Source organism: Scatophagus argus, chromosome 21, assembly GCF_020382885.2.
Source record: "Scatophagus argus isolate fScaArg1 chromosome 21, fScaArg1.pri, whole genome shotgun sequence".
Lineage (NCBI taxonomy): Eukaryota > Metazoa > Chordata > Actinopteri > Scatophagidae > Scatophagus > Scatophagus argus.
The window spans coordinates 14,998,550-15,266,487 of NC_058513.1; the positions used below are offsets into that span (position 1 = coordinate 14,998,550).

At 42.5% G+C, this 267,938-nt stretch overlaps 24 protein-coding genes and 2 non-coding genes across 54 annotated transcripts; 12 read left to right on the forward strand and 14 right to left on the reverse strand.

Annotated features, from left to right (window-relative positions):
* Positions 1-1,101: 1,101 nt before the first annotated feature.
* Positions 1,102-15,649, reverse strand: trim8b (tripartite motif containing 8b). Of its 2 annotated transcripts, none has more exons than XM_046376589.1 (6): positions 15,455-15,649; positions 8,616-9,301; positions 4,031-4,126; positions 3,628-3,893; positions 3,395-3,510; positions 1,102-3,289 (listed from the first exon to the last, which is right to left on the reverse strand). In XM_046376589.1, the coding sequence occupies exons 2-6, from the start codon at positions 9,219-9,221 to the stop codon at positions 2,577-2,579; spliced, it is 1,797 nt and encodes a 598-aa protein (XP_046232545.1). In that variant the 5' UTR covers positions 9,222-9,301; positions 15,455-15,649; the 3' UTR covers positions 1,102-2,576. The 2 variants fall into 2 exon arrangements, with proteins under 2 accessions (XP_046232545.1, XP_046232543.1); XM_046376587.1 differs by lacking the exon at positions 15,455-15,649 and adding an exon at positions 10,790-11,248.
* Positions 13,912-14,026, reverse strand: LOC124053305. The gene has a single exon (XR_006842134.1). It is a non-coding gene; the product is annotated as a U5 spliceosomal RNA (small nuclear RNA).
* On the reverse strand, positions 14,718-14,833 carry LOC124053297. Its single transcript, XR_006842127.1, has one exon. It is a non-coding gene; the product is annotated as a U5 spliceosomal RNA (small nuclear RNA).
* A 125-nt stretch (positions 15,650-15,774) lies between the features above and the next one.
* Positions 15,775-24,740, reverse strand: LOC124052394 (alpha-N-acetylgalactosaminide alpha-2,6-sialyltransferase 1-like). Of its 2 annotated transcripts, XM_046376590.1 has the most exons (12): positions 24,713-24,740; positions 24,475-24,583; positions 23,636-23,693; positions 21,140-22,022; positions 20,611-20,923; positions 20,072-20,234; positions 19,343-19,505; positions 18,273-18,411; positions 17,832-17,935; positions 17,104-17,187; positions 16,698-16,797; positions 15,775-16,426 (listed from the first exon to the last, which is right to left on the reverse strand). In XM_046376590.1, exons 4-12 carry the CDS (start codon positions 21,238-21,240, stop codon positions 16,229-16,231), a joined length of 1,365 nt encoding a protein of 454 aa, XP_046232546.1. In that variant the 5' UTR covers positions 21,241-22,022; positions 23,636-23,693; positions 24,475-24,583; positions 24,713-24,740; the 3' UTR covers positions 15,775-16,228. The 2 variants fall into 2 exon arrangements, with proteins under 2 accessions (XP_046232546.1, XP_046232547.1); XM_046376591.1 differs by lacking the exon at positions 20,611-20,923.
* On the reverse strand, positions 21,908-26,630 carry LOC124053118 (matrix-remodeling-associated protein 7-like). Its single transcript, XM_046378082.1, has 6 exons — positions 26,531-26,630; positions 26,199-26,326; positions 24,855-24,926; positions 24,713-24,746; positions 24,475-24,583; positions 21,908-22,022 (listed from the first exon to the last, which is right to left on the reverse strand). The coding sequence occupies exons 1-6, from the start codon at positions 26,628-26,630 to the stop codon at positions 21,908-21,910; spliced, it is 558 nt and encodes a 185-aa protein (XP_046234038.1).
* Positions 26,631-27,314: 684 nt separating this feature from the next.
* On the reverse strand, positions 27,315-30,754 carry srsf2a (serine and arginine rich splicing factor 2a). Of its 7 annotated transcripts, none has more exons than XR_006842003.1 (5): positions 30,214-30,754; positions 29,404-29,782; positions 28,763-28,981; positions 28,333-28,425; positions 27,315-27,791 (listed from the first exon to the last, which is right to left on the reverse strand). XR_006842003.1 is itself a non-coding variant. In XM_046376710.1 (3 exons), exons 1-2 carry the CDS (start codon positions 30,567-30,569, stop codon positions 29,428-29,430), a joined length of 711 nt encoding a protein of 236 aa, XP_046232666.1. In that variant the 5' UTR covers positions 30,570-30,754; the 3' UTR covers positions 27,315-28,981; positions 29,404-29,427. The 7 variants fall into 7 exon arrangements, 1 of the variants encoding a protein (XP_046232666.1); XR_006842002.1 differs by having other exon boundaries at positions 28,674-28,981; XR_006841999.1 differs by lacking the exon at positions 28,763-28,981.
* A 305-nt stretch (positions 30,755-31,059) lies between these two features.
* Positions 31,060-52,350, forward strand: rnf157 (ring finger protein 157). Of its 5 annotated transcripts, XM_046376707.1 has the most exons (20): positions 31,060-31,859; positions 34,906-35,024; positions 37,219-37,307; positions 37,854-38,003; positions 38,460-38,577; positions 38,688-38,754; positions 38,853-38,896; positions 39,488-39,535; positions 39,695-39,766; positions 39,894-40,053; positions 40,649-40,761; positions 40,860-41,092; positions 41,687-41,789; positions 41,961-42,069; positions 43,865-44,079; positions 44,179-44,241; positions 44,346-44,394; positions 47,796-47,906; positions 48,970-49,004; positions 50,298-50,422. In XM_046376707.1, the coding sequence occupies exons 1-19, from the start codon at positions 31,772-31,774 to the stop codon at positions 49,002-49,004; spliced, it is 1,986 nt and encodes a 661-aa protein (XP_046232663.1). In that variant the 5' UTR covers positions 31,060-31,771; the 3' UTR covers positions 50,298-50,422. The 5 variants fall into 5 exon arrangements, with proteins under 5 accessions (XP_046232663.1, XP_046232660.1, XP_046232661.1 ...); XM_046376704.1 differs by lacking the exon at positions 48,970-49,004 and having other exon boundaries at positions 50,298-52,350; XM_046376705.1 differs by lacking the exon at positions 48,970-49,004 and having other exon boundaries at positions 43,964-44,079; positions 50,298-52,350.
* Positions 52,351-54,035: 1,685 nt separating this feature from the next.
* Positions 54,036-59,584, forward strand: LOC124053119 (5-hydroxytryptamine receptor 3A-like). The gene is made up of 10 exons (XM_046378083.1): positions 54,036-54,075; positions 55,016-55,176; positions 55,279-55,323; positions 55,480-55,589; positions 56,729-56,898; positions 56,984-57,144; positions 57,641-57,851; positions 57,956-58,111; positions 58,349-58,434; positions 59,121-59,584. The coding sequence occupies exons 1-10, from the start codon at positions 54,036-54,038 to the stop codon at positions 59,337-59,339; spliced, it is 1,359 nt and encodes a 452-aa protein (XP_046234039.1). The 3' UTR covers positions 59,340-59,584.
* Positions 59,585-61,842: 2,258 nt separating this feature from the next.
* Positions 61,843-69,006, forward strand: LOC124053286 (5-hydroxytryptamine receptor 3A-like). The gene is made up of 10 exons (XM_046378354.1): positions 61,843-61,956; positions 62,695-62,855; positions 63,344-63,388; positions 63,535-63,644; positions 64,224-64,393; positions 64,591-64,748; positions 66,607-66,817; positions 66,924-67,097; positions 67,563-67,648; positions 67,734-69,006. The coding sequence occupies exons 1-10, from the start codon at positions 61,914-61,916 to the stop codon at positions 67,962-67,964; spliced, it is 1,389 nt and encodes a 462-aa protein (XP_046234310.1). The 5' UTR covers positions 61,843-61,913; the 3' UTR covers positions 67,965-69,006.
* A 3,850-nt stretch (positions 69,007-72,856) lies between these two features.
* On the forward strand, positions 72,857-79,362 carry LOC124053247 (5-hydroxytryptamine receptor 3A-like). Its single transcript, XM_046378291.1, has 10 exons — positions 72,857-72,979; positions 74,418-74,575; positions 74,811-74,855; positions 74,982-75,091; positions 75,516-75,685; positions 75,851-76,002; positions 76,573-76,783; positions 77,391-77,552; positions 78,146-78,201; positions 78,640-79,362. Exons 1-10 carry the CDS (start codon positions 72,940-72,942, stop codon positions 78,862-78,864), a joined length of 1,329 nt encoding a protein of 442 aa, XP_046234247.1. The 5' UTR covers positions 72,857-72,939; the 3' UTR covers positions 78,865-79,362.
* A 1,066-nt stretch (positions 79,363-80,428) lies between these two features.
* On the forward strand, positions 80,429-85,674 carry LOC124053288 (5-hydroxytryptamine receptor 3A-like). Its single transcript, XM_046378357.1, has 10 exons — positions 80,429-80,790; positions 81,528-81,682; positions 81,775-81,819; positions 81,914-82,023; positions 82,320-82,489; positions 82,651-82,811; positions 83,364-83,574; positions 83,664-83,819; positions 84,017-84,102; positions 84,657-85,674. The coding sequence occupies exons 1-10, from the start codon at positions 80,748-80,750 to the stop codon at positions 84,894-84,896; spliced, it is 1,377 nt and encodes a 458-aa protein (XP_046234313.1). The 5' UTR covers positions 80,429-80,747; the 3' UTR covers positions 84,897-85,674.
* Positions 85,675-87,712: 2,038 nt separating this feature from the next.
* LOC124052700 (5-hydroxytryptamine receptor 3A-like) lies at positions 87,713-91,165 on the forward strand. The gene is made up of 7 exons (XM_046377256.1): positions 87,713-87,912; positions 88,279-88,448; positions 88,607-88,767; positions 89,535-89,745; positions 89,835-89,990; positions 90,188-90,273; positions 90,667-91,165. The coding sequence occupies exons 1-7, from the start codon at positions 87,803-87,805 to the stop codon at positions 90,901-90,903; spliced, it is 1,131 nt and encodes a 376-aa protein (XP_046233212.1). The 5' UTR covers positions 87,713-87,802; the 3' UTR covers positions 90,904-91,165.
* A 1,673-nt stretch (positions 91,166-92,838) lies between these two features.
* Positions 92,839-96,671, forward strand: lrrc59 (leucine rich repeat containing 59). 2 transcript variants are annotated; one of them, XM_046377135.1, is made up of 8 exons: positions 92,839-93,025; positions 93,178-93,287; positions 93,489-93,548; positions 93,858-94,016; positions 94,174-94,278; positions 94,376-94,448; positions 94,540-94,731; positions 94,939-96,671. In XM_046377135.1, the coding sequence occupies exons 2-8, from the start codon at positions 93,186-93,188 to the stop codon at positions 95,220-95,222; spliced, it is 975 nt and encodes a 324-aa protein (XP_046233091.1). In that variant the 5' UTR covers positions 92,839-93,025; positions 93,178-93,185; the 3' UTR covers positions 95,223-96,671. The 2 variants fall into 2 exon arrangements, with proteins under 2 accessions (XP_046233091.1, XP_046233092.1); XM_046377136.1 differs by having other exon boundaries at positions 94,942-96,671.
* Positions 96,672-96,816: 145 nt separating this feature from the next.
* nat9 (N-acetyltransferase 9 (GCN5-related, putative)) lies at positions 96,817-100,947 on the reverse strand. 4 transcript variants are annotated; one of them, XR_006842030.1, is made up of 7 exons: positions 100,704-100,928; positions 99,749-99,858; positions 99,431-99,571; positions 99,210-99,269; positions 98,748-98,842; positions 98,466-98,662; positions 96,817-97,279 (listed from the first exon to the last, which is right to left on the reverse strand). XR_006842030.1 is itself a non-coding variant. In XM_046377139.1 (7 exons), the coding sequence occupies exons 3-7, from the start codon at positions 99,843-99,845 to the stop codon at positions 98,516-98,518; spliced, it is 540 nt and encodes a 179-aa protein (XP_046233095.1). In that variant the 5' UTR covers positions 99,846-99,858; positions 100,704-100,774; positions 100,882-100,947; the 3' UTR covers positions 96,817-98,515. The 4 variants fall into 4 exon arrangements, 3 of the variants coding, with proteins under 3 accessions (XP_046233095.1, XP_046233093.1, XP_046233094.1); XM_046377139.1 differs by having other exon boundaries at positions 96,817-98,662; positions 100,704-100,774; positions 100,882-100,947; XM_046377137.1 differs by having other exon boundaries at positions 96,817-98,662.
* Positions 100,948-101,003: 56 nt separating this feature from the next.
* On the reverse strand, positions 101,004-103,809 carry syt15 (synaptotagmin XV). The gene is made up of 7 exons (XM_046377140.1): positions 103,670-103,809; positions 103,408-103,556; positions 102,994-103,318; positions 102,288-102,501; positions 102,106-102,214; positions 101,849-102,031; positions 101,004-101,593 (listed from the first exon to the last, which is right to left on the reverse strand). Exons 1-7 carry the CDS (start codon positions 103,792-103,794, stop codon positions 101,454-101,456), a joined length of 1,245 nt encoding a protein of 414 aa, XP_046233096.1. The 5' UTR covers positions 103,795-103,809; the 3' UTR covers positions 101,004-101,453.
* A 1,572-nt stretch (positions 103,810-105,381) lies between these two features.
* On the forward strand, positions 105,382-109,023 carry LOC124052734 (mucin-12). Its single transcript, XM_046377321.1, has 2 exons — positions 105,382-105,510; positions 106,542-109,023. Exon 2 carries the CDS (start codon positions 106,557-106,559, stop codon positions 108,597-108,599), a length of 2,043 nt encoding a protein of 680 aa, XP_046233277.1. The 5' UTR covers positions 105,382-105,510; positions 106,542-106,556; the 3' UTR covers positions 108,600-109,023.
* Positions 109,024-112,021: 2,998 nt separating this feature from the next.
* On the forward strand, positions 112,022-113,788 carry zgc:112285 (uncharacterized protein LOC561476 homolog). The gene is made up of 6 exons (XM_046377929.1): positions 112,022-112,157; positions 112,305-112,414; positions 112,621-112,715; positions 112,822-113,102; positions 113,290-113,453; positions 113,554-113,788. The coding sequence occupies exons 1-6, from the start codon at positions 112,022-112,024 to the stop codon at positions 113,731-113,733; spliced, it is 966 nt and encodes a 321-aa protein (XP_046233885.1). The 3' UTR covers positions 113,734-113,788.
* Positions 113,789-114,057: 269 nt separating this feature from the next.
* Positions 114,058-116,771, reverse strand: timm23a (translocase of inner mitochondrial membrane 23 homolog a (yeast)). Its single transcript, XM_046377928.1, has 7 exons — positions 116,341-116,771; positions 116,079-116,137; positions 115,897-115,990; positions 115,686-115,770; positions 115,517-115,575; positions 115,233-115,343; positions 114,058-114,932 (listed from the first exon to the last, which is right to left on the reverse strand). The coding sequence occupies exons 1-7, from the start codon at positions 116,444-116,446 to the stop codon at positions 114,811-114,813; spliced, it is 636 nt and encodes a 211-aa protein (XP_046233884.1). The 5' UTR covers positions 116,447-116,771; the 3' UTR covers positions 114,058-114,810.
* Positions 116,772-120,235: 3,464 nt separating this feature from the next.
* Positions 120,236-134,894, reverse strand: qki2 (QKI, KH domain containing, RNA binding 2). 6 transcript variants are annotated; one of them, XM_046377077.1, is made up of 9 exons: positions 134,247-134,894; positions 131,784-131,932; positions 130,438-130,554; positions 127,092-127,235; positions 125,763-125,850; positions 125,247-125,531; positions 124,460-124,483; positions 123,731-123,805; positions 120,236-121,748 (listed from the first exon to the last, which is right to left on the reverse strand). In XM_046377077.1, the coding sequence occupies exons 1-9, from the start codon at positions 134,386-134,388 to the stop codon at positions 121,726-121,728; spliced, it is 1,047 nt and encodes a 348-aa protein (XP_046233033.1). In that variant the 5' UTR covers positions 134,389-134,894; the 3' UTR covers positions 120,236-121,725. The 6 variants fall into 6 exon arrangements, with proteins under 6 accessions (XP_046233033.1, XP_046233032.1, XP_046233036.1 ...); XM_046377076.1 differs by having other exon boundaries at positions 123,731-123,808; XM_046377080.1 differs by lacking the exon at positions 124,460-124,483 and having other exon boundaries at positions 134,247-134,893.
* Positions 134,895-140,805: 5,911 nt separating this feature from the next.
* prph2a (peripherin 2a (retinal degeneration, slow)) lies at positions 140,806-146,250 on the reverse strand. The gene is made up of 3 exons (XM_046378345.1): positions 144,975-146,250; positions 143,369-143,615; positions 140,806-141,173 (listed from the first exon to the last, which is right to left on the reverse strand). The coding sequence occupies exons 1-3, from the start codon at positions 145,553-145,555 to the stop codon at positions 140,967-140,969; spliced, it is 1,035 nt and encodes a 344-aa protein (XP_046234301.1). The 5' UTR covers positions 145,556-146,250; the 3' UTR covers positions 140,806-140,966.
* A 1,003-nt stretch (positions 146,251-147,253) lies between these two features.
* tbcc (tubulin folding cofactor C) lies at positions 147,254-149,172 on the reverse strand. The gene has a single exon (XM_046377979.1). It carries the CDS (start codon positions 149,067-149,069, stop codon positions 148,032-148,034), a length of 1,038 nt encoding a protein of 345 aa, XP_046233935.1. The 5' UTR covers positions 149,070-149,172; the 3' UTR covers positions 147,254-148,031.
* Positions 149,173-150,204: 1,032 nt separating this feature from the next.
* bicral (BICRA like chromatin remodeling complex associated protein) lies at positions 150,205-159,651 on the forward strand. Of its 5 annotated transcripts, XM_046377983.1 has the most exons (14): positions 150,448-151,977; positions 152,239-152,329; positions 152,680-152,733; positions 152,952-152,997; positions 153,343-153,391; positions 153,516-153,581; positions 153,888-155,162; positions 155,264-155,321; positions 155,412-155,443; positions 155,572-155,621; positions 155,824-155,969; positions 156,082-156,176; positions 156,275-156,377; positions 156,478-159,651. In XM_046377983.1, the coding sequence occupies exons 4-14, from the start codon at positions 152,957-152,959 to the stop codon at positions 156,963-156,965; spliced, it is 2,403 nt and encodes an 800-aa protein (XP_046233939.1). In that variant the 5' UTR covers positions 150,448-151,977; positions 152,239-152,329; positions 152,680-152,733; positions 152,952-152,956; the 3' UTR covers positions 156,966-159,651. The 5 variants fall into 5 exon arrangements, with proteins under 5 accessions (XP_046233936.1, XP_046233939.1, XP_046233938.1 ...); XM_046377980.1 differs by lacking the exons at positions 150,448-151,977; positions 152,239-152,329 and adding an exon at positions 150,205-150,441; XM_046377982.1 differs by having other exon boundaries at positions 150,448-152,329.
* si:dkey-21c1.4 (polycystic kidney disease protein 1-like 3) lies at positions 159,496-164,350 on the reverse strand. Of its 4 annotated transcripts, none has more exons than XM_046377990.1 (6): positions 163,642-163,910; positions 161,551-163,008; positions 161,265-161,375; positions 160,998-161,114; positions 160,839-160,904; positions 159,496-160,091 (listed from the first exon to the last, which is right to left on the reverse strand). In XM_046377990.1, exons 1-5 carry the CDS (start codon positions 163,649-163,651, stop codon positions 160,876-160,878), a joined length of 1,725 nt encoding a protein of 574 aa, XP_046233946.1. In that variant the 5' UTR covers positions 163,652-163,910; the 3' UTR covers positions 159,496-160,091; positions 160,839-160,875. The 4 variants fall into 4 exon arrangements, with proteins under 4 accessions (XP_046233946.1, XP_046233945.1, XP_046233942.1 ...); XM_046377989.1 differs by having other exon boundaries at positions 159,496-160,738; XM_046377986.1 differs by lacking the exon at positions 159,496-160,091 and adding an exon at positions 164,009-164,350 and having other exon boundaries at positions 160,787-160,904; positions 163,642-163,714.
* A 255-nt stretch (positions 164,351-164,605) lies between these two features.
* Positions 164,606-173,315, reverse strand: LOC124053050 (guanine nucleotide-binding protein subunit alpha-13-like). The gene is made up of 5 exons (XM_046377991.1): positions 172,892-173,315; positions 171,977-172,203; positions 168,816-168,866; positions 167,627-167,827; positions 164,606-167,124 (listed from the first exon to the last, which is right to left on the reverse strand). Exons 1-5 carry the CDS (start codon positions 173,172-173,174, stop codon positions 166,753-166,755), a joined length of 1,134 nt encoding a protein of 377 aa, XP_046233947.1. The 5' UTR covers positions 173,175-173,315; the 3' UTR covers positions 164,606-166,752.
* A 308-nt stretch (positions 173,316-173,623) lies between these two features.
* rgs9b (regulator of G protein signaling 9b) lies at positions 173,624-187,927 on the forward strand. Its single transcript, XM_046377985.1, has 19 exons — positions 173,624-174,311; positions 175,957-176,053; positions 176,910-176,960; positions 177,197-177,303; positions 178,281-178,332; positions 178,414-178,472; positions 178,552-178,628; positions 178,713-178,794; positions 179,874-179,936; positions 180,637-180,666; positions 180,825-180,886; positions 181,601-181,714; positions 181,843-181,958; positions 182,146-182,233; positions 182,656-182,794; positions 182,889-182,971; positions 183,275-183,392; positions 185,025-185,428; positions 186,072-187,927. The coding sequence occupies exons 1-19, from the start codon at positions 174,243-174,245 to the stop codon at positions 186,232-186,234; spliced, it is 1,974 nt and encodes a 657-aa protein (XP_046233941.1). The 5' UTR covers positions 173,624-174,242; the 3' UTR covers positions 186,235-187,927.
* Positions 187,928-199,664: 11,737 nt separating this feature from the next.
* On the forward strand, positions 199,665-241,557 carry LOC124052955 (glutamate receptor ionotropic, NMDA 2C-like). Its single transcript, XM_046377786.1, has 16 exons — positions 199,665-201,029; positions 208,139-208,511; positions 209,443-209,541; positions 217,496-217,561; positions 218,396-218,584; positions 219,012-219,352; positions 219,823-219,937; positions 223,240-223,451; positions 227,425-227,593; positions 228,973-229,126; positions 229,576-229,701; positions 230,614-230,843; positions 234,194-234,354; positions 235,623-235,810; positions 237,171-237,403; positions 238,659-241,557. Exons 2-16 carry the CDS (start codon positions 208,155-208,157, stop codon positions 240,216-240,218), a joined length of 4,200 nt encoding a protein of 1,399 aa, XP_046233742.1. The 5' UTR covers positions 199,665-201,029; positions 208,139-208,154; the 3' UTR covers positions 240,219-241,557.
* The last annotated feature ends 26,381 nt before the right edge of the window (positions 241,558-267,938 follow it).

The following is a 267,938-nucleotide window of genomic DNA, read 5'->3' on the forward strand; positions in this document are numbered from 1 at the left end:
TGGACACAGAGATGTTTAAAGTTTAGTTTGAACGGGTTTTTCCTTTGGTTAGCATATCTTTTGAGATAAAGCAATACACTGTTGCACGGACTGTCAAACAGAAAACGCAGCCAGGAAGATTATTCGCATGTTTTAAGAAGGAACAGCAGAGATTGTGCAAAGTCAGAGTAACAAGTGGGAGGATGTGTTTTCTTTAAGTCATATGAAGAGTAAGTAGATGACTGTGTGAACTGCAAGGAACAAAAACTGAGCACGAGACAAAAGCTGAGAAGTCTGTACAAAGGTAGAAAACATTGAATGATAAAAATGTGAGATTCTAAATGTTTCTTGTTTTGAGCCTGTCCCATTAAAAGACCAAAATCCTCAAATAATTGATTCAACTGACTGATTCAAGTGTTTGATGTTGACACGAACACGATTTCCAAGTTGGAAACTAAACTACTATTCATGCAACATATCTGTCCTATGACATTTCCCTGGAGAAAAGGACGTGATGTCAGTTCATAGTGTAGTAGTGAGTTAATGAGTTGAAAATAATTAAGAAAAACATATTAACTTGTCAATTCCCAGTGCAGCAGTGTCTCTGTTGGCTGACTGATTCTCATGCTAACTTTAACTAACTGAGGCTGATGTGGGTGTCATTCGTTCTGGACAAATGAAAAGGGTCACCTATCTTACATGACAGGGATTACTTTTGCAGTGAACTGATTAGTCACTTCGTCTATAAAATGAACGTACGAAACATAAAAAAGAAAATGCAATTTCACAGGGCAGAAATCCAGACACTCTTCATTTGCTATCATGAACAACAAAGAAAAGTGACAAATTCTCACATTAAATAATATGGAAACAGGAAATCGTTTAACATTTTAACTTAACAAAAATGCCTGAAATGATTAACAAATGATCTAACTAGTTAGGGATTGAGTTTCTTTCGATCGACTGATCCAGGAAAATGGCAAAATATTAATGTACCAAAGCACTGGTGGTTTTGGTCTTTCCATGTGATAAATTGACAACAAAAATACAGAACATTGCCAAATTTACTCTTTAAACGAACATGAGAAAATGGGATTTACACATTGAGAGGAGACAGCAGAGTCCGGTTTAAATTTGTTTATTTGGAACCCATCTCCAAATCACGTCTGTAATTTTTCCATTTCACAAAATATTTACAAAAAAGATACTTTTTATGTCGTTTTTTTTTTCTCTTTATGTTGACTGTCGTAACGGCTCCTTTTTAGGATGATGACAATTGCTTACATCTCGCAGTCCAGTCTTGTTCTTTTAGAAAAAGTTCATGAAAAAAAAATCCTCCCACCCTTCTTTTCTTTCATACACTCATTTTAAAACTGCATACATTTTTCCCCCCATTGTTCTTCCTTTGAGTGCTTTAAAAAAAAAAAAAAAAAAAAAAACTCTTCCTTGCATGCTTTCAGCTACAAACAGGAAGCCAAGAGCTCGTGTGCTTTATTGAGAGGAAGTGACATCTTTGCCCTGCAGGAAGTACAATTACAGCATCATCAGATCCTCCAGATGCTTCATTGGTTTGGTCTGTCCAGTCTTGCCTGTTCCTCTAAAAGAGTCTCTGTAGACAAGCATGCAAGCATGAAACTTGCAGATGTACCAAATAACACAAAGTCATAGTAATTACTAAATGGAAACAGTCTTTGTCAGAAGATTTTCTGTCCAATGGGAAGCCTGGTAACAGGAAGGAATAAGGGTCAAACTCCCAAACCCCCAAGATCGACTGGCCCTTCAGATGCCGCTCTAGTGTCCCTCTGTAGGTCAGCATCTGTAGTCCAGGCATAACAAGGCGTCCACAAGTGCATTGTGGGTGTTCCATGGAAGAGCGTTTTGTGTTCAAGCCGTACGATCCATCCCTGAACTCGGCAAAGAAGGGAAGAGGTGCCATGACGATAACAATCAAAAGACATGAAAGGGACCGCAGTCCCTCTTTAAAAGGAATCAAAGCAATCAAACAAAGTGTAGCTGGGAAGAGGAAAACATGATGCTAACAACATAAGGCAACGGACAACTGGAGGGGTGATTATAACGGAGAAACACAAGGCGCTAAACTGGAAAGGTCAACCCTGCCCGGTATTATCTCTTTTCCCTTTAGCGTCACTGAGCATCCATGAGGAGGCACGAGAAGATTTCCTAGTAGAAGTTCATTTTCTATCAATCCGTCGCCTGCTCTATAAATAAAGAGATGGGTGTCGTACTCTCCTCTTCGGCCACTCTCGCTTCTTGTTGGTGTGTAAGATCAGCTGAGCTAAGCTGTGCCAGGGTGAGCGGCTGTGTATGCATTTTACGTATAATACACTATATGAAACACTGACAGAAAATGGAGAAAGGAAGAAAATAAAAACACAAAGAGATCGACCCTGCCCCCGAACTTGTATACATGTTCTAGATCCGTGTCTGTGTGTGTGTGCGTTTAAGTTTAAATATTTCTATGTGTGAAGAGTATAATTGTATTGTGTTTTTTCCTGGTTAATAAATCTGTAATGGTGTGCTATTTTGGTGCCCGTCTCTATATCCGTGTGTGTGTGTGTGTGTGTGTGTCTACTCTGTTAACTGGTGACATAGTGCTTTGTAGGGGGCTGCCCATACAGCCCATAAAAATCTGCATGTCTATGTGTTTGTGAGGCGTCTATCCAGTCCCTCACTGCCAACCCCTGCATGGACGGACCTCCAGAGGCCAAGCCGGGAGGAGGGGGGTAGTCTTGGGCGCTGACCCAGGGGAAAGAGCCGGAGCGCGGGTACGGAGGATGGCTGCGGTGTCCCGACACAGAGGGCACCCCGGAGCAGTAGCAATTATCCATCGTACACACCAGGATCTTACGGCCGCCATATTGAGGCAGCACGGCCTGCTGGGAGGAGTGTGAGGAGCTGCTGCCTCCAGGAGGAAAGTGCGAGGAACCGAACACAGAGCCTGAATGGTGGTTGGTCAGAGAGCCGCTTCCACTTCCTGTCCCACCGCTCTCGCTGATGTGAGGTGGGCCGCAGGGGCCGAGCGGCTGCTGATTGGTTGACTGGCCTTCTCCAGAGGCAGAGCCGGAGCCCAGGTAGGGCTGCTTGGCTAATGATGAAGAAGAAGAAGATGAAGAAGAGGAGGAGGACGAGGAGGAGTCCTTGAAACCCGGAGCAGCGTTTTTTCCCGCGTTCCCGTTTCCCTCTGGGAAAGCAGTGGAATGTTTCCGTTTCTCTGCTCCAGAGCCAGAGCTCTGACCGCTGGGATACGCAGGAACAGACTGCAGGAAGGTCGAGGGAGGGGTGAGGGGGGCTGAGAAGAAAAAAGAAGAGGATAAAAGAAGAAGTAAATAAATACACACTCCACTGACAGATATGTCCTAGATCTAAAACATGATAAACGTGTTTAAGATCCTACCTTCAAGTGTTCTCTTCAAGCTCTTCTCTCTTTTTGAGATTTCAGAGAGGAACAGTTTGGAGTTTAGACTCCCCACTTTATAAGGAGGGAGACTGCTGCCCACACATGCCTGAGACCTGCAAACAGTGCCAAGAGACACGCAAAATTCAAGATAAGACATCAGCTTGGAAACGGGTTAGAGACCCACGGGGAAAAAAGTAAAACGTTCATTTTAAAACAACTTTTTCCCTCACCTGTCTGTGAGGATTTTAACAGGCTTGGTGTTTTTCATGAAGCTCAGTTCCTCTGCCTTACTGAAGGCCGTGTGGATGGAGCTCAGCAGCTTCTGGGCCTCGTGGCGCTGCTCTCCCAGAGCCAAAACCTGGGCAGCATTGTCCTGGCAGAACCGAGCCTGAGCCCGGTCCAGAACCTCCAGTGTCCGACCAAGGTCCTCCTCCAGGAGCTGGTGCATCCGCTGGTACTGCAGACGCACCTCCTCTTTCAGCTCACACACCCTGTCCTGTAGAGAGATGAGCATGGCCACACAAACATCAGTCCACTCAAAATTTCCTTGGTATTACGCAACACCATGTGGAATCTCTGAAAAATGCCATGTACTTGCGTTCTACGCCCACAGAGCAGAGTGTAAAAACGTACCTCCACCACACACTTGTCAGAGTCGAGCTTGCAGAGCTGTTCTTCAATCTCCTGCACTCGTTCCTCCACGCGCTCCTGCTGTCTCAACAGGCTTTGCTGCAATGTGAGAAAGAGACACAGAAAAGAGAGAGAAGTCTTCAGCTCTGGGAAGTTGTGACCTCAGCTAGCCACTAGCATCCCCTCCCCATGCCTGAGATATTAGGATCCGGGCGCTGGCTAATTTAGTCCCTCCATCCAACACACAATCCCTGTGGGGGAGGGAGGGTGTGCTGTCATAGCAACCAACAGCTATTTTGTGTTTGCATTAGTGAGAGAGGACTAACGTTGGGGGAGCTGGGGGCAGCGAGCACAGATAAATAAATGGGCATACGGAGGCAGAAAAAGCTCCAGCAGCTCTCCTCTTTCTGCTCCTCCTCTCAGTGCACCTCCTCTCTGTGCTCTTTAGAAGATGCACACGTATTCACACAGAAGAGGCTGCACTGCGTGAGCTACAACAGTGTTGTGGCACCAACAGTCGTTGTTGTTTCTAGGATGATGATTGCATGTGAACAGCAGCAGACGCACGCTCAGGCCAAACTCAGATGTCCATCTGGTTCAGCTTGAGGTCAAAATAAATAAATAAATAAAAAACATAATTAAAGGCTTGATAAGAGATCAGCAATTCTTTATATCACCCCCTTCACTATATAACTCTCTCAGTAGGAATGTCATTGACACAGATTTGCTAATCCTTCATGTTATTAATGTTTAATGTGAAATATGAATAATCCTCAGTCGACATTTAATGAAGGAGAGGCTTGATAGAATGGCATGAAGCAAAATAACGTGGTGATGCCAATATGATCCCACAACTGACGATTATTTTTGTTATCAATTAATCTATCAGGTTTTTTTTGCAGTTAGTTTTTAGTTTATAAAATGTCAAGGATAGTGAAAGAAGCCCGTGAGCACAAGATGACAACCTCAGAAAGCTCGTTTTGCCAGACCAGCAGTCCCAAATTCAAAGACATTTCATTGCCAGTGATACAGGACACTCAAAACCAGCACATAATCACATTTCAGAAGCTGGAGATTTTTAATTTGTTCATTTTCATTTCAATTTCTGGACCAAAGTGGTTAAAAAAAAAGGAGGATTAACTTAGTAATTAATCCCGCAAGTCAATAATCTGTTGTTTTTCCACATTCTGAAGGTCTGTTCACATACCACCACCATCATCATCATCATCCAATCATTCCAACTAAACAGCAGCTGATTTTATCATTAGTGATCAGCTGCTGTAGAGCTTGGAATGAAAACCTGCATACTCTTGGGCCTGTGACACATGGTTGGGAACCACTGCCCTAGATATCTTTTGCGCACACACATACACACATACACACACACACATACACACACACAGTTGGCATGGTTAGATCCAGGACTGTGACCTGGTTGTGCTGATTGATTGAGTTAGGCTCTGAGCAGAAGCCAGAGGAAAAACAGGGTCGAAGGAGCCGAAGCTTCCCAGAGGGGGGTGGCAACTAAATGTATGGGATACCTTTGGGGAGAGAGAGAGGGAGAGAGAGGGGGGAGAGGGGGGAGAGGGGGAGGGGCACAGGGAGGGGAGGGTGCTCTTTAGCTGTCATTTCAACACAGTGTCTTCTCCATCAGAGCCACCAGAGCAGAGCCAGGAGGAAGGTCAGCCCTTGCCCGGAGTGGCTGGTGGATGGTGTGTGAGTGAGTGAGTGAGTGAGTGAGTGAGTGAGTGAGTGAGTGAATTTGGTGGGGGTGGGAGGTGACGGACATGAAGAGTGGGGTGCTGGTGTGTGTGTGTGTGTGTGAGGGGGGTCCACTCTGCATTCCCTGATTGTATTCAACAGGAAGGATGTCTTTGTAATCACTACCACAAGGACACATATCTTAAAAGTGATTATGGATTAGGGCTGATATGAATAAATCAATGTCACAAGCTAAAAAGATTATCTCGCTGGTATCTACATATTTGGCTGTTAAGCAATAAGCAATATTTGCTGTTCTTTCTTAATAAAATTTATTTTTCTAGGTCCAGTTGATACATCAGTGTTTTTGCTGTATTCAGTCAGTATCTGCAACTCGCAGTAGAGGAATACCAAACAATAAGTCTGAGTTCAGTCAGAAACAGCGCCAACGGCCCTGGATTTTGAGGCTGAGAATAGATGTTTGAATATGTATTTTTAAAAAAGTTAAATAACAAAAACACTTTTAATTAGAGCTGCATCAATTTCACCAGTTCCAGTTTCTCAAAAGTCTGGATTTGACTGTTTTGTCTTTCATGACAGTGAATTAGGTTTTTTCAGTTCACTGGACTGTGGGACATTATGATGAGCATCTTCCACAGTTTTATAAACAAAATGATTTCTTAGTTAATCAGATTAGCCTCACCACAATGTCAACTTTTCACTTCCATCTATCACGGTAAAACAAATTCACACTAATATTTGGAAATCTGTCAAACTTGTTTTACAAAAACATTGTGGCGTTAGCTCATAACAACTTGATTTTTTGACATTGGACAGAACTGGACAGAATTAAAATCTGTCTGTATACAATTGAACGGAATATTTTTCATAATTTCAGCATCTAATTCTTTCTCAAACATTTACCAGCCAGTGTGGCAGAAAACCTTGTGAGAATTACTCACCAAATGGAAAATGTGCCCACTTTGGGACTTGGTGGGTGATAATTTCAGACCCTGGTTGCAACCCTACTTTGGTTTATGACTGAATATCTACAATACTATTAACATTTCCAATTTTCAGTACCAATTAGCCAAAGCTAGCATGCTAATAGCATGATAACAGGATGGATAACACAGCAAACACTGGCATGTTAGTGAGTCATTGTGAGCCTGTTAGCATTCAGCCCGAACCTGAAATTATGACACAGTTTCTACACTGTGTCAGACATATCTTTGGTATTATGCAGCGGATTGTCTCATTATTTATCAGACGACATTTGTCTGAGATATATATCAACTAATATCAGCTGATATATTGACACTGATGATTTATCGCTCCGTCTCTAGCTGCTATTAGATATTTTGCCCACCAGAGTTTTACTCAACACACATCATCTCGTTCATGGCTCTTTTTTTTTTTTTGCCCATCTATGATAAATATTGACATCTGTATGTGGGTCAAAAGCAGAATTAATCAGGCTCTACTTATCACCCAGCCTGATTATAGGTATCGTAGGAAAAAGCTGCAAATGTGAAGGATTTTGGCAATACAATTCAGAGCAGATTCCACCCGACAGCGTTCCTGTCCCCCAGGCGACTCATTATTTAAACATAAGACTGAGTCATAGCATGTCTACAGGAAATACACCCAAGTATGACACAGTTGACACCCAAACGGGGTGTAGGGTGTACTACATGAGTCAGATAGCAGTGAAGCCTTCATGGTTCTCCCTCTGACTAAACCACCTTGTCACACACCCCTCGAAAAACGGAAGAAAGGGGGAGAGGAAATCCAATCCGACCGCTGCACGAACCAACGACAGCAAGTACCAAACCCCCAGGAAGGGAAGAGGTTAATAAAAAACCCCAAGTAGACCGCAGAATCAAGTGACAAATCACTTTAATCCCCCTTCCTCTAGTCTCCACTCCCACCCCTCCTCACAACTGGCGATCCCTGAGCTAGGATGCACCTGTGCCGGGGAGATAAGGCCCTCTGAGGGCCCCTCATTGTTCCACCCTCCGACTGCATTGTTTGTCATTCCAACAGATGAGAACAGAGGCTGGAGTGGATCACAACTGAAAAATGCACGAGATTCTCTCACAGGCTGTAAGAAATACTCGAAATGCGATTGTTTCTTAAAATGGTGAGTTCTGTTTTCGACTGAGCAAAGTGTTTCTGTGAAAACATAAATGTTTGGGAGCAGATCATAACAGCTTTGCACCTGCACGATCCATTTAAGATCTTTAATTTGGCAGACAAAATGCCATTAAAATATGGCCTTTGTTCTGGTGCTGTTTGCTTGATGACTGCAAAGTGGATGAAAAAAAAAACGACCTCACTGGCTTGTGCGATGCTGCTGTGAAGGCACAAAGCTACATTTTACTTAAGTGGACACTTAGCTAACACCTATTGATCACTAATGGAATGACAAATTCGTACGAGGGCCACATCTAATGCTTATTTTCATTATCAATCCAACAGTGACTTTCTCATCCATCTCAGTTTCGTAGAGCCCACGGTGGGATCTTAAAGTGACTTGTATTGCTTGACCAACAGTTCAAAACCCAAAGACATTCAGTTCACTATCATTATTCATATCTCAGAACCAGAATTTATTGTAGTTTTTGCTTAAAAATGGCTTAAATGATTGGTTATCAAGATACTTGCATATTAAACTTATGTTTACTGACTAATCAATAAATGGTCAACATCTCAGTTCTACTTGGAAGAGGTCGGACATCTGCTTCCACAAAAAGCCAGTGACAGAGTCAAACCATCAGCTGAAATTTTGTCTCGGTCACACTGTCAGAGTCTGACAACACCCTGAGTAGAAACAAATAGGGAACAAACACGTGTTTGTGTGTGCACAGTATAAAATTCTCCTTACTCTGATGTCGTTGCGTCGGAGCTCCACGTCAGTGACCGCGTGGCCGTGGCTGGGGTGGCAGCGGGCAAAGCAGCAGTACTGACACACCGCCGTCTGCTCGGCCTCGCAGTGGTACAGCCTGTACTGGTCATGCTGAAGGCAGGTCCAGGCCTTCACTGCCTCGGCCTCCACCAACAGGTGCCCGAGGGCTGAGCAGGGCTGCTGCAGGTGCGTCTGGACGTGGGACTGGCAGCACGGGGCGTTGCAACGCAGGCAGACCTTCACTGCGGGGAGCGGCGGGCCTCGGCGGCACAGGATGCACTGTAGCGCCGGCGTGGTGGCCTTCTCCACGCTCAGGGCGTTGTACTTCTCGACTATATTGGACAGTTTGTGGTTCTTCTCCAAGCTGGGCTTCTGAGTGTAAGCATGATTGCACTCAGGGCAACGAGCCAGCGAGGAGTCTTTGGCCCAGGCCTCGCTGATGCAGCCCCGGCAGAAGTTGTGCTTGCAGGGCAGCTGGATGGGATCTGAGAACACGTGCAGGCAGATGGGGCAGATGAGCTCCTCCTCAAAACAGTTCCTCCACGTCTCAGCCATGTCAGAGGCCATCATGGTGCAGGCAGGCATACACTAGCTGTTTTCCCACTTCGATCCGACCTCAGGGCCTCTGCGTCCTCACAAAGAAACCTGACACTTTCAAGATGAGTCTTGAGAAAAAGATAAAAACAGACCCGATGTCGTCCTGAAAGACCAGTCAATACGTTTCAACCCTTGTGACCAAATTAGATGAGTCTCCCTGACAGGCGACGAGTATTGCTTATTGCTGCAGCATGAAGGCAAATTCCAGAAAACTGACCAGAGAAGGCTTCAGGCAAGGATGACAACACCTTAGTGATTTCAACACACACAGCAGGGGCTGACGTTATACATATTACAGTAAACTGTGCTTTCCTTTCCTCTAAATCACACACAGTGGGTCTGCCCTGGCTTATAGCTTCTGTGTGTGTGTGTGTGTGTGTGTTTACAGGCCTACAGGAAGCTAAAAGCCTGTCAGCTACAGGTAAACTATGAAAAGAAAACAAGGCACAGAGATCTAAACATCTACACAATTACTTATATGATCATAATGTGAATCAATCTCCGTATAGCACATGAAAAGACACCTGATCCGGCTCTGCTGCCTGCTCAGGCTCCTACCTTGGGAGCTTCCCTTTACTTCAACGTCGGATTATGACTGACTGTGGACCAATTCAGACCAACAAACGAAGCATGAAAACCACGAGAAAGGACGGCTCCGGTCCACACCCCTGCTACTAGTCACACACACACACAGAGCTTTTCTTAAAAACCTGAATCTGTTTTATCAGGACCTCAAGGACGCCTGGTTTCCTCAATAATCACAACGCAGCGCAATGCTTTTGTCCGCTGAATCATAAATAAGTATCCGAGGAGCCTCCACCTGCAATTTAATTATACATACAACCAGCGACGGTTTGGCAGTAGACAAGAAATGTTTTCAAAAAAACAAACAAACAAGTCAGATTAATACGACAGGTACCTACAGCCCTTCAATCTGACATAAAGGCGACATTTCTATTTGATGAATAACGCCTGCTATGTGGCACAGCTCGCATATTTGTACACAAGGCCTCGGCTTTTCTACCGGGTTTTCTGTCGACAACAAAGGCCTTATAATCTCATTAAACAGAAAATCATATCCGGGCCATCATTTCGAGCCTGTTTACTGCATAGTTAATAGTTTTAATAGTCGAGTCCAGCTCCTGCGCACAAAACAAAGGGTTTTAGGATCCGCAGGAATGTTGGCTGCTGTTGCAGAGCCTTTTGCTTTCCCCCCTCCGACACATCTATCAAATATCTCCTGACCCAGAGATTATTATTATTTTTATAACCAGCTCTGGCCTCTTTTTTCTTTTTACTTTGCTCTCCACCTTTTTCGCCTATTGTCGCCTCAGCCTTTAGCCAACAACATTATTTTTCTACTTCCTTATCTCGATTAAATCGTGTAAATTACCTCAGACGTCACCTCACCATTTTCTACCATTTCACAGGTACAGATAAACACTAGACTGCCAATGCTTTCCGACAAGGACGGTGGCTGCTAACATAAGATATGGTCATTATCTTAAAAAACAGCCATATTTATACAGGTAACTAGTAGAAATACAAAAATATACCCTGCTAATCTTAAAGGGGACGTCGCTTTTCTGTCCTTGTTAGGGGTAGCTGTCATCAGCCATCTTGCAAATCCCCATTTAAAAAAAAAGGAGATATCCGCCGTGGAAAGGCTGTTTCACCAAAGCTGCTTTTCGATAGCTGACCTACACGGTCACATCAACGCAAAGCCCCGTATTTATAAAAGAAAAACACGCCTTTCGTCGCTGCTGTAAGTCCAAACGGAGTTGTCTCGACGTGGTTATTTTTTCGTGGTTTTATCTGGTCGGTGTATCCGGTGTGAATCGGCTTCGTGGTTCATAAAAATCCGACACGGTTGTGAATAATAATTGGTGTTTTCTCTCTCTCCCCCCTCCTCCTTTCTTTCTCTGTCTCTATCGGTCAGGCTTTGGAGAGAGGAGGAATGCAGGCGAGCTGGACTAGTCGCCAAACCAGCGTCAAGGTAGCCAATGTAACACGAGACTTCCGGTGTCGCTTTTCAAAATAAAACCAGGGTTCGGGGGTGCGCTCAAAGGAAGAAGCTGTCACGAACACGACAAAGACAGTTAATCATCCAGAAACGCGTATTATCCCTAAAATAACATAAATGGCATATTTTAGATTTCAAATGACATATTTTAAATCCAGTATTTTTTGACGATGGAATATAGCTCAGTGGTGTTCAAAGTACTTATATTTCATAATATGCAACCTTATATTTCAACTCCGCTACATCTCAGGGGCAAAAATTCTACTTTTTACACCACTACATTTGTCTGACAGCTTTAGTTACTAGTTACTTACTGTGTACTATTACATTCTTATTTACAACATACAGAAATAGCTTTGTTTTGTAATTTTATGTTTTCATTGAATATTGCTGTTACTTTGTGTATAACCTACATGTTTGCATGTTATATTTACATGTCTATGTATAAGCACCCGTTCTTGTTTTTAGCTGTATGTTTGTTTCTCTCTTCCAGAAATTTGTTTTTGGGACCGTGTGTAAACACGCTGAATGCAGCTTAACACCACAGTCAAATTCCTTACATGCATACATACTGTACTTGGCCAGTGGAGCTAATTCTGATTCTGGTAATAACTCAGCGTTACCCAACCAGTTGGGCGGAACTCTTACAACAAACAAGGCTGGCGTGAAAACCAGTGCAACATGTTAGCCACACACCCAGCGGCAGACATGTTTCCAATGCATACGAGCCCAACAGGCACTCTGACTTTAGCTGTGTTGTAAACCTCAGAAAACCCCTGAATACTATTTTAGTTACTGGACATTTTTCACTAGCTGGGTTGCCAGCTGTTGCAGTACACATTGGGTTTTCCAGAACTTTTTGTTGAAAACAGCTACCTGCTGCAAAACAAGACCAATGACACTGGTCATCAAAACATGGGTGCTAATACTCTACGGATTTGTCACAAGCAACCACATTCATAATTAGTCGATGCAGGTGGAGGGTGTAAAACAATTTGAACCTTATTTTTGAGGGTCATGGTGATTTATCATTGTAGTAAAATAGAAGTCTTCCATATAAAACAGATGCTTCTGCATGAATGCTACAACATTATGCTTTATTTTGAAGCGGAATCAGAGAACTTCCTGTATGATTCAGGCTGTTTCTGGCTGACCTGACGCAGTTTCTCGGCAACATCAGCCGCCCCCTCCTCCCTCGTTACCTCCGCTTCCCTCCGTCCCTCCCTCCTTCCGGATCAATGCTACGGCGGTCACGTGACCTGTCACACAACTGATGTGTGTCACGTTTTAACCGGGAGGAGCTGGGGGACGACCGGGGAGGAAGGGCAGGAAATCATACTTAAAAGGCTTATTGCATTTGTTAATGGCCTGGACATTCATGGATGTTCCTCTGGGGCAACACTGCAACAGTGTGTGTGTGTGTGTGTGTGTGTGTTTCTCTACATGGTGGTGTTGCAGGAAAATATGACTGTAATATTCCTGTATTATTCCCTCACAGACTAAAGGTGCACTCCACGTTAGTCTGACCAAACGTAGCAGACATTGGGGCACCTTTTTGTTGCAACATAGTTCTTTTAAATTCTCAATAACATGAACTCTCACACACTTCACACAGACAATGTGGTCTTTCATACTCACAGTGGTGGAGGCAGTATAAAGACTGTTTACTAAAAAGCAATGTCACATTGTGAAAATGCCCCAAAACTTAAATTTTACCTTTACAAAAAAGTATGAAAGAATCATTAGAAAAATGTACTTTAAGTATCAAAAGTAAAAGTATGTATCGTGCAAAATGACAACTACGCTGATAATCATTTAATGGTTTCATTTTAAAAGTAATAAAACCACAGACAAATCTGTGAATTAACCATCCCAGTGTGAGAATTTGCTGATCTTTGTTGTACAAATTTTAAACAGATTATCATCTGATCTGGACTTTTGGTCACACAAGACTTTTAAGGACAATTTTCTGACATTTCATAGACTAAATGAATAATTTATTAACTTAGAAAAGAATCAGTAGATTAACCTACAATGAAAATTATCTTTAGTTGCAACCGACCACTTGCTTTAATGTTTAAGTGGTGTTTTAATACTGCAGCTGGTCGAGGTGGAGATACAGTTAAACAACTTGTATCGAGTTTGGTAGTTTATTCGGCATCATAACAATGCTTCAAATTTTATAAGATAATCGTATTCATATATAAAGTTTATGTCTGCAAAGCCACTGCAGCTGTCACACTGATGTCGTGAAATTAGATGTATCACGTTTCACGTTGACATGTAGAAATATAGTAGCAGAAATATACAATTAAAATGAAAATACTGTAGTTAAGTATAAGCACCTAAAAACCTACTTCAGTATTTGAGTAAATGTACGTTATTGCTTTCTCCTACTGAATGCTCAGTTTGAACTACTTTATATATCGCTGGGTGAAATAAATGAAATAACATGAAATAAATGAAGTACTCATATCTCCTACTTATGTAAAACTATTAAGACTTAAGCATAGAAATACTTTGATAAGACTAGCAGGAATACATTGAAAATATCACCTCGAAATAAAACACGCTAAAACTACATTTAAATCAAACTGACACCATATTCACCGGACACCATATTCCCCATAACGTTTTCTTTCAACATGTTCAGGAAGCCCCGCTAAACGCAGGGCATCAAAAAATTGGGTAAAACTCTTGTTGTTCCACTCCACGGAAATCTTTAGTAAAAGGCGAAAGATTTATACGATCTGAAGTGAAACAAGAGTGATCTGCCGCTTGGTGGACAGACAGACCGACCAGATTAACGACGATACCACTTTAACTGCTGGTTCACTGTCAGTTTTTACTGAAACAACAACTCACGCCACATAATGCACATAAAGACCCGAGGAACCAACTTACTGTTACCTTTTATGTTAAAAAACAAAACATTACTACGCTTATTTTGGCATTAGTTAGCTAATCACACTATGGCGCACGGCATGATGGGACAGCGCTTTCACTTCCGGGTTATCATTACGTTAAATTTCTTCACATCGCTGCCTCAGTTCTTTGGGTGAATTTAAAATGGAAATTTCAACTTTACAGTCAAATGCACTAGTGCACCATTAAATGTGTTATTCCCAGTAGTTTTAAATTTCTATTTTATCCAACTTTTTATCTTTTTATTTTTATATTCTACTTCTTGCTCCCGGGACCTGAGTCCTAATTTCGTACCATAAACATGTGAATGTGAGCTGGTATGACAACAAAGTTCCCTGAATCCTTTTAGTATCCTGACTGGTGAATATATTTAGAATAATAGAAACAGGGAGGAACGTATAACATTTTCTATACGCATCCTAAACATTAGTCTTCTATTTGACTGATCAGAAGTCAGACATCTCACAAAACGCAACGAATTGTGAGACTAAAACTTATTTTGTTTATGGGTTTTCTTGTTTTTTTACATATCAGGAAGCCTCGCACTTAAGCAAGGCATCAAAAAATTGGGTAAAACTCTTAGTGATCCTCTCCACGGAAATCTTTAGTAAAAGGCGAAAGATTTATACGATCTGAAGAGAAATCAGAGTAATCTGCCCGTCAGACGTCCCATCAGGCCCAACACTTTTGAGGGAACATGCGCTTCACCACTGGTGTATCGTTACGACAACTCAACAAAACAAACGATAAGCTCATTTAGTCATCGTGCGGACACACATAGCAGCGATGATTAAAGCAAACGTTGCGCTGGTTAACTACGACACCGGGAACGCAACATTTACCCTTATTTTTTTATGAATGTTATGGCGCAAGGCATGCTGGGAGCAGGGGGACTTCATTGTCGTTTCATCTGGTTTCACAACCCCCCCCTTACAAGTTTCCATGCAGACATACAGATTGCAATGCCACCGATGAAAATCTCCCATATTATTTGTTTCAAACTTTTACTAAAGTTTATGTCTGCAAAGCTGCACAAAACCTCACAGAATTCACGCAGAACAACGACTCCCTGTGGTCACCGGACTGTTGGAGTTCTCATACAGAAAGACTGCGACTGCGTCAAACTTTCAGACCAGCTCAAAGCGGTATTTAACAAGACAGGGATTTTATGCCGGCGTTAGTTTTAAGTTTAATATAACTGCATTAAAGTCCATTAAGCATTTAAGTAAAAAAGAAATAAAATTTGAAATGAAAATACATCAGTGTGACTCACCTGTAAGAAGAAAAGTGGCCTTCGTATCCTCTACGTATTCAGCGCAGCAGAGTTGATATACCTGACCGTATCAGCGGTCGGCAGCTTACCTGCGCAGGTGTTACTAACCTCTCAGCAGCTGAAGCATAATGTTTTCCCCCCCACATTCCTTTACTCTCTGAACATCAGACAGTAAAGATAAAAATGTCCAATAATTAGCAAGGATGACAGTTAGCTAGCTTAGCTCACCTCTGCCCCAACCCCGCTTGACCTTTGACCTACCTTCAAATTGTCAAAAAAAAAAAAACCCACAATAAATTCAGGACTAGACAGAAATTTCGACTGAGAGATTTAGAGAACATTTATTAACACACACTAATTGCTTTTTGAGCCTCTGGTTAGCCCGGTGCCGTGGGATCCATCTCGACACAGGCCGTTTGTTTACAGGTGTTACGCCGAGTTCTGTAACCCGCCAGATTCTGTGACCTGGTTAGGAAGTGTGACCTTTGCAGGCCGCCGTAAATTTCCGCTGTATTATGGGTTACCAAACATTTCGAAACTAGTCAGGTATAAGATACCAAAGGAATCACAAACTTTAGCTTCTATATCCAACTTGGGTTAACAATAAATGTACTTTACTCATTCATGTGTCAAAGAATCATCCAGACAAACGATATTTGGGGTAAGCTGAGGGTCAGCAGGTGGTGCTATTTGGTGGTGAAAAGAGGTTCCACCTTGACATGGTGGAGAGCTTTGTGTCCCTGTGTTCGTCCTTAGTATCATTCTCATTGTGTCCTATGGCTTTCCTGTCCCTGTTCCTGAGTCTGTCCTTTGATAAAGCCTAATTATTTTGCTGTTGTGCAGTTTTGTCCACATGTTCTTCTCCAAGATGTAGTCATGGTTGATGTAGAAAACAACATTGGTTTTATTACTCTCAAAATAGTAGTTAGAGTATTTCTTGTAGTCCTCGGTCATGAATCCATATGCGGTCACCTAAAAATGACAAAAACAGAGAACAGATTGAGAACAGATAACACCAAGAAATTTTGAGAATTCAATTTAAGCTAAGCTAAGCTAATCACTTAATAGACAGATGTGAGAGTGATATCAGTCTTCTCATCTAACTCTTGTGAAATTTCCCACAATGTTATACTACTCGTTTAAAAAACAGTTCAAGCATGTATAAAGCATTGCATACTGTATGCTTCAGAGGTATGAGTTCATATCATAGCACATGGACATGTTTTAAATAATAATAACTTACAATGTCACAGGTGTGCAGAGCCAGGAAGAGAGTGAATGCCCCATTGGTTGGTCTGAATATCGCCCAGTATGAAGAATTGAGATGAGCAGACCTTAAGAACCTGTGGGCAATGAACAAAATCAGTCTTTTATGTATATGGTGAGACAAACTGCAGACACCAAAGCAGCTTTAATAAAGTGAGAATTTTGTCAGTTTTTTTAGTCTTCTTTTTGTCATCTTTTGTTATCTACATCGTTTTTATCTGTTGGTTTTATTGTTTGTAATGTCATCAAACAATTTACTTTTACTTTCCATTTTTTGCCATCTTAATATTGTTTTTAATCTTTTGGCTACACCTCTGCATGAAAATCCTAAAATGTAAAAAAAAAATAAAAAGGTTTGGGTGAAATTAAGAAAGGAGGTTGACCTGTTGCGCACATATCTGAGGAAATCCTGATGCAGAACATAGAAGCGACTCTCGTTGTACTGCCCACTGTAGTACATCCTTGGCCTGGAGGGTTAAAATACAAAAGTCATTAGTGATAACGAAAGGATGACATGCTGTAAAGTGAGCTTTGCTACATCTTCTCTTGTCTCAGGACTTAATCTGCCTTGTTGGTGCACTTAAACACAGAGTGCTCACTGCAAATGTCAGTGAACAGTCCTTTTTGTCCAGTCTTTATTGTGCCATTGGATTAATTCTAAATATTTTCAGAGTTTGGAGAACAAAACTTTATTTTTGTGCTGTATGTTCTTTCAAAACAAATACATATCTACCTGAAATTCACACAGTATACATAATAAATGCATACGTTTGACATTCAGTATTAAATTTCACTCATTAAATCATAATTCAAACACAAAATAAATGATTATTAAGTTTAAAACGGACAATTTAAATGTAAATTTAAGTTTGGTGACTGAGCCACAAAGGAGTGTACAGTCTATCTTATGAGCGCTTAACATGACTTGTTAGCCCATTAACAACTCGTGAGAAAAAGTGACTTTGAAAATAAACGTTTGCTTGCTTCAGCTGTTAGACTGTTTCCAGGCCAAATCCAGGCTGTTCCAGCAGTGGACACACTGTATCTGTGTGTTTGTGTTTGCGCGTGCACGTTACTCTCAGTTAGGAATATGCAGAGAGTTCATATTCACCGTTTATTGTGATAAAAGCCAGCTGAGATCCTTTCTCCCTTGAGAAGACCCTTGAGCCAACTGAAGTCCGTCAATCCCTCAGGAATCATTACGTATTTTATACCCTGCCAAAAGAAAGAGGATGACGGATGAGTGTGTGTGTCTGTGTGTGTGTTATACATTATGAGGACCCACCTTATTCCATTCTTACTTATGAGGACAAAGTCAAAGTCCCTGCAATGTGAATCATAAAATTTTAGGGTGAAGACCTACTTTAAGGTTAGGTTGACATCAGGGTCAGGATTAGACAGGTAATGCCTATTGTTATGGTTAGGTGGTGGTCAAGCCTGCAGGAAATGAATGTTATGTCCCCAGAAGTGATGGAAACAGGACTGTATATGTGTGTGTGAAAGGGGTATGAATCATTACAATATTACACGGTTGTTGTTTGAGCTTGAGTACCTCGTCAGTTGGGACAGACGTGTATCCGTACTTCTTGAACTGATGCAGCGACCTCGTGATGGAGTGGGCCGTGTGGACGTACACCGACGTTCTATTTCCCACATCTTCTTCATGACCTTTGATGACGGCACCGTTCATCCTGTCGCACAAACATCCACACCAGAAACCAGGGTTTTAATCTCGGGCTTTTTGTCAGTGGTGACACCATGTGATGATTAATGGAGTTTTTTAGTCCATTTTGTTTACACTGAAAACAGAAGATGAGCATTTTCAGTAAATCCCCCTTGTGGCCTTCAGCTGGAAACAGCTGCAAAAAACCCCAGCATCCTACATATTGCAGAGTACGTGCAGCACCAGTAATGTTTTGCTTTGTGAATTGGATAAACAGCTTCAGTTTGTTTGAGCTTCTTTGGCAACACCCACTGCTGAGAAAAAAGTGCCACAAACCACCTTTCATCATCTGGTTACCGCAGTCAGTCTTTGCTCACTGTAAACTTCTCTTCTGATGCCAGATAGTTAAAGACGGATTAAGAAGTGTTTGTGCAAGGCGTGGCAGCAATTCTCAAAAGGGATTTCTCAATCTTCAGCCTCTCTGAGAGAAAGGGGATTTTTTACCTTTTGTTGTCCTCATGTTACGAAGAGTCATAATGCATTTTCTCCTTCCACACCACATCACAACACGTCTGCTTCAGGAGACTTTCTTGTGTTAAATATTGTTGGGTTTATCCGATGTTAAAGACTCCTGAAAACAGCAGCAGCGCACTTCTTTTTTCTTTTGACTGTCACAACCTAACAGAAGAGGCTGCTCCCTTCTTCTCTTAACAAAGTCATCCACAGTCTTTACCTCCACATACATGAGTGAGAGTTTGACAGTGGGCTTTGTATGTGGGTTTTGTTTCGTGAGCTTATATAAAGCATATGCATGGATATGAGTGGATCAGTACAGCACACTCACATGACAAGAGAGTATAGATTATACACAAGCACATACACAGGCAAAGACAGTGACAAAGACATGTATACGATACATGTAAACCTCCTACCAGGTTTGTTTTCTGCTTCTTTCCTACCGGAAAACGTAATCGTGAGCGTTGATTTCTTTCCCCATTTTAGAGCCATTGAGGATCCCCGCGGAGCCCACCACAGCACAGCGCACACACCCATCACTGTCTGGCTTTGGAGCGAGGAGCGGCTCTTTTGGCTTCGGGATCAACTTCAGTGTAGCCATCACATCTGCACCCCCCCAAAAAAGTGTTAGAGTGTGTGTGTTAGAAGTGTTAGACAAAGTCTTGAAGCAGCTATAATTATACTGATGAACCTATTAGGAATTATCACCTGAATCTGCTGCTCTCTTTAGCTTGGTAGAGCTTTATAGTGAATTTCAACTCATTGGCTGTCTGGCCCTCAAATTTACTTGTTAGTGACCAAAACCAGATCTAAGAGAGAGCGAATACTGGACTTAAATGCAGCTGGTGTCCAGAAACTCATCGCGATCCAATATTCACTCATGAAAGGTGCTAAAGAGGAGCTGCACATTCAAGTGATACTTCTCTGTGGGTTTGTTGCTCTCCTTCACATTTTATGCATTGTTAATATAAAAAAATACCCTATATAGGAGTAGCTTTAAATAAAGTCTCTAATTGGAGAGGTCGACAGACCTGGAAAATTCTTAACAATCTGTCGGCATTTATCACGAGAAAAGGGTTTTTTTTTTTGCCAAATTTGAGAAAACGTTACCAAAATCATAGCATCCAAGAATCAAGAAAAGTACATTTTATACAGTATATCAGAACACCTACGCTCATACTTGCAGCCCATAAATCCAAAAGGTTTGTTAAAATGTGAAAGTCGGTTCCACTCGCTCATGTTGATTCTGTCTTTGTGCAGAAACAGACTTATGTTGGGAAGGAAAGCCTTCCTGAAGCTCTCATCCTCAGAGTTACGCAGAGACTGGGCGCATGTCTGAGAATGTAGGATAAAATATTAAATTATGGAATCAAAAAAAAATTATGATATGGGAAAATATGATTTCTACAAAGTTTATCTGGCTAAACCCATTTGTTATTATTTATAACCCACTCAGCTGAAGCAGCAGCATGTAAAATCCAGCGATAGAGAAGCCAAACAGGCGGAGAAATCAATCGGCTGTCATTCAAATTTAATTGATTAAGTTAGAGGCAGTGATCCTCTGTGATTAAAGGGGAAAGCAAACAGCAAATCCATGCAGGTACCAGCAAAGACACCCAACTGAGTATGTGGCTGTCAGCCAGGTTTACCAACTCCCACAAGCCTAACACATTTCTGTCTTCTCTGTCCTGTCCTGTCTTAACACGCTTACAGTATGTCTGGGTGGGGCATCCTGGTTATAAACATCCTCAAAATCCCACTGAGGAAGCTTGTGAAAGGAGGTCTCGAACAGGATGGGCATGGGAGTCTCGGCCACGGCGGCTCGCGTGGAAGCTTTCATTCGATCAGTTTTTAGCTCTGCCACCGTGTCTGTTTTTGTGCAGTTGGCAATTTTTTCTTTTTGTGTTGTGTTAAACAGAGCAGGAGGCGGAGTCCAGTTTCCCCTTTTATCCCAGAGGTTATCGTCACCATCCAACAAATCGTCTTCACACCTGTGTCTGTTTTTCCCTAAGAAAGCAGTCCAGCTGAGATGGAAAATTTGACAAAAACAACAACGGATGCATCACACAAGAATTAGTAAGATACACTTTAGGGTAATTAAATAAAAATATTTTACATGGAAATGTTTCTTCTTAGTAAAATTAAGAGAATCAGCAAATCAAACTGATCAAAAAACAGTGTAGTATTCTTTTCTTTTTCCTTAATGTTTTTCTGCCAATTAAATACAAATAACACCTTACCTGATGCTTTTTGACAAATGCTCCCATAACAAAATAAAAGGCAAAGTGGCAACAGAGATCACAAGCAGCAAAGGAAAAATCCTGGAGGTCAGTAACACCATCGCTGAGAGGTGGAGGCTTTGCTGTTGAATTAAAGCCGGCGTGTTTGTGGTTTGCTTTGCCTCCTGATGTTCGGGCTCCAGCAGAGAAACCACCAGAGGTTCCTGACACCACAAATGTGACTCTGTTAACTGATCCAGACGGAGATACACAACAAACCGGGAAATGAGACCCACGCACTCTCACACATGCCTTCACAACAGAGCAAAAGGTGGTTTATTACACAACTGAGGGGGAGTCAAGCAGAAGAAATTTTACAGGATTTGTACCTGCTGGAAATTTAAAGAAGACAACACGGATTTTTTTTTTTAAAAAAGTGATATTATAAATTAACACATTTTCTTATGTTATTATAATACAAAACTAATGTATCCCTTTCAGTCCTCATTTGGTCACAGGTAGCTAGAATATCTTGCTTTGGGCTGGAAAAGCTTCTTTGGTTCGGTCTTCATGTGGGCTGAGGGCAGCAACAAAACAACACAACACAACAAACAAAGTGTGTCATTTTAAAAAGAAAGCGACTGCTGAGTGCACCGTGCAGCTGTGTTGAACACTGTGAGCAAATTTAGTCAAGTATTTGGTGTACTGGAGAAGTCCTTCAGCAGCGCTCACAGGTTAACGGGGCGCAATCAGAGGCTGGATCGCAACACGACGAGTCACAGAGGAGTCTCAGATGGAGTAGAGTTTGAGCTGCTCCTCCATGTCTCCCTCCGTCACCTCCCCAAATGTCTCCTTGTTGTCTTTCAGCAGCTGGAAGATGGCGGCCAGCTGCTCACGTTGCACCCTGGGAACATGAACAAAACCTTTGTATGAAACCAACAGCGTGTGAAATGTATAGTATTTCCAGACAAATATTACGGTATGCAAGCACTGGACACTACGCTGGCATAAATGTCCCACAATGCAATGCAGTAGTGACAGCAAGAACAACAGCAACAGCAAAACAGACAAGGGTGAACAACATCAGCAAGGCTTCAGGGTGCTTAAGTGGACGTTTTCACTTTGCAAGGTATAAAATATTTCTGATAAATGAACTTATCATCGACAAGGTTTACCGTGGTTACGCAAAGGGGCTCGCTAGGAAGTACACCCGAAAACATGCACACTTCTCTTAATTCCCTTCCACTTTGGGTTTTAATGAAGATTAAACTATACGGTTATGTACGCTAACTGGCCACAGTATCATACTTAACAGACAGATTTGAGGGTCTTCTCATCATCAACTCCTCACCAGGAAGCTAATAAGCATATTTTTCAAAATGTCAAACTATTCCTTTAAATGCAGACTGAAGACCTCAGTACAGTGTTTATCTGGCGAAAGTCTCAGGAACCCAAAAGTCACTAATAAGGCGAGTAGAAGTAATTTAGCGCCTGCAGGATTTTGTTTTTCTTCACCCGTTTTTGATCCGACGTGCCTGGCAACAAGACTCTCTGGTGCGCAAGAACTTTGAACTCGTGATTAGAGATCCAAGAGCAGCTTAGACACGTGTCTTCCCCATGGCCATTTTGTTTGATTGTTTTTTGTTTTGTTTTTTTTGCACAAATCACCACGACGACTATAAGATAGGGGAGACACAGAAGGGACTGACACGACAAAGGGTGACCTCAGAGACAAGTAAAAGTAAATCATTCACACAGCGCAGACAAACACACCGTGCCACACCTGGTGCAACATGCTGATAAATGTCAGGCTACATGACCAGCATTAACCTGATGTAAGTGAAATATCCTGTTCAGTATCTAGTAGCTGTATAACAGTTAATTATATATATATGTATATATATATTTTAATCTAGCTTTAGAGCTCATTGGTGCATTCACAGCCACATTAAATACAAGGAAAACAGATTCTCTATCGGTGCTGCTCTTTTAAAATCCCCTGACATAAATACAATCCCAGCTGTCCATATCTCCCGACATCAGTTCAACCTCAAGATATTTCTCCTATCAAAGCATAAACGTCCGATTTTTCCCCCCTCATCATCCTCTCTATTCCCACGTGACTGAATAGTTTTGGAGGCCTCGTCAGCACAGGTCCCAGTGTTGCATTACAACGACTCCTCCTTGTGGCGGATCAGAGGAGAGTCCCTCGAAGGATTAACAAACTCTCCCCAGTCAGAGGTGACGCCAATCAACACCTGCCGTGACACCTGAGATTCACACGTCTAATGTGGAACAACAGAGGGTCAGCAGGGGCGGGTGGGTATGTGGGATCAGGTAAGCAAGACTGCACAGTTACATCAGTCGCTTCATGGCCACTTGAGGATATAAAAGCTGATGAGGACAAAAATCACTGCTGAGGTCAAAACTGAGAGAGGCGGCATTGGAATAGCTTTCACACCATGGCCAGAAAGTGACTCCCCTCAGATGAATGGGTGAGAGTAACTCATACTTTACCACACATTTGCTCCTTTTTCAGGCTCACAGACAGATAAAGTCTGTGTTGGAGTGTATCCTGCAATGATAAGAGCAGGATATGCAGATGTTACAGGAAAAAAAAAAAACCAAAAAACCCCAAAACAACAAATTTGTCTGTCTGTCCTCTGTTTCCTGTAATTTTTGCCCGTTAGCAGCCACCGAACGCTTCGAGTGATTTCTTCAAGTCTCGTGTCATTCATCCTTCAGCTAATGCCTGGCAGAGAGTCAATCTGGCCTTACTCGGTCTAGCCTGAAGAGGACGGGTGACACAGCCGCTAAATGTGGAGGAAGGCTCGAAGTTTAACGCCTGCAGCACACAAACACACGTGAAGGCGGCGTAGGAAAGATTAGAGGGACGAGGACGAGGACGAGGACAGAGGACAGAGCAGCCGAGAGGAAACAAGGGAACTGCATTTAAATTTTGTTAGAATCAGTGAAAACATCTGATTTTTAGGAAAGATTTGGCAAAAAAAAAAAATGCATTGCCGTCCTGTTTTGGGAGAACAGAGGAGGCCATCACGCAGATCAGGGAACCCAGTAAGCACAAGCACAACATTTGTCCGACTCCGGGAATTTACTTTACTGTGACATTTGGGGACAACTCTTTGAGAAGGCAGCCTTTATAAAGCGGCAATTAATAGCTTTATTAATCTTCAGTACATCATTTATTCATTAATGCATTAATTAATAGATACGTTGTAAGCCATTAATGAGAACAAGGTTGTGGGAAACCCTCCTCCAGCCCCTCAAATGGACTGTTAAAGCACAGGAACGAAAAGGTTCAGAAAGTGGGAACCATATTTGTAGTTTTGACCGACCTCTGCTCCTCCTCCAGCTCATCTTTGGACATCATCATCTCCAGGTGGTGGGATCGCGCCTTTCCAGGAAGGTACCTCAAGGGATTGTTTGCATTCGATTCCACTTTTTCTGATGACACATAATTGTTGATTAGAAGTCCATTGGAAACGTTTACTTTGAAAAATGAAAATGTATATGGTGTGCGTATGTGTCATGTATTTAACTCACAACTTTTTCAAAGTGGGTAAAAGTGCTCACCGTTGATCCCTGGGCTCTCTGCGGCTCCTTCGGTCTGGGGGTGAGAGAAAGCACACTTTAGGAGCTCCTTATCAGAGAGCCCAATGAATGACCTACGGCCCCTCCCTGACGAGGTCTCGGATGAGTCTACCTCTAAGCTCACGGATCTGGAGGAGGAGGAGTGTTCAACTGGTGTTGCCAGTTCTTCAGAGTGAGGGTGGGGATGTGCCTCCTCCTGTCAGAGAATTAAGGGGTAAGGTGAGGGGCATCAAAACCACGATTTTTCACAGGTTTTCCCCCAAAACCTCTGGTGGATGCTGATGGGCCCTACACCTGGCGCAGGTGTGTTGATGAAAAGCCATGGTTATCTTCACAAACCTTCCTCTCTCTTTGTCTGTCCTGTTTTGCCCAACTTGAAGACATACAGATTTTCTGAACAGGCATTTAAGAGGCCAGGCCAGGGGGGGTCCTGACAGCTCACTGAGTGGCTCATCCTGACAGGTTTCCCATTTGTCTTAGAATAAATCTGAATTTCTTCTTTCTTTTTTACTGATACCAGTTTTAGCTCAAAAGACACAACAGAAGACAGTATTTCTCCCCAAGTGCCGGTTGTTTCCATGTGTCCCCAGGGACGGAAAGCGTCTACATTTTAAGCTACTTAAGTACTGGGCTTCAGTGCAGTTTTGAAGTACTTGTACTCGACAACATTTCACAGGCAAATATTGAACTGCTTTTTACTCGACAACAACAGCTAACGGTTACTCTGCAAAGTAGCCCCATTATAAATTTTATTATCGATAATGTCCAACCCAGTTTGCCAGAGTCCCATGTGTCAAACGTCTTGCTTTGATGGACCGACACTGCAACCCCCCCTCCTACAGATAAGTAAGAAACCTGGGAAGTTCAGAAGCTGGAACCTGTGAACTCGCTCCAAAAAATGCTGACTAATATCCTGTTTATCAACTTATCAACAGAAGTTAAACTCTGGTATTTTATTGAGGTATTTCTACTTCCAATTACTTCACCCCCTGCTTACTTTAACTGCACTAAATTTATCATGATGTCAGCTGCAACTAGTTTGCACATTCCAGTAAATGACATAAATGTTATTATACCACTAGTAAAAACAAAATAAAAAAATGAAACCTGACTACACTGCACACCTTTAATTTAAAACTCAGGACCCTGAGCTGTTAAGGAATATTTTTCATCAAGTTATAGTTTTTACAGACGGATTTGAACGCTTCTCCTCCCCTCTGCCTGGACTTGTAAACTGTGTGTGAGCGGGAGGGTGAGGCAGTAAAACAGATTACGAGAGAATCACGTCAGGAAACACAAAAACAAACACGCATCCAGACCTCACGGTACTTACTGACAGCACAGATTTCACTACATCCCAGTGATCATGTGAGCTGCCGCTGATCTCACACCAGTCGTCCTCTGCCTTCTCCTTCTCCTTCTCCTCCTCCTTCTTCTTCTTCTTCATCATCATCATCGTGTCGGGTACATGGCCGTTCTGCCTCGGCCCTGACTGATCTAATCCTGACCCTGGACGGTCTCCTCTGTGTCCGTTTGCCAAGTCGCCGTTCAGCAGCGACGTTGCCACCACAATAGCGAGGAGCGTGAAGATAGCGGCTGATAGTATAAAAGTTAGATCCATGGCTGGCGGATGTCGGGGATACTGTTGCCTCCTTCTGTCTTCACTCACTCACTCGCAGTTGTCCATCCCGCTGCTGCCTGCGCTAATCACCTCACCAAACATCAACGTTAACGAGCGGCGTTTACGGGATGTGCTTTGCACACAATCCCCTCTCCGACCAGGACGTCACATCCTCTTACGCGCCCCCTCCCCTCCCTCCAGCTTTATGTCCTCAGACAGGCAGCCGGACAGATCAGGTGTTGGCTGGCACGGCGCGCTGCAACGTGCTCGGTTCTCCATTCTTCTCCCCCCGCCCCGCGTTAATCCCATCAGCGGTGAGTGTGGGAGACTGAAATGGTTTGTGACAGGAACCGTGGAGGCTGATAACGACGGGTAAGGGTTTACGGAAAAGGTGTTCTCACCTGAGGACGCACCGCCGTCCCATCTGCAGCGGGGGCGGTTTAATGCGGGCAGTAAACTGATAAGAGTGAGAAAACCCTCACTAGTGTCTTAATTTGGCAGTAACATGGCAGAAATCAATAATATATTAAAGATGTTAATGACCAGTGGAGAGTACATTTACTCAAGCACTATGCTTAGGAACTAATTCAAGTACTCTGTGAGTTGGCTAGTTCCAGTTTTAAGCAACTTTATCTCAAAGGCATAGATGACACATTTAAATCCACTTCATTTATGACAGCGTAAGCTTTTTCATACTTCTACAAATTAAAAGTTCATTTTTGACCAGAAAGAATCCAACCAGACAGTAGATTATGAAAAAAATAAAAAAAATAGCTACCAGACTGTAGTATCTACCCTATCAACATCTGATTGTGTGTAGCTTGTGATGATGAATCTATTTAGAACAAAACACCAGTGAGTTAAAGTCTAATTGCTTCTTATGTGGCAAATATCCCAATGCATATCAACAGGAAGTGTCCAGAAAAAAAAGAAAAAATGCATGAGAAAATTCACACCAGCAACTTATTTACAACAAAGATGTTTATTCGCATTCACCTGAAGCAATAACAAGAAAACTGAGAAGTTCACAGAGGAATGCAACAGAGTTATTCATTAAGCAGCCTGGACTGCCCTTTAAACCCTTCACTAGGAGTCACACTGGACCCAATGTCAAGAAAGCGAGCAAAACCATTAACAGTGGATAAACCACAGAGTGGGGAAGGGAAAAAGAGAAGAGAGAGAGAGAGAGGGGGTAAAGAGAAAATGCAAGGAGAAGGAGAGAATTTGTACAGCACATGGAGGGTAGGGGAGGTCACAAGACAGGAGAGGATGGTTGATCTGCCACACCTGTGAGCTTACAAACCGGCAAACAGCAGCGGAGGGTCGAGCCCCGGAACAGCGCCGGGCACTCAGCACCGCAACACGCCACACCATGTCACCACCGCACTGCACCGCATCTTAACAGCTAACCAGCATTACTCAACTGCTACACAACTGCGCCTAGTGCACAAAAGATACACAAGAAAGAGGGTTAGAGCCATAGGAAAGCAACTTTTAACTAGACAGAAAAAAAAAGATTTGACAGAAAAGAAAATGCTATGCCGCTGGATTAGCAAGTCACACATTATGATACTTTATGTTTCCCTATTTTTTTTTTTTTTTTTGCCACTGTGCAGTATAAGCTGTTTTCCCCCCCAATGAGTGGTATAACATAGCAGTAAAGGCTGTGAACATCCAATGACACCCTTTTCTACATCAAGTTTGAAAATAACAATCTTGTATCCATCTAGAAAGAGTATTTAACAAGGGATTTCATTAAAAGAAATCTATGTTCATTCAAAAAAAAAATGAATTTATTAACAAGTACAAATTTAATCAAAATGCAAAAAACCCAATTTAAATGAAAGAGAGAAAAAAAGGACACCTTACAAGTCCCTTTCAATATGCTCAACTTCACAAATAGTGATCACATTACAGAAATCGTTTAGGCAAATTAAGTCAAATAAAACATTTAAAACATTTTAGACCAAGCTCCAATAACCTTTCAGTCTGCTTTCAGTGGTAATAGTGGAGTCCACTTGCTCAATGTGAGACTCTTCCTGATGTCCTCAGCAAAGGCTCAATCATCTGAGATCTGCAAGGAAAGACAGAACAGAGTTGACAAGAGCAAAACGAAAAGATTATCTTAACTCCTGCAACTGAGCTGGATATATAAATTCAGTACTGGTCTGATCTTCTTCCCCTGACACCAACATGTGTATTACACTTTCTAGTTTTCTAATAATTTTAAAATATGTTTACACGCTCTCTTGGCCCCCTCCCTCCCCCCATAAAACTAGCTCTAACAAACTCTTACACTCGGGCATATGTGGAAAAACAAACCTCAGGGTCCGTTCCCTTTGTGAGAGGCGGAGGAAACCACAGGCGGGAACAGCGCTCAGTGCATCTGCCTGTGATCCCCGTGAACATACCTCACCACACCAACTCATACACCAACTGACAGCCCGAACCACCGCCATGACGACCTGCTCCATAGCAAACACCGCTGCCTTGGTGACCTGCTCCTTAGCAACTGCCATCGCTCTCAGCAACAGGCAGGTCACATGGGCGGGTCACACACTAACTGCTCTCACACTGCCACACCCCCATCTCCTCCTCCTCCTCCTCCCTTTGCAAACAGGACTCCGCAGCTTGGAGGAAAGAATTCCACATTTAGGTGAACGTTGTGAGTGAAGCACCCCACGTCCCTCCCATGCACACTCACATGAGTACAAATGAGATTAATAACCCCCATTTTGAAATATGATACAGTGGGTCACATCAACCTAAATTTGCTGTTGCCTGTGTACGCTTTAGGTTGGCTGAATATTCAAGCAAAGTAAAGAATACACAGAACAAGGACTGTACATAACATCAGTCCCAATCTTAATTTAATTTCTAAAAAACAAACAAACAAAACAACCCCTCAGGATTCTGCAGACTTTGTTGCTTGTGCAGAAATGACTGTTAAAGTAGCATCAAGACTGCAGAATACCAGTCCAAGTGATGACAAATAGTCATCTCAATACAATATTTGAAGCATATAATATAACCCACCCCTTCCCCTGAATACCGTCATATTGTGTCCAAGTTTGGGTTAAGACTCTGCCCCGTTGTCCTCTGGAGATTTAGGTCTACTCTTGGATTTGGACCTGGACCTGGACCTGGATTTGGACTTGGATTTAGACTTGGATCCTCTGTTGGATGGCGGGGTCCGACTCCTTGACTTGGACCTGGAGCGGGACCGTGACCTGGAAGGAGACTTTGACTTGCTTCGCCTGGGGGTTCTGGACTTGGACTTGGACTTAGATTTGGACCTGGACCTGGACCTAGATCTGGAGTAGGAGCGGGACCTGGAACGACTGTAGTGATGGCGGCTCCTGGATCGGGAACGGCTTCTGGTCCTGGAGCGGCTGCGACTACGTCTGCGGCGACGGGGGCTGGCTGAACGGCTGTGGTGATGGGAGAGAAGCACATCAGTAAAAGAGCAAGAGTAAACAACACCAAACTGTAATAATCTAAAATGACATATTCAATTGTTTTCATAACTAGCCAGCTACCAACAGGGTTGAATAAAAAAAACACTCAAAATCAGTCATTAAAATATTCCAGACACACAGCCCTGCTGTATTATGCCAACACATGAGCCTCTACACAAGTATGTTGAATATGATTATAATGACTTGTATTTATTTGAAAGTGTTGCTACAGCTTAAGAGACATTCAAGTTTAAGTCGTGGTACACACAGGAACAGTAACGGAGAATGATTTCAAACTACTTTCATTTAGTGGCTGTTACCCTACACCATGTGCTCCTCTTCTCTTCTGCAAAGCTAATTACGTTAGCTACAACTGAACCTGATCACCGTGGCATTAACGTTACCTCCTGCTTCTTCGACCGTAACCTCCGTATCTACGTTGCGGAGCGCCTCTCCGGCTATACATGGAGTCTGGAGGTCGTCCGTAACGGGCCATCTGCACCCGAAGCTCCCGCCCGTCGAGCAGCGCGCCGTCCATAGCGTCCATGGCGTCTTCAGCGTCGCGCTTGTCGAGGAACCGCACGAAGGCGAACCCACGGCTCTCCTTGGTGTACCTGTCCCGGGGGATATACACATCACCCACACGGCCGTACTTTTCGAAAACTCGGCGCAGAGTCTCCGGCGAAGTTCGGTAAGTAAGGTTGTCCACTTTCAGGGAGGTCATCCCCTCAACGTCTGGCGGCGGCCTTCCGTAGCTCATTTTCTTCGTCACCGAGCAATTAAGAAACCCAGTAAAACGAAACCCGAATAGCCCTTCCGTTAGGTGGAACGGTCACTATTACTCTATCAGTCTCCAATTGGTATATTAAATACAAATACAAGCTGATATTTTAACTGTTTACCCCTGGACGTCGTTCCAACCGCGCGGCTTTCACGTGAAATGGCGGCAACAACGTTTCCTTTTCCCCCTTCTCTTTGCGCCTCTGTTGGCCTCCGCTGATTGGCTGCTTGACTGTCCGCCTTCCTTCACATTAACGTTACACTGCCCCCTGTCGGCTGGGAGTCAGTTGAGAACGTTGGACTGTTATTCCACCTTTGTTCACTTCACAGATATGTCCCACCACGTAATTATCACGAGTTAACGGTTAATTTTTTTAACTTTGTCAACTCCAGGCTCTGTCTATCTGTGTGGTTGTACGACTCTCGCAGTTTGTTTAAGAACCTACTTCTCTATGAACATACTTGTTGCAAAAGAAAAAAAAAGAAGCTTCAATTAGCATTTTTATGTCATAGCGAGAGTTTTCCCCGTTGTGTCCAGGGAGGGGGCTTCGTGTTGTTTCAGCTCGGTGTGTGTTCCACGGAGCCCGTCCTCTCTGCACTGCAGTCAGCTCTATACTCGCACATTAGGCGTAGGAAGGTCACGTTACAAAGCGGCTCGGCACTAGCTGCTGCTGGAGAGAGGAGGACTGCGCAAAAACCACGGCCCGGATTTGTGCCTGTCTGACGTCATGTGGAGCCACAGACCTCTCTGACAGGATCCAACAACGAAAAGCGCCGGGGGTATATGATCAACATCCAACCGGGCCGGGAGATGTCGACGAGCACATCGCTGTTTTGTGTCACATACTCGCCGGTCAAGTAAAGCCAGGCGCGGAGATTTCGCTCCGCTCGATTGTGCGGTCGCGACGCACTATGAGAGCGCTCGTCTGCTATTAAAGGGACTACAACGGCCGTTTTCTGACTCAAAACGAGCTGCACTGTTGACCAGAGAGGGATAAGCAGCCAGAGAACAACTGCTAATCCCCCCACGGGCGGTCACATTCACGGCGGGGCTCGGACCCGAGAGAAATGGACAGGGCAGCACGAACTGGATTAAATGATAGGGAATAAAGGAGACGCGGCGAACAAAGCGAACCCGAAGTGTTATGTCCGTTAACCCGTGTGGTCTTTACATGACTGGAAATGGGAGCTTTAACGAGCAGACAAAACATAGGCGTGGAAGAAGTGGACATTCCGTCCAATTCGGTGTACCGTTATCCACCAAAATCTGGTAAGTCACCAAACAACAGGTCATACTGGGGGTGGGTGCCAATTACATGGCCTCAAAGCTTCACTCCAGATGATTTATCTTGTGCTTTATAACAAAAGTGGCCGATACATCACCATCAAAACCATCACCATCGTACCTCGTAGCTGACAGGCCTACGGAGCCTTTAACCTGGCGGAGCTACCTGTGGACAGATGACCAATGTCTGCTTCTTCTGAACGCCCCTTTCTACTTAATCTTCCCTTTAAGACATATACTTTGGCTTCACTTTATGTTCATTTATTTAATTTTTTGCATTTTATGGTTTTAATTTATCTCTGGCACTGCAGCACTGTTGTATTGTCCATGGGGGCACTCTGACAGCAACACAGAGACGTGTTTTCTGCATTGAGAATGCCCCTTATTATAATCCATATTTATACAAGTTAACCTTGTATATTTTCATTTATTTTAAAACTATGCTTGGCTCTCATCTTGCTGCATCTATTAGCAGGTAGTCGGGCTTGTGTTGATGGCATGGCAGACTGCCTTAGTCTGTCTGTAAAATAAATAAGTCATGGTGGATCCTGAGAGGATGCAAATAAAATGACCAACATCGCCATCAGCAGCAGCAAATCAAATTAGTCAGTGTAAATGAGTTTGTTTTATTTTAATCAGCACTGCAGCCAATGGTTATTTTCATTAGGTTCTGTTTTTTCAAGATTAAGTGTCAAAATAGTGACTGTCCCAGAGCTGAGGTTGATGTCTTACAATTAAGTGTTTGTTTTGTCTGACCAAGAGTCCCAAAAACACAAATGTTAAATTTGTAATGATATAAAACAAAGAAAAGTAGAGAATTTTAAGAGTTTAGAAGCTGGAAATTGATAGTTGGCATTTGTTTGCCTTATGAATGAATTAAATTATTAGTAATTTTTTGAGTTTTGTTCTGCTGAAAGAATAACAGATTGATTAATTCAGTAATTTTAAGACAAATTGTCCAGCAAATGTCTGCCACATGTGTAAATTGTTTGTTTTGTTTGACCAAAAGTCCAAAATGGAAATATCTTGTTTTCTTTTGGTCTGGTTATCATCATGGGAGATGACGAGAAAGTACAAAAATTCACATTTGGGCCCCAACGGAAGCTGAAAATTGTGAATTTATGCATTTTTTGGCTTCAGCTAACTGTTTTCATCTGTAATGAAAATCCATCTTGTATGGAGTTTTGGTCAGATTCCTGTTCCTGTTTACTTATTCTTTGATCAGTGACTTCCTGACTAACATCATAATTTTTTTAAATTTTTATTATGAAAGCCAAGTTCGTGTAGAACTGTTTGCTTTAGGACTCCGTAAACCTGGACATTTAAGAGGCTTCCCTCAGTGTTGAGATGTTTTAAAGGTTCATGTTGATACCAGATTTCAACTTTCACATTGAAACACCACCAAACCTTTATGTCTTTGCAGTCAGATCGCCTGACCCATAAACTGGCCGTTGGATTTGAGCTGTTTTGAATCTGTCTTGTTATTGCTCCTCTCTGTGACATTTTATGATCGCAGTATTGCGTTCAGCTCCCTACCAGCAGCCAGGGTTCAACGGTAATCCAATATACCCAAAAAAATCTCATTGTGAAGAAATAATGTTATTGCTTTTTCAGTTCTATCATAAGCACAGGCATAAAGTAAATTAAAATCTCGCACAAAATGAGAGCAGGAACACAGTTTTATTATACTCAGACTTGATGTGTTTCGGCTATATTCTAATATCGTTATAATATTTGAGATTTATATCAATATTATAAAAAAAGAAAAGAAGGGAAAAAAAATGGTTGACTTGTGGCTGCCATTAGCACCCTGCTCGCCACACTTTGGCTGAATTAGTCACAAGGCTGCATGAATTTGTGATCTATCAGTCCTGGTTGCAGCCTGAAGGAGGGGTGGTGGTGGTGGTGGTGGCGGTGGCGGTGAAACCGATCTGTCAACCCCAGTTCCTGTTTCTGGGATCTGGTGACAAAGCCTTGGCCCAGCTCGCCTCTCCCACTGGTTGTAAATAAAAATAAGGCGGTGAAGACAGTTAGAGAGTCGCCATCGGGTTTTTTTTTTGGTTAGCTCATGATCTGTCATGTTATGAATTTTTCTACAGTGCAGAAAAGGCTTTAAGGTCAGAGCATCCAAACCCTCCCCAGCATTAATAAGAAGACGGAGCAGACCAGCTGATACATGACTGGCCTGCCCAGCATGTATTTAAAGACTCCGAACCACCATTACAGTCTTAAGATATTAACTCACCCTGTGATTTAAAGGCAGAAAGTCTGCTTAGCCTTGCTGTCATCAACCCAATATCTTGGTAAACAGGTGGACACGCTGCATGCCAATAACAGCCCGGCTTCGCTTGTCTTCTGGAAATAAGAAGAAAAAAAACAAGTCTACTTGTTTGATGTAATTTCTTGTCTTACCCGCTGCTTGTTTTTCTGCTGTTTGAGGTCAGGCAATTTTAGGTCCTTTGACCGGAGGTCATCTTTGGATACGGGAGCCAACTAAGTAGTTTAAAGTGAAATGTAAATGTATTATGCCAGTAAAATACCAACTGTGTAGAATTAACCACAAAAAGAAATCTTAATTTTTAACAGTCTTTCTGGGTTTGGGCCCTAAAATATTAATTAGAACAATGAAGGGTTCCCTTTTAATAGAGTTGCCCATATAAACTAAACCTCATAATAAGACTGTATTGCAGTTTCCTTTATTTTTTTTAATTTTGGATTTTCAGGCATTTTGGAGTTAGACAAATAAAAATCAACTTGTTTACATATTTACTTTGCTTTATATATTCTTGATACTGTAGTACGGAGATCTGCCGTATTTTGTCCTGTTTGGAGATATTGTGGCATTAGTTTCTTAGTGTTGTATTTGATTAAGGAAAATAAAATGTCCAGAAAGCTAATGAGACCAAATCTGCAACAATTTCTCATAGAAGAGATTACTTAAATGTGCTCACCATTAATGTTTTTTGTGACCTCAGATTCAGTGATGTATTTTGCATTAAGTGTGTTTAAAAATGAGTCTGTCTGTGTGCAGGGAGCTACTTCGCCAGCCATTTCATCATGGGCGGAGAGAAGTTTGACTCCACCCACCCGGAGGGTTACCTGTTCGGGGAAAACACAGACCTTAACTTCCTGGGGACCAGACCTGTGGCGGTAAGGTGTTCTCACACGCTAACAGGTGGATTAAATGTCTAAAACTTTCAATAACATCTCACGTAAAGATCAGTTTTTGTCTTCATATAATAAAATTAAAATAAATTAATGTCAGAAAATAGTGAAAAATGTCCATCACGATTTCACAGAGCCCCAAATCTCTTGTGATGTTTCCAATTCAACCAGCAAAACAACAACCCAAACAAAAGGTGTTAAGTTTATGAAACCGAGAAACGCAGCAAATCCTCCCATTTGAGAGGGAAAAACAGCATTTTTTGGCATTTGTGTTTGATAGATGACTCGATTGTCATAATTTTGATAACATAGTGTGTGACTGATTAATCGTTTCAGTGTAACTGAAACAGAATATATCAAACAGGAGTTTATCCATTCAGCAGCAGTGACCCCTGCGGTGGCAATTAACAGGCTTTCAGAGTGTGTCTGATTGAAATTTATTTCAGCGTCTCATCCTGCCAAACGTGAAATGACAGTCTGCTGGGCCTGTGCGCTGCGAGGCTGATAAGCAATTGTTCCTCTGGAAGATTCAGTCAAATTAATCACGAACCTGAAGGTCAAAACGAATGAGAGCTGCAGATCAAAAAGAGCTCAGATCCGGAGAGGAAAGAGAGAATTTGACACAGACTGAAAGGCTTGGAGGTGAAGCCGACATGGAGGGACTCTGCTCCATCCCTCTGTGTGCTAATCTCACTCGGGCTGCTGTTTCTGTCTAGACTCGGGCTAAAATTAGGAGTGCAGTTTTTCTCCTGATTATGTGGGTGTTTATAATCCTCCTGTGGGTACAGAATTCAGCTGGTGATGCTGTGTTTTATTTATTTATTTATTTAGTTTCCTTGTGTGACTGAAGCTTTACCAGCATTATATAATGTTTGGTGGTTTCCAAGCAGATGGTGCGGTGGAATCATAAAACCAACCGCAGTTGTTGTGTTCTCAGTCTCCTGCCGTCGCTCTACAAATATGATAATGGACGGGGTTATATTTAGGGGTTTTCAGAGTCTCCCGTGTGAAACGCATGGATGTACTAAATGGATTTTTAGCCACATTAGCAAGTCTCTGGATGGCACTGCCAGTCAGTCCACCACTTTAGCCCACACTGAAATATTTCAACAACTAGCGGATGGATTGTGGTGAATGTTTCTGCAGAGCTTGTTAGCCGTCATTAGCATTTAGCTCAAAACACAGCTGTGCTTAAGTGCGGTCCTGTTGAAGGTGTGTTTTGACAAAGCATCTGCTTACACTCACCTGGATTTGAAAAGAACAATCTAACCTTTTTAGTGTGAGCATGTGTGAGGAGTTACAGACTGTTGCTCTGATGTTTCCTTGTTTTTTTATTTAATACGTTATAGGACCTACAGTGCTGCTTGTGAGTTTCCTAATGAATGGCTCTTTTCAGCATCTGTTACTCCGAGAGTGTGTGTGTTTGTGTAGTTTACAGGCGTGACTCCTGCCGAGCCCAGATGCGTAATAGTGCTGAATATGGTACCATTCAGAGCCACACAAACACGCAGACAGATGAGGGGTTGTAGTGCGGAGGTATCTGACCACATCCTGCATGTTTTCTCCTCCAGTGATCCTCAAACCACTTCGGCTCTCACTTTACACTCGCTCAGCAACTTCTGGATTCAAACACACGACAAACTGAGAAGTGAACCACAGATCGGGTCAGGCTTGCAGGTTACGCGTCGATTTTTACGCCATGGTTCTTAATGTTGGGTATTATTGTGGTGAATAGTGCAGAAAAGCAAGCCCAGAAGGCATTCCTCATCCTTATCTGTGACTTGATGCCATCAAAACGCTGCTGCTGCAGTGAACTTCGCCCATCTGCTCCTTTTAAACAGGCTTAAAATAAAGACGAGCACTGTTGGACCTTGGTCTGTTTTGCACTCCTGTGGTCCCTGCGTGTGCAGAAATGTTTCAAACAGTGTCTGAAGTGTCAGCCTCGTCCCTGGAAAGACACAATCTGAGCAGATTTTTTGCTTTGGCTCAGCACTTGTCAGCATGGATCTTGCTGGTGCTGACCAACCAAAACGCTTTTGTGTTAAGGTTAAACCTTATGTAACCCCGAACCCTGTGGTAAAGAGAGGAATGTCGGGGCGGTCGACGGAAGATGAGCTCCACCGCTCTTCAGTCTCATAGTGTATATTTTACATCTATAATTTTTTTCTTTTGTTTTCAGTTCCCATATGCAGCCCCTCCACCTCAGGAACCAGTGAAGACGTTACGAAGCCTTATAAACATCCGTAAGGACACGCTGCGGCTTGTACGGTACGCACCTCTGCCCACCTAAGCACATATGTGACCCGTCATTACATCACTGCTGTGTAATTGTATGTCCACCGAGCTATTTTTAGGGAACAAGCCACAACTGCCAATTTAAGGGAAGGTGTCAAATCATGCAGGTTTTTTTAGTGTAATTCAAACTTTTTATTTTCTTCAGGCGTACTTGTATAACCATAAAATCCAATTACAAAATTCAAGCCAAAAATAAAAGCATAAAATTATTCCTGAAAATAGGACAGACATTCACACACACAATAAATCACTCTATATAAGTTATTCACAGATAGAAATTCCTGTGACAAGTGACTTCTAACAATTAATCAGAAGTCGTGTCAGTCTGCAGCAGATTGTTTCTGCTTGAACACTGGTGCGTAAAGGCTTCTATAAATTCAGTTTCATGCCTGTTTTGTAAGTGCACACTCACCATGACTCAAACACCAGTAAATGCTCACGCTTCTCTTCTCCACTTGTGAAACTTTCCCCCTCGTCCTTGTCTCCTCGTCCCCTGCCGCCCGCCTCTGCCACCCGCAGGTGCAGCGAGGACCTGAAGCTGCCGGGTGATGAAGCGGCAGGGAAGAACAGGGCCTGCTACAACATCGAGTTCACCTTCGACGCAGACACACAGGTGGCCATAACCATCTACTACCAGGCCATGGAGGAGTTTCACAACGGAGTGCCAGTGTGAGTGGGAATGTATTTTCTGTACACTGTTGCCTGATGTCTAAAATATTTGCTAAAATTATTAGCACATATCTGGTTTGAATGAGTAGCATTTGTAGGCTACAAACAGTTTTTAGTGCCACAGTATTCCCTAATTTCAAGTTCCACCAACATGGTCTTGCATATGTTATACAGTATATCTTGCAGAACAGTGCATATAGTTCTGTCCAGACATTCATCCACGTCGCAAAGACAGAAACATCTTAATACAAGCAGAGAAAATGTATGTTGTAACACTTGCAGCCACAATTTTAACAGAAATATCCTATTATGGTTTAAATACATTAGACTGTACAAAAATGTGCAAGAGGTGCATTCTCTTCCTGATACCGATAAGATGAGCGAGCCATCGTTCACCCAGTACATCATGTGTTTTGTGCAGCTGTGTGCACTGACTAACTGACTGTTTTCGTGCAGTTACCTGCCCCAGGACAGCTCTCTCCAGTCTGAGACGGTGCACTTCAAGAGGGGAGTGTCCCAGCAGTTCTGTCTGCCCTCTCACACCGTCAACCTCAGCGAGTGGGCTGACGAGGAGGTAGGAAGGTCGCGTGCCCGTATGAGGCTTTTCCCGAGATGCCAGTTTATGCATCATGTCAGACAGACCTCAGCTTTATTTCCCTCCTCACCTCCTCGTTTTCTCCTCAGCTGCTGTTTGACATGGACAAAGAGATTTTCCCCATGGTGGTGCAGGCTGTAGTGGACGAGGGGGAGGGTGAGTCAACGTGTATTTGTCCCACTGATGCTCTGAGGTGAAAGTAGACCTGCAGAATTTTAAGCAAAGACGTGTCTTCTGCCTTCTTATGTTTGCAGAACATTTGGGCCACTCTCACATACTGCTGGCTACATTTGAGAAGGTAAGAAAGACGCTTTTTGTGAGAGTCCGAGCCGATGAGAAGCAGACACAATGTGTTTGTAGGAATTTGCTGTCAGTACAGACATCAGCAGGGCTCTCAGCGAGAGCTGGAACAATTTATTGACTGAAATTATTGACAGAAAATCTTTCAGCAAACTACATTCATGATTGATTAATCATTAATCTACTAAAATGGCAAACACTACTACTGGTACCAGCTTTAAAAATGTGGGCATTTTCTGCTTTGCCCTGTTTTTATTGCAGGTTAATTTAATATCTTAGGGTTTTGGGCAACTGATATTACTGTAAAGACTCGTTCATTTATAATCGGCAGAACAATCATACACATTTCGGGGGATTTTTTATTGAAAAACATCACGAAGCTCATGGAAATTCTGTAATCCTAAGATGCATCTTGTTTCTGTAATTTAACGTGACATGAGAAGTCACAGCATTACAGTTCAGTCAAATCTTGAGTAAATAAATATAATGAAAAAGAATGAAAAATGAAGGACTCTTTGAGCCTGAAAAATAAATATGTAGGCGTGTTTGTGTATGACTTCAGAAATAAAACTGTTGCTTTCTTTGCCAGCACATGGACGGGAGCTACTGTGTGAAGCCTCTGAAGCAGAAACAAGTGGTGAATACTTTTCCTCTCTCTTTTCCTTCCTCCTTTTGTGTAACTTTTTTTATGCCTTTGAAAGACAAAGAAAGCCCAATGCTTTGTGTCCCTCTTGAACATTACGCCTGGCGTCTGAGACCTCCTGACTTTATTCTTCGCTCTGTTCCTTATCCCCAGGTGGATGGAGTGAGTTATCTACTGCAGGAGATCTATGGGATAGAGAACAAATACAACAGCCAGGAATCAAAGGTAAATCTCAGGCAAACAGAAAGGTTTTTCTGCTGTCTCTTTCTCTTTGAGTGAAATAAATCAGTGACTTGGAAATTCTCTTTCTTCTTAACATCTAAGTGTTTTTTTTTGTTTTTTTAACCTCCAGGTTGCTGACGATGAGATCAGTGACAACAGCGCTGAGTGTGTGGTGTGTTTGTCGGATGTGAGAGACACACTCATCCTGCCATGCAGACACCTGTGTCTCTGCAACGCCTGCGCAGACACCCTGCGCTACCAGGCCAACTGCTGCCCCATCTGCAGACTGCGTGAGTTCTCATCAGCTGTGAAGAATTCCCTTACAAAATGTTGGCAAAGCAGGTGTCGAATCTGCAGCGTTTTGTCCAACGGACACAGAGAGGACGCACAGAGACAATAGCACACAGAAACAGTGAAAGAGAAGGACAGGCTGTTTCTTGCACTTGGCTCCTGCTTATTTTTCCTGATTTTAATGTCACTGTATTAAAACTGAAGCAGCTAGTGGTACTATATTCTGTATGTGGTTAAAGTAATAATCTAGTCAAAGGAGTTTTATGCAAAAATCTTAATTAAAAACTTCATTTTGAGCTGATAAGACAGCTGATATGACCCTCACTTATGTTCAGCAACATTAAACACTTTCACGCTCTATTTCTTTTTCGTGTCAAAACAGCCAATTCATGCTCGAAAGTCTCATTTATAAAGTGCAACCTAGAAAATATTTCATCTTAATTTTTTCCATCTTGGCACAGTATATGTTTTTAAATTGTGGCCTTGAAATGTATCAGTTCTTCTTCTGAGGGGTTAAAGTAATTGACACTTCAATTAATATGACATAAACACAGATCATTTAAATGTCTTTTATTATTATTATTATTTTTTTAGCATTCAGAGCTCTGCTGCAGATCCGAGCCATGAGGAAGAAACTCAGTCCTCTTTCACCTACCAGCTTTAACCCCGTCATCACGTCACAGACATCTGATTCAGAGGAGCACTCGGTGAGGCAGAACCGACAGACACACACACACAAGGAGAAAACTAATCACCGTTAGTTCCCCGCAAACTCACATCCTCCTCGTCCTCTCCTTGTTTGCAGGCATCTGAGCACATCCCTCCAGGCTACGAGGCGGTGTCTCTTCTGGAGGCGCTGAACGGACCCCTCAACACGTCCTCGGTGGTCCCTCCGCCTCTCCACTCGGGTCCCAGCCACGTCTCCAGAGCGCTGCCTCCATACAGCAGCGAGCCTCACCCGGCTCCGGCCCGCTCCCTCTCCCCTCTGGACCACTCCAACGCCAGTCAGGGACTCAAACTCAAGAAGAGTGGTTCAAAGTGAGTATTAGTGACAGTTATTATTTATTTATTTATATTTTTGTTTGTTTGTTTGTTTTTTTAAAAGGCAAAGTCTACTCCATCCAGAATAAAATGTGTCAGTTACAATGCATTTAGTGCAGCTGGATTTGTGCCTGGATTTTATGACCCAAATCCAAAATTTGATGTGTTTTCTCCTGCAAGAAGGCACAGTTCACCACAGAGGAAGCTCTGAATACAAGTGTGAGCAGTTAAAATGAAAGATAGATGAGATAAAAAATCAGCTCCTATGTTTGCACTCAGATTTTTATTCCTATAAGCTGATTTTATTCTTACTTTATTGTGTTATTGATTTTTAAAACAAAAAATTAAACAAACGTGAGTAAAGTGGCTTAGAAACTGAAAATAATGAGCCATTATTACAACATACAAAACTCAAAGATGCAGAATCATCTTCCCTTTCATTTCACATCTACGTCTGAACCGACTGAGATCTTACGCTTCTTAAATAATCTCCTGGTCTGTGCTGTTTTCCTGTTTCTAACGAGTACAGGTACATCAAACTCACTCCTGTTATTTTTGTCTGAATGTTGTCCATTATTTTGTTTATTTTAGGTCACTTTCCCAGAATTCCTCTGTGCTTCCCGAGGAGGAAGATGAGAAGTCTTGCAGTGAGTCCGAGGCCTGCCGCCACAAACTCGCTGTGGACCCGCAGGAGGTGTGTGTGTGTGTGTGTGTGTGAAGCAGAGAGAAAATACTTTTTTGTTTATCTCAGTGTCAGATGTCTCCACAGGCTGTGGGTTTGTGCATGTTTGTTTGTGTGTGAGTGTTGTGAGGGTCATGTGGTGCTGTGAGCTCCTCTCTTACTGCTGCTCTTGTTGTTTTCCAGAGCGGAGTGACTCCAGACAGCGAGAACCTGACGCTGTCTTCGTCTGGAGCCATCGACCAATCATCCTGCACCGGGACGCCGCTCTCCTCCACCATCACCTCTCCTGAAGGTACACAAACACACACACAAACACACGTACGTTTGCCTTTCTATACTTGTGAGGACCCTGGTTGATGTATTGCATTCCCGAGCCGCTAACGCCAACTTTCAATGTCTCAGGGAAATTCCCAACCCCAACACTTACCTCCAACATAATCTTCGCCATAAAACTAAGTCTTAACTTCTAAACAGTCCTTTGAAATAATGAGGACCGGCCAGAATGTCCTCACAATGTAGAGATGTTATGCTGACAAATAAAGTGAACAATAAAGTTGGACGATGCATCTCCACTTCCTCCCACTGCACAAAAAACAAGCCAAAATATCCCGGATACAAGCGCTGCCGTCACTTGAAGCCAGTCTGTGCAGTAGTGATCGGCTTGTCGTCGTGCTTCATATTGTATTTAGAAGAGGCTCTTAATGTTTTTAAGCCTCTTTCAGACATGCATCTTATCGTATTAATGTGATGACAGTCACTTTTAGCTCAGTTTTTGCATCACAACGCTGCCAACTCTCACACTTTTGTCTTGAGATCTCATGTCGATCAGACAAATGTAGAATTTAGGCTCCTTTTCTTTGACTTTATTAAAAAGCTTCGGTCATCACAGAACAGCAGACACAGCAGTATCTTCATTAATTATTTAATCAGTCCAATATAATCACTCACTGAAACAAAAAATAAGGAGAGCAATAAAAAAGATATTTATATTTATGAATGGACAGGAATTTGGTGTTTCAAAATGTATTTGCCACTTGCAGTGTATTGAAATGGGCCTGTATATCTACTGTGTTGTTATTGTCTTTTTGACTTTACAGTGTCTCATGGATGTGAACTTTTTCCCCTTCAAAGTCATTTAAACAGTCGTTTCATCCAGCAGCACCAGGTGCCAAATATCACTCCCTCTCACTAAATGAATAAATCAATAAAATAAAACCATAAAAGTCATCCATGTCTGAATGACAAAATTCATAAAACTTCATTTTAGCAGCTGTTCTCCTTTTGCTTTATGAGACACAATTTCTCTGATAGGGGTTAAGAAAGTTTATCTTACCTTTAATTTGAGACGACAGCTCACATGTTGTTTGTTTCTCCTTGTTTCAGTCTCTATGTTAAAAGATTTCAGTTTAAGCTGTGCTGTCAGGAAACAAAAACACTTTAATCAAAGTGTGGTGGGCAGCATTTCTGAAATTTGGCAAGAAAGCTAAAAGCAAAGAGCTCCAGGTTCTGCATGGAACATTTTGACATAAATAAATCACAAGTTTGAACCACCTCAGCGTTTTATGTTTGTGCCACTGGATTAGATTTTATGGGAAATCTGTTGGATGGCATTTCAGCACCAAACAGGAAGAGATGACTGTTATTCCAGCTGGAATGAAAGACTCAATGTAATTGTTTATCCTCTTCTACAAAGCTAATCCCCAAGTAGTCGAGCTCCCAGCTTGTGTTGCTGACAGAGGCCTGGAGTGAATTTAGTCAAACAGCTTCAGAAATCTTCATTGAGCTGTGAGACTGAAAATGGCCGCCTCTCTGTCTTAAAGAGTTAGATGAGAAGATGGATACCACCAGGTGGTAGGTGATTAGCTTAGCTTAGCATAAAATCTGCAAGCAGGCGGAAAGAACTAGCCTGACTTTGTTTAAAGAAAGATGCATTTTCCCAAATGTTTGACCAATTTTCTACTGTTGATAATTCAGTGACAGTAGGGCTCAGTTTTTTTTAATATAAGTGGTGGAAATCTCCTTTGGCAAACAACAAAAAACATTCCCCCGACCCCGAGCCATGATGTGTGTCTCCGTCTGTCTGCCAGACCCAGTGAGCAGCAGCCTGGTCCAGTCAGTGATGTCCATGGCCTCGTCCCACTCGCAGCACTCCCACATCAGCACTGACACCATGTCCTCCATGTCAGGGTCCTACCTGGCCGGGGCTGAAGGCGAGCCTGGGGGTGACGACGGTGGAGACGTGGACGGCGAGGAGAGCCAGGATGCTCCTATGGAGAGCAGAGGACCGTCGCAGCAGGATGGGGTGAGGAATCCGGGAATGGAGGGATGAATGGATGGAAGAGAAATTGGGACTGGGATTTAGACGTATCCTCATTGGATTGTCTCTCTTTTGTTAATCCAGGAATTTTCCCAGGAGCCAAACGAACAAAACTACTCGGTGGCTATAGAGGAGCAGGACTCAGAGGTGACTGCAACACACTGATGCTGAACAGGTTGTGAGTTTTGATCGTTTTTTTTTTATTCAGTTAATTTCTGTAAAGCTTCACAAAGCTTTCTGTCTTTCTCCAGGGGAACGAAGTCACTGAAGAGGACTGCTCCTCCCCGTCGAACGGGAAAGGTAACTATGGTCACCATCCCTCACCTTTCACCCCTGACCTCCTTCCTCCCTTTGCATTTGTTGCTCTCAGGCCACATGAAAAAAGACCTTTCATATAAACTACATACTGAGTGGTTGAGCTGATATCTTGTTGCTATTGGAATCATGGCTAATGAGTACTGGCAACCCTTTCAAAATAAAGGGAATAAATGTCTGATATTGTCCTCTAGATGGGGCAATCCCTTGCATGTAATGTTGCAAGCTGAAGCCACCACAACATGCAGTATCCAAACTGGAGTGAATGACCTCTCACACAGGGTGTGTGCACCAGAACCTTGATCTACTATGCGTTGAAGACTACATTAAAATAGAAAAATTATTCTCTATTGTGACTGATTGTCTCACTGAAGTCTTCTTTTGTGGTCACAGAACCAGACTGGATGTAGCCAGAATTGGCTCTGTCAGTGCGGTTCTAATACTTTGATTAAAAATCCTGTTGTAGATTAGAAAAGAACTTTGAAGTCCTCTCTTAACTCCATTAATCAGTAGAATCCGGCTGCAGGCTCGAAGACGCTGCCTGAGTGAGTCCCTCTGCACAGTTTGTGAAGGGATGGACAGGAACATAAATTGCTGCAGGCTGTGAACCAGTTCAGGGACTGGATCCTCCAAAGTCTGTGTTTTCATTTCAAATTCTCCCCCATATCAAGCAGAGAGATTAAAGTTTCTTCCAAACTTAAAGGACAAAAATGGTGTATCCCTTACTGTTGGGAAAAAGAACGTGGCCCCCCTTCAGTCACTGGTTAATATACACATCACTGTAAGACCATAGAAAAAACTCCTACTCCATACTACTCACAGAAAAAAATAATGATATTACTTTTTTTTCTAATAACAAGAAAAGAATCATCATTCTTTTGCTGTTTTGGTTTACCCTCAGTGTTGTTTTCAGCTCAGCAGGCTGCTGTTTTCTGTAAGAAAACTCTAAAAATCCACAACCTGCTCAACAGACAGACAAGGTTAATGGTAAACAGGGGAGTAGAGACCAAAAACAAACATCTAAAAGTGACTCAATATTGGGCTTACATTCATCAGACACAACACGACTCCAAATGACAGTTTGACTCCTTAACTGTTGGATGTGGAAATAAGCTGCTGGTTGCTAACAAGTTAAACATTTCAGGTTGAAAGATGATGATATGTCAGCGGTCTGTTCACAACTTGTTTCCACTGCCCACAAGTGCCTTTAAACAACTTTATGTACAGAGAATGAAAATGAGAATGAAAACAACCTTGTGGTTCAACAAGCAGCCAGCCTACGCTTTTACTGACCGTCGATGGCTGGTTTAACTTTACCCACAAGCCAGCTGATAACACACAGAATGTAATGAAGACAATCTGGGAGCATTTCTCCCGTTTTCCAAGAAGTTAACCATCCCTCACCTCCCATTAGCCTCAACAGTAAAAAATAAAAGACCAACCCTGCACCCTTTGGAGGATCCAGCTGATGAACTGTTACACGTCTTATTAATGAGGCAGTGAAATGTCTGTTTGAAGTACTTTTTTTTCCATTCTGAACCTACTACTTTACAATCAGCGTTTCCTTATTGGTGAATTTAATGCCTGGTAATCAATCAATTAGTAGCAGATATCGACTGATTCCCATTGATCGGAGCATCCTTTTATTCATGACAGGAAATGAGCACGATCAGGCATCCTGAGTGGTTAAAATAAGGTTCTGCTTCACACCAGGCTACTGGCTTGCACTTGCATGATTTGCACCTCGATATATAAATGTCTCTGTGTGTTGTATATGTATGAGATCTATGATTTACAAGTTCTTTCTAAAAAAAACAACCCTCTGCATGGTGCGTTTGTTGTTTTTTTTTTTAGCTGCTGTCATGAGGTGAAAGCTTCCACATCCACATCTGTGTGTGAGTGTGTGTGAGTGTGTGTGTGTGCTTGTGTGTGCGAGCAACGCTGTGCTAAAGAAAGTGTTGTGGTGTGAGTCAATGAACAGAAGGGCTTAAAGCAAAAACAACAAGGTCACCTTCATCGGACATTTTGTACATGTAAATTAGTTTCTCCATGGACTGTGTGTGTGTGTGTGTGTGTGTGTGTGTGTGTGTTCGGACACCTCAGTCCGGACTGAAACACCTGTGAGCACCTGTGAGTTACTGAATGACCTCTCAGTGTTTTAGGAGACGAGTGGGCCCGTGCTGCCTGACAGACTGTGAATGTGCACACGCGCTGTAGGATGTTTGCTTGCACATGTGTGTGTGTGTGTGTGTTCATCTGCAACCGGCGCTGCCAGACAGCTTCTGTATGTGTCCTGTCTGTGTCTCTGTGCTGAGCTGCCAGTCATCCAGTCATCTCTGCTGGTTTCCTCTCTTTAGCACACACACACACACACACACACACTCGCTGCAGGCATGAGGCATTCACACACATTAAACATGCCAGTATCTGTTATCTGGCCATGCTGGATAAGACAGAAAGATGCTAACCTGTGGAGTTTTTATTAATGTGTCTGTCAGTTTACTTCTCATTAAATCAGTATCAGCAGACACTGTTTTGAGTGATAGCAAAGAAACTGAAACACAGTGGCAGCTTTTAAGCAACATAACGAGTCTGGTGGTTTGGGGTAAATAAAAAAAAACAAACAAACAAAAAAAAAAACCCTCAAAAAAACTAAATTTTAATGAAAACACCTATACACTGTCTAACTTTCAAACTACCATGTGGTGTGAGATTTCGGATTGGGCTGCAGCTTTAAGGACAATGTGTACACACAAAAGAGATATTAAATAATATCGCCCAACCCTACATGGTAACAGTGTCTTTTCATTTAATTTTTTTTTTCATTTTTCATAACAAACGGTGGCTGTATTTGATATGTTTGAGTATCACGTGGATTTTTCCATCATGTTCCTCCTTTGGAAGTCAGACATTTTGTCTCAAGTCTCCCAGACAAAGCCAAAGTACTTATTGTTCCTTATGAAGGATTATCTTATCTTATCTCTCTTCTCTTTGGTTTTACACACTGGTCATGTGTGAGAACCCCACCCTCCCCGTCTGACAACCACTGGATTATCATATGACATATTTCTTTGAATTTGAGGAGCGATGGGCCAAATGATATAAAATAATCAGCACTCTGGATGAGCTTGAAGTGCCGGCGCCAAGACAAACTCCATGCATCCGCTCCTTTATATCTCACATTTAAGATACATGATGGTAAAATATGCAGAAATATTTAACATTTTTTTTTATTTAATGAACATGGCTTTCCAGCATGGCCAACCTCCACCCCTCCACCTCCACCTCCCTCTTCCCTCCCTCTCCTCCCTGCCTGTCCCACCCCCACCCCCACCTCTTCCCGCTGTGCCTGGCTGCTCTTGTTTGACCTTTGCCCTCGCTTGCAGGTGGGCGGAGCAGGTGTCCAGAGTTGGCCAATAACAATCAGGGCGTCGCCCTCTGTGACACGCCCTCTTTGGGGTTGGATAATGAGCAGGCTTCCGACAGCCGATTCGCCGGTGAGTGGCAACCTCTCGAACATGGACCGATGAGAGCTGAGCACTGGGCATGAGAGTGAGGGGGAGGAGAGGAGAGGAAGAGTGAGGAAGAGTGAGGGGTGGGTGACGAAGGCAGAGTGCATGAGTTGTCACAAGACTTAAGGATTTCTGAAACTATAGCTTGCTACGCTAACACGCTAATGCAAGTGAGAGCTATAAAGAAACCAGAAAATAAAGTAGATTTTTTTTTTTAATTTTGGCAGATTTAGTGGAAGTTAATGACCAGAGAGGAGGTTTCGTAGCATCTTAGCCCGACATGAAGATCTGGAGCCCTCCTTCTTCTCTTCATCCCCGCCCTTTGGTGTTGTGATGCTTCATTGCTTTGACAGTACCAGTTAGCTGTGCACTCTCTCCCTCCTCTCCCCTTCAGCTGAAGCCCTGGTGTGTGTTTCTGTGTGTGTGTGTGTCTGTCTGAAGAGTGCTTCCTGCATGCTGTGTTTTCTGTCCGTGTGTGTGTGTGTGTGTGTGTGAGAGTGAAAGAGACAACGAGTCTGGTCCATCCCAGAGTTGACGTTCATGTTCAGCGTCTGCCAGCTCCGAGCCGCTTTGCCAAACATCTGCAACTCATTGTCATTCCCCTCCATCTCCCCTCCTGTCCTCTCCTCATCCTCCTCCCTGCTTCTTAACACTCGGTGGGTTACTGTGATGGGAACTAAAGGTGTCAGTTTTGTTCTTGATTTCATACATTTTTGAGTTTTGGGTGTTTATTTAGTAATTTTGCTTTCAAACTTGCTTCACAGCCTTTAGCTCTGCATCATTCTCATAGCCTCCTCCCCTCTAAAACCCTGGTTTACCTCCATTCCCTTAAATCACCCCTTTGGTCTTTTATGCTCGATGGTGTGACATGTTTTCTCTTTCTGTGTCGTAAAAGTGTTCTGTTATTTCTCTCTTTCTCTGCTTTTTCCCCCCATCATTCTTCACATTTTCTGCTGTCTTCTCCCGGACGTTTTCCTTTCTACTTCTTTCTTCTTTCTTTCCTCTCCTTTTTCTCTCTTCCTTCTCTCGGCTTCTTTCGGATGGACAGATGAGGAGTCGTGCCCAGTGCACATTGAGGACTAGGTATGCAGTTATGGTTAGATGCTAGAACAGACACCGGGATCATATTTTGTAGTTTTCTTCGCGTGTTACTTTTATGCACCATAACAATCACTTTCTTTTTGTTAATTACCTACTTTATCCATCACGATTCAGTTTTATATAAGATTACACTAAATAAAAATGTATTCTTGCTCTTTTTTGTGCAATGTTAATCTTTTCTCAGTCACAGCTCGGAAACTGCCTCTCATTATATTTTGTCGTACTGTATTTGAGACCTAAACCTAGTGGTAATTACTTTTATTCATCACCTGAAAGCTGCATTTATTCTAGCTGATATTGACTGAGTCAGGATCTTATTATCAGTTGTTCAACAAACAAGATATTCAATTAAATTCAATATCATTTGCGGTGCAGCAAGTCAAGCAGCCAAGATTTAATCTTAGTAGGGTTATAATCAAGGATGTTTTTATCCGGATGTACATATTGATCTTTCTCCTGCACCTGCAGTGTCCCAGCTGCTGGTCTCCAGTCCAAACCAGACTGCAGCATGAGTCATCAAAAATGTGCTTTCACAGGATGAATTTATGAACGCTCAAAATATAAGCATTTTTACACATCTTGACACGTAGCAAGAGCTACACGTAATGCTTAAAGGATACAGGATAAGAAGATAATTTGGAAAATGTATGTTTCATTTCAAAGGAATTAATTCATTTTGCGTTAAGAGTAGCACTTGAGTCGACCACGGGGGCGAAGGGACACCAGTAATGCCAGGATCAGACTGTGTCTCTCTCAGGTGATCCTGGTGCCTTCACTTCCTGCTTTGGCTTAGCGAGAGACACATCTAACATTATGTTAAAAACCCAACTACTCATTGTGATTGTCAGAACCTGCACAACCAGACTGGACAGGGGGGGGCTGGAGACAAACCTGGCGCGGCAAGGTGACATAATGGCAGTTAAACCTCAGACAGTGGAAAACAGGGTAGAAAACTGTATTTATGTTTGCTTCATGTGTTATTTTGAGGAACCCTCCACACAGATCTGGAGTTTTCGTCTCATCAGTGGATGCTGCTTTACGTACATCACACACATCACTACTGAAGTCTGTTTCCACTGCACTTTGTCACATTGTTCTTATGCCCACTAGAGAATGAGTGAGGTAGTCCTCCACTGTCCTGTAGCTGATGTCTTTGTGTGTGGGGGGATAAATTTGCACTGCTGAAATTAAACTCTGGTCTCACCATGTGTGGAGGAAATGTCCTCTGGGTTGGCGAGCTAACCCTCCTCTCTCTCTTTATCCTCTCCCATCCAGGTCTGATGTACCTTGCGGGCTACAGGCCTGTTTTGGAGCCCCTCCCCCACCACACCTCCACCAGCAATATCAACCTGGAGGAGCAGGGGGCCCAGAACAGGGACGGCCAGAGTCCTAAACATCCCCGCCGTGGACCACTCATTGTGTAACACAAACAAAAGCGCGCCCGCAAATGACACCCAGACTTACTTATCCAGAGTCAGCTCCTCTTACCCTGCCATAGTGCTGCATTGCTGGATACTGTCCTCACTGAACAGGGACACCCCTCCCCATTCATCCTCCTATTCATCCTCCATCCTGTCTGAACATTTCCTGCATTGATTGTCTTTGCTGGCGCTGAAACTCCTCTCCAGTGGGAAGAGGAGAGAAGAGGAACAGAGCAGCATCACGTGTCAATCATCCATGCACTTTTATATCGCAGAAGTTTTAGTTTTTTTGTCTGTGACCTAATTTGTTGTGAGAATGATTAGCCTAGTGCTACACTATTATTTATTACCTGTAGGTCTAACCAGTGAGAGCTTTGTTTTTTGACATTATCTCTAGAAAAATCCATGCTGCTCCTCTCCTTTCCTCTCCTCTATTACCAGCCAAACAGTCAGGGGCTACTGTGATCGGCAATCGGATTTATTACTAACGTGCTTCTTCTTCTTCTTCTTCTCTGTTATAAACTGTATGTTGATTGAGTGGTCAGACACTATTTAAAAGTCAGCTCACACCGGACTACCTTACCCGAGCTAAAACGTGCTGACTCCACTCCTCGGATCAGGGAGCTCCCGTCTCAACTTCGCATGCATGCATGCATGCGACTTCTGCTGATGTTTTTCCTCTCACTCCAGCCGTGATTTTCAAACACCTCTGCTGAATGTGAATACAGAAGAGGTCGGACTTGTAAGGTGGCAGATGAGCCAAGAAGTGGACTGAAGGACAAAAAAAGACGTTACACAGAATGTAGGACGGTGAACGTGGATCTCTTTAGAAGGGGAATGTACGTGACATTGAAATCATCACCTAAACTGGAATTAAACTTTGAACCCTGGTTCGCCAAACACACAAACACACACACACCCTCCTCTCCTTCTGCAGTTCCATCTTAGCATGTCAGTATTATTGTAGTGCAACTGGAAACCAACAAGTACCACCAAGCAATAAAGATGCTGCAGCTGCTCCTTTTCTCCCCTGCTGGAGGACGTGCATTTTCGGTTCAAACAAAGACTGTGTTTGCACTGTCTTGTCACATTCAGTCAGACATTTCAAAGTGTTTGTCATTTTTTTTTTTTTTTTAATTTTGCCATTGTAAAGGGATTTATTGTGAGAAAAATATTGTTTAGTGAATTTGAAAAAGTGACCTTCGGGCCACACTTATCCTCATATTCCCTGTTGTTATTATCATAATCCGAGCCCTTTTCTCTTTGTTTGTGAAGCTTTTAGTTGTTTTGGTTTTGTACAACTTTGACGTATAGCTCACCTGTTGCTGATGTTCTCCGTTTCTGTGTTTTAATTTGTTGCAAAACACTGTGTCGTTTAATGGAATGTGGATGAAAATATGTGAAAAATTTGTAAAGGTTTACACACTTGCGCACACGCGTGTGCTCACATGACAAATAACTGAAAAGGGACAATATTAACATTTAATGCACTATTAGCTGTTTCCTAGACAACACTTTGTGGCGCATGAGGCGACAGTAGAGTGAGCATGTTAGTCTAGGTCAGCCTGCACCCTCCTGTAGAATACTTGATGATGGATCACTGCACACACACTTAAAGCCGTACCATATCCGTCTACAGTGTTATATATCGGTTGCTGGCTCCCTATTTCCCTTGGCCCGAACTGTTATGGTCAAGAGTACTGCACTACTATATCCAAGCTGCAAACAGTCATGTGATTCAGTCCGAATGTTCAGATGAAGCCGCTCTCTGGCACCAGTCGCAGTATGATATCAAAGGAATGGGTCCTGACCCCACTTTTCTAAAACTACGAGTGAAAATGTCAAAGAAAACATCAAACGGACAATAAAGTTTTTGCATCTAATCAGTCACTCAGTGGTTTGGTGTTTGATTTAAATGAGAAACATTCATTGATCAGCGCAGGGATGTGTTTTGGTTCATGTCCCCGGATGTGAAGCGCAGCTCTGAGATGTTTTCTAACGTGATCAGCTTCACTGAAACTCTCATTTCTCATCTGTCAAAATCACAAACTCTCCCACCACAGAGCTCAGTTTGTATTTTTGTCTCTAGTAAAAACAAACTATCTAATTATCTAAATCTAAATGATCCAAATCTAATTCAAGGAAAAAAAAAAAACCCAAAATGTCAACAATTTTACAGTAAAGAAACAAAACCAAGACATAAACTCAGAACTTTTTCATTTTTAAAAGACATATAGTAAATAATGAATTAATTAACCAATGAATCAACTTCTTAGCTACTCAGTCAAATGAAACTTGACAATTACTTTGATAATCGAATGTTGTTTAAATTATATAATAAATTATTATTAATTAGCAAAAAATGCAGAAAAACTTGAAACATTGCTTAAATTTTAATTTTGGACGACTGATGAGAAAATATGTGAAGGCATCACCTTTTTGTTATTTATTTATGTCAAAACATTTTTCACTATTTATGACTAAAGATTAACTGAGCGGGGCGGCATGGTGGTGCAGTGGTTAGCACTGTCGCCTCATAGCAAGAGGGTTCCAGGTTCGAATCCCGGTCTGGGCCCTTCTATGTGGAGTTTGCATGTTCTCCCTGTGCCTGTGTGGGTTTTCTCCAGGTACTCCGGCTTCCTCCCACAACACCAAAAACATGCACATTAGGTCAATTGGCTACTCTAAATTGCCCCTAGGTGTGAGTGTGAGAGTGTGTGGTTGTCTGTCTTTGTGTGTTGTCCCTGTGATTGACTGGCGACCAGTCCAGGGTGAACCCCGCCTCTCGCCCGTAGTCAGCTGGGATAGGCTCCAGCTTCCCCGCGACCCTGACGGATAAGCGGTATAGAAAATGGATGGATGGATGGATTAACTGAGCAATCTGAAAATATCCAAGCAACAATCAATAATGAAAATATTTAGCCGCAGCCCTTTCCAGCCCCCATCTGCTCATAAACTCTTGTGTAAGCACAAAGTCCATTGAAATATCAATAAATTAAAATTGACTTACCATACAGAAAGAGGCTTTTTTTTTAACTTTACAGAAATAATAAATCACCTCTAATGCTTGGCTGCCTGCTGTGATGCTGGCACTGGGAGACAAAGAGTGGGTTTAAATGGCCTCAGAGTTCATAATGTCATTATCATGTTACCACATTACCACCTAATTGAATTTAACGTTCTCATTTGTCGTGTCGAGTGCACTCACATGTACAGCCAGTATCCTTTTGTCACCAGCATCACATAAGTTGTGAGCAACATGATCGCTCCTTCGACACTGAAAAATCACCCCACCCGTCTTTGCTTTTGTTTTATTATTTGTTACTCAATCATCTTCAGTCTCACCTGCCACGACAGTCAAACTGAGGCCTGATGTGTCCCCCTCCTCTGTTAACCTGTTACATCAATCCATGCCGTCCATTGTGGGATGGGTTTCTCATTTCAGTCACTTGACAGAGTCGTTTGTTCTGCCCAGCCCAGCTCAGCTCAAACCAAAGGGCAGCATCTGAGAGCACCGGGTCTGGTCTTACAGCAGGGATACACTCAGTCGACTGGAAGCTGCTCCAACACACACAATCCCACGGCTGCAGATATGAGGCACGTCGCTTTTCTCCTCCTGCTCGTCTTCACAGGTATGGCTTAGAGGTGTGTTTACGTGTTTGAATCTCTTGAAAGTGATTGATTTTGTTTTCTTCACGGAGACAGCAGAGTGTTGGTGATGTCAAAAGGGTCTGGACGTTGTTTAAAACTTGTGTGTGTGTGTTTGTCCGTTTTGACCTGTCCTCAATTGAAAAACTTCATGGATTTTTGAAAATGTGTGATTATCCTGAATGTGATGCCAGCAACATGCTTCAAACAAGTTGAGACAGAGGCAAAAAAGACTGGGAAAGTTGTTAAATACTCAGAAAACACCTGTTTGGAAACAGGTTCATTGCTAACAGGTGATATCATCGTGATTGGGTGTGATAGGGGCATCCTGAAAGAGCTCAGTCAGTCATGAGCCAGGATGGGACGAGGTTCACCACTTTGTGAAACACTGGATCATATACAGGATATGGACTCAGGAACACTTTGTAAAAACTGTCGTCAGTAAAAACAGTTTGTTTGCAAACGATAGCGAATGCGTCCCACCTTTTTTGTAATCGAGTTGTACCTTCCATCAAACTGTTCATATCGGATGTACAAACTGAGGCTGCAGAGCCTCTTGGTGTTGTTAAACACTTATTTTACATCACTGACAGAGCACATTTTAAACTAAAAATGGTCAAACTCAAAGCCATGACTTATTTGTTTTGCCTGCTTCATGCTGCTGTCATTTCTTTTATGCCTCTTGATATAAAATCCAGAAATCCAGACGCCCGCCTCTTATCATCCATGTAGCATCCATATTTAAAAAATGTACACAAAGATTAGTCTAATAGCTCTCTGTCACCCAGCAGAAATGGTTTTTTTTCTGAACCTGCAAAAGAAGCTAATTTGAGCATAAAAGAAAATCACGGCTTTGAAATAGTTTTCCTTTGGGTTTAAAAATAAACCAAATCAATGGTATGGATGTTTGAATCTTGGTTTTAGCTGGGGCGCCCTCTGAGAAAGTGTGCAGTTACCAGGACATTCTGGACTACCTGAAACTGACCCCAGATAACACTGTGTATAAACTAACCCGGCCCGTCCTGGACCACACACAGATCACCACAGTAGAGCTGGACATCATCCTGTACAACATCCTGGCTGTGGTAGGTGCATAAAAAAATAACTGTGTTTCATTCAGCCACGCAGCTGGTCCACTCTGATGTGTGTGTGTGTGTGTGTGTGTGTGTGTGTGTGTTTATTACCAGACTGAGAAAACACAAACCTTCATTCCCTTCATCTGGGCAACAATGGTGAGTGACTCTCCGCAGCTTTTCAAAAAAAAAGAATACAAAAAGCCTTCTTGTGTGAACAGTTTTGTGAACCTCAGCTAATGCTCAATTCGATCTACAATTTGTGTGCAACTCCTCCTCTTATTTTTCTGATAATTCACATTTAATTTGCCGCAGATATGGAAAAATGAACGCATCTCATGGGACCCTTCTCAGTTTTGTGGAATCACCAATATTTCAGTTCCCAGAGACATGCTCTGGAGACCAGACCTCTTCATCTACGAGATGTGAGCCTGCAACACACACAGACACAAAGTACAGGTTATGGAAAGATGCACAAAAACAAACACAACATCTGACTTTAAAGGGATAGACATCATCTATCAGCATAATCGCTTTCTTGCCCGGAGTCAGGTGAGAAGATTGATACTGCTGTCACATCCATATCAATGCTAAATGTTAGCAGCAGTCCGTTAGCTTGCGAAATGACAGTAGGAGAGCCTGCTGCTAGCAGGTAATACTCACTGCTCCTAGCCAAGAATTAATCAGTACACTATATAAACAAGTAGTATTGGTATGGGGCCATTCTTTCAGGAGTTGGGCTTGGCCCCTGACTTCCAGTGAAGGGAGGTCGTTTCAGCATACCAAGACATTTTGGACAATGCTATGCTTACAACTTTGTGGCACCAGTTTGGGGAAGGGTCTTTGTTATTCCAGCAGGGCTGTGCCCCAGTGCACAAATCAACGTCCATAAAGACATGGCTGGATGATTTTGTTGTTGAAGAACTTGACTGGCCCACACAGAGCCCCATCTTCAGCCCCATCCAACACCTTTGGGATGAACTGGAATGGACATTGTGAGCCAGGCCTTTTGGTCCAACATCAGTGTCTGACCAAAGCTCTCTGTGTATTTAGAATGCAGTCATTAAAATCCCTGTTGGTGTAATCGTCAGGTATCCCAAATACTTTTGTCTATATAGTGTAATAGCAATGTTTGTTTAATTCAGAAGTGTAAAAATAACGTGATGCATAGCAGTAGCTTCATATTTGTCATACAGACACAAGGGCATGTCAGTGTTACTCTATAACTGAGATAGAAATGGCCATCAATCATCCAAAAATCATCTTTATAAATCAAAGGTTGGAATAAGGAAGTCCAGGACCTTTTTTGTTTAATCCCAGCCCATCCCTGGTGGTAAACACACACTTTGTACATTAGGTAATTTAATATCTTGATATTTACTGATGTCTCACATCCTGCGTTTGTTGAGAAGGTAAATAACTTGAATGTGTGCTCACATTTATTAGTACTACACACAACAATACCATCAAGCATAATAATTAGTAAGTGCTTTATTCTGAGGTGGCGACAGAAGAAGCAAACATACCATGAAAAGCTTTTGTATGCGTTTGTGTGATGCCCCAGGATACAGAAAGACGACTCCCCACTGAACCCCTACATGTACCTGTCCAACGATGGGACGGTCACTTCTGAAGAGGACATGAAGGTGGTTAGCACCTGTAGGATGGACGTCCACAAATTCCCCTTTGACACACAGAGATGCAACATCACTATTGGATCTGCAATGTACTGTGGTGAGGAAGAGGGTGTGATATGTCACCACTGTACTGGAGTCATTGTTTTGCCTCCTTTCACTCACATTTTCTCCTCTCATCTCAGTTGATCAAATGCGTCTACTTCCGTTCTCCAATTCCTCCCGAGCCACAAAGTTTTCCCGAGAGGTGATGAGGACGCAGGGGGAGTGGGAGTTCCTCCATCTCGCCATCACCAGCACCAATTTCACCTTCCATGACAGACACTGGGAACAGCTCATATACACTGTATGCAACACAGGGACAGAGACAGATGCATGCCAAATTAAAGGAAAAACCTGAGTGAACATACTGGTAACAGATTATTTGATTTAGATTTCAATCCAGTTAAATATCCATGACAGATTTCAGAGCATTGTGTTAGACAAAGCTCTCTGCCATCAAAACGCAAAGTAAGGTAATGTTTTGGTGTTTATCCCTCCATTAGAGAATTGTAAAACATGTTAAGAGCTGGTCTCAACACCTCACTAAGAGACTTAATGTTGTTTTTTCCTTTAACTCCCATGTACGCATTTCTGTTTTAGTTTTAAAAAGGCTAGTAAGCCTCAGGATGAGCTTAAAATGAACGGCCAATTTGTGTCCTCAAACTGTTTAAACTGTGCTTCGTCATTATTAGCATGCAAACTACAAAACAGACAATTTTATGAATTACTTATGTGTGCACTGAATGACCTTCTGTTGTCATTTGGTTGATCTCGCCTGATCCTTGATCCTGTTTTCCTAGTTCACCATGAGGAGGAGGCCCCTCCTACATGTCATCAACTTCCTCTTACCCGTCCTGTTCTTCCTGGTCCTGGACCTGGCCTCCTTCTTCATCTCAGACCATCGAGGAGAGAAGCTGGGCTTCAAAGTCACCGTGCTGCTGGCCATCTCTGTACTGCTGCTCATACTGAATGACATCCTGCCCGCCATGTCCAACAAGACTCCACTCATAGGTACATATTCCAGCCAGAAGGGTCAGTTTTTTATTATGATTCACACAGTCAGGAGAACCAGATGCCAAAACAAAAAGTAGTTATTGCCTCCTTCCTCTGCCCAGCGACCTACTGCATTGTGATTTTTGCCCTGATGCTGCTCAGTCTGCTGGAGACCATCTTGGTTACGTATCTTATGGAGAAGGAAGCTGCATCCCAGCGGAAGCTTAGGCTGAGGGGCGACTGCAAGGACAAACTGCAAAAACTCAAAAATGATAACGGTAATCTCAGAGGCCTTAAAACTTAATTTTTCCCAATTGGCTGTTTCCTTGCACCAGAATTTAACAATATAAGAATTTCCAAGCAGGTGCCACTGTTGATTGAATCCAAGACACTTTCTTACTTTCTATACTTTGCGTCTTTCATAATTAGTCACCAAACAACAATAAAACACAGTACATGGATCTGAAAGTCGTTCTGAGAGTCATTCTTGTGACAAACCTGCTGTGTGCTTTCAGAGAAGAAAAGAAAGGCCTGCTGTTCATGCATCTGTAAAGTGTCTGACGGTGATAAACAGCATGAACTGCTGCCCGTGGCTACAGAGGTACACCTTTAATGGTTCTAATACTTAAATATTATTGTAAGACAGGGGGACAAAATCATCTTCATTTCATTACATGCTAAAATCTCCAGTCACATCAGGTTAACGTTTTGGACCTTAAAAAAACTGTTTACATTCATTTTCAACATCATTACTGCTTTCAAAAGTGGGGGCAATCAAATTTTCCATGATTGACCAGTGTGGTACAGCCACTTTCTTATTATTTTACAGTAATTTTAGTCAGGGTCATAGCACTCTTAAACTGCCCTGTACTCTCCTGTAAAGCTTTTCTGAATGAGCTATTTCTTTTTTCAGTTTAAACTCTAATAGAGATGGTGCCAGAATATCAAGTCTAGTAACCCATGAAAGCCAGTTAGTGAGTTTTTATTTATTTGTGAATTAAAAAACCTGAGTGGAAATGCTGTGAATACATGATAAACTGAATTGAAACATATGTACGCAAAGCATGTTCAACACCCACTGGAGCTTCAGCCCCACTGCAGATAAAAAAACAGCAGATGCACTATAATGTTGCGTTAATCATTGCATAAAACAAACAATTAAACATCCTTCATGATAAAATGCACTTAATGATATTGTCCACCTGGCTTGTAATACACCATCAGTCTGAGCATGGGGGCAGGACTAGACCCATTCTAACATGACCCTATTGATCCGTGTGTGTGCAGATTAAAAGCAGCATTCAGTCAGGAGAGTCTCATGTGTTGCTGCTGATCCTGGAGGAGCTGAAGGGGCTACAGAGAACTCTGGAACTGCACCTGGGCTGCGGGGAGGAACAAGGGAAGTCCTACCAATGGGCCACGAGAATCAACAAAGCCTTCTTCATTTTCTACATCACCACTGTGTCAGTGTTTCTACTGTTCATCTTCATAGAATGGAACAATTAGAACAATACCATGCTATGCCTCGGTCTCTGTAGCTCAGTGTCGCTTGCTGCTTGTAAAAGCATATGTTCTGTATCTACGGCATCTTACTGTATGTCTGTGAAGTTGTAGAAGAGGTTAATTTCACACACAGATACCAGGATTAAGTGAAAACAAAAAATTGAGATTGAAGAAAGATAAAAGAAAAACAATGACTTCTTTATACTTATGGAAAATGTGAATTCATGATCACTTAGTTGGCTGAAATAAATTAAATGGACCTAAAAATGACCTGAGAATGTTTTTAAATGAACACTCTTACCATCCACTACATCAAACGGTGGTTTCATTGAAAGACAATTGGAGGTGCAGCTGTGTCTGGCGGTTTATGATGTAGGAGATTAATATTTACCCCAAGATGCCCCTCAGTGTGGTCACCACCATTTCCCAAGATCACATGAGCGATGTGACACGAATAGAACCAAATCTAATCTAAACGTAATTCAATCAGGACAATCGATTGCTGGAGATTACAGAAGAAACTTCGCTGCTTCCACTTCAAATCCTTCTATTTGACAACAGTCTCAGTGTGTGTATGTGTGTGTGAAAGACTAAAAAAAGCACACAAAGCCACTGACTTCAATTAATGTCATGTTTTACACACTGCAATATTTCACATTATCTCGTCCTCTCCTCCTGTGCTGTTTCGGTCTACTTTCACCTCACGGCTCATCTGTCACTCTCAGGCTTCTAACCAATTACATTCATCCTCACAGCAGCCTGATATCCTCGGTGTCATAAACACAACATCTAAACGGGGGGGGGCTGCTCGACTGCCTCGTCCATCACAGTGTGAATCTGCCATCCTGCAGTGGACACACTCAGTAACGAGGGTAGACAGAGATGCACATTCGCCACATTCAGTCACACTGGACGTTGATTTGTTTTGTTTCAGCTATGCCAGCAGGCTTGGTTGATGAGGCATGATTGATCCCTGCTCCCTCGGTTATGTTTCTTTTTTCATGCCATTCACTCATTCTTTCCTGTTTTGAAACACTCACCTCTTATTTCAGTCACTTAAGTTACCTCTCCGAGTGCCTACCTTGCCCTGATTAGTTTTACCTGCTCCTCGTTAGCCTGTGCTCCAATCCCAATGTACTTGAGGCCTGAACTCTCACAGACGTCACCCGGTCAGTGTATGAAGGCCTACAATGGTACAAATATAAACGGGAATACAGCATATCGCATCACTTTGTCGGTTTGGGACGTTTTATCTTATGTTTTTTACTTTCTTCATAGGACAAAGACATTTAAGGGATGAACAACCTGAACTAAATGTCTTTCAGGCTCTTTCATTATAGGATGAGAACCAATTTACTCGTTTACGTCAAAACAACGTGATCCAATTACATGTCAGCTTTATTTCATGTAGCTGTTCCTTCCATGTTTATTTAAGTTTAAGTAAGCAGCATCATAATGAGACTATGCATTCAAGTACATTATAGCAGCGCAGATCAAATTTAAATGACACAAATACATACGAAGAACATAAAATGAAAGCATTAAAAGACAATTACATGAAAAAAAACATGAGCACAAGTACAGTAGAGTACAGTCTCTACGCAGTTCTGGGAGAAAGATGAGATTCCCGTTAGATAGGAAAGTTCTGTTTGAATAAAAACATGGCACACAGAATAACAACATCAGATATTCAAGAGCGCCATCATGTGGCTCGCCAATGTTTTTTCCAGGCCTGCCCGGTAACTCTGCATTTTGCATCACAATGCAGTGAGAACTGAAATCTGCAGAAATGTGGACTTACAGAAAGTGGCCAGAAGCGGCTCAAAATGTCTGCTGGAGAGCCCTCATGCAGTGGATTATTTGACAGTGAGAAAGCCCTAAAGCATTTACAAGAAGACCAGAGGACCCCATTCACGGTTCCCACATGCAAAGGGATGCTAAAACATGCTCTGATATGATGCTCATGTCAATAAAGAATATGATTTAATCAACCATCAACATAATTTTAATCATACATGATATAAATAAATGCTACACCTATTCTATTCTTTTTATCTTATATACTCCTAATTACCACTTTAAATTACTTTTCTCTCTTTATCTGTACTTATTTCTATCATTGTGCAGTTCCCAAATTTCAGCTTCTGGGGATCAATAAATAATCAATAATCTTCCTTTGTCTTATTGACTATTTTCTGCTTCACATATGTGGGATTTGTGTGCAAAATGTACAGCCTATTTTTGTCTCCATCAGTGGCCTTCCTGCTTCTTTTTCCTCACATAAAATAAACAAGAAAAAAAGAATCTGCTGAGATGATCAGTGTGGGAGTGATCATTATTTCCAGATGGTTGTCAGACTGAACAGACAGAATGAAATTATTAAAAAGAACAAGAACAAAAACGTAAACCTAAAACTAAAAGAGCAGTCAAGCAGCTTGCCCAGCCCTCTTCCTGTTTGAGGCAATGGTATTATTACTGCAGCAGACTTGGTGACACTTCAGGCAGTCCTGAGGTCAGGGACACACACTGACTGCACAGACGCCTCACTGACTTCGGATTCTCACAGATGTTGCCGTCATGATGCTCGCTGCTTTCCTCTTTCTGCTCTTCCTCTCCACGGGTAAGCGTTCAGCGTTTTTGCTGTGCTGACTTTCACAGTTTCTCTGATGTGCGTTTACAGTTTGCATGCGTCTGCTTCGTGTTGAAGGAGCTAAACCATGTGAGCCATTAGTCACCACAATTCTTTCGAAGGTGAGAGTAAGACAGAATTGTCAAAAGGAAAAAACAAGAAGAAGGAGAAGGCTTATCAATATTAACATTTTATTCTTTTTAAAGAAGATGGCTTATTATAGCAACGATTTAAAAAGAGGAATGTCAGACTGATGAAAAAGTGTCCCGCAAGAACCCTTATCACATCATTATGCTTTAAAACCAAGATCTGAAAATTGTGGCGTGACAAATAGCAATTTATGTCTAATGTATGGATCTCAGACAGCCCCATCTAAACTGAAATGGCTGCAAGAATTCTGAAATTCAAAAATCATTAAGTGGACTGATGAAATAAAACCCAACAGTCCTGCCAACGCCCATCTCATAATGGCCTTTCAGTGGCCACAGTCGCTGACTATTATGGAAGATATTTACGAGCTGGTGTTTTTTATGGTTTGATAATAAATTAAGAAGCAGAGAATACTTACCCACAGACACCAATGCTGGTAATTTCTTCTAAATTATAAGTAATTAAGAGCTCGTACAGTAAATTTGATGTCCAGACAAACTCCAGTCCTGATTTCTTTATTTTTAAGAATAATATCTACCATGATATTTTTGTTGTTGTTGTTTGTTTCTTTTCCTGAAGATGGAGTGTATCCTGAGCGTAACTGCAGTTATCAGGATGTTTTAAACCACCTGGAGCTGACCAAAAGCAATGAGTTGTATTCCATGACTCGGCCTGTTAAAAACTACAAACACCCCACACGGGTATTCCTGGAAGTACTGCTCTACGCTATCCTGGATGTGGTAACTGGCTAAAGCTTTACTCAAACGATAATTACGTCCTTTAATGAGGATATTTTATATTACTGCTCTTACTTGTTAAAAAATTAGTGGATTATTTTATGTTTCATTCAAACTTACTCAAATAGGTTGCCTGATTCCCGTAGCAAACTGCCATAACTCTTAAGCGTATCCGGCGCACATGAATGATTGGTGGTGTTTCCCTTATAATGTGCCAAAAAGTCACAAAGCAGTATGAATAGCATGAACAGTTATGAGACTGGACGACTCACAGCGTACAATACTTTTCTTAATTACGCTGTTAACTTAGTGTCCTGTTAGCAACAGGAGGTGTAATACAGCTGGTCTTGGCTATCCAACCAGCTAGCTTTTACCTGTTGTTTCTCTCTATAATTGACTGTGTCTAATAAATGTGATAAAGTGCAGTAAATGTAAGCTTGTGTTGCTTCCGTTACCGTCTGAATTGTTCACACACATTTCTTTGGTTACAGGTTGAGAAAGAGCAGAAATTCATTCCTTATGTTTGGACTGTCATGGTGAGTTCTGTCACTAGGTCATAAATCTCACATATCTTGTTGGGCAAATCAAATTTAAAGAAAACCTTTAAAGTAGTACTAATTTGTGTGTCCCCCCTCTCTGGTCTTTTCTGGTCTTTGTTCCTGTTTTTGACTCTTTGATGTAGAGATGGCACAATGAATACATTTCCTGGGATCCAAATGAGTTCTGTGGGATTGCTAATGTTTCTCTTCCTACCGAAATTTTGTGGAAACCAGATCTCACCATTGAGGAAATGTAAGTGTGAATGTATTAGCATGTGCCCACATTGACACGCATGAACACTGTGTGCAGTATGGAACACGTAATGTGGATGTGTAGAAGGAGTCATGTTTAAAATCTGATCCCACCTGACCCACAAAAATTATGTAATAATCAACCACCAAAACCCGTCCTGACCCACAGTCCTCCAGCTTTATCCGTTAACACTTTATAGTAAAGTTCATTATTGATATCTGCCTGAACAGATGCTACAAGGATTTGAATTTATTGTACACCTTCACTGTTTAGTTTTAGCAGATCAAGCAGTCAGAACTGCAGTACACAATTAAAACTTGGCCAATCTTGTGATAAAATTCTGTGTTTACTTCATCAGTCACATTCATTAAGTCAGACTGAGCTTCCATCTCTGTTTTAGGCAAACCCTGACCTCAGGTTAACTTATATAAGAATAATATCAGTCGAGTTCACACACAGAAAAGATTTTGAATTTGGGAAAAAACAGATCACTGATATTGGGTGAATATTAGTGCAGCTTTAAAGCTGTAGCAAAACATGTGTTTCCGTATTCACACGTCTCCACGTGTCCTCACGCAGGACAGAGAAGGACAAGGCTCCTCCGAGTCCTTATCTCACCATCAATGATAAAGGTGACGTCGAAGTCCAGAACGACCAGGTGCTGGTCAGCACCTGCAGGATGCACATTTACAATTTCCCCTTCGACATGCAGAGCTGCAACCTCTCCTTCAAGTCTGTCATACACACAGGTGAGAGTGTGATGAGCTGTGTTTATGACTGTATTCAAGAATTTATCATGACATGAGCTCAGTCTGGTTGCCTTAAGTAATATAATATGTGTATGATATATACTGGTTTGGTTAAGAATCGAACCTCAGCGAAACATCACCAGATTCCACCACTTATCTTCCATTCTTTTCCTGTTATCTTATCTAAAAACACTCAGTCAAGGACATTCGTCTCCAGCCGAGCGACAACTCTTCAGAGGCCACAGAGTGGTCTCGCGAGGTGATGCGGACCCAGTACGAATGGCTCTTCATCAACATGACAGTGACGACCAACAACGCCAGCGATTTGGAAGGACAAGACGTCATCATTTATACAGTATGTGGTATAGTAGTAGTAGTGTAAAGTATTCACACCGCTTTGCACATTTTGTTATTTTACAGTCTCATTCCAAAATTAATTAAATTCATTTTTTCCCTTCAAAATTCTACACAAAATACCCCATAATGACAAAGTGAAACAAATTTGCTTGATTTTTTTTGCAAATTTATTAGAAATAATAAACAAAAATATAACATGTACATAAGTAGTATCATGCCAAAGAGTTCAATCTTTGTTTCATCAGATCAGAGAATTTTGTTTCTCGTGGTCTGAGAGTCCTTCAGGTGCCTTCTGGCAAACTCCAGGTGGTGGGTTCTTGGTCACCTCCCCGACTAAGGCCCTTCTACCCTGATCACTCAGTTTAGCTGGGCAGACAGCTCCAGGAAGAGTCCTGGTGGTTCCAAACTTCTTCCACTTACGGATTATGGAGGCCACTGTGCTCTTTGAGACCTTTAATGTGGCAGAAATCTTTCTGTACCCTTTCCCAGATCTGAGCCTCGACACAATGCTGTCTCGGAGGTCTACAGACAATTCTTTTGATTTCATGGCTTAGTTTGTGCTCCGACATGCACCGTCAGCACTGAGGGCTTATATAGACTGGGGTGTGCCTTTCCAAATCACACCCAATCAAATGAATTTACCACAGGTCAACTCAATTCAAGTTGTAGAAACCTCTGAAGGATGATCAATGGAAACAGGAGGCACCTGAGCTCAATTTTGAGTGTCATAGCAAAGGGTGTGAATACTTATGTACATGTTACATTTTTTGTTTTTCATTTTTAATAAATTTGCAAAAATTCAAGCAAAACTTGTTTCACTTTGTCATTATGAGGTATTTTGTGTAGATTTTTTAGGGAGAAATTTCATTTAATCCATTTTGGAATGAGACTGTAACATAACAAAATGTGGAAAAAGCAAAGCAGGTGCACAGTATACAGCTATTAATTAGTATGTTTATCTGACGGCTGTATTTTTGAGATTCATTGTCATAAGATAAAGTTCAGTATACTGCATTATGTCACGACTGAACTACGGACCTGAACCCAAAAGCATGACTGTCAAAGTTTCAAAGTAAAACTTCTATTCACAAAAGGTACAAACTGAAAATCACTCTTCACAGAGGAAAAAAAATCCTACACTAATCTAAGAAACAAAAAACTCCCTTGACTCAAACCAGGCTAAGAAAACAAACAGAAAGTCACTTGAACAAAGTAACAAAATAACAAGATCTGGCAGTGGCAAAGGAACAGGACAAAGGGAGACGAGGACTTTATATACACACAAGGTAAGAGCACAGGTGGAAACAATCAGGGCGGAGACAGGTAACCCCAAAGGAGGGAAAACAGACAAAGAGAAAAAGCAAATGTGATGGCAATAGACAAACAGGAAGTAATGACAAAGTAACTCAAGAAATCACAAGACAAAAACTGATTAAATAAACTTAACATCGTTTCTTGGACATGACACATTATTTTTCCTTTTCCACCTTGTTGCGTTCTGTCCTGCCTGTTCTTTTCCCTTTCTTTGATTCCTTCTGTCCTTCTCTCTTTTCTCTGCCCATCAAACTGTCCTGTTTTATTCTTTCTGCCTGTTTTTCCTTCCTTCATTAACTGATGTGAGAGTATAAAAAGTCACCACCAGCTCTTCTTTTCCTTACGATTATTTTTTTCTTAAGTTCATTTGACTGATTTTTTACCATAGTAAAAATCTTAGTGTAAATTTGGTTTCTTCTCTTAACACAGCAGATCTGAGCAGTTTGGTGCAGACTGCCTTGTTAGTTGCCCAGGTGGTTAACTTTCTCAGATGTGCAGGAGTAGAAACATCAGCAACCTAACCTTTGACCGTCACTTCACAGATCAACATGAAGAGGCGGTCTCTCCTCTACATTGTCAACTTCTTGCTGCCCATCCTGTTCTTTTTGTGTCTGGACTTGGCCTCCTTCCTGATCTCAGACAGCGGAGGCGAGAAGCTCAGCTTCAAGGTCACCGTGCTGCTGGCCGTCACTGTGCTACAACTTATTCTGAATGAAATTCTGCCTTCCTCGTCAAACAGGATTCCACTTATAGGTAAATAAGCTCACGCCTTATTCGGACTGTGCTTCATATGAGCTTCACAGACTGACTCAGTGAGTGGTTATTTGTGTGCATTAACGATGCTGCCTGCCCCTCTCAGCGGTCTACTGCATCGGGATTTTTGCTCTGATGCTGCTGAGCCTCCTGGAGACGATTTTAGTGATGTATTTGATGGAGAAAGATTCTTCACCCCAAGATGAGGCAAACAGAAACCAAAGCCTGAGTGAGGAGCCTAACAAACAGGACAAAACCAACATTCAAAGCTGTCAAAAAGGTGAGAAAAGGGGCCAGTTGCACCAGCAGTTCCTAAGTTCAAAGTGAGTCTAGTTACGAATAACTAGTCTCTACTAGTCCTTATGTAGAGATTAGTTTTTACAGAAACTTTTTAATCCTAATAACTGCCTCGTCCATCACTGTTGTAAAGCTGACTGCAACAGACAAAACTAGCCTGTGAATATATGACCCACTTACCGTTGGGCAGAAGAGAATATGAGTTGGCTAATATGGAAGATGATCGACAATCTGACCTGCCATGTGATCAGAAACTCAGCTTAATAGAGAGTAAAGTGCTATTAACTAAATAACCAATCAATATTAGTGTTAGGATTTTACACACAATTTGAGAAAAAGCTGATGCAACCTAATCCAAAGGTTATTATGTTATCTTTTAAGTATTTAAAAATACGTTTGTCAATTTTATTATTCTGAAACTGTCTTTGTGTCAAACATGTCCCTTCAGCAGTGCCCAAATGGACTCGGTGTACATGCATCTATGATGTGTCTACTAGCGAAACTCCACTTGAACTGCTCCCTGTGGCCAAAGAGGTTAGACTTGGGTTCCATTTTTAATTCTCATCACAATGGACCAAATGTGATAATATTATAGTATAAACCAGAACCACTTTTGCAGGCCAGCAGCAGCAAATTGATGGACGAATGTCACGCGTTGGAGAAGCTCTCAGACGAGCTGAAGGAGATTGAGAAAACGCTGTCTCTGCTCCTCAGCGACAGGAAGGAAGACGAGAAGTGTGGTTACTGGACCAGAGTGGCTAAAGGAGTCAACAGAGCTTTCTTCGTTTTCTATGTAGCTGTGGTCAGCCTGTTTTTAATTGTTATCTTTTTAAAGTGGAAAAATGCATAGATATAATCAAATGATCAATCAAATGTAAGATGTGACTGGCTTGCTCAGAGGTGGGCACAGTTTAGCAGATAAGGAGGCGGGATAGAGATTCAGCATTTCTTTCTTCACTGTTTTTGTATAAAAGAAAGTGTACTCCTGGCATTTGCACTCCATATTCAGACCAACTGACATCAACGAAGTCAGTTGCTATACGAAACAAAATAAATAAATAAATAAACTACAGGTCACATGAAAAGAACTACAATCGAGGCAGTGCGCACACATGTCCTCCATATACAAGAAACTCATCAGTGTTTTCTTCTTAAGTCATTTTCAACTTTCTAGTTAAAATCTCTGCTGTCTAAAAAAGTCCCACAGCCTTCAGTCCAGTTTGAACTTTAGCCACAATCCAATTCACTCCTTCTGTTCAGCTTTGGGGTCATTTTGTAGTTCATTACAAATGAGCCAAACATTGCAAACATATTGTCACATGACAACACTGGTTAAGCCTTTGATTGGACAGTTGCACCATCAGCCCTACACGGATTCATCGGGAAAAATCCAAACAAGTTATGAACCTCCGTCCCAAATCACTGGACACCTGTATCATAAGCACTGGTTCTGTTAGAGTCCTGAGCACTTAACGGTAATTTAATGGGAAGATGTACACTGATGAAATCCTTGTTTTCCACAGCCTGGTTTTATGATGACAAAATGTGTACTCTGCTGTTCAGTTATTTTAAGTCCCTTGTTATACTGCAACTACTGAAGTGCTGATGTTTGCATGTTTTAGGCAGCCTGCGTCTACATTAATGCATATACACAGTATGAACTTGTGATACTCATATGTTTGTTGTCTAAAATTCTAATGCACCAAAATTGTATCTAGTATTTACATGTCTTCAGTGAAGTTAATGGTGCTTGCTTTAAACTACATTATGTTATCAGGTGATGGAATAGCAGCTCTCATGTATGCACAGTACTGGTTTTGAAAATGTGTATCAGACTGTTCATATTACACAAATAAACTGCATTATATCTTTTCTCTCCTTGTGCAAATGCACACACCCAAACACATGTTTTGTCATTTGTGGGGACCACCATTTTTTGGTCACTTGTGAGGACCAGGAAAGCACAATGGAATTTCAGTGTGAAGGCCTCTGGCATACTATACTATTATTATTTTTATCCCTCTTTTCACGTATCTCTGTGAGCTCACGCCCTTTAAATCACAAGCATTTTTCTATCTCATTCTCCTCTACTTCTGATTACAACTTGTCACGTTCTCCTTTAGCCAATCACCCATGGAAATTTCTGCAACCCGCTGCCAATCCTTCACTGCTGCTACCTTGGATGTCGCACCAAGTTTCATGTCAAGTCAGCTTCATTCCATCCATCCATCCATCCATCCATCCATCCATCTTCTTCTGCTTCCTCCAGGACCGGGTCGCGGGGGCAGCAGCTTGAGCAGGGATGCCCAGACTTTCCTCTCCCCAGACAGACACTTTCTCCAGCTCTTCCGGGTGGACCCCAAGGCGTTTCCAGGCCAGCCGAGTGACATAGTCCCTCCAGCGTGTCCTGGGTCTTCCTCGGGGCCTCCTCCCGGTGGGGCATTCCCGGAACACCTCCCCAGGCATCCAGGGGGCATCCAAAACAGATGCCCAAGCCACCTCAACTGGCTCCTTTCGGTGTGGAGGAGCAGCGACTCTACTCCGAGCTCCTCCCGGGTGACAGAGCTCCTCACCCTAGCTTCATTCCTCACTACCACTAGTTCTCCAGAGGAAGTCTCCTCCATAATGGAAGCACCTCAGTTGTCAGAGTGCTTTCTGTAGTGCTCCGCTTCCTGTGAGGGTCTACATGCCAAAATCTTTTTTTTTTGTTTTTTCTAAATTTATCTTTCTTCAGTTATGTCTTTTTCTTTTCTTTCTTATTAGTCTCTCTGAATTGAAATGAACTGTGCTGTGAAAATGTGGTGCAGTCACCAGTCACACATGAGTCCAGACTGGATAATCATCATAAATCAATGTAAATTGTATAAATCCTTGGTTTGTGCTTGTTTGACACAAAACTACTTCCAGGAGCAGATCCTATATTGACTTACTTTACTAAACAGCCACATCAACGACAACAATAAGTAAACTGCTTTTTGTTTGATAGCAAAATTGATCTGCCCACAGGCTGTTAAGCCTTGAGGGTGTTGGCAGTTCTTGGCAGCTCTGCTGCATTAAGTGTGCTTCTACTGTGAGACTAATGAGATTAAAAAAAGTGTGCATCATTAAACTTGGCCAGCCTTCTTCCAGTACAAGACAGTGCTATTATTCCTGCGTCAAACATTTCTAGACGACACAGAGAGGTCAGGGATGCACAGTTACTGTGCGGATGATGCTTGCAGGTTTCCTCGTTCTGCTCCTCCTCACAGGTAAGCTGGGACAATTTTGTATGCAGGTGAGAAATGTTTGCAGTTTACTGTCATATGATATCATTCCTGCTGCTTATTTATTTAATTTAAAAAAAAAATTAGGCTTAAGGAGCCAGAACCTCCAAGTTGCTTTGTTTTTTTAGTGACATGAGCAAGAAAAGACAACAGGCTGTTGTAGCTATGAAGTGTGTCTTTCACATCATGGATTTCAGAGAATACGATTAAAAAAAAATAATTGTTGTTTGTGAATGCGAGAAAGCTGGCCTCGCTGGTTTGAAATTTTTTAACATTTTTTCTTATCCCAACTGGGTTGATTTGATTAGAAAATTAAACTTCTTACCTTGATTTGAACAACATGTATCAGATGGATGAATGCGAAAAATGCTCACATTTAAAAATCTGAACTAATGAGATAAAACCTCGCAATCCTGCCAACGCCCATCTCATAATGGCCTTTCAGTGACCACAATCACTGGATAGTACTGCATAATATCTGTGAGCTGATGTTTTTCAAGGTCTGCTAATAAATTTATCAGCAGTGGACCCACAGAGATTACTGTTTGTCATTTCTTCTACTTTATATGCAATTAAGAGCTTATACAGTAAATCAGATGGACTTCAAAGACAGGAATAAGTACACAATAAGAGTACAGGATGGACACAACAAGCTGCATGTTATGAATAACATTCCAGTCATTTCATTTGTTATCACAACTCAAATGCAAATGTAAATGTCATAGACAAAAAAACTAATGTAAAGAGTGATAATGTCCACACAGGTTGGAGGATGACGAGGTTGGGGTGATGGTTGGGTCACCTGACTTCTCCTTTCCTGCTTGTATGCAACAGTTTAATGGTGTTGATTGGCACAGGCAAAGCTTAATGCAGACTACGCAAAATGACACCCAGAAAGCTTAAAATGTGTGAAATGACACGTGCTGGCACCCTATTTATATACTGTCCCACTGTCTATACTGTATACTGAAATAGCAAATGTAGCAGCTGGCAATCTTATATATTTCATAATTATGTTAGTTACCCGTCCACTAAACCGTTTCTGCAGGAGAGCAGCAGCCAGCTGAAGGAGGAGTCCATTGCCTTGGAGAAGCTCTCAGATGAGTTGAGGGAGGTGGAGAAAACGCTGTCTCTGCCGCCCAGCACCAGGAAGGAAGAAGGGAAGTCTGTCTATTGGACCAGAGTGGCTGAAAGAGTCAACAAAACTGTCTTCACTTTGTATGCCACAGTGGCCAGTTCATTTTTAGATCAGATCTTTAGTCAGCTTAACAATGCAGCTGGTGAGTAATGCTAATGTTCAAGCCGGTTTTTAATTAATGTTGACATTAACACACTTTACTCTGGACCAGAGAAAAAACAGCAATACAGGAGGTTTTGAACTAACTTATAACTACATGGAAAGTGCATGCAGAAAGTTACTATGACGTTCACAGATTACAAAGCCTTCAGAGTATTACAGTGGTATCTGATACTTTTTCATTTTCATTCATCTTTTACATTTTTCCTGTCTGTATAGCTGAACAGTATGACATGTAAATGTGCTGTTTCCTCTGCAGATTGAGTGTATTGTACAGAATAAAGTCCTGTCATCTGGTTTTGAAAACATGTATCAGACTTCGTACTGCTGAAGTAAACAATTAAGACAAAGATTAGATTTTGTCTGATGGCCACAAGTGGCAACTATAAACCCATTTCCTCCGTTGCCATTATCAGAAGTGTTTTCAAACAGATTTTTCAATTTTATAAAACTAATGACTCCAGGGATGAATAAATAACTGGATAGTTTCAGAAATGTACACTTGGTCATGCACTGAGCTGCTTCTCTGGGCTTTTCAGTGGCGTGGACGATGAGCCGCTGCATTCAAAAATATCTCTGTAGAACAACACATTAGAGTCCTAAAGACCAGTTCACCTTATGCTTTTATATTATAGAGACTAAGGACACAAGACACAAGACAAGACAACTTTATTTGTATAGCCCATTTTTACAAGCAGTTTGTCTCAAAGGGCTTTACGGTACATAACATCAGCAACATCCTCTGCCCTTCGACCCTCACATCGACTAAGGAAAAACTTCCAGAAAAACCTTTAACAGGAAAAAAATGGAAGAAACCTCAGGGTGAGCAACAGAGGAAGGATCATCCCTCACCCAGGACGGGCAGACGTGCAATGGATGTTGTACAGGCAGGAAAGCAGTTAACAGCATGAGAGTGACATTACTAGAAAGACAAGTAAAACAAAATCTCAACTGTTTAGTTTCACTTTTGATACCACCTCAATATGATTTTAACATTTCACAAGACTGAAATTAGAGAGATGACAAAATGAGGGAGGCTCACAGCTGTGGCTCATGGTTGGAATAATCATGCAGAAAAATTAATATGTGGTTGATGTCATTGGCTGGTGTTTCCTGTCTTTGGTGTTTCTCAAAGGGTTGGCCACACAGTTTGCCCAGCCCCTTTCCACTGTGAGGAAGTGGTGTTTTTACTGGGACCTGATATTTCTAACCAGTGTGGAGTGGACATGATGCACATTTGCTGATTTGTCACTGGTCCTGCACTCATGATGCTTCCTGGCTTCCTCTTTCTGCTCCTCAACGCAGGTAAGGTGTTCCTGTTTCTTTGGATAATCCAAAGACCTCAGTGTGAACAGCTGTCACTGGAATTAATTTCTATCAAGGAAATGGTCTCAGTGAAAACTGTTCAGAGTGAAGTCTGCGGTTGTGATTGAAACATAAGAACTGAATCAGGTTTTCAGACAGTTCAGACTGCTGCTGGCCGTGTTTTGTCAAATTGCATTTGGTGATATATATGTACAGCAGATGGATCTCTTCTGAAGAGCCTATTTGGACTGGCTGTAAAAAATCATTTAGTGGTCGAGTAGATGCAGTTGTACTCCACATGCCTGTGACCACAAGCACCGGATACTATTGCAGATCCTTCTGAGCTGAGCTTCTGTCAGCGTTCATTTTGACAGATATTTCAGAATGAACATTAATTTGCAGATGGGAATGCGTTTTAGTTTTAGTCTCATTTTAGCCATCAAGTCTCCTTCATTGTTGTAGTCTATTTTTAACAGCTCAAAATGTTTTAGTCCAGTTTTAGTTGATGAAAAAACATTATTTTTTAGTTAAAATGTTTTCTCTCCTTTATCTAATTCAGCTAGGCTAATATAGGGATCAGATATCAGTATCTATAGTAACCAAACTAGAGTGCAGCATCTGTTGTACAGAAGCTTTGCAGGTTTGCAGGCAGCAAACTGCTCACTGTCTGAAAAGACCACAAGCCTCTGGAGCATCATGATCATCTTCAGCTCCATGTTTGCATGATTTCTTTTAAAACATGCTGGGCAGTTTGTTCCGTCTGTTGTGTATGTTGTACCTACAAATATTACCATGAAAATAACACTTGTGCTGAAATAATTAGTTTATTTTAATTAATATATCTACCTGGCCTTAGAGGTAAGGAATCATGCGCAAATATCTTTAAAATAAATTACCATGTAATCTTTATTCAGTTTAGTATATCTTTATACTGCCAAAGCACAACAAAAGGTATCTCATGACACTTTCCAAGTACAGCAGGTGTAGAGTAAACTCATTAATACAGTTCAAGAAACGACAGTTTGACTAGATATAGTAATTGCAATTCCCTATTCACAGCTTTAGATAGATAGATAGATAGATACTTTATTGATCCCGAGGGAAATTCAATTAAATTCAATTCAAGCTTTAGGATTTTTCTGGCATCAGATTTAGCAAAATTACAAATTCATTGTCCAAATATATAAATAAAGGCTATGAATTAGAGCAGCAATAAATGATGCACATTTAGATGCAGTGGGGAAGTGAAAAGCCAACATGTTTTTGAACATGAAACAAAACATGTAATGATTTCATCTTAGTTGTTATTACAAGAGATTCATTTTTAATTTGTCAACGTCTTAGTCACATGAAAGGTAAAGTACATTTCCAGTATATTTCTGCATTTCTCTCTGTTTAAGATAATGTCTCTGGTGGGATTGTGTCCTGATGATTTTAGTTGTGGATGGGGAGTCCGTGTGCTGTTATCAGGATGTTTTAAACTACCTGAACTTGACCAAAAGCAATGAGCTGTTCTCCATGACGCGACCTGTTAAAGACTATAAACAGCCCACGCAAGTATCCCTGGAAGTGCTGCTGTATGCCATTCTAGATGTGGTAAGTGGTTAAAGCTTTAGCATGTTGTTAACGTTTACTTTAGGTACCATATATCTGTTACATCATGTTACACGAGAGATAGCAGTGCCACAGTGTGGTCATTTATAAACCAATAGTTTTCACTAATGATTCTGTCTGAACTGTTAGTCCGCTGGGAAAACTGGAATCATAAACACCATTAGTTGAACACGCTGGCTTTAAAGATCTTCTCATATGTTTATTTGCTTGTTTATAGAGAGAGATTGACCAGACATTCGTTCCTTACGTTTGGATTGTCACGGTGAGTTCACTCTGAGAGAAACGGCAAGCCGAATTTCTTTCCTTCATGATGGAATCTCTTTGTTCTTACCCAGACTATTTCATTTCTAATCAGTTCTCCTGATGTACTTCTTGTTTGTCTCGGCAGACCTGGCAGAATCAATACATTCAGTGGAACCCAGATGACTTTTGTGGTATTGAGGCTGTTTCGCTTCCTACTGAAGTTTTGTGGAAGCCAGATATAACTATTGAAGAAATGTAAGTGGAAATGCACTCACACTCACAAATTTACTTACACACACCAGCAACTACAGCAGCTGGTGGTGCTGGAGGGAATCGCGATACTGTTTAGAAACAACAATACATTTAACTTGGGTCGACGAGACCCAAAGAGGTAAAGCCCCTCGTCCAACTCTCCATCAGAGCTTTGTTTTAGAGGACAAGCCCGAACTACTATAGTATTTCGTGTGTTTTTGCTTTAAGGAAATTGTTCGTATTACTGTCTTGAGTCTGTGTGCCAATATGTCCTGAATACGTGAGTGGATTTTGAATGGGTCCAAGCATACTCAGAATCAGTTCTGATGATGGAGTGCACCACAATCAAAAGGAAATGACAGATACTTCTTGGAATTTGTTTTTACAGAAAATAATCTTCTGTCTATCTCTGTGTGGTATCCCACAGGACAGAAAAAGACAAAGCCCCTCCAAGTCCTCATCTCACCATCTACAGTAACGGTTTAGTCACCGTTCAGAACGACCAGGTGCTGGTGAGCACCTGCAGGATGCATGTTTACAAATTCCCCTTTGACATTCAGAGCTGCAACCTCTCGTTCAAGTCTGTTGTACATTCAGGTGAGTCCGTGACCAGTTGTGTCCCTGTGTCTTTGGTCACTGGTGACTGATTTTTACAGACTGTTGTCACTTGAACACATCATCAGATAACACCACATAGCAGACACTCTCTCTCCACTGGTCTGCAAGGAAACCTCACAGTTTGTTTTTTATCTCCCACACCAGTCAAGGATATACAGCTTGTCCACGATCTGAGCTCTTCAGAGATGTCGCATGCAAGGATGCGGACCCAGTATGAGTGGCTCTTCATCAACATGACAGTCAGCAACAATACTGTCTACATGTTAGACCTCAAACAAGATGTGTTGATTTACACTGTAAGTATTACTGGTAACAAACGTGCTGAGGTGAAAATTAAATACTCACTCACGTACGGTTTGAAGCTTCAATTCTCACAAGGACGAACATTTTTGTCTTCAGGGTTCATGCTGGCTCACTGTTACACAGCAATCGTTAATGCTATTAGAAACACCTGTGTTTTTCCTGCTGTCACACTCAAAATGTACTCTGTGAAGAAGATCAGGAGGATGATGAGCAAATTGTGCAACGTCCCCTTAGACCACATCAGATGTGGTCCAAAGTCACAAAAAATGAAAGACTTGCATTCCCTCAGGTGATATAATATCAAATTCTACATCAAAATGCTTCATTGTTATTGATAAGTAAAGTGCAATGCATTTTCCCGCAATTAAAAGTTAAAAATTAAAACAATCTATGCTTCATCCTAAATGATTAGTATGTAAGACATAAAAACTGGTTTCCAAATCAAATTGTTACCTTTGGTGGGAGCAGATTGGTGCTACATTGCTCTATGGTTGCTACAGTTTAGCCTTTCTCAGACATGCAGGAGTCAGAAGATCAACTGACACATAAACGCCATTTCACAGATCTCCATGAAGAGGCGGTCTCTCCTCTATGTTGTCAACTTCTTGCTGCCCATCCTGTTCTTCTTGTGTCTGGACTTGGCCTCCTTCCTGATCTCAGACAGCGGAGGCGAGAAACTCAGCTTCAAGGTCACTGTGCTGCTGGCCGTCACTGTGATGCAGCTGATTCTGAATGAAATTCTGCCCTCCTCATCAGATAAGATTCCACTCATAGGTAAAGGAAGATAAAGAGCCTACTGTCATGCTAGCCACTCTGCAAAGCTTTACTTTACAAGGCAGAGTGCCGTGAGCTAAATGCTAATGTCAGCATGCTAACATACAATTAAAATGCTAACACGGGCACGTTAAGTAAGTTTAATACAATCAGTAATGTTTGCATCAGTTGCTGATTAGAACTAAACACAAAGTACAGCAGGGGCTGATGGGAATTTCCTTAATTTTGCAGTTTGTCACTAGATGAAATGTTAAGGCATCAAACCAAAGTCATTAAAATACATCCTGAGGGAAATTGGGAAATGAATACCCATACAGTGTTTCATGAAACTCCATCCAACAGCCACTTGGACATTTTTGTCAATACCACAAATGCCAACTTCATGGTGGTGCTAGAGAAAAGTTAGGGGATCACCAAAATCAGAGGGCTTCATCCTCTGGGAATATCTGAACAAATGTTCTTCTTTTTGCATGCAATAGTTGTTGAGACAAAAACAAGGAATGTGAAAGTCTTGTCTTTATTTGACTATAATTCATACAAACAGAAACAGTCCACACTGATTCAATGTGTAAATATTCTCTTGCATTAATAACGCTGCGCCCCCCAGTGCTCTACTGTATTGGGATTTTTGGTTTGATGATGCTGAGCCTCCTGGAGACGATTTTGGTGATGTATCTGATGGGGAAAGATGCTGCATCTGAAGACAACAACACAGACGGAGAGAGAAACCTGAGAGAAGACTGTGGCAGACAGAGCAAAGCCAAAAGAGGTGAGATCCATTGCAATGACGACATCATGAATATTCATGCAAACCAAGCCAAATTCTCAAAGAATTTCAGAACCACAAAAGGATTTCTTCAAGACAAGGTCTCTTCTTTGGGTGGCACGGTGGTGCAGCGGTTAGCACTGTCACCTCATAGCAGGAGGGCTTGGGGTTTTGAATCCTGGCCTGGGCCCTTCTGAGCAGAGTTTGCCTGTTCTCCCTGTGCCTGCGTGGGTTTTCTCCAGATACTGAGGCTTCCTCCTACAGTCTCAAAAACATGCACATTAGATTAACTGGCCACTCTACATTGCTCAGCATGTGAGCGAGTGTGTCTGTCTGTCTTTCTTTGTCAGCCCTGTGATTGGCTGGTGACCAGTCCAGGATTTACCACGCCTCTCGGCCGTTGTCAGCTGGGATAGGCGCCAGTATAAAGGCGGTAAAGCAGTATAGAAAATGGATGGATATTCTTCTTCAGCAGGCTAATGTGTCAATAAGTGCAGAGGCATAGAAGACAGTCTACAACTCATAATGTGTAATGGTTGATAAGATTATAAACATCTTTAGTGTCTAATATAATAAAGTATCTAATGTCCTTCCAGATGACAAGGCAAGGACTGATGTGTTTGCTGATGAAACACCAGCTGAACTGCTAAAGGTTGGAATTTCGTGTTTTATTTAGTCATGAAAAAGGTTTTGGTTTGACATACCAAGGTTTTCTGCTGTCTGCTGTGGATGAGAGAAAGTGTTCAACGCACTACAACAAGAAAGCATGCGAACAGACAGATACGCAAGCCAAATATCCTCAACATTTTGACAACATGTACCTTTCGTATGAATCCTTCAGACAGATACAACTCAAGCCACTTGCAAACACCAGTTTGTGAGCACTCATCTGTATAAAACACAAGCAAATTTAAAAACACTGCATGTTAAATCAATAGCACCTGAACCGAGTTACAGGCACAGCAAAAGTTTCCATCCTCTCATCACTTATACTGTACACATAAATCTGAATATCTAATGTATCAGGTGGCGATGTTATTTGGTTCTTAATCACACTAATTAAACCCTGGCTTCGAAACCACCTCTGCAGGGTAGCGGCAGCCAGCTGACGGACGTCTTTGAAAAGCTCTCTGATGAGCTGAGGGAGGTGGCGAAAACACTGGCTCAGGTCCTCGACAGCAGGAAGGAGGAAGGGAAGCCTGGATACTGGACCAGAATGACTAAAACAATCAACAAAGTTTTCTTCATTTTCTATGTTATAGCTTCCAGTCTGTTTTTACTCTGCATGTTCGTCAGTTGGAATAATACACAATAGTACGATTGAACTATGGCTCCCTTTGTTATTACTGGAGAGACTTATCGTCGAACAAAATGTGTGTATGTGTGTATTTGACATGTTCACAAGTAGTTCGGTATATAGAAAATTTAAAAATTCTTTCATGTTCTTTTGATGTTCTATCCTGCATCAACACAACTGTAACAATGTTTACTGCATGTTCCACACATCTGTCACATACTCTGTATACCATATCATAGTAGAGTCACATACCTTTGATATGTAATATGAGCAACACTCTTGCTCTTAATAAATCTACGAGATGCATGATAAAAATATGTAAGTATTCAAGTTTTCTTCTGTTTTTCTTGTCTATTGCATGTCAAATTCAAAGTCAAAGGGCATTTAGGGAGGAAAAGATTACAACAGTATTCTCCTCTGGTATGCAACACTGCAGGCGTATCAACAAAATGAAAGTCCGTCATCCATCCCTTTTCTACACCGCTTGTATGTGCTTCGTCAAAGTGAGAGTTTTAAGCATTTTATTTTTCTTCATTTAGGGCTCAAACCATTTCAAATGTAAATAACACATTTAGCGTGTGAATTGCACTGCTTTTAACCTTTGGTAAAATAGCAACTATTGAAGAAAAGAAGAAAAACATCACGATAAGGTTATAAACAGTATATATAAATCTGCAAGAAGTTTTGCTAAGTGCTTTTTAAGTTGCTGTAATTGAATCAGGTTTGGATACAGTTCTGAGTGCTGCTGGCCATGAGTCTATCAGCATGATGGCTGATGGATCTCAAATGAAGGGAATGTTTAGATTCAGCAAGTTGCAAAAATGCCCACAGAAATAAATCATTCAACGGTCAAGTGGAACTGGTCCCAAAGCCTACTGATGCCCATCTCGTGATGGTTTTTGTCTGACCGCAATCACTGCATTTAACTGCAGATATCTGTGAGCTGCACTGAGATGAATTATTATTATGTAGTATTTGCTAACATAAAGTGCATCTGGTGAAGATGAATGCCCTTAGTCTTATACTGTCTCCTCGGTGTTACCTGAGTGTCTGCCAATTCAAGTGGATCAACGGACAGAACATCTTTTGCATCCCGCTAGCTTCATAAAAATCATCAATTCATTTCATTAAGTCAGAGGCAGTGAATACATACAAAGATCAGATGCATTTTCAAGGTGTTTTTTTGCAATTTAAAATATTAATGTGCCCTTGTTACTGAAGATAAGGACTGGAACAGTCTTGTTATTTGTGTAACCTCAAGGACAACATTTGTGATACAGATGTTTCCAATTTAAAAATCAAGGATGTGGACACAGTACGGGGGAGGGTGACAGCTTATATACAGAGTTTTTGGACATTTGCAGAAGCAGTTAAATTTTTTGGAATTTCAAAACTTTTTTTAAAAGAGCAGGCCATATTTGATAAATGTCTGTTTCAGAGAGAGAAAGAATGAACCAAAACAGTAAAAAGTTGCTGTCACAGCTGAAGAACGATAAAATGCTTCTCAAAACTGAAAAGAGCTGCACAGTCACTGGTGATTCTCTGTGGGTTCATCAGTAAGGACAAGCACTTTGACATAAGCAGTCATGAGATCCGTTATTGATATAACAGTATTGATTAGAGCCACTTGATCTAAATCCTCAGTAGAAATAAAGCTGGAGCTGATCCATCATCTCTTTTGTGGTTTTGTGGAGTAAAAGTACATCTGGTCAGGAAACGCTGCCTCAGACCACTGACATAAAAGAAAACAAGCAAAGGGTTGGTCATTCAGTTGGCCCAACCCTCTGCCACGGTGAAGATAAGAGCGAGACAATATTTAAGAAAGGCACAGAGGGCATTGATGCGCATTTGCTGTGCAGACCTCCCACAGGCTTCGGATTCCTGTCGGTCCTGAACTCAAGATGCTTGCTGGCTTCCTCTTTCTCCTTCTTGCAGTCCTCACAGGTAAGGTTCACATCCTCACAGAGTCCCTGACGCTCCGGATCCACAGACCTGTGAACTGTGATCAGATTCCATGTGAATTCATTTTTACCAGGGAAGTCATTTTAAAGAGCAAAGTCTGCGCTAAGTTGAGATTAACGTGGACACAGCTTGCACGAGAGGTTGAGTGAGAATTTTTTTATTATCTTATTGGCTTTTACACTCAGTTGCCACTTAATAAGATAGTAAAACAAAGAGTACTACCTTTATGAAATTTATAATGTTCAGTTTTTGTATAAATTGATTGAGGGGAGCGTTGCAGCGTGGAGGCTGCAGTTGGTGGTGCTGTTATGGGAGACATTTCTGAAACTAAGCAAACCCTGACTGTTATAAGTATGGGGGACAAAATAATACTTCGTAATAATACAATACAACTCACCAGACCTCACACTTAATTTAGTGATGGACAGCAGATGTTGTATTAGACAGTGTTAACTGTTACCTGAACAACAGGCGACTGAGTTTGGAGGTCACATTTCCTTACACGAGATCAGAGTCAGATGTTGTTGTGTCAGTTGTATGGAAGTGTTCCTGCTTGCAATTAGTTTTCTAACACTGTTTTTGGAGGGCTATTTTGAATATTATAACAAAAACAAAGCAGGTCCAACATCATCACATGAGGAATTCAGAATCAGTGGACACACAAAATGATTTTCTCTCAACTCTCTCATAGAGAATGTGTCTTGTTGTTTTCGCTGTAGATGGGGAGTCCGTTGACAGTGAGTGCAGTTATCAGGATGTTATAAAGAGTCTGAAGTTAAAAGAAAGTACGCACGCCATGACCCGGCCTGTCAGGAACCACAGCAGACCTTTAGTGGTAACCCTGGATGTACTAATCTATGCCATTCTAGATGTGGTAAGTTGATATGAACTCTGATGTTTGTAAAGTGTAACTTATATAAACAATGAACCTGGAAAAAACTTTGACTCAATTTTCTTTGCTCACAGAACGAGAAGGACCAGAAATTTATTTCTTACGTCTGGATTGACATGGTAAGTCCTCTTTGAGGATGACAGATCTTTGACTGAATGAGTTCCCAACTGTCACTCTGCTGGGTAACATTTTTGTCCTTGTTTTCCTCTGAAGATGTGGACGGATGAATTCATTTCTTGGGATCCTGGCCAGTTCTGTGGTATCAGTCATCTTATTCTTCCGACTAAACATCTGTGGAAGCCAGACCTAACTATTGAAGAGATGTAAGTTTAAATGCATATGCATGGTGTTACACACACACACACACACACACACACACACTCACTCACTGCTGTTAGAGCAGTTATTATGGAACAGGATTTAAACATGTTCAATTGACAATAGCATTTAACACATATGTGGTATTTATTAAATTTTTTACTGTTCAATGACTTATCAAAGCCCAGATCCTTCATCAGTACTCTGTGTATATACACTTTCAGTTTATTTTCCATGAAGGTATAATAATTAATTCATTGTGTGAAAATTATTCTAAAGCATATGTGGTTGTTGGTTACAGGACAGAGAAGGACAAAGCCTCTCAGAGTCCTTATCTCAGTGTCAACAGCGCCGGTAGAATCTTACTTAGAAATGACATGATGGTGTCCAGCACCTGCAAGATGCGGGTTTACAAATTCCCCTTCGACATTCAGAGCTGCCACCTCTCCTTTAAGTCTATCATTCACAATGGTGAGCCTGTGACTTGTTGTTCCTCTTCTTGTACTTGTTGATGTTCTCATGTCTTTGATGACTTCTACAGTTTGTTGTCATGTGAACAGAAATGCCACACATTTCGTCTTTGTTAACCTGCAGGGAAACCTCACAGTTTGATTTTTTATCTCCCACCTCAGCTGAACAAATGAACTTTGTTCAACTGACTAACTCTACAAGCAACACAGAGTGGTCTCGTGCAATGATGCGGTCTCAGTCTGAGTGGCGCTTTATCAACATGGAAATCTTCAACAAAACTGTCAATAACTTTGGAGTTAAACAAAGCGAGTTGGTTTGCAAGGTAAGTCATTGTGGATACAGACACAAAGAGGTGGAACATACAATTGTTTATTCCTACTTCTGTGCAAGCACAACAACTTTAAAGAAATATTTCCATTTTGAGTCTTTATACACTATATGGACAAAAGTATTTGGTCATCTGACCATTAAACCAACAGGGACTTTGCAAAGACAGCTTTGCAGCTGCAACAGCTTCCACTCTTCTGGGAAGGCTTTCCACAAGATGTTTTTTCATTTGTGACCATTCATGCAGTAGAGCATTTGTGAGGTCACACACTGATGTTGGACCAAAAGGCCTGGCTCACAATCTCTGTTCCAGTTCATCCCAAAGGTGTTGGATGGGGTTGAGGTCAGGGCTCTGTGTGGGCCAGTCAAGTTCTTCCACACCAAACTCATCCAACCATGTCCTTATGGAGCTTTGCTTTGTGCACTGGGGCACAGTCATGCTGGAATAGAAAAGGTCCTTCCCTAAACTGCTACCACAACACTGGAAGCATAGCATTGTCCAAAATGTCTTGGTATGCTGAAGCATTAAGATTTCACTGTTTCATAGATCAACATGAAGAGACGCCCTATCCTCTACGTTGTCAACTTTATGCTACCCATCATGTTGTTCTTTGGTTTGGACTTGGCCTCCTTCCTGATCTCAGACAACGGAGGCGAGAAGCTCAGCTTCAAAGTCACCGTGATGCTGGCCGTCACTGTGATGCAGCTTATCCTGAATGAAATCCTGCCCTCCTCATCAGACAGGATTCCTCTGATAGGTAGAGACGCTCAGTGTTACCTTTATTGAACTGCATTTCTTATGAGCACATTATTGTCCACATTAATGGTGCTGCTTCCTCCCTCTCAGCGGTCTACTGCATTGGGATCTTTGGTTTGATGATGCTCAGCCTCCTGGAGACGATTCTGGTGATGTATCTGATCGAGAGAGACAACGAGTCAACGAGCCTGTTTGAGGACTGTAAGGGGAAATGCAGCAAAGTCAGTTTCCAGAATTGTTTTAGAGGTGAGATTCAAAAGAACAAACAGAGACGTTTGTATGTTTATGATCTCAAAAGATGAAGTCAGACACCTGATCAGTGCAGTAGTTACTCCAGATGTTCACCTATTGTTACTTAGATTGGATTCTCTGAAACAACTGCATGTAAAACATTTAATACAGGAAGATTAATTGCATCATGTGTGTTTAATGCATCTTTTCAGATGTTAAAACATGTGTTCCCGGTGTCTGTGTGCGTGATGTGTCCCATGGTGAAACATCTTCTGAATTGCTGGCAGCGACCAAAGAGGTGAGGACTTATGTAGCATTTTTGTTTTCGAATTTAACCCAAATTACCACAAAGAAAATTTTGTTTACCATCATACCATGGCTACTGAATTAAGTTAAAACAGTTGTTTCCTCCTTCAGTTGTGGTGCAAAACCATCCACTGCCTTCATAAAATCCAAGACTATGGTCAAACTGCTGGAGCTATTGGCTGATTTTAAGTACCCCAATGGGGGTAATATGTATGTTTCCCCAATACTAGATGTTAATGACATTATACATATGCGCCATGGTGTGAATGCGTGTTGTAGTAAAAACGTAATTATCTCACATTTCCCTCGACATTCCCTCCAAGTCTGTTTTACATTCAGTCATTGCAGTATGTGATTCTGGGTTGGTTTGCCTCCACAGAACATACAGCTTGTCAAGTTTTGTCGATTACTTGCAGTAGAGCTGAGGCTGAAAAAATATCTGCACGTCTAGATACCTCTTGCATTACAATTATGAAAATTAACGTCAAATTTAGAAACTGCCTATTAGCCTAATCACAACGTTTAACCACCATTACTTTTTAACAGGGGAGCAGCAGCCAACTGATGGAGGAATCCCACGACTTTGAAAAGATCTCAGATGAGTTGAGGGAGGTGGTGAAAACTCTGACTCTGATACTCGACAGCAAAAAGGAAGAAGGAAAGCCTGGATACTGGACCAAAATGGCGACAACAATTGACAGAGTCTTCTTAGTTTTCCATGTCATAGCTGCCACTTTGTTTTTAATCTACATGTATTCCTGTTGGACTGAAGAAGAAGTAAACTAACTGTGCTAAAAGCAAAGCTGGTGAGGAAAGGTGCACCTGACTGCTCAGGTGGTATTTAGTCCTTCACACAAGGACGGTGGCTCACATCAAGCACAGCTGTTGTGCTATAATATTCTAGCACACTAATATGCCATGAAGAGGCAGACTCATGCTTTTGCGTTGCAGTAATCAAAGTCTTTTTTGCACAAGAAATCCACCAATACAAATATTAAAATTACGGTTAAGCATGCAGGTGTAGGTGCTGTGCAACATTCACTGTGTTAATCTTGTAATCCATCAATAATCTTTGATGAATCTCTTTTTAGATTGTTCTTCTCCTACTATGCATCAAACCTGCCACTTTGTAACTTAGGCTTTCTGTTACAAATCTGTTGTTGCCAAACCCAAGCAGAGACGCCACATTTGAATAAGTTTCTGACTTGGCTCGTCTAGAGCCAAAGAAGTCATTTCAAAGCTTCTTGAAAAGACTTCATAGGTGGCCATTTCCTGTGTGAAGTAAATTGACTCTTAAGTGTAAAATTTCTTCAGTGTAACTGTCAGACTCATGAACATATGTAATATTCTGAAGAGATACAGTGAGTTTCGATATAGTTTCTGTATAGTTTCTGCAATATCATTGTGCTTGCTGTGTTCTTTCACATCTTTGTCTGCATTAGCTGATGTGTTCATAATTAAATGACAGTCCTGATACTGGCTCTCAAGAACGTATGAAACTCTCCCTAATGCAGAAATAAACAATAAAAACAAAACCTATCCTATTTTTCTGTCTGTGTGTGGTTGTGGTGAGAATGAACCAAAACACTAAAGTCTCCTCCAAGACAACCAAAACAGTGAGCTGAAAGAGGATAAAATGCTACTCACAGATGATGGGAGCTGCACAGTCACTGGTGATTCTCTGTGGGTTCATCAGAAAGGACGAGCACTTTGACATAAGCAGTCATGAGATCCGTTATTGATATAACAGTATTGATTAGAGCCACTTGATCTAAATTCTCAGTAGAAATAAAGCTGGAGCTGATCCATCATCTCTTTTGTGGTTTTGTGGAGTAAAAGTACATCTGGTCGGGAAACGCTGCCTCAGACCACTGACATAAAAGAAAACAAGCAAAGGGTTGGTCATTCAGTTGGCCCAACCCTCTGCCACGGTGAAGATAAGAGCGAGACAATATTTAAGAAAGGCACAGAGGGCATTGATGCGCATTTGCTGTGCAGACCTCCCACAGGCGTCGGATTCCTGTCGGTCCTGAACTCAAGATGCTTGCTGGCTTCCTCTTTCTCCTTCTTGCAGTCCTCACAGGTAAGGTTCACATCCTCACAGAGTCCCTGACGCTCCGGATCCACAGACCTGTGAACTGTGATCAGATTCCATGTGAATTCATTTTTACCAGGGAAGTCGTTTTAAAGAGCGACGTCTGCACTAAGTTGAGATTAACGTGGACACAGCTTGCACGAGAGGTTGAGTGAGAATTTTTTTATTATCTTATTGGCTTTTACACTCAGTTGCCACTTAATAAGGTAGTAAAACAAAGGGTCCTACCTTCATGAAATTTATAATGTTCAGTTTTTGTATAAATTGATTGAGGGGAGCGTTGCAGCGTGGAGGCTGCAGTTGGTGGTGCTGTTATGGGAGACATTTCTGAAACTAAGCAAACCCTGACTGTTATAAGTATGGGGGACAAAATAATACTTCTCAATAATGCAATACAACTCACCAGACCTCACACTTAATTTAGTGATGGACAGCAGATGTTGTATTAGACAGTGTTAACTGTTACCTGAACAACAGGCGACTGAGTTTGGAGGTCACATTTCCTTACACGAGATCAGAGTCAGATGTTGTTGTGTCAGTTGTATGGACGCATTCCTGCTTGCAATTAGTTTTTGGGGGGCTACTTTTATTATTATAACAAAAACGTTTTTGTATAAGGAAATTACGTGGAGCGATGAGAATTGCCATCACACCTATTTATTATCGCTTGGACTGACTGATCCCCACAGAAGCTGCTGCTGCATTTCATCACTTTAATGAGCTTATGAACACTGTTACCTGCTAGTATTACCTGCCGATGTTACCTGCCGGTTTTACCAGCCGGTGTTACCTGCTGGTGTTACCTGATGGCCTTAAGCACCATCAATTCAGAGTAGCAGTACAAATACAGATGATTTAGTTGGTTGAAAAGTTAAAGAAACAGATGGCGGTTTAATTGCTCATCACACCAATCTGTTCAGCAGTTCCTGCTGAGATATTTCTACTGAATAACCTTCTGCTAGCAGGTCCAACATCATCACATGAGGAATTCAGAATCAGAGGACACACAAAATGATTTTACATGAGATATAAGCAGCATAAACCAAACATGGGTGTTGTTCACAGTTCTAATTGTTCCAAGGCAAAAGTTTAGAACATATTAATCAGTGTCACATTTCATGATTTCTTACCTTTCATCAGGAAACTCTCTCATAGAGAATGTGTCTTGTTGTTTTCGCTGTAGATGGGGAGTCCGTTGACAGTGAGTGCAGTTATCAGGATGTTATAAAGAGTCTGAAGTTAAAAGAAAGTACGTACGCCATGACCCGGCCTGTCAGGAACCACAGCAGACCTTTAGTGGTAGCCCTGGATGTACTAATCTATGCCATTCTAGATGTGGTAAGTTGATATGAACTCTGATGTTTGTAAAGTGTAACTTATATAAACAATGAACCTGGAAAAAACTTTGACTCAATTTTGACAAAGAAAAAACTTTGACTCAATTTTCTTTGCTCACAGAACGAGAGGGATCATAAATTTATTTCTTACATCTGGATTGACATGGTAAGTCCTCTTTGAGGATGACAGATCTTTGACTGAATGAGTTCCCAACTGTCACTCTGCTGGGTAACATTTTTGTCCTTGTTTTCCTCTGAAGATGTGGAAGGATGAATTCATTTCTTGGGATTCTGACCAGTTCTGTGGTATCAGTCGTCTTATTCTTCCGACTAAACATCTGTGGAAGCCAGACCTAACTATTGAAGAGATGTAAGTTTAAATGTATGCACACACACACACACACACACACACACACACACACACACACAGCTGTTAGAGCATTAAGTTATTATGGAACAGGATTTAAACATGTTTAATTGACAATAGCATTTAAAATATATGCTGTATTTATTGTATTTGTTACTGTTCAATGACTTATCAAAGCCAAGATCCACATTAAGTCTGTCTGCTTCACCAGTACTGTATATGCAAAGAATGTTTTTTTAAATTTGTTCCTGCATGTCATGTAAATGCACTGTAGTTCGTCTCATACTTTCAGTTTATTTTATGTGACCGTATGATAATTAATTCATTGTGTGAAAATTATTCTAAAGCATATGTGGTTGTTGGTCACAGGACAGAGAAGGACAAAGCCTCTCAGAGTCCTTATCTCAGTGTCGACAGCGACGGTACAATCTTACTTAGAAATGACATGATGGTGTCCAGCACCTGCAAGATGCGGGTTTACAAATTCCCCTTCGACATTCAGAGCTGCCACCTCTCCTTTAAGTCTATCATTCACGATGGTGAGCCTGTGACTTGTTGTTCCTACAAGCAGCTTATATGTTCTCATGTCTTTGATGACTTCTACAGTTTGTTGTCACGTGAACAGAAATGCCACACATTTCTTCTTTGTTAACCCGCAGGGAAACCTCACAGTTTGATTTTTTATCTCCCACCTCAGCTGAACAAATGAACTTTGTTCAAATGTCTAACTCTGCAAGCAACACAGAGTGGTCTCGTGCAATGATGCGGTCTCAGTCTGAGTGGCGCTTTATCAACATGGAAATCTTCAGCAAAACTGCCAATAACTTTGGAATTGACCAAAACGAGTTGGTTTGCCAGGTAAGTCATTGTGGATACAGACACAAAGAGGTGGAACATACAATTGTTTATTTCTACTTCTGCGTAAACACAAGAACTTTAAAGAAATATTTCCATTTTGAGTCTTCATACACTATATGGACAAAAGTATTTGGTCATCTGACCATTAAACCAACAGGGACTTTGCAAAGACAGCTTTGCAGCTGCAACAGCTTCCACTCTTCTGGGAAGGCTTTCCACAAGATGTTTTTTCATTTGTGACCATTCATGCAGTAGAGCATTTGTGAGGTCAGACACTGATGTTGGACCAAAAGGCCTGGCTCACAATCTCCGTTCCAGTTCATCCCAAAGATGTTGGATTGGGTTGAGGTCAGGACTCTGTGTGGGCCAGTCAAGTTCTTCCACACCAAACTCATCCAACCATGTCTTTATGGAGCTTTGCTTTGTGCACTGGGGCACAGTCATGCTGGAATAGAAAAGGGCCTTCAACAAACTGTTGCCACAACATTGAAAGCATAGCATTGTCCAAAATGTCTTGGTGTGCTGAAGCATTAAGATTTCCCTTCAGTGGACGTACAGGACTGAGCCCAACCCCTAAAACACAGCCCCATAAAGCTGTGTGTCTGAATACTTTTGTCTATATAACGTATGTTCTTTCACGATTTCTGTTTTGAATGTGTTTTGGACCATGGTGGACGTGGACAGATTGGGACAGATTGGGACAGATTAGCTCGTTGTTTGTTCAGGATTTAGATCAACTCCCCTGACCCTTGAACACTGTTTCATAGATCAACATGAAGAGACGTCCTATCCTCTACGTTGTCAACTTTATGCTACCCATCATGTTGTTCTTTGGTTTGGACTTGGCCTCCTTCCTGATCTCAGACAACGGAGGCGAGAAGCTCAGCTTCAAAGTCACCGTGATGCTGGCCGTCACCGTGATGCAGCTTATCCTGAATGAAATCCTGCCCTCCTCATCAGACAGGATTCCTCTGATAGGTAGAGACGCTCAGTGTTACCTTTATTGGACTGCACTTCTTATGAGCACATTATTGTCCACATTAATGGTGCTGCTTCCTCCCTCTCAGCGGTCTACTGCATTGGGATCTTTGGTTTGATGATGCTCAGCCTCCTGGAGACGATTCTGGTGATGTATCTGATCGAGAGAGACAACGAGTCAACGAGCCTGTTTGAGGACTGTAAGGGGAAATGCAGCAAAGTCAGTTTCCAGAATTGTTTTAGAGGTGAGATTCAAAAGAACAAACAGAGACGTTTGTATGTTTATGATCTCAAAAGATGAAGTCAGACACCTGATCAGTGCAGTAGTTACTCCAGATGTTCACCTATTGTTACTTAGATTGGATTCTCTGAAACAACTGCATGTAAAACATTTAATACAGGATGATTAATTGCATCATGTGTGTTTAATGCATCTTTTCAGATGTTAAAACATGTGTTCCCGGTGCCTGTGTGCGTGATGTGCCCCATGGTGAAACATCTTCTGAATTGCTGGCAGCGACCAAAGAGGTGAGGATTTATGTAGCATTTTTGTTTTCAAATTTAACCCAAATTACCACAAAGAAAACTCTGTTTACCATCATTATAGCATGACTACTGAATTATGTTAAAACAGGTGTTTCCTCCTTCAGTTGTGGTGCAAAACCATCCACTACCTTCATAAAATCCAAGGTTATGACCAAACTGCTGGAGCTATTGGCTAATTTTATGCTCTAAGCTCTAACCTCCCAGTTATTGTAGTTGATTGCAGTCGATGATGATGGGTTGGTTTGCCTCTGTAGACCATACAACTCGAGTATTATCAATTACAATTAGGGCTAAGGTTGCACATCTAGATGCCTCAAATTATCGTCAAATTTAGAAATTGTCTAATCACATCATTTAACCATTACTTTTTAACAGGGGAGCAGCAGCCAACAGATGGAGGAATCCCATGACTTTGAAAAGGTCTCAGACGAGTTGAGGGAGGTGGTGAAAACTCTGACTCTGCTGCTCAGCAGCAAGACGGAGGAAGGAAAGCCTGGATACTGGACCAGAATTACGAAAACAATCGACAGAGTCTTCTTGGTTTTCTATGTCATAGCTGCCACTTTGTTTTTAATCTACATGTATTCCTGTTGGACTGAAGAAGGAAACTAACTGTGCTAAATACTGTAGGGTTGAGTTCTAGTTCCCAGACTATGTCATCACAAAGTCACTTGATTCTGCAGGTAATGTGTCATGTGACACCATCTGGTACGCTGTGGTAATTTCAAAGTGTATGCCACCGTCCCTAACCACACGGCTCACAGATACCTACTCCTACTCCTAACAATCTTTTTCACATCTTCTCCTGCTACTTTGGCAAAGCTAATAAGGAAAGGTGCACTTGACTGCTCAGGTGGTATTTAATCCTATACACGCTTAGCATGTTTCATACACAGATATTGTATTGTAATATTCTCGTACACTAATATGCCACAAGGAGGAAGATTTAAGTCTCTGCTGTGCAATAATCAGTGATTTTGAAGGACAGAAATCCACGAAAACAAATATTAAAATAAAAGTTAAGCATGCAGGTGTACACAAATTGCATGTTGTCCTTCATAAATATATCTTTGCTGTGTAACATTTACTGTGGAAATCTTATAATCCACCCAAAATATATTAAAACTAAATACAAAATGTGTTTCTATATGGGTTCAGTAAGTTAATTGTCTTTCTGCTGTGTTCTTTTACATCTCTGTCTCCATTACTCTGCTTTAGCTGATGCATTCATAATAACAGTCTGCATAATTGCTCTGAAGATATTTATCAAACTCTCTAATACTGAAATAAACAATAAAAACAATACCTATCCTTCCTGTATTTTCTGTGTGTGGTGAGACCGATGAGGTGAGCTGCAGAGCCCCTGATGATTCTTTGTGGATTCCCATAAGTAGCCACGAGATCCGTTGTTAACATAACACTGATTAGAGCCACTCCTGAGAGGAGAAACTGCAGGAGATCCGGAATACGATCATCTCCTTTGTGGTTTCAAAGTGATGCACCATACAAAATGCACACTTTCTGAGTGTTTCTCCTCCACTGATGACGTTGACCTCAGTTGACCGTGAACATACGAAGAACATGAATCCAGGAGGACCTCAAACAACTATTGCTGAACAGACAGGACCTGAGCCAAACAACGTCCTCAGCACCACAGAAAAAAGAGCCACCGATGCTCAAACATTCACACAGGAATGAGAAAACAAACTAACACACACACATAGAGAAAGAGAGATGAGGATAAAATGAAAATAAAAAGACTGATGAAATGGAAAACAAGCTTTAGAGAGTTCGCTCAGACTCTCCCACCTCCTCACACATGAACAGCTGTTGCACAGTGGGCACGGCTGTTTGTTTTGCTGATAGTTACAAAAATTGTTGGACAAAACACAAGTAGGTACGTTATTAACAAAAAAAAAAAATCCTCCAAATTTCTGAACTGGTAAATGCACACTTATGAAAATGCGTCCCCTCCAAGAATTGGCACCTTAACATGATGATGAGTTTGTGCATCCCTGTGAACCCGGGACCTGTCATGGAGCAGTAGCTCTTTGTCCTTGTTGAAGAGCCAGACTTAAGATTATATTCATAGACGCTAGATGAATCGGCCATGAGGAAGCAGTTGGAACATCTCCTCTTTGGCGGGGAAGGAACAATCATTGGTATACAAAAAATATAAATTGATTAATTGGTAATAAGATGAATGAATGAATTTCCTGACAATCCATAGTCCATACTAAAGTTAGTTTGACTTGTAGAGCCTTTGTGTTGGGACGTCTCGGCTCCCTCTTGTCTACAGGCTCTGTGAGTCCTTTTGGAACCGTTTCCCTCCAGAATGGTCTCAAGGTTTTAACGGCTACAAATGCAGTGTATTTTATTTTTCTTCCCCGTGATCCCAACTCACAGTCGTAGGTTTTATTAGTGGTATTTGTTTGTATTTATTGACGTGCTGCTCTGTTAGCCTAGCAGTACCACAGTTGTTAATGTTGTTTCTCCCAGTGCGCTGAGTCCTCCGGTCCTGCAGGTGGCGCTGGTCGCTTCAGCGTTAACGCGCTATCGTTCAGTTAGTGACGTGGATTTTCATTGAGGGCAGGCAGTGTTGCCAGAAACTCAGATTTGCCAACGTTTCTCAGCCTTTTCCACTAACTTTCTTCATATTTAGAAGTCGGATCATTCATTTACTTTCTTTCGCTCGTCCCACTTGAACACAGTTTTGCCACAGCTTTCAGAAGAGGTGAGCGGATCATGTAAAACGATAATGTTGCAGGTGGTTTCCTGGTCTCTGCTAGTCAAAAGTATCTGCAGTACAAACTGTTAAAACTGGTTCAAAATTAACTCGTGTGAGTGTTTTTGTTTACATTAACTCTACGCTGTGTTTTCTCACAGACTCCAGAATGAGTAAAAACAGCAAAGTGTTGAACCTGAAGGATAAAATCAGTGGCAATGAAGTGGACCTGAGCCTGTGTAACCTCACTGAGGTACCAGTCAGAGAGCTGGTAAGTTACTCATAGCCTCTGGGTGTCAGTTTGTCAGTGAAAATGTCATAAAATAAAACATTCATTACATTACATTAATGTTCTCTAACTTTACACATAAGGCTGCCCTACTGTGGTTGCGTGCTTCTTGGTTAAACTTTTTATTAAACACACAAGTTGAGCTTATATTAAACTGACCCATGCTGTCATTTATCCCAACAGGCTTTATTCACCAAAGCAACTGTTTTGGACTTGTCTTGCAACAACATTACTTCTCTTCCTGTAAGTACAGCCGCAGTCTTCCTGTGCTAAAACAGACCATTTTACCCTCCGCGTGTGTGGTTCCCAAGCTTTTTTGTCTCGTGAACCTCTTAAAATGAAGCACTGATGTCTCACAGTGTGGACTCAAGTAGTGAGCAGTTCAGCTACAGAGTGATATTACCTGACATTACCTTACATCGTCCAACATCCATCCTTAAAGAGTGAACCCTCCTCAAGAGTATTGTATGTTTTAAACCCCCTGAGACAAATGTGATAGAGGTTCCCATCTCAAATATTAAAAACTTGGTTGGTTCGGTTTCTTTCATGTAGCCAGAATTCTGCAACCTGACCCACCTGGTAAAGGTGGATCTGAGTAAAAACCAGCTGACCTGCCTGCCAGATGACCTGGGCAACCTGGCCGGCCTTCAACATCTGGATCTGTACAACAACAAGCTGACTGTCCTGCCTGTCAGCTTCTCACAGCTCAGGGTTGGTACTTCTCCTGGTAGCATGAAGTCACAGCATCAAAATCCAATTAACTTCCATCTTATATCTCGTTTTTTCTGTTCACAAAAATCTGCAAATTGTTTATCTGGTTTTGTCTCTGTCAGCACTCATTTTATTCATTTTGTTTGTGTTTCTTCAGAGTCTAAAGTGGTTGGATCTGAAGGATAACCCGCTTGACGCCGGCCTGGCCAAGGCAGCAGGAGACTGTTTGGATGAGAAGCAATGCAGACAGTGTGCCTCCAGGGTGAGAGAGAACGACGACTGAGAGGACAACAATAAAGTAGTTTACAGAGTAACTAAACAAAAACAGTGTAACTAAAAATACAAGTATTTTCTTCCAGGTTCTGCAGCACATGAGGACTATTCAAGATGAGGTCGATCGCACACGAGAAAAACGCCTTTTGAGGGAGAAAGGTGAGTGTCAGAACATCAAAAGTTGGTTTATGTCCCGTTGTGAATGAATGTGAATGTCTGACCAACACATTTTACTTAATCTCCCAATCAGAGCTGGAGAAGAAGAGGGAGGCGAAGCAGAGGGAGCGGGAAGCCAGAGAGAAGGAGGCTCGCAAACGGGAGAAGGCGGAGGAGAAAGAGAGGAGGAGGAGAGAGTACAACGCTCAGATGGCGGCCCAGGCTGTGCGGGAACAGCAGAAGAAGAAGAGCGACGAGAAGAAGAAAAAGAACGGACAGGCAGCAGGTGGGACTAAAAGTCTGGATGATGCACCTCTTAAAGGGATAGTTTATGATTTTTATTTGTACAGAACCATCAAGATGAACTTTCCCAGATCAATTTTGTTATGTATTGCACCCCGGCACTTGATCAGTATAGTACCATACCTTCAGTGTTTGTTTTTCGTGTTTTAGTTGTCACTATCTAATATCACTTAATTTGACTTCATCCCAGCAGATAAAAAAGCTGTTGTAGAATCGGCGCCCAAACCTCGACGTTCTTTCATTGGCCTGATGTTCAAGCTCCTCCTCCTGGTGCTACTGGGATTGGCCGGAGTCGCCGCCGCCTGCCGAATGACAGAGCTGAAGAAGGAGGCCATGTGCGTGCCAGTGAACGTCGCCGTGGACGACAGCCTATCCTGGGCCAGAGAGCAGGAGGGTGTGGTCACACAGCTGTTGCAAAATCTGTCGTCTGCAGCGAAGGAGCTTCTCGAATCCACGCGAGCGTCTAAGAACTAAACTGTCATCTGTCTCCATCAGCTCCCAGAGCTGCAGGTTTTTCCTCTTCTACCTGTGAATCTTGGGATTTTTTTTAACATGCTGAAATCATGAATCTCATTAAGATGGACAATCCTGCATCCCCTCACCCTGTTTGAGGTGCTGGGAGGTGAAGAGTCTGTACAGATGGACGAAGGGGGATCGGCAGATGTGTTAAAATCAGCTTAAATTCCTATGGAATTGTTGTCACTCTTGTACCCTCTTTGTACTACAGCTTGTTTTTTTTTGGTTTTTTTAATGTCATCACCTTAAATGCCTCCCTGCTTACCATGTTTTGCATGCAATACATGGCGCCAGGTTGTATTTGAGGGATGTCCATTGAAACGTCAGGTGGCCCTGTCTGTGCTGCACTGGAGCGTCAAATGGCATGCTGACTGCCAGTCACAGGTGTGCATCAGCCAGTCTTAGATGTGGCAGTCTGGGCATGTGCAGTGAAGGCTGTGTGAATGTCGAACTCACTCGTCTGTGGCCTGTTCTCTCTTGATAAGTCTTATATCAGTGAAACCAGTCAAATCTCCCAACTAATCCAACACCTTCTGATGCGCGAAGTCCAACTGATGCATTTTTGTTATTTTAGCAACAATATCAGGCTAACGAGTTTCTGCACAGAAAGGTGCATTTGAGGTGAAAATGTCCACTCTCAAATGCTGATGTCTGCATTGGCCTCACAAACCCAGTATCAGTCTGGCTCTAATGCACAAACTGTATTAGAAAGGACTGTACTGATAATTGTGTGTGTTAGCCCTTTTTGCTAAAAATCCTGTCTACATGGCAGATATCCATTTTACAAATACTGCTGCTGTGTTTTTGGGCTCTTGTGTACCTAAACCCGCTGGTTTCTATTCGTTTGTGCAAGTCTAAAAGTCAGCAGTAATCCGTGTTAAAGTGAAACTGCTGTGATGAGATAATGCAGTGCAGACATTTCAGTTCAAATCTGCTCTTTAACATCTTGTTTTATAATGTGACTTTAACACAAATCTATCCATACTTGACCGTGGTTGGTTCGTGGGATGGATGGACTGCACTCGTGCGAATTGCTTGTCGTACTGCACAGGAAAAGCAGTGGCTGCATGTAACGTAGGAAGAGCACAAAAGCACAGCAGCAAAACTTGTGAAAAAGATAGCTGTAATGTAAAGAGTACATCACTTCAGAAACAACATTATGGTCCTTTTTACAGTGTGGTTACAAGTTAACTGCAGCTCAGAATCCCTGAATCACCTGCTGATCCAGGACCGAGTGTTGATACTGAACTCGTGCTTTGAAATGCCTTCCTTTCTTTTTCTAATCTGAATCTAATCTGTACAGCAAACTGCAGAAATTATAGAAAAATCACCGCCTTCGCTGCCGTGGTTCTTGTTCAGCTTTGTCCACGCTCAAACATCGTCGGCATCAATAAACGGCTGTGCACCGCAAGACGTCTTTGAACGCTGTGTCTGTTTTTGTAGCTAGAGGAGAAGATCGGTGAACACAAGTTTCCAACCGGAAAATTCATCTTCTGTGAACCTGTGATTAAATTGTGTGATGAGATTTTGTATAATAACAACACTGCACACACAAGTTTTAATTTTTATGGATGCCAACAGTATCCCTTTAAAAAAAAATACTTTAAAAATACTTTACTTTGATCCTCAATAGTGACTCAGTCTGATGATGTGGCTTAGTTGTTAATGTGTGAAACTTCTTTCTGTACAAAGAACTGACATGGACACATAATTAAATTAAACAGAGTTAAAGAGTTAGGAAATGCTTTTAACAGCTGAATTATAAGAGCTAAGCTCCACAGCACAAACACAGATTACCAGAAGCTGCACATCTGTTTTTATGATGGGTGATATCCATTTCCTGATCATCGCTTCGACTGTATATTTCACTTCCATAGTCAATACCTCAAACATTATGCGAATGAGCTCATATGACAGCTAATATGACAGAGAAGGCAGCCTGCGAAAGAGCCAGCAACCACAGCCACCATTAGGCAGATGAAACTTAGATCCACTGTGTAATCTGTCCGCTGGAGCTGAGGAAACCGAGACAAGGAGCAGAGTGGAGTTTAAGTGATGAAGAACAATTACAGAGAAATATTAAAGCCTCCTCGTCTCAGTGAAGCAACCGCAACAAAGAAAGCCAGAAAGACCGTAGGAAACTGCTGCTGGAGTGAATTCACGATATCAAAAGAGATGAAATGCAAAGTGTTCAAGAGCGTAAGTTTTCTCACTTTACCTGTCAGCCGTTTTACCTTTCATGTGAATAAGGATTAAAAAATCTAACTTTAAAGAAACTACACTGTGGATGCCTCAAAATAAACATCTGATTCTTGCCCTCAAAAATGCTGCACAGTCGGTACAGAGAGGATACAACATGCAGAATTATGTCCTTCGATTTCTCGTTCAGCGTCACGTGGTGCGATATGAAAGGAGCTCAGCGAAGCTCCCGATGTTGGCCTTCGATTTCGACCGCCAGCCTTCCGCTTCCGAACGAGAGAATTATGAGCAATGCAGCGCACTAATGCAGCAATTAAGAGCAACTCGAGACAAATACGTTTTGTTGTAATGCACAAGAGATGCGTTTCGCTCCAATCAGGGAAACGGAAACTTTAAAGGACAAAATTGTTTAATAATCACCCTGTTTCTTTTGTAGTACCAAAAATGTCAGAGTGTACAGGCGCAAACTTGCGTTTCGTCCGTGTACCTTTATATGTATTTCTGCTACAAAATAAGAGCCTGTGTTACGATGCGGAACAAAATCGTATTAACCACTTCCAGTAGAAACCGCCAGAAGTCAAAAACCACCCAGGACAGGCCACAAATCATTTTCTGACCGGCAAAGATCAAATCTTGTGGAACTGAAGAAGACTGGAGGCTGTTTCAGCAGCAGATTAAAATTTCGGACTGACACAGTGTTATGTTCAGGTGTCCACATGCTTTTAATCCGAGCGTGTAACTTGTAACTCCAGCTGTCAGATATTAAACGAGCTAACACGCACACAAAGTATCACGTTTCCCTCTGAAACACAAAGGCGGAAATGGTCCTCCAAATTAAAATACTTACATAAAGAACCGGAACCTGAAGACTGTACTAAGGTTCCATACTTGGGTGAATACACTCAGTTACTTCTGATCTCTGCAGAGATAAAGTGAGGTGCTCTGGTATTACGGATTCAGAGTGTATGAAGGTGAACAGAGGACTGTAGGATCCACACACACCAGTTTTCAGCTCTGGATCTCCTTCACGGCTTCAAGTCTGAGACACTTCACTACGAAAGCAGTTCCTGTCTGTTGCTGCAGGTCTGCCTGTAGTCCTTCTCCCTCATGTCGGTCGTGTCGGCCAGCAGCCTCGTCCGAACTGACTCGTCCACCGTCATCTCGAGCGTCATCTCTTTGAAGACCCGACACACCGACACCTGCAACAGACACAAGGATGAAGGTCAGATTGGCGTCATAGTGTCAGGACTTCTCAGGCACAGTGATACGACGTGATCTCATTACCTCCTGGAAGTGGAGTTTCTTGAACATGTTGATGCTGATCTGGTTGTCCAGCCCGATTTTCACTTGAAACTTTTTGACACCAAGTTTGGTGACACCTGGTGGAAGGAAACACACTGATCTCAGCCCCTTCACAGCTTGGAACCAGAGCTTCTGAGTTTTTTGTTTTATTGTGACAATCGAAGAAATGTGACGATTTAAGACGTGTTTCACAACAATCTGTACAGCCGTGTCAATCGTGTCTTCTGTTGTCAACACTTTTTGAAAACATCTGAGCACAACAAGCACAACACAAGCACAACACAAAAACTGAGTTGCCAATAAACAGGAAATTGAGCAGCGAGTCAAAAGGTCAGCAAAGTCAGAAAAGTTCATATTGGACACGATGACTTTAACCTTCTGTCTCGTGACTGTAACAACGCGTTCCGTTCGACTGACCGTTAACAACAGAAATAAGCTGCTCACCGTAGCACATCATCATACGCGTCACCTCTTTCCCGATGCCTTTGCCTCTGTAACCGGGCTCTGTTAAAAACAAAGATATAAACATAACATCAACAACAGCAGGAAGACATACGTGTGGGAATGACTGACGTGTAAAAACTAAAGCACAGCTTGATTGCAGATTATTTGATCATTTGATTTGCTTCTGAACAGCTGATATGATATGACCATGATAGCGTCACCTGCTATCATGATCTCCAACTCAGCCGAGGATGGGTCTGTGGGGTCCGTCAAGAAGATGTTGACATCTCCCACCATGCACTGCTCCTCTTCCACACTGGTGTCCGCCCACCGCTGCTTGTCCAAAATGATGAACGTGCACTCTGGAATGATCATGAAACCATAAATGATCAGCAGGCAAAAGCTACGAGCCAGCAAATCTGAAGGATGAGAGTACGACAGTCCAGAGACTTTACACCTGGAGTTGTCTCAATAAAAGCAGCTCTTTGGAGTACGTATAAGGAACGAAAGTGTTGTTTGGCAGACAGATGATCCCTTACTGTCGTCATCTTCCCTCCAGCTCCTCTGCATGTCGTACTCCTGCTCCAGGGTCAGCGGCTCTGAAGCCGTCAGCTGCTGCAGCTCAGGAGACTTCATCCACTCATGATACCTGAAACAGGCGGGCAAAACACAGGGAAAGGAATGAAGCTGGTCTACAAAAACTGTTTTCGGCACTAAATAACATCCAGCTCCATTAAGGTTTAGAGCCTGAACGCAGACTGAAATGTGTGTTTTTTTTTCCCACACTTTGACTTTGGCTTGGTTTAAACTAGTCAGACATGAGATAGACGGTTTGCAGCTGTAGCTCATCATTAGCTTGTCAGAATAACATTTGCTATGAATTCTGGGCAAATCAATGATCCTTTCAAATTAAAAACATGGCTGAAGTCAAACATCCAGTAAAATAAAATCTCAACTCTGCTGTTTTATACCAGAGGCAAATTTTAATTTTTCTCCCAATATTTATTTGATAACCAATAGTATCTTTGCAGATTCAGATTAATGACATGAAATAGAATCACTTACAATACCTATGATGTAATATTATAAATTAAGATAAAAGTTTACTGAAAATTTCACAAGTTACCCCGCAGATAAATCCTATATAATATCTAAAAAATTAGCTCCACCTTTAACAGCTGCAACATTAGTGATGCTACTAATCATAACTTGTGCTTTACGTATTTTGTGCATGTATACAATAGTACACTGTGAATAAATGATTAAATTAAAAATATTAGATGTGTCTCATCCAACAAACTTTTATTGGTTGATTTTAGCCATATTTTGAGTGTACTGAAAGCAATTTATTCTCAGTCCGTAAGACTCATAAGATTCATTCAAAACACTCTGCTAACAAGAAGACATCAGCAGAGGAAGCAATGAAAGAAATGTGATGCTCTCATGTGTTCAACAGCAGCTGTTAACCAACAGACTGTCGGTTTCTCATGTTACCTGGGTACGTGGTCTGCGTTGTAAGGGACCAGCACGACTTTGTGTCCCTCCAGCAAAGTGTTTTCATTTATCTTCATGTTGCCAAGCCAGATAAAAAAAATACTAATAAATAAAACACCGGTACGACTGACAACAACTTTAAAAAAGATTCACGCTTACAACCATGTTGTCAACTCACTTCCTCATTAACGCTCGACGGTTCAAAATGCAGCTGCGCACACTGACAGAAAGGCGCCAGTCGCCCCCTGCTGGACAACTTCAGGAAGAGACGCGCTGAGAGGCTCTTCAGCGTTTCTCTTCTGAAAACTCTTTATTAAAATCGCATATAGATGTACATACAAAACAACATAAAATGTATTCAAAGCAATAAAGTAAAATAAAGAATATGCTTTAAAAAGTATTGTTCAATTTAACTTTGCCAGCCTGCTCCAAAAAGGTGTAACCTGGCACAAGATATCAAATTAAGTTTAAGTTTTCTAATAAACAAATTCTTATAATTTTTTTTCCAGCATTCCCAGTTTCCTAATTCAAGACAGCCAGCCACATTAATGGATGAGAGAGAAGTTTTGTTCCTATATGTGAGTGCATTTTCTTTTTGCTGCTATTATGGAGGAAGAAAGAAAGAAAGACATTCAGAGCTACAGAAACATTCCTCTATGACCCATTAAAAATAACACAACTGACTGTAAATGTTGTTAAATGTTATTCTCTTCAAAATTGTACATATACATTGTGTGTGTGGTTGTGGTGTTAAGTGGCCCTTCTCAGTCCGTGCCACCGTTTGACTGGCTCCTGTGGCGTGTTGACCATGTCCATCCAGTGCTGCAGCTGTGGGCCTCTGGCGTACATGAAGGGTCCCAGCACCAGCACTCCCAGTAAGGCCGGAGGCTCTGGGAGGGAAATAAAGACAGAGCAGAGCTCACCTCTCCTTCAATGTTTCAGCAACTAAAACGTGTGATAAAAATAAGTCATAAAAGACAGAATTAAAACTAAAGACTGAACTCCATAAGAGCTCATCTAAAATTCACTATAAGTAAACACAGTGTAAATGAAGAATACGGAAAGCTGAAGTAATGAACACAAATTCTCCAAAGTCCCACTGATCTTCTCCGTCCGTATTATGCGCATCAAGCCGTCTCTTTCACCTGAGCGGACGTCGTTCGGCTGCTGCAGCTCGAACCTCAGACAGGCCTCGTCCAGGTGCTGCGGGCGGAGTTTAAAGGTCATCCTGTGGCTGAAACAGGGATCCTGCTCACCTCTCACCACACAGCTGCGCTTGCTCTTCACCACCTGGGTGTGCATCTGCAGGCTCACCTGGGTACACACACCTGACAGACACAAGGGCTCCGCGTTACACGTGCTTGCTTACTCCCCTGACGTAGCTCAGGTTCAGGTAGCGTACCTGCGTCCGTGAGCAGTTGTAGGCCTCGAGCACTCAGGACCACCACAGAGAGGCGCTGCAGAGACGGACTGTAGCTGAGGGAAATCTGCACGTCACCGAGCTCCGAACGCTGAGGGGAAATTAGAGGATGGCAGAAACATTATGAGCGTTTATGACCACATGCAAACACCCATCTGTGTTACCTGAGTGTCCTCCTCCGTCTCCAGGTCCCTCCACAGCACCCTGCCCGCCTGACCGAGCTCCCCCTCCAGAGGAAACAGCACCCTGCCCACCGCGTGGCGTTTGCCGTCCTGCTCCACGCTCAGCACGCACACGCTCAGAGTGCTCAGAGGCACACACACTCCTGACACCTGCAGGGGAAACGCACAGGAAGTGTGTGAGAGTGTCGTTTTACTCCTTTTTCACAGCATTGCAGAGAGAAATACTGCATTTTGCAACTTTACTTCAATCATCTGTTAAGGGAGAGCTTATAAAATATGTTTTATTATGAATTAAACCAAAGTATAATCTCAGCTCAAATGATTTGTCAGTTAACCGATTAGACAGAAAATTATTTGGAAACTTTATTAATTGTTCAGGTCGTTTTTTATGAAAAAATATCTCATGGTCCCATGGTTTTCACAAATTACAATTTTATTTCAATAATTAAAATGTATTGTTTTTTTGATTTTGAACTATTGATTGGCCAAACAAACATCATGAAGGTGTCACTTGGTTTGTGACATACATACATGAGTAATAATCAAATAATGATATACTTGGTTTAGTATGAGTCACAGGGGCCATTTTTATGTACTGAGTACTTTTACTTTAAGTAAAATTTTCCTGACCACTTTACACCACTTCAGATGAAGCGAGAATCCACAAGTGAGCTGTTCTTTTTCCGGCTTTAAAACTTCTCTGAACTTTTGCGACCTCACCTGAAAAATGAAGCAGTCACTGAACTCCGGGTCGGGCCCCGTGCCCCGGGCCTTGGCCTGGCGGGGCCGCCGGTCATCAGGGAGGAGCCGGAGCTCCACCTGCGTGACGTTGCCGTGGAAGCGGGGAGGCAGGTTACCGAGGCGGAGCAGGGAGACCATGAGCTGTTCGCTGCTGTGTCGATACTCCACAGAGAAGCAGAGACGGGTGGCCATTCCTGGAGGAGGGGCCACCACCTCGCTCAGAGGGGGGACAGAGTAGAGGCCAGCCAGCACCGTCCCCACCGGGTACCATCCTGATGGAAACATGTTACCAGTGTTGGAATTCAGATTTGATTCTCTTCAAACACTCAAAGGGATGACAACTGTGGTGGTGATGACCTACTGCTTACTGAGAGTGATCCACGATGGGCTAGTATGTCCCTCCGGGCCTCCATCTTTATCCCCTCTTCTTCCTTCTCCTTGTCATTTTTCAGTTCGCCCTGGTTTTGTGCCGTGAAGCGAGGAGGCAAGGTGAAAGGGATCTCTGTGGGCCTTTCATAAAGGACAGCAAAAACTTGTGTCTTCATAAATAACCGGTTATAAAACTTTAAAAGAAAAGAAGAATAAACACTGACAGAAAAACACTGTGTATGAAAGTTACTAACGTGGCCCACGGGCCCTGAGACACCAGGATGACCGAAGCAGAGCAGGCTGGGACTGAAGGCACCGTAGGGAGCAGCTCCTCATACCGACTCCGACCCTTCTTCTTCCTCCACAGATAGTAGACCATCAGACCCAGCAGCAGCAGCAGGAGACCCGCAGACAGACCGGCAGCCAGCAGTGACACCTGGTCTGAACAAACCAACACTTCAGCGGGGAAAACAGCTGGCGGGTGTTGAGAGTAATGCAGTTTACGGCTTACCTGCCATTTATTTTTATTTTTCAACAGACAGTAGCTCTTCAGCCTTTTACAGTATGCGACCCAGCAGAGAGAGTACGACACAGCTGGAGGATTCCCACCGTCTCATGCTGTTTTCTGGCTTTTCGATTGGCAGCCACACTCAGTAACCCCCCCTTAAAGGACCAGACTACTGATTCAGGGTGTTTAAACCCATTTACAAATTAGGCACAAAACATGTACCAGTTTTACACACACCCCACTTTGTCAATTGAAGTCAGTAAAATAACTCTGTTGATGTCGTCATGCTATTGGTTGCTGATTTCAACCAATATTTTATCGTTCTATATGTTTCTACCGAGTGCTTTAATTGTATTAAAGTGAACTACTAAATTGTTAAAGCCATAAAAAGCATTTATCAGACTCTTCAAACTTTTTAGAGTTGTGTAATGCAGTAAACTTTTTGGTTTGTGACCCCTTAAAGCAAAGCAATGTCTGCTTCTTTAACCAATAGGCGATATTTTGTCCTTGTCTTGTTTGAATAATTTTTACAGACGTAAAGAGATCACGGCCTGAAAGTCCCAGAATGAAGCTGTGTTTAATAAACTTATGATATTCAATGGGATAAATGGAAATAGAGTAAATGGACACAAATGCTGTCTGGCAGGGAAAATGCATTAATAATCTGAAACCCCACAGGATAAATTCCAAAAAGTCTATTGGAGTTTATAGCTAAGAAGCTAACAGCTACAAAAACACTGATTTACTATAATTTTTATCTCTTCATTTCATTTTTATTTGTTTATTGTTTATTTATTTGTATTAAAAGGACTGCCAAACAGGTACAAACATTCATTAGATTTATGATCAAATATCTTCAAAATGAAAGACATCCCCATCAGTCCCAGCTGTGCTTTGAGCTCAGAGCTAACTAAGACAGTGAGAGGAAGGTGACTGTCAGTGCAAGCATATTAGCATGCTGATGTTAGCTCACAGAGTCGTTAGCATGTCTGCAGACTCTTAGGCTTGTTTTATATCCATCCTCTGCTTTTAATCACAGACACCAACACACATTGCAGATACACATACAATATGACTGCACTGACCAGATCTTAAGATCAAAATGCACATTAGCCACTCATCCACCCACGCTGTTTCACTTAGACACACACGCACAAACACACACACACACACACGCTGTCTGTTCGGGGATTGGAGGACAGCTAATGGGATGACAGCTAATCCTCGGTGCTAAAGGCAGAGTGATGGCCCTCTCTTATACACGCACGCACACACATGTACACACCACACATCACACAGCACCCACATGCAGGCAGGCAGAGAAATCCTCATATTCTCACCGACGCCAAGTTCACATGAGGTCCAGCTAAGACAAGCAAACAGAGGAGAAGATCAAGCTGAAGACAAGTCACAACAGAGGAGTGTGTGTGTGTGTGTGTGTGTTTGAAGGCTCTGAGGGCAGCTGGAAACAAGAAAGGTGATTTTCTTAAGAAGTGAGCGAAGGAGGTGAGGAGGGAGGGACGCCATTTAGCAGCACCTGCTCTGAGGCAGGGGAGAGGGCAAAACAGGACACAAGGTGCACAAAAGGTAAGCTGTTACCTTCCTCTTTTATGTGACATCACACTGTGTTTTTGCTCACTTATGTGGATTAACAAGGTGTTTATTCTGCCAGTACAGACAAATTATTAAGTAGTCAGGATATCTGCAATTCATAAACACAACCAGGTCAGTTTGGGTCAGAGATGAGATTTGACAGTTAGTTTCGACATTAAAAATGGACTCATTAATGTGTTTGTGGCAGTAAGAACAGCTCTGACTTTCAACAAGAGAGGGACCGAAGAACTGGCACGATCGGCTTTTAAAAGCATAGATACACAATGAGACAGTAAGACCAGACACAACATGCGCAATGACTCTTTTGGAAGGCATGAAGAAAACATGTTGATTGCAACTTCTTATAACATCTACCACCCATTCTCGCCTTTTGTCTGTCTTTTTTGTCTTCTGACAGTTGCAGGCCAAATGCTCTCTTAAACTGCCTCAATCAACCTGCATTTTGTCTCAATAATGCAATAATCTGGATTGTGTAATCCCTTTAGGCTAATCTGTTAGTGCCTTTCAATGTGTTTGGTGTGTGTGTATGTGTGTGTGCGTGTGCGTGCACTGACTGCACTGAGGGTGTGTGTCAGAGTCAGAAAAGATTAAAAGGCATAGTTCAACGTTTTGGCAAAGACTCATGTCAGTCCTCTCATCTAATGCTCAGCAAGAATAAGCGTGTGTTCACAACTTGCTTCTGCTGCCCCCAAGTGGTCAAAAAATAAGGTACTGAAGGTTTAAGATTGCGTCCAGACCTCTGAATCTGCCCTCTCCTCAAGGTGAAGTGATTTGTTTGGCATCATGACAAGAAACAGCAGTTTCTCAGCCAAAAACGCAGATGATCTTATGAGCAAACTCTAATGAGTAGCCTATCAGCATCAAGGGTGGCACTAACGCTGTGTGCTTGAAGCAAGTAGGTCTGGTTGTGACAGTCTGAACTTAAAAACACAATTCTGTCTTCATCATGCAAGGTTTATGGACAAAGCGCAATCAAACACTCAGTGACATGTCTTTTTTCTCAGGGTGGTGCTGTTGCCATGGCGAGGTCTGGGCGTCCCGCTTCTGAGAGCTACCAGCCAGTTTGTTATGCAGGCAGTCAGTCCGTCTCTTTCGCGAGTGATGCTGGGACTGTGGGACTAGAAGACGAGGATGATCAAGCGCCCATTTTCTCCCTCTCTAAGAGCTCTATGGATGTGGTCATGGCGACAGGGCCGCCGCACAAGCGGGACCCAGTCTGGACCAGAACGGACCTGAGACGCAGCTCCAGCACCAACACACACTCGGAGCAGAGCTCAGTGACACCGAAGCAGCTGTACCCTCCCGTGTGGCAGCGCTTCGGTGCTACCAACAGCCACCAGTTGTCACTCACACCCCAAAATGTGGATGTGCACAACCCCCCTGCTCTCAGCGAGCGATGGATTGCCAGCATGCAGCGCTGGAGTCAGTGTAGTGGCAGCACACATAGCCGCAGCAGCACTCCTGAGACAATTGTATGTAAAGAGGGGACATCAAGGCCCCCGAGTCTAACTCAGGAAACCCCTTTTCCTGCTGTGCCAGACTCTCCAATGTCCAAACCAGCCTCTTCACCAACTACACCTTCGCCCTTCATCTCCCCCCTGCAAACACCAACTTTACCACCTGAAGAGCTTTTAACTTCTTCTTCTTCTTCTTCACAATTCAGGCTGAGCATGCATCAGGAGAAAGATCTACCTGTGTCCCCACCCACAGCCTCTCCACTGCTGTCACCCCTGCAGGTTCACGCCTCCTCTCCCTCCCCGTCTGACTCCCACAAACTCCTTCAGCTCACCAGCACAGAAGATGAGGGCTTCCTCGAAAATAACTTGCTTTCCTTTACATTCCCCTCACCGCTCCCATCGTCTGTTAGCTTAGCTGAAGGAGGTGCACCATCAGATCCTGGATGGCTGGCTGATGATGTGATAGAGGAGCTGCGCAGTCCAGGAGGCACACAGTTATTGGAGTGTGGAGGAGAGAAAAGCCCAGTGCAAATTTTAAGCTACGTGACACCCAATTCTCCAGCCAAGGAGCAAGAATCAGCAGTTTGCTATCTTGAGCTGCCATGTCAACCAGAACAAAGCTGTCCCACAGGCCGAGTTTGGAGGTCACCCCTGATATATTCTGTGAGCGACTCGCAATTGGGGGATGGCTGCAGGTGCAACCTGAACACCAGACATGGCATTACAAAACCTTCAAAGGTTGAGATGTTCAGGGAGGAAGGTACAATGACTTCATGTCTGGAACTGGTAGACGCAGCAGTGCAGACAGTCTCTCCTATCAACTCCTTGTGGGGCCTCACAAGGAACATGTCCACCTCCAACATGGGCTCCCACTCCATTTTGGGCTCGCCACCGGGATCTAGACTGAACTTGAAGTCCTCAGTGGGGTCGAACTCCAATCTGGTGTCCCCATCCTCCAGCATGTTCCCAGTGAGTAGCGGAGAGGATGAAGAGAGACGAGGAGATGACCAGACGTGCCACTCAGCCTCCTCACACGATCTGGACAGGAGAAGGTCGTGTCTGAAGATCCAGGGGGAGGACAGGGACGAAATGGGGAGGAGAAGCAGCATGAAGCAGGTGCAGTGGGACGAGGATGGGATGACGTGGGATGTTCACGGAGCATCTCTCGACCCGGAGGTTCTGAGCACAGCCATAAAGAAACATCTGGAGGTCCAGGGGAGCCCCCGACCGGCGAGACGTACCTCCGGGAAGAAGAAAGCACCAAAGCCGCCTCTCATATCGAACGTGGTAAAGGCCATGGCTCCAGAACTTAATCCACAAGTCAAGATTATTACTTCGACCCATAAGGTGGAGGGTGAGAGTGAGGAGACACCAGAAGCAGAGGAGGGAGAAGGAGGTGGCAAAAAGGAGGAAACAATAGAAATTTCTCGCAGAACAAGCAGAGCAGAGGGAGATAATGCAAAAGAAGAGGACGAGGCATACGGAGAAGAAGGCACCAGCAATCCTAAGTCACCCTCAGGGAGTTCACAAAGCCGCAAGAAGAGTGTGATCAGATCACTGAGGAGGACTGGCTGGTGTGGAGGCTCCAGGAAGGTAGCTGACTGATCCTGATCCTCGAGACTAATCTAATGTATTGATTATTGAGTATTGAGTACTCATGGCTGAGTAAGTCCACAGTTTGCACAAGAGCACCACTAATAAACTCTGAATGAGACTTAAAGACATTGGGAGCAGTTCTCAGTCTGATGTGGTTTTATCCTGCTGTTGTCTGGACTTTATTTTTGTCTTTTAGTAGAACGTGGAAATGCAATGATATTAACTGTGTTCCTCTGCTCATATGGATCTACTGTTTAGCAAGGGCATAGTTTCCGCTGGGAATTGGGGGGGTATGTCCATCTCACTGTGATAGTTTCAGGTTGATTTTGTCTTGAAAATCTCTCCGAATTTCGTCTTCTTATTGTCGAGCCACCACAATGCAGAGGCAAACGAGAGAGTCGAGCTGATTCAAAATGTTGATATTTTCATCTGAGGTCAGTTACAACCACTCGCACTCGCAAGCTTAGCATGGTGCAGCGAGCGCTCTAGTGACTTTTCTTTCCCTGGGTTTTGCCTCTCAGGATACATACAGGTTAACATGACTTGTTGGTTGAGGTTGGTTTTAACCTCACTGTGTCTTCCAGTCACCTGTGAAAACAATCTACACACTTGATGACTTGGTGATGGGTAGAAGCATTTATAGTGAGGTCTTCATGAAAGTCAGCATTATTAATGTAAATGTTCAATTAAACAAAATGTCATCTCTGTTGCTCTAAAAAAAAAAAAAGTTTTGCTTTTAAATTAAAATTAATTCAAAACCTATTTTGATTATCATTATTGGAATTCTGGGTACAGTTTTGAAATACTTTTACTTTACTTGAGTATTTTTATTTTATGTTATTTAACAGTAGAGTTCAGCTGATAACTGGATTTTTAAGGTCAATACTGATGCCGACATTTTATATCATTGATATCTCAGAGTTTTTAAAAGTCTCATAACAACATACTGTTTGGTAATCTAATGCATAACATAAATCAGTATTTATCTACTTAAAGAAGTTATGTTATGGTTTCAGTTTGTCTGTTTGTCAGCAGGATTACAGAAAAACTGCTGTCCTGATTTTCATGAGACTTTGTGTAAGAGTGTAACAAGGGCCAAGGAAAAACTACATTTTGGAGCAGATCCGAATCGCGGGATGGATGCACTAAGTATTTTTCATTTTGTTAACATAGGGCATTTTTAAAATCCAGTAGATGGCCACGAACAATGTTCAGTAGCGACAAACCATAGTCGGTTGTAGAAATACAATAACTCTGTATCACAATCCACATTCATTCGTACCACAAGTCCTCTAAGGTAGCTTACACATGAAGTTGTTATTTACTGAATACTGATGGTGATGGATGGTGTTTCATGGCAGAACTGGTGTACTTGTAGCATCATCACAATTCTAACACTTTTTTTCTGGTGTGGTGTGGCCATGGAAACATAAACACAACCATATAATGCAACTAATGCTAATACCACTTATGCCAATAATGTTTTATCAATATACAAATTGAAATTTGACTCAAGTAAAGATCGTTTCCTTGTGAGCATTCAGTCTTTCATGATAATCGTTGTTGTCAACAAGCTGCCATGTTCATGATGTTATTTCAGTGTAAGCATTTGATATTTGTACATATGTACTTGATGATAAAGTGTTTTCTGGTTTTCCCAAATGTATATGTGAAATATTTCCAAATTATGAGTACATAATAAAGTCACAGCTCAACTGTATTTTGCCATAATTCATAAAACAGTTTTAGAAATCACACACTTGCATGTCATATATGATTAGACTTTTCTTTTATGAGCTGCACTTTCTGGGTGAACTGTTTTGATATGAAACTGAAACTTCTTGTTACTTATTGGCTATGCTCATGTACTGATGAATCTGTGATGGGCTTTCATGGGGAAATATTAAACATTTTACTCCACATTCAGCATTTATTTGACGGTTACTTTGCTTAACTTTTACTTTAGAGTATAAACGCAAAATCTGTACGTAAGATATTATGCTCTACTAGCAAGCAGTGTTATTAATATAACATTGTGGAAGATGACCCAATTTAATTCTGGGACAACATATTCTTCTGGATATAAAAATGAAAACACAGGCAAGATCACCTACTTATCATCACTGATGAATAAAAGAATTGTTATGGAGGCACATGTCAGGTTTTACTCTCAAATGTTTACACGGGCAATTGACCAAGAGGTGACTCAGCACGATCGTGTCGTTTAAGAATAAACACCAACTGAAAAACAGACCCGTGAGCCACTAAACTCTCTCTCTCCGTCTCTTCCCACACTGGCTTCACTCATTCACTGTGGAAAACGTACACAAGTCGTATGAGTTGTACATAAACTTGGTGAACCACAGTGGAGGGGTTTGACCATTCAGGCGCTGCCATTCAGATGAGCGGGCACATTCTCTCTCATTCACCACAGAAAAAAAGCTCAGCTCACTAGTGGCTTCCACTGCAGTTATTGTTGTCATATTTTCACAGATGTGCGTAGAGCAGGCTGGAGGGTATCTATTGCTTTTCATTTATTTATTCTTACTTTTTGGTCTTAAAGGGCCAATGCGTCCAAATTACATAAAGATTTTTTTTTTTTTACACTGATTGTTGTGGTATCTAACTATGCAGATAATTTCAGTTTCATTTGCTCTGGTCTCAAAGATTTCGATGAAAACTGTTTTGATTGGGACTATTTCTTCTATTTCATCCTGGTTTAGCATGCTAAAATATGCAGATCAGCATTAAACACAATGTACAACTGAGGCTGAACAAAATGTTGCTGTTATCTGTTCATAAACTAAAGTAGTGGCCAAAATGTAATTTTGTTTGATGGTAACGCTCAAGTCAGAGGATCATGAAATTTATCAGAGTTAATCCTGAGGTCGGCATGGCAAATTTTATGGCGATCCATCCAATAGCTGTTGCTTAAATCTGCAAACTGCAAACATGGCGGTGCTAAATGAAAAGCAAAGGATCACCAAAGTCAGTAGGACTCATGAAACATCTCACGTTTATGCAGGATGGACTCCAGTGGGGATCTGGGATATCACAGATAAAGGTGATTTTCAGGTCACTGTGTCACTCCTTTAAGTCAAGTGGCATGAGGTTTGTTTGTGTACGGTGCTGTGTATCCTTTGTCCTACGTGCCTGTTGGTGTACTGTGAGCTTACTATATGTACTGTATGTGAAAGTGCTGATGGGACTCCCCAAAATCCCCTTTTTCTCAGCGGCAGTGGAAACTCATAGCTACAGGAGAACAATCCAGTGCTGGGCCATTGTTGTGACACAACCCATTGTCCCTAGAGGTGTGTTGTTGTTGTGTGTGTGTGAACTGTATGTGTACCTGTGTATGTACATCTGTGTGTGCTTGCTGCCTGGTATAAATAGCATGAGATGTGTGCCGGCTGGTGATTCTGTGGAAGACGATGGCTGTACCTGGACCTCCTCCGCTCCTCCTCCTATCTCTGCTGCTGCCGCTGCTGTTGAGCAAGGCATCTCTGCCTGCAGCTGCATATACTCTCACCCCTGGACGACAGCCACAGCACAAGCTCCTCCATCTGGGTGAGGGCAAGCATATGCAGAAAAACACACCTCTGAAAACATTAGCAACAGACGCAGAGGCTCCAATTAAACCAGATTTTTTTTTTTAATTCTTCTGTTTATTGGGACTTAATCTAGTTTTTTCATGTGCTGGTTTTCTCCTCTTAGACTGGCCTAAGGATTGTGGTATGGCTCATTTCAAGCCCAACATGGCAGAGAGGATTGTGTCTGGCAACGAAGCCAGACCTCACTCCTGGCCCTGGCAGGTTTCTCTGCAGGTAAATCTTTTGTGTTGACGTGATTCAGTTTTTAAGGAAGGGGAAGATCTGGAATCAAGCATAGCAAAAGATATTGAGCCTTAGTCTGGCTTTGATCACACCAGTTAAAATACTGAAGGGCACTGTGCTTGGTCAAGTGTGAGAGATGTGAGGAAAACATGCCAGTAAAACCATCTCACGTCCGGCTGTGTGGTTCTCTCTCACAGGTTCGTCCCAGGGGAAGCAAACAATACATTCATGTGTGTGGAGGAACTCTTATCCACAAGAACTGGGTCCTTACTGCTGCACATTGTTTCCAGAAGTAAGAAACTCAGCCATTAACACAGAAAAAAGAAGTGGTGACAAAAGAAAACCCAATGAAACCACAAAGGCCTTCCTTTAACTATTAACTCTTTTTGGTCTCTCAGGGGTAAAGCTGAGGATGCTGGGAGCTGGAGGATCGTCCTGGGGAAGCACCAGCTGAAGCGCTCAGAGACAGCAGAGAGGATTTTCCCGGTGAAGAGAATCTACCGCCACGAGAACTTCCGTTACCCCGCTCACAGCGAGCTGGACTACGACATCGCCCTGGTGAAGGCAGCCACAGACATCAACCCCTCAAACTTCATCCGCTACGCCTGCCTGCCGCGCAAGCAGACCAGCCTCAACCCTGGACACTACTGCTGGGTCACAGGCTGGGGGGACACCCGGGGTGAGTAGGTGAAAGAGGATATACTCAAGAGGGAGGCAAAGTGATGGAAGAAGTCTGTTGGCAACCGTTAGCAGTATGGAAGCAATGAACTGTCAAAATTACATAAAGTCAGACAGATTATTTGCAAAGTAAAAGAGAAGAAATCAAAAGGAAAATTACTTAAATGTTGTTCTTGAACACTTTCCAGGTGGGAAGGAGAACGTGTCTCTGGCAGAAGCCCTGAATCAAGCGCGCCTGCCCATTATTGACTTCAAGACTTGCCGGCAAAAGAAATTCTGGGGCGATCGTGTCCGGGACTCCATGATCTGTGCCGGGTTCAGGGACAAAGAGGACCCACCTGCTGCATGCCAGGTTAGACCTGAGATTTGCATACAATGCTGGAAGAGACAAAAGTCAGGATAAATTCATAAATGATCTTGTAAACTTCCCATATCTTCACTCTCTGCTTCAGGGTGACTCTGGTGGCCCACTGCTGTGCCAGCTGGGGCGGGACCGTTGGGAGGTGCATGGCGTGGTGAGCTTCGGCCCCATTGGCTGCACTGTGGAGAACAAGCCCAGCGTTTTCACCCGCACCGCTGCCTACATCCCTTGGATCGAGGCAACGCGCATCAGGGACTTCTTCCTGCACTAAGCAGGCCGCCTGACTCAGCATTGACAGCAAACATAAGCTCTGCTCTGTTTTGTGTCTGATGTCCAGAGAGATGACAACCAACTGTTCTTTTCTTTTTCCTTTTTTCTAAAAGCCACAGTTCATTCACGTGCCACTGACAAGTTCACCATTTCTCAACCACCTCAAGATGTAAATACATGTTCTGAATGTGTGTGTGAAGTGTTTTCTAACACACTGCATGTACTAGTACAGGAAGTTGCAGCAGAGCACTGCAGAGTATACGCTACTCATAACCTTTTACATCCATTCTACGTATGTGCAATAAAATTGGTCAATAGCAACATCTATGTCAACATTTGCCATTTTTTAATTTCAGTTTTTAATACAGCTGATTTATGGAGACACATAAACAGCAGGCGCTTCGAGTGCTGCTTTATAGTGACTTATTCTTACACAGTAAAACACACAGCACTGCAGGTATGCTTCAATAAATACATGAGTAGAACCGACCATAAGGCTTAGCTCTCTTTGTAGCTGAAAGTCTCTTTGATCTTCCATGACAGAAGAGTCTTAGAGTTAAAAAACCAGAAGATGAATCCACTGCCATTCATCTGGTGAACTACAGAGACCAGGTGTCACCTTACAAATTGGCTTATTTAACCCAAATTTCATGGGTTCAAATATTTCAAAACTGGCATCACAGACTAAGAACATAAACAATGATATAACAAATGACATGCCTCTCTGTAACATCCTCACAGGGTTTTCTTATTACTGATCACATCAGTGACAGGAATACCTCAGGGGATAAACACAAATGAAGAGAGGGGTGTTATAGGACGGCCTACAGCTGGATTTCCATTGGAATTTAGTCCGCATTTTCACTTCTTCTTTCTCCCGACACATCTTTAAATTCACAGAACGCTCCTGGAAAGGAAAGTGGCTACGGGAGGGGGTGAACCAGCAAACTGGGACCACTTCCCTGAAAAGCACACCGCTTTTGACCAGAGTCTAATTCTTCTTAACGCTGTGGTTAAAGGCTGTGTCCTGGAGAGATATTTGGCCCTGATGTGGAAGCACGTATGTGTGTGGGAGAGATCAGTACAGCTTGGAGGATGATGACGAGGAGCCGGTGACGTGTTCCCAGTTGTTGTAAAGAGCATAGGCACCAGACAAGGCTAAACCAACCAGACCTCCTCGGGCTACACCCTTTAAGCCACCTGCAAACACACAGGAGTAGCAGAATGAGCGATACATCTGCATATAAACATAAAAAAACATGCAGCACATTAATTTTTTGAGATTTTTTTAAGATTAAAACCATCATTCAGTTAAATGCGAAGACCCTGCGAAACCACAATATTTCAACAAGATGATTTTATATTCAGAGACAATAAATGTCAAAATGCTTAGCTTCATCTCAACAAAACACATCTGGAAATAGTTTTCACTTAAAGTCACTGCCACATGGAGATGTACTGCACACTAATGGCAGACATGTGAGCAGAAAAGACACCTACTGGCTGATTTAAAGAGCATCCCAGTCAGAGTCCCAGCAGCCACTGTGTTGAGGTCATCCTCTGCTCCTCTGGCCTTCTCTATCACCACACCAAAAGCACTATATAACAACGCTGCAAACAGTTTTACAAGAGAAACTCATGTTAATGTACCTCAAGACAAAATCCATGAAAGCACATCAGTATCATATCTCTAAGCAGTGTTTTCTTACATGTTGTAATTCATCAGTATGTCTCATAGGTATAACTGTATTATTTTTTGAGATGCGTTATAGTTATAGTCTTACCAACAGAGCCCAGCGAGTTGGCCCATGAAGCACCCTGTCTGGTCACCATATTGATAATCCTGAGGAGGTAAAGCACACATTTAGAGGGCAGGTTAACTAATCCATGTGTAATATAAGACGTGATAGTACCTGTAATGTAATAGTAACTGAACTCTGTCTCCAAACTTACTGTACATTACGAGGTTTGGACCATGGCATGTCTCTAGTCTCCTTCAGACCCATCCTGAGACCATTTAAAGCACCAAGTGTTGCTCCTGTAATCAAAACAAAGCAGCAGAAAAGCAGAGTGAGGCAAAACCTATCAAAGATAATAATGTTTGAAACATAATTTCTGCAAGTTGTGTGACACACTGATGTTACAGATGTTAATCATCTCATACCAGTCATGCAGGATCCTCCAATGGTAAAGAAAGCCAGTTCAAACCTTCCTCTTGTTTTATTGGCGCCCGTTGGTAGGATGAACTCATCTGTGTCCTTAAACACAATATAACAGCTTTTACAACCAGAAACAAAACACAATAATTCACTACATCGCTAAAATTCCTCTTCAGCGGTAGCTTACCTGAACCAGGTAACGAGGGTCGACATTGAGGTAAGGTGACAGAGGGCTCATTCCAGTCACTGAAACGACATTACAACCGAAAAGTTACATTTACATAATTTAACATTTATATAATGAGAAAGATGGACATTCCAGGAATATGAAGGTTATGAAACTGACTGCCAAAACAGCTGTTAAATGTCACTTTCCGTTAGCTTTTAAGCTAACCAAAGCAGTGTAACTACAGCTAACTAGCATTGTGGAAAGATTACATGACGCTTACAGGGAACACCGGCGAGCTCCGTGTTGGAGTACTCCGGTGAGCCACCTCCGAAGAGACTCCCGAGACCAACTTTGACTCCCCCTGATCCTTGAGAGTTGTTGTCCATGGTTGTAAAAGATCCGAAGGGTAACCTGGCGAAAACCGGAAAGCCAGGTAGGAGTTGCTGAGACTGCTAGTCGAGCTAACGCTAGCAACGTTAGCTAGCTGTGTCGCAAAGCTCGAGTTTAAAGGCAAATCGATCAAGGACGAACTGCTGGATTCACCGCCAGCGATAGAGGCTGTCCCGATAATGAGTGTGTTGAATTTCTGTGAGTTTTCCAAGCGGAAACACTCGATGTCGTTTCAGATTATTTAACTCGAGTTCTTGTCAAGCGCCTGACCTCCAGCAACACGCTCTGCCGTAAAGCGACTACCGCCGACGCTGAGCTGTCGTTACATCAACAAAACCAACCATTAAATGTGTCAAAACAGAAAGTACTACCATAAGAGTATATTATATTGGAAACTTGTTGTTTTAATATATTAACTATTTTCGAAGTTATAACTAAGCAAAAAAAAAAGACTTCATAACGTTAGTAAGCTCCTCGTCTTTACGACACCTCCACAGATCTGGGATCTGTTTACTGAACCAAAGGGCAAACGATGTGAAGCAACCAGGACATTACAAAACTGACTGCAGGAGAGGAGTAGCATAACGGGGCCGAAACAACAAATACTACTTTTATATAATAATTCGATCATATTTCATCATATCACACATGAGCATATAAATAGAGGTGGAAATGAAAAGTGAAAGCAACAGGATATCACAAAGTAAAAATGCTCTTATACTGTTAAAAGTTTGTTTTCATTTTTTTTTTTGTAAAGAACAGGAGCACTGTTGGAAACTTTGCGGAATGGCCTACATCACTTTTTTTGTAACAGTCAGTTTCTTGTAAAACTGGTGCAAAAAATGCCGGCGCTCCTCACATGCAACACAGGGAGGCAGCAGAGAACTAACAGTGAAAACAGCTGTAAAAAAGGTCAAACCCGTTAGCTCTGCTGCTTCTCACTCCTCATTCTAATTAGGCCTGATTTAATTGACTGATTCAGTTGAATTTGTTCCTGTTGACGAGAGTCACGGGATGGATTACCACAATTCTGTTTGTATCACAGAAGTAGAGAGGTAGAGCTGCCTGAAATAACTACTATATAACACCTGTCACACCTTTAAAAGAGTGTTTCCCACCTTTCACACCTGCTGCATACTTACCCATGATGCAACAGAGAGGCCACACACACACACACGTACACGTACGTGCACGTTTATGCGGCGCGGCCCTGGCCATCTGCTGCCGGTCAAAGGGACAGAGGCACTGAAGGAATTTAGTGTGCTGAATTTCACGAATAACAGAGCATCTTATTTGGATTCTGCCATTGTATGTGTGTATTCAGAAGGGGCCAAGTGGAGCGATGAAGTTTGCCATTGTCGCCCAGTGTGGGTGTTTTCAGACTCTCTGGCATAATCTGTGAGTTAGTGTTCTCTGTGTTACTGCCCAGTGTGCCCACTGTCTTTCCCACAATGCCCCATTCAGCTCTGGGCCTCTCTCTCTCTCTCTCTCTCTCTCTCTCTCTCTCTCTTCGCTCACACTCTCTCAGACTGAGCTGCCACCCGTTTTGCGCCTCTGGCTAATCATCATCATTATCACCATAGGGCTACAAACCAAATTTTCAGTAGCTCTTTGAAATAGCTGTGATGTCATCTTTGTCATCTTTTTTTTTTTCCCAGCCACTCTTGTTTTCATCTTCTCATTCATTTCCTCTCTTCCTCTCTCGTCCTCTCTCTCTCTCTCTCTCTTTCTGTCTGTCTGTCTCTCTCTCTCTTTCTTTCTGTGTCTCTGAGCTCCCAAACACAAAAGACAGAGAGGCCACGACAGGACCCCAGTGTATGCTGGTTGTCAAGGAGACAAGGAGACAGTGTTGGGTCTTTAAACTGCCTCAGAGGGGTGTGTGGAGTTAGGGGGAGTTGGCCTTATTTACATGGGAAGAGGACAAGGGAGAGACGGGCTTGAAATACAACTTTTGAGCAGCTTATAGGACTCCACTGTTATTCGGCTAAAATCATTCCGCCACTCGGTCATCAAATATTTACCGAGCAGAGGAAATCTGGAGCTGTTCATTATGTGGAGGATGCAGTGCATACATAGTAATGTAAATCAACCTGTCTCTTCCTCCTGACTTTCTCTCTTACACGCGCACACACACACACACACATAAAACCCTGCTTTTGATTGTAAGCACTGGGAACTCTGGGCCCCAGTGTTGGCAATGCTGAGAGCTGACTGCAGAATACATTAGCAGATGCTTGAAGAGTCTTTCTTACCAGACTAGAAAAACAAGGGAAAAAAACCCAACAACAACCCAGCAATAAAAAAAGAAACAGCACAAAAACTTAACTTGAAAACAGGAAAAACAGAGACAAGAGAACACACCCATCAAAACACACATGCACCCCCACCCATCCATATCCACACACAGTCTCTCTTTTATTTTCCCTCTGTCTCTCGCTTGCTATGCACCACTCTGCTTCTTCCTGTCCAGAGGATTGTCTGCAGCAGTCACATTATGTCCTCTCTCTCTCTCTCTCTCTCTCTCTCTCTCTGATCAGGGGCCTGGGGTTGCGGCCGCAGAGCAGGCTCAACTCCAAGCCTGAAGTTCAATATCACCCCCAAACTCCACAATGAAAGCAGGAAGGGCAGAGAGAGGACGAATGAGCCACCCACTGCTGCATTCACCACGGAAAAACCCATGTGATTCTCTTCTTTGTGTGTATGTGTGTGTGTGTGTGTTAAACCTTAAATGTGTGACTTTAAAGGGAAGTTTTACTTTTAACTCTGAGTGCCAAAAGCTCAAAAGGCTTAGAAATAACACTCTTCATGTTTTAATTTCTATAAAGTGCACACTTGGAGAGAGAGAGAAACATACAGGGCTAATTAAAATAAATGTTTCTACCATGACACATGGAGGTTATTAGCGTTAGCTTTTCGAAGGACAAACTGTGATCCTGTGTAATATTTACTCTGCAGATGTTTGAGGGCGAGATTGCACAATCAATTTCCCTTTAATTCCCCAGCCATCTACTCCTCCAAACTTGAACCCCCCCTTTCCCCTCCCAGCCCTTCTCTTTTCTCTGTGTTATACATGTGCATGCCTCTTAGAAACCATGGTGAGCTGGGTGTGTTTTGTCCTCTCTTATTACACACATCGATGTGTGTAATGTCCACTTTAAGTGCCGAAGTGGACAGAAAGCAGGAGAAAGAACACAGAAAAGGAGAAGTGGGAAAACACCATGTTGTGGCCTTTTCCCTGCATTTCGTCTTCAGTATCCGCCGGCTCCACCCCCAGCTCCTCGCTCAGTGTTTAAGGAGTGTTTTGGTGATTAGTATGCAGAAAGGAAGCGAATTTGCATAATTAAGTGCTACAGAGAAAAAGCAACAAAGTTTGTTAGTTTTACAACTATGAGTTTAATAGTGTACAAAGAGTTATTCCTGCTCAAAGTTAAAAGTTCATCGTTCAACACATATCTTTGTTTTTCATCGTTTTAGACACACATGTAATTCTTTTAAAAAGGAATCCAGAGACAGATACCATTAAAGTGGTTAATAATCACAGAAGTGGTAACAGTTAGTAACCTACACTTGGCACTGAAGAGTAGATTAATGTTGTACTACACTGTTAATTGTCACACTCATAGTATACAAAAGGCACAGAAGGCAAGCAATGCTGATCTCAAAGGCTCAAGTTAATACAGAGAACATCAGAGACTCCAGTATATCAGGACATTGAGACTGTGACATGAAGTACACATTAAGGATAGTAATGTTCACCAAATTATTCTCCATAGTAAGGCATGATGTTCTTATCTGAAAAGGTCATTTAATGTTATTTTCACGTACAAAATAGAATATAAAAATACATTATAACTTGTTACAGTTGTTACGACTCCATGATTTTTTTTCCTTTTTGTTCTTTATGTCAAGGCATCGGTTGGTTTTTGTTTCTGTGTGTGTGTGTGTGTGTACTTGTAAAACTGCACCACACTTTCTGAGAGAGCGGATACACACGCAAAAATATATGTGTGGAGGACTTCATCTCCGACAAAACAATCAAACAAACATACATAAAAAATTGAAATATAACACTGTTCTCTGGAGGCATCTGAACCTCACATAAACATTTCAGACACCGTAGCTGCTGTTTCAATACTGCATCGCACTTCCAATTCAAATAAACACTTGTTTTTTTTGTTGATTTTTTCGTTTTTGCCACTAAAATCTGAATCGAAAAGAGTTGTGGATGTAATGGCATAAAGATGTAGATGACGACAATTAGGCCGAGACACATTTCCTGCAGTCCTAAATTAATCTGCATAAACCCAAATGACATGACTTCATGCTGGGCACAAACCCACACACAAGATTTAGGTGTAACATCGTTCCATCGCTCTCAATAAATAAAGGCACCGCCGTTTAAGCTCATACAATACTGTAGTGCGAGAAAGTAAAAGGCATCGTTGTGTAAGTCCTCTTGATTTAGATAAGAGAAGTGCAACCTTCCCTCTCTGTGCTGGACAGGCTTGGGATGCTTAAGAAAAAGATTCGGGACTCCAGTTTTGTTGTTTTTCCTCACAGAGCGCCTGTCGCTTCACGGTAATATTGAAACACATCATTGCAATCACACGTTGGTGTTACATTTCGAGGGAAGGAAACTTAATACATGAATGTCTGAACGCCAATTATTATGTGTTAAAATGAGTTATTATTGGAGCAATCCCTTCACTGAGGAGCACGATGAGGAAAAATGCTTCAGAGTTTCAACATATCTCTTTTAGTTTAGTGTTTACGGAGGGTTTTGTGCTGGATAAGTACAGTTACCATCATCATCATCAGTATAGTTACCATGTTATTAATAGAGTCATTATTATTATTGCATCACATGAACTGAGGGCAGGGAAGGTCAGAGAGACAGTTTGTCACAGCCAGGGATTGGTATAGGAGCCCTTTCACCACATCGAGGGCCCGTACCCAGGAAAGTCTCGAATGGCAACAACCGTAGGATTTCAACTGTTGAAACGCTTATAAAACATTCTTAAACTGGCTTTGGACTTTTGGGAGGAAGGCACGTCTGGTAAAGTTTAGGTTAGAACTTGATGGGCGGGGTCCTGAGGTTTATTCCCATGATCGCTGTCATCTGGTTGGTTGGTTAGACAGAAGCAGCCGGGTTGTTCCCAATGTGCTGGTCTGGTTGGCTGAGCTGAGGGAGTGGCGGGGCCCTGGGCCAATGAGCACGCCAGCAGGCAGAGATGGGTGGGTCATCAGTGGGCGGAAAGGTCAGAAGGTCAAGGGGTCATGGGTTAGTTGCCGTGGCAGCTAGAGTTAGACAGACAGAGACGGACGGACGTGGAAAGGAAACAAAAAGGGCACATAAAAGGGGACATAAAAAGAAAAAAGATAGAAGAGAGATTAGTGTCAGCTAGTGGCGTCAGGATGACAACAAGGCAGATCTACGGCAGTCACACAGCATGAGGGGCACCGCAGAAGAGCTGCACAACCCCTTCATGAGCCCTGCATAACCATTCAGAATGACTTACATCAACCACCGGGTGGTGACATAAGGAATGGCTGGTTTGCGATGCTCATGTGTGCTCATGAAGGTGCTCGCAGGGTTTTGAGGAGATACCCCTCCTGTTGCGTGACTGCTGCTATAGTGATACTACTCATGCTAGCTGCGCTACGTCTAGCACAGACAGACAGTGAAACCATGGACAGAGAAGGAGACAGCATGGTTTCATGTGGGTGAGACAGTGACCTTTACGTCCCAGGAAAAGTGTCTGGGCCTCGGAAATACTTTCACTTGCTGACAAGTGGAGCCATTGTTTAGCAGCAGGCATCAGATCTTGATGATTCACAGTTGCGATTAACTGATTATTGATTATGGTTTGTTCTTTTTTGCTATGGAGTATTAGAAGAGCACCTAATGACTACAGTAAGCAAAGAGGCACCATAAGAGACAGTGATGAGAGGTTAAGAGATGGTGATTTTAGAGGGACTTTAGAAACAATTTAACAATAGACAGACTAACTACAAGAATTTAGAGGCTTTGGTTTTCTTTAGAGATTTTTTTCAATAGTCATCTTTATTGCCTTTTAGTGTTTTTTTGTCCATCGTGTACAACAAGAGCGCCACCGCTCACATACACACATATACTGTAGCTAGCTAGTCCATTTCTATTGCATAAAAACAGTCACGAGGCCTGTGAATCGAGAAGGTCACCTCATCTTTAAATAGACAGAGCAAAAACACCGCCTTCATTGCCACCTTTGTGGTGACTTAAACAGTAGTAGCTACACACCTTGAATAAAATTTGAAGTTTACATGGAGACACTTCATCTATAAAAAGCATGTCGTAAAAACAAAAATAAAAATTTACAAACTAAAAAAAAACTAAAAAAAAAAAAAATACTACAAGTATTTCCAAGCGATCTTGTTCCATAAGCTTCATATAAGCACTTAAATCCTTAAAATCCCTATATACAAATTTATTTTGCAGCTAAATACATGGTAACAGCACCACTCTGGCTAGGAAATATATGAAAGATGTAAACAGCCCCAATGATAAAGTCCAGTGGGCGACTGATAAGACCACAAACAACAGTATTTCATACAAAAGAGCTTGTAACACAGACCTCAGTAGTCATCACACGCTGTGTTTTAGTAGTAAAGACCATAAGATCATATTGAATTGAATGACCTCCAGAAAAAAGACGATCGCTGTTACTTCAAATGTCATATAGTCATTGGGCACAACACAGGATTTAATTAATAATAACAACCAAAAAAAAAAAAACAAAACATTTGTGGAAATCTGCTGGAATGAAGTTGGGTATAAATAAAACTTCCCATGGTTATTTGTAGGGTCAAAAGTAGAACTGAAGAGATAAAAAAACCAAACCAGAAAAAAAAAGGTTTCTGAGAGAGGACTCCAAATCCAGAGTCACAAGGACCGAGTCACATGAACGGAGTGATCCATTCTAATTGAGAGGGTCCCTGTCTGCAAGCCGTCCAGTTTATCTCACAGGCGAGCAAAGACAACCGCTGCAGCTGTCACCCCTAACGTGGTTCCTCCCAACCTGCTCACTTATTTGACTTCCACTGCAACAAATACTGTTTCACATTTTACACCGAGGCTGCTTCAGCGTGTGACCTTTACGCCTGATACAGTTATTTCTCTTTTAGGCATGCCGTATTACAGACACATGTAAACTGAAATTGGTCCATTGGTCTGCATGCACGCACACTAACACACGCACGCACACACACATACACATAAAGTGGCTGGTGAGCTAACTAACCTCTGTCTGGGGTCACTACCCTTTGGTAAGGATGGATTCTCTTGTCGTGGCGTCGTACCTTAGTGGTCATGGCACCTGCTAACAGCCATTGACATCGCCAAAACAGAACACAGGTTACTCATCAGAAAGACATCAAACAGTCCACCCATGGCACCAACATCAGTGAAACCAGGAATTTACAAAAGTGTTCCAGGCTGAGGGTGAAAACAAGTCAAAACGCTTCTAAGAGACAGAACTTTTGTTGTTTTGTGGTCTTCTGTTCTCTAAAGGAAATATTGATCCAAACCGCTAATTTCTCACTAAGCTTCGCTAGTAGATTCAACATCGGCTGTAAGCAAAGTCACTCTATAGCTCTGTGATTAAAATAAGCTTTAACATATAGTAAATCACAAACAGCTGCGCTAAAATATCTATGTGTTCACTAAAATGTGTTAAAATTACAAGCTGAAGCTGAACTATTAAAAAAGTTAAATAGCCGTCACACCACAACACTAGTCTGCTAATACAAAGAGGAAATTAACAGGAATGGACACTTGACTACAGAATGACTGTCGAGGAATCTGTCATCCTAAAGTAAAGTACAGCAAACTTTGAGTGTTTGCTCTATGGGACAAGTATGTAGGGGGGAGGAAGGGGGAGGAAGGGGGAAGGGGGGTGTCTCTGCAAGCCAGTCCGTGTGTGTGCTAGGAAGGGTTGCTATCGCTTAGCCTTTGGTTGGAAAAGCCATACCTGCAAAAACACAGGAAGAAGGGACTGTTAGCCCAGCAATGAGCTTCTGTGTGCATCTTTATATGTTGTGGATGTATTACAAGAGCTGGATACGGCTGCCAATTTGTCCCAGTGGCTCACAGTGGTACTGCAACAAATAAAAGATCCCCTGTGGCCACGAGTTCTGCAATATGTCAGCTTTTCAGTCACGTTCGGGCTTTAAATCGCGGCTCGAGTTCGGTTATTTTCAAATGTAATTTGGCGAAAAATGTTTGCATTACTGTTAGCAACTCTGTACTGCCAGGTCTCTCATAAATATTTACGTGTTAGTAACACATGAAGTTCCGCTGGCAGTGACAAGCACATCCATTGGACTATATGATTCAGTCGTGTCTAGCCTCACTGTGTGTTCAGACATGACACAAGCAACCACAAACAGCAAACAAAGCTGATTATGACTACCATGAGTTTTAAGACCATGAAGGTCTGATTTGTACATCTTCCTTACACACTAAAAAACACTGACACTGTGTGTTAATATACTGCAAGCAATACTGGGTTCATTTGTAACTCAACAGTAATATAAAAATAACACGAACACACGGTCAAAAAATGCCCGCAGCTACAGGACAAAGTTAACCCAGTGAATTTTTAACTCAAAATATCATTTTCTGTGCGTGCTGTCATCTCAGTGTAAAAGGACAAGTGGGCGGGGCCTGGGACACTTCCATTGGGAAGCCAGTATCCAGTTCTCATAATACATCCATTGACTATGTATAAAAGTGATGAACTTTAGAATTTTAAATACCTAATACTCCAGTTGAGTCAATTGGGTATTCCAATATGGAGGGCGTGAGTGTGTAGGGATACTCGTACGGCGTGTAGATGATTCCAGATTCGGGTCCCTGCTGCACCAGCGCCGGGTGTGGATTGGCTCCCGGTACGAGGGCTGAGCTCTGAATCTGACGAATCAGAGGCATGATGGTCGGCGTGGTGACGGGGGCGGGGTTGCGCAGGGTCGGAGGCAGGACGGGCGTTGGACCCGTGATGATCCGAGGCGCCTGAGGAGTAGCTAGAGGGAAAGTGGCGGTGGCTGCGCGGCACACAAAACATAAAATAATGCAAGTATGCAGCACAACCACACGCGAGCGCACACAAAGCCCACACACACACACAATAGACAGGGGGGAAGAGGAGAGGACAAACAGACTATTTAACAGGAGAAACAGAGGCATTGTTCATATACAGTGGACTCCTGTACCAAGACCCCTCCTTTGTCACCCACCAACCCTCCTCCACATGTTCATTATGATGTCATCCTTACGCGTCTTGACATTGGCGTCTCTGTAGGTCCCGTTGAGAATGGCCAGCTCCATCAACTGCATTTTCTTCAGGTTGTCCTCCCCCTCAGCCTACACCAACACACACACACACACACACAAGCAAAGCAGCACAATCAGCTTGCTTAGCGAAGGGGGGGACTGTCATTCAGCCATTTGACAAGTGAATGAATTAACTTTTGTGAGAGTGCAGTCAACAAGTCAGCAAATGGTACGTTATGCTGAAAGTGATTATGATTCAATCTGAATGTTTTCTAAAGGGAGAGAAAAGTGTAAAAGTCAAACGAAATGGAGTTGATCAGACCTTGACAACAGCCACCGCACCACACAGAACATATTCAGTGTCAAACATGCCAGCTTCTCAGCTCCAGTTACAGCTTGGCGAAAAGCTTGACTGATTTACAGTCAGACAGCAGGGTCGACCGGGTTAAACTAACACATATCAATGACTTTGCCCTCACGCACTCACAGGCATCGATTAACAGGTGTTCAGCTCCTGATTGTCTACGGACACTTCTTACATCCCTCTACTTAAAGGCTCGGCCGACGCTGTGCTGTGATTGGAACGGAAGTGACTGCTGATTGCTGCAATAGAAATCCCCCTGCTGATCTTTTCAGTCTGTTTCTATTGTTGGAAATAATGCAGCGAGGAAAAAAAAAAGGGAAGGAGCCTTGTGATTTCAAAATATGTGCTTTTGTGACTGTGTGCCAAAGAGGGGTAATTTAGAGAGTTTGTGTCCCTGCGCTCTATGGGCTACATGGCCATGTCTGTGCAACACTCCACTGTGTTCCCTTCTTGTCATCATGTTTGTGCACATTTATGTGCGTCTGCAGGGTGGGTGGGGGTGGATAGGTGGGCTGGAGAATGTGAGAAATGTTGAGGGGTGCAATCAAAATGTCCTCTTGTGTGGACAACGACAACAACCAAAAAAACCCAGGGAGAAAAGGGAATACTGTAGCCAGTAGTTGGGAATGAAGTGAGTTGTGAACGAGTGAAAGGAGTGATGGAGTGAGGAGAACAAGTGAACAGACTCTCCATTCATTCCCTCAGCCTTTCAAACAACCCAGGGTTACCATGGAAACCCCTTTATGCGTGTTCCCTAATTACCCTAACCCCTTACACATACTCTCTCATACACACAGAAACACACACAAAAACACAAAAAGACACAAACACACACACTTTTTGGACTGACAATCCCCTTCCCCCTTCCATGCATACCAACACACTGAACTCTCATCCAGTCACACACAGTTTTTCCACCAGTCCAGTCCATAACATTTGACGCTGAGAGGTTCGGACTGATACTCACAGCGGGCACAAGAAGTTTCTTGACCTCGTTGATGGCCCGCTGGAGTTTGATCTTGGCACGGTTGTGCGTGTCCTCCACTGTGATCAGGACGTGGAGGTCCTCGCTGAGGTGCTCCCAGTTGGGCTTCCCTCGGTTCATCTCCTCCTGAAACACAAAAACATTTTAGAAGCCCTGTTTGAATGCACCGCACAAGCACGGCCAATTGCTGCAGAGAGGGAACAGGATTTCACTTTTCTTCTCGTTTGGCTTGGTTTTTGGATCAGCCTCAAAATACGCACAAACGAACACACAAAGCTCAAGGTCGTGTAATGCAGCTTTGGAAGCCCTGTCCAAGTCTTGCTGCTCTTCAGCGGTTACACAAGTTTGGTGCTGCGTTTCACTGAGGCCACTCAGATTCTTTCTGTAACATTTTCTTTTCCCACATTTTCCCACTTTTCCCACATTTTGCGGCTGCGTTTTATCCCCTTTAGTCTCTCTCTTTGCTGAAATGATTAGTCAGTTAATTGGTATTCAGATGCTGATTCAATGACAATAAAATTATTCAGTGAGTGAATAACTGCTTAGTCGGTCACAATGATGTAAAAATGCTAAATATTGACTCTGCTACTGCGTGTATTTGTTGGTCACCTTCCCTTATTCATATAACAACAAGGGGGCACATGGTCAGGCTAGCAATTATATGTTCTGGATAACTTTGTGTTCCAAATAGTTCTGAAAATACCAAAGAAAAAAAAGCTGGATTAGTTTTTCAGATCGTTGATTTTTGCTTTTTTCAAGTGTTTCAGACAAATGAAGCAATTTGGAGAAAGTCTATTTGGCCTCTGGGAACTTGTGAAACACATTTGATATTATTTTTAGGCACACTAACTCTAGGGACTCTAAATTTGGTCACGTAAGTCAGTGGTTCAGTCGGTCATTACACCACTTTGGTCCAGACTGAAATATGTCGGTCAATTTTGGATGGACTGACACGAAATTGTGTTCAGACAGTCATGGATTAACTGTGATCCTCTGACTTTTCCTCTAGTGCCACTGTGAGGCTGACATAATTGCTTGTGAGATGGACTGCCATGAAATTTGCTTCAGACATTCATGCCCAGCTGAGACTGATTTGTCATAACTCTGATGAGCCTGAACTTTTTCTCGAGCCCAACAATCACATCAAAATTTCACTTTGAAGTTTAGTGCTATTTAGTTAATGTCAATATGATAAAATAAACTTGATAAACAGCACTGCCAGCGTTATCATCAGCATTTAGCTCAAAGCACTGCTGTTCTCGACGGAAAAAATGTGACATTTTAGGAAATATGTTTATTTGCTTTCTCGCTGAGGGTTAAATGAATGTGAGTCTCATATCCAACCAACAGACATGAAGCCACAGGCAGAGACCATTAGCTTAGCTTAGCATAAAGATGGGAAACAACCTCGGTCTGTGCAAAATCCACCTAAGAGCATCGAGCTCACTAATTAACACATTCATACAGAAAACAAACTGCAAAAAAGACAAGTTGTGGTTTTTTTGGGTTTGTTTAGGTGCTAGTATGCTTGTTCAGATGAGGCTGTCAGGTGGCTGGATAGCTTCAGAAACCCTCACACTTTTCCAGCGTAAGATGAGCGGCCATTTCTGTTACTTTTGTGACATTCACACCCATTTCAAGCTGTGATAGGCGAGCTGTGTGGAGGTGAGAAATGAAGCTGGGTTTGAACTTGTTTTTCTTGCTCTCTTTTTTCATTCTTGATGCAGCTGCACCTGCAACACTTTGCAGTCTGCTAGGAGATACTCTCTGAAAATGTGCATTGTTACTCCTGTATTTCAACAACATCATCCCTCCCCCCAGAATGGCTGTTGGCTTTTCACTCCACCTTTGAGTGTGTCTATTTGGAACAATCATTAAACCGCCGGGCTAGCTGCTTCTCCTGCTTCAAGTCTGTATGCTAAGCTAAGCTAACCATCGCCCGGCTGTAGCTTTATATTTAACAGACAGATGCGAGGGTGGTATTGATCTTGTCATCGAACTCTTGGCAAGAAAGCAAATGCACATATTCCCCAAAATGTGTAATGCTTTACACAGCTGCTAATGGGCCTGTTGTGTCTTTACATTTTACAGACTGTTAGCCATAAAGTCCTGGATTAATCGATAGTGAAAGTAACTGCTGGCTGAGTCCTGAGTCAGAGCTGAAATTATGAAGTCTTCTGTCTCAGTATTGTGTGCTGGGACTTTGTATCCTCTGTGGATGTTTTGTCAAGTGAGATGTCTCATTTTGAAAAACACCAAAAGTCAACATCTTTCTCTCCTCTCCCCCTGTTGCCTCCCACTGTGTCTCTGTTTTCCTTCCTCTCTTTCTCTGTGTGTGTCTGTGTGTGTCTCTGTGTGTGTGTGTGTGTGTGTCTCTCTGTCTCTCTATGAGGGGTGTGCGGGGTAGGGAATGTTCTGGAGAGAGAGGGTGGGTTGGAATGCTGGACTTGCTCCACCTGCCGTTTGGAAAGCTTGAGCCCACTCTGTCCAACAGCACACACCAGGGGAGAGGAAGGGAGAACAGATGGACCGAACACCAGGACAGGAGAGAAAAACTGAGCACCAAAAACTCTTTGTCAGAGAAGGACGAATAGAGAGACGGATAGATAGATACATTTTTAGACTGTTTTAACTGATTCGTGGATGTGTCAGATTTCTATTTAAAGTGTTTTTGGTAATGACATTTGCACATTTTGGCACTTTTCTAAAAGTCACAGAGGCTTTGCATTACTACTGAACACTTTTCAAAGAAAACCATCATCGTTTCTAAAATTGTGTATCTTTCACAGCCTGCAGGCTTCTGTTGGACTCCATGTCAAAGTCCACTCAAAGTCCACAGAACATCATGCGCTTATTTATTTTAGTCGGAAATTAGATCAATTTGAAGCACATCAAGAACGCAACTTTGACAGTCATGAAAGTATGTAATGAAACTGTTCGGTGTGATTACTGGGATTACAGATTACTTGTCTAAAATATGCTGATTTTTTTGTAGACAAATGGCTGCCTGTCTAACATGGCAATTTTAATTTGGTTAATCAGCAAAAACGTGCTCTGTAAAAAGCTGGTGTTTAACAGAGGTTATGTGTGGGACTATTTCTTGACCGGATGCATAACTTCCTGGGGAGGCATTTTGTTGCTTTAGCACAGAGCCTGGCTAGCTGTTTCCCCCTGTTTCCAGTCTTTATGCTAATCTAAGCTAACTGTATTCTGTCTCTAGTTTCATATTTAGTACACAGAGACCATCAGTCTTCTCCATTTTCAAATTTCACACGTCAAACCCTCATGTGGTCTATCACAGAGCCATATGACGTTTGAGTGGGTGTACCTTCTTCTTGTCTCTCATGGAGCCCTTTCCTCGCACCATAATCTTGCAGCCGGTCTCTGCTTCCAGTTGTTTGGCCGTCAGTCCACGTGGGCCCAGGATCCTCCCTACAAAGTTAAACTGCACAAAAAAGAGCAAAACATGTTGATAATAAAACAGGTCCGTAGGAAGACGGGACACATTTTAGCTCACAGACTCTTTTACAATGTGTGTGTGTGTGTGTGTGTGTGAGCGCGTGCATGTGCTGCGAGTGAGTGTGCCTTTGAGGTTTGTGCATCTGTGATGTGTTTGTGTTACTAAGAGAGACAAAAATAGCTCATTATATGGGTGCTGGCTGGTGCTGGTGACATGACAGGACAGCGCCGTTCTCTTAACCTTATCTGTCACTGAGACTGAGTGATTAACTAGACAGCTGCCCCTCTGTGTGTTTGTGTGTGTTTGATTCTTTGCCACCGTCCCTTTGCCTCTCCCTCTGCTTCGCTCTCAACAAATTACTCCTGCCCCTTCCTACATTTATGACTCAACTGGAGTGACTTAAACTGAGTGTTCACTTCGGTAACAGTTACAACAAATTCGCTGACGGCAACTCTGGAATCTCTCTCTCTCACACACACACACACACACGAATTCAGATAGAGGAACTGCTCTCTAAATTTAACCTTGATCTTAACTGTCTTGCAAAGCACTCCTGAGTTAGTGTGTGTGTGTGTGCGTGCGTGCGTGGGGGTGTGTGTGTGTGTGTGTGTTTGTCCTGTTAGTCTTCTGTCATGTGAGTGAGGACAGCCTGTCATTGTATTCGGTGATTGGCGAGCTGATGCATGGACAAAATCATGTGAGCCACTCAGCGTGGATCAACGCAACTCATATTGGAGTGCTTAACTGTACTGAGCAGGAATGAACTGGATGGTGACGTCTCTTCGCTGCTCTGCACTTGTCTTAATGTTTGGGGCAAAGGCTTAATCCAACCTTTTTAAGCTCTTATAAATATTTATGGTGTAAACTCAAGGCTGTAAATTGAGTTGCCGTGAGGGAATTTACAACAGCATATTGCCATTTTGAGTGTACAAAACTCATAATTCTCAGTTGGTAATTTTTTCTTTTTGCAAACACTGGCCAGAGGTCATTATTGATTTATTTTTTGTATAGATTACATCATTGGGTGTGAGTGGAAATGATTTCAGAACGAGAATCAGATTTTAGATAAAAGGTAGGGCAAACGGTCCACATGATTAAAAGCCTCGCCGACTTTCTGGCAGTCTTTCTTTAACTAAGAGGAGATAAAGTGACAACAGCTAAAAGTAAACAGAAACTTATTTGAAAGGTCAAAGGTCATGGATTTGTCCACTCACATCGGGGTACTCTTTGACAGGCACGTAGAGCTTCTCCTGCAGCTGGGCCACAGGGCCTATCGCTTCGGGAAGCTCCTCCATGTCTCGCCCGTTGAACATGCCGCCGTTCACTGTGTCGTTGTACATGTCCTTGCGTACCCTGCCGATTTCTGTGAGACGGGGAAGACAGAGACAGAGACAGGGAGAGAGAGAGAGAGCAAAGTTGAGCAAATTTAACTGACGATGTCCAGGAAAGCTTCAATGAGGGACGACAAGTGTCGCGTTCCTTCACATGTCCGTTTCTTAGGACGGTGACTCACTGTGACCAGAATTACAGCAGGCTCTCAATGTGACAGCAGACAGTTGGACAGTCAGACAGACAGGGAGACAGGCAGGGAGTCACAAACATTCTGCACTACAATGTAGAATCTAACTGTTGAATGCTTTGCAATCAGGCGTCCCCTGTTATTAACAATTTCTCTCCTTCTGTTTCTTTGCCCAAAAGTGTTTAACACACAGACACATGCTGTTCCCTCTTTCACTGTGTAAATAATACAGGGAAAAAACATATATGTTAGTGGGGGTCACAGTGACCTAATCTGCCTACCTGTTTGTGACGTTTGGTGAAGGACAGTTAGTCAACACAACCACACGGGAAAAGCTTTGAAATTCTCAGAAAGTAACACAGACGTGATTATTTTTTTAATATAGATTAAATTGCAGACAATTTACTCAATTATTCAAAACAAACAAAAGGCATTTTGGTTTAAAAACAACTGCTTAAATGGTCAAGTCTTTGGCTTAGGTTTGGTGCGGAGGTGCCATAATAAATGAGACGGTGTTTGTCTGCCTGTCTGCTTGTTTGGTGTTGTCTCAATGACCGATGCTAGCCTCTGATGCCTTTGTAATGACACGCTAGCACAATAATAACTGACTACTGCATCACACAAACACATACGCAACACACAGACACAGACCTCCAGCTTGAACTCACACACACACACACACACACACGACAGAATAACTTCCTTGAGGCACAAATATCATCTGACCTAAGCGGGCTGACAGGCATGTCTCCCTGCTCTGAGAGCGATAAGTCTGACCATAATAACTACAGTAGGACGGTATAATTACAGCCACAGCTACAGTGACAATGATGATCCTCTAATAACCCATGCTGACCTGTTACAGACCAAAAGTGACTATTAAAAAACACACGCATACACAAACAAATCTGCACAGGCAAGCAGGGCTTGTGTCACACTTCAGCTGAAACAGGGAGCGACTGGCTGGAGTGAAACGAGAAGTGAGAGAAGAACAAGAGAGTGGAAGGAGTGCAAAATAATGGGGGGAGCTGTAGCAGGCCTTTTCTTTATGCTTCACCCTGTCACTGGTTTATATATATAGACTGGGCTCAGTGTTTCCAGATATGCAGCAAACACGCAACCTGACAATATGTGTGACTGGCAGGCGCTCTCGCTACCCTGCACAAACTTTCTGGTACCGTGCCCTAGTCCACATTACTCAGGCAGAAGATACAGCCAGGCTGAAAATGAGCATGGTGCAATGCCTTTCATTCTAACCGTGGGTGTCACATTATCATGTGTGAGGGATGAATGTGCTCGTCTTGTCAATCTTCAACAAGAGCACAACCAGAGATGTTAAGTCGACCCATTTGTCAGGCTCTAGAGGTCGTGTGGTATGAGAACAACCTTGCTGCGTCATGAGACCTGTCACGGAGAACAAAGTCAGGACCTCAGCGATCCTGATGTGCCACAACAGTAGCGACAACAGACCTTGGCGGCTTGTAGCAACTGCTGGAAAATCACGCCGGAATAAAGAGGGGGGGGGCACTTTTTTTTAAAAGATTTTCACATTTGCTACAGTGTCGGACGGCAACAAGTGGAGCTTTTCGGTAGATGATACAGACAGCATGTGAACAGCCTCGAATCAAACATTTTACACAGTGACATGCCCTCACTCCTGCTCAGGGATGGGCTGCAGCATTCACACAGTCCTGCGCATTAGGTCACTGGGAAAGACTAACAACTGTCTGTTTGTTCCCATCACCAACTGCCTGTGTGTGTGTGTGTGTGTGTGTGAGAGAGAGAGAGAGAGAAAGAGCTCATCTGCAGCCCTCAACACATTAAAAATGTGACTGAAGGCCTATTCACACGTCAACTTTTGATTCACATTTATTGTTACAACCACAGCTTCATGGAGGAATTCAGTGAAAACTAAGTGGCTGACAGTTAATCGTTAGCATCTTTCAGTGCTGGATGGATGACATTACTGTCACGTTTCCTAGGAGCCAGAAGGGGGGGGGGGTCCCTGTAGTTAATGACTATTCAATAAAGTGAGTCAATACCGCTCACTTCTGTTAACACTGACCACTGAGTTCCAGTATGTAAAGGCGAGAGAAGGTGCACTCATTTCCTGTGTAGTGTGACAAGTGCTTAAAGCCTCGGGGCTTAGCCGTGTTACCTTCATCCAGAAGCCGCTCCAGATGCGTGAAGATGCCGCTGAAGTTGGGCAGGGAGCTCATAACCTTCCTGTCGTTCATCAGCTGCATTAGATAGTCCGGGTTGGACTTGGGTCTCTCCTTCACCTCAGTCTCCCCGACCATGGCTTATGCTTCAACAATAAAGTGACCTAGCTAGCCGAAAAAACTTACGGGGGAAATTTAAAAAAGACACACCCCGACGAAGCGATGCGAGGACCCGAGGGGATTCCGCCGGTCGCGACCCGCTGACCGCCTCTGTGGCTGCTCAAACTCAAACCTCAGCTCCGGTTAAATCGATTCTCCTTTGGGTTAAACGTTTCGTGTGTGCGCCCCTCTCTTCGTCCAAACGGTCCCCCCCCCTCTGTCCGACTCTCTCCGGAGTTTAAAAAAGTTCCTTTTCAGGGGGAGTTTGGCTCTCTTTCACACTTCTGGCGACACTTTAACTAAAGTCCACGCACTTCTTCAACGGCTACAAAAACCCCGAAATCTACCGTCAGCTCGTGTCCTCCGCCCCGGCTCCTCCGCTGGTGTCCGCCCGGTGTGTCGGTATTCTGCAGCGGGGATCGACTCCCTATCATATGATTACAGTACGGCAGCGGCTCGAGAGGCTTGTCAGGAGCGCGCCGCGCGTGGCCGCTGCCAGAAAGGGAGGAGGGGAGGACGAGGACGAGGAAGAGGAGGTGGAGGAGGAGGAGGCTCGCGCTCGTCCCCTCATTTGCCCCTCGTTGCGAGCTCCCTTCTGTCTCTCTCTCACGCGCGCGCACACACACACACACCCCCTTCGCCCACATAGCATAACAATATAACAGCTCTGCATAGGTATGCACACCTGTTCTGCAACAGTCACTGTCCGTCACTTGTCTTGTGAAGTCTGTGTGTGTGTGTCCAAGAACTGTACTGGTGTACTTGTACTTCAGTTTCATGTTAGGTGTGACATAGGCTAGGCTACACATCATCAGTATCAGTATTCATGTCCTCTACCAGTACCAGTACAACAATGTAGAAATACCCAGTTACAGGTAAGATTTTGTATTCTGTATTCAAAATTCTACTTGAGTTAAAGAAGAAAGAAATTTATATTGAAGCATCAAAAGTAAAAGGCCTCCTGTCCAGTCAGGAAGTTTAGTCCAGTGGTTACCAACCATAAGGGTCGGGTCCCTCCAAAGGGTCACGATATGAATCTTAGGGGGGTCGTGGTTTGATTAATAGGAAAGACAAAAAAGTAGAAACTGAAAATGCTGAATGTATATTCATTTATTTAGACTTTTCTCTAATGTTCTTTTAATTTGAGGGAGTGGATAATTTTACTTCTCTGAGACTGAACAGTTTTTTGTTACATGAAGCTATGTCAGAAGTCTAGAGGGGAAGTGTCTCTTAGGTGAAACTGCTGACAGCTGATAGACATCTTCAATGTGACAAGGCGGCCATATTTCAATAATGTGGGGTGCTAGTGTGGAGTACAAAGTGTTTGTACTAAAATACAACACTTGAGTAAATGTACTCTCCATCAATCGCTACTTTTGTTTGAGTACGTGATTCGAACAGCCCCACCTGTTCACACCCTCCGCGTTCAGGACTTTTGTCAAGGATCCTGAGATAATAAGAAGGTGTGATGTGTGCGTCGGTCCTCTCAGGGCGGCTGCTGCTGCTCATATGTTATTGCCGAAGGAACAGATAGGTGTGAGGGTCTAAACTTAGCTTGCTGTAAATCACACACACACACATGCACACACACACACACACTGAGAGAGAGAGAGAGAGAGAGGCGACACAATGTGTGCCCATGCATGCCTTGACTTAAGCCTTTTGTCAGACGCTTCTGGCCTCCCACCTGGTTTCGTCTCCTCCGTCTACTGTTGTAGAGTGTGTTTTCGGGCCCGTGAGGCTAAACTTATCATTGAAGCAGGGTGGGAAGCAGTGTGGTGTGTGTGTGCGTGCGCGTGTGCGTGTGTGTCAGAGCAGCAGGAATTGTAATGGGCCAGCAGAAGTGTTGGTAATGGCTGGTCAGCTGGTATGGCGAGTATTCAGGGCGGGGGCAGTGCATTGTCCTCTCATAGCTCCAACAATGCCCCTCTGAGCAGGCCACACATCTACCAGTCACGGGCCTCTCTCTGCCTCTGCCTCTGCTTTTCTTTCTGTCTGCCATATTTGTTCAGCCCATAGTGAAGTTCAGAGTGAGACGTGATATGCAGTACTGTCCCCGACCTTTGCCCGAAACGTCAAGGTCGCCAGCTAACCTCAGTTACTGTGGGAGCACGTGTCCCACCTCGTTTCACTGTCACACCTCGCACCTTCATTATCACTTTAAACCATTAATAAATGCCTCGATTGTTGCATATATTCATCACCGCAGCTCCCTCATGCATAATTGATAGCTGACTTCAATCCCTGTGTCACATTCTGGATGCATAGCTGAGTTTAATTCATTCATTTAATTGTTGACTCATATATTCCATAAATCATTCGAGCTCTGAAGCAATTCTTTGTTCCGCTGATAAAAAAAACCAATTAGCAACAATCTTAATAGTTTATCAAATATGAGGATTTATTGCTCTTCTGCATCTTAAATCATTGTAAATCGAATACTTTGGTCATTGTTAGAGCTGCAAACATTAACTGATCAACAGAAAATGATCTGCAGTTATTTTGATAATCGATCAATCGTTTAAATCATTTGTCAAGCAGAAAATTCAGATACTGTTTGGTTTCAGCTGTTTCCGGTGTGAGGATTTGTGGCTTCTCCCTGTTTCAAATCGATGCAAACAAGCATTTTTGGTTTTGTTTGTCGGACAAAACAAGTTAGAATTAAGTGAGAGAGTGAGATGTTACCTTTGGGTCAGAGAATTTGTGATTAGTTGATTAATCGATTGACAGTGATTACAGTTTGCTGATATTTTATAGATCGTACAGTCAACTGATTAATTGCTGAAAAGTATGGCAGCCCTAGTCATGTTTACCTTCCTTCTGACATCTTATAGAACAAACAATTTTCAAGAAACAACATAATAAATCCTGATGTTAATGTGATGCCAAGCAAAATTCCACTAGTGAACATCTCATATACGCTGAAATAACAGAGACACACACAGTGGAAAACACAGAGGAAACACAGTGACAGAATCCTGTTGAATTCTGCAAGATTTCCATCATTATGAATTAAATATCTCTACGCTTTGCTCTGGAAACATGTGTGACAGTCATTTTTCATTTTTTTGCTCAGATTTGATCCACTAAACATCTCATCGACAAGTCAGAAAAGTAATCAAAACATCAACTGATCATTAAACCAATAATTTCTTCTGGCAGTAATCCATTTTATTTTACTGGTTTTGTGACCGAGGCTTATTCCCACCATCACTGCTGGAACAGTGGGCCTTATTGAAGGGTTTACATCCTTACACGTGCTTTACTGCAGTTGTTTCATTTTTGTTTTTTAACTGGCTTCAAGCTGAAACAACACATTTTCTACACTTTTAAGGTTTCTTTCCCGTGGGGAGGCCACCTCAGGGACATTACCACGGACGGAAACCGACACCCTCTTGTGGACTTTTAACGTAACTGAGACATTTCAGAGCGAGACGCCCAAAGAAAGCGTCGATTTGTCGATGACACAGAGGACATCTGGGAGACATTAAGAGCTCAGCGTTGAAGTTAGTCGCGAGCAACCAGCCAAAACAGTGATACAGAAATAGTAACCAACCAAGGCAGAATAGCAGGTTCCTGCTGAAGTGTAACGGGTCAGATTCAGGGTGATTTAGTTCCCTTAAGTCACCAACAGAGAGCAGCAGAATGCAGACGACACTCAGGCAGCCCGTTAATGGTTGGTAGGTGTTGACTTCAGGTGGACAAAAGACATGCAAAGAAAATGTAGGGTAGTTAATGATGCACTAAGTCTGGCTTTTCCTATAAATGTTTTAGCTTTAAACAAAAGAGGGTCTCGTGGCGGTCGAGATGATGTTTTGCCATGCGATAAGAGCTCTGTGGATGTAAAATCAAGCCTTTTGCTGATGTGAAATGTTGAATTCAGAGCTTTTATGTGTATGTGTACTGGTGTTTGTTTTTTTTAAATTAATATTAGTATGAATAATTCCTGCAACACTGACTGAACCAGTCAGTTTTGGGAAATAACTAAAGGCATTTACTCAACTATTATATTTCAGTACTAATTTCAGGAACTTTACCTGAGTTCTACTTCACTACATTTCAAAATGAGGTATTGTACTTTTCAGCTCCACTACATTTGATTGACTTTAGTTACTGGTTACTGTGCAGATTCAGATTCATAACACAAAATATAAACAATAAATAAATTGTGATGAATTATTGTAGTTCGTGATATAACTTGATGGATCCACTGCTGGAACTGCGAGTAGTAGACGTTTAATGTCTTTAGAAAATATGTGACATTTTTTCCTCCAAAAAAGTGTTTCCCACTCAGTGAGTAAAAGTTATGGGATTCAGAAACACTTGCTGATTTTAAAGTTATTTGTTTCAGGTACTCGGGTATGTGGTATTGGAAAGCAACCCATTACAGTGATTCATGTTCTGTACTTAAGTACTTGGACCTCAGTATTTCCATTTTATGCTACTTTGTATTTCTACTTCATATTGTACTTTATACTCACCTACATTTATCTGAAAACCATAGTTTCTGTTTACTCTACAGGTTAAACATGAAAGTCATGAGGTATTCTTCAGAGTATTTTATTGGAAGTGCTTCAGAGATGAGGAGTTCACAGCTCTTCCACTATTTGTACATATTATACCGTATTTTTGGTGGAAATCTCTAAACCTCTTCTTTCTCTAAACCAGCCTGTGTTATGTTTCATATCACACGTTCCCCCTGCTCACATCATTACTTTCTCTTGTTTGTCTTTCCCCCTGTGTGTGTGTGTGTCTCTGAGTCTGTGACGCGAGTCCTGCAGCAGGACATCACCTGCTCACCTGGCTGAGGGGCTCATGCTAATCTAAAGCCGATTAGGCTTCTTATCTACTCAGTGCTGGTTATGTGCTTTCGTCCAACAAAAATACCGCACACAGTTGGCCTCTTTATCGCTCCCGCTGACTCTTCACACCACCTCCCTCCTGGCTCTGGTATCATCGAGGCTCCTCACTCTTTATGTCTGGGTTTGCAAAATATGTGAAGTTTTTCAGTGGATTGTGACGGTACTATTCTGGTTGCTATTTATCAATATATACGGGCTGAAGGGATTTGCTACTTAACATCCTCTGAAGTCAAAGATCACTCTGGAGTCGATTTAAGGCACAGAAAATATCAGCTTGTGGATGAAATCAATTAAAACTTCAGATAAACTTTAACCTGGAGAAGTTACTTGCAAATATGTGTGCTGTTTTGTCTGTGAATGCATCTGGTGTATAACACACACACACACACACACACACACACACACACACACACATGCACTGGACATGTGAAGAGTCATCCCATGTCCATGTGAAAGCAGTAATGCTGTAATTGCCCTTATCCTATTGACTTAATCAGGAACTCTGTGGCCCTCACAGCACGCCTGGCCTCTTGATCTCAGGTTTGTGTGACTCAAGGTCGAGACAAGCCAACGTTCTTATTTCACTGTCGAACCACATCTCTAAAATCCTTTATTCGTGTATACAATCAGCATAATCTCCTCTTCTAAACAGACACACAAAACCAAAACAAAAAAATCATATGGAAAAAAAAGCTTTACATGGATTTAAATAAAAGTTTTAACTTAATTACATTATTTTTTTTAAAAAAAGTTAGATTTTTTTTCATCATTTCTACACTATGTACAAAGACAGCAACCCAGTTGTTAGAATATACATACATAAGTGTCAATATACAGATACTGAATGCACAAGGGAAACATCAAAGAGGATCTGAGATTACAGTACAGGGGTCAGGAGCCAAGATTTAGCTGCCAATTTCAGTCATCCTCCACAGGTTTGGAGCTGGCCCTGTTTCTTCTTCCAGGGTTCACATCCCCGTTCCCATGCCTCACTCTTTGACCATGTGCTGCAACATTCATGCATTCATACCAATTCATTCAATTCATAATTTTACTCCGTCTCGGGAGCCTATCCAGTCTTCATCGTGGACAAAGGTGGACTGGAGTATAAAAAGAGCTGAGAGGAGGGGAAGGAGGGGTGTTTGACTTGTCTATATAAAGTATGAGCTACAAACCAGCGCACTATAGACAACAAAAATGAAACTTGGGCTGTAAATATCTTCCATCTTCCATGGTAGTGGTGGATTGCATGGCAACCACCATCCCTGCCAAAACATCCAACAACAATACGAAGGAAAAAAATACACATTTACTTGTGACCGCAAAGCTTCTGACAATTCTCAGTACATATCACATTTACCTGACTTATCATTTTGCAGTTTTTTGGAAGTAACAAAGAGTAAATCTCTGAAAACGTATGCTGTGAAGCAGAGCTGGAGCCTGAGATGGATTTGATTGGTTGGGGAAAACATTTCTCATCCTATCCGTTATCTCTCTGTATGTATGGATGTACAGTTTATAATCATGTGTCCATTTGGAAGGAGTCCATATAGCAGGAGTTCATAGCCAAATATGTGTGTGTGTGTGTGTAGTGTCTAAATAATAAATGCTGGTAGAAAAACACATTAATCTCACACGTCCCCTTCCTCCCCGCTTCAGGTGGGAGTGGTGTCAGTTCTTGCAGGAGGGGTTAGCTCAGCTCACCGTGGCAACTGCTGCCTCACCCCCCTCCTCCACCTTGCTACCCTTTCCCATGGCCTTCATTTTGTCCATGATGTCAGTGAACGTCTCCTTCACAGTCTTCTCCAGGATCCAGCCCTCGCTCTCGCTCTCCGGGTCGTCTGGATTGGCCAAGGTGGACAGGGAGCTGTTCACGTACTGCAGGCCGATGGTCACCGTGAACTGCAGTGGACAGGAAGACATATCAGATAAACCCGAACCCCAGGACAGATATCAAAATATCATCTTCTAAAGAGCAGGGACGATCACTGAGGATATGCTTTAAGAATCTTGTTTGTTGTTGTTTAAATGTCAGTTAAATTCTTTTTAATCAGTGCAATGTGACACAACGCAAAGAGCTGACAGATGGCAGTAACACAATGTACAGACATCAACAAGCAGACAAAAAAAGAAGTTATGAGTTGTATTTATACGTGGATGTCTCTGTGCAAGTGTCTGTGTGGAAGTGTGTAACCAAAGTGTGGTAGCTATGTGTGAGCATTAAAAGGGAAACGTGTGGGTATAAATGTGTGAAGAAGTATAAGAAGAATTAAAAATATGTACACATAAAAATATATTACAGTTATTGAAACAATCTACCACCTTAAGGCCTACTCTATCTATTAGAAATGTGAAGAAGTGAGATAAGACTGTAAATGGTGACTACAGATCAGCTTGGCGGCTCAAGCTCCAGGAAGTGGGTCCTGTCCCCATCACCTCCTCCAGATTAACCCATTACTCCATCTCTGAACCCACTATCTGTGTCAGCACAGAGACGCTTGCATAACTGCTGTTAAATCTGGAATTCCTCCCATTGAAGTATGGTCAGCTTCCAGGGCATTGCTTGTTTTCAGACCAAGGGTTTGTCTGTTGGATGTCTGGTACAGACGTGTTGGTCTAAATGGTGCTATTTACTGTCTGCTATCACTGACCTCTAGAATTTATCTGTCCGCATTTGTCGCTGTTCTCTGTAATGATGAGCGGATTCTTGGGCCTCAGTAGCAACAACAACAACAGCAGATGTTGGCAGCCAAGGCTCAGGAGAGAGTTGAAGGGAGGCGAGATGCCATTTGGCTGCTATAGGATTAGCATCTGAGTAGCAAGTGAGATATTGTAGGTAAGCTGCATGTACGCATATGCCAAAGGTGGTGCGGGGTAACCTCACAGAATGATATTTAGGTAAAGTGGATAGAGCCGTTTTGGAAGGAGATGCAGCAAGTCTACAGAGATGATAGAAGGAGTGAAGTGTGGAAAGTAAGAGCCCACTGGGTCAAAGCTTTACATGTTGATACACACAACAAGGTCATCGAAGTCCTTGCCTGACTGCAAAACAAATTTACTGAGCCCTCGATAAATTTACTGGAAAATAATTTATTGACTGACCAAAGATCCCCCTCTGATCAAAAATGTATTTTTCTTTTTGGCACTTGGATGGTTTATCATCATCATGCAGAGTTTGACACTAGAACTGACTGTTTTCACAGTCAACCGGTGGAGAAGGAAAGACGTGTACGTACAAGATGAATCTGTGATAACACAGCTAGTTAGGAAGCCAATTGTGGTCCAGTGTGTGATGAGGAACCTTCCCCCAGTACATAAGTGCTGATACGTTAATACTTTACAATGAAGTATTAAGCATGTATGTGTCCAACAGTTAAACTGTTGAAATGAGAAAAATATTTGCATAATTCTAAACCCTGGTAATTTACCTTTTTCATGTAAAAAAGCATGTAAATTATCATTTAAAGCAGCATGTTACTATGTCTTATACATCTTCAAAAATATCCTTTGAATTTGACATGTTACAGTAATGTCAATACCGCCTATCCATTAGGGTCGCGGGGGGGCCGGAGAATATCCCAGCTAACTATGGGCAAGAGGCGGGGTACACCCTGGACTGGTCATGGTAACAAGCTTTTTGATATTTTATAGTTTAAGCAATTAATTGATTAATTGTGAGATGCAACAATGAACAATGAAACAATCACTGCAATGAAACAATGCAACTATTAGTTGCAGCCTTAACTATCAAATTCCAGTGGAATTTTCCACATCTGGCTTCAGGGAGCAATAATGAGCCCATTATGAATCAACACACCACACTAAGGTGAAGAAGACACAAGAAAACGCACTTGGACAAGTATTATAAATGGGAGAGTTATACTTTTTCAGAAGTTTTTTCCAGAAGTTTTTAAACAGCATTGTTTTGGTTTTAAAAGGGAAAAGATTTTAAAGGTGAAAACCAATTTCTTGGTTTGGTCAAGAAATGAGACAGCAAACATTATTTTTCACTAAACTTAAACACTAAAGTGAAGTTGAAAATCATCACATTTGCATCTATATTTATGTGTTTGTGCTGATGCATCGCTGGCCCTGACCTCCAGCATCGTGATCAACAACACCAGGACTCCGATGGTGTTCATCATGCCTCCGTAGTAGGACAGCAGGGCTTCGCGGCAGCCACGCCTCCACACGTTCAGCTCTTCTGTGTAGTGGTCGTAGCTGTAGTGGGCGGAGTTGTTGGTCATCTGGAACTGGATGCAGGGCCTGGGGGAGCTGGGGTTACAGCAACTGAATGGGACTCCATCCATCAGGTACTGGCCATCCACGTTGCTCCCAATGCGGCTAAGAGGATGAGACGAAGTGTCATGTTAGAGTCACGTTATGATCGGTTGGAGGTGACAGTGAGGTGAGATTTAAGGTCAGGAACTACATTTGTAGTGTGTGTGTGGACTAAAATTACTCCACTAACTGTCAGACTTTCCTTTTACCAAAATAGCCTTAAGGTGTGATGTTTACTGTCCCAGAGTATTTTTCTCCCTTTTCATTTACTGAATCCAATCAAACTGTATCAAGTTCTGGACACGAGCGACAGAAGAAAGTTTTTTAGTTCACAGTCAGTGGTGTTGGACTTTATGATATAATGCTTTTATTGTGTTCATTTTTCAGAGTATTTTTATTTTTTCCATTTTCACCAAATCTTCTTTCTCAAAAGGCATGGACAATAGTGGGTCAATGAAACACATATCAACATTTAGTCAAGCCCAAAATAATGGTCCAGCTAAAAGTACTACTTCTATAGAACATACAGGAAATACTTCACGATTTGAAATACTAATCAAGTGATCAATCAGATGTATGGTTGTACCAATATTTAAGACTATTTATGAACGGATTTCCATGTTTACTGCCTTGGACCGGTAATGGCCTTACAAGAGTTTTTACCAGTCACCTGACTGCATTACTGTCCAGTGTTTATACAGACTTTAAAATCCTATCAACAAATTCTTTTATTGTACTGTGCTGTCCCTGGAGTGTTACCAGGTTCCCTGCTGATAGGACAGGATGCTGATTCTTGAAGGACATGGACGCTGTAATCCATGAGATTAAATACTAATTATCAGGCAATGCTCAAAACCATCCTCATCATAATTCTCCACACACACCTAACTTCTACTTTTTGCAAAAAAATCACCCAAAAAACTGTGTATATTTAAACAAGTTTTCACGAGGCCACATATCACTAAATCGGAAAAATGTACTTTTAATCCCTCTCATGCCTTTTTGACCTCATGCATCTTTTTTTGTACCTAATCACCAAAGTCGCTCGTTCCAACTTTATCCATAAAACTGCCTAGTAACCTCTTCTACTTTCGCAGCCCCCCTGCTGTCACCACTTCTGTGATGATAATCCTTGGTGACTGAAAGTAAGTATACTTAGAAAGTAGATACTTTATTGATCCCGAGAAAAATTCAAGAAAGTAAAGTAAGTAAAGTAAATAATACACCTGCTCTGACTTGCCTTCATATCCACATGCTGAACTATAACTTTGAATAGACAAGCACGGGCCACCACATTGATACACTCAGCTTCACTAACAATATCTCTGAGTAGCAGTCAGTTCACTATCACATCACACATCGGTGATCTCTAACTCATAAAGGTCCATCACAGGGGATTCATTTTTCTTCCTTGTCACTTACTCTTTGACTTCCTTTGAGCTGAAGTCCAGGTAGCGGTTGCTAACCCACTGAATCTCAAACCAATCTCTGAAGTTGTCATTTCCACAGCACCGAAACTCCATCTGCATCAGGTCCAGGGTCCTCTTCATGTAGCAGCGTCCCGGTGTGTCCGTGTCCTTGTAGAACTTCATGCCATTCCTCAGCCCCTCAGCCAGGGTGAACTGCATAGGGATCCTCATCAAGAAACACAGCAGGGCCGTCACAAAAAGTAGGGTGTTGAACACCACGCAGAACACCAAGAAGTTCTTTAACAAGGGTTTCCACTTTACAAACTTGGTTGGGTCCAGTGAGTCATAGCACATTTTGCCTCCAAAAGCATTGATGCCACAGGCTATTAGACCCATAAATATAAGCAGGTTGGGCAAAAAGTGGCTCTCATTGTTGTCCATAAGTTCTGAGCGCTTTCGCAGCTCGATCTTAAAGAACAGGCCCATGCTGAAGACTAACACACCAGCCATTACAGCGAACCAGTACATGAACCAGACAGTCTGAGCGAGCTTCACTCGCTTCTTCAGATCAAACTTGACCAACATCAAAGCCATTGTTCAACCTGTGATGTATCCTTTACTGTGAAAAAGAGAGTCAGGCAATACTTTTAACCAGTAGCTAACCAGCAGATAACCAGTAGCCCCTTAGTTCAGATAAATGTTCTTGAGTGCGCCAACCTGCAGCTCCTGTTTCCCAGTCTCTTTGCTATCTAATCCATCCCACAGCAGAAGAGCAGAAATGAAGAACCCAGGAGGACCTGGGAGCGGCACAGGAGTGTTATTTCTCCAAAGCTGTCACCTCTCCCATTGTGACAGAAACTTGGATTTTCACAAGGCTTTTCCTCCCAGATTTGACCAGTTTTTCTTCCTTAACACACAGGTGAGGCTAATCGCGGTGTTCCGTTGTCCTGGAGAGGTGGAGGATTGCCGAGGAGCCTCATGATTAAACTCAAAGTTGCAGTACGTCATGCTAAGCTCCTGTAAGCAGCCTGATCCAATTTGCCGAAATCCCTCCACACAAGATGAGCCTGATCGTAAGCTGCTGCCAGGGGCCATAATTGGTTTGAGTGTTCACGTGGTCATGGTCGCCTTGATCGAATGCACCAGGAACAGTAATGGCATCAGCTGAAAGCTGACAGAGACCATGGACATGAAAGTGGAGCTAATAATGGAGCATACCCATTCACTGGGAGAGGACCGCAAGTTCATCTAAAACAGGATGTCTTCCCAGTGCTGCAAATAAGCTGTGCTACTTAACGCCCGGTGACCCACTAAAGGCCTTTTAGATTCACATTGGCCCCTTATGTGATTAATTTATTTACAGTTGCACAAAAAGCACAAAGCTGAGACAAACTGGATGGATAAAAACATATGTTTAGAAATAGATAAATATAGATACTACACCATGCAAGCTGATAAATGTATTGAAGTACTCTCGGTTATTTTGTCATTTTGACTCTTACTATCTTGGCAGTTAAGAGTCAACACTGTCCCTGGCACACATATGAGCCAGGTACTTATTCTGACCAAGGTCAGGCCTTTCCCTGAATGGCTTCTAGTCTGACTGCTTCAAACTTCACTTTGACTGCACGGGGACTGCAGTGCTGCTTACTGCAGCGTCACAGCTGAATGGTTATTGTTCCTGGCCAATCACATAACAGCATTCATTCAGTTTTTAGAAAGCATGTTTTTGTTGACATCTGTGCTCAGTTTCTTTAATTCTATGCAAATTGCTCTTTATCTGACTTTTAATGAAATCTATTTGTTGAAATCCTGCTTTAGTACCTCTGTAGGGTGCTTTAAAACTGTTGTGTCCATTGGTTCAAGTGGTTATCATTTTAATGATACTGCAAAATTTATTATAAAGTAGGTTTCAATAAAGCAGAAAATTACCATTAAAACTTCAAAAGAAGTACTTCTAGATTTTTTGCTTTGCAGCACTTAAACTACCCACATTTCCATCTTTTCTGCTCTATATATTAGATAAATTATACTCACCTCATCGTTCCTACATTTTCAGTACACGTTCCGATAATGTGATCGTCTGCCTTTTTGTGAATTTATTCCACAAAGGCTTATCCACTAGCAGAATGGTTTTGCCCTGCATGGCAGCAAAACTTATCTTCAAACAAATCCATTCCAACCAGACCTAAGTTTGTTTTTTGACAAGTAAAATCTGTGAGTACACAAGCAGGAGGTGAGCAGTATGTAAAGTATTGATATACTGTAAATGACATCCAAAGTAAAGGAAGCTGAATGTACACATACAACTTTAACAAGAATAGTGACCAAGATATGTAGCACACTGGGCATTTTACAGCTGGAAATACACCTGTCAGTGCTCTCCAATGGACAAACTATATGATGGAGACCATGTTAACCAACACTACATAGACAAATGTATTGGGACACCTGACCATTTCACCAACAGGAACTTTAATGACATTGTATTCTAAATACACAGACAGCTTTGCAGCTACAACAACTTCCACTCTTCTGGGAAGACGTTCCACAAGGTTTTGAAGTATTTTTTGTGCAACACATGCACTGCAATATGTACTTGCAGTAAGCTAATTTTTGCTGTGCTTTACCAGAAATCATGCAATGTCATACTAGTAAACTGCAAACTTCATCTACCATAAGGCATGAATACAACAGAAAATAGGCATTAAATCTGGTGTTGGAGGGCCCAGTTTTCTCTGTGCAAATTAGTCTTTTACTGTTACTTTTAGCAGTTTTGCAAATTGTTTGCTGAGCATGAGCAGAAAAATATTGGTCTACAACACCTCAAACCAGAATTGCCTCACCTGAGATGTGATGCTCTACTTTGCCATAAACCAACTGTGTAAATGTGGATTTTTTTTTTCAGGTGTTAGTGCAGCTTTAACTCTGTCATACAAAACCACAACTTTTCTCAATTACAGCAATCCAACACATTGAAAAGATAACAGTAGTGTAAAACAAATTTGCAGGCAAAAAATTAACTTATTAACTTATTACTTTGGCAAATACAGATTTTAAAAGTATAATTCTAGGTGCCCCAATTCATCTTCCTATCTGCTTCTGGAATGACAGTCCAGTTAGGGGAAGGTGTTCCTGCAGCGAGCCAGTCGAAGTCATCCACCTGGCTCCAGTTGTTTCTGTCCCGGTCTAGGCCAGACACAACGAAATCTTCCTCCAAGGTGGGATACGACCAGGAGAAAGGGGCGAAGCTCACTCCGCGACAGTCCTCTATGATGGCTCGGCTGGTGACGTGCAGATACACCTGGGTGTCCGTGGTGTTGTGAGTCCGCAGCTGCTGACAAGCGAAGACCAGAGTGCTGTTCCTACACTGATCAACAAACACTGAACTAGACACGGGCCCACACAGGATCTCACAGCTGTCGATGTTTTTCAGGTGCAGCGTGCTGGGGGAACCAAACAGCCGAACTTTGCAGTTGGTGAGGTGAGTCAACAGTACGTCTTGTTTCTGGATCTCCTCAGCTGTCTTTGTCAGACGCACATTGTCCATCTTGGAGAAGCCGCACTGCTCAGAAGCTGCAGCTCCATCCACCTTGCTGGAATCAGCAGGTGTGGCTGCTCCAGGTGATGGTGTATCTGACATAGGTGCTGAGACTTTATCTGCTGCTTTACTGCGTGCTTGAAAGGTAAACTTCTTCTTGGGCAGACACTCTTCTCTTGTCTTGGCAAGGGATGTTTGGAGTTTCTGGAAAGCAACCTGGGCTTGTCTCAGCTCGTAGTGGGATAAAAACAACACGCTGTCGTTGAGAAACTTTTGCAGCTGTAGTATTCTGGCTGTCGCCTCCTCCAGCTTTTGAGTTACCACAGCCCGGTCAGCACCGGAGCAGCCTGTCAGCAGCTCCTCGATGGACGCCCGCTCCGCGTTAAAAGCGCTGAAGAAGTACTCGCCCTTTTCCTCCGAGACAGACTGGCTCTCTTTAGCTTCCCTCTTCCGCTCGGCATCCTCTGTCCTCAACTGGTGCCGTTTCTGAATTCGCTCATGTATCTTGGCAGCACCGCTTTCGCCGGTAAAACCAGTTTCCTGGTTACCTTCAGCCACTGCATCCATGTTGTTGCACTGTAGCTAGTTACGGAAGTGTGAACGTCACGCGCGCTTCTTTTTCTTCTTCATGGTTGTTTCGAGCTAAGGTTAAAGGTGCTTACCGCCACCTACTGTATCGGAGACTATTATGACACCATGACATTGTAAATTAAAAGTAAAAAACAAATAAAAACCTAATATTCATTCAGTTTTTTAAACGTACCATTAACCCACCAAAGTAAAATACTGTATCTCGTAACGACGTGCTTGTCTGAAATTCCATTTATGAATTGAATATTTTAAATCATTAAAATTATTTTGGCCAGTAGGATTAAGTTGGCATATTTAGGAGTTTGGGCATGTGTAAAAATGTATAAATGGCCAGGTACCATAGTATTTACAAGTATTATTAATAATACTATAGTAAAAATTATAGGGTTTGGATCTAAATCTTTTTAGTGTGTGGAGACAAGACTTTGAAATTGTTCATTGGATGATATGAGATAGCTACATAGAGGTTTTTTAAAACAGGTAGGAAACGAAAAGAACAGACATAAGTTCATGTATTTAATATTTTTAGAATATGTACTGTTTGAATTGTGGAACACAAACGATAAGTGGACTTGATACAGCTTACTGTAACAGCATAGACACAGTTGTCTTTTGTTTACATCATTATTACATTTGATCTATAACTGAATTTTATGCATATAGCAGATATTTTGTTTTGCGTGCTATTTATAGGGTTTTTAATATCGTCCGTTCTTTTGATCCTTGATGCAGTTCCAAGTTGTCGTTTTTAAATATATTCGTTAAAACTTATTTTCTATGTATTAGCCTACAGTATTATATGCCACATTATATATATATATACTTTTATATATAGTCCTTCACAGGGATCAGAGGGAGAAAAACACAAAGAGTAATGCTATAATTAAAAATAATATTTATGTAATACGAGTAGGATTAAAGCCCAATAGTCAAAGCAAAAGCTGCGTATAGATTTAATTTGAACTTTTGATTAATGTCTGTGCATACAATTTGTGGATTAGGAGGTACTTTACAGACAGTAACCATGGTCATACCTGAGCAACGTCAAGGTGTGGCAAACAGATCAGAGGCCCGCCCTCTACCGTTGGTAATGATGAGAAGTCTAATAACATTTATCTTCAATTCATGAGGGCAGTGGAAGTTACTATTATAAATCATAAAAATATAAAAATATGTGTTTGTTAATGGCTTGTTGTTGTTGTTTGTATATTTTACATTCAAATTCAGACAGTCGTATGCGACCGTTGTGGACTGATGGTTTGGGTTGTCTTGTTCTGTGCACTACCCCAACAACCCGTGCGGTGATGGCGAGGAAACCCCGTTGACAAGGCACTGCTTTTTCATGACGGTGAGTTTCCCTTTGAGTGTATTATAATTTTGTGATAAAAATTTCAAGGAAAAAACACACACAACCTCCTTCCTCCCTTCCTTCAGGGAGGGAAGAGAGTTTGAGCGGAGAGAAAAATCTATCCGAGGCAGAACAGGGACAGTGAGAAAAATATATGAGTGGGAGAGGGAGAAGGAGGAGGAGGAGAAGGAGGGGGGAGCAAATTAAAAGTTGCCAAATGGAGATATTGGGTTTCAAGAGGAGTGAGACAGGAGTAAAGGGTTTGCCTCTTTGAGTCGTCTTTATGTTTTGCTAATCGGGATTAATATGTATGTCTCGACACGGTTTAGCCCCGTAGCATTTTCGACGATTTCTAGCCGACGTTTCCAAAACAGGCGTCGTCAACACCGCGGCTAGCTAACCAGAACAGGCCGATGTTTATCGTTAAAATGCTGCGGAGCCGTCCAGTACGGAAAGCTACCCGACCAGCAGACGGGCTGCTACAGAATCCACCGATTGAAACGCGTCGGTTCGGCATATCGAGACAAATGTGACGTTTTTCATGCTGGCAGATGAGCCACATGGAGGACAAATGAAAGCCTCCCCAACAGAGAAAGAAAGATCACGTCAGCGACGACCAGCCACAGGCTGGACGACGGGCGTTTTGTGCTGCTTGAATGCGATTATCATTCTGTCGATTCAGTCTATTTTTGGAAATAAAACTTGCAGGCTGTACGTTATCTGGCTTGCTAAAGCCACGGCGACACCATGCAGCACCAGTAGCAGGACGACAGCAGGGACTAGCTTGGTTTGCGTCGAAGCATGCATGTCAGGACGGTTTTTTGAGGCTGAATTTGTGCGCTAAATTATACTAAATGTCCGGCCTTTTCGGATAAGGGGGCTTTATTTCGACGACTGTGATCAAAATTGGCCTTATTTCTACAATCTAGTGCTTTTCAGCCGCTAAAATAGTCGTTTTGCCAGCATAGGCACTTAGGTGTTATTTTTTTTCCGTCTAACGTTAGACTTTCACTCAAAACCAAATGCTTAACTGTGGACGTTAGCTTACATTTTGGAGTCAAAGCTTGAGTTTTTGTTGGTTTGTTTGTTTTGGACTGCTGACAGGAAGGAGTGCAGTTACATTTTGTATACATATTTTACATATACAAACAGTCCACACTTGGAGATTTTTGTGAAATAAACGTATTGTGTTAATTGTTTTTGTTTTCGTTTTTTCGTCTGTTTGAAAAACTCGACATGGCTTCCTCGCATTTGCGTGACATTATGTCATTTTTGAAGGACAAAAGAGCCTCAGTGGTTGTAGTAGCCTGTCCTCTTATAACGACAAAATGTCTGCTCGGTATGGCTATAAGAAGAATAGCTAACTCGATTTTCTGTGACATAGTTTGCTTTTGGTAGGATTCTTGGTGTTTATAAATCACAGCGGAGTCACTTCAAATACCCCATTTTAGTGCAGCTACTCCGTCCTCCTTTGTTCTCCCTGAACCAAAGATGGAGGCTGAACGTGGCTCAGTTGTAAAGACAGCCTGTGTCATGGTAACAGCCATTTTGTTGCATTGCAGTTGTAACATTTTTCCAGTCTCGGGGACCCAACCTGCAGTTCTCCACGACTTTGACAAAAGAAGCTTAGAATTTAAAGACTGTTTTTTTTTCCAAATACTGAATTAGTTACTTAAAAAAATGGCTTTTTATAACACATGTCTCTCACCACGTGCTACACTTTACTTATAACATACTCATTAAAAAAACCCCATACTATGCTCACAGGTTTTTTGTTCACTTTCTATAATGTTGCAGCTGAGCACTTTGTTAGGTGCATACTTTTACTGGCTGACACAACATAAAGCCAGCACCTCCTTCAATGTAGAAACTCGAACAACCATTCAAGGTACAAATGGAGAAGGGTGGAGTTATTTACACTCAAATGCCCCTTTACACTCTGTGCAAACTGGAAAGACAACCAATGTGGCATAACAGAGGGGGTGGGAGTTGGTGTGTCAGTGACAAATATCTGTAGGTGAGGATGAAGGCCATCCTGTTGCTGAATTACACACAGACCTATCATTGCACTGAGTAACATACTGAGGAACAAATTTTCCCCCTCTTCCTCTCTCCTCTCCACCCTGTATTTGACACACCCATCTCTCTTTCTGTCTCATCGTCCTCACTCTCCAGCACTCCCACGCCATGTAATTTACAGTTTTGTAATCTGACTAAATGCAGTTTCTCACCCTGCAGCCCAGGAAACAAAGGGTGATAAATGACTGAATCCATGGTTCCTGCTGGAAATCTGTGAGTGAGATGTCCTTGCTTCCTGTATAATAATAATAATAATAATATGTATATTGAGCTTTTACAGCTCATGCACTCAGAAATAAGTGATTAACTGAGTTTTATTTTCATGGTTAATGAAGCTGTTAGCCACTGGCCATGCAAATTCGAACAGTTAACTAATCCAGAGTCCCCTCATTTCTGTGCCCGTGTCATTCTGTCCCTTCATAATTTTTCAGGTGTCATGGATGATGAGGACGATCGCCATCTTCTTGATATTTTAGGGTAAAAACCCACTTTATAAAACTAGCATTGACGTTATGTAGGTACCGCTTTCTGAAAAGACTGCACTGATGGCAATTGACAGCTTGGTCACACATTTCTACATTTGTCCTTAAGTTTATCTTAAATAGTTTGGTAATATTAATAGGTTCCCTCTTTGACATCAAAACCACAAATCTGCTAGTTTATTTTTTCCTCTTTTGTTCAATTGGGGAAGTTAATAATCTCCTTGCCTATTCATTTTTATTGTAGATGATTTTCAGAGTTAAGCCAAACACCACATACACCACACACAAGTGAAAATGTTTGCTCTAGGTCCCTAAAAACACACCAATTTATCCTTTTCAGAGATGTGGATGCATTGAATGATTATCTCCATGGCAGCAACAGCAAGTCTGTGAGTGACTATTTCTGAATGTATTCACAGTCATTCCTCATAAAGTCTGTCTGAATAGTTATTTCTCGTTGATACATAAATAAACTACTCTTTGTTAAACTCTCATCTGTTTTTTTTCCTGCAGATTGAGGAGGATGATGTAACAAATGCAGCTTATGGGTCAGATGGATCCTTCTTTGCTAATGACACGGTGAGTGTACCTGTGATTAACTCGAGCCAAGAAAACATTAACAGTGAGCATTTTTCTCGGGCTTTTAGTGACATTTGAGTCGTAATGTCATGGTTTTGATTCGCTTTGTATGGGTATGCTGTTATGAGTTTAAAAAAATGTAGTTAGTGAACAAATATGTGAGTATGTAAACCCTTCTGGTCCTAATCATAGGACACTGGAGGTGGTAAAAAGTAACACAGCTTTTGAGACAGACCCACAGGGAAGGCAGTTCACATGCACACTTTTTCCCACTTTCTGCTCATTTTCTTGAAATGCCTCATTTAGACTGGCTCCAACTCTGGCCTCAAGGGTGGCTCTTCTTCCGTGGGTGAATTCGGCGAGGATTCAGCAGGGGCAGGCCTCCAGCTCTCCAGCAGCCTTTCATTTATCGAGGATGAACTGGGGCCAGAAACGTCCCCTGGAGGGGTGGACCTCGGGGGAGAGGACCAGCCCTTTGATATCCTACAGAAGTCTCTCATGGAGGCTGATATCACAGAGCAGACTTTGGCCCAGGAGGCCTTACTGGACTCTCAGCCTGCTCCAACTATAGTGCAAGCTCCATTCCCCTCCCAGCTGGTCTCTGGGGGTTATGGAGGGGGAGTGGGTGTGGTAACCACGGCGACAGCTGCGTTCCCTACAGGCCAGTTCCTGCAAGGGGTTTCCCAGCTGCCCAACGGCTCTTCCCAGCACATCCAGGTGTTGGGCTCGTTTGGAGCAGGTGGTGGTGTGATGACTCTGAGCAGCTTGGAGAGATCTCCTCAGATTGTACTGAGGCCTGGGGCGCCTGTATCTGCAGCAGGGACCCCAACAGGGGGGCAGGTGTTTGCCCCTACTCAAGGACAGGTAGGCCAAGTTGGTTTACCGTTCAAAAACATCCCCCTTCAGAATATCATCATCCAGAGAGGCCCAGGAGGGGCTCAGGCTCTTGTCAGACCTATCCAGCCTAAACCGCTTCAGGGTGGGGCTCAGACTGTCTACAGCCTCGGTCTCCAGCCCACTCCCGCCACCTTGGCTAATGTAGTTAATGCTAACACTGCTGCTCCTGGGGCACAATACACTGCCAATGGCTCCATAGTAGTACAGCCACCTCTGGAGCAGCAACAAGCACAGGCCCAGACAAATATACCACCTGGACAGTTCTTACTGCCCAGTTCTTTGGCGCTCACGCCGGCCAGCACCATCCACAATGGTCCCGCTGACCCCAACTCAAATGCCCTAATTACCAGCCAGAATGCAGTGCAGATTGTTGCAGGGAAGAACTTCACTGCACCACCAGGAGGCCAGCTAATTTTAAATCAGGGAGTAGTCGCCGGGAGTCAGGTTGGAGGGCCTGTAAGCCAAACATGGACTGGAGTTTCTTGTGCGAGCTCCACCGCTGTGCAGACATCGTGCGCTCCTGGGCGGCTCACCCTGGTTGGCCCAGCAATGGCGGGGATCAGTGGTCAAGGCCAAGTAACGGCTAGCCCTGTTCAGCGCCTTCTCGTGACTCAGACTCAGAATTGCACTTCTCTGTCCCCTTTACCTGGTACTGTGACACAGGAGCAACAAGACTACAGACAGGTAGGATCCCAAGTTACTGGCGGTATTTCATTTATTGTCATCCTGTTTTGCTCTTTAATGAAACTGCCCTCTGAATGACGTCACTTGTGTTAATTTTTCAGAACTCTTCATCACCTGCCCTCAAACAGGACAGACAGGCACAACTCAGCAGCATCCACGGTAACAAACAAAGGCTTTTTGTCAAATACCTGTTTGAATTAAGAGTGCCGTACTTTAACCTAATGAGGTTGTTTGTACGATCTCTTTTAGCCATGACACAAGACTCAACGCTAAACTCTCAGGTACATCACTCATTCTACACCTCATTTGCTTTACGCTCACGTTGGTGTGTGTTCAAACTGAGTAATGCTGATATGGGCGAAATCAGTGGTATTATGACAACTTTTGTATGTACGCTTTCTCTTTATAGGTCAGTGCTCAGAAGAGACCTGCCCTTCCAACACTTACAAGAGGAGGAATGTGAGTTTTCTTGACTTATCACTCTTGTGTGCGTCCATGTGTGTATCTGTTCATAGCTATTCTCACATACCACTGGACCCATTAGCCTAATGTTTTATGTGCACATTAATGACTTTAGTGGCTGCTCTGCTTTACTTGTCGCGTGTTGTCTTGTGTTTGTCATTCAGCTGTTGAAAGAGCTTTCTTCCCCCCTTGTCTGTAGGGTTTTACAACAGTTGAGGAAGGATCATGCTGCAGTTCAGACCCCAGATCGGCGTCGATTCGCTTCGATTGATGATGCATTGCAAAGACTCCTCCCTTACCACGTGTTCCAGGGGGCTCCACCCAGCCACGATGAGTTCTCACAAGGTGGGGCTTGTGTCTGGCAAACTGCAGCCCTGTTGTATATTTGAGAATGTAAAATTGTGTCGTCAGAGTTAAAGTGCCTTCTAAGTAGAGTTTTGTGTGGTTTGGTTTGCAGTGGATGAGGAATTTGAGGCAGTCGCAGCTCAGGTGCTGAAGAGAACCCATGCCATGGTAAACAAATACAGACGGCTGCTGATGGTGGAAGCTGAGGTAGGCGCACACCTGAGAGATAGGTGCATGCGTGCATACATATGTTTCTTTGTTGTGACATGTGCAGGCCTAACAGTTTGCTTCTCCTTGCCCCGCAGCGTTTCAGTCCATCGTCAGAAATGGTGATGATTGACAGGACCTTCAACCAAGAGGAGCGCAGCAATCTGACGCAAGACAAACGTATGGTACTAGTGGATCCAGGTAAAAAAAACCAAAAAAACAAAAAAACATTTGGAGCAAAACATTTTTTCTCAGAAAAGGTTTTATGCAACTCTTCCTCTCTTCTTTGTGTGCTTTACAGACAGCTTCTTGGAAGACTTCTGTTGTGGGTTGAAATCCAAACTTTTACAAGATCCCCTACCCTCTCAGTCGTTGTCCGTCTGTAGTTGGAATCAGTCGGACAGAGGCTCTGCGGAGCCACCATACAGGACAGACTCCCAGCCCGGGTGTGGAGACCCGGGAGGGGGTGGGGCTGTAGGTACAGGTGGAGCAGATAAACTCCACCCTCCACACTTAGAAAACAAAAGCATCCAGGAAATGAAAAGATCCCAGCAACACTATGGGCCCAGCAGCACCAGCAACAACAGCCTGACGGCGGCAAACAGTTATCCCCAAGGTAACCGCTCACCTTTTGCAGCAATGTCAGGAGGACAGACGCACTACCAGGTGTCTCACCACCTGTCCTCCCACTCGATCCAGCCCCAGTACCCCCCTCAGCTCACAACACCCCCTCACCCTGACACGGACTCTGCTCTAGAGGCTGCAGTCAACAGCATCTTGGAATGTTAAGATTGATGCCCCAGGTCATCCATAATGTATGGTTTTGACTTATTTTGTGTGTGTGTGTGTGTATGTGTGTGTGCGTGCGTGTGCGCATGTTTACTTGTCTAAATCTCCTGTCGTAAGATTTGTTGTATTCCCCCACATTCCTGTGTGAAGAGACGTTAGCTCTTCTCCCAGTTGCATTATCTTTGTGAAACCATCTCCAGCCATGTAGCATGGATTTTGTTTGTTGATTTTGTTGTATCATTTTTTTTTGGAGGGGCGGGGGGGATCAGGCATGATTGAGGAGCCAGAGTCTCCGTCAGGGCTGAGTGAGGCACTTAAAATTACCTATGAAGATCCGGGCATGTGTGCAATGCAGTGGACTAACAGATGGAAATTGTTTTGTGTATTTGAACATTATTTTAAAGGGGCAAGGTGTGCGATTTCAGTAGATTGAGCGTCCCTCCCTTCACACACACACACACAGTCGATATTTTGTGCCAGTTGATTACCCCCCGGCGCACACACACCTATGCTGAAAAACAGGGATGAGGAGGAGGGACAAAATGATGACTCTGTGCCTAATTTTAGGTTTTTATTTTATTTTGAAGTGTTTACATGAAGAAGCTCTATTCAAAAATATCCATTCACTGTTCTTGCATTACGAACACGCACAGCGCGCGGACACACACATGCGTGCGCGCTTTAGTGCAATGCTTTAGGCAGGTTCATGGTTCAGGGCTGCAGATTTCCTTTAAGGTAAGCTCAGCAGAGACACATTCACAGACCAATTGCACTAAATGCACTGTTGCTTATTTCAGGAACTATTTGGATTTGCGGCTCTTGGCGAAATACATTACATGCTAGGCTAAACAGAAGGTGACCTGCCTTAGTCAGTCCTTAACCACACTAGAAGCCAGTCAAACCAGTCACATACAGTAGACATAGTTAGCGTTCCTGTACTCAGCAGTGCTTTTCTTTTTTTTTTTTTTTTTAAGTTTGTGCTTAAGTCACATTTTCTTTGGCATTTTTTTTTTGTCTTGTACCTTAAAGGTATGCAAGCCCCGACGCAGACACAGGACAAATCTCCATCTCAACAACCACTTTTATCATTTCACATTGTGTTTGTGTCACGGGAGCTCAGTCCTCAGATTGAGGAAGATATGTTACATTATGTTTATCTTTTTTTAAATTTAGATTTTTATTTCCTCATTTTTAGAGATGACTTTAAACAAAAAAAAAAAAAAAAAGAGATGGCTGTTTTTGTTTGTTGTGATGTGTTCCCCCGGCTGTGTGAACATGACGGTGTCGTCATTAGTTTAAACAACCCCGGAGGGCCATTGATTGTACCTGTTTTGTCTGCCTTCTGCATACAGTGTAATGATACAGTGATCATATCTGTCTATGCTTTACTATCTCGACATGTCTATCAGTGTGTGCGTGTGTGTGTTACACTGGCCATTGTGTTCATGTGGTTTGGCTGTTTGATCGCCACACTCTCGACTCTGTTCCCGAGTGTTCGTTCAGCCCTCCGGGATGTTTTTCTCACTTTCGAGTGTTTTTGTTTCAAGCGTTTCTCACATTTCTTCTCGTTTCCCTCTCAGCAGCGCAACCAAAATTCATTATAGGAGAGAGTGTGGTCTCGTCCAGAATCACTGTTGGATCTTGTTGTCTTTGTGCTGGTGAAAGGCGCTCGGTGGCTGTTCAAAAGAAGCTGTTGGGTTTCCTGTGAATCTCTGCCCCTAAGTGGCTCCCACTGTGTTTTTGTTTTGTTGAGTTTTCATTTTAGAGCTAAAACTTAGCTTACTGTGATATTTAATTATAATGAAGCTTTAATCCTAAATATTGGATTTCTGTTTTTTGCCAGTATATCTACAGAAATCTGTAGCACGAAAGAGCAGTTTCTGCCAAGCCCAACACAGGACCAAAGCTTAGGTTTAATGTGTTAAATGCTCTTCGAGTTGATTCTGAATGGTGTCACCTTTCTCCTATAAAAATGTCTGTGAAATATGCTTGTCAGTAGCTGCAGGAGCAGACTGAAGGCCTTTTATATGGGGTGATATTTTGTGTTTGAGTGCCAGCAGCCATCGCAGCCTGCCTGTATTTCTGCCTATAGACCTCTGATATCTACCAGTGCACACTGAGAAAACTCGGCTCTCTGCTTGCATAGCAAATCTCCAGTGACATGCAAGGGTCACTTGAGATTTTTTTTTTTTTTTTTTGCTCCTTCAAGTGGTTGCTGCAAGACTTTGTGCCTCTATAGCACTTACATCCACAAGAGAGTTAGTTTCAGACTTGCACAAAGTAGAGACATGTTCAGTGTGGGTGAAACGTTGTGTTATCTTGATGCATATCAGCGTCTGAGGGCCTGGTAGAACATACTGTGCTTTTTCTCCCCCGTTTTCAGTGCAGAGATTTTCTGCTTCCATTTTCACTGTTATTTTGTCTCACTTGATTTGTATAGTTTGTTGTTTTGTATAAAAATGAAAAGTGAAACACAAAATATTTATAATTTTTGTATGGAGACAAAAAAGAAGAATGTAAAACAAAAACGTGAGAAAATGGAAATTATTTTTTATTGTGTTGGCTGAGAAGCAGCATCAGGAAAAGAAAATGTTCTAAAAATACTGTCGTTTCTTCATTTGTAGCTAATGTGTGTTCACTACAGCAACAAAGAGAGTCAACAATAAATTCATTTTGAATACAATAACGAACTGGTCCAGTCCGGCTGAGAACCTCCTTCAGTGTGCCTCCATTACTATTCTGTGAGTGTTCGCATACTGGCACTGACAAACTAAGCATGCATAATAACATCATGTGACAGAATAAGCATTTGCAAAAGAAAAACAGATTTGTAACCCTCTGCTACACAGATACTATCTTTTCACTGAGATTGATGTCAGGACATTTTGAATTTCATGTTTCTCTTCATCCGAGCTGCCAGAGTAAGATTTTATCAAGTCAAAAAAATCTGTTTGTTCCCTCTAATCCTCTCATGCACCCCAGCAAAAATGCCTCTGCACAAAGGAGCTAAGAAAACTGAGCCCAGCCCCTTTGGCTTTGGGAACACAACACAATAGTGACACCTAGTGGAGCCCCCGGGAACAGCAGTACTGCAACACATGGCGTCTGCTGACCAAGCAGATCCCACTGCAAATCAATCATAAGTAGTTCTCGTGTGAACATTTTCTCCTCCCACAGTAAAAACAACACACAAAGCAAACTAAATAAGACAAACGTAGATATGTAAATAAATAATCTGAAATAAAGCAATACATAGAAGCCACAGTGCAGGGCCCAGAGGCTTTCAGTTGACAATGAAACAACGGGAATCAAAATCACAACTTTTTCAGTTGTTAATAAAATAATTCAGTGTTTTGGAGAACAGCTAGCTGGGCTCTGTCAAATGTTAAGGGGATCTGCGTAGTAGCACGACTAAAGATTACTGACACTTCATGTCTCCTTTATTTAATCTGTACAGAAAAAATAAAGTGTTGAAATATTTATAAAATTTAATATAAAATCTGCCATTTTACCGAGGTCATATATCAAGAACTATTTCTTGGCACTATGAAGTTGCCAGGAAACCAGTACAGACTACAGACGGGTTGTTCCTGGTTACTCTTCATGTTTTTTTCACTGCAGTTTTTGTATGGATTACACAAGATATAAGAAGGTAATTACTTCAAAGGTGCCGTTAGATGGTTTTCGTTCCAGTGTGACAGATCCAGGCTGTTTCCCCGTTTCTAGTCTTCATGATAAGCTAAGCTAACCAGCTGCTGACCGTAGCTGCCATGCTGACAAGAAACACATTCATCAGACTTAAATGATGTGGAAATGTTTGGACCCTTATGTCTTTTTTAATAGAAAAGATGCCTAAAAGCTGTGAATGCTCACTCTTCCAAAGAGGCTGTCTGAACATCTTCCTTTGGCCTCAGTGGTACTTCCTCCAGCGATCTCGCTCTGGAAAGAAAACAACCATCGACACGCTCAGTTGTCTCCAAATCTGTGCTGCCCACTACTTAAAGCAGCGCTGAGAGTAAGCCACACACTTACTTATATGAGGGTAACTCCAGATGTAGCTGAGCACACAGTATCCTGCCAACAACATGCTCAGTCCACCTACTCCACCTTTCCTCACATCTATATACCTCCTGTAATACCACTGCCAGCCTGTTGGAAGCGCAGGAGAGCAAACATGTGTTAAATACTCAGCATTATCAAAGACTTACGGTTTTGACATTTTAGCAACAGTCATCTGTTTTCTTGCCGAGTCAGATGAAGCGATGGACACCACTCTCACGAGATGTGTTGGATATTTACCTCTTTGTACCATTGCCAGCACATCTCTTGGACGGCGGGGAGATTTGCCACTCAGCCACTCAGGTAAGTCCCTGAGTCTCACCTGTCCAAGACTCTGCTGTGTTAGAGCACCTAGAATTCATAAAGAACCAATGAACTGACACTGATGAATACACACCAGAAATCACAAGAAGCTGAGAACAAATCACAAACCACAAATCTGACTAGCTTTTACACATTTTAATCTGACCCCAAAGAGGTTTTGAGGTTTGACACAGAGCCCTACTTTTAACTGTCGAATACCAACCTTTAGTTCCATTATCAGCAGTGTTCTGTTTCATGACGCCGAGCTGTGACTTGGCCGCCATCAGCCCATCAACAGCTTTAAATATCTCCACCCTTGCCGGTGGATTTTGTGGTGAAGGAGGGAAAAGATGTCCTGTCATGTGATGACCCACGTTCAGCCTCTCATTCAGGTTGAATGTATGTGGAGGGAAGTCCTTTGCTCGCATCACCTGAGACAACAGATGTCCAGAAGGGAGGGGAGTTGTACAGGAAGTTAGTTCAGCCTGAGGGGAACCATCATGTTGCAGGGGGATTAAAGATGCTTGTTTGGAGTTTGAACTTATTTTCTTAACTGACTGTAGCTCTGCATGTTGCGAACTGGTGCTGGGCAGCTTGTCTGACAGGGTCTTAGTTACCAAGCAGCTATCAACAGCTTCTTCCTTCCCTGTTGGAGGTGGAACCAGACTGAGACTGGCATCAGGTCTGATTTTGCTGCTTATATCATCAGCAGTTTCAATCAGGCCCAGGATGCTCGGCCTGCTGGACTTCCGGGTAGTGTTAGCTCGGCCTAATGTAGCTTTAACGTCCTGGAGGGTAATCCTGGCCCGGTGACCACTTCCTGATTTCAAAAACATCTCATTCCCAGACAAATCCTCAGTTTCGCTCTGGTTGTCCACCAAGAAGTCGTCTCTTACACGAGGTCTCAGAGTCTTTTCATTTACTTCAGAGTCCAGAGAGCTAGAGGCGTCTTTGGTTGTAGAAAGGGACTGTGCCGCCTTCTTCGCCTTTGACGCTTTCATTTTAAATGCACCTTTGGGTTTGGTGTCTGTAGACAGAATGTCAGGATGGGGGTTGTCTTTTACCAAGTCTTTCTTAGGATGAGTTTTGCTGTCTGTTTGTGCTGTGGTTCTGGATCTTAGAGGATCGGATACAAATGGAGCCGAAGCTGAGGACAGGTCCTCTGAGGCAGATCTGGTTCCCTCCAGTGATCCCTTAGGAACCTGTTTAGACTTTGCAGCTTCTATCAAAGCATGAAGTCTCTTGTTTTGGGGCTTAGAGATGGTGGGAGATTGAGGTGGTGACTGTGATTGGGTGGAGATAAGAGGCATGGTGGTGGAGGGGGGCATGGTGGCTGCCTTGATTTGCTCAGACAGCTTCTGTTTCTTCTTCTTAGCCGATGATGACTTTGATGTACTTGCACTCTGTAAAGGTGCTGCTGTCGACGATGACTGCGGCGGTGGTGCTGTGGACACCTTTTTACTCTTCTTTGTTTGTGGACTCGCAGCCATTGACGGGGTCTGAGCGGGCTTCTCCCCTTTTGCTGTCGATTTGGTCAAGTCAGCGGCCGATCTCGAAGGTGACGTCTCGTTCGCCGTGACGTCATGTTCGATTGGAGGTGTTTGGGATCTCGCTGCTGCCTTGCAGTGTGGCAGGTGACTCTTCAGTCTTTTGTAAGTTTTCCCACAGAACGGACACACCTCTGTGGGGAAAAAGAGAGACAGAGCAACTCCTGTGTGGTTATAAGTGCACAGTGACACTAACACTTCTGTTTAGATGTGGTCAACACAAACAATAATTTGCTGACTACTTTCTCAAATAAACCATGAAACATTAGAAAATAGTAAAAAACAAACAAACTAATTTCTAAGAGCTCAAGTTGATGTACTTGATTGCCCATATTGGCTGACACACAGCTTAAAGTCAAAGATGTTCATTCATCTCAACTACCAGTTCAGATAAAGAAAAACATCAACATTTTTGCTTCAAAATTACATAATTATCTAAACAGTAGATTTTTTTCTGCTGGCTGACTACTGCTCTCAGCTCTAAGAAGCTTAAAATACTGCTAAATATCAATGAATATCAGATTAAAATGAAAATAAATGAGTTTTTTGCAGGAAGCACATGGACTTCAAGGGCTGCGTTGGAGTTATTTAAGAAAAAGTGCGCCAACAGGAAGTTACAATAGTCTCATCTACTGCAGGTTCTACTGTATTACATCCGTCAGCGGTGCACCAAGTCTCAATACATTAAATAATAGGGACATATGATACTGGCTAAGTCACGTGATGTTTCCTCGTTTGTGAATGACAAACAATATTATGACACTTACCCGAGGTCATTTTGCACGCTTCTGTAAGACAGCCAATCAGGCTGAAGCATGTCCCCAACGTTAGAACAGGAAACTCACAGTAAGAACAACAGAAATGTTAAGTTACATTTATTATCACGTCAGCACACACTGGTGTCACTTTTACATACTTGTAGTTGGACCAAAACTTCTCAAACTGTCTCTAGTTAGGACACGTTATCACATGCTGGATCGTAACTGTGCAGGGAAAGACCTTTGTGGTAGCGCCTCAGGAGCCTGAGTATAAATTACTGAAATTAAAGCAAAATTAGCGTCAGCTTGAGCTACATAATTATTGCTGTATAAATTAGTGGCAGATTTTAAAACTGGATTACTGACAGATACATACTCAAAGACCTGTACGATCTTGTCGTGATCTCGTCAGTGGGTGTGGCGCATCGACTTCCTGCTCTACGTCGTAAATTGAGATGATTCACTTCTACTTACTTCCGCTTTTGCGTAAATCCCCGAACACGCTGCAAAAATGTTTGGCTGTTGTCAGTCCAAATTCCCACCAAAGCCTTTGATTTTTGTCAGACGGGAAATTTATTTGCGTACAGCACTGTCCACGATGTTGTCTATCAGAACAAGACATTTAACAAATTAAAAAAGGGTCTCTTTCTTGACACTGCTTAGAGTGAAGTACACACCCACATGAACTAACGAGCATTAACTGACAGAAATTCTCAACAGCGCGGGGTCCGCGATAAGTAGGATAGGAACCATAACTGACTTTTAATCTTACAGAAGCAACCAAAACAAACAAACAAACAAACAACACCATTTGAATGTGTGTCCAAAATCTGTTTGTGTAATGTAACTATGCAAATCATTGTTAATTTTGTAATTGTTTAATATGTCTTTGCATATCCACAAAATGTATTTCTTTTTATTGGGGGTTGGGGTTACATACTTAACATACTATGATAAAAAGAGAAGAGCCTACTTTCATTAGAAAAATGTATTTTATTGATAGGGTTAGAGTGGCATGAGAATGGAATGAATTTCAAAAAGATGAAAAAAAAATTACACAAACACATACATCTACATCAAAAGGTCATCTTCATTGGAAAAAGCAGTGATTTGAAACACATTCAGCATGGGAGGGAAAAAATATGCCATTTCTACAACCATTTACATATGTGGAGATAAACCTGAATATTATTTACATGGCAACAGATTACAGTATATACAAAGCCAGGACAAAAGCAAAAACTGAAAGCAAACTGAAGCTCACAGGAGCTTTGTTTTTTTGGAGACAAACTGCACACCGTCTGTGTGAACAGTCCCAACAAAGAACAGGGTGATTTGGCAGAAACACAGATTTAAACAGTGCCTGGAAGTTGTCCTCTAACAAAGATTGGCCCCTACATAATACAGTCGCAGACAAATGTATTCAACTGCAGTAGCTTTTTGTTTTAAACTACATTTTTTTTCCTACAAATTCAAAATATATATCTTAAAACGGGACCTCTAAACTGGACAAGACTGCAATTTCAGAGACGCCTGGAGTCACAACTCAGTTCCAGCATGGATATTCTCACATGACAGGTTACACCTGACCATAACAATGGGTTGGTTACAGTATAGTCAGACAATCTGGAGCAAATCTCTGTACATCTATAAAAAGACATTCATCATTCAGGCAAAAAAGGGAGGTCTGACCCTTAACAAGGCATCTAATCTGATGAAAACAAACAGAGGAGGGGGGGTCTGGGTTAAAAGGTCAGGGGCCAAAGCCACGAGGATACAGTACCTGACACCGCCCAGCTAACTGTACTGAGGCCTGTACTGAGTCTCACTGCTCTGCCACCCAGATTCAGAATATTCAGTTAGTTCACCAACAATGACATCAGCATTAATGCTGGTTTTGATTCAACCCTGAGAAAACAGTGGACTGCATGTTCACTTGCTGGCACAACTAACAGCCTCATGTGCCAATGAAGGTAACACAACAAAACAAACAGGACAACCTGCATGAAAACTTGCATCTTAATTATCTGTTTAAGGCAGCTAAGACTGACTTTAATTCTATAGAAACACACAGGTACAAATGCAGGATTTAAACAGTGATTAGGTCTCCTTAAGACTCCTTAATTATATGGAAAGGCATTGTGGGTCCAGTCTTGCAGATGTGCCCTTTTCTATGATTTCTGCACAGACAAGGTGCCAGTGCTGGAGCCATTTTTCACATCAGATCCTCCAGCTGTTGTGATCTCTTTCACCATCAATGAACTGGTCCTTGTACCGGCAAAACTGGCTCTGTGCCGGCACGTTCAACCTGCTCGACCTCGAACCAAGAAAGAGTGACGACAGGCACGGGAAGAGAGAGAGAGGAACGGCGCTGCAATATGAGAGATCATAAGAACTGTACAGTCTCCAGATGGTCAGCAAGTTGACAAACCCTTCCATAAACTACAGGGGCTTTGAAACAACGCTCACAAAGCAGCACTGGAGTACAACAGAAAGAATGGAGTGACTTTGGACTAAATGAATTCAGTGCTCGGACACATACTGGTGAATTAACTCTGGCACAGATAAAACTTGAGGCATTTTATTGCAAACTCTGTTATTGGCTTACAAGGTTTTTTTTTTTTAAACTTATTTCACCATGCCTGGATTTTTTTTTGCTCAGAAAGTTGTAAGTCTGGTTTAGAGACCATATGCCCGGTCTGTAAAATGTTTTGTGTTGTGTTTTGTTTCTACAGCCAGGCACTGGCATTGGCGCCAGCACCGACACCTTGTGAGTCGAAAAGCCCCTGAGTCTTGTGCTGTAAGGCAGTGCTCAGGCCAGAGGCCAGAGTCCCCAAGACAAAGCAGCAAAGATTAGACGTTATTCACCATCCATACTTCCTGCTAGTCTTTCTTTACACTCAGACAGCCTGTCCTACTGACTCGTTCCCCTACCAAACCCTGATCTAACAAGAAGGCCAACTCGACAAACAGGAGAGTAAAAACTAATATAAAAACGGCTGAAGAAGAATGCTGACAACTATCGGATTCTTCTGAGGGTGGTCTCTCCCAAGTCCTTGTCAGGAACTAGGGGGTGGTTTGTCCCCGTTCAGGTCCTCTACTTTCACAGGTTGACAGGGGTCATTGGAGCATAAGCTGTTTGAGGTTGTCATGGAGGATGGTGTCCTTGACGTCCCGGAACACCAGCCTGATGTTCTCAGTGTTGATGGCTGTGGTGAAGTGGTGGTACAGGGGCTTCACGGTGGCATCGCGTCTCTTGGCTCGGAAGCACTCCACCATGAACGCCTGGACGTCCAGCAGGCTGTGCTCCGGCCCGGTGTACTCAGGAAAGTAGTCCTTGAGCGGAACGCTCTTCACCTTCTCCTCCAGCAGGTCCGTCTTGTTCAGGAAGAGGATGATGGAAACGTTGATGAACACGCGGTTGTTGACGATGGTCTCGAAGATGTTGAGCGATTCACGCAGCCGGTTGGTCAGCCTGTCCTCCATCAGCACCTGTCACAGACAATGTTGTTTATATTGTACTAGATGCAATTCAAGCTGTGATAAAAGCAAACATAGCTGAAGACTGGAATTAGTGAAGCCCCGGCAATTAGCACCACCTCTACTTCAAAGGCCTTTTAATTCTGCATGGTACATCCTGTCTGTTCCAGTTCCATTATGTGTATTCATTCCAAATTATTTGGTCGAGGATATTCAGCTTGGCATGCAACTTTTTTGTGATTCTGTCCTCCCTCTGAACTAAGCGTGAGTTCCAACAGGAAACCTTTGCAAAAACTGAGAAAAACGTTTCTGTCCGACAATCTCCACATGCTGCGATACAAACCACAACAACTCGACAGAACAAGAGTGAGCATATAGGCACAGCAACGGCGACTTATCAAAAAGTCACCCAACATTATCTGCTAAAACAAACAGATTAATGTGCCACTTATGAAGCTCTCACAAGTGCGTACGCTCGCTTGTGCGCGAGAGGAAACGGCCTGCGTGTCCTCACCTGGTCGTATTCGGAGGAGGAGACGAGGAAGAGGATGGAAGTGACCGAGTCGAAGCACTCGAACCAGCGCCTCCGCTCCGACCGCTGCCCTCCCACATCCACCATCTTGAACGGGACGTTCTTGATCTCAAAGTCATACTCGTGGATGCCCTTGGTGGGTTTACGGGCAAGCAGGATGTCCTGTTGAGTGGGGAGATAATTCTGAAGGAGAGACGGAGACACAAAGTGAACGAATGTCTACATGTGCAGAAAATGAATATGATTAAAAAATACAATTTGTCAAGAATCATAAAGCAGAAACTGAGGTTATACATGAAGAAAGAAAACGAACATACCAACAAAAAAATATGACAGCCGCAAGCTTGTTTCGTATGGAATTAGTCGGATTACAATCAGGAGATCTGTATTTACCAAAATATTACCCCCCGTGCAAATAATACCTAATCCTTTATTTATGCTATAAAGGTGGATATTCGGCTAAAGAAATACATGATTACAGCTAATGCTTATCTTGTTTTTGTCCAATATGGGTAATATTACATTTTATCCAGGCACATCTAATGCAAGTTTTGTTGGCATGTATGCTAACATACTGTTTTAATGTGGCCTTTATGCTTTAATGCTTACACTGTAAGGCAGCTGTAATATTAATGTTTATAAATGTATTTGCCAACAACTCCTGAGAGCAAACATAAATGGAGGCCAGTGTATAAATCCAATTCATAGACCGCATGCACACCTCCAGAATTTAATAGGTGCATTGATAATGTATTGGGCAGTTATTTGGGGAAACCAAAGACAACGTTCTTCTCTGGTAGAAACTGCACTCATATGCATAGGCGGTTTCTGCAGGTTTCACACAGGATGCTTCACGGCCAAACTGAGCAAAGGATGAAAGCAATATGGGATGGTAAGGCCCAAAATTACTGATTGTTATGTTGAATATTTTCAGTAGGATAGGTAAAGACATGTAACAATAACTCCTAGTGATATGACTGAAGTTTTGGCTTGAATCAAATGCCTCTTATGCCACAACGAGCTTCCTTACTACTGTAGCCAGCTGTAGTGGCAGTGTTTGCAAGTTGTTGTTGCTTGTCAGCTAACCTTTAACTGTCCAGACATGTTTCAGTATGAACTATAACATGTACATGTCTGATTAGAACAATCAGTGCAGGCAGAAACAACTCACCGGCTCGCCAAGCTTATCCAGATTATCCAAGAAATACTTCACTGACTCACCCTGCGACAGGACAGAGGAGGAATTTCTGTTAATTCTATACAATTTTTCTATTCAGACATTTTAAGCACAAACAATATAACTTCAGCAGCACACTTTTGCCAACTGCCATTATTGCACTCAACAAAATGCAGCAGACGAGACAAAAATTTTCGCTGCCACACACGCACACACACACACAGTTTTTTTCTCTTCTAAAACTGCTCTGGGTAGCTGAGGCAGGATGTACAATATTCTGTACTGCAGTACACACGTGTTTGTACGTGTGTCTTTGATGTATACAGAAATGTGGCTTGTTCTGCGCCTGTGCCTGCGTCTAGGGGAGTTTTTTTCTAGGCCGGTCTTGACGCTGTTCGTGTGCAATTAGTGCAAGCCCAGACATGAGGGTGCCAAGACTGAGATGCATTCCTTTATCTGTGTGTGTGTGTGTGTGTGTGTGTGTCCTGTACTCAACATAAAGCCAAAACTGACTGCAAAAAGGCAAAACTGATTTCCCTGTGACCCTCAGTGTCTCTACTGCAACACAGCTCACCTTTAACTGAGGGATATTTTGCATCTCTTTTGCATTCATGACACAATAAACCAAAACCTGTGCAATAAAATGTCAACGTTTTCTGTAGTAGTGATCGTTTGGGTTGTATTTCTGAGTGACAGAGTCACAGTCCATCCATTTCGCTGCAATGTATGCTTCTGTACTTACCTTTTGATCTTTAAAAAAAACTAACCTGACCTGAAAAACCTCTGCGTGTGCGCACGTGGGAAGTGTGTGCAAGGCTAAGATTACACAAGGGAGGGGTAGAGTGGTGTGGCACTAAAGGCAAAGAAAGGAGAGCTACCTTTTCGATGTAGCTCATTCTAATTCTGGCTTTGCTCGAGAAAAGGAGCTCAAATCGCTTTTGAAATCATATAAAAAAAAAAAAAAAAAAAAAAAAAAAAAAAACACCCCAAAAAACAGTCAGATTAAAAAAAAAGAAAAAAAAGGATAAGAGGAAAGAGAAGAGCAATCACTCTGTTCATGAAAAAGCATGATGACGCCTGCAGTTAGTCGAAGTGTGCTGAAAAAGCAAAACTGAAACATAACATTACATAACGACATCTGCATGTCATTTGAACTGCAGACACACTGCGCCTAACACTTAGGAAGATCTACTGGTTTTTTTGTGACTAATTATTAGTATCTGTAGCTACTCTTATTAAAAAAGATTTCAAGTGAGCAGAGAGAGAGAGAGAGAGAGAGAGAAGTATTTATGGATGATCTTAAAGGCTGAGCGTGAACTTTGCACCACACGAGGGGAGAGGAGCCATGTTTTTCATGATAATTGCAAGCTAGCCTGATTGTGGTTTGTGATGCAAATGCGAAGAGGGCACAGTCAAAACACAGTGGGCTGCATCTGCTGCCAGAAAAACAAATTAGTCCTCCTTGACAAGAGCGGGAAAATCTGAAACAGCTTTCAAACAGCAGCTCTTCAGCTGCCTTGTTTCTATTGGAGTGGGAGGTCTCGTGTTTTCCATTTAGGTTTATCGATTAGTTTAGTTTTTAGTTTTTTTGGTTGACTGTTCTGTCATTTGGTCCATATAAACTCATGAAATTGTTGGAAAGCGACTCTAGCGAAGCCTGAACTGTGAAATGTTTGGTAGTTTTGCCTGATAAATGACTAAAATAGTTACTGACTGATTTTCTGTTTCATTAATTATTAAACTAGTTCTTTCAGCTGTTCAGCAGTCTGTATGTACATGTAGTCCTGAGTCTGTGCTTACAATGACTGTAAATAAAGAATAAAACTTTAAAGCATCTTTTCTGAAATGTCACATAATTTTCTCTTCCACTTACTTACCCCCGAACCTAAAGATATTTAAATTATATTGATATAAAACAAGAGACAACCACCATCTCTATTAATGTTCTCTTGATAGACTTAGAGATTAATGAACAAACTTCCTATACTAATATAAATTATCATCATTAGAAGTTATGTTTACTGAGCAACAACCGTGAGAACTGATTTTCATTTTTGAAACAAAAATGCACTCAAACAAGGTTTCTAAAACGTAGAGATTTTCTGCCTTTCTTGTTTCTTACGAGAATGACTTGAATATTTTGTGGCACTGCATTACGGATGCTACAAAACGAGTGAAGTGAAGGTGACAGATTGTACTGTGAGAACTTCTATGAGGCATCCGTCATACAGATATTTATGCAAAGAGTTGTTAGCTGCAGCCCAACATGCACACAGAAAGTGTGTGTCCTTGTACTTGTGTAACTTGAGGTGTGAATGTTTGTGTGCCAGTAACGCTGAGTGGAGAGCTCTGTCTGTAAGCATAAAGCTGTTTAACTACAGATCAACATTCCAGCTCCGATCACTCTTATTCCCCTTTCTGTCTGCACAACCAGCTCACGCCGACAAGCTGAGTGCGTGTGTGTGTGTGTGTGTGTGTGTGTGTGTGTGTGAGACAGAGGCTAACAAAACGCCATTGAGAACAGTCCAGCCTTATGCAACTGACAGAAACATTTTAATTCATTGCTTTTGTCTCATTACTGAAAGTAACTTGGAGAAGTGCGTCCCTCTCTTCTCAGAGGGGGCTCCTCAACTGCTGGACAATGTATAGCGTTCGTCACATGACCTGACAGCTGGCAGCTTGCATTTAACAAATACAAGACAGCACAGGCTGTAACTTTAAACAAAATCAGAGCAGGTTGTGAAAGCGATACCACACATACAAAAAAGTCCCAGTAAGGACGTGTCAACGTGCTCTTGTCCACAGCTGTTATTGTGGGGTAAACGTCAGTGTATTAAAACGTGTGCGCTGACAGCCCAGACACGGGGAGCAGGGAGAGGTATAAACAGGAAGCCGACTGAATCACATGTCTGACCACTCAAGAGAGAGTAAGTAAGAGATACAGGGAGAGAGGAAAGGGAGGATGAATTAAGAAGTGAACCAGTTTCACTTTCTATTTCAACTGCCGTTTCATTTCAACTCTTGAAAAAATCCCAATTTGAAACACCAGAACTCTTTCTCTGATAGAAGCTTGTGTACCAGAGCCACATGTGTTCTGGTACAAAAACTGTGCCATCATTATCTTTCAGTAAAGCTGTGTGTGTGCATCCACCTACCAGCTGAAACTCTCTGCGGCGATCATAGGCGTTCTGTATGCCCAAGTCTTCCCACAGAGCCTTGATGGCCGGCAGGTACTGCAGGAAGACCGACGTCTCCAGCTGCCCGCTGGCCATCTTGGCCGACCGGGTGTCGAAGGCCATCAGGCTGTCCCCGTGCGGCTGGTTGTCCTGGTCACCCCACGGGATGTGCAGCTTCTCCCGGGCGTCCACCAACACACGCATACCTGGAGAGGAAGTGCAAAGATTGGAGCACGACATCTTAAATCCAGCAAGCCTGGTGTGAATGAAACCCACAGTGAAAGAGAGAGCATCCTAAGAGCAATCCTACTATTTCTATAAGAGAATTGGACACACGTAGCAACACCTGCAAATGGTGACAATGAATATTTTTGAATACATTTGTGAAGCTTATAATATTATATATGACATTTCCAATTCTTTGAGAGGCATTATTGAAACGGTGGCTTTTTAAGTTGCTGTTTACACACTAAAGTATATTTTACGTTGTACTCCCTTTACATACAAAGAGCGGACAAACAGGATCACCTTACATTATGCCCTGGTGCGTTCACCCTCCACAAAGCTACATCCATTGGTTAGCTGTTGAGCAACAAAACCTGCCCATGGCCATTTGAAACTGCTAGCGAGTAGCTAATGGCTGTGATACAAATTCAAAACGTTCAATATCTAGCGGCTACACGGCCACGAACTCTTTAACAGGGAGCCTGAACAGAAACACGGTTGATATGGGTGTGCCGACAGCAGATGCAGACTGTTTATGTATGTCCTTTCACCCAGCCCAGCGCAGCTAAACAGATGTGGAAACTTTCCCATCCATTTTAAACGCCTTTCCGTCGCGGCCAGGCGGCTTATTTCTTCTGCTAATGTACCTGCCGTCAGCAGCGAGGTTACCTTTGATAACATTGCTGTAAATTGTGGCTCTGAAGTCCTCTCGGGCTTGCTGGTCGAAGTCCTGGCCGTGGATGATCCGCATTTGTTTGAGGAAAGTCGACTTGCCGCTCTCGCCAGCGCCTAGCAGCAGGATCTTCACAAGCCGTTTCACGTATGTTTTCTCCCGGGAGAGACATCTGTCGATCTCTTTGGACTTTCGGAGCTGTTCCACCTCGCCGTTGTTCAACAGACAGACGGGTAGACAAACTTTTAACACGGATCTGGTCGGCAGGAAATCCGCCATGTTCGCACAAACTTCATCGATGCTAATTTGATGCGCGTTCGTGGAGCGCAGGCACGGGACCAAGCCCCTTCCCTAAACTCAGGAAGTAGTGTTGCTGGCTGTTTACCATCAATCTTAAGTGTGATCTGAAATGTGCTTCTTGTTGACTCGCACAAACATAACATTTTATCCTGATCTAAATGTGTCTTGAAACACACAAATATAACTGTATGACGTTCATACAGGAACATGTCAAGTGAGGAATGAATATAGTTAGCTAAACTTGCTAATTATCAGTCTTAACGGTCTTCACGATGTAGTTACACAATTAACAACTAAAAGACGTGGCTTCAGAAACATATAAAAGTAAATGTAAACACTCAGCACTGTTTTTAACTGTCAAAACAATGTAAAAAGTGATGAATTAACGCAAATAAATCTGTTAACCGCTTTGATGATACCATGTCGCCCTCTGCTGGTTCAGTTCGGCAATTGTGTAACTGCTTGCCTGATAGAACAAGCTCCGCTCTGATTGGCTGATTCCCTACTTGCTTTAGGTATGCTACCTTAACAGACTGTTGGAAATATGAGAATTTCTTCGTGAACGCATTTCGAAAAATCAAAAAATGGCAAAGCCTCCATTTTCTGTGAGTAGACCTTTTTATGAGTCTTTGAGGATATTAATGGGGCATTAATGATCACATAACCGCTGTTAATATTTGATGAACCAAGTTCATTTCATTTTTATTATTTTAGACTTTTCGGTATATTTCCCTGTCGTTGACTGATTTAGTTCCTTTGCATGATTTGTTTTTATTGCATAATCGAAGTGCCACAAAACAAATTAATTATAACGTTAATTTGAGCGCAAAGAAAGAGAATCTAACAGAATAATTCATAATTTCCAACCTTCGAAACGAGACCTTATGGGGAACACTTGAATGCAGCATCAATATCTATCATTGCACTTCCCTCCCAACATCCCCACACGACACGGGGCTCACAGGCGACAGTAACATTGTGTGTGTGTGTGTGTGTGTGTGTGTGTGTGAGAGAGAGAGAGAGAGAAAGTAAAAAACATCAGACACCATGACCATTAGAAACACTATCCGGGACCATGGACAGAGGTATCGACCACGAATGGCTTGTCTCAAGAAGGTAGGCTATCCTTGTGCATCAGACCTGGTCATTACATCCTTGCTCAGGCTTGTAGGTTATACCTGCAGACGCACCTATAGATCAGTGCGCTTACATGAATTCACCAACGCAATGCTTGGGCTGTATTGCTCTGTCGTAACCTCATAAACCTGAACTGTAATGACATTTGCTCTTGTAAACTGCGTTAGCCTCTAAAACTGTCTTATTCTCCTCGGGTCATCAGAGGATTCCTGGTTTCGTGATGCTTTTGGAAAGCAACAAACCTCGCAGATAGCATTTTGACTTCAGAAAAGGCAACAAAACACGTAACAAATGTGCCATGCATGGAAATTGGGATTTTAGTCACCCAACTGACTAGAACTGGTTGAAAAAATCAGATGAACCAAGCATTGAGAAATGTAACATGTAACAGAATAACAAGACCTCGTGTCAACTTGGTGTCAGTGTGCACCCTCTCTAAATGCACTAAATATTAAATTGTGTTTTGTTACGCTTTGTTGCAACCTTTTCACAGTGATAAGGTCATTCAGTTTAATAAGCATTAAGCCTGGATCAGTAGCAGTGCCTCCATCTACACCAACCATTCGCTGGAGAGAAGTTAATCCAGGCACTGTGTACTGGAAAACAACAGCCCGATCCATCGATTCATCATCTCACACATCAAATTCATTCACCTCAGGAGTTTCGGGAGCTAAATATTTATCTCAGTGAAACAACATTTGGTAAATGTGAAAAATAAAAATGTGCAGGAAATAATCAAAACAAAACACCTTTCATTAGAAAACTATTCAGAGTCTATTGATCCAACACTGACAACGTCCTGCTGTCTGAGGGAATCCGCACAGAGAGCTCATTTCCAGGGGAACTTTATGTTTTGGCCCATGAAAGCCCACTTTGGTCCGGCTCAGCCTGGGGCTTATAGCCTCTCCAGGATGACTTCAAAGCACCAAGCCACTTCAAACAGGCCTGGGAGTCAGCTGCTTTCACACACACACACAAACACAAACACATGCACTGAATTCAAGTATGGTAAGATTTTGCTTTCTCATACACACACACACACACACCTGAGCTGTGGGATCCATGGAATCAGATGATATGATAACTAAAAAAACAAAAACACTGTTTACCGGGCAGTGACTCACTGCAAACCTCCCACACAAGCCAAACAAAAGCCGTGACATCAGGACGTGAGGCAGACCTTCAGTCTCACCTCTCGCCATGTTTAAATGCAGTGTTAAGTTTCACTGTAATGCAGTTTTTGGACTAAAGAGCAGAATGAGAGAGTTGGCTAAGCACAGTCGCTAAACAAGCCAGTGTCTGTCTGAATAGGAAGTAATTATTGCAAGCTTTGATAGGGAGCCTTAATATCCCACAGGGACAATTAGCCTCAGAGTTTTCAGATCTGTCAGGGGCGATTAGATGCCGTTCTTACAATTTTCTTTCATTAGAAGTTTTGGAGCAGATTTCATTCATAAAATCCAACCAACCCGCTTTTGTCATCCACGAATTATGTGCTGCCCTTACTGTCCCTGACAACATGTTGTCAGATCACTTTCTCGGCGTGGTGACCTCTGCCCCCAACCTCATTCGACATTAGTTGTCATGGTAACCTCTTCTCACACCTTCTGGTATTCCTCTGCAGGCGGAGAAGGTGATGCTGGAGATGCAGGACCCCAAAACAGGAGTGAAATCACAGCCTCAGAGACTGGTTATCACAACAATACCACACGCTATTACTGGTAAAAAGGAGACACACACACACACACACACACACACACATTGATGAATGCACATATACAGCAGTACACACTTGATGTTATTCAGCAGCTGGGGCTGAGTGATTGTGCCTGCATAGTCTCACTGGAGGATACCAGAGCTCGGGGCTCAAACTCGAGAGCTACAGATTTAATCTCCATGACAACCCCTGCGGTCTTGGAGTCAGAGAGAGGGAAAAAAGTAGGAGGTGAAGGAGGAGGAGGAGGATGATGATGATGATGATGATTGAGCGGGCGAGAGGAAAAGACCAAGTAACAGAGACAGAAGCAAGAGCAAAACAAGAGGCAGCGAGGAGGAGGAGAATAGAGGAAACCTAGACTTGTACGTCATTTGCAAGCTTTGAGTCCGGGCAGGTTGAAACAGCTGAAATGCTTCTTCCTCGCCTCTTCTTTCCTTTCCTCTTCTCTCCTGTTCTTTCTCATCTTTTCCTTTAACAGTTTCCTCTTGCCTCCTTACCTTTCCGTTCTTTATCTGTCCTCTGCTTTTCTTTTTTCATGCCCCTTGTCAGCTCTTCTCTCTTCTCCTTTCCTTTCACTTCCTCTCCTTTCCTCCTTGTTTCCTGCTGTGCTTCCTTCACAGACCGTCCAACCCTCTCCCCCTCCCCCTCTTTCTCTTCCACCTCCTCTTCCCCTCACCTTCTGTCTGTCTCCTCACCTTAGCTGCGGAGGCTGGCAGGCTATCGACACAGTCAGTCGTGGTGTAGCACAGAGCGGTCTGGCATTTACAGGCACACGCCCACCAACACTTTTTCTTGTGGTTCGCTGTCAGAGTTGCTTTTGTCATATTTTGTTACCTCCGACTTCCATGTTGTCTCCTCAGGTGAAGACATAATTGCGTGGATAGCGGAGAGGTTCCAAATAGATGCACAAGGTGAGAGATGAGTCGGCTGATGCTGTATGTGCCTGACACACGGGTCAGGTTTTTTGTTAGAATTGTTAAAAATCGCCTTTATGATGTTATCATGTAAAGTCTTACTGTATGTCCTTTCAAGTGGTTAGAATTAGCCATGAACCCTCCTTTGAAGTGAATATCCGCAGTAATGCCACAGTTATATACATTACACATATTTATATTCCCGTTTGTGTCTCGCCGCCTGTCGTCTTCAGAGGCGAAGAATTTCAGCTCTATGCTGGTGGCGTTAGGATACATCTACCCTCTGCAGGACCACAAACGCTTAGTGATCAAGCCTGACGCATCCCTCTATCGCTTCCAGGTAAACGCACTCCGGCCAATTTCAGTTTTTAAGCGATAGCGACACTGTGTCCATGACGGACGGGCAACAGTTGGTGGCAGTAACACACACACACACACACACACAAAATGTAGGAATGTGCCAGCAAAGTCATTAAAGAAGAGGGCTGCAAGTAAACAGTGCGTGATTCAAAATGTTATTAATGTAAAAAAAAAACAAAACAAAATAACTTTTCTCGGGTCTTATGAGGGAGGAGACGCACTTTGAGTAACACCAAATGTAAACACAACTGTCGTTTGTTTAAAAGAAAACAGACCAAACACTGCAATTTATGACGAGAGGGATGAGCCTTTCCCCACTGTGTCTAAAACCCAGTTTAAACTTCTGTTGTAAAATTGTTCATATGCTGGCTTACTTATTTCAGTACACTTTTTAATACGTTTTAATCCATGCACAGTTTTTACTTTTTTCTTACATGCAGTGTACGTTTTCATCACTCAGATTTGGATGTCAGTGAAAGCACCCTTTAAGAGTGTTTTATTTAACTGAGCGTTAAACAGTTCAGATTTTCTGAAGCGGGTTAACATGAGGAACTGGTCCGCGGTCCAGTATATTCCCTACAACACACGGAGGTCTACATGCCCCCAGTTTGGAGAGGCAGCCGGGAGACGGGTAGAGGAAGCTAAGCAATGTACTGCTGCGTATGGGAGTAACAGGAAAATGCATTTTAGCCACCTCAGAAAGGCCTGCGTAAAACAAAATCAATATCATATCAGCCGTAGGGCCAGTAGCTCCACAGCTAACTGGGTTAATGGTAGCTATAGTTACAGCCAGACACATGTACAGCAAAGATTATGGTGAGCAGCTGCAGGAAAATCACTCACTGCTGCTTTTGTGATGTAAACCCTCTAAATGGTCAGCTTTTGGTTTCCTGAGTAATGATAAATTCACTTATTGTTGGCTCTGTCCTATAACAAACAAATCCAACTCTTTTCCAGACGCCGTATTTCTGGCCCACACAGCAGTGGCCTGTTGAAGACACAGATTATGGTGAGTGTGACTGGGGTTTTTGTGCACATTTTATGTCACGTCTCAACTCCGTTAACGCTCCTTTCCGTTCCGTTATTGCAGCAATCTATCTGGCGAAAAGAAACATACGAAAGAAAGGCGTCCTGGAGCTGCATGAGCAGGTGAGAGCGAGACCGAGAGCTCCGTGAGTAATTCATTTTGCTTGCTGGCGCTCACTGAGGTGTTATTTTATGTCCTCAGGAGCAGTATAACCGCCTTCACAAGTGGATGAATCATAAATGGGATTTCATTGTGATGCAAGCTAAAGAGCAGTACAGGTTGGTGCGTAAGGATGTCAGAGACTCGAGTTTGAGATCAAGGAGGTGTTACGATTCTTCGTGTTTGGCGTGTGTGATTTTTAGGGCCGCGAAGGAGAGGAAGAAACCGGATCGTGTGGTGTTCGAGTGCCAGGAGAGAGCCTACTGGGTGGTTCACAGACCTCCGGTGAGAATACGCACGCACAGATAGTTACCAGCCTGCTGCACACACAGGATACAGCTCCATGTAGACACCAGCAGACCGCCAGCAGACAGTGAACTCTGAAAATAAATTGCACTCCACCTCTATACTTCCCAGGGTATCTAATTATCTCTACCCATGATGCCTCATTACTGCTACATGTCCAGTCAGAGGAAAAGGGCACGTCTGATTAATATTTCACACTGCGTAGGAGAATGTGATGCAGTAGTTTGCACTTTGTGTTTGCGCTATCGCGAATATGAGTTTTTCGTGAGGCTGGATTATTTAGCAGGTCCAGCGTCCCCGAGAGACCGAGGTTCACCACGTGTCATTTTTGCGGTTTGCGGTAATTTAATTTTAAGTATAAAAGTGAAAAGTAAAGTTTAAAATTTGTTTGGGAACGCATTTCACTAAAATAAACAGAAGCTGACTCGATAAGGGCCTTACTGCAGGTCCTGCTTTATCCACATAATCTTGAGACTCAATATGTTGTCGTAGTCCTGAATAAATTTGTCTTTTATCAAACCATCTCAAACTAAATGATACACAGCGAATCTGGGGCCAGACAGTCCTGTAGCTTCGACACCGTGAGCTAACTGGTCATCGCAGACCAGTTAAAGCTGTAGCCGACAAGGTTGCTCAGGAATTTCATTTATGTGAGGAAGGTTGTGTTATTTCTTGTTTAAAGTTCACATAGTCTCACTTTAAAGTTAACAGGAAACACAAAGAGTCCATAATATGCATATTTCCCAATATATAAATATTAATATGCCCATAAGAAGAAATTTAGCTGTTTACTACTCCACTTTCTGTTGTTTACACTTTTTTGAGATGCAGTATCAGAAAAGGACCATTTCTATAACTTTGGTTGCTCAGGGTAACAAAACAAAAAGTAAAGCACACATGCTGTTTGTATTTTGCTGGCTCTGTTGGAAACAAACAGGTTAGTGTAATTTGATGAATTACACTAAATCACGTTACACGTCACCTGTGACTGGCCTGTTGTTCTGCTATCATTAATGACAAATTTTTTCTTGTTGATACGTGTGTGTGTGTGTGTGTAGCCTGGCACAGTGAGCGCCATGGACTATGGACTGGATCGCCGTACTGATCCTAATGCAGACGAGGTAGCAGGTGAGTCTGCGTGACTCGTATGAGCATAATCAGTCAGCTTATATCGAGTAAGAGGCTTTAGTGCATGAATCGAGCTGCAGTCAAGTCTTCTGTCTTCCCTTTTCTTTTTCCCGTCTGTCGTTTCTGATGATCTAACTTATCTTTTACTACAGTTAATCTCTTCTCCTCTTCTTCTTCTTCTGTTTTCTCTTCTGCAGGCATTTCCCTTGGCTCTTTTTTCGTACTCAGACTTTTAAACTGGTCACCTGCACGCACACACACACACACACACACACACACACACACACACACACACACACACACACACATATCTGAATCAGGTATGGTCACAGGAAATGAAAAGCTTCCATTACAGCAGGTCAAGAATGTTAAAGATAAACTAAAGATTTACACTGAAAATATGTAAAATATATCAGTTTTTCAGATCAAAAGATCTGCGCAGTGTTTCAAAGAAAGACGACTGAATGTGCAAAATATTGACCAAAGAGTGTGCAAACGTTCACAGAGTTAAGAATACGTGCAAGAAAGATTTGCCAATCTGACAATGTCATCGGAGTGCAAGTCGGCTGGGCACTCATCCAAAATGTCAAGGTCTTAAACTCACAGTGATCACAAACACCAACAGCAGATTTTTTTTTGGGATGTGATATACAAATCTGTCATGCAACGTTTAATTTATTTTATCTTCCACAGGCGAAAACACCGGACTTCTACGAGAGAATCGTGAGTGAGATTTTATTGTCCACGCTTTCCTTGACTTTTTTCCTCCGATTTTGCTTCATGCAAAGCAACAGTCATGGTAACCGCTCGCAGTGATCCACACGGACACATCTGATTTCCTGACATTTTAATAGCTGTCGTCTCTCTTCTGCCTCCTGCAGATGATCTTTACTCAGCAGTCCATCATGAGGCCCAGAGTGAAGTCATCTGTGTCCATTGGCGCGTAAGCGAGTCCATCATATTCCCAGTGTGCTTATATATGATAAACCAGTCACCTTAGATTGGCTGCATCAAATGGTGTATCTTATTTTATTTTTATTGTATCAGCCTGATAGCATGTGACGAACAATTGGCAAACTGTATTAGAAAATTAAAGAGTCACCAAGGCTGTAAAATCCTCAGAATGCGATTGCAGAGCCGTGCAGGCGGAGCTGGCAGGTCATAGTCAGGACAGTCTGTGGTCCCCCCTGCTGAGGTGCCGTTTGATGGCAGTGGGCACAAATGAGCACCTGAAGTGCTCCGTTTTACATCTGGGTGGGATGATCCGGTGGCTGAACGAGCTGCCCATCTGCCACGGCTCGTCGTAGAGAGGGTGAGAGGGGTCATCCGGGAGGGCTTTGATCTCGTCCTTCATCCTCCATCGCCTGCAGGCTGTTCAGCTCCGGCCCCACCACAGAGGTGGCCTTCCTCACCAGCTCGTTCAGTACTGACGCTGTACAGCGTGGGTACACTGTTTTCATTGGAATGACACCACACACAAAGTATGTTTGACACACTGAGTGCCAGTCAAACTGAACCCAAACCTCCTCCAAACTTCATTGGGAGTGTAAATCATTTCATTAGAAGTAATACGAGGGGACAGCAGTTTCTCTTGTCTGACATCTTGAAGCTCTTTTCTGACAGTAAAACAGCGAATTTGTTTTCCTTGTTCTTGCAGAATAGTGAAGTATTGTGCCACCTACAGCAGCCACGATCCTTTCCTCTCCAAGTGTCTTCCCAGCAACCCCTGGCTCACTGATGATGTCACGTACTGGACCTTGAACATGCCCAAGTGAGTCAGCCAAGACTGACACGTTATTTATGTTGTCCTTGCTGAGATTTCTCTGAATTTTGGAGTATAATGTGAAATAATTGATGGATTTTGATGAATTTCTTCCTCTGTGTGTGTGTGTGCAACAGTGTGGAAATACCAACTAAAATGCGTGTGGAGAGGTGGACGTTCAGCTTCGGAGAGCTGCTCTCAGACCCTCGAGGACGAAACGATTTCAGACTCTTCCTGAAGAAAGAATTCAGCGGTATGATGGCGGTTGTTTTCACTAGCTCACTTGCAAAAAATAAACAAGTAAAAGTGTTTGTTGTTGCAGACTTGCTGCTTTGTAGATTCGTTTTTTGGTCGCACAATGTTCAACCATCAGAAGGAGCCAAGAATAGTGACGTGTCTGCGTTCTCTTTTCTATTATTTTCTATTCTGAACCATCTTAGGCGAGAACTTGGCATTCTGGGAGAGTTGTGAAGATCTGAAGTGGGGCACTGCTGCGACGATGAGAGAGAAAGCGGAGCAGATCTACAAGTAATGTCCTGATTTATTCTCTGTGTAGAATAAATTAGCCATCTGTGATGAATGCTGACAGCAGCAGAGATCGGAGGCAGAAACGGCTGATTAGTAATGAGGTGAACCACGGAGAAATAAAATTTATAATCAATAAAGTTTCAAGCAGAAGTAGTGGAAAAAAATCTTTGGTCGTTTGCTTGTATATTCTCTCAGACTGATTAATCTACAACAAAGCGTACAAATCTTTTGTAAATTATTAATTTGTAAGCTAATTTGATGTCATATATGTGCATGGAGTAAAAATGATCTCCTTCTGAAATGTAGTGGAATATGAAGGAGGCAGAAGGCAGCATGAAAAGATCATGAGCAGAAGTACCTCAAATTTGTACTTGAGTAAATGTACTACGTATGCATTCCACCACTAATTGAAATGTTGCCAGGACGTTCCTGGCACGCGGTGCACCGCGCTGGATCAACATCGACGGAAATACGATGGAAGTCACAGTGAAAGGCCTGAAACACCCGCACAGATACGTCCTGGACGCAGCCCAAACTCACATCTACATGCTCATGAAGAAGGTCAGTGAACGCATCAGCAGGTGGGCTCAAACACAAGATAATGGTGACGATTTAATCCCTACAACTCTGCATTCCGTTTGTGTATATTTTGCAGGACTCATACGGCCGATACCTGAAATCTCCGGTGTTTAAGGACACGCTGAAGAAGGCCATTTGTCCCGAGGAGCACAAGTTCTCGTAAGGGACATCTTTTAATCTGGACATTTTTATAATCATTTCATGGCACTTTTTCACTCCAACTTTTATTTACTGCTGGTACTGGTAGAAAAGCACAGAAGTTAAAGCACATCAGCACCAGAAAATCACAAAAATTTGTGTTCTCATCTTTCTGGCTGATAATCATGTCCATCTACCAAACTCTCCAATAGTTAATTTTCACCTCGTCTTCCCGTTCCTTCTCTCCTCTTTGCTCTCCCCTTCTCTCCTTTTCAAATACCTTGCTGTTTTCTCTCTCCTTCCTCTTTATTTGTGGCCTTGCAGCGATGCCCAGTTGGAGCAGAATGCAAAGAACAGGCGGCCCAGTCTCAGTCCCATCATCCTCCGGCAGATGGAGCAGGAGCAGAAGGCCAAGATGGCCGCCACTGTTGACATCACGCAGGTCATGAGCAAACTCAGCCAACAGGGCAAGGAGGTGCCTCGTCCTCCTCCTCCTCCGCCGCCGACTACTAAAAAAAAATGAACACAAACAGGAGTTTTATCCACCAATTTCTCAGGATTGGTGTTTATCCATTTTATTTTATTGGAGTATTTAGTGGAGTGATTTAAATAGAGCCTGTAGTTTATTTGGTACTGTTTAAATTTGAGTGTTTTTATATTTATTTTGTTTAGTTTAATGCAAGATGTGTCACTCGCAGTGATGAACCCTCAGATGATTTCAATCTCCATGTAGCTTTATAGCATCTTTCAGCTTATTGTTTTGGTTTTACAACCTGCACCTTTGCTTCTTTGGTTCGCTCTCGCTGCTCTTGTAATGTCAGCGTGAACGTTCAAACTGTACAACACCTGCTCAGCACCAAACAGCAGACACACAAAGTGGGCAATTAGTTGCTGAATATAATGGAGCATTTAGTACCCGAAAAGCCAGATAAGTACAAGAAAATATATTTCAAAAAAGAAAAACAGGGATTACGAAAGAAGTTGACGGCCAGTGTTAAATGTGCACGTAGAAATGTAAAGAGCAAACTAATAGGAGGCTATTTTAAAGGGTCACTTCACCTAACTTGCAAAAACTTGCGAAACATTTTCCCATTTACCTGTCGTGATATTTAGACCTGCACATATTCTGCTTTTAAACACCACTGAGACATACTAAATTACACACGTGTCATGTTCAGAAGTGACTTCAGGCGTCTGTTACCATCTGTTACGTTTCTGTCCATACAGGCTGTTGTTACTGTCACGTTGTTTCTCATGATACACGTGTCCATCTTCACTCATAGGCTGTATGTGTGTCAGTATCACTGCACTGCATTGTGTGTCTTCTTTGTCATCAGTCACAATCTAATAAAAACACCCACAGACCACCTCATGTTTATCCATTTGTCTTGTTGTCTTTGTTGTCTTTGTTGTCATTCATTCATTGTTTTGATGCTGTTTGGTTGTCGTGCTGCTCGTTCATCTGGACTTTCCTCAGTCTGTCAGCCTGTTTGAATCTCAGTGAGGCCAAGAAACTGTCTTTTCTTTCTGTCTTTCTTTCAAAACATCTGCCTTTCAAAATACATGAGTCCTACTTTGATAACCGTAAACTGAAGCAGTCAGAAAATGAGTATCATGACTAACATGTCTTGATGAATTTGAATTTGTAACAGAAATGTATTGTTAGTGAAGGAGTTGATGCCAAGCGTGAGAATTTATGTGACTAAATGCCTCTTATGCTTATTATATTTTAAATTATGAGGCGTTTTAGTACATTAGAGCCAGCATTTGGGTACAGTTAAGTCTGAGCTGCCACTATTAATCCAAATCAACATATATACCCACAAGTAAAGCACTTTTAACTGCACAGTGAGTTTACTTTTGATAGCCTGCTTTAGTAATGATAATATGTAAATTATGTTTTGAATGCAGAACTTTTACTTCTATTTTCACACTTTTACATAAGATTCTATAACAGGCCACATTTTATATCAATGTCTCGTGAACCATCTGCTAAACATTTTTGGAAATACGTCTGGGGCGAATCCCCCTCTGGTGCCCTCTGACTTGTGTCTGTTGCCCTTTGACCCCACAGCTGTGCCGCTTCACCACCCCCGTCCCCCACCTCGCTGTCTACACTGGCATCTCTGACTTCCCCTCTGCCAACGCCTCCCCCTCCATGCCTTTCCTGGCCCACACGCCGGCTTGTCCGTCCCCCATCAGCGTGGCCTTGGACAGCACATCTGCCTCTGAGCGGCGACTGGAGGCCGGGGAAGGAGAAGGCGAGTCGAACCCCACGGGTCGGGCCACAGGAGGTGGAAACGCGTCCAAGTCTCGCATGGCTCTGTCCCTGCGTCGTCTGCTGAAGCGCGGCTGCACGCCCTCCACCATGTTCGCCAGCTTGTCGCCCAAATGCCACTCGACTCCAGGGACAAGTAGCCGCATCCAGCCCATCACCCCGGATCAGCCCAGTCAGGCTCCACCCAGACGGATTGCCAAGTGAGTGTGAGACAGAAACAGGCACACATACGTGAAGAAGTACTCAGATATTTAAACAAAAGTAGCAATACCACAATACCACTTAAAGTACAAAACTGGGACCCAATATGCAGAATGGCCCATTTCAGAACAGTATATGACTATTGGATTACAGGTTAATGATGTTTTTATTATTTATCTGCTATACTCCAATGAAGTCCCCAAATTTTACTATAATCCAGCATATATGTGCTTTAACAACAATGAATGAGAATAAAATAAATGGTGATGTCACTCTGTGTGCTGAGAGAGGGACTGTTTGCCAACAAATTAGCCTGAATAATAACTTTATAAGGTGATTGAACTGCAGTATGTCAGTGTTTTGTCTTGAACTTGTTTCAGTGAACACACTTTAAATGTGATGATTTTATTTAACTCATCCAATAACATTTTGTCCTCTTCAAACAGGGAAGTTTGTACAAAAGGACTAGAAATTCTATAGTTTGTTTACTGTGAAACAGCCATGAATTATAAGCTCAAAGTTGTCACTTTAACCTCATTTTTACATTTCAAACCCAGCGTTTTGGAGTAAAGCTGACACGACACAACACAATATGGAAATCAGACATGTGTGTCACCAGTTCCTCTCTGCCATCTTGCCCAGTTTTTTCCAGATTAAAGTGGATATTCCTCCAGAGTGCCGCATCTACCCCATAGAGTCCGAGGACGAGGACGAGGAGAGCAGGGCCACCTCCCGGGGTGGAGTGGGAGCCAAAGAGATCATCTGCCCCTGGGAGAGCCTCACTCCACACAACGGCATGGGCTAATAGGCTGCGTTCACAAAAGTGTATAAAAAAAGATGGGCTTTCTACATCTGTGTCAGTCTGAACCAGCTGATTTTTTTCCCCTTGTTCTGACAGAGATAAAAGATCTCCCACAGAGCATAAAGGGGTGAAATCTTATCCACCCTGTGATAACGTGGCCGCATTCTCACCACCAGGCCACAGTCTACAACATAAATACCAAACAACACAGTCAGTCTGGGACACTTTAAAGATGGCTGTTGGTCTGCAGTAGACTGAGCATCAGTTTACTGCGTCCGTGGTTTAACTTCTTAAAGCAAGCTCAAGTTTTGAGTGTCAAACACCGGCCGCCTGTAGGAATGTTTCACGTCCGCTGCTGCATAATCCTCAGTACTCTAAAAACCATCACAGTTTCTCCAAAATATGGCTAAATCGCAGTGTTTTTCCACAGCTGGTTACCTTTGTTACAACACAGGATTTTAGAAATAACTAATGTCAGGAGTCCTAATTCTTTTAGTGCATCCCCTCTCTTGTAAGAAATGCCAGGAAAGGTTGTAAAACCGTCTGATTATTTTATTTCTTTCACATCCAGGTATATAATCCTGGTAAAGAAAACCCCGTCGTGGGTAATTTGTATGTACTTTTTTTCATGTGAACTCCTCCTCGGGTTGTTAAAACCCCAAATCTCTTAGTCAGAATACTGAGGACACTGCACTTGTGCATATCTGGTGTGTGGAACAAACCTACAAGAAGTATTTGATACTCAAAACAGTTCAGTGGAGTATTCCTTTAAAGTACAGCCTTACTGACGCCAACCCTTACAGATGTGAGCTCCAGCTGAGCCAGCTGTTTACGTTGGGTGTTTAGTTTTGTGGGGCCCGCCGCTCCACTCGAGGACAACAGGGTGTACGAACTTCTGAGAGCTTTCGACGCTTCAGCTGTAGCTTTCACATATAAACCTCAGTGTGTGTTTACTAATGAACAGTAGCTCTGAACAGCAGCAGCCTTATCCGCCTTCACACACCTGAAAAACTTGTGTTGTTATTTTTTCTGGTGGCCTCAGAAGTTTCTACAAAGCAGGCATGTACGCAGACACCGATAACCAAAAGTATAAGTGAAAAGAAAAGCAGAAACTAAAGAATTTTGCTCATTAAAAACTCATGATCATCATGTCATCATATAAAAGGTTTGCATCCCCGAGAGAGCAATAAGCTAAAGCAGACAAACGCGATTGGACTGTGCACATGCCTGCTAAAAATACAGATAATGTGTTTATATATTTATTAAATAACGATCAGTTTTCTGAAGTAGAGAAGTGTTCTTGTGCTGCTGAATAGACTTAGATGCCTCATCCCCTGTTTACTTACCTCTTGCACACATTACGTGAAACGAGTGAGAGTGATAGATGCAGTTCAGGTGAAATGAGGGCACACGAGCAGTTTGTTTACGTGAGGGTCAGGTAATAGTTTTGTATTCCACTCCTCTGCTGTTTTGTACACTCTGTGTAGCGGTCGTATGCTGAACACTAACTCCCCCCTCCTCTGAGCGAGGTGTTAATATTTTTCTCTCACGTCTCTCTGTTGGCGAGGGCGGTACAATGTGAATTAGCTGTCCGAATGTATTATCTTTATCATGTTTACAGATGCAAGAATGTGAAAAATACCTTAAATGGGTTGTATTTGATTTGTACATTCCATGGCTTGTGTCAAGTGCCTCAATAAATGACTGTCTTAACGAAAGGTTTCAGCTTCTTATGAGACACAAAAGACAGATTTTATCACGTATCTGAACATGTATGTAGTTTTGGTTTTATTTGTCTTTGAGCTCTCTGCCTCCGAGCAGAATTTTGTTGGATTATTTCTGAAAACCATTCACAACGAGGCCTTTCGGAGGGACAAGGACACCAATCAGCTACAACATTAAAACCACTGACAGGCGAAGTGAATAACAATCATCTGTTTACAATGCAATCTGATGCGGGGAGGAAACCTTGGGTCCAATCATGTGGATGTTCTTTGACACACACCAAACACTTACACAACGCAGACCAAATGCACCAAAAATACCTCACAAATGGGACCAGGACCACAGCAAAGGATGGCAGACTCTCCAGATCCCAACCTGACTGAGAATCTGAGGGATGCACCAGAATAAGCAGAATCCAAAAGGATCCAAAACTCTGATGCCGGTGACGACTAAATACCCCCAGAAAAGTGGGCATAGAACATATTAAGCAGGGGGTATTAATTCTGTGAGTGATTGGTTGATTTTTTTTTTTTAAATGTCAGTTTTCAGTTTCAGTTTTGATGTCTGTTTGTTTAATTGGTCGTGACATTTCCGGTTAGTGTGAAGCAGAAGTATGTTGATGTGTTTTTGTGTACTGACTGCTAAAACAGTATGATGATTGCCATGTAGTACATACTGTACTTAGTATTTGGGAAGTTTGCCTTGTGTGTGACTGACAAACTCTAGCAAGAGAAATTACACTATTTAGTACGTATGTTTCTGAGTGCAGGCCTACTTGACTTAGACCGTAGAACATTAGCATTAGCATGTAACAACACATACATTTTGGGTGGACTAACCCTTTAAATTCTATTCAACTGAAATAGATGTCCTGTGTAAAAACATTCTCCTCCAGCCTCTGTGAGTGCTGATGACAGTGAGTAACCACTAGGTGGCGATATGGCAATGGAAATATGTTCAAAGCCTCATTGATAGAATGATGGCACGTTAGTTCACTAAAACCAGATATATTAAGAGACACAACCCATGTTTACCATTTATCAGACCCTTATTATTAACTAAATTAGGTGAAATATTATATATATTATATAAACAGAGGCTATTGCTTTAATGCATGAGACAGAAGTGGGTTTGAGTGAGTAAACTAAACTAAAAAAACTAAAGTCCAAATTTCTGTAAAGCTCTGAACAAGGCCGTATTGATACAGATATTAATGCGGAGTTTGTGTGCAGTGAAGACAAAGACGCGTCCTTGCAGTGAGAATCATTTCTGCTTTGATCTGCGTGTGCTGTTCGTGTCTCTGAACAGAGTCGTCCGATCTCCGTCTCACAATACCCACACGGGGACGTCCACACACGGTCCACTCCTACATTAACTTAACAAGGGGGGAGGTGGATTTATGCAACACACTTAACATTCATCCGAGGTGTGCATATATTACAATATATTTATGTGGAAGCATCTTTTAATGAAACCCTTGGTGTTTGGTTTTACACCTGAATGAGTTTCTCAGAGCTCATATCCACTCTTATCCTGGCTTTCATGTTGTTTTTTGAGAAATCTGTGTTTTTCCTGTCACTCTGACTCAGTGTGAGAACATTCATGCATTCTTTACTTTGGTTTGTGCTGCCCTCAAACAGAGCTAATTTTGGACTTGCTTGGTGTTTAAAGCTACAATAATACTGGCACATAAAGCTGCTACACCTAATGTGTTAGCTTAGTCAAAAAGAACCCGTTTACACATCCAGCAGACAGAGGGACATTATCATCTCATTGGAGTTGTGTTTTAGGCCACCTGATCCAAGTCCAACATTTACTCAGTCTCCACAAACTCCAGAGGAAAGTATCTGACTGTTTACATTGCATGATGTCCAAAATATTTGCTCACTGGAGCAATGAGAGCCACTTCCTCATTGCCTGACTTGAATGGGAAACTGGCTCAGGATAAACAGGAAAACAAGGCCACAAAAGCATGCACACACACACACACACACAGTCTCTGCAGAGATAAACATGTGTCGGCCGTTGTGTGCAACCTCGCTGTGACATGATGAATGACCAAATCAGACCAGTAATGAAATGCTGCACATTCGCCTGCTGCTGCTTCCCTATGTATGCATGTGTGTGTGTTTGTGTGTGTGTGTGCATATGCGAGTCCCCAGGACCTCAATCAGAATCACAGGTGACCTGGTGTCTCGCTGAGCCTCCTAGGTTTGACAAGAGCAGATAATTACCAGTGACCCCCCACCTCGTAAAAGCAACCAAGGAGAGAAAGTGAGCTCATGACGGGAAAGACCTTGAAGCTTCAACTATATTTAGGTCACCTTTTACGGCCTTCTCTTCACACCTCCTTACTTTCCTTCCCACTGTGTTAGCCTTTAACCTCCACACACCTTCTTGACCTCCTTTAATTCTTCTTTCATTCCTCCGTACCGCAGAGACTTCGATCATTATCTGAGCCATTCAACTGGGCCGTAAACCTGTCAGCATGAAGACTGGCTCCACATGCTTGTTAGACACACACCACAGTATTTCTCACAGGACAGTATAATCAGTAGGATTTAGGAGCAGCTGATTCCTCATATACAGTATCTAATGATACCTCCTAATGAGGTTTCATTTAGGTCCAGTGAGACTGAGATGACATATTCAAGGGATGATTACTCATGATTTTATTGGGAGGAGTACGTATCAACAGATGCCACTACTACAACAGTTACAGTGTAGTGTGAGCGAAGGTGCAGCGCTGGACCCCAGATGGGCCCTTAGACAAACAACAGAAAACCTGACCTCACCAGAGAGGTGACAGCACTAGCTGTTTGGTCAAATATCTAAAGTGGCCCGTGCTTACATTGTAGGCATACTGACAAGCGTCCTCTTGGTCGTGCAAAACATGAGTGATTTTAAAAGCAGAGACAGAAGCAGCACAATGTTGTTATAGTGCCACAAAATTGTCATCAGTGGAGGTCAGAGTTACACTATCTGAGCACAGTCAGTTCTGATGCTATGCTGAGAATGCAAAGTTTACTAGAAATAATTGAAAATCATATTTTCATTTCTTTTACACAGTCTCCAAGTATAATATATGTAATATTTTACATAATATTTTCTTAACCAGATCCACTTGAATCCTATAGTATAATTTGGACCTGGTCCCACTCGTGCTTCATGTTGGGTCTCTGGTTCCTCATAACTGATTGGACCTGTGAAGACCTGTGGTCATGGTGGATAATTGAAAAATGATCACATTAATTTCTCTTTTGTTTTTTGTCGATGCGGACAGGTGGTTTTGATCCCTTGAAGAGACAAAGACGTCTTTGCAAAAAGATGCTTTATAAATTCTTCATGAGGAGTCTGCTGATGTAAGCTTTTATAGATATGTTTTAAGATACACAATGCTAAGGAAATGATCAAAAACCCATCATATTTTTGTTTTTTTGGAAACACTGTCAGTAGTTATATTGTCATGATTTGGAAACGGGAAATGAAAGATCAGTGATACACATTAGAACAGAATAGGCCTAATTTCTTGACGACATACATGATATATGTATAAGTGTGCCCCTTTTTTATTATTATAATTCACTGTAATTCACTTAATGTCTTCGATGTCATAGACAGGGTGCATTTCTTATGTAAAATGTCATTATTTAGCTTTGGCAATACAGTAACTTGAACGTTCATGCCAATAAAGTTTATTTGAATCTGAGATGTGAGACAGAAGGAAGCAAGGCCATTTGACCATGACCACATCAGGATGTCAGACAGAAAAAAAAAACAAAACAAAAAAAAGATAAAATCTCTGTCAGCTATGCCTAAAGGTAAAGTTTCTCAACAATAACAAATGAACCAGCCACACACGCACACACACACACTTATGCACGCCCACGCATACAATCTTTGCCTCATGGGAAACGGTATTAATACCTGGCAGGCTTTAAAATGTCAGCCAGTCTCAAACAAGGTGCACAAAGACCCAATTTATTTATGGATCTGACACTTCTCATGTCTTTCTGTCTGCTCTTGAGCTATTTTTTACTTTCAAAGTGTGCCGTTAAAATGGGGGGGGGGACTGGAGGTTGGATATGAAGATGCGGACGGACAGACTGACCGAGTGCTGGGAGAAGGTGTGTGGGCCAGCAGCCAAAGAGATCAGCCAGTGAAGCCCTGAGGAGTTGGTATTTTAACCCCCCATTTGGGGTAAAACGTCCCTTAGGATGATTCTTTCGTTTCTGACACATGGCTGTGATCAAAGAGTTGCATTGGCTGATAAAAATACCACGAATGTGGGCTAATCACAAATCTGAATTCAGCCCTGATGGCTGCTTTCTAATATGAGCTGATGGAGTTTATTTACTGTCTTCTTCCTTTGTCTTTTCATTCTCACTGTCTGTCCTCCTCTCTTAGTATTCACATCCACACACCTCCTTGTTTAAACACCTGTCCACACCAGTGTACACAGCCACACACACACACACACACACACACACACAGGTCCATGTCTGATTATGTACCAGACAGCCAGTAACATCAGTGTCTATGTTTATTCAAGATAACTGCCAGTGCAGTAATCCACACACAGTTAACCTTAATAATAATAATAATAATAATAATAATGATGATGATGCATTAGAATACTTGAATTGTATATTTGAATGCATGTCATGTAAGTAGCTGCAGTCTGCCTTTAAATGGAGCTTGTAACGTTGTATTTCTGACTGAAGATCAATTTCATTATCTTCAGAAACGATTAAAGTCAAAGGAAGGAAAACTGATCATGGAAAACATCCACAATCCTTTTGGCAATTACATACAATTACAACAAAGCAGACAAAAAATAGATGGCAACAACAAAGGATTTAAAGCTGCACTAATCAGTACTTTTATATTCACAACTGGTTGAATAAGTGTTTGCCTCTCAGAAAACAATGAATAAATTCATTTATTAAGCCACATCATGATATTGTTGATCTCTTCTTGTAAACAGGTAAACAGGACTCCACCTGAAAGTACCATTATGAACATTTCTCAAAGGCCCCACATATTCTTATTGGGTGACCAAATCTTTTAAGCTTTTGAAAACATAATCTTCAGTTCCACTTTTGCTGTGAGCCCCAGCAGAGCGGCTTTGTCATTATGTTGGTCAATGAGCACATGGACAGCACTCTGCAAAGTGTTTTCTAAAACAAGTGCAGTACGTGCAGTCCATTTACCTTTTCATTTAGTTTTGAGGTTAAGACTCTTTGTAATGTTAAAGAGTTGTTAGTGTCAGTAAGCTCTTCACCAAAGCCCTGCTCGGTGACACAGCAAATCTGCAGCTCTCTCAGCGTGAAATGGCAGAGAGCCAAAATTAACTTGCGCCTGTTGAAGAAAGTCCAACATCCAGCAACCCAGTGAGTCCTAGATGCTTTTCTCAGGAGCTAGTAAACCAAACCGCAGCCAAAACCAGAGTAAACGCTGGAAATCAATCAACTTTAATGTGCAGTTGGATAGGTATCGAGCCATCTCCCGCTGGATGTGTAAGTAGGCCATAGTTTGCCAACACATCAGCCAAAAGAAACAGTTTTAAAATTATCATTTCCTTGTAGGGCTGATTTGTGAAGGATCCACCATTATGCCAGTCGGGTCTCTTCACCTTTTATTCAGTCATGTCAGAAGAGCAGCATGGTAGGGTGCACATGAAATGAATCTTGTCTCAAAATGACTACCACACTGTGCTGTGAGCAGGACAGGCAGTGAAACTTATTTCTTTTTGCATCTGTGGTGCTGAATGTTAGCAAAGCTCGCTAAACTGCTGCAACAACTGAAGCCTTTGAAAGTATTTTTCTGCCATCCAACAACCGACTGCAGATTTTACAACTGAACTCCAAAGTAAGTTTCTTTTTATGGATAAAAACAACTGACTTGAACAATTCCACACAGACAGCTCTCCATACTGTTAACAGCTCTCATTAAGGTTTCAAATGATCTTCTGCTTGCAGCTGATGTTTCTGACCATTCAATTTTAATGCTACTAGACCGTGGAGTTGCTTTTGACACAGCTGACCTTACAACGCTAATCAACTGTCTGGAGAAAACGGGTTTAGCAACGCAGACTCTCACTTCTGGTAGATATTCTGGTAGACGCATTGTTTTAAATTTGCATTTTACCTTTAGGGCACATAATTTGCACGCATAAAATTTTTTTGAATTGCTATGCAGATGACACAGCTTTGTTTTTACCCAAACACACAGTGATGATACTTGTTTTAAAACTTTTTCCAGTTCAGTGACAGTAAATCAGCCACAGCCACATATTATGGCAGTTTCCACAAAAAGCACAATGGCTAAGAGTTCTAGCATTCCTGGCTTTCAGATCAATTTTAGCTTTGTTTAATTAGTCCATGATGATTAGTCAGTCTTCTTTTAGCTGTCTAACATCTTTAAAATTTGAAGTTTCATTGTTAGGCTGCACTTCAGAGGAGTACATTTTCTTTTATCTTAAACTCTAGACTATTCTAACTCCCTGCACTCCATACAATCAAGGCCATTTCAGCACTGCGAGGCTTTCATCAGATCCGTATCATTACCTGTCTTCACTGGTTGTCTGTCAGCTTTAACGCTTCCACATTTAAGGTCCAAAAGGAACCAGGCTTTGGCAGTCACGGTATTATAATATCATAATAAAGTCTCTTTGTGAAGCATAGGGCGATTTATTCTGCATCTTTAAATTCTCTTCTTCTGTTTAATCAAGTCAGTATTTTGTGTGTCATTTATTTATTTAGCTCCTAAAACACTTCATATCCATTCACTGGGTATTTTATTCATTTATTTATTTATTTATTTTTATTTGAAAAATTGTGGTCCGTGAGCTCCCACTCTTGAGGTTGAACTCAATTTGTGAGGTTATTTCTGTCTATTCAACCAGAAAAGATTATTGATATGAGAGTACAGCACAGCAGTAGAGTTAATGTTGGGCATCTTGGCTCTGACCTTACCACTCCCTGCAGCATGGACGTAAGCCGACACAGTAAGAGAGATTGGGGAGTGATGATAGCAGACAGATTCCCCCCAGAAGACGAGAGTCTGGGTGTATAGGTGGATGCTGGGTGGAGGTGTGGCTGATTAAAAGCCAAGCAGCAGAGATACTTGCCTTTTTGAGCCTTTTGGACATTGTCTTCCCAAGAAAAATAACACTGTCAGTTATTTGTTCATATGCCTGAAATTAATTTCTTTGCTGAACATGACAAAGTAGTCTCTCTTTTTTAAAACTAAACTTACTATAAGTAGTTTTACTCTGTAAACTTAACCACAACTTGACCTCAGCTCGGACAAATCAGAAAAGGTTCATATGCATATTTTTGGGGGATTTTTTTAGGTAGTAGTAGATCAGAAAGCGTCAGATCAGAAATGCTCATATAGGCCACTTCATAAGGCAACCACAGATATTATATCATAGCTTAGTTTAAATGACTTGGAGGTATTTGAATTGCTTAAACCAGGACATTTTTGAAAATACATTTCATGTTAGCTTTTTGGTGAGGACTTAGCTTAAGTTAGCATAAAACTGGGAGAAACAGTTGGTCTGGCCTTGTCTAACTGAAACAAAATCAGTCAATAAGCACCTCCAAATCTCACTTAAGTTAATGTCTCATGTACAAAACCCAAACTGTAAAAATGACAATCTGTGCTGGTCCCAGGCAAGAAATAGTCCATCATATAACCATTCTGTGGTGACGGTAGGTTGATTTTGTCAGCCAGACGGGCTGTTGCCAATCTTCATGCTATAATAAGCTTACTGGCTGCAGGATGTAGCCTCATATTTAGCATAAGGGAAAGGTATTCATTTCCCAAAAGGCATTGCTGTAAAAAGAGAAAGTGTGCTTTGGATTGGAGTGTGTCACCTCTGAACATCACAGCACAACTTGGGTTGACTGCCTGAACTGGCTCGCAGGCTTGGCTCTATCAACTAAACGTTCATTCTGCTGTTTTGAGGAGAGCCATTGGAAAACAAGTTGCGCAACTAACCTCAAAAATAGCCTGACCTCCGTCACAATAACAGAGTCCTCAACTAGGAGGGATGAGTCACCGAACATGCCGGGACCCCGAGGAATGTTCACAATGTGAAACGCTGTCCTTGGCCAGGTGTTTTACACATGATCATGGCCGCAGCTAGAATTTATTTTCACAACTGAATAACCTGATTCTAATCCACTGCTTGTTTAGCCTATGAAATGCACTCCAAAGCAATAAAATACCTCGTTATTTCATGTGTTTTCTGATTATTTGGGATTTAAATTGTCAGTATCTTCCAGACCCGTTACATATTGCTGTTCCAAAAATCCTGGACTGGGTCCTTTTATAGACTGGTGTTCTCTTTCCATTCCAGGCCTGTCCATCCACAAGGACACCAACACTGAGATACTTAAAGGTGCTGATCTTTAATCGGCACAGGGGTCACTGCATCCTTCTTCTTTCTTGGTCTTACTCATATTTAAACCTCCTGTCGGGAAGTTAGATGGTTGTCTTGAATGGGCGTTACCAACAAGTATGAGCCACTGAAAATTTTTTGTAGCTGGCAGCCAGATGCTGGATTCAGCGTAACCTTGTTAAGGTTATCAGAACAAAGCGTAGGACACAGAAAGCAAACAGCAGTTTCTCATGTTAAAGTTAAACATTTTTTTGTCTCATTATGCTCCCAGCCGCTCACAGAAGTCACAGTAACTCCTACTGCTGAGAGCTTTGCCACTTTAATGTAAACATCATGTGTCGTTTTTGTGCAATTGTTGAATCGACTGTTATTATTCTTGGGAGGACAATTTTGAAATGTCAAATTAGTGTAAAATGGCAATTTCCCAGATCACAAAATGACATCTTCAGCTTTTTGGTCCTGCTAACCCAATAATATGAAATTTACAATGATATAAAAACAAGAAAAGCAAGAAACCATCACATGTGAGAAGCAGAAACCTGTAAATGTTTTCTTGAAAAGGCGACATAATTGATTAATTGATCATCAAACTAGTTCATTCTCCCAAATATTAACACTGGATCTCATGCGTAGGTCTCCACATTGGAGCTTCACATCCAGCAGGTCCATGACAGAGACAACCAATACTGCATGAACACACAGCACTGATTCTCAACAAATCCACATCTCTTGAGACATATATAACATAAATCTTCCTTGACAACACTCAGAATTGTAGAATTAATTATTTGTCAGCAAGCTTTTCCCAGTAAACATAATTTTGTTTCTCGGTGAATCAATCTGAGTTAATCTGCGGATCTGATTGGGCTGCTGGCCGGAGAACATATGTTCTCTGCTGGCTGCTTCACACGCTGTCCAGCTGCTGAGATCCTTCGCAACATCTGTCCCGCTGTTGTTTGTTTCCATTCATCAGAGGTATCACTGTATCTACTACACACATACAGATATAGACGCCTCAGTCACACGTCTCGCATCTCAAACACTCTATTTTAACACCCGTCTGTATTTATAGCGCTGTGTTAAAAGGCCCGTCACCTGACCAAGCTGCATGGCGAGAAAAGAAGAAAACAGCTTTTATTAGGAGTGATGTTAACCTGCGAAAAGACAGGGCTCTTTAAAACTATGAAACGCCTGTCCGACAGTGTGAGTGAAAGCAGGGGAGGAGAGCAAAGCAAAAATTGTTTGTCTCTCCTCTGCAAAATTACTGTCACAAGTAAGCCATGAAGGGAGGGGAAAAAAAGTGAGAGGCAATCAGACATTTTCCTCTCGCTCTCTCGCTCGCTCTCAGCTTCGCTCTCTCCTCTCAGCTCAGACACACACTTATGCATGTCAACACGATTCCAGTCAACATGACTTAAAAACCATGTGTTCTCGTTCTGCAGAACGAAAGGAGTGAGAATTATGATGGACTGATTTTTGTTCTTTTCTCTGCAGGCAGATGAATGGCTTCAGAATGAGCACTTTGATCCGTGAAAGCGACGGCCAGTGTACAATACTGAGAGGCACATTTGTATGGGCGTAACGCTGCCAAGGTTGTTGTCATATTTGCTTTGTCTCTTTGGTTTTACTGCCTTGTGTGTTTACCCTGTCGATAATCCAAGGTAAATGTGGTGTTTGTGGGCTTGACTCTGCAACTTTCTGTTGTTGAGTTTCTCCATTATAAAAAAAATGGTTTCAAATAAATAAAATAAACACATATTATGGCAGTTTCCAGAAGACAGTAAATCAATAGTATGAAAATAATTAGCTCTAATCTAATGCTAAACTTACAGTTCAGGTCTCCAATATCTGCAGTAATATCAGAGTCATAAAATCAGAATATGACAACAACAGTAACAACAACGTGAAGCAAAATGATCTCAACTCAAAGGCCCAGCAGCTCTTTGAGCTTTCCACCACATCTCATGATGTCCTTAATCTTTGTCTCATTTTCTAACTCCGCTTGGTTCGACTTCAGGAAATCTTCCAGAAAAATCTGGATGTGCGTAAGGCTGCAACTTGTAGAGCATTTCTATATGCAGCACGATTTTTAAGCCAATTCTGTTGTGGTCAGATTGGTGAAAGCATTTGTTAATTTGCTTATTTTTGCATTTTCTGCATAACAAAAATGGATAAAACAAAGATTTTCTTATATAAAGCAGTGAATTCTCACATTGGTGAAGTTGGAGCTGGTGATTGTTTGGCATCGTTGTTTTGAAAACTAGCTTAAACATTAATGGACTTCTTTCAGTTAATATAAATAATTAAGAGTTTCTTCAGTGGCTTTCCATCAGAGCTTTACAAACTTGGGAAACTTGGGAATAATCTTACATTTCACAAACACAGAAAGACCAGCAACTGTTGAAGGGATGGCATTTGAGCGAAAAATAAACTTTCTTAAATATTCTCTCTCGACACCTACTGATGTTGTAACCTAACTGTCGGCTGCAAGATAACGACTGGTTAGCCATTTAGCAGTATGCCAAAAAAAAGTCTAAGAAGGTGATTAGCAGCCACTGTAAGAGTTCAATATTTCTTAGTGATTTCTATTGGATTGTTCACCAGACACCACAGTCGTCCCTCTAATGTCACAGCTTAAAGTCTCAAATGGTTTCTGTGTTTTCTATCAACAGTCAAGATTCAAGATTCAAGATTCAAGATTCAAGAGTCTTTATTGTCATTATGCAAGCATAACGAAATTTTGTGCAGATTCTCAGCTTCAAAACACACTTATAAATAGAAAAAATTAAAATTGCACACCTTATTAAAAAAATATATAAAAATATAAAATGCAAAGTACAAAATACAGAGTGAGGTAGATAAAAGTGCACTTAGTGCCAGACTATGTGTATGAGTGTTTCACTGTAGGGGGGTCCAAGGTGAATGAGATGTTCATGACTGTGGAAAAATGAATTCACACTGATAAACAATGGACAGACGTGGGCCCTGACTGGGAAAAAACAACAACAACAACAACAACAAAAAAAACACTTTTAATGGGACTCATTTTGGAACAGTTGATGTTAAAAGGGAAAAGGAAGAAAGAGAAAAGGCAGGGATACGAAACGAAACAGCACAGAGCTACAGTGAGGTGATTTAAGGCAAAGAAGGCAGGATACGTGACAGGATGAAGGTGAATAATACCGAGAAAACGGGAGCAAAAGTGGGCTGGGAGACGAGGAGGAGGAGGAGGAGGAGGAGGGGTTGTGCTGAAGTGAGCGAGAGGGAGGAGAGGAAGGGAGGCAGGCTAAATCCTCACACCATTATTATCAGGACTCACATGCAGCCCCTCCTGTGATGGAGTGAGAGGAGATAGAAAGAGATAAAGAAAAGATGGAGTTAAAGAGGAAATGGAAAGCAGGATTACTGGTGTGACAGCACCGGCAGATGAGCGGCAGAGCAACGGTGAGGGAGAGAGAGAGAAACTCTGGTGGGAAAAAAACAACAACAAATCAGTGCAACAGGATGAGGACCTGCTAGTGCACAGCCGGCCCGACCCCGCAGACCTGCCATCTGTCCCGCTGTTCTCTCCGTGTTCCCGACGCGCCCACCATCACCTAACATCTGGATCACCTTACATCCATATGGGAGAGAGACTGAGGGGAGGGGGCAGAAAACCCAAATCACATCCTCCCCTCATCCTTTTTTGATCACACAGGACCCGAGGTGGCTCGACATCACCGAGGAGGGTGACCACCTCACTGCGGAGTACCATCACTTCAGGGGCTGATAGCTGGACCAAAGGAGGGAAAAACTTTTTTCTCCAAAGATGCAGACGCGTGCACAGGACCCTTTCCTCAACTGTCTGTGAGATTTTCTAACTTCCCATGGATCTGTTGCATCTCTTGCCCCCGTGCAGGGAGAGGGAAAAGGAGACAGAGGAGGTGGAGAGGGGGAGAAAGGAGGAGACGGCGGAGAAGCGTCACCGCCGCCGCTGCTGAAGTGTTACCGGCGTTTGTGCTCCACCACTGAAGAGGCATTTTATCACTCCTCACCAACCCCCACCGCCCCCTGCCCTCCCCCCTTTTCGCTCCTCTCCTCATCCAACCAGCAGGGAGCCTGAGGGATACAGACAGAGAGCTAAACACCGTGGGTTCATGCACATATGCACACAAAACACACACAAACAGTGACTGGCTGCTTGTCTAGGGGCTCCCGCACCTCTCTGTCTTCTGTCACCCTCCTTTTTCCATCTCTTCCCTCCTCTCCTCTCCCATTTTGATGTCCCGTCCTCACCTTTGTGACCACTTGTAAACACGCTCTTCGCTGTGACACACACACACACAGAAAAGAAGATGATGTGACAGAAGGGCGAAGAAAGTGAGGAGTTGGGAAGAGAGAGATTTTTTGGAGAAGCAGGGAGATCACACAGGCTTGCTGTCACGTTGTGAAGTCCTCCAGGGGAGTGTGCCGACATCCACAGCACACACACACACACTGATAACCGACTCGCTCTCACACAGGCACTTGGTCTAAATGCGTACTCCTACAGGTGCTGAGAGGGGAGAGAGGCAGGTGAAAACCGGGTGAAAAGGAGAGAAATATAAAGAGACATTTTGGAGGAAGGAGGCTGGTGAACGATGGAGCAGCAGGAGTTCAAGTTGGATGACGCCAGAAAACGCAGGTAAGTCTGTCACACGCGTAGCACACGCTGCCACACACTCTTTTTCTGCCACTTAATCTGATCCACTGTCAGGAATTCATGCTTTATATATAAGTGAGGGGGACAGATATGGAGCAACAGATACCAGAAGCTCAGAGGGGATATGAGAGAAGACGCACAGTGTGAGTTCAGTCAGACTTTCCGTTTTCATAAGTGAAGAGTTTCCTCGAGAGAAAGCTCCCATCTGCTGCTGACAGAAACAGAACAGCCAGTTGTTACTATAACAGGAACTACAGTAAGAGGACGTATTAGCATATTTTCTCTCTGAGGTTTGGCTTGTGTGTGTGTGTTCACACAGTCCTTCTCTACCTGCACGCACACTTGCTCAATACGACTCATTTATTTATGGATTATGGATGTTACAGTTGCAGTGTTTTCCTGTCGTATCAGTTATCTGGTAATGCTCATTGATTTGTCCCATAAGCTGAATGTAGCGGCTCTCATTTTTCTCCATTAGTGACAGAAGCTCCTCTCTGCTCCAGTTTACAAATATCATGTTTCAGCATCAGGAACCACAGTTTGTTTTAGCTACATTCTTCACAGTAATGAAGATCCGTGGTTCCCAAGCTGAGGTTTGCGGCTCCGCCAAGAGCTCACGAGATAAATCTGTGGGGTCATAAGAAGATTAATGAGACAATAAAGGTGAAAAAAAGGCTGCACAAGTCACAGGTACAAGAGGTTCAAACATGAGTTCAAAAGGACCTCAAGTTGATGACAAGGGATGAAAGAAGAAAAAACACATTTATCTTACACAATTGAATATTTTTATTATTATTATTATATTTTGATTAATTTTTTCATTTTTAGCTACCTTTATCTCTAAATGCTTCCTGAGAATGCAAACTGATGCAGTTTAAAGATATCATGTTGCAACATCCTACACCACAGTCTGACCAGCAGTCATGAAGTGGTTTTAAAACCTGAAGGTCAAAGGGCCCCCACGAGGGCAGCAAAACTGTGGTTATTTTTATGACTTTTATAAATTTTTGTGATTTTTTTTGTGAACTACTGGACTAACTAACAGGTTGTATTGCAACACCATGGTGACACAGACTAACACAAGATGGCAAGGAGATGAACCTTTAAAAGGAAAAAAATTCTCTCCCAAAAAGTAGATTTTTAATTATTTCTTTCTTTTCTGACAAATATTGGACAGTTTTACTTTACTTTAAAAAAAACCTTTAAATGAAACAAACAAACAAAGAATTGAAAATTAAGCTTTTCAAAGCTCATCCTGCACCTGTGATAATGGGCTGAAAGTAGATGTTTTATGTTAAAGAGCCACAAGCCAAAACGGATGTGGACCACTGACAGTCAGGAGTGAATGAATGCATGCTCGCGCCATTTTCAGCGTCTGTTTTAAGCAGGTGAGGCAGCAGACTGTGTGTCACTGGGATTTTCATTGCTTTACATTTAACTGGTAGCGGATCTAGAAATGACCCCCATCCTGTCAACGTCACTCATCTCAGCTGCTCCGTCCGGCCTGCAACGATTTCCTGTAAAGCTGTCAAGTCTTGATGTGTGAGAGCAGAAACCCACAGGGAGACGGAGTTGCAGTGGTAGCTGTTAAAACTCTAATTATGATAAATTTATGTTGGAGACGTTACGTGATGTGTTTCATAATAAGCTCAGGGGTTAAGCATGACATGCTCATTTATTCATATTGTGAGTTTAATTTGTGTGTTTATTAGCTGTGTGTGTGTGTTGGGACATGTGCATGAGCGTGAACACAAATCAACCTGTCTTCCATAATTCATCCATGAGGAGGAGAGACGGAAGGATGGCAGGATAGATGGAGGAAAAGAGGGGTGGAGCAGCTGAGCTGGCTGACGGTGGCAGAGTCCTGGTCCTGGCTCAGACTCTGTGGTGTGTTTGCGGTCATATAGCACATAACTGTTTTAATGATGACTTCAGGAAAGGGTGATGGAGGAGCTTTGAGCGGAGCCTCATTAATCCAAAGTAAGATTGAAGTTGTTTATTCCCCCCACTGATGTGTATTTAATTTCTAATTCATTTTTACTAGATATCCACAAACACGCTACACTTACAGTGGTATCTGAAAGGACGAACCCATTGCTTGCCTCCATTACTCATAAAGTTTGTTCATGAAAGAATGAGGCTTCCCATCCATTTAGTCTAACTTCAACTTTAGCAGTTTCAACTATGAGGTGATGAACACATTAATCCAATGACTGTAATCCAGGTATTCTGAAATGAATCTTTCTGCATGATGACTATATTTGGTATATTTAGTATAATTTGTTGCCAGTAGTTTTGAATGCATAACTCAGTCGCTACTTGTAGAGCACTTCTATACTGTGGTATCACTACTTTTAATTAATTAAAACCCCCAAGTATTTTATTTTACATCTCTAAGTATGGCTTCCCTACACAGCAAAGGCATTATTACACACGAAATGCTCAAAATAATGCAGTAATTAGGAATTTCCATTATCTGTGAGCGCACCAGCATCAGGAAATGAAATCAGTGCTGCAGAGTAAGTTTTCTTACTGGGATTTCTTAAATAAATGAGCTCTGGAGAATTCTGATGCTCCATGCAGCTGTCAGAGCGCCAAGCCTGCAGTATGCTGATGAGAGGAAGACCATATATTAATACTGGGCCACTAATTCAAGTGCCCTAATTAATGCAATCAAATCAGTTTCAATGAAGCTGTGAGGGAAAAAAAAACAAGGTTTAATGCAGACATGTTGATAATTCTCTGGTGATGATGCTCATCCCATCAACTCGATCCTCTCTGCTCATTTCCTCTCCAGGCCCCCTGGGGACTCAGAGTAAAGACTCCATCATATCCCAGCTAAGTAGTTGAATAACTTAATATTCCCTACTGTACATATACTGTATGTCCCAGGAGGTATATGGTACTTAAACAGAGGACAGATGTGATCAGCAGCAGCTGAACATGTGGTCCAACAGGTTTCAGGTCCCACTGTTATGCAGGAGTTACAAGGAAGAATCTTATTTTTCTATTCTCTTTTCAGACATTTAAAAGTGCTGCATGCCAACTGTTTAATGAACAAGCCAGACTTTGGGCTTCAACTCACTTCATGTCTACTTTCAAGCAGTGGCTCACGACTTTTCTTTTGGCTCATGAACACCACAAAGGCCTGCTACAGGTTGCATTAGCAGAAAAGGGAAGAAGAATTCAGTGGAAGATTGATTTTGCATTAGGATGTTTTATGTAATACTTTGAGACTGTCTGAGTTTAAGAGGCTGAAAAGATTCAGTATTACTTAGCTTAAAAGATGACAAATTTTTACAGGAGTTTATGTAGCGAGTCATATACGCTTTTCCTGATCTGACCGCAGGGCCGCATCATTTCTCTGTGCCTTTGGGGCAAATTACTGTTGAAAAATAAATGAGTTGTGTGGTGTAAGAACTCTGTAGTTAAGGTTTGGCTTGGTTTACAGACAGATCATGGCTTCGGATAATATTGCTTGCTCTTTTTAGACACTTAAAGGTCAGACACATTAATCGGTTAATGTACTCTTGATGAACTTCTGTCATTCAATAAATCACCTCTAAATCTTATTGAGAACTTTGATAATCAACGCACAGCCCATGAGAGCGAGCATCTATCCTCAGCAGTGACTGAGGATAGATGCTGTAGGTAGGTTGATGAAGCGTGACTCTGATGTTGCAGGTTTTTCCTCATTTGCCGGCGCTGTCACACAGTAATCCTGTTGTTCTTTTCTCCAATGTTCTGTGATGTCTTCCAAGATTTATCACTGCGGCTGCACGGTTAGTTTCCATTAGACTGCAGGAGGAATTTGGATGCGTGTAGTCATTTCAAGGCTGACGCAGGTACAGTCTTACGTGGGTCCCACAGGGAGAGTTTATCCCACACGGCAGAGCTGCGCTCCATCTGGATATCTCCATAATAATCAAAAACCGGATGCATGCGCTGCCACGCTCGCTCGCTCGCTCTGCCTGCGCACGCGGATACTTTATTTGGAAAATTAAGTGCACAGACACAACAGGATTTAAGGATAGTGTGATTACACAATTTTTCATAGTAAGTGTAATGTTTTCCTCTCTGTCTGGCTGATACATAAGGAGATAGTCAGCTGACTGTTTTTTGTGTGATTAAAATTCAGATGCAACACAATGTGCTGCCTCTCTCGTGTTCTCATCCTTTTCTATGTCGTAATCACACTCTGTTATATTGCTGCTAATCTGTAGCAGACAAACCCGCTCTGTCAACCTCCTAGGCACCACCACCCCCACCACACACACACACACACACACACACACACACACTCACACACAGCTAATCTGAAGCCCCATTATGCTGCCTTTTCCCAGAGATTATACTGCTAACTGAACACTTGACCTGCTCATATGATCCACCCAGTCAGGATTCATCTGTTTGCACTCTCTTTCGGTCTTTCTCACTCTTTCTACCTTTCTCCTGTTTCTGCATTTACTCTCAGATTTAGTTTTGCTTATCCAGGCTACTTTGTGAGTGTTTGTACAAATCACACACACTTAAAATACATTGCTTTACCTGCATTGCTGTCATTTGTGCAGTACTGTTTGCAAATGCAGAAAGCTTGAATTCTTAGTCACATGTAACACATAACAATTTACAAAAGGATTTACCTTAACAAATGATTAATGTATAGTAGTGAGAAAGCTGAATTTGCGCACATGTATTTACTGTCACATAAACCACTGAATTAAATGGAAATCCATAGGTGTACAAAAACTCAAGAAAAAAGATATTTACCACATCAACGAATCTCCACAAGAAAAGATACACTCTGTGTTTGTTTGTTTTCAGAATATGAGCATATTCTGATTCACAGACTTTAATAATGTCACATAAGCAACACCAAACCAAAAGGATATCAGGTTGTCCCCATCTGCAATATTAATATAACTCTGCAACACTGTTGTAAAATTAGCTATATGCACATCTGTGGCTGATAAATAAATGAGTGGGTTGAGGTGTTACCTGTTTTTTTCTGCTTTATTGTACAGAAAAGTTCATATTTATCTTACATCTACACTTTTGTTTTACTTTTTATTATTTAAAATACAATTGAATTCTGTTTGCCTCATGTCTTTCCTTTCCGAGTTTAGCAGCATGGGGGTTTGTTTGTTTTTAATCTCCACCTAGCACTAGTGGGTGGAGGTTGAACGGCTGCTCTGTGCTCACATCAAGATATAATGATTCAGTGAGGACAAATAAAGGGATCTCAGTGAGTCAAAACAAGGAGTCCCAGGATTTACAAGAGAAAAAGTGTAAGACAGCTTTTTGAAAAGTGTAAAATCAGCACGAACTCCCTGGAAAAACTGCAAAAAAAAAAAAATCTCAGTTTTAGACGTTGAGATATGCTTCCTCCAACAAACTCCTGTCTATATGGAATATATGGGCGGCTGAATATGACCAAATGTTTAAAATGTCACTATATGCAGATGACACTGCTGAAAATACAGAACTCAAGGAATAAAATGTGCAACATCATTTACCATTTGCAAGCTCAAATATCTTGAAGAAAATATAATCAAAATGTCTTTAAATTGTGGAACCAAACATCAGCTACACAGCATTAACAAAAAGACACAAAACTATGAAGAAATCCTTAATAAAGGCTGCTTTATGTCCATCATTCGAGCCATAACCCTATATTGACTGAAGGACAATCCATCAACAGCATCTAATAACTGCGATGGATTGTCTTTTAAAAGGTTTCAAACTGTATATTTATTGCTGTTAACACCTAAAGCCCAGGAGCTTAAAACCTTATTAAGATGAATGATTGATATGCCAGGAGCTTGAAGAGTGAGAAGGGACGGGACACATTTAACCCAGTGTTGCTTTGAAAGCAGCTTTGAATCAAAGCTGGGAGGTGCTCTTAATTACCAGGGCGTCTCTGATGGCCACAGAGAAGACCGACACTCCATATAAAACCTCCTACAAAATATGTATGTGAAGATCTTCATTTGCCATAAGAAAGCACACCTGCCTCCATCAAAGCTTCAAAGGTATTGATTCAGTAAGGAAAGATCTTCAAACAGCAAACATTTGATTGAAGCGGCTTGCTGCAGCTGCAAATGGTGAAGATATACTCATTAATGAGAGCTGTACATTGAGAAAAATAATTAGGTGTTGATTATAAAAGAGGAAATGACCCAAAATTGAAATTCTAGGCTTGAAAAATTTTAACGTATCACCATTTGTCTTCTTTAAGCTGACATTTTAACAGTTTAACAGTTTAACAGTTATAGCTCTTTTTGGGAGTAAAGGGGGAATTAAGATGATCTTACTTTAGAGCCAAAAAGTCTGCAGAAGGTGGAGATCAGAGTTGATGGAGGGGTTAATAAAACATCACACTTTAACAGGGTTTAAAGTGATTTGGAAGAGCAGAAACAATTTCATCCCATTTTTTAAAATCTCTGACAACTACGACATAGTTACCAAGTGGATCTGTCAACATGTGTGCATGTAATTAAATTAGCTGAAAGTCATCAGAGCTGGAGTTTTACATTTGCAACAACCATATGTTGGTTCACGGGGGCATTACGTACTAGTTTACAGATTTCAACTGCAATTAGTGTTGTATCTCGGTGGCTTGGCCGATGACGCCAAACCACGTGAAGAGAAGCTGGCCGCAGTAATGTAATGTAATGTAATGTAATGCAATGCAATCCCAACGATGAGGGTCGAGGACCTGTGTGACAGTTTTGGCATTCTGCTTTTACTCAGTGTGTGTGTGTGTGTGTGCACGCTGAATTGTGTAGAGATGGAGAGGTGATTACAGTCATGACACTGGGGGTTGGATTATGGAGGATTACATGCACGCATACTTGCGCACACTGACACACACACAGTCCTCCTCATGACACAAGAAGCTAAATGCACGGCTAATACTGTCATACAAAAGGGTCAGAGAGAGAAATAAGGGAAGGATATGCGCTGACAGATTAGGATGAATTATGTCAAAAACATCATAAAAGTAAAGCAGCTTGTGTATTTGACTGTTGCTCTCTTTCCTGTCGTTCTCCCTTCCTCCCTCACCCTCTTCTTCTACCCCTCCTTTCCAGGCAGTAGGCTGCCAACATGGCCATTCCCAGGGGACGTCCCCCTCCCTCCCCTTGGCCTCCTCTCTTCCTCCTCCTCCTCTTCATCATCCTCCTCCTCTCCTCCCCGCTGCCCCTGCAGGCACGGCCGCTCCTCCTCCACCCGTCCATCAACGTGGCGGTGGTGTTCAGCGGCTCCAGCTACCAGAATGAGGTCAGAGGTCGTCTCAGTGGGGAAAACTTTGTCGACCTGCCCGTAGTGGTCAGCCCAGTGACCGTGCTGGTCAACGACACCAACCCCCGTGACCTTCTGACACACCTCTGCGATACTATGGCAACGGAGAGGCTGCACGGTGTCGTGTTTGAGGATGATGTGGGCTCTGGTGCCGGAGCTCAGGTAAAAAGGTTTTATGCATTTATGGGCTTTCTGATAAAACATCCTCTCCAGAGTCATGGTTTTCAGTCACCCACATCTGTGTTCCCTAAAGCTGCACAAGGCAACATTTTAATGCAAAAAAAAAAAAAAAAGCATGCATCCTGTCAGCTTACAGCACATAGTCGGGCTGCAAAAAAGAAGATCTAATTGAGATGCCAAGCCTGTACTATATTTGCTCAGATTGAATTATGGTGTTGGTTGGATTTCAGATCATAAAGGGAGAAGAACTGACATCAAATCATAAAAGCAAAATATAAATAGTCCCTGAAACAGCACTTCTACCAGGGGAAGGACTGTTCAAAGAACTTTAAAGAAATGTTACTTCACTGTGAAATTACTCTTCACTGGTGGCATATATTAGCTGCTCCTCCACCTGAAAACATGACTCAGTATCAGACTCAAAATGAGCAAATCAGCCCAGCTGTCATGAAATTGTAGATGGCTTTATTGTAAACAGAGCTCACCTTCAGTGTTGCATTTTCTTCCTCAAATAACATTTCAAAGACAAACAAACAAAAAAAAATTGAAACCTGAATTGTTTGTTGTTCTCTTCTTCACTACCTTTCCATCCATCACCTGGATGCTCATGTATGTGCGCAAAAACAATCAAAACAGTGACCCACTAACAAAATTGCTGCTCCAAGTGCTAGCAGTGGTCGGCAAACTCCTCTTGTACTTCTCATCCTGGTTGTCTTAAAGGATGTTTCTGAAGAGCAAATTACGTTTTTGGAAAATAAACAAAAGCCCCCGAAAAGTAATGAGTCGATCACTTGGTGAGAGTATTTTGTGGGCCAGCTGTTTCCAAGACTGAGAATGAACTTGAACCGTTTTGGTTTGGACTATCTCACCATGGCAATCAAATTTCACCTGAATCTGCCTGTTTTGTCTTCAGGTGGCAGAAGTGGCTCAGATCCTGGACTTCCTCTCCACTCAAACAGCTCTGCCGATCGTGGGCATAAGTGGTGGCTCTGCAGTTGTCATACCCTACAAGGTACTGTCAAAATGATGACCCGACCATTGGCCCGTCTCCACCCTGGATCCTGCATTTTTGAGTCCCAGAGGTGTTGACATAACATTTGTCACAAACAGTATCACAAGCAAATAAGCAAGCAAGAAAAAAAAAGATTGTTGTAACAAGATGAAAAACAACCCGTGATGTAAACCCTGTCAGCGGCAGCACCCGCCCTTCACAGCCTCCTGTCTTAGTCAGACCTCTTCCACGCTGGCATCATTCAGCTTAAAACAACCTAAGTGGGTCAGAGCGGTGAAACCTACTTTGGCAAGCAACTCTGTGCATGCAAATATTTGAATATGAGCAATACAGATGGGTGAATTATCAGTGATGACTGCAGCCATCGACCCTCATCAACTCCTCTAATCCTCGGCTGGGAAAAGTCTGAGTTGTGGGAAAAGGGAAAGTTTGGGGAGGGGAGACAAGTGGCTACGGGCGACTTGCGCCTCAATCAGTCAAAACCCTGCACGCTTGAAGAGCAGCAGGTTTTTCCTGTTATGATTTAGCATGTATCTCATTGATGAATGGAATGGAGAGCAGTGTGCTGTGCAGTTAGATTGTAAAGAAAAGATTGATGACACCAGACTGATTCTTAATCTGTACTTTTTCCTCCACTTAGTTGCAAAATGGCTCCATCCCTTGTTCCTCTCACGCTCCATGCTTTCTGCTTCTTTTCCCTTCCTTCCTTTAATTGCTTAACTGCCATCATCAACACCTTGTATTTATAGAACCAACTCTCACACGTAGAAACACACATGCAAATGAACACCCTCACATAGAGCACATACACACAGCCAAATGGATGCATTCCTGCACCCATCTACCACCAGAAGCATCCAAAATGAGCTAAAAAGTGCAGCTAATGTGGCTGGGAGAGGTGGATTTCACCCCCAGGCAGCATTTTGTAAACTACAGCATGTTGTATTTATCAGCTTCCTGTTAATCAAAAGGTATCTGCAGATGTCACGTCATAGATGGGTATTAAACAGGAGGAGACGTAGCTGCAGGAGGGTGATTGATTTGCTGTATTTTGATGGCGGAGCAGGAAAGGCAGTGTGAGTAAAGAAGAGACAGAGAGAGGAGAAAGATGCTTCGATGAAGCTTGGCTGACAGCTGCCTGAAGGCAGTGTTTTACTGTCTCGCAGAGAAGTCTCCCTTCCCTCTTTCAGGAGTGAGATAGTCAATTTTGCTTCCTCTCTTACTCTGTCTTTCCCATATTTCTTCCTTTTTGTCTCTCTGTCCACTTCCTCTCTCATTTCCCCTTCTTTCCACACTTCCCTTTAGTCTCTCTATCCCTTCAGTTTTTCCATTTTTCCCCTCCATCACCTTTACTCCCTGATACAGTTGAATCCAGTTCTCTTCGCTCTGTTGTGCACCGGCTGAATCCATTAAGGCTGTGGCTTGAAGCGAGGGGCCTGTGCTCCTTTCTGCTCTCTCGGCACTCCAGGACTCCATTAAACTGTTAATTAGACCCTTCAGGAGGCTGAACCCCCCCCTCCATAGCTCTTATCATTCACCCCGAACTTCAAACCATTCCTTCTATTTTTCTCTTTCTCGCCCTTTTCCTTGCATAACCTCCCTCTTCCCTCTACCCGTCACTGCTTCATCTTAAAATTGGCAAGGAGTGCTTCATATTTACCCCAGATGTACTTTTGATACTCGTCTCAGGCAGTTCTTCCACTCTGTAAAGTGTATCTTAGACTCCACAATATCAGGGGCAAAGTTCGCCGGTTATCAACAGTCTCTGGTTTGTCGCTTCCAGAGCCAGTCACTTCTGGTTCAGTCCTGGCTGTTTAACCTCTTTGCTCAACAGCGGAAAAAGACAAATGTGCAGATGTTATCTGCCGTACTGAGCGCCCAAAGTTTTGAGCGACAGTTCTCTATATAGCACAAAGAGAAGGTCTGCCTGTTGAAGGCCTCATTCAGACCTCCTACTCACTAACTCTCGGTCTCTTTCTTTCTCTTATGCACTCTTTTGTTGTCAGCAAGGAGGAAAAAAACAGCTTGTCAGAGGTGTCTTGCACAATGGGACAGGTGTATTGGATGGAGAAAGACATATGTGCTAGTGCATGATTCTCTTAGGGGATAAAAGAGCTCAATAGTGCTTGATTATCAATAGCCTGATGATGATGAATATCTTTGATGGTGGGTTTAAAAAGAAGCAGCACCCACCCGGGCCGCCTATTTATGGTTCCTGTCTCAGTGATCTCTCTATGGCAAACAACAAGGAAGGAGGGAATGAGACAAAGATGAAAAGACTGAAGGGAGGAGAGGAAGTGTGTCTTTTGTCAGACGGCGCACACATCAAGCGGAGGCAAAAGAAGAGGAAATGAGAGAGAGCGAAGAATGGCTGGGAAGATGCATAAAGACTGCTCAATAGGGCTTGCAAGGGAGAGAGAGCAAAAAATATTGCAGCGTGTCTCTCTGAGGAGTTGGAAATCAGAGGTTGAGTGTTTTTTTGTCTTTGTGTAAGTGCTTGTGTTCTTGGCTGGCTGGCTGTGAGTCATTGCAGTGTGCTGGGTGATCATTAGAGGGTGCTGTCTCCAGATGTTGAGTCATGGGAGCAGTAGAGCGGGAGACAAAGGGAGGAGAAGGAATAGGAGGCAAGGGAGGGAGGAGGGAGGAAACTGCCCACGGAAACAAGAAACTTCACTAACAATAAAACTCTCATTTATTCAGCACTATCTGATAAATGAGAGCTCCAGTTATGATGGAAGGGATTATGATAATAACTGGCATCAAGGTCTGATGTATCTCCAAATCTGGTGATTTTTCTGTTTTCAAAGACACAATGTGGCCTAAAGGAAGTCTTTGGCTTCTGGGAAGGCATTTGTCGCACTGCATGAATTCAGCCAATTCAGAGTATTAAAGAGGTCGAGCATTGATGTTGTCGCCCAGCTTGCAGTCTGTTCATCCCAAAGCTGCGGGATGAGGTCAGCTGACGTCAGGGCTGTGCAGGACAGTCAAGATCTGCCACGTCAAACTGGGAAAATCCTCCCCAAACTGTTGCCACAAATTTGGAAACACACTGTTTCCTAAAACACAGAGAGGTCTCCAGGGAGGCTGGGTGAGCGGGGATCCAAGGTGAGGAGGATAAAGCAGGACTGGCATCTGGGACTAAGTTACAGTCACAAGCGGCTTCATCGGGCAGAAGAAACAGCAAACCAGCTTGGAAATGGCAGAGCTGAGTATAAGAAGAGGTCCAGATAGGGTGATGAGGTGCAGCTGGTGGCTCTGCCCTCACTCTGGTGCACCTGCAGACAATCATCCACACATTCACACTCACAGAGAAAGAGAGAGAGAGCTGCTCGGAGGGAGACAGCAGGATACCGAGGGACTGCAGATGATGCTAAGGGGGCAGATGTAACCAAAATTATAAACTAGCAGCAGATGGAGTAAAAGACCTCACACACCTGTTAGTGAAAGTTTTTGGGAGGTAAAACCTGCGCTCTGATGGAAGCACATTGAACCAACTGTGTGAAAGCTGCTTGGAGTCCAGTAAAATAACTAGAGCTCTCCACAAGGCAGTCTGATAGGAATGAAGATCATTCAGACTGGCACCAATGACTTTATGGTCTTGGGGAACTTCACCTACATCCTCCTTAAAAATGCACCAGGCTTCAAATAGGTTTTTAAAAAGTGACTTTTTTGAGATTAGTGAATGATGATGATTCGCAGCACATTGAAAAGAACAACTGCTTTGGTAAAACCAGTTTACTCTTACTACTATTAGTAGTATAGTAAAAACATTTTATTATGGCTGCTGTGAATCATGGTGGAAGAGATCAGATTAATTAACTACACTTGACAGCTCTTATCTATTCTTGTGAAGTGCTATTAAATCTCTCAGTTTTGGAGGAAATACACAGTGGATGTTTGATCACTTACACACCAGCTTTTGTTCATTATAGTTACAAACACCAAATAATGAGCGATCGAGGTCGTAGACGTTGATAAAGTCTGGAATAAACAAAGCCGACAGCTTTATGTGTTTGCCTGTAAAGAGGAACAAGAGTGCCTTCTAAATGTGGGCATGATGGATTTTTGAAGCAAAGGAACTGTTGAGCTTGAGTATTCAAGCGTATAACATCATTTATTACAATTTGAAGCTGTCAGTGGAAGATTATTTTTCAGGAGTTACAGTCTCAGTCTAAGGTCACACTCGGTTTATGAGACCGGACCAAAGTGATGCAGTGAGCCAGACGTCTCTCATTGGATCGCTGTGCGAGTTTCTTTTTTTGGGTGTTTGTTTCTGTGGCCAGACTGACCCGCTTTCTACGTTTGTCCTTCTGTGCTTGTGTCTCTTCTCTCCAACCCCCCCACCCCCCACTTCTGGCTCTCTCTCGGCATCATGGTCCAGAAACCAGAAACTCCATAAACAGGTCATGATCGCTGGGAATGAAAGCGCATTAACGGCCAGGCCACCTCCGAGTTTCACGTCATGGCCCAATAATTTCAATATGCTCGTCATTTAAACCTGTTAATTCTCTGGCATTGAGTGTCTGAAGTGAATTGTTTGTGGAAGTGTTTGATTTCATATCCATTTCGCAATTCTGCCATCAAAATTAGGTCAAAAAATACTCGCTGTACCACAACAGAGCACAATTAACTGTTAGACAAATGCTTTCTCCCCACAATACAAAAGGAATCATTTCTATTTGAAGATTCAGTTCACCCAAATTGCTTTAAAAACACATCTCTCTACTTCCCACCAGTGGTAACTCATAGACCACTTTGGTTGTGAGGTGTAATCTCTCATGTCATATGATCCCACCCCCATATATCCATCCAACCATTTCCTATACCATTTATCCATTGCAGGATCACGGGGGGCTGGGAAGCAGGGTTCATCCTGGACTGGGTGCCAGTCGGTCGCAGGGCTGACACACTAACACACACACACAGATGCTCACACCTAGGAGCAATGTAGAGTAGCCAGTTAACTTAATGTCCGTATTTCTGGGTCTGTGGGAAGAAGCTGGAGTACCCACGCAGGCACAGGGTGAACAGACAAATTCCACACAGAAGGGCCTAGACCAGGATTCGAACCTGGAACCCTCTTGCTGTGAGGCCACTGCACCACCGTGCCGTCCCATCGCCATATAACTACCGCCAATTTATACTCCTGTATGTATCTTTACATGTAGTTTAGTGGTGCATTGTACTGAAAGAACAGCAGGAAGTTGCTCAACAGTCAAATAATGACCATACCTCAGTTTGTAAATACGGCTGTCAGATAAATTTTGTGGTGTATAAAGTACAATATTTACCACATATATGTTGTGGAGCAGAAGAACGATGACCTACAAGCGCCTCCAAAAAAGCCTAGTAATTGAATAAATGTACTTTATGGGACATATGTAAATGTATAAGTGAATGTGCATCTGTGTGTACATGTGTGCATCTGTGTGTATGTGTGTTTGTGTGTGAGACCTGCTTCCTGTTTGACCCACACCAGTCCTTCCACCGAGGGGAGGTACAGCACAGAGTTCTCTCCACGGGAGAAGAAGAGTGTGTGAGCAACCACCATGTCCGCCGTCTTCCTGTCACATTACCATACGCTCCTGCAGTAGGACTGCTAATTACGTCTGTGTGTGACAGCCGCGCTGCCGAGGTGGTGAGAACAGGACGACTGGGAAGTGGAAGTTGAGGGGTGGGGGATGAGTGGTGGTGGTGGTGGTGGTGTTGAACTTTCTTCTTGAGTGAGTGTGAGATTTAGACAAGAGGGGGGAAAAAAGATAATTTTGTTGATTTCAGTGTGAAGGGAAAAAAAGGGCCTTTCATCACATTTGCTTGAGTTTGTTTGATTTTTCACAATTTAAAACCCTGCTAATTGGATAGTGATGAAACTGGCCCAAGGCTAGGGCCACCATTTTTCTGTTTGTTTAATAGCACAGGCAAAACAAATTGCATTTTAATGACACTTGATAAAATGAGGCGGCTCATCATTTCTCCGTCATATCAGATGAAGTGGAACGCCGGGACTGCCAGTCGAGGGACATTTTTTATTCATTCAGTGACAGCCTGACATGCTTGTGTACCGCTATTTTTATAGCTGTTCTGGTGTGCGGCCCAGTCAGTGGTCTATTGGAGTGTCAGCCTCTGGAGGTGAGTCTCATACAAGCTTAGACACGGATAAAAGTGGTAGCAATTGAGTGAAGGAGAGTCTAGCTGTGAGATTCCTGTGGTATTCCTCAGGTTGCACATGCTCTCTGGGGCTTTGCAGAGCCTCTGAGCTGTGGGAGAGCTAAGAGCAACAGGAAGGAGAGTCGACAGGAGAGGCGAGAAGATCTGAGACCTGGTCTCAACTGGCACTTGACAGTTGAACACTATCTGCTCTCCCTCTCCCTGCCTTACTCTCCCATGCGTGTCGCCGCATTGAGAGATTTCTCACACTGACTTCCTGTTTCCACTTAGTGTCTGACACAGCTGTGAAAAAAGAGAGCCCATATTTCCCTGATCTTCACCTTCTTGCACCAGCTGCCTGTCCGATATCAAATCAAACTCCGAATATAACACCTTGTGTTAAAACCTGCCTTGGTGTTGCAGCTGCTTACATCAGAGGTCTTTTGCCCTGCAGCACTTTCAGGCTCCTTAGATCTTCCATCCAAACTCTGTAATTGCACAGTCCCACCTAAAAAGGCTGGGGCAGGGAGGCCATACTGTTGAACAGTTCTGGATGAATCTGAAGAATTTTCTGCTGTTAATTTACACCTGAATGCAGCCAGTACCTTTTGTTGTTCTGTGCGTATGTATATAAACTATTGATATAAACCAGCTATTCTTGATATAAACTCCTCCCTATCAGTTGATGATTTCTGCTCTTTGCCTCTCATATCCAGTCCCTCTCACACACTCCAAATGTCTCCCATCCTCTTATCCAGATTGCCTACTTTATTTGAAAGGACACTAAGGCACTAAAAGCTTCCATCTTATCTGTCAACACACATGAACACCTAGCGAGATGATATGCAAATGTATGCTAACACACACACAGAGACATACAACGCTGGACGACCACTTATTGACAGAAAGACAGCAGCAGCACTGAGTTTTGCAATTCGGAGACACTTGAGACACCAGACTCAAGATATGTACAATATGTTCAATATGGACAATTAAAGCTGTATCATTGAATGTTGGCAAAGATAAAAGGTGGAAATTGTAATGTAAATATTCACAGTAACCACTGCTTATATTTCACTCTGCATCAGCATAGTTATTACTGTAGTGTGCAAGTCTGTATTTGACAGCTGTGTGTCGTATCTGTCATCCTCAATCAAACCAAGATTTAATCCTTTGGTTGCTGTCATATGTGTAAAGAAAAAGCCAGCGTAGATTTTGTCAGTTTATACACTTTGACACTGCAGATATTTAAGGAATTTAAACACTTCATAAAGCCAATTCAAGCAATATTATCCAACCATTGAGTCCTTTTTTCTTTTTTGTCACTTCTCATCAACTTAATTGCTTCAGGTCGTTCCACTGTGTTGCTTATTTGACTTTCAACAGTGATGTTTTTCACGAATGCTAGTGTGCTTATTGAAAAAGAGGACAAATTATTTAAGAGCGCTGTGCTAGTAGGGGCAAAGTTTCATCCAAATTTAAATGTTCCGCAGCAGTGACAATGTTAAAGGTGCTGCTAATATGAGGAGCAGCAGACGAGTTCATTTGAAAACTTTTTAGATGGTTTTATTCTGTCTGGCAGAAATGTAACAGTGTATTGTTCGTGGTCTGGTTCAGGATACTTGAGTTTAAAAAGTGTTTTTTTGAAAGTATGTACTTCATATTCCTGTGACAGCAAACATCCCCCCTGCTCAATCATCTTTGAACAAACACAAACTCCAGAGATACTGCTGCAACATTCACCTTTCACCCCACGAAAGATTTTCCCCAACTGAATCCTTAAATGAGATTTTCCCACTCTTTGTAGGCGGAGGGATCCTCTTTCCTGCAGATGGGAGCGTCTCTGGAGCAGCAGATTGTCTGCATGTTCAAGGTACAAAAAAACTGTTTCAGCGTGTCATGGAAAGTGACAATAAAACTTTGTTTAAACAGTATTTTGGGGCAAAAATAAATCTGGGCTGTGATGCTGAATTTCGCCTGCCAACTGGAACCTCTCAGGCTGATTAACACCATGTGGGGGCATCCCGACAATCAGTGAGGGAATCCCTGATCTGAAGTTCTGGCGTGATTTCCACAAACTAATACAATCTGTATTCATGATAGACTGTATAAATTCTCATGAGATCAGAGGGGTCGATCACACTGATGTGTTGGCAGTCGACGGGATAATCTCAGTTAAATCTGTGATCATTTCGCCACATAATCTAACGGAAGCTTCTACCCAACTGAGAGACAGTCACTGTGAAACTGACAGGTATTTTTGTGATGAAATGTGCTTTATAAAATCAGATTTTGAAAGCCCAAAGTTAGGCTCCAAGCATCTTAAAGAAACTGTATGGGAGTCTAAATGTAGCTGGAGCCAGCAGCCATTTAATTTAGCATAGCACAAAGAGTGGACACAGAAGGAGACCTTTAGCCTGGTTCTGCACCCCTTTGAATCTCACTAATTATCATGTTTTATCTTGACTGTTTCATAGCTTCAAAAACAGAACCAAACTTGACTATTGCAAGTGATTTCTTCCTGTTCTTGGTCTTTGTTCTAAACTAGACAGCTTGTGACCTCAGCCACACTTTTGCCTTACAGACTTGAGAGAACTGACCATCATCAGTTCATTGAAATCTTATATTTGCACTGATTCGTCATTGCCATGTTTAAAACCACGTTACTGTTATCATTTCAATTATTTGCTTCTGCATCCTGTTTCAGCTCATGGAGGAGTACGACTGGGGCGAGTTTGCGGTGATCACCAGCTTGCTGCCGGGTTACGACACATTTGTGGATATAGTTCAGTCTTACACAGATACCTCCTATTTCCTGTGGAATCTACAGGATATCTTGTCTCTGGAAATGTCAGTCGGGGCGAGTGAAGTGAAGACCAGGCGCATGCTGCAGCAGGTACGATTAGATAGAAGAATCCTGGAACTGGGTTGAACCAGCTGTTCTTAAATCCATCACATTTTGTTTGCTCAGTTGTCAAATTAAACTACTAGCGACTTTCAAACTTGCACTTTACTAAACTTTGTTTAGTGGTGCAGCTTGTCCCATCTAAAGCAATCACCTAAAATCACTACCAAACTACCACTACCAAAACGAACTGTTTTGAGTGTCAAACAATACAGGAAATGTAACTGTCAATACTATTTAAATCTTTCTGTGGCTACGTATGATTAATACAACAACTCTTCCTTGTTTAATATCTTACCACATCATTTTTTATAACTAGTCTGAACTGAAGCCCAGCTGATGCTGGCGGCCTGCAGTAGAGCTGCATGTTTAGGCTGTGTTTCTCTCTGCGAGTTACTGACTTCTTTTCTGTCTGCAGGTGGACTCTCAGGTCCTGCTGGCGTACTGCTCCTATGAGGAGGCGCAGTACTTGTTTCGTCAGGCAGCTGAGGTGGGTCTGCTGGGCCCAGGCTACATCTGGATCCTCCCCAGTCTGGCCGTGGGCAACCCCGACAGCCCTCCACCTGACAGCTTCCCTGTCGGTGTTATTGGAGTGATTACGGACCAGTGGAGGAAGAGCTTGCGGCAGAGGGTGAGGGAGGGTGTCGCCATTGTAGCAAAAGGCGCTGAAAGCTTCAAGAAGCAGCATGGTTTTATTCCTGAGGGACACGGTGACTGCAACAAACCAGCTAAACACTCAGACAACAATACTCTGTTCAGGTGAGGCCTGCGTTTGTCAGCCTAAACACAATTTTAAGAAATCCTCCCAGACCCTTTCCTATTAGAGCGGTGCAGTGATGCATGGACAGAGGTGCACACAACTTCAGCTGTCACGCTTTTCACATGTGAAGTGAAAAGAAAATATTTTGCATGCAGCCTGAAATGCAAATTAACTTTCATTAATTACTCACCGCCCAGCCTGCCATGGATTTCTACCTTAACAGACAGTGAAATCACTCAGTAAGAACACCCTGCCCTTCACCAATCAGCTGCCTCTCACGTCCCTTAACGAGCCACTTCCAGTCTCCTCCATTAGCCCTCCCAGGGGAACTTTAGGCTTAATTATAAGGTGATCATTGTGTCTGTTTATCTGTGTAAATGAGTATGCAAATTATCGTGTGATGGAGAGCCAAAGTCTTTGATTACATATTACACACTTTATTATGACTTTATGTTCCTATGGGTTGCAGGCACATGCTGAATGTGACGTGGGAGAGGAAAGATCTGTCATTCAACAACCGAGGCTTCCTGTCCAATCCTTCCATGGTCATCGTCACTCTGGACCGGGAGAGACTATGGGACAAGGTACTGGCAAAGGACACTGATGGAGCAGGAATGATGAGATTTACTAGTTAACCATGATATATTAATATGACAAACTCCAATAGCAATGAAGTGACCCTAAAGCCCAGAGAATTCTGCATAGTCCCAACCCTGTTAAACCCAGTATTTTAAAGGCCCTGAAAACCTCTGAACCAATGCAGGTTCTTACAGTGGGTGTTCAGGTCCAACACGAACACATTGTGTTCTGCCACAGTTGTTTCACATTGTGATTTCTCAGTCTAAATGTGACGGGTGTTTTGTTTATATTACCTATCAAACACACCCACAAAGTCCTGACGAAGCAGACTCACTTGGATTTTTGAGAGTGAAACTGTACTCATGGATGTACTGACGTCTGTCGCTGGATTACTTTGGTGCTGCAGTGATCTTAAAAGTTTGTGTCTTTCAATTGATGAACTTCAAATGGATTTATGGACTTTTATTGTGGTAGACATCATAATAATGATATTCTTGCAAAGAGTATGTCACACTGTTTTTCATGTTTGACTCTTGATGAAAAGCGACTCATTTTTGGTACAAATTAAAGCAGTTGGGGTATAATTGTTTTAAAGTGCCTCATAAGCCACTGCTGCTGCTGCAACTGCAAAATCAGCACGGCAAACTACACTCCCTGTTTTTAGAGCACCAGCACTTTTCTCTCTCTTTCACCTCACATTTCTCCCTCTGCACCACAGTTTGAAAAACCTCTGACCTAGTAAGTATAATCTGACTGGATGCAACAAGTTTTGCCTGTTGCTTTGGAGACGTCTGGATGCATTTTGCAAGAAGCAGGCTGGGCGAAAGTGGATTCACGTAAAACCTAAACTCGAGCAATTGATCACAAAATGACTCCAGCAGGTGACATTTGGAGGTAAAAGTGTAGGCGTGATTTTAAATCAATAATGTTGTGCCATATCCTCCTCTTACTGCTGTTTCACTGTCACCATGCCCTGCAATTTTCTTGAGTATTTTAGCTCTCTTTTACACACACACACACACACACACACATACACACACGTATACACACACTTTTCAGAGCCCGAGGGTATATTGAAAAAGTGCGACTAAACAGAGAGACCTGAATGTAATCTCACAGCTACAGTTGAACTCATTTATTTCCACCATGGAAAGACCAACCTACTTTATCAATGTCACCTCCTGGTTGGTGTATACGTATGCGTGTGTGTGTATGAACATGGACATGTAATTGTGCTGAAGTGGCATTTAGCTTGTATGTGTGTGTGCGCAGGTGTTTAAGTCACACTGCAGCCGAGAGCCTCACATACACTTGATCCATAGATTATGTTGTACCCATGTTCAGGTGTGGAGTAGATGCACTGCTGGACTGTACTGTGGCTCTTCACACACACACACACACACACACACACACACACACACACACACACACACACACACACACACACACACACACACACACACACACACACACACTATTGACACCACTTAAAACAAGACCGCATCTAAATTCACTCCGTCCTCATTACAGCCTGATCCCTCGCTTGTTCTTCCCCTCATCTTCCTGTCATGCAGCTCATCCATGATGACAACTGGTGGTGGTTTACTTGCTCTTTTCAAGTCGCTGTCCTTCATCGTGACACCCTGACAATTTAACATGATATTTTTTCTCGTCACCGTCTGAAAGGTGCTGCTGGGTGACATTTTGCTGAGAAAAGTCCTTGTCCTGTGGGGTGGGGGGGCAACTCTTCAAATTCTTCTTCTTCAATCCACCTGTACAACACGGAGAATTAAAATGCTTGAGATTTAAAACTGCAGTAATCAATGGTTTTATGCATGTAATGTACAGCGTGAAAGAAGTTATACATGGTGAAGAACACTTGACTCCGCTGTTCCTCTTCACTGCACAAACCAGAACTTGAGTGTTTTGGTTCACTCTCACAACTCAACTCATCAGTCTGATTTCCAGCAGGAGAAGGAAGCTGTTTTTGAAAAAAAAAAAAAAAAAATTAAATAAATTGACAGATGCACATGCACAGATCTACAATGTGCATATGTTATGCTGAATAGGCTGGCCTGGGAAGAAGTTTAACATCTGAAAAAATATATTTATTAAAGCATTTACTTTGATTTCTAACTTGAGGCACTTGGGACGATCCCGATTCTGTATTTTAGCCCAGTATCCGATAATCAATAACAGACGCCTTCCCAGCAGCGTGAGAGTGACAGGTAGATGACGGAGCTTAAGATGCTCCATGAGAAGACGCATGAGAATCCCATAAAAGACAGGAATGATTAATCTTCACAACTGGCATCTCTGCGATTCTGTCATTCACAGATGGCGCCCAGAAACAAATCACCGTCATGCACGTCACACTGTACCTACACGCGGATTTTGTAAATCATCCATGCATGACGAAGGAAGAGCGCTAGTATGAGCGAACATAGGAGCAAAGTATGAAAAAGAGGTCTCATTAGAGCTGTGAGGGAGCGAGTTTAACATGCAGTCAGTCAGCGACTGGCTGAGCTCAGCATGGCTCATTAGGTCGGGTTGATGTGACAAACAGTCCTGGATCTCACAGAGAGGGTTTCAGTGAGCTTAGCGGCGACACCGATGGGATTATTCATTGTGCGGTGTGACATTATTCTGATCTGAAGTGACTTCCTCCGACATTAAAAAAAAACCCTCTGGTGTACTGCTTTTTCTTTCAGTAGCTGCAGTACGTTATTGTCTGCCAGCGTATCTGTTTGTTGACTCTGGTCATTTTTCCATTTCCAGTTCTACTAAAGCTCACAAATACATGAAAAGACAGATAGTAAATAGTGCCAATCACGCAAACAGTTCCCGTTTATGAAGAGTGAAATTCCAATTTGTTCATTGGGATGAAAACAGAAAATTAATAATTGAATAATCAGTTAACAAAACGAACACAGATTGAAGGCAACAAATGCTGGGATGTATAATTAATGCGATGCATTCAGTTTGTTCTAGTTTCTGTCTCTTTCAAGTCTCTACAGTACGCATTAATGAACTCTTCTTTCATCTTCTAACCCTCTTCCTGCAGGTCAGCACATGCTAATTTTCTTTTATAAAATAAAAATAAAGAAACCGTACATCCTGTGAAGCAGCGAAAGACAAGACGAGCGAAGAGGTTGATGTGCACAGAAGATCGCAGCTTACTTAATGTTACTTAAAGCATCAAAAGTGAACAATTACCACAAGTACTGTAGTACAACATGCACAGTTATGTTCAACCACTGCACACATGTACATGATAACAATGTGTGTTTTTGTCTCGCGTCTCCAGGTGGGTACGTACGCCCGAGGGATCCTTCAGGTTCGCTACCCGGTTTGGCCTCGATACGGCAGCTTCCTCGAACAGGTGTCTGATGACCGTCACCTGACTGTGGCCACGCTGGAGGAGCATCCCTTCGTCATGGTCGAGAACGTGGACCCAGGAACTGGCACGTGTGTCCGCAACACGGTGCCCTGTAGGCGCCAGTCCAATCGCACAGAGAGGTACTCGCACATGCACAGCGAGTTACAGGTTACATCTCACAGGTGTTTTCCACCTTGTCCTCATCAGCAGATCTTTGTCAACATGGAAGTTGAGCTTGACACTTCGTTGTTGACTCTGGAAACAGCAGCCGACAAAACAACCTCAACTCGAGGCCCATTTAAACCAGCAGCTCCAGAACTTGTCAGCATATGTGGGCCTCCAGTCGATGTTGTTTTAAGACGAAGAAAACAACTCTCAAATTTGGTGGTTTATTCCTCATTTGGACAAACGTTTCACCACTTTTAGTTGAGGAAAAAATGTTGTCTTTTCCTTCTTTTGCTCGGCACAAGGATAGAAACCTTTCAAATGATACCAAGTCCCACACACAGACATCTCCCCCCCCTCCCCCTCCGCCCTCCCCTTCTGTCTGCCCCAGTTTAGCTCTGAGTAGACACTGCAAGCCTCCACACTTCATTAAACACAGTGTAATTGTGTGTGCTGAGTGTCTGAGCACTTTAAAAACACACCTCCAGTGTCAAACACAGATCGCAGCACGGAAGAAAACAGCCATTAAACAGCTATTACCTCTGACTACCTACGACCGGAGCTCGTCAGTAATACACAACGTCTTCATTATGTTCAAACAACCTGAGACAATAACGAGTACAAGTGTGTCTGTCAGGTCAGAGGAACGTTTGCCCACAGGAGCAAAAACTCATATTTTAGAGCAACTACTGGAAAATGTGATTCTTCTTCAAAATATGTGTCAGATTTAGAAGGAAACGTAGCTGCCAGTTCTGCACCTACTTAACAAACTACTGGCCAGTTAACCTGCCACGTCCACCACACCTCAGTGTACTCGCATGCCGATTTATTTAGAGGTCTTTAGGCTCACCTTTGCTCGTTATGCTGGTGTTTGCTTTGTCGGTGGTGTTAGCCTCAGACCTCTCCTACAGTAGCTCCTCTCTGCACTCGGGGAGGTTTGTTATCTCTAACTTAATTCTCACTGGGAGATTTTCTCTCTGCCTGTTATTGATTGGGTTACTATGTATTCCTGCTGCCATGTTGTTTACCTGCAGCAGCGAGCTCACGCACAATATGAGCTTCATGACTTCAAGTGTTGAATTTGCATTAGAGTCACATACTGACAATTATTTTCTAATATTTCAATCTTGTTTGAATCTAATCAAATCATGTCTTGTTATTTTGAAGTTGAAAAGCAGATCAGCCTCCATTTGTATTGTGTAATAAAAGTAAAAACACAACTTTTAGAAGTCAAGATTTGGTCGACTCCTCACATGATGCAACAAAATGCACAACAAATATATCCAGCGACATGTGAAACTGTCACATATTTTATAGTCCTTACCACATTTTGTTTTTTTAAATGGAAAAATGTGAGCCAGAAGCAGCTGCACAGGCGTGAATTTCATGTTACCAAAGTGTCTTAATATTTCATATTTTATGCCTCAAATATTTTAACACAAGTGTTGCAGCAAAGAGAAGGAGAGAGTAGAAATAACTGAATGATTTATCTCAAAACTGGCTTAAGTTTGTTGCATTATAAAGGAAGAAAGATGAAAAGATGTCATGTCTTCTAAATACGAAGTGACAGCCAGCTGCTCGTTAGCTTAGCTTAGCATAAAGACTGGAAACAGGTGGAAATGTGCTCATCTAACTCTCAGGTACCTGCCAAGCCACGTTTATTAGACATTTATTATACACACACACACACACACACATACTGATTGGTAAAATGCCATGTTCATGTTCAGGTCAGCGGCTCGACATGTATCTGTGTGTTTGTCTGTGGGTATGCATCAGCTATGCAGATTGCATAGCTGGCCATGGCTGGCACATTAATTATGGAGAGAGATATGTAGCGGCTGTTGTTAGGCGCGATGGCACATTGATTGCCAGTAAAGAAGATTTATCTGTCCAACATGGGGACATCTGTCATAGCACAGGACAGTGTTATCCCATCCTACCCTCTTTCTGTTTCTCTTTCTCCATTTCTTTCTGGCTGGCGTGTCCCATTTGGATCGTGACCAACAAACAGGGAGAAAGAGGGAGACAAGGCCGCTGCTATATAAATCAGTTAAATCTTGCTGTGTGGTCTGAGCAGCTTCCTCGCAGAGCAGATGTTTAGCGTGATTAAAACTTTTTGTCTTGCTCATTAAAAATCTTTTCTTTGGGCAGATGATGTCTTCTTTTGCCAGAAAGCTCTCTGCCCTAATTAAGAGCAGGAGTTCCACACTAAAGTCCAACCAAAAAATCTAGGTGATATTGTGTGGTGTAGCACAACATGCACAGACCAAATGCTAAAAGCAATTAATTGTTTATATAACTTGTGAGGATTTTCAGCTTTTCTGGGTTTCATGTTATTGCAAATTGAATAGACCATAGAGCCAAAAGTATGTGGACACACACAACTTTACTTATAAAGCCACTTTTGAGAACTAAGTTACAAAGTGCTTTACAATAAAAGCATGTAAATATACAGTACATAACAATAAATACTATTTATTTAAAAAAACCAGCCGGTTAACCTGCCTCAGATCCCCAGGCAAGGAATTCCACAGTCACATACAGCCATAATGTTTCTGTGTCCACATACTTTTGGCCATGCAATGTGACTTATCTTTAGGTCCAACTTGTTGAAATATAATAATAATAATAATATGTTGAGTGAAAACATGGCCCAGTGGCTGGGACATTAACCTCCCGGTGTTCTCCTCATTATTGCTTTGTGATAACAGTGGTGGTAATTTCAAATGTCTTCCTCGTCCTCCTCTGCTTCTTCTTCTTCTTCCTCCTCTTCCACTCTCTGTCCTCCATTGCTCTTGCCACCCCCCCCCCAAACAAAAGCTGCAGCCCTTGTCAGGCCTCGTTGTTGTTCGCCTTGTGTTTCCTGTCTGCTGCTCACCTGAGAATCCTCGTCTCTCTCGCTGTGGTTGAACTCCCTCATGGTGCTTCCCTCCACGCTGCACTAGTTCCTGCACATTTTGTGAAGAACACGCAGCACAACACAACTGCTGCTTATTCTCAGAGGATACTGTACTGTGTGTGTGTGTGTGTGTGTGTGTGTGTTGTCAGTGGAGTGTGCAAAATGACGACAGGTGGCCAGCTCCTGCAGCAATTAATTAATGCTGCGTTTATCGGCGCTATTGACTCCTGTTAAAGAATCAGGTCTTTTAAAAGCCCTTAAATTTAGTGGAGGATGAACTCCTCTTGTTGAAAATAACCAACATGAATGTAAATTACTCACTTAACTTTTCTTGAGTCAACATCTCACTCGTTCCTACACTTACATGCTGTTTTCTTAACTCAGCCTTAGGCTGTTATCGTGACTCACACACAGTGCGATTCAGAGCTCTTAGACTTTAGGCCTTCACTTTGGTGGCTGGACAGATGAAAAATTAACAAAACAAAATTTAATTTCTTCAGGAAGTTTGTTCCTCAGCTTCGGTCTTGTAACTTTCATCGTCCTCTGTTGCTTTTAGCAACTCTCCATTATTTCTTTGTTTTTGTTCTGATATTTTTCACCATTTCCTGTCCTTCTGTTGTCTTCTTCCACACCCCATTAAGTAGCAAGGCCGCAGAGAGGAAGTGAGTGTCCCTCACATGCTATACACCTTAATAGCCTTTGATTAGAGGCCATCACAGTCACTCAACCATCCACTGTGGGCTCTGTTACACTGCCTTTGAGTGTGTGTGTGTGTGTGTGTTTGCAGTTTTTAGGCACCTTCCTTCATCTCTTTGAAATACACCCCGTTAACAGACATCGATTTTAGCTAATGAACCAGCCATCGCCTGCCCTTCACTTCGCCGCCGTAGACGGTGGCTGCTTTGAATGTATTTAGCGCTCACACTCTGAAGCAAAAAAAAGCTAAAGATAACAACAGTCAGAGGGGGCTTTTGATCACAAGATGCTAAAAAACAAAACTCTACTTGCTACACATGTGACGCTGCTTTTTCTCATCCTTCTTCTAGTATTTTCGGCCACCCTGAGTCCTACACCAAACTGTGTTGTAAGGGCTTCTGCATAGACATCCTGAAGAAATTGTCCCGCACCATCAAGTTCTCCTATGACCTCTACCTGGTCACCAACGGAAAACACGGCAAGCTGGTCCGAGGGACGTGGAACGGCATGATTGGGGAGGTGAGACTGAGGGCTGAGTTATTTAAAGAGGGATAAATCCCTGAATGCAGCTGTGCTGAGTGGCCGAGTGACCGTGGGCCCACCGTTATTAGAGCAAGGAGTTTTAAAATGTTCATCCAGAGCTGAGAAAAAAAAAAATGTAGCTTTAGGGTATTTCATGGCCTAATTACATTTAAGGTGTGTTGTATGCTTGATATCATCAACAGCTGAAGTGACCTGTGGGTTTAATGGCAACTGTTTGTTATTTACATATTCTGCTTATTTAATCAAAATAATCCTGTCGAGGCCGAAAATAGAGCAGATGAAAGAGTAACTTTTCAAGACACAACTCCCGCAGCCATGAAGACAAAGTCACATGACCAACATAAGACATTCTTTAGAGTCAGATTAAGTTGTTTTGTTTTCATAATGGTCAAACTGCACTGCATCATGGAGCTGAAACGTTCCTGAAAAGCTCGTCAGCCTCTCTCATGTTTTAATTGTACAATAACAAATTCATTTGTGCAGCTGTCCCAAACATGTAGCACTGTAAGAGATTCAAACCTGTGCAGCAGGACAGCTTTAAAGCAACTGCACGCAGTAACACCTCGCCTGCACTGCAGTACAGTTGGTGGAGGGAAGCAGTGATGCACAGCTTTTTAAGTGACACGAGCACTGCATGGACAAGAGAGTTTTCTTTGATGGGTTTTATCTAGGTCAGTGGTGTGAGGCCATGCATATACATACGACACAAACACACGCTCTTCTCCCCCACACCAAACCACATCAAACACAGCTGCATCTGAAAGTAAAACGCCCTGAACAGGTGTTTCTCAGGAGAGCCCGCTCGCTTGTGTTTCTGTGCCTGCAGGCACATTGCACAGTGTGTGTGTGTGTGTGTGTGTGTGTGTGTGCGCATGCTGAACAGATTTTTGTTTCTGCAAAATTCCTGCTTTTCAGAAAAGCAAGCCAGGATATGAGCACTCTTGAGATGCAGAATTTTCTCTCTCTGGATGCTCAGATGATGACACAAATATTTTTTCATATCTCTGCAGTCATTATTAGAGTTAGGCCTTACTGTAGAGCACAAAGTGTTTGCTGCACTGTGACTTCCTTGTTCAAAAAAGGATTGATCAAGAAATTCAGAACTTGCTGTCTTTTCAGAACCAGAAAGAGCTTGGCAACCCGTCCTTTGGGACATTGGGAAGCAGGTTTTGTTGTGATAAAATCCACTCATTCAGTTCTATTTTGCAGAATTATGCGGTAAACAAAAACAGTTTGAGATAAATGTGGATCGAATGCGGGAGAGCATGTTTTTAAACTGCTGACCACTGTCGATGCCTCACTGTGCCTCTCCGGTGTTTTTACTTTATCGCCTGTTTCTCTTCTTCTTCTCTCAGGTTGTGTATAAGCGAGCTGACATGGCCATTGGCTCCCTCACTATCAACGAGGAGCGTTCGGAAATCATCGACTTCTCCGTGCCGTTTGTTGAGACAGGCATCAGCGTCATGGTAGCTCGCAGCAACGGGACAGTTTCACCGTCTGCCTTTCTTGGTGAGAGAAAACTGCTCCTTCTGCATCCATTTCAACTTGATTGTGCACTTCAAACCGGTCATATAATCTATTATCCCGCAGCTTGATGTACAAGTACACGTCAGCCACGTTGTTACCACCTTCTTTCTCACCACTTTCTCCCAGGATGGCCTACTTAAACAAGTTCTGTCTCTGCAGACGCTTCAGGAAACTTCCCATTAAGCTTTTATCCCGCCGATAACTGTAGCCTACAACTAAATCCCCTTACGTACCTCACACACACCTAAATCCCTTTTCCAAACCCCAAACAACAAAATTCAGCTCAAAATCCTGAACAGTGTATTTCTGTCTTCTCATTTCCTCATCAGCTATCCCTCTACTACATATGGTGACACCCATCACAGGCTGAAGGAAGTACAAAACAGACTTACTTTAATCCTTTATGTTTGTTCCTTCTCCTCCTCCTCCAGAGCCCTACAGCCCAGCAGTTTGGGTCATGATGTTTGTGATGTGCCTGACTGTGGTAGCGGTGACAGTTTTTGTGTTTGAATACTTCAGTCCAGTCGGCTACAACCGCAGTCTGGTCAGCGCCAAATGTGAGTTTTAAACCTTTTTGTTTCCCTTCACTCATCCTCAGTACGGTGGATGAAAGAGGACTAAATGATCACTACAACATCAACACATCAGAGAAAAACGCCACCAAATCCATTTTTATCTCACAGATTTCCGTGCATTTGCATCACATATTTTGTGTCATTTGTCAGGAATTATTGTAGGTGTTTGTATTTACTTGATTAAAAGCCAAAGAAAAAACAACAACAACAACAAAAAAAAAATCCCAACAGGATATTTAAAAAAAAAAAAAACAGACATGAAGCGTATTTCATTTGCTAATTTTAGAAAACATTTCACAGTAAGTTTGGGTTGCACGTTCTGCAATGTTAGAATCTCCTCAGTAGGATTTTGGGAAGAGGGCTAATCAATCCCATAATGTAGCACTGACAGAGCGTGCCTTGTCTCCAGGTCCGAAAGGTCATTTTCCTGTTTTAATTAGCATTCGTCGCTGCACTAATCGAACTGTGATTGATGGCGGTGGCGCGGCATTGCTGCACATGAGCAACGGTGGCAGAGAGCGATGAAAACGGACCGAGGCTGTGAAATTGTCCAGTTGTTCGGAAGTTTTCAGAAGGGCACGAGAAGGTTCGCAAATACCTTCAAAGTGAGCATATTTTGCTTGAGGAGGAAACAAACCCGCCATCCCAAGGAGCTAGTGAGCTAATAAGGACAGACAGTACAGTATGTTTACTGCTGCAGAGGAACAAGGTCATATGCACGTCTCTCCTGACTTTGACACCACAATACGGCTTTGACACACTGACATCTCCCTGACCCAAACCAGAACATAACCACAGCTAGATGAGAGATGATTTTTACAATTTGTTATGGCTTTGAAGGCACTGGAATAAAAAGACAGCATCTCTGACTCTGTCCTCCTTCTGTTTCCTCAGCTCCTGGTGGTCCGACGTTCACCATTGGAAAGTCAGTGTGGCTGCTGTGGGGCATCGTCTTCAACAACTCGGTCCCCATTGAAAACCCTAAAGGTACAACCAGTAAGATCATGGTCCTGGTCTGGGCCTTCTTCGCTGTCATCTTCCTGGCCTCATACACTGCCAACCTGGCTGCCTTCATGATCCAGGAGCAATATATCGACACAGTGTCTGGGCTCTCCGACAAGAAGGTAAGAGACTCAATAAACACCGTCTTCACTGGGAGTAATAAGAGGACAGACATCGAAAGCCCACTCAGACATGGAGAAAGACGTTTTTGTGGAGCTGTGAGATAGATAAAAAACCACTTCTTTGTGTTTAAATCCATCTCATGCTGCATCATCTCTTCTTTTCTCTGCTCATCACTCTGCATCACCTAATAAGCCATGAAGGGGAGAGACAAAGGAGTCGCAGAAAGCCTTTAAGATGAGTCAAGTAAAAGAACTTTGTTGTGAACGTCTCTGTCCTTTTCCTATCAGTGGGGAACCCAGTGGCATGAATGACTAATCAATTACTGCCTTCTGTCAATACAGATGGTGTCTGAGTTCCGACTTGTCCTGTCAGTATTTCGGTCTGTCCATCAATATTCCCCCTGCGCCGTGCCGTCTCCATCTCTCATCTCGCTCACACTGTTAAAACAAGATGGCCAAATGTCAAACGATTAAAAACACTCCAAGCCACAGAAGAAAACAGACCCACCCCTCCACACACACACCTCCACACACACACACACACACACACACACTGGAAACAAGGCCTCAGAGGAGCTTTACAAGAAGGCATTTCATTCCTCACGGATAACGAAAACAACTCCTCGGCAGGGATCAGCACAGCCACCTCTGTGATCTATGGATGAATTAACTGACTGTATTAACTTTATGCAGATGTATTATATCCCACAGCATAAGGGACCAATATAAATTATCCTGCACAACACAACCTCAGATGCCCCTTAATTCTGAGATCCTACACGACAGAGGATTAGGCGGATTTAGGCCGTTGGATGGCTGGGTTCACATCTCACAGGTTTAAAGGATAAGGCCGGTGCTATTCTATATATTTATTACATTGTTAATAAATGCCATGGAAAGATGAAAATCAATGTGGTAGTCTATCATCTCCCCTACTGCGTCTAACAGAGCTGTGGGAAAACCTGCCCAAACCTGATGAGCATAAATCAATTCGTCCTTCTTCAGAGGACTCGAACCTACGTGAGGGCAGTCAGAACCCGATTCAAAATGCGACTGATTGACCAGCCCCTCTCCAAACATGTCATTCAGGTCATGCTTTATTTTACAGAGCTGAATGGAAAGAGTTACGTCACATGATATCAGTCACGGGAAAAATATGAATTTCCTGAAAAAGGAGGGTCCATTTAAATAAATCTTAATTCTTCATTAATTTCTTAAGCCAAACTTAATCCTTCATCATCATATTATATGCAAATTTAGCATTTTGCTGTTCATAAGAGTTTCTGGCTTACATTGTGATAATGTTGATTACTGTGCACTGTCCCCCATAAATAAGCACTAACAAGTGCTGGGCATTAGTTAACGGGAACACTGCCACATTGGCCGCAGTTTTCCTATAATTAGCACCAAATGACATAATATTTTACGCAAACTTGTTGTTGCAAATGATTAGGAAATGATTCAGAACTTGCAGACCCACAAAATAAAGTGTTACCCAGTTTTCCTTGAACCTCACAGTTCACACTCTCCCTCTCACCTCAAAAAAAAAAAAAAAAGTGAAAATTATTATGCACCATGTGGTGAATCACTCGGGTATTAGAGGACACACAGACAGAAGACCCACAGCAGTATGACAGCAAAAAGCCTAACCAGAATAATAACATGGGCTGAGTCTTGGTTATGAGGACGAGCTTTTGTCTCAAATCAGAGACAAATCAGACCTCAGTACTCTCCTCAAATAGGGTCACTCAAGCAAGTGTACACATTTGGTGCTTCAGTGAGCATGTGCAGGTGTTAGGCTTGCTTGCTTACACACCCAGCTGTCGGTTTATTAGGTAGTTTAAAATAATGCAGTCAGACATTCATGAAAGTTGTGATGAGTTTTTCTTGAAGCTGTTTTGGGGAGGCATTGATTCGTCTGTGTAATCATTTTGGAGGATGCAGTTCACAATGCGTTATGCAGAGAGGTGTTTCTGCACCAGTTCAGCACCAGCAGCTGAGTGTAATGTGTTGGAGGGAATGACATTTTCAGGGTTTCAGGGTGTTTGCCGTAGCCACAGAGTTTGGACTGTTTCTTGGGTTTCTTGGTACCTGGCAGATGATGTGAGAAAGGTCCGATTTGCTTTTAATAGAGAAAATGGACTAAAGGTAGGGTTGGTGACGCATATTCAAAGCATTTTGTTATATTTGTTGAAAATCTCTTAACATCCTGACATATTGAGGCATTTTTGTACACAGCAATTTTGTTCCCCATTACTTAAGTTGAACTTTGGAACTGATCTCTTTGCCTCCGATATGTACAGGAGGCGCAATTACAGCAGCTACTAATGCTTTCAGTCTGCATATGAGCGTGTGTTTTATTAAGACAGACATAAGAAAAAATGAGAACCAGTCCTTTAATTTCTAATCTTGTCTCGCTGACGTGGGCTTTTGTTCGAACAGCTGATTATACATATATAAAAATAAAGAGCATCTCAACTGAATCCGTCGCAGCTGAAGAGTGATTATATCAGCACGCATACACACACCCACTCACACACTCACTCGCTCACATTTTGATTGGCCCATTCATTTGCGCTCGGCTCAAAAGGTCAATGCCGTAACCAAGATGAATAGATCTTTCCTGTTTACAGTCTAATTGAGCTCTAACAGACGTATTTCTGCTTCGTGCCGCATTAATACATCAACTCGTGAAATGTGAACTTCGATCGGGAACAGGCTGAACTGGATTAGGATCATCTGTGGGCAGCGAAGTGATTCAAAAAAGATCAGCTGATGTCAGATTTAAATCAGTTAGAGGTGAGTGGGTCGGTATCTTATAAGAGCGTTGAGTTTGTCATTCGTGGAAATAAATGGAATGACTGGTAAATGGATTTCATTTGACTGAGTTGTCCCTCACCTTCCTTACTACTTGTCGATCCATTCCTTCACTCTGGTCTCTTTTTTCCCCTCTTTTCACAATTATTTCTACTCTTCTGCTTGTTTCATCTTTCCTTTCCCCTTCTCATCTGCTCTTTTCTCCTTTTTCTTTTTACATTCATATCCTCTTTTTCCTCATTCCCTTTTCTCTCTTCATTTACTCTTTTCCCTCTCTACATTTCAAATACCTTCCCCTCCATCTTTTGCCTATCTTCATCATCTTCCACCCCTTCCTCACCCGCCTTCTGTTCTTACCGTTCTCCCCCATTCTGCTGTCACTCCCTTCAGTCTCGCTCCTCTCCTTCCCATTTTCTCCTTGCTCCCTCCTCCTCCTCTTTTCTCACCTCCATCTATTCTCTTGTCTCCCCCTCTCCTCATCGCTCGTATCTTCTCCCCCACTTCCCCTTTCCTCATCCTCTGTCTCCCTGCAGTTCCAGAAACCACACGAGCATTACCCTCCTTTCCGCTTCGGGACGGTCCCAAACGGGAGCACGGAGAGGAACATTCGCAGCAACTACATCGACATGCACACACACATGATGAAATACAACCAGAAGGGGGTGGAAGAAGCTCTAGAAAGCCTCAAAACCGGGTACGGTTTCACTGACATCTTAACGATATTGCACAGTTAGATCAGAGGTTATATTTAACAGCTCCTCCTAGCAGTGGAGACATAAAATGACACAGTAATAATCATAATCATAATTTGGGTGATACAGAGGAGAGTCGACGCTCTTTGTGTTGTAGCACCTATTTGTAAATTAGGCCGATGTGATGGGTGTATTTTTAGATGAAGAAAGATCATGTCGACTGAAACCAATTTGTATAGAAAAGTGCTGTCAAACATCCAGGCTTCAGAAAGAATCAACTCACACTTTGAGTGACTCTGCATATTTTGAGACCATTAATGACAAAATGTGTGTTTTATATATATATATATATATATATATTTTATTTTTTTTGGATGTATTTTGTTGTGCTAGTGTGGAATGAGAATTAGCTGAAATCTGTCGGCAAGATTTTCTCGCTTTTAATTTTAGCCATGCTAGTTCTCGAGATGGCAGAGTCAGTCAGTTCATCCAGACCCAAATATGTCAGCAACTATTGAATTGATACCCCAAAAAGGTTTAGTGATCTCTGGACTTAATAATTGCCAACAGTAGGTCAAAGGTTTTATACAGACATTCATGGTCCGCAGAGCCCAACAAGCAGGTCAGAAACTTTAGTTTACAACCAAATGACTTTCCCATCAGCCTCTGTTATTCTTTGTGTTAGCTGCTAAGTAGCAAATGTTGGCATGTTAACAGTCGACATATTAAATTAAGATGGGGAGCATTGCAATGATTATACCTGGAATACATGAGCTTGTTACCATTTGCAATTGAGAGCATTTTAACATACTGCCATCAGCATTTAGCTCAAAGCAGCCTCACAGGGCTATAGTTGAAGACTCTTGTTTGTCTGAGTTACATAAACATTGAATAGTCATGATGTTGCAGCCAAAGGTTTTTCAAAACTCATCCTGATTGGAGTACAGAAGAGTTTGTGCTCATAAATGGTACTATCACTTCTAACTTTGACAAAACATTTCTAAAAAGCTGACCAATTGTTCACTGTGATGGATTACTCAGCCAAGTCTCTGAAACTGACTGTGATTCAACTTAACTGAAAGCAATAGCAGCTTGCAAGGTAAGGGAAAAACACAAAAAAACTTATGGTGTGTTTTAGATGGTGGTCAGCAACAATGTGAAGTATTCTGAACGTAATGGGCTAAAAACATCCACTGTAGGATCCACACAGATGGAGAAACAAAAATATAACTTAAGCATTCTCCTACAAAGACGATCTGTTTTCACACAGGAAGCTGGATGCCTTCATCTACGACGCTGCCGTTTTGAACTACATGGCCGGGAAGGATGAAGGCTGCAAGCTGGTGACCATCGGCAGCGGGAAAGTGTTTGCCACCACAGGATACGGCATCGCTCTGCAGAAGGACTCCCGCTGGAAACGGCCTATCGACCTGGCTCTGCTGCAGTTCCTCGGAGACGGTGGGCGCATGATATAATACACAGCCCATACCTGCACACACACACACGCACTTTTACATTTATGTTTGTGTTTACTTCAGTCTTACTGCATGAGAACCATGCAGTTGGCGTCAGGCCAGTTCAGTATGTGCTGTATCAGCAGGGAAGTGGGCTTACAGGGAAGAGTTAATATCCTGCAGAACAGCAGGGAGTGTTTGGGATGTGATTATCTCCATTACACACTCACACACTTATCCTTCTTACCTATACACACACAAACACACTCACCATGACTGCCGCCGGTGTGGAGCTAATATCCTCCCTCCACTGGGAGCTTAAGAGCATCGCTCCCGCACACACAAACACAGTGGCAGTCACTCTGAGCTTTCCATGATGATGTAATAAATAATGTGTTTGTGGTCAGTATACGGTAACTGAGTGATAAAATGTGCCGTGTTCTGCGCAGGCCACTGAGGAGAGCACAGCTCAGGAGGGGGCCTGGAGGAGTAGCTTATATGCTAATGATAGCTAATGGAAACGTGTTTTAGTACAGTATATTCTTCTCACTCAAGAGGTGCTGAAATACATTTAAGCCACTGAAGGGTATGCATATATATTTGTATTCTTTGATTCCATACCGTTTGGTCACATAGGTCACATTTCAAACACATTTCCCCGAATGTCTTCCTCGTCTTTTGGTAAGTGCTGACTTTCAGCTTGCAGTGAAAGACTTGTAGCCCAAGTTGTACACCTATTATTTTTTAGAGAAACAAGTCTATCACCTGACCTCAATCCACCAGGTCATGTGTGGCGCAGATGAAGATCAAACTCAGTGCATTCACACATCGTGTGGTATGGAAGGTAGCGAAAAGAAGGCTTCCCATGTTTACAGCTTGTAAGCCCTCCTGAACAATTCAAATATTTTGTATGAATGCAGTATTGTTTTAAGGAAAAAAAATACTCTGCCCTTCCGTATTACAAGTTAGTAATATCAGAGTTCCCCGGTCATAATTAAGCATTGGCTTCTATCATGAGAGGCATAGGTCATAAGCTTGAAATCAACTTCCCAGTGACATTAACACGGTTCAAATGAAAGGAAGCAAGACGTTAAGATGGCCGTAGTGCAGGCCTGGCAAAGCACAAGAGAGCACACAGAGTCTGTTCATATCTGTGGGTCACAGACTTCAGCCACTGCGAAGACTTGGGCTTCATAACTTCATTAAACCTCATAATCAGTGTTTCATTTGAAATACAGCAAAAAGAACAAAAATGTGTAATTGACTTAGATTGCACTCTATATCCCTTCCTCACTCCGTCAAGTCAACTCATACTCTCCCCTTCTGCTCAACTCTTTCCCTTTTTATCCCCCCCGTCCCTCCAGGAGACACTGAGCGCTTGGAGACGGTGTGGCTGTCGGGCATCTGCCAGAACGAGAAGAACGAAGTGATGAGCAGCAAGCTGGACATTGACAACATGGCGGGTGTCTTCTACATGCTGCTAGTGGCCATGGGCCTCAGTCTGCTGGTCTTTGCCTGGGAACACCTGCTGTACTGGAAGCTAAGGCACTCCGTCCACAAGTCCCACAAACTTGACTTCCTGCTGGCCATCAGTAGGGTGAGATTTGCAAATTAGTCAGTTGATTGATTAGTTGTTTGTTTTTCTAGAGGCTGGGTCGTCTTGGATAGTTTGATTGCTGATTGCTTGGTTTATGGAAGTGGGGTTGACAAATTGCTTGACTGATTTTTACATTGATTATTTAGTTAAGTAACTGAGTGGCTGGCAGTAATTGGATTAGTTAAGCTACAGCTTGGCTGAATGATTGAAAGACTGACTGGTTGATTGACTCCAAGCAGCTGGTTGGTGGCTTTTTCTGTGTGAAATGCTGTTTTACATGAAGTCGCTTTTATGTGATGATAAATTAGTGCAAATGGATGTGCATTTGCATGTAATTACATGGTACCATTAGAAGGTCTTGTTAAAATATTAGCTAAGATGGCACTGCATTCTTGTTAAGAATGGGAGGAAAGGGGAGGAGAGAGAGGAGAGATAAAAGAAAAGCAGCACTAATCTGGCATTTACTCAGCATTTAACTTTGATTGCTTAATGTTCATTTGCAATTAGCCTAAATCACTACCCGGTTTGTTGATGCTGTTGTTTGGGAATGTGGATACTGAGGCAAAAAGCTCTGACTGAAGTTACAGCCAGGGAAATGTCTGTGGACTCCAGCCTCGGCGCGCCTGTGCTGTGTAATTACACCATTGTGCCTGAAACCGGGTTTTATCAGATTAACGGCTAAATGACTATCCGATCATTAATCCGTGTGGGGCAGCCCCAAGGGCCAAATTAAATTTGGCTCTTTCAGGATCTTTCAGCCAACTGTAAGCAGAGCACAGTCATGGGATTTGGCTGCGTTTGTCCAGGCAGTTAGAGACGGTTTGCTCTGCAGGGGACTTTAGGCTTGTGTATGTGTCTGTGTGCATTTATTGGGGCAATCCTCTCAGCTTAAACTGTTTTTCTTTGAGTCCTGGGAGAATACATAATGAATTTGTGACTAAGTCTTGCCTCAGTGAAAAAATAAGATATTAATGAAATAAGGTTTTTTTTATTATTATTATTATTATTTTTGTGCCAGTGGGTTTTTTAGTATAGTTAGGAGGTGGATTGATGGACAGTTTCAGATGGACAAATTGGTTGAAATCTCATCTGTGAAATTTTCCCCTGAGGACCAATCGATTGATTCAAGGCTAAACAGTTTGTGGCTAACTACTGATTTAATTACAAATGATTGGTTTATTTAGGTTCTACTTTTTCTTCCTTTCTCTTCTGCTACTCCATCCTTCTTCAAATACCACTCTGTTTCGTTTCTCAGGGTATTTACAGTTGTTTCAATGGAGTGGAGGATCCTGGGCGCTCATCTGGTTTGGCCAAACCTGACCTGACCTCCAACTACGCTCAAGCGAACATGCTAAAGATGCTTCGCACTGCCAAGGACCTGGTTTCCACTGCCAATGTTGAGACCTCTCTGGACAACGCCACCAAGACCATAGAGCAGTTGAGTCGTCATGGCAGCAGCTTGCCTATTCGTGTCCCGCAAGTGGCCACGGAGGCCGTGCCAGGAGGATTTGCTTATGTTACGGAGAATCACTGCTCCCTTCCCCAGCGCTCTCTAACCCCACCTCTCGCAGCTGTCACCTCAATGAAACAGCAGAGAGGTGTGACCAGGCCCACGCCACTGCGCTACACGCTTCCGACTCACTCTTCCTCATGCCTGTATGACCGGCCACTTCCTGTCTCCAGCCTCAGCAGCCCCCACCTGGCTGTGGGTGAGCCGCTCCCTCATCAGCATCCACACCACTACCAGACCACTGGGAGACTCTATGTAGACACCCATCCTCACTCGCCTTTCATCCCCTGCACTGATCTCCAACTACCTGACATCTACACTTCTCATCCAGTCTCCTCGCCTCAAAACCAGCACGTCCAGACGGGCTTTTCCCGACGGAAACGCAGGTCCAAGAGTTTCCAGTGCGAGGATGAAGATGTAGAGAGGAGAAAACACAGGGAACAGGAAAAGAGTGACAAAAGTCCCATCTGCCTGAGTGAGCTCAAAGCCAACCACCTCCAAGATAATCACATCTCCACCCCCAGGGCTGACAGCATCTATGCAGGGGAGGCGATACGTCCTCGAGTAGAGAACTACAGTTCCTGGCCCCCAGAGGACCTCCTGCTGAGAGGCAGACGCAGGCATCGCCGCCCCTCTTTCCTTAAAGCAACTTGGGGCAGTGAACACATGCGTCAGCTCGACGAATCTCAGTCATCCCTGTCCAGCCAATCACCTTCCACCCTGCCAGACCTGTTCCCATGCATTGTCACGCCAAACACAACTGTTAAGGCCTACAACCCTGCCCACCTTCGAAACAACCTGTGCCTCCCTCGGAACCAGGCCTACCTCCACATAAGGGAGGACCAGAGGAGGCCCAATGGGCGTAAGGGCCAGAGGCTGCGTTACTCCCACTCCACCCACCTCCCCACGTACGGAGAAGCAGTGCGACACGGGACTGGGTTAGGGCGGGGGGTGGTACGCAGAGCCACCAGCTTGCTCAGCAGACAGTACGCTCACTACCTGAACTCGTACCCTGGACTACCCCTCTACCACGGCCCCCTAGACTTGCAGCACCACAGCCAGCCCTCCAGCAGCTACCCGAGCCCAAGTCCAGTGTGCCAGCTGCTGGCTTGTGGTGGCGGGAGATGTGGAAGCCAGCGGGCTCTGCTGTATCAGGACAGCGTGTATGGGGCTTACGGGGTCTATCAGGGATCCCAGGCTGGATCAGAGGCCCAAGCAGGTCAGGGAGCAGGGGGCCAGCCTGCGGGGAGCCCTTGCGTACTTCGTCCCTGGCGACGGGTGTCCAGCCTGGAATCTGAGGTGTGATGGGAAACCAATAGGACCTCATGAAGTGGATACTGTGGACTAACAAGACAAGACTGTAGGGAGGGAGTAGTGCTTAGATTAATGTAAGAAGGAAAAGTTATGACTTGAAATAATTGTGGATTTTCTATGTGACTTTGTGTGGTAAAGAATAGAAGTGTGGGTTTGAAATTTAACAGATGATTAGGACTTATCTGACGTACACTACAGTAAGATAAAAAGACTGCACTGTTACCAATTTAATCTTGAGAAAGCTGCGGAAAGCTTGAGATGGCAGGTTTTGCTCACTTGCTGCTTTCCTACGACAACGCTTGTGTGTTTTCTGTGCTTTAATGTGCACTAAAATTTACAACAGTCCACGGTGTTGGCGCATGGTTAAAGTATAACCAGAGTTTTCATGCTGTGTGTGTTGTGTATATTTTATTGTTGATGGTTGAGATTCAGTCTTGGGTGTCGTCCAGTAGATGAACTGCTTGCAGCTGGAGAGCAATAGCTGAGGACAAAATGGTTTATCTCTTTAAACACAGCCACCAAAAACAAGCAGCCACTGTAGCAAGATCTGTGAAGACAGCTGCGACGTACACGTGAAGAGTTTAGTTCCAAAATAAGGCATCCAATATTAAAACATTTTGACTCCAGACACAGCAGTTTTCTAAAATTAAATAATCATTTTGAGACATCTGTTAATGAACTGCAGGTAATTTCTTTAAGCATTTATGATGTTTTGGAGCTAAACCCTTCAAGTCTTCATTTAGTGATGAGTCAGAGGACGCAGAGGCTCTGTGAAAGCAGTCCATATGAACACAATCTGCAAAGTGAGGAAAGTATTGGGACAGCACTGACCAGCACTAGGTGTCTTAAACCACGGAGTCTTGTTCCTCACCGGGTCTCCGTACAAGGCTCCGGTACAGCACAACATCACACAAGGCCTCACAATAAATAAATCCTGCATCTACATACTATATCGATATAGAGAAAACGTGTTATTTGAGGCTGGTTCGTGTCATATTCATGTATTCTTCATATGATAGGAATTTATAGACACTCTTTAAATTTTCTAATCACACTTCTGGCACATTTTGTTTTTTCTTTTTGTAAAGCTGTTGCTGACTTACTGGGATATTTGTTATTACTGTATTAACTCTATCAGTTGGCCTATATTAAGATTTTCATCACTTTCTCTTTTCCACTATTTTATATTCCCCTCATCATCCCTCTTTTCCCATCCCCTCTAACTGTTAAATGATCAAATTTAAATGAGGTAATTGAAAGCTATTCTAGTATCTATATTACCTGGCTTCCTCACCCTGTAATTAATCACTTAGACCAATTAAAGAGCCTTTTTGGATGAACATGCATGTGTGTCTCTTGTTGTAGAGCCTTTATCTTTGTGCTTATGCCTACTTCACAAAGAGAAATAGCATTTTAAAAGGTTAAACGGTAGTTTTAAAGGCACACTTTAACCCCAAATCAAAAATGCATAATCTTTTCTTTTCTAATGCTATTTATACATGTAGAATAATGAAGACATTGCTGTCTTTCAAACGTATTTTTTTGGCACTTTGGACCCCAAAAACGCACTGCCATCTCATTCCATTACACTGAAGAAAGGGCAGACTTGTCTACAGCTTCAAAATTCAGCAGCTCACACCAAAATAATCTAAATGGATAAATTAAAAAGAAAAAGACGCTCATATAGATAAAAACCAGAAGTTCTGGTACCAGCCTATTTAAAGGCAATAAGTAAAGAAAGAATATATATTTTATATTGTTGGTTGAACTGTCCCTTTAAACTGAATGGTTAGACATTATTTGTTTTCTTATGACAAAATTGATCCCGCAGTCATGTCTGTATTGTGATTAGTTTCAGCCGGCTGGTTAGTCCCTTGGTTCAGCCTTGCATAAAGACTGAACAGAAAATCTGCCTGTGACCCCCTCTAAGGCTCATTTGTTGGCGCAATATATTCTTTGGCTTATTCCCAGTTTAAAAAAAAAAATCAAAAAATGTACTTGGCAAGCTTTCAAGATGCTGGTAGGTACTTTAAATTTAAACAGAGCCAGGCTAGCTGTTTCCCCTTGTTTCAGGTCTTTATGCTCAGCTGCTGGCTGTATCTTCACATTGAGAGCCATATTGATATTCTTAACAAGAAAGCACATTTCCCATGACATCGTACTTACTCGTACTTTTGGTTTTTTTAACGATCTAGACGGGAGGTAGAGAAAATGGCAGCACAGTAGATGAAGATGACGATCAAAGCCTCCTTCTCTGGTCTTGTCATATGGAGGTCAGTCAGCTTCTGCAGCATCCTGGAGGAATATCTTTCTGCTGTTTGGGCCACATGTCAGCTGGTGACTGACACAAAAACTCCAGCAGAAAGGGAGACTGCATCATGTGGCAGTGATGTTATTCTTTTTATGCTAAATCCGCTGTTAAACTGTTGAACTTCTGACAAGGTTTCTGTCACATTTGGCAAACCCGACGGCGTTGCAGTCGTGACACGTCATAAAATTTCCAGCAGCGCCTGCCTGAAGTGAACTTGTGCAGCGATAAGCCACTCTAACTCAAGGTGACCTGTTGCCATTGCAATTACTCTCTCTCCATGCTGTTGTCATGACGAGATAAGACTGCATTCAGGACGCTGGATGAGTAATGTTGGAGAGTCCAAACATTGAGCGCTTTGATTTTTCCATTACTCTCTGCTTTGTTACTGGAGCATTGCCTTAGATTGGACCATAATATTGATTTACTCCTCTGCTCTGTTACAGATCCCATATTTTTAGCGTTCAAGGTAATTGGACTTCTTTTCATCCCTGAGGAGCAAAAAGAGGCTCAACATGTCTCAGTAATTATGTAATTAAGACATGCTTTTTTGGTTCAATATGAAAAAGGAGGCAGGTACAGGTGGATTTTCTCTTGTCTGTACAAATATTGGTTGGTATGGATCGGAGGAGGGTGGGAAACAAGAGTAAGAAGGAGCTTTTTTTTTTTTAATCAAGCTAAATGGGCCATCGTTGTTGGCGTTCCCAGCTTTTAGTGTGAGAGGAACAAAGACTAAACGGAGATTAAATGAAACTGCTCTCAAAGTGTTTTAAAACCTGCTATTTATGGAAAGGATCACTGAAATCGGACAAATTTGAGGTTACAAGAGTAAAAGAAAGTAATGTTAAACTCAGCGTTGTATTTTTGGAACAAATTATTCTCCAAATAACTGACCTCTTCCACTCAAATGTCAAATTTCATTGTACTCTCTCACAGTGTGTTAAGAGTTGCAGCTAAAGGCTTTCATCACAAAACAATATCGCTTCTCTTATTCTTTGGATTATTTGTTGAATATTGGATCACTCTGCTCATGAATTCATAAAATAAATAGGCCATTGTAATGTGTAGTTGTTAATTCAGTTGAGCATTGTGGTTGCTGTAGAATATATTCAGTATTTATACACTAATGAGAACATAATTATGAATATTATAGTCCATTTCTGCCAAATGATCCACCAAAATCCAACACACTGGACATACGCTGATTAGGATTCACTCCAGTCACCAAATGCATGGATTTCTCGACAGATCATAGCGTGTGTGTGTGTGTGTGTGTGTGTGTGTGTGTGTGTGTGTGTGTGTGTGTAGGCTACGTGTGCAGCAGTTGCATCAGGATTGATGAGGGGGCCTGTCGTGCCAAATGATGAAAGATATGAAGTCGTGCATATGAAAACATCAATGGAGCACCTGGTGACAGACTGCAGACATCACACACATGCGTGCACACACACACACACACACACACACACACACACACACACACAAACAGACATGTTTACAGCACAACTCACACTAACATACACATAAAAACAGGTACACATTCAAATCATCTCTCTCTCACATGCACCCGCAAACATTCTTGAAATATATCATCTCGGATACAAACAAAGATGGAGGGGGAGGGAAGCAAATGCCAGGATGAAGAGCAATTAGGAGCCTTTATCAGCATGGGAATTTAATATTCATGTCAGGAGGAGTCTATAAGGCAAGACAAGAAACTGTAAGGACCATCCTTGCAGCTAAAACATTCATTTATTAACTCACAGCACGCATGCATACACTAAAACTAAATAAATAAGATTCAAACTGGGGGCCCAATTAATTTTAAAGTATACAGTTGCTATTTATACATATATAAAAAGCAAACAGCAACCTTGGCAGGGTCATCACAACGTCTGGAGTCACCAGAGTGCTGGAGTCCAGTCCGGTCTCCTCACACCTCCCGCCTGTGAATAAATTGCTTCACGTATCGAGGCAGCAGCTCCAGATGCTCCGAGTCACCTTGAGACAAAAGGCTGGCCTGCCCTCTCTGATAGGTGAGGCAGAGGAAGGAGAGAGGGAGAAGAGGAGATAAGAATACAAATAAAAATGTGGGAGGAAATTAATAGAAGCACAGAAATATTTAGGACAATGGGGGGGATTTTGTGAGGAGGAGAAGAAACCAGAGATAGTGAAAGAGATGGCCGAGATTCGTCAGAGGAGGAGTGATAGAATGAGTTACAAGAAAAAGAAGGAGGAGAAGGAGGAGGAGGAGGAGGGAAAGAGGCGAGAGTGAAAGGGAAAGAGGTCAGCGTAAAGAGAAGATATGAGGACAGCTGATATGAGAACAGGTAGGGAGTGAGAATGAGAGCAAAGAGGGATGGAGTGTGTGTGTGTGTGTGTGTGTGTGTGTGTGTTAGAAAAAGGATTAGCAACAACTGCAGGCTGATGGTGAGGGAAAACCAGGAAATCATTGGGAAAAAACTCCCATGAGTGCCTCAAAAAGATCCCACGCGTCTTCATTTCCTGACTGAAAACATGCAGTTTTGCGCTGATAGCCTTATTAAAAGGGAGCCACACAAGCCAAAAGAACAACATCATTACTATTTCACTAACATACATGCAGAAACGTGACGCAAATGACAGCCGCTCTGGTTGTTTTGACTTCCGCTATCACGTTAACTAAATCATCAAAGCAGCACGGCATTCTGAGCGTGACAGCTGTCTGTGCATATGAGGACACATTTTATTGTGCTACAGTACGCAACTAAACTTTGAATTTGAGAATCTGTTGTGAGTGCGTGGTGAGTGTGTGTTTCTGAGTGTCTGTGTGTGTGTGTGTGTGTTTGTGTGTGTGTGCGTGCAGTTCCTCTCGTATCTGAGACAAGACGATTGGATCTGCCAGGCAGCAGGAACATTAATTACTTCAACAATCTTCGGGCTCACTTCCCACAATCACTCCCATCTCTGGGAAGGGAATGAGCTCGGCCATTCAGGAAGCCCGGATCCGGACCGAGCCTCTGATTCAAATCTGTTTCAGAGAGGAAGGAAATCAAACGAGCAGAACTGTACAGATGGAGTCAAGAGCCTGTTCGAGCCGTGGAAACGTTCCTCTCCCTGCTTTTAAAAATGAAATTTCCTCTCCACTTTCCAACACAGCTGGAACAATGAAGGATAATAAACACTTTGATGTGTATCATCACCTCTGAGTGCAAAGCTGAGAATTTTGGCTGTCAGGGAATTTTAAACAGAAGCAAAGTGACTTAATGAAACAGATTGCATCTTAATTAACACCCCTACCCACTTCTTAAGAGCAAATCACAGAAATAAATGTTCTACTCCTCAGTTTTATATCATTTAATCCTCTAATAAACCAGGCTACCGTTTCATTTGGAGACTGTCAGAAAACAGACGACTGAAGAATACGCCCCCCCGTCTCTGAGAAAGTACATTTTTATAACACTAATCTTCAACAGCAAAGCCACGTTTCAGGAAGTGCATTACAGTTTTTATCAACATAATGAGAAAAACATTGTTAATTGATATATTGCGTTGCAAAAATGTGGATTCTGAACGTGTCAGTGAAAATGTTCGCTGATAACGCATTTCATTTGTTTTCCTGCAATATTCACTCTAATCTGCTCATCGCAAAGTACAGATTTATTAAACTTTTTTGGGGGGTGGGGTTATGTTATGGGTTCTCGTATCACTTGGTTCAGCTTGGAGAGAGACTGAGTTTTTGATTTAATGCAGTCAAAAGTCTGCAGAGACTTGCTTGAAGCGCGAGACATGCTGAGTTTATTAACATTTAATCAATACCACAGTAATCCCCTAAACCTAAAGAACAATTTTTTCAACGTATCAAGCGCAGCAACAACATATTATTTTAATTGATATATCAAACTTGTTAGCCAACAGTTGCTTATTTATAAATCCAGGAGATAAAATGCATCATGATCACTCATTTTTTTTTGGAGTTATGTTCATGTCCGTCCAATGAATGCAACCCCAATATTCATTCTTTTTCAGCTTTTCCTTTTTGGTCTGTGAGTCGATTGGTTGTTATTTCCTGTTTACAAACCCTGAGTGCTATACCCCATGCAAAAGTTCAATGTTTTGTCCTTTCCAACCACCTCGCTGTCTAATTACGTCACCTCGCTTCCCGCTTTGCCTGCATCATAAGCACCACAGTCGCTTGAGGGCTTTGTCACTCGAACATAAACGTATGTCATTCCGGGGCACTGAAACACTCGATGTTGTTCATCTTGATGCCACATGACATTGCGTTTAGCTGAAACCGAAACGGCAACTTTAACGACTTCTGTGCGGTACGACAATGAAGCCTTTTTATCATTCAGAGAACACAAAATGCAGGCAGCGATGGTGTTTAGTACCACAACGTAACTGGGAAAAACAAATTAGTGCTGCATAAACATAATTCCTCAGGGACAGCGTCGAAGAGTGATGATGTGGTTTGTATGTTACGCACCACGTGGCATTTTGCTCAGCTTCATATTGATCAGCCTGATTTTTCATCCCTTCCAAACTGTCACCGATCTCTATTAGACCAGAGGCTCCAATCCTGAGGCACACGAGTCTCTCAATGAGTTTTTCGGGGAGCAATTTCAGTGTGGCACATCCAGGTCTGGCTTGTGGGTACACAGCCTATATATCAATCGGTCTGAGGATGCAGCCACAACCAGAAACAACAGAGGAAACAACAAGTCCTCTGTGCTCACCGCCACCGCGTCTGACAAATAAATCAGCCCTCTGGAGGATCTTGATATCTGTGTGAAAAGATGCTGTAGGTCAGATCGGATGAAAGCCGCAGCTGTGATTAGCGGGTGTCGCCCTGCTGACATCCTGTGAACGACACTATAAAGCGCACACTGTCGCCTCCCCTCTTGTCCTTTCAAGGTGACGGCTCCTGGGGCGATTTGGCAACGATTACTTCAGCAAATTAACAAAACCCCACGATGAGCCGCCGACGGCACAGTCAAAGAACCGGGCCACACACACATACGCCATATCATCACAGAGTGAGAACAGACATCCTCAGGTCTGCCAACAAGCATGTACACACACACACACACACACACTCTTCAGGGTACAGAAGCCAAAGCCAAAGCCCACTAATTAACCAGTCCCACCCTCCTGACCCAGTAGCCAAAAGCAGCCTTATTATCAGCCAGATCTTCACCCCTCTCCGAGTCTTTTCCTGCTCTGTTAAAATGAGGTTCAGCCTTCTGGTGTCCTGGAGGAAGATCGCCAAATGAGAAGAGAAGGGAGAAATTATTAGTTAGGATGTTGTTGATGGAGACTTTGTGGTTTTCAGAGCTGTTGACCCTCTTTAACACATCAGCGTGTGATGGGCTCTCAGGTGGAGACTGGACAGTTTTTGCACTCTTTTCTACTCACTTGCCTTAAACTTTATGTTGTTTCTCGTCATTTCTCAGTTCACTTTGTAAACTTTGCTTCATTTTTTGATGACATTTACTTGAGCCTGCAAGGATGAGACGCCCTCATCAACATCACGACAATTTTGGGTTTTGTTCTGGTCTCAACAGTCATATTGATGAATTAGTAAATACAAAACACACAATGTACTGAGCAACAGGTTTGTACTGGGATTAGAGGTTTTTCACAAGGTGAATTCTTATGTGCATGAAAATTCTCATGTGTAACTATCAACACATCAGTATGTACTCTCTTATAGTCTGTCAACATTTATACGTCATGTAAAGGTCAAACAAGCTCATCATGTAAACTTAAAAAGGTGATAACGTGTTTTTCCATAGCCAAAAAAAATACAGTGGAAAAAAAGCAACAATGAAAAACAATGTCCCTGTTTTACAGCATTGTGGGCATGCAGGGAAGTGAATGACTAACAGTGTCTGCAGACCCAAACATATATCTGACCTCAGTGCAAGAGGCTCTAAAAGAGTGCCGTTAGACCGGAAGAGAATTTATTATTTTTTTTAAAAAAAGACATATGATGTATCCTGAGTTGAGCAAAGCCCATTTCAGTCTGTACCCCTGAGGAAATCAGCGAGGAAGCCGCGACTATTAGAAATTTGGGACGATGATTCCAACCCAGTGGGTACGAGGACACAGCGACCTTCATCAGGATCACATCCTCCGTCTGCCCACACACACACACACACACACACACGCGCACACACACACACACAATGAAGCACACTCACTCTCTCTCCCTCATCCTTATTCTTTATAGAAATAGTTTCTTTTAGGCATCAGTCAATAAATGGCAGGGGAAATTTGTGCAAGTGTTCTGGATGTGAAACGAATACGTCCGGCCAAGGTACAAAATCCTGCCTCACCGGGCTGCCGCACAGGCCTAATGTCAACCCAAGCAACTTTTTGCCTCTGGCTTTGACATTGATTTCCTGTTACACAATGCATTTCACACCCTTCCACGGGACAGCTGGATACTTCTTCAGAGTTGGTAAAATCATTAAATATTGCACAACCAGTATTGAAGAAAGTGTCTAAAGAACATGATGCTCACCAGAGGTTGTTGGAGCGTACAGAACGTGAGCGCCACAATAAAGAGCAATAAAGACACTTGGTTCAAAGATACATTGTGTGAGGAGTCAGTCGCTGTCCACATCTTTCTGATTTGTCTTTAAGTGACTGAAAAGTGACCTTAAACTGTAGTTCTGCCAAATACAGCAAACAAAATGAACATCTTTCACCAATTTGTTTGGGGTCTTGAGAGCTGAATTTGGATTTTTCAGTTTCCCAAAACAGGAAAATAACTTTGCGTTGTGATGAACAGAAATGGACCAGAGCCCCTCAGTACAGTGCTGTAGTAATGTGACTGTACATATAGTTTATTAACTCAAAAAAGTGAATTTAGAGTTATGTTGGTTTTCACTTTGACATTTTGATCATCTGATGTAAACTTAATAATATAATATAATAATTTTGTCCCCGTTTATCGATCAGTACATCGCAAAGTCAACCTTCACCGGCCGATAATGTGAAGCGATAGCTATCAGTACATAAGAGGTGATAACTAAAGCTTAGGAAGGTCATCTCTTACACGAGAGTGTGAGTGTGTGTGTGTGTGTGTGTGTGAGAGAGAGAGAGAGAGAGAGAGAAATTGCAGCTGAGCAGCTCAGACAAATGTGGACAAGTTGTGCTTTAAGGGAGATGATAAGATGGACGTACCTTATCTTAGTCAGCACAAACCACCACTGACAACACTGGTAATTTTCTACCTGAGAGTGTGTGTTTGTGTGAGAGTGTGTGTAAGACAAGGAAGATACTATCCCTGAATTATAGAGACAAGACCAATTTCTTCAAGTGAATTTCAGGTGCAGACGTGTCTCCCACTCCGTCTCACTTTCAATCTACCAAACACACTCATCCACCTGCTGGGTTAATCAGTTGATCTTGAGACGACGTCCACTCTAAGCCAGTTAAATCTTTACGGGGGAAAATAACGTGCATCCATTCTGTAACACCTGAACAGGAAAACAGATAAGTCTCTTGTTCCTTGCCTCCTCCCCGAGGTGCTAAACGGTCAGCATCTGTCTGTTCTGCCCCCGCGAGGAGTACTTCTATTGTTTCATAGTCAACCAAACGCACACTTTAGTTGTTAGTGTAATTTGATCTTGGCTCATGAATGTACCCGTTAACCAAAGGCCCATTTCACCAAATTTGCAAAGTGCAAGCAACTTTGAGCGACACACAAATCCTTCCCGACAGAAAGACTTTCTCACATGTGACTAATGTTAACTGCTTGGTGAGAAAAGATGATGGCCAATGTTTTTCTTCATACTGGTCGCAAACCGCAGTCTCTTGAATGAAGGTTGTAAGCGTGACCCACCACTCACCTTTAACGCCGTAACACCATGTACCTCGACAAAAAGAGACAAACACCACAACTCACAGTAAACGTTAACCACCTCCGAGTCACTGAAAAGGGACATCAAGTGAAATGACTTTGTGTTTTTTGTCTCTTCTGGTTAGACTTTAATCCCTCTGTCTCTCTCTAACACACATGTATGCATGCACACACTCTTGTGCGCTTTCCTTTTGCTCTCGTGTCTCCCCCGTCTTCACCTGCACTCATTTGCTTGTTTCGTTCCCACTCTCCATGTGTCTCATCCTGTTCATTTACAGGAGAGAACATTGTACTGTCTGATCACTCTCCCCGAGTCATCGGGTGCCGTGCCGAGGATGTGAAACCCGTTGTACCTGTCAGCGCTCGGTGGGGGAGGGGGGGTCCTCCACCAGGCACCAGGGAGAGATCAAACCTGACTCACTGGTTTGGATGTTACGAGAGGAGGGAAAAGAAAGACAGGAAACAAGGAGAGAAAATGGAGGGGAGACTGGGAGAGGAAAGACAACGAAGAGAAAGAAAGAAGGAAAGTGAAAGATAGTAAAGGAAGGAAGTAAATTCTAGGATAAAAACACTGGAAAGTAAAAACAGGAGGAGTCAGAAAAGGAAATCAAAGCAACAGAAAGGAGGAAAGGAAAGGAAAAGAGAAAAAGAATTGGACATGAAAGGAAAGGAGGTGGAGGTTGAGACAGATGTGCACACTTGGTCGGCTCTCCGTGAAGCTCTGACAGGTGAACACGCACACGCCCCACTGGACAGCTGCACACTTGCCAGCCTTTTCATATCTCTAATGTGTGCATGTGTCTCTCTTTCTGGTATCACCGGTGTCGGTGTGTGTGTGTGTGTGTGTGTGTGTGTGTGTGTGTGTTTGCATGTTCGGGGACTGCAGTCTGCACTGTCCAATCAGCCACGCTTCATTAGTTTCTTTGTGTGCTTTAGAATCTGTTTATGCCTGAGTTAGCGCCGTCAGTGATCCGAAGAGGCGCCGCAGCCCACAGAGCCAAACCAGGACTCCACTGGTCTTTACCTGTCTGCTGTCACCTCACGCCATCGACTGCGAACCTGACGCAACAACAGGGTGATAAAATATACCGAACAGCAACGACAGGGGAGAGAAAGAAGGCGTGAAACGAGAGAGCAGACAGAGGAGGCCGTCAAATGGGACAAACGAGGCAGAGAGGCGGGAAAAGAAGACGATGAATGAAAGAAGCGGAGGAGCAATTGAGGGTGAACAATAGTTAAACTCCAACAAGACTGAACATCAGGCAGCTGCAAAGAACAAGTTTTAGCAGGACTCATCTGAAATCGCTAATCATTTGCTGCTGTTCTCTTGTTAAACAACAGCAGATCGAAGATGGAAAGCGCTGCTATCGATTAATATCCAGCGAGCAGGCACACTTCTCATCGCCCGGCTTTGCTCTTGTTTGTTTACTTATTTATTCATGCTGATTTCATTCCTGATGAGAGCCGTTCGCCTCGCTGCCTTTAAATAAAGCCTGATGTATTCATCTATTACAAACACTCACACAGTAAGGGAGTAATTGCAGCACAGCATTTAATACTCTATAATTCACTGTAATCACATTACGCACTGCTGGTATGTCTGGGTCTGTTTCAGAGGGTTTTCATGTTTAACTCATAACTTTCTTTATTCCTTGCAATGAGTTGGGTAAAGCAGACAGCAATCTGCAACTCAGCTGGCTTTGTTTAGACAACATTTAATATTTGAGAGATGTGACTTCTGTAGCTTCCTTTTTAGTAATGGGTCAAATGACTCCGTAAGGTGAAAGTGGTCACAAAATTATTCATCATGCAACACCGCAGTTCCTCCAAAGCAATTCAGTGTCTCTCGGCTCTTTGTTTTGGTCTACGCTCACCAGTGCTAATACGTCAGTGGTGTGTTTACTTTGTGTTTTATCCTCCAAGAAAAAAGATTAAAAAAAAGAGTGACAAAAATAAAATAAAATCAAACGTTACCCAACCTGTCTGTATTAAACTGGCAAGGGTGCAGTGACATCTGCAATAACAAGTTTTAAAAGATATTGATCTACCTGCTAATAACCCAGGAGTTTAAGGGTTAAATTGCATGCTGAGTAAAAAGATAAAAGCCTGAAGCAGGACTTCAAAAGTAATCGACAACATAATATCATCATCATTCATCACTTAAAGTTAGAAAGGTCGCCCGATAACTATGCTCGTCAGGACTGTGGCCAGCTCCAGTGGTGTTCTATTGCAACAAGTTCCACTGTTTATATTTCGGGTGAAATAATCAAACTCGCAGGAGAAATACATTACGGCTGAATCTGTTGAAGCATGCCTCTGTACACACAGCAGGGACACAGTGTGTTTCTACGAGAGTGTGGGGAGGAGAGGTAATGAATATCTCTGCGAGGTGTGCAGACTGTCATTGTGACACCCAGACCCACTTAAATGGCTTCACGCTCTACATCCCTCCCCATCTCTTGTGCCCTGCAACCCCAGGAACAGGAAAAAAAATAGCACTATGCAATGGGTAGACAATGAAGGTGAGAGATAAACCCTGTCCGTAGTAGCTTTCCCATCATATACCTGCAAGTGTGTGTGTGTGTGTGTGCGCGTGTGTGTGTATGTGTGTGGTCTCTGGGCTAACAGCTGACCGTGGGCAGCATGTCTAAGTGCAAAGTGCTTTCTGCCTTAATTGTCTGGTTAAGGTTAGTTATTGGGGTCAGGGTTGGGCTACCAATCCCGGGAGAGTACTTTTACTCAAGTACTGTACTTAAGTACAAATTTGAGGTGCTATTACTTTTTTTCTTTTCATGTCAGTTTATACTGTTACCCACTTTTACTTCACTACATTTATCTTATGGATTTACTAGTTACTCGACAAATGAATATTCTTGCACAAAACAAAGAGCTTGTAAAATGTCACGAAAATGTTCATGTTTACAGTTCTTACTTCATTTGTCTGACAGGTATAGTTTCTGGTTCTTGTTCAATCAACTCCGAATTCTCCACAGCCACACATCACATTCTATATTAAACACAGGCAGAAATACAAGATGAGCCACTGAGCTTTAACAAGCAGCCTCACAGTTGGGAGGGATTTACTGAGCATGTAGCAGTTTAGTCTCAGAGTTAGAGTTCAGCCTGACCCAGGCCCCCTTTTTTGGCATAAAGCTTCAAGCTCTGGTTGGATTATTTTAATTTGATAAGAAAATTCTCTCTGCATATCGCATGTTACAAGCAGACATGCAAGGCCCCTGGGAACTGGGACGACGTACAGCAGAGCCAATGCTATGCATCAACCCAGAGGGCTGGGGGTTAGTAATGGAGGATGAAATAAAGCAACAACTTGCAACAAGGGAGCCTCTTAAAATCCCCAGGGACTCGGGGAAAGACTGCTGCATTAAGGTCTTGTTGTGACAGCAAATAAAAACCTCCAATCATCCTCCACAACTTCAAGAGCATTGTGATGGTGCCTGCACAAAGTTCTGCTCTGGATTATAACTCGTACTGGGAAAAGCTGATCCGATCTCAGATAAATTATGTTGTGATGCTATAGTGTTACATGATCATTATTAAATGTAGTGTGTGTGCATTGCCACCAAACTTATCAGCTGATGTATTATCAATTTGTGCTTGTGTTCAGTCAAGTGTTGCGAGAGGACAATATTGCATGAGACTTAAGAGAGTATTCACTCAGATGTCAGTCATTTACTTTAACACTGAGAGTCGTTTGCAATTATTCAAGAAAACAAGCTTCTGAAAGTTAATCACCATTTCTTATGACTACCTTTGGGTCTCTTTTTAACATGTCTCTATGTCTATGTGGTTTTTAATTCATGCTTTGACAAGACCATGAAAGTCAACTATTCAACAGATCTATTACTAAAAATGGATATAAACATGTCTGCATAATTGCCTCTAAAAATAATCAACCGTTTGAAGCTGTGTGACCCCCGACACCTCCTGCTTTCAAAGCGCCGTCTCCTGGCTGACATAAAATGCCTTCCACATTTTCTTTATTCATGAAAGGCGATCCACGCTCAGGTGTGCATGGCCCCTGAAGAGCCACGTGTCAAGCCAATCAGAAGGTTTGACAGTATCTCTTGAATCGTCGTCCCTCAAGTGGCCTTTCATCTCTCTTCCGGTCGTGTCTCGTCTCTGGAAAAAAAAAAAAAAAAAAATCTGATATGAGAAAAAGGCAATTAATTTTTCACCTGCAGGAGGTTTAGATCACACTGATACTAACAGATTCCTAAAGTAAGAAACCCATAAATTCATACGCTTGCTTGAATACATGTACTGTAAATGAAGTGTGTGTGAAATGTAATGTTCCCCCTGCTTTCTAATGTTCCTTTCCTCTGGGCAGACCCAGACTAATAGTACTCAGACTCCTCTCATCTGTCCAGAAATGTATAGTGGTCTATTACAGCTCTCTCCTCCTTCTCCCCCCTCCCTTCAGGGCTCAAATGAACAGAGCAGTAATGGGAACATCACTCGTCCATCTCTCTCCTCCTATTCTGTTCCTCATCTTTCTCTCGCTTTGGTGGGAGGGAGATGGAAAAACAAGAGGTTAACAAGGAGGAGGAGGAGGAGGAAGAGCAGGTGCTGGCTGTATACACCAACATACCAGCACACACAATGGTCACATGCACATGTTTGCAAAGCTTTTTGTTTCGTCTGTCTTGTTTTCTCCAGAAAGCCTGAACAGAAAATTCTAGGCACGCCAAGTGTTGAGAATTCTGATAAACCTGCTATAGTTTACACCACGATGAGCACCAAAAATAAAATATCCTGTTTCTAAGCAAACTCAATCCAAAGTTTTAATGTGAGAGCAAATGTGAGAGTAACTTTATTGTCATTTGTCCAGAGTGGTTGTTGGACTGTGAATTGCACCTGCAGAAATGCCTGGTGTGGTGGTAACAGATTTAGTACCAGTGACAGCCAAGGACTGCTGTCACTTGGCTGTTGTGTTGATTTTCCACCCTGATTGTTAACTGTCACATTTTTCTAAGTGAAAAACTGAATTTGTTTCTGGCAATAATTTTGCAAATCATTATGAGTGACAGAGCTGTTGGAAGGATTGCCATAAATTCTTTAAACTTAAGTCACTTTCGTCAGAACGATGAGTATTCATGAATTTTTATCTCGTGCTACCAGCAGATCAGAGTTCTCACATATGCATTGATCTTTATTAACATCTACCTTTTACAGAAGTTAAGTTAAGCACAGTGTGTCCTGACAAATTCAACACCAAAGTTTGTATCAAGCTGTTATAGCTGCAAAGGGGGCGGACAGCTCCATATTAATGTCTATGTATTTAGAATACATTGTAATAATCAGGAACCCCAATACTTTTGTCTATAGTGCAGCTTTTTGTCCCCCAAAAGTTGAACTGCAACACCTTCACTTTTGCGCCATCAGGACAAAAATGCTATCTGTCCAAATGTTGAATATAAACAATTACTTGCAAAACTCGTGACATTCCGCTCATCATTCCTCTCGTCTTCAGCGGAGACTAAAAGGAGGATAGACAGTAGACAAAGAATAAGTGAGCCAGAGAATACATGTGTTAGTCCTCACAGAAGAAGCAGAAGGACAATTTAACCTTGCGACCAAGGCTACAGTTATATTTTTGTTGTCTGTGGAGCGTGTGGAGAATGTGAGAGGTTAGCAGGTCACACAATGTGTGAGATTGCTGCTATGTGTGCGTGGTGGTATGAGAGGATATGACAGGTCAGTACGGGGCTGTGCAGAGAGAGGAGAGTCGACCTTGGTCGTTTTATTGAATTAAAGTTTTCATTATAGAGTGAGACACAAGGGAGAGGAAAGGGTCAGGGATATTTTCAGGAACGTTATGTGGTACCAACATCTGTGCTTTAACAGGTGATGCAGTGAAATTATGCTGCCAAATAAGTGCTGTTGAACTGTAGTTTTAACTGCCTGCTGCTGTAACAGTTGTAGTAAAGCTGGCATCTCAACTGCAGTTGCATAAATATCTGGTGTTAGTGGGAGTAGTGGTGATAAAGAAACTGATATCACACAAATCTATTTATATGGAAGAATGAGTAATTCTATTTTAATCTTCTTTTTTTTTTTTACCATAATGTGCCAGCTTTCTCACTCCAAATGAGCATCAACATGACTCACTTTGCACTCTGATGTTCACCAAGAATTCCCAAAACACAATTCACTTTTAGAACCCTATAATCTATTTATAATTAAGAGCAAAACCCATGAAAATGCACATTCTTCTGAATCAGGAACAAACTGTGGCTAAAGCTTTTGCTTTGAGAAAAAAGCAACAGGAATACAAAGAGGGGTGTTGTCTAAGGCTCCACAGAGGGTCAAACACATTTGTAATGTGTGGATGAGCTGCCACAGAGCAACACAACAGGGACTGTAGTGGCTGTGTTTGCAGGAACAGGAGCTAAGCGAGATCACCAGGCGATCACAGGCTGGCAAAAGGATGTGAGGGTGGATGAGGAACAAAGATGAAAACAAGCTGAGGGATGGGGGAATAGGGTGATGAAGGTTTGATGGAGAAGGGCAAATTACTGTTGATTAGTGGCTTAAATACAGAAGTGGCCCCAGACAACATCCCTGCGGAACTCCAACAGCAAGGACACTTGCACTGATGAAGCTCCCATTTGTGTTTTCCTGTCGGAAAAATAGCCAACATTGGAATGCTTGTTTACTCCAACCACTGTTGTATGTAATGGTGGGCTATACAAGAAATTACTTGCTCTACTTCACCAGTCAACCAGAGCCAGCTGAGATGTCCCAGAGTTGCCAGATATTATAACTCTGATGTTTCTACACACATATGAAAATGGGAATGTGTGTTAAACAGTGTCAGCGTTGCCTTGAGGTGAGAGAAGTGTGTCACCTGTTGTAATGCCACAATCACCAAGCTGTGCATGACTGAAGGGGGAAAGAGCTTGTTGAGCAGCGAGCATGTTCAGTTTTCTGTGCATAAAAAAAGCTTCAGCACATCCCAAAGTTTAAACCCAAAGTGTCAGGTGAGACTAAACTGAGGTCACATAGGAACAACAAAATGTCAATGTCATGATGATCTACCTTATAGATTAAATATCTTATGGATAAAATTGAAATTTGTTGATGGAAGAGGAAAACTTAAGGATGGTTCATCCTGTAGGGAGCAGGAATGTGCTAAGTGAAATTCATACTTTAAATTCTTTTACTTTTCTCATGTTAAAAGTGTGAAGTTTGGCACCATGGTATTATTACTTTTATTCCTTTTTCTTGCATGGTTTAAGAGACATCTTTCCCTGCAGCAGACATATTGATGGGCTGATCAAACAAAATAGCTTTACGTCAGGAGTGTTAACTTGTAATTCTTCAACTGCAGTTGACCCTTGGATGTAGGACTATAAATACCTGGCCTAACAATAACCTGAATTTTTCCTCCCTTTAAAAAACACAAACTGACTGAGCGCAAAGTGACCCAACACACCACAGTCCTGAGGCAGAACTGGAGGACACACACACACTCAGTCATACACAGTGAGTTTTCGAGTCCTTCCCCACAGTGGCCTCATGCAGGGCGATGGAGTGTCAGTCCTGTTTGGCTGCTGTGAACAGAGAACAGGTGCAGCAGTCGACAGACGAGCAGAACTACCTCCCTTGCCTTCTAAATAAAACACCATGTATCTAAATCTCAAACTTTCTCTGCACTCCCACACTCCCTTCCGCTAGTCTCTAAACAACTGTCATGTTAAAGTCGTCAGCTTTACAACAGGGCACACAGAATCCTTGTTTCTGAACAACTTTGTTTCGTTGTTGTGCCGTGTGTGAACTAACGGAAATTCAAACTGCGACTCAGTGGGACTTACTGACGTTAAACTTTGAAAAGACTCATTTCTTGAAATGAGTATGAATTGTTTAAAGTGTGAATTCATGGCATTCATACATGCCATTTTTGGGTCAAAGAAGTGAATGAGGATTTGAGGGTTTGGGGTTTTTTTTTGTAGATTATGGGACACATGACAGATTTTACAGTTTGGATTGCAAATTATTATGCAGTCTGATGATTCTTGCAATTATGGGACACACAATGTCACTGCATTGTCTGACAGATGGGAACTCATGGAGGGGGGTGTCTTCCAGAAACAGCATCCCACTCGACCCGATGTGCGACCTCCAACCCGCAGACCACCACAGGGCCAGCGACTGATGGAAGCAGATGGGAGAGTTTTAAGCAATCATATTGGTGATTTAGTATGTTTTATCCCAATAATCACTGCCCGTCCTTTGAACCATGCTGCTAGTACGGCCAACACGGCTCTCTCTTTTCATCTCGCTTGCCCGTAAGCTTCGTCTTTCTGACTTTGTCCTCCTACCTTGCGTCATCTTGTTCCATTTTGAGTCAAAATGGAGATCTGTCACACATCGACCCTGTTGTCCCAGTAGAGGAGTGGGTGCAGGGACAGACTGGGATCAAGTAAATCTCTCAGCTTCTCCTCTTTGTCCTTTCATACATGACGACATAATGCAATAAATGTCAACTTCCAAGATAAGACACCATATCCACCATTCCCCAATGACAAAAAGGGCATAAAATACTCACACTAACACATATCTATACAGCTAGACAGACACACGCACACACACACGTAAGGTGAAAATCATCATTTTATTGTTTCATGTGTAGAATAGCAATATAAAACAGCTGGAGCCATTTCAGAGCAAAGCTGCTCACACCAGAGGTCAAAACTACATCAATAAAACTGAATAATAAAATATTGCCTCATTGACCTGGTTTCCACCCCATGTTCAGGCACACACAGTCAGCAAGGCTGTTCCCACTCACATATGGCCGAAAGTCCTCACTACAACAAGTCTGTCATTTGGCAGCACGTTTCAAAGTGACCCATGTGACTCAGAAACAAAGGTTTGGTTATATTTGGGCAACTAAAACTACTTGTTGAGTTATGGGAAAGATTTGAGTCTATGGAGTGTATGATTAAAGTAAGTTAACAATAAACAAACACTGAGTGCATGAGAATCTTGATCAAGAGTCAAAAGCATCATGATCTTTACTCCAAAACATGTTAGTAAGTGCAAATTTTGTTGCATGAATGTCGTGACAGGCTGGTTCAGGCCTCGTGTTTCCCCATTCAGATTGTTCAGTTTTAGAAACCAAAAATTTAAAGACCAACAGAACACTTTGAAGTGTTGAGCAATTGTTGGGCAATTGTCAACAAAACATGACAACACGCATTTAAGCATTTGATGACCAAAGCTGTCAATGTTCAAGTGAGGGCAGTGCCTGTACACTACATTACACCACACACACACACAACACTCAAGTACCCCTAAGCATCCACCTCAGTGAGCTTAATCAGCGTGGCTCTCTGCTCTGCAGATAGATTACAGAACACATAATTTCAACCCCACTGTCAGACAGATGGGAACCTGAAGGGGGGGGTCTTCCTGAAACAGCACCCCAAGTTTCCCCCTGCCGGTCCTCATACACAATCTCCAACATGAAGCTCACCACAGGGCTGATGACTGCCTGTACGAGACCACTGAGAGATGGGGAGAAGGGCAGGAAAGAGCAGAAAAGGTGGGAGAGTTTAAAACAAACACATGCTGCCAGTTTGCATGTTAGATCAGCAATCAAAAATTGCTTATATTTGATGTTGACCTTCAAGGCAGCCAGTGATGTCAGTTTCATGCAGGCACAGTATGATCATCAAGTTGCAGAACCCAAACCTGTTTACAAGCCCAACTTTCACAAAGTTATATTATTCTGTGGTGATGCTGTACATCCAATTTGAGAAAAAGCATTTTAAAAACTCTTGTTTTAAAGCTGCATTATTCACTTTTTGGCCACAAGGGGCCAGAAGAGTCAAAACAACCTGGCAGAACGCAGCCAGTATCTCATAATATTATATATATAGTGTGCCTCACAGAGTTAACTATTGTTTGTTTAACTACATTATGTCAAAAAGAGAAAAAAAGAATAAACAGACATAAAATCAAACCCTGTGATCATTTTTAAAACAAAACTTGAGTGTAAAATCACCAACAGCAATATAGAATAGGTAGTTTTGTAGCTTATCGGCTAAATTATATATAATTATATATACACAATATATATATTATATATTTTTTTGTTTAAAAAGGTGTGAAAACCACAATGGGAGTTATGAAGGAGACCGTAATTACAGTAATAGCAGGTGTCTTTGTCAATACTTGTCATAGGCCATCCATGAGAATGATACCTCACCGCAACCATTCATGGCCTCTCCTATGTGTGCACACATTTACTCAGAGATGAGCTCTGGCTGTCAATTCATTATGAAAAGGTGATGAGAAAATAAGTCTCTGCCCTGTTAACTACAACACGTCTGCTGCCTTCATCACACAACCCCCCCATACCGGCGTCTGGCAAACATCCATCAGGCAAACAGCCTCATCGGACGCATGCCGAAGGTCAGGGCGTGACGGCGTAAGGTGAGGTGTTAATCAAAGTGACAGAGTTAAGTAGAGTAAGGTAATAGGGTAATAGGTCATGCACAAGGAGCCATAAAAAGGTGGTTTTCACGCAGCGACTTACCACCACAAACATATTGTTGCAGATATTTTTTGCAGACTGTTTTTGTTTTTAGTCCAATTATAGATACAAGTCGTCTATCAAGACCAGTGTACAAAATCGATCTTGACAGCGCTCGAGGCCGACAAGAGTCTGACTTTCTCTGGACAACAAAAAAAGTGGTATGTCAACACACAGGCTGTGCAGTTTGTGCATTTGCCCTCTGATAAATATTTGACTTTTAATTTTTCATTTACTGATTGAATTGAATCATGCCAACATATATTCATGACCCTTACTTAGAGCTGCACTTATCAATATTTTCGTATTGACGATGTGATGTGAAAAGGAGCCCCCTCATAATGATGAAGCGGTTGACAGTTCAGCCGTTGAGCTCAATGTTTTGATTTTGCAGCCAAGTTCACTGTAACAACTTTACAAGGTGGTGATGCATCAATGCTGTGTTATAACCACACTCACACTTAGGTAACTAAGTTATACTGCTTTAAGTATAATGATTTGAATACTGCATGTTACAGAAGTGCTGTTAATCTCCCAGTGCGGTGGGACAACTTTCAAACGCTCCTTTGCTCTTGTTTTTGCGGAGTGGAGTGGAGAACTTTGTCAAACTTTTAGACAAACAGTCACTTTAGAACTGATAATGTAAACTGGATCTTAACGTTCACAAGCTGCCGCTGTGTCGACAGCACATACCCAACAGTACTCGGCATAAAACCACCGAAGGGCACGGTACTCTTGCGTAATATATGTACATTAATATTGTACACCCGGCATATGTTTAAGACCACACACAGGAATATGGTCTCACATTGTCATTAATAATGAGCTGTTTTTAGAGGTTTGCACCTGCCGCCGATGAGCTCAGCGCTTTTGCTTAGCATCTTTGAAAACAGCTTTTTCCAGTCTATTTGTTATTAATGCTAGGCAGCACATTCAGTCCCATAAAACCCTATAAAAGTTATTTGGAAGTTCTGATTTGCTTTGATCAGTTGCAGGTTTTGTGATTTATACTGTGCTAGTGTTTTTTCAGTCACCAGTCTAACTCAGCGTGCACTAATGTCCCAGGAATCAATGAATTGGTATTCTGAGTGTGATTTTTTTTCCCCAAATATATACTTCATAAAAACTTGAGCATAAATATTTGAAAAATGTGTTTTTACACAAACTTTGAAAAATCAAACAAACATGCACCTCAGACATAATACATGAAGTATTAATGTGTAATATCAAACTATTGACTTGTTCCAGTAATCGCTACAACATTCTGTTTTCTTTTCATAGACTCTGATTTAGATAAATTTAAAAAAGAAAAATCTTGCTTGTGCACTAAATCAAAATCCCAACTTTTCATCAGTGAATAAATGTCTGAGCCGGTGCAACGTGTCTATGTTGATATAATGAGCAAGCTGTGGATATGAATCACGTCTGTGCAGGTATTACAGTTCTGTGCCTTGGGCAGTACGTTGTGATTGATAACTCGATGATTACACTTTGCCAATGGGAGAAGGAGGAAGAGCAGGAGCACTGAGGGGAGGAAGAGAGGAAAGGAAGGGACATAATGACACTAATGATAATTACAGAATTGTTAATACCTGAATCTTCAACAAAGTCGCCTTGCTCATAGTTGTAGACATTGCAAGACATCCTTTAATCCTCATATATGATCAAAACACATTTACCCAAGCATATTTACCCAGTGTATCATTTAACTCTAAACTTAATTGGTAACTGTGGATTTTGCCGATGCTGAGCTGTAATTTATTCTCTCCTAAGGTGCGTCTTTGCATTAGTTACATAGAAATGTGAGAATATCACAAACGGAAATCTTTTGCAACATGAATAAGTTAACAGATCCTTCTTCTCAGATGAACCTTTGCACTTCGGGGCTTTTTCCTTTAGTTTGCACAGAATGTGTTTTTACAACATGTGTGGCCTGTAAATTGAGACACCTGTTTCATGTCAGCCTTCATTAGAGGGACACATTACCCTCATACACACAGTATGTACACTGTGTCACACAAACATATGGCTGTTGATACATGGACGATATCATTTTAATGATGGCAGCCCGTTCATCACCTGCAGCCGGACGTGTGTGTGCAGTCATGCGTTTTTAACATGGCCTGAAAGCATGTGACATCGTAATAAAGACACAGTTTACTAAATTCAATGTTGCATTTATATGTGAATAACACTGTTTTAGTGTCATTCAGAATTGTTAAAGATGTCAAGCCAAGCCCAAAACTTACATGATGCATTCAAGGTACTTTTTAAATGCTAAATTTCGGTTCGGAAGTTAAAGGCTGGAAATCTGGTGAGTAAATACTGGAAAACACAAATACAAACTGCATTTGCAGAAACAGGCTAAACAGGATACCGGTTTATAATTACCCGAGCATCGTTAACTCTCATGGGAACATCTTTAACTGCTGCAGGAGTCGACACTCGCGTTCATTAGTTGCAAAGGGATACATTCAGTTCACCAAAACCATGAGCAGGTTTAGTGAATGTGCCATTTTAGCACACACGAGCAACAGTACAAAGTTCACCAGCAAGATGCTAATGTTGCCTGTTCGATTTTTGTGTCAGATGGCTTGTACTGTGAAAACAAAATGGGAAATTTCCATGGCAGAAAACCAAAACATTTAGCTGAAGGATGAGTTAAATCTCCTATTTCACATGCCATTATGTGAACACTGATAGCTTTGTTTGTGTTTCATCATTGCATCCACACATGAATTGAATGTTGTATAATTTCAAAAGTGTTTTTTTTAAACAAAAAGACATCCCTACAACATGATCACATCACTCCACTCTGGAAAACGTTGCTTTCTGAATTTTGCTGCATCATGCTGGCAGGCCTGCCCCTGCAGCAGCTTGCTAATTACTGGACAGAGGCCTTGCTTTCCCAAACCAGACCTTTCAGTGTTCTGTAGTGCACTCACAACATCACAGCGGCTAAATGAAGAGTGGAAGACGGTGAGAACTGTCTGCAGTCTTTCCGGGTGGACAGTCCGCTTGCAAAACATCATGGTTTGTCCGTCATGTGAACGCTGGCCCCTGCAGCTGCTGTCAACATGTTCTGTAGAGGTTGAACCTGCTCACCCTCAAATAAACTAAGCTCATGGAAAAACATTCACGTTCTGCATGGCTGAATGTGGACAGAGCAGGTAGGAGTGAGCAGAATAAATGTGTGTGTTTGTGTGTGAATGTGTGTTCTTTATGTGGACTTTGCGTTTGTGTTTTATCCGTTTTACAAATCAGCTCTGTGAGTATCTGTGAACCATTACCTGCATGTGTTTGCTGTTGCTACCTGTTTGTGTGTGTTGTTGTGCGTATGACTCATTGCCACCCGATGAGAAAGTCTGTCAGTCACACTCCAACAGTGACAGGATGATAATCACCTCCCAATTAGCCAGTCTGGGGCCAGACAAGGCAACAAATACATACCAATTTTATGGACTTTGGCGACAAATCGCTTTCAGAGAGTTAATTCCCACCTCTGGTGTCGCCCACCTGCATGACCTCTGACTCCTCTTAATTTGTACTCCAGTGTTCAAACCAGCACACCCTGCTGAGGTAAAGGATACAGTGAAGACATTTTCAAGTCTGCGGGTGTAATATAACTAATGGGTTTGCAAAACACCCACTGCAATCCACCTTTTTAGTGAGATAAATTAATGGGAATTCTGTCTTAATCCACCCACCTGTTTCACAGGGAGCATAAAGGGGCCAGCTGATGGACATAAGGACAGAGTTAATACAAAGAAATAATAATAATGTATATAAAACTTGGATCATTTAATGAGTCAAAAATAGATTTCAGTTAGGAGTGTTTTGCTTTATATATATTTTTTTTATTGTAAAACAGACAGACAGGCGAGGAGAGGCTTCACCAGAGAGCCGGATAAGTCACAGCTCCCAAGGAAGGAGGATGTAAATGAGAATCTAGGGTGAAGACGAACAGCGGTGGTGGGTGGTGGTGGTAGTAGCAAAAGAGAGTAATAACTGGATGAATGCAGAGGAGGATGACTGGGAGAAAGAAAAAGGCTTATTAAAAAAGGGTGGAGAGGTGAATGAGCTGTGTTTGTGCCAGTCTGTGCCAGCGTTGCTCCGACCAGTCCCTCTGTTTGAGCTGGCAGATGGGTCCTGTCGTGGTGCCGCCTGAAGGATGGTGTGCCATGCCGATGCCTTCGCTAGGAACACACACACACACACACACACACACACACACCGTTCTCTTGCAATTTCACTTCCGTTCTTGCCAGCATGGCCACAGAACTGACAGATTGAGAGCAAACAGGCAGGCAGGCAATCAGCTCAGACACCTGAGAGTGCCCCGAGGACCCCTGCTCGCGCTGGCAGGCGGAGGGGACTGATGGCTGCCCTGCAAAACACCAATTAGGCCCTCAAAAAAAGATCCATTAAAAAGACCAATTAAAGAGCCATTAGACAATAATGAGAAGACTGGTACCTGTTAGGTCTGAACCAGTCTGTGCAAACAGAGATACAACAAATCCAGCAGCTGAGAAGTAATGCGGTTTTATTGGCCAGCCACCTGGTCAGATGTCTCACTCAGGCTGAGGTTGCCCACTGACATGACGCGTAGCTGACCCACAACATCACGTTCATTGAGACTCGTTCCCTTTTTCAGTTGAAGTGAGGATGACAAATGAATGAGATCAGCGGTTAGGGTGTCGGACCCGTAACCGGTGGATCGCTGGTTCGATTCCCCGTCCCGGTGTCCATGGCTGAGGTACCCTTGAGCAAGGTACCTAACCCCCACTGCTCCCCGGGCGCTGCACGCGGTCGCCCACTGCCCCGGGTTTGCTGTGTGTGTGTGCACGTCACTTGGGTGGGTTAAATGCAGAGAACAAATTTCGTTGGAGTGAGTTCCCTCCAATGACAAGATATGTCACTTTCATCACTTTCTTTCAGAATCACCAGAAAATAAAAAGCTGTCCAAACGAGCTATCTTGACACAAAATGCGCCACGTTTGCAGTGGAACAGATCCAAGGTATAAAGAGCGGCCGTTTCCTGCAGGGCAGTGATGAAGTGAGCTGCCACTGAATTCCCTTTTCAGTCGTTAAAACTCAGTGGACTTTGCAAGGGCAAGGAAAAGAACGGTCTGTAAACCGAAGACTGAAAATTGTCGTCTGATCACTTAACTATGTGATTACTTTCTATTTCTATCCACTGATGAGACGTCTCTAGACACTTGTCTGAATGTGTGTGTGTGTGCAAGTGTGTGAGAAAGTGACAATGAGAGCCGTGGACAGACAGTGAAGTGTCCTTCTGTGTGATATCTCAGCCTCCATCAGGACCAATCAATACAATCCCTCAGAATTACTGTCAACAGAATGAATTACCTTGCCATGTACAGAACACACACACACACACACACACACACACACACAGCTACTCTATATACTGCTCATTCCACCCTCCGCTAACATTGACATTCATGTTTATTAAAGCAAACACCACGCACTAAAATTTCGTAGTACTGCGTGTTCATTTGCTTGAAACAATTCAACAAAGTGACTGCATGATAAAAAGAGACCAAACTGGACGAAGCAGCTCAGTAAAGAATCAATAAGTCTGGTTTGCTATGTCGCTAAGAGCCTCACCCAAACTTATTAAGGAGAGAAAAATAAACTGAATAAACTGTTAGACATAGTTTTCTGGTAAGATTTAGCTTTCAGGGAAAAGGCTTTGAAAAATGTAACCTGCCCAGCATCAAACATCAGACAGATAAACTTAGCCACCAGCTGGAGAATATAATGAAGTGTTCAGCAGCTAAAGAGACAGATATTTCCCACAGGACTTGGTCCCAAACTAGAGCTCAGAGAGAGTGAATACTGGAGTTACACTTACCAGGCAGAAAAACAGCTCCAAATGAATGATAATGTTACTCCATAACTGCCAGTAAATGAGCTGTTTGTCTACAGGTTCACCATATCCAGATGACATGTCAGAGTTGTGTTCAGCTTGTTTCTCTTATTGCAGGTTTGAATTATTCAGAGCATCTGATGCATCTATCCAACAGTTTACAGACCAACTACCTGTTGCAAGTTGGAGTGAGCAGGGCTCACTTTCAGTTTTACCTCCAAATGAAGTGATTTTGATAATCTGGACAAATGTTTTTTGGCTTGTCAGCCTGTTTGAGTGTTTGTTTCTCACTCTGATGTTATTTCACTGTGTTTCCAGATCTCAAAACTGTTGCAAGAAAACTGATGGAAATTGTGAGATATTAATACTACAGGCTGCAATGAACCAGAGCCTTCAAAGACAGAATGATTGGATAAAATGCCAAGAAAGAACTGGCTATGCACCATCTGATTAATCCAATGGTTGTGCAGAAATTATTAATGAGCCTTTGTTGAGATACCGACAACCTCTTTCTTTCCTCGTTGCTTTCTTTTTCCACCCCTCTGTCGTTTTGAGGGAGGATCTATCCTCGTTACAGGGTGGCAGATTGACTTTGGCTGGGAAATAGATGCCACGTATCCTAGGGGTCACATTTGTCTTCATAGATTCCATGTTGAGACACAGAGTGTGAGGGAAACAGAGTGACAGAAAGAGGGTCAATAAGTAATAAATAGAGAGGACAACAAGACATTGGAAAGAAGAAACATGCAGAAATAGGACACAGAAGGACAAGAGAAAATGGAAACGTGAAAAGCAGAGAGATGAAAAATGGCCTTCAGATTTTGGCTGGCTGTTTTGGGCATCTGGCAGGATGAAAAGGAGGATAGGTGTGAGGTGATTAAAGTATTGTGTTGGCCCCGTGAGGACGGACAGCCATCATTTCTCCTCTCATATTTTGTACCACCCCTTCTCTGGTCTTAAATCACATGAGACCGCTGTGAAACAGCTGGCTTCAATGTCGGCACAGTGCTGCTGGTCTGGGATCTGTGGAGGTACACAGCAGAGACAGATGCTCCGCATTCAAGTCTTGTGTGTGTACACTGAAATTATAACCAACT

What these genes read in the sequence shown, in the direction of transcription:
- timm23a (XM_046377928.1), bottom strand. Translation starts at nt 116,446, where the DNA reads ATGGACAACAACTCTCAAGGATCAGGGGGAGTCAAAGTTGGTCTCGGG. An exon ending in TGGAGGATCCTGCATGACTG is followed by an intron (nt 115,771 to 115,896) that starts GTATGAGATGAT and finishes TTTTGATTACAG; the next exon opens with GAGCAACACTTGGTGCTTTA. An exon ending in CAACTCGCTGGGCTCTGTTG is followed by an intron (nt 115,344 to 115,516) that starts GTAAGACTATAA and finishes AACTGTTTGCAG; the next exon opens with CGTTGTTATATAGTGCTTTT.
- LOC124052394 (XM_046376590.1), bottom strand. Translation starts at nt 21,240, where the DNA reads ATGGTGTTACTGACCTCCAGGATTTTTCCTTTGCTGCTTGTGATCTCT. An exon ending in CATTTGTCAAAAAGCATCAG is followed by an intron (nt 20,924 to 21,139) that starts GTAAGGTGTTAT and finishes TTTCCATCTCAG; the next exon opens with CTGGACTGCTTTCTTAGGGA. An exon ending in CTCAGATATGTGCGCAACAG is followed by an intron (nt 16,798 to 17,103) that starts GTCAACCTCCTT and finishes CATTGCCCACAG; the next exon opens with GTTCTTAAGGTCTGCTCATC.
- rgs9b (XM_046377985.1), top strand. Translation starts at nt 174,243, where the DNA reads ATGACCATTAGAAACACTATCCGGGACCATGGACAGAGGTATCGACCA. An exon ending in GTTCCAAATAGATGCACAAG is followed by an intron (nt 176,961 to 177,196) that starts GTGAGAGATGAG and finishes TGTCGTCTTCAG; the next exon opens with AGGCGAAGAATTTCAGCTCT. An exon ending in TCTACATGCTCATGAAGAAG is followed by an intron (nt 182,795 to 182,888) that starts GTCAGTGAACGC and finishes TATATTTTGCAG; the next exon opens with GACTCATACGGCCGATACCT.
- nat9 (XM_046377137.1), bottom strand. Translation starts at nt 100,780, where the DNA reads ATGAAGATAAATGAAAACACTTTGCTGGAGGGACACAAAGTCGTGCTG. An exon ending in CTGGAGGGAAGATGACGACA is followed by an intron (nt 99,572 to 99,748) that starts GTAAGGGATCAT and finishes TGATCATTCCAG; the next exon opens with AGTGCACGTTCATCATTTTG. An exon ending in AGAAACTCCACTTCCAGGAG is followed by an intron (nt 98,663 to 98,747) that starts GTAATGAGATCA and finishes TGTCTGTTGCAG; the next exon opens with GTGTCGGTGTGTCGGGTCTT.
- prph2a (XM_046378345.1), bottom strand. Translation starts at nt 145,555, where the DNA reads ATGGCTTTGATGTTGGTCAAGTTTGATCTGAAGAAGCGAGTGAAGCTC. An exon ending in AGCTCAAAGGAAGTCAAAGA is followed by an intron (nt 143,616 to 144,974) that starts GTAAGTGACAAG and finishes TCATCCTCTTAG; the next exon opens with CCGCATTGGGAGCAACGTGG. An exon ending in TGTTGATCACGATGCTGGAG is followed by an intron (nt 141,174 to 143,368) that starts GTCAGGGCCAGC and finishes TGTCCACTGCAG; the next exon opens with TTCACGGTGACCATCGGCCT.
- tbcc (XM_046377979.1), bottom strand. Translation starts at nt 149,069, where the DNA reads ATGGATGCAGTGGCTGAAGGTAACCAGGAAACTGGTTTTACCGGCGAA.
- qki2 (XM_046377076.1), bottom strand. Translation starts at nt 134,388, where the DNA reads ATGGTCGGGGAGACTGAGGTGAAGGAGAGACCCAAGTCCAACCCGGAC. An exon ending in CCATGAGAGACAAGAAGAAG is followed by an intron (nt 127,236 to 130,437) that starts GTACACCCACTC and finishes TTTGTGTTTCAG; the next exon opens with GAGGAGATGAACCGAGGGAA. An exon ending in AGAAACTTCTTGTGCCCGCT is followed by an intron (nt 125,851 to 127,091) that starts GTGAGTATCAGT and finishes GTGTTGGTGTAG; the next exon opens with GCTGAGGGGGAGGACAACCT.
- LOC124053286 (XM_046378354.1), top strand. Translation starts at nt 61,914, where the DNA reads ATGATGCTCGCTGCTTTCCTCTTTCTGCTCTTCCTCTCCACGG. An exon ending in TCTACGCTATCCTGGATGTG is followed by an intron (nt 62,856 to 63,343) that starts GTAACTGGCTAA and finishes CTTTGGTTACAG; the next exon opens with GTTGAGAAAGAGCAGAAATT. An exon ending in GATCTCACCATTGAGGAAAT is followed by an intron (nt 63,645 to 64,223) that starts GTAAGTGTGAAT and finishes GTCCTCACGCAG; the next exon opens with GACAGAGAAGGACAAGGCTC.
- zgc:112285 (XM_046377929.1), top strand. Translation starts at nt 112,022, where the DNA reads ATGGCTGTACCTGGACCTCCTCCGCTCCTCCTCCTATCTCTGCTGCTG. An exon ending in CCTGGCAGGTTTCTCTGCAG is followed by an intron (nt 112,415 to 112,620) that starts GTAAATCTTTTG and finishes TCTCTCTCACAG; the next exon opens with GTTCGTCCCAGGGGAAGCAA. An exon ending in AGGCTGGGGGGACACCCGGG is followed by an intron (nt 113,103 to 113,289) that starts GTGAGTAGGTGA and finishes AACACTTTCCAG; the next exon opens with GTGGGAAGGAGAACGTGTCT.
- lrrc59 (XM_046377135.1), top strand. Translation starts at nt 93,186, where the DNA reads ATGAGTAAAAACAGCAAAGTGTTGAACCTGAAGGATAAAATCAGTGGC. An exon ending in ACGCCTTTTGAGGGAGAAAG is followed by an intron (nt 94,449 to 94,539) that starts GTGAGTGTCAGA and finishes TCTCCCAATCAG; the next exon opens with AGCTGGAGAAGAAGAGGGAG. An exon ending in AAAGAACGGACAGGCAGCAG is followed by an intron (nt 94,732 to 94,938) that starts GTGGGACTAAAA and finishes ACTTCATCCCAG; the next exon opens with CAGATAAAAAAGCTGTTGTA.
- LOC124053288 (XM_046378357.1), top strand. Translation starts at nt 80,748, where the DNA reads ATGCTTGCTGGCTTCCTCTTTCTCCTTCTTGCAGTCCTCACAG. An exon ending in CTTACGTCTGGATTGACATG is followed by an intron (nt 81,820 to 81,913) that starts GTAAGTCCTCTT and finishes TTTCCTCTGAAG; the next exon opens with ATGTGGACGGATGAATTCAT. An exon ending in TGCTGGCAGCGACCAAAGAG is followed by an intron (nt 84,103 to 84,656) that starts GTGAGGACTTAT and finishes ACTTTTTAACAG; the next exon opens with GGGAGCAGCAGCCAACTGAT.
- si:dkey-21c1.4 (XM_046377990.1), bottom strand. An exon ending in GCTGGCAATGGTACAAAGAG is followed by an intron (nt 161,115 to 161,264) that starts GTAAATATCCAA and finishes CGCTTCCAACAG; the next exon opens with GCTGGCAGTGGTATTACAGG. An exon ending in CTGGAGTTACCCTCATATAA is followed by an intron (nt 160,905 to 160,997) that starts GTAAGTGTGTGG and finishes TTTTCTTTCCAG; the next exon opens with AGCGAGATCGCTGGAGGAAG.
- LOC124052955 (XM_046377786.1), top strand. Translation starts at nt 208,155, where the DNA reads ATGGCCATTCCCAGGGGACGTCCCCCTCCCTCCCCTTGGCCTCCTCTC. An exon ending in CAGTCCAATCGCACAGAGAG is followed by an intron (nt 223,452 to 227,424) that starts GTACTCGCACAT and finishes TCCTTCTTCTAG; the next exon opens with TATTTTCGGCCACCCTGAGT. An exon ending in GGAACGGCATGATTGGGGAG is followed by an intron (nt 227,594 to 228,972) that starts GTGAGACTGAGG and finishes TTCTTCTCTCAG; the next exon opens with GTTGTGTATAAGCGAGCTGA.
- LOC124053050 (XM_046377991.1), bottom strand. Translation starts at nt 173,174, where the DNA reads ATGGCGGATTTCCTGCCGACCAGATCCGTGTTAAAAGTTTGTCTACCC. An exon ending in TTACAGCAATGTTATCAAAG is followed by an intron (nt 172,204 to 172,891) that starts GTAACCTCGCTG and finishes CTTCCTCTCCAG; the next exon opens with GTATGCGTGTGTTGGTGGAC. An exon ending in TGGATAAGCTTGGCGAGCCG is followed by an intron (nt 167,828 to 168,815) that starts GTGAGTTGTTTC and finishes TCTCTCCTTCAG; the next exon opens with AATTATCTCCCCACTCAACA.
- LOC124053118 (XM_046378082.1), bottom strand. Translation starts at nt 26,630, where the DNA reads ATGGAGAACCGAGCACGTTGCAGCGCGCCGTGCCAGCCAACACCTGAT. An exon ending in GGCCGAGGCAGAACGGCCAT is followed by an intron (nt 24,927 to 26,198) that starts GTACCCGACACG and finishes ATTCTCTGACAG; the next exon opens with GAGGAGGCACATCCCCACCC. An exon ending in ACTCCTCCTCCTCCAGATCC is followed by an intron (nt 24,747 to 24,854) that starts GTGAGCTTAGAG and finishes TCTCACCCCCAG; the next exon opens with ACCGAAGGAGCCGCAGAGAG.
- syt15 (XM_046377140.1), bottom strand. Translation starts at nt 103,794, where the DNA reads ATGGTCTACTATCTGTGGAGGAAGAAGAAGGGTCGGAGTCGGTATGAG. An exon ending in TGGATCACTCTCAGTAAGCA is followed by an intron (nt 103,319 to 103,407) that starts GTAGGTCATCAC and finishes TGTTTCCATCAG; the next exon opens with GATGGTACCCGGTGGGGACG. An exon ending in AAGTTCAGAGAAGTTTTAAA is followed by an intron (nt 102,502 to 102,993) that starts GCCGGAAAAAGA and finishes GCTGTGAAAAAG; the next exon opens with GAGTAAAACGACACTCTCAC.
- LOC124052700 (XM_046377256.1), top strand. Translation starts at nt 87,803, where the DNA reads ATGTGGAAGGATGAATTCATTTCTTGGGATTCTGACCAGTTCTGTGGT. An exon ending in TAAGTCTATCATTCACGATG is followed by an intron (nt 88,449 to 88,606) that starts GTGAGCCTGTGA and finishes CTCCCACCTCAG; the next exon opens with CTGAACAAATGAACTTTGTT. An exon ending in AGACAGGATTCCTCTGATAG is followed by an intron (nt 89,746 to 89,834) that starts GTAGAGACGCTC and finishes CCTCCCTCTCAG; the next exon opens with CGGTCTACTGCATTGGGATC.
- LOC124053247 (XM_046378291.1), top strand. Translation starts at nt 72,940, where the DNA reads ATGATGCTTCCTGGCTTCCTCTTTCTGCTCCTCAACGCAG. An exon ending in GATATAACTATTGAAGAAAT is followed by an intron (nt 75,092 to 75,515) that starts GTAAGTGGAAAT and finishes GGTATCCCACAG; the next exon opens with GACAGAAAAAGACAAAGCCC. An exon ending in AGATAAGATTCCACTCATAG is followed by an intron (nt 76,784 to 77,390) that starts GTAAAGGAAGAT and finishes TGCGCCCCCCAG; the next exon opens with TGCTCTACTGTATTGGGATT.
- srsf2a (XM_046376710.1), bottom strand. Translation starts at nt 30,569, where the DNA reads ATGAGCTACGGAAGGCCGCCGCCAGACGTTGAGGGGATGACCTCCCTG. An exon ending in TACGGTCGAAGAAGCAGGAG is followed by an intron (nt 29,783 to 30,213) that starts GTAACGTTAATG and finishes CCATCACCACAG; the next exon opens with CCGTTCAGCCAGCCCCCGTC.
- bicral (XM_046377980.1), top strand. Translation starts at nt 152,957, where the DNA reads ATGGATGATGAGGACGATCGCCATCTTCTTGATATTTTAGG. An exon ending in CATCTTCTTGATATTTTAGG is followed by an intron (nt 152,998 to 153,342) that starts GTAAAAACCCAC and finishes TATCCTTTTCAG; the next exon opens with AGATGTGGATGCATTGAATG. An exon ending in CCTTCTTTGCTAATGACACG is followed by an intron (nt 153,582 to 153,887) that starts GTGAGTGTACCT and finishes TGCCTCATTTAG; the next exon opens with ACTGGCTCCAACTCTGGCCT.
- rnf157 (XM_046376704.1), top strand. Translation starts at nt 31,772, where the DNA reads ATGGGAGCTTTAACGAGCAGACAAAACATAGGCGTGGAAGAAGTGGAC. An exon ending in TGCTGGCTACATTTGAGAAG is followed by an intron (nt 38,897 to 39,487) that starts GTAAGAAAGACG and finishes TTTCTTTGCCAG; the next exon opens with CACATGGACGGGAGCTACTG. An exon ending in GACCGTCGCAGCAGGATGGG is followed by an intron (nt 44,080 to 44,178) that starts GTGAGGAATCCG and finishes TTGTTAATCCAG; the next exon opens with GAATTTTCCCAGGAGCCAAA.
- trim8b (XM_046376589.1), bottom strand. Translation starts at nt 9,221, where the DNA reads ATGCCTGCCTGCACCATGATGGCCTCTGACATGGCTGAGACGTGGAGG. An exon ending in CTGACAAGTGTGTGGTGGAG is followed by an intron (nt 3,894 to 4,030) that starts GTACGTTTTTAC and finishes ATCTCTCTACAG; the next exon opens with GACAGGGTGTGTGAGCTGAA. An exon ending in GTTAAAATCCTCACAGACAG is followed by an intron (nt 3,511 to 3,627) that starts GTGAGGGAAAAA and finishes CACTGTTTGCAG; the next exon opens with GTCTCAGGCATGTGTGGGCA.
- LOC124053119 (XM_046378083.1), top strand. Translation starts at nt 54,036, where the DNA reads ATGAGGCACGTCGCTTTTCTCCTCCTGCTCGTCTTCACAG. An exon ending in GGGAACAGCTCATATACACT is followed by an intron (nt 57,145 to 57,640) that starts GTATGCAACACA and finishes CTGTTTTCCTAG; the next exon opens with TTCACCATGAGGAGGAGGCC. An exon ending in TGCTGCCCGTGGCTACAGAG is followed by an intron (nt 58,435 to 59,120) that starts GTACACCTTTAA and finishes GTGTGTGTGCAG; the next exon opens with ATTAAAAGCAGCATTCAGTC.
- LOC124052734 (XM_046377321.1), top strand. Translation starts at nt 106,557, where the DNA reads ATGGCGAGGTCTGGGCGTCCCGCTTCTGAGAGCTACCAGCCAGTTTGT.